Genomic DNA, 288,358 nt, shown 5'->3' with positions numbered 1-288,358 from the left:
AAGGGGAGCATAAAGTCTCATAGATAAAGCACTCAAAGTAACGTATCTTGTCTGATTTTAATCTACTGAAATATGCCAAGGAAAAACAATACTCCAAAACTTTGGTAGGTAAGAGCTCCAATTCTTGAGTGGGGCAAGTTGAGGCAATTATCATGGTTCTCACCCTGAACCATTACAGTTTGCAGCCCAGCACAAAAAAGTAAACTGCTACTATTGACATAAATCACTAATTTTTTTTTAATAGGCAGACTGTAATTTTAAGTGCTTTAGTAGTTGCTCCATGAGAACTGAACTCACCTCTGCAGTGAGGGTGGAAAACAGGAAGCTTCACAGACATCATAGCACAGACTATTCCAGTCCATGAAACTGTAAAAGCTTCTTATATTTGGTGATCATATGCTATTTCTTGGACTTGCAGAGCAAAATCTTGAGCTCAGTTTCCATCCTACAGCATTGTACATCATAGGGGAGGAGAAAGGGGGAGATCTAATCTGAAAACTAATTAAATGAGTAGTGATTCTGATGTCTTCACCCTCTGTCAGCAATGGAATAGCCTCTGAAAAGGCAACATTAATCTACAGCATCCTTGTTATATCTGCTTAGCAAAGATTTAGCTACGGTTCCCATCAGCAGAAAGATGGATTTCAGTCAGAACTAAACCTCCGATCAGGTGAAGATTAAATGTTGATCAGATGAGGAATGAAGCAGTGTTCCTAATCTCCTCTACAGAGGATATTCTGGCTAAACAATCTACTCCCCACTCCTTTGGCAAAGGTTTCCTATTTGGTTTTAGGAAGCTTTTAAGGTGGTGGTATTAACTTGATACTGCATTGCCTCTGACTAGCTTGAGGGAGGTGGACTTGGGATGTTGGCTGCTTCTGGAATTGCATCTGGTGGGAAAAGATGTAAATTCATTTATGCTGAGATGGGTATCTCTGGAAATCTGGGGGCCAGTTAAAGCTGGTAGAGAAGAACTTGGCAGATATATTTCATGCTACTTTTGCTAAAATTTGATCTGTGCCCAATTCCCTTAATTGGAGGGTAACTTATTAATGCAATAATGCTGATCACTTAGCCCTGATCCTGAAATGCCCCCTGTATCTCAGGGAGGAATAAGAGGATTTCTCCATTTTAAATTCATCTGGTACCACAAGTGTACAGTGATTGTAATTTCATTATTTTTTCAGATAAATGATGCAAACTTGTCAACAAAGCATTTCCTTTAATAACCACATTAGAAACTGAATTTCATACACCAATAAAAGCAATAGTCTGTTTAATTTTTACTAACTTTAAATGAATAAGAAAAATGGTAGATTAGAACATTTTAAAGAAAATATAGAAAGTTAATGTTTTAAATGAAGAATTTTGGCACAGTCATAATCTGTAAAGCCATCTGAATAGATTCAGCACATCATCACTGATTGATAGGAAATTAACTACCACAGAAATAAAGTGTTGAATAATACTGAAATCAGAGTGGCATAGTCATTAGTTTGCCATTACATCAGAATAGTATCTAATACATGGGGGTTATTTTTAAATGTAATCTCATACACTGTAGAATTATTTGTGAATCAGATATAGGATTTAACTCAAACTCTCCATTGTAGGGAGCAGTGTGGCCCTGTGCAATCAATGACAAAACAACTGTGGATTTCACTGGTTTTCACTGCAATTTTACCGGTTAGTATATAAAGTAGGAGAGTTTGATTCATAAGAGTGCAAACTGCTGCAGCTCCAATAAAGTCATCAGATCACTGCGATTTGCACCAGCTGGGGATCCAATCTATACATGTCCGTAACAAGTAAGAAAGTTAAGCTGTGAGGAGAGTTTGTCAGGTCAATAAAGCTGCATTACCTCAGTGTGACTGAGAAGAGAATGAACTGTTTATACCTAGTGTCTCCCCATCTTCTTTTCTAGCTCTCAAGATCTTTAAATCAGAAAATAAGGTTAAAATTCTTATGGAAGAAGGAAAAACTAATACTTGCCTAGAGTAAATCTTGTCTTATTAACTGTCTGTACATTAAAGGACTGTTCCCAGTTAAGGACTCCTTAATGTATTTTTCTTTAAAATTTCTAGCAGTAGCTTCTGTAAGCCTCAGCTAGGCAAGGTGGGTGTGGGGGCTTCTACTGCATTAGTGTGCAAATTACAGAAGAGTTATTTCCTCGCATTGAGTAGATAAAGCACTTAAATTTCCCCCAATTTTTTGGGAGGGAAACTAAGGGACCAAGTGTGTTACTGCTTGTAACCACCAAAAGCAGTAGTACAAGAATTCTTACCTTTGAGTAGGAAACTGCTTTTCATGTAAATGCAGAGGTGAGTCAAAGAAATCATGAGATTTCTTCAATGTGTTTTTATTAACGTATAGAAATAGATATGGAGAAACAGCTGAGAACAGCAAATTTCATTCTTGCACTTTATAGAACACATCTCTAGACAAAAACTTCTTCCTCTGCTTCTATCCTATTCCATTTCTTTGGATTTCTGTTGTTCCTTTGCTTCTGGTCTGCATGCAGATGTCTGTCTGCATAGCCTGAGTCTAGTTGCTCAATATACCTTGAGCCTCTGAGTTTTGGAAGTCTTTGATTAAAAATGAAAATAGGCAAATTTCCCCAGACTGCCTTTTCAGAACTTTCCAACATATTTTTCTTAGATGTGATCTAAGCCCCTCAAAGTTGCCTAATCAGGTTCTACAAACAGTCCCTCAGTCAATAAGTAACGTAACTAAAAACAAGCCCTAATTTGTACATTTTGCAGTAAGAACATTCCTCTGTCACTTTAGCAGGTGCACAGCACATAGTTACATGCAGGTAATAGACGAGGGGGAAAAAAAGAATGAAAACACATATGCTGGTTAATCAAAGCAAAGAAAATATCTTGATAGATAGGACACACAAGAAGACAATTTGACCAAAGCAGAAATAAATGGACAGTCTCTTAATTGAACTCTGTAAAGACCTGATTGGTACTTTTATTACAAACTTGTAAAAATATACCTTGGTCAGACTTTTTTGCCATAGGCTACCTCAGGAGCACAACTTATAGCCTATGCTACTGTAACCACAACTTTTACACACAAGCTCATATGCATGTGCAAAAAAGGTGTGCTTTTGTTTAGGAAACCTTCCCAGATCCATCTGGGAAAACATTATAGCCAAGATTTGCTGGTGTCATGCTGCTCCCTCTATATGTTGGTAGTCCTATGCAAAGTTTAATGTGAGATATATATATGTGAGATATATATATATATATGTATGCTGTGCGTTTCAGTTGTGCTACTATATGCCCATCACTAAAATATACTGCAGCAGTGGCACGTCTATGTAAACATTTTGATGCATTGCAAAAGTGGTGAAAGAAGAAGAAAGATATGTTTCTAGAAAGGGAGGCCTGAGCTACATCTTACTGAGGGCAATGCCATGTATGCCAACATTTTCAAAAGGCTGTGCTTAAAGAAATCTAGTTTTCAGAGTTGCAGGTGCACAGATCTTCCCCCTCCCCTCCCAAAATGGAGGGTCAAACCCTTTGTTTGCCTGAGAGATGAGCATCAGCAGTCAGTTCTGGGGGTGGATGGCAGTCAGCCCTTCTTCCAAAACCTGTTGGAAATACCAACCTTGGAAGGTGAGCATATCAGTTTTAGGAACTGGGAGAAAGGAAGAAGGATTCAATTCTGTGATGTTCTAAGAATCATCATCTGTATGAGACAAAGATGTAGGTAATAGGCTCAGCCAGTTTTTGAAAACAGACTTGGACTGGACTTTAGGTTGTCTTGGTGTTGGTTATTAACAGTTATGGAATGTGATAAATAAAAACCAAAGCTCCAGAAGAGGACATATTTTTACCTTAGGCAATGAACAGACTATGTGTTATGACTGAAGGGGAAAAAAATAGCAATTCCTTATTTAAGGAAATGTCTACTTTCAAAAGAAGGTGCATTGTTAGTGGAGGGGACACAGCCATTCTTGTTTTAACCGAGTCTGGATAACAGCAGCAGCAAAATGTGGCAGATGAAACTTGAGCTCATGCTAGAAATATCAATAATATTACATTATTGAGAAAAGATTAAAAGAAGAGAGAGGAGGTAGGAATTCAAAAGCTTTATTTTTTTCTTGAAACTTTCAAAATTAGAAAGATCCTAAAAGTTTGGAAAAAAAATGGCTTTATTATTCATTTTATATCTTAGCCAAACACAGAGTCTGTTCTGATAAATATATATAGCCACTAAGTCTTTCCCTGAAAAGTCTGGAGTCTGACTTGCAATGTCATGATACTAAAGATAAGCATATGAGCACTTAGCATATTCCTTGAAAGAGAAATGGATTTTAAGAGGATATCTGAACTGAGGATTGGGATGTATTCGGTTTTATTTGTTGCATTCAGTGCAAAGTTTGGGCCCAAGAGCTTTACACCTTGTAGTTAGTGTCAGAGCCCAGAGAGTGTCTTCTCGCCGGGTTTGGTGCCAGGTTTGGAGCCAGCAGGGCTGTGGGCAGCCCTATCCCGCAAGGGACATGGGGAGAAGCTCCTGGTAGCACAGCCAACGGCCGCAGCCAGGGCCCACCTCTGTCCCATCAGAGCTGGTTTTAAGCTGTGTCTGCTGGTTTGGCCCCAGCTGAGCTACAGCCCTGCTGTGTCGCAGCCCTGCTTGTGTCTGTCCATGGGGTGCCCAGTCCCTACCTGCAGGCACCCACCTGGCCCCGTCCTGTCCCCACAGTGGTGCCCGACACTCCCCTGGGGCTGGGCCTGCCCCGACTGCCCTCAGTGCCCCACTTCCTCTCCCTCCCCAGATTTCAGGTCATAAGGACAGAGGCTCCATGCTGCAATTCTGCAAGAACTGCAAAAGAAAGTTAGTACTCTGAGCTGATGCTCCAGGCTCAGAGCACCTACTTCCTGACTGGATTATTGTAATATCATCCACATGGAGACAACACTAAAGATCCTATGCAAGTTACAGCTGGCACAAGGCATCCCAAGAGGCAAGGAAACAAGCCTTGCAGAATTAACTAGGAGTAAACTTGCAAATCAGCCCAAAGGGTGATTTGTCTTGTTTAGATAAATGCCGTGGCACTATGAGCAGGGAGGAAACGCAGAGCACTGCTTTGACACAGTGGTGCTCCCAGCAATCCATAAAGGCCCAACCCAAGTGTTAGATTACCAGATGCTTAGGGGTTTGCTAATCTCTTCACTATTACATCTACATTTCAGCAGTTTCATACGAAATGCTATTGCTGCAGCCATTAAATGCCTCTTGAAGCAATGACTGACTTTGGAGATTATTGCTCCCCTTCCATCCAGAACAGTATGGAATTGCCCTGGGGGCATCACCTCACTTGGAAGTGTGGGATAACCTCGCTGTTAAATCCTTAGAAGTCCTTGGGAATAATGGTGAGTTAGAGAGGAAACTGAACGTTGCAGTGTTAGATGACTTCTGCTCTCAGGCCCTCTGAAAATGTACTTTTTTGCTTAGTTTTTATGAACAATGGCAAAGAAAACATTTTCAGTTACATATCTGAATCCTTGATTCATATTCTAAACAAATACTTATTGAGATGTGACCAGATAGATGGAAAGCTTAATACCATACCTTAGGCTCAGGTCTAGCACCGGTATGAACTCTCTGTAATGAGAGGATCATTGATCTCTTGGCTAGCCTAATTGCAAAAAGAGTAGAGCTCAAGTTTTTTCCCTCAAATTGCACGAGTAAGTTAAATTGTAGCATCAATTTATCAGCATTTCTCACATAACTGGCATAGCTGCAGTTTCTTCTGGATCTTCTAGAGCATGTAAAATGTGCTATTGTTTTGAATTGAGACATTCTGTGGCAATCCCTTCCTCTCACACATTATAGGGTATGCATTTGATGTCTGAACTGGAAACATCATCTGCTATCATCAGTCTGCCATATCTTGTTCCTCATTAGTAAAATTTTGTCTTCTGCTGAAATGTACATTTGCAGTTAAAAGGCAAAGATTTTACAAATCATAAGAAGCTTGTCCTACATAAAATATCACATCCCACCCTGTAAAATAAAACATGAGTTTCTCTGATTGCCTAAATTGCATGATACTGTTTCTTTGGATGGCCTAATTTTTATAACTAGGAAAAGTGCTGAGGCAACAGAGTAGATCTTGATTCTATCAGAGAGAGGTTATAGGGAATATTTTGAAAAAAAAAAAAATCAATAGAGGAGATGAGTAATTATGGCTGATATGTAAGTCTAGGAAAATGTGAAGCCTTTAGAATATTTCCTACCTTCTTCTTGCACAAGGAAGCTTATTTAAAGGCCCATATTCCAGATTTGTAAAGGTACCTGGACTCATGCTTTGGGAAGCATTTGATTTGGATAAAATATTTGTCATCCTTAATAAAGGATTAGAAGTTTCTTACTCTCCATTCCCTAGAGTTTCAACAGCAAGTTCCAGGAGCACAGGGACTGTTGTATTTAGAAAGTACTTACTATACTAGAGAATAAAACTAAAGCTAAGTGATAACATATGAGTGTATTATCATACCAAGCTATATATATGTGCATGAATATATTCTTAGCTCTTGATAGATCCTTGTCTTGACTAATTTGTTAGTCCTTTAAGTGCTAGATAGGGATCTAGCTAGTACAATTCAATGAACTGTTAAACTTTAACTTTACCTCATCCCAGTATTCCAGGTAACTAAGATTACAGATTCATTTCACAGTCTTAGTTTGTCATACAGTCAGTCACTTTGCTCCATGGTCACTTTGCTTACATGCATATGCAAGAAGTAAATCCAAGTATACTTGCTGCATTCACTACATGAGGTTAGGTCAGACGTGGGGCTTCATGGCATCAGTTACCATGATTTTGTCATGCACCATGGAGAATCATAACTTGCATATCAGCTTTCAGATGGCTGGTGAGATTCAAACACAAATTGAATAATTTCTTCAATTATCTGAAAAAAGGATTTGAGTATCTGGAAAACAGTCAGAGTGCAATAAAGATGTATGATCTCCACATCCTGGAAGAGGAAATGGAAAGCAATATATAGGTTGACTGAACCTCCTCTTCACTCCCTAGAAATCAAGTATGCTTAGTGCTGCTATTACACAGCTGAGGATCTAGCCCAAGGGGTGGGTGTGTGTGGGTGTATTTGTTTTGTCAGGAAGCACATGATTCATAAACATGCTCAAACTCTTGCTGTGTGGGAAACTGAGTAGGTGATATCACTGTGACATAGTTATGGATTCTTCCAGCTCTAATGTGACAAACCAGTTGCCTCTTTATTCACTTATGAAGGAATTAAGGAGAACTTTTTATAAAAATAGAACATGAAATAAAACAGAGGTCATGAGTCATCACTAAATTACAATATAGTCACTATGGAACCTCAGTTATCACATTCATTCATACACTAAATTCTAATTATAAACAAAACTGAAATAGTCAGATTTGCTCTTCAACTGAATTCAGGGTTTATTTTTGCCCTAATTGTATCTATGTACAGTTTTCTGAAAGAATGATGAAATAAATTCAATGCCATGAGTAATGTGACCTCTTAGACCAGATCCCAATTTGGTACCTTTGTCTTAAGCTCTCTTCCCCTGAAATGAAACATGTTTGAGTGGTTAAACACCAGTATTTGGAAGGGAGCGAAGTCAGAGAGCTGTGATTCTAGTAGAAGTCAGAAATTGCTCAGAAATGCACCAAAATACTATTATTTATTTTTATTCAAACAGTATTTATATTCAGGTTAGCTTTATTCTATGCAACACTGAAAATAAAATAGTCTAATAGAGAAAATGGTTCTGAAAAACCTTAAACCAATGTCTTTCTCTTAAATCTTATTTGATTACTTTTTTCTTTTCCTACATCTTATCAAACTAGGATTGATATGTCTAATTTTGCTCCATTTTTATATAATTCAGTAAGTAATTAAGTACCAGAGCCATTGTTCAATTCCATCAGTTTCCATGAAAGTGGATTAAAAACACCCACATGTTATATCTTTATGATAAGGCATATGAAACTCTAAGTTTACCTCCTAAAGTAAAACCTGGGACTTGAAAATGTATCATCTAAAGCAGTACTAAAACATCAGAGGTTCCTGGTCTTATGCAGCTCAGGATTTGGCCTTTAATCTCAGTGTTGGACACTTTATAGGCAACAGTTCCACAGTTAAAGGCAGTTTTGGAAAGGCAATTTATTTGAGATTATGACTTCAATCATACAGCTGGCACATACTGCATTATAAGGTATGTACATCCTTATCTCTGTGTTACAAAAGTCACTAGAGTCAAAGGGTAAATCCTTTGGATGTACAGAGTGATTGTATTCCTGTTTGAAGTTAGGAGATGATGTATTTTCTTTGAGAAGTATGACACTGTAGCTAAGCATTTCTGTAAATTTCTTGTTGACACGGAAGTCTTTCATTTGGGGAACACTGAAAACTTCAGTGGGCTTAGGTACTACTGCAAGGAATAGGAGTCATTTTCTCATGGGCTGTATTTAATGTTGATTATCTCTTACACTTACAGATCCAGTCACTGTGTTTGAGGATGTCTCCATTCAGCTTGTAGCTGCACCATTTGTTTATTGTCTTAAATGTCCCTAATGTAACTCTACTTGGAAGCAGTGAAACATCTGAATTTGTCCTTGGTGATGGAAAAATCTAACTGGAGAGTACCTTTGTATGTGAGTGAAGAAGCAAGGAGGTAAGACAGCAAATTGCTGATAACATTAATTTAATTGAGAGGTTTGGAGCTACATGATCCAGTCTACCAAATTGCCCATATACCTGATCAAGGGGGATACCAAAAGCTTTGGTTGGCTCTACTTGCATCTGTGGCAAAGTTTATAGCCACCCTGCTTTGAGATTTCTGAAAATAGCTACCAGAATGGTTTAGTTCTGTCTTCACTCTTGGATGCCAAATCTTTAGGAAAGGTTCAAAGGAGCCCTGTGTAATTTTCAGAAATGAGTTATTGTTCTTGAATACAGACCTTCCACTTATTGAATAGTTTTAAAGGCTACATCCCCTCCTGAAGGATATAGGCTCACAAGTTTATTCAGACTGTCACTGTACATAGTGATAATACACAGAAAATTTGTATTCCAGTATATAGGAATTACACTGCAAGATGAAAATGGGGATCATAGTATCATAGCAGAGGATACCATATACCCAAATATATTCTTAGCAGCATAATACTTTTCATTTTGTGAAGGGGGTAGTGAAAAACAAGGTAAAATGGGGAAATGAGAGTCTGATGTTGTTACATTTGGTGTGATACTATTTCTTTCAGCAGCAATTAAATGATGTTATATGCATAACCATCGCATTATCTATTATTTGCCTTCAAAACAATACCAGAAATTCATATGAATAATTCCATTCATTTTCACTACTTTAAAACATCCATTGATCTTGATTTGCTTTGCAGTACAGTGAGTGGACAGTTTGCATAACACTATTCTTTCCATGTTTGTGTTTCTCCCTTCCTTTGAATTCTCTTCCCCTTAGAGGGCAATAAGTATCAGTACGTCTGAAATAACCAGTTTCCCTATTAGAATACATTGCTTTTGTGTCCTGGGGGAGTTTCAAATTCTGGAAAAGCTATAACTGTAGATTATAGTTGTGCAAGCTTACTGTTTGGAGTGGAACAGTTTGTATTGTCTTTTCATTCCAAATAATTTTGCATGGATCAGAAAATCTTGAAACATGTCTAAGAATTGCTCATATGCATGCAACTGAAACAGCACTGACAGACATTGAAAATGAATGGAACATGTTTTAGCAACAATGTTTATGATACTATCACAAAAAATAGTTTAAGGGCTTACAGTTGACAATTTTTTTTTTTTAAAAGAAAAACTCATAATTTCTCCAGGCTTTGTATTTTTGTACATTTACAGTTAAAAAGGTGGCTTTGAAAGCTTTGTAATGAAAGGCCACTTGTAATGTGGATCTAGCTCTTGAGAAGGCTGAAATCCTGGTCCCTTTTTATTTGAAAATGCCATGACTATGAATAAATTCTACTTGCACATTCATGCATAACTGATAGATGCAGTGATACATTTGGGTGACAGAATAGGAAGCCACCATATTAAAGTCTTCCTGAAAAATCATCCTGAGATCATATGGGGCTCCTACAGTTTATCAAAAGACTCTTCACTTCAGGTGTCAAGAAGCAAAATAAATACTGATTATCTTAAAACTGCACCATACAGAAAAAGATATTCCAGTCTACCATAAGTATAATATAAACTGAAAGAGGAGCTTTCCTCTAACATTGTCTTTTGGAGACAGAGTATGGTGTCACAGGAGGCCCAGGAGGGGCAGCTGAGCCCACCACAGAGCACCCTCATGCTCTGGGCCCCACAGCACTCCACGCTACGAGAAAGCATCAGGTGGTGGTATAGGTGTCCCTGTCACTTATGAATGGGGTCACAATTAACAGCCAGAAACAATAACAAAGTTTAAGATGTATCACTGGTAACAATAGCAATTAAAAGCTAGCAACAACAATAGTAGCAATACACCATTAATCAGTCAGTAACCACGCATTGAACTCCCCACACAACACAGGACAGGGGCAATTACAGTCATTACAAGCACAAACACGAGCTCAAACCGGTAAGGGTGAAGGTACCTGGCGGTTACGCCGGAAGGCGCGGGGGAGGGGGGAGGAGGAGGAAGGGACAAGCAGGCCACGCCCGGGGTGGGGGGTGCCGCTTCGAGCCCGAGGATTCCTAAGCACCGGGCGCTGCCGCCACGTGCGCTCTGCAAGTAAGCAGGCCACAGCCGAGCCGGTGTGCTGCTTCGGTTACTGCTCCCCGGAGCAGGGAGTACTCACGTGTCTGCCGGTGTTAGTAGTAGGGGGGATCCCTAGCTGCCTGACCCAGCATCCCAGGTCAGGGGGCACAGTGGCACTGGCTGTCCCACAGCCTGTGGGGGTGGAGAGTTTCCCTCAGTGGCAGGGGAGAGCCTTGGAAAAGGCTGCCAAGGCTGCTTCTTCCCCAGCTGCTTCAGTGAATTCAGCTCTCAGTGGCTTCTTCTTTGCCACCACTTCTTCAGTGAATTCAGCTCTCTCCTCTCTGCCACAAAAGCCACTGCTGGGCTTGTATGTGCCCCTTTTATCCCTGTCCTGCTTTGGGACCACAGGCAAGCAATTGGTTAAAGTTGTCTAGACCCCCGCTCTTAGTGATCCTGTTTCAATCCCTAATTTTAATGTGGGCCTGTTTGCAGACGGCCATGTAGACTCACCTTCCTTCTGGAATATTCTGCTTGAGTGACCGTTACGGGCTGCTAGGTTACGTGTTAGCCCTCCACTAATGATCTTAGATTGTGGCAGTGGGGGATTTCTGCAGGCTAACCGGGGTTACAAAAGGACAGGGTGATTGGCACCTTCTACCCATTGTTCAGTAAAAACCCATTTTCTTAACTTTTCCCCTAAACCAAACCTCTCCATGACATATGGAAAGATAGTTTTGGATTTAAACTGAAAATGACTTATCAGGAATACTAAGCAAGTTTTGTTCTCGGTTTATCATATTAAGTGTCTCATTATTCATATCACAGGCATTAAGCTCTCATACAAGTTTGCTAAGTGTTTTTTTGTAAGAGTCTCAGGCTAGCTGAGATTCTGATTCATGTGAACTCTACAACATTAATGTGTTGGCAAAGGAATCTATATGAAAAGAAAGTCTGTTCTTGAAACACCACTAAACTTAATTAGTTCTGTGAAAATTCATGGAGGCATTAATAGTAAAAGCAGGGAAAACTATTTTTCAGATGTAACTTGCATGGATTTCCATATTAAGCAAGCAAGTGGATTAAAGCTACCTAAAAGTACTTTGAAGGTGAAGCTATGCCAATAATTACCCAAAACCCACAATTTTTCCAAAAATAAGACCCTTCTGAATTCACGTTTAAGTGCGTTTAAGAAAGACTTACGATGCACTGACCTTTTCCTAACTTCATGTATAAGAATTCATATCTAGTGCTTTACACAGCTCTATAATGCTGGACCCTGAGTCAGTGATTCACTGTGTTATTTTTGTCACATTTGGTTTCATCACATATAGGAAAAATGATCAAGGCTGAATTGGATGACCCTGCTAAAAGGTTGTTTATATGCCCTTAAGGAAACAATCTGCTGTCAGAGATGGTCAATTGTTTTTTTTTTTTTAACTCTCAAGTACAAACCTTAAACTACATCAGGCTGACTATTGTGGCACCACTGCTGTAGTCAAACGCCCCAATGATCTTACTCCTGCAGCATCATCTACTAAGAAATTAGCAAAACACCCTCATAGTCAGTTCGAGCTGGGATGTGTGTTGAGTTGCTATTCAACAGCTGCAGTGGCAGGACCAGGTGGAGACTTCTGGCTCCCAGGAGGAATCACATTTCCCTTGTCACTCTTCACGGCCAGGTCTTTCAAACCACCTCCAGCCCAACCTGGGTAGGAGTGACACAAGTGTCTATGGGGATCCAGACTCCACTGTCCGTTCAAGTCAGCATGGACAGAACTCACTTTCATTACATGTCACTTAATGGACAAACTTAGCTGTTTTTTACCTAGCATCCCCCCATGTGCTGTGGCCCCACTCTTTGCTTAGCTTCAGAGCACATGTCACCATTCATAGCAACAAGTCAATCCCCACACTGCCACCACCAATTTTCCCCCTACTGATGCTCCATTACGTGCAAAGGTGAATGTTCTTAGCCCCTATGGGGAGTTAGTAAACAGGAATCTTTCTTTTTCCAATACCATTTTCTAAATGAATGCCACATGTGCCAAACAGTTCTCTATATCCCAGGTAGATAAAGCCCAGTGTTCAGGGTTAATGTCAGCTACTTTTTCTGTGTCACCTTTGAAGGCAATCAGATAAATTAGATATAGTTGGCCTAGAATAGGCAGCCCTAACTGAACAGGTGACTTAGTCTTTTGAAAGCTAACTAATGAGATCTATGCTGAGTGCAGATCTCTGGGAAAGAATGTGTAATTCTTACTTTTTTTTTTGTTTTAATTGGGAGGTGGAGGAAGTTCTGCAGCTTATATTCAGGGAGAGTGCATTATTAATGTGATTCTTTTGGTATCAATGGAATTACAAAAGTAATTATGATAGCCCTGCATGAGGTCTTCATAAGACACTGTTCGGTTTGTTGAACAGAAGAGTTTGCTTCAGTCTGTGTAGAAGGAGGAGGATGAATGACTAACAAATCAGCCTCTTAATTTCTGACAGAAAATTTTTATCTTTCTGCATTGTGAAGCAATTAACTCCACTTATGGTCTAAGGTATTTATTTAACTATTATAAAGTACTTGACATTAATATGTGAGAGCTGGAATTACATTTTACACAAAGTTAAGCCATTCCTAAATAATATCAGTGTCCCTGTAGAGTAGGAGAGACCTAGAAAACTGGAAAATTTATATCTACAAAAGCTGATTTAAATTCCTGAATATCAAAAGCTTCTCACGAGTCCATGCTTTCACTTTTGCTTACAACTGGAACTCTTTTCAGAAACTCTTTTTATTTTCAGTGTTCATTCATGAAGTTTTGATGAACACAGTTAATTTTTTTTGTTTATCCTCTGAGATGTGCATAGTTTGCTGTGGATGATTACATTCTTAAGATTCTCTACTTATGGAAATGGTATAGAATGTGAACAGTTGGGTTATCCAATAAATGTTATTTCTTTCAGCACTGAAAATGCCAAACCATCCCTTCAGTCAATCTCTTATTTGGAATTTCCTTCTCCTTTGAATTTTTAATATGCAAGATAAAAACCAAGCACTGGGGTCATTTCTATGGCCTGCAATAAAGATGCTGTGAGTTTATTCTATTCAGAACTACTTTAACACTTGCAATTAGAATTTTTGGCAAATGTTTTCTGGACTCAGTAAGAATTTTCATATTTTAGTTTGAGCTGCAAAGATACAGGAGTACTTGTAAAAATACCTGTTGAAACATGCAATTTAGCAACTGCAAAGTCAATTGGATACTTTAAAAAGTAAAGGAATTCAACATGGATTAGGCTGTATTAAGGCCTTTAGATGCTCATCAAGGAAGGAATTTTCCATGGGAGATCCTGTCACCATCACAAACATCAGGTTATTAAGCAACAGTCATGCCACAAGATGCTGTCAGAATCTGGCCTGCTCTGTGGGATAACTTGCTATCAAAGTAAAAAAGAAAGTTCTATAAGGTAGAGCAATTATCTTATTTGCCTCTTTCTCCTTGCAACTTGTTTTATACTGCAGTTAACACCAAATTCTAAGTGCTTATAAAGGGCTTAAATTTCCTCTACCTTTCTGTCTTAGCCTTTAGCTTTATGTTCTTTTGCTTCTAGGAAGTCTGGTAAACAAGTTTACTCCAGGTACCCTGTTGAATACATTGGATTTCCACATACAGAAGAGCTGCAAGATAGCGCAAGTCACTGGATTTGGAAAAGTGTCCTGTATGTAGTGCGTCTAGATTGTTCCTCTGTAAACTTTGAGAGATGATGCCACGGAAATGGATTAGGTTGTCATCACATCATTTAAAAGGCAATTTTATACTAGCTAATTTTATTTTAAAAAAAAGTCAAAAGAAATTCTGCCTAAACTACTACTTGACTGCACTTTTGCAGTGTTTTATTACACTAGTGTGTTTTGAAGAGGTATATGTCATAGGACTTGACTAGGTTGGATGAAAAAATGCCAAGACCTGTAATGAATCTGGCCTGAACTGCTCTTATACTTCTATGTTTATATATACTATTAGAGAATGTAAATATGGCTAAATAGTAGTAACTTATTTTATTTGTTTATTGCTACAGAGAGGCTAGGCGCATGCTTTACATTTATTTTTAGGATGCTGATAAGTGTGGAGAAAAGTCATGCCAGGCATTGTTCCTATTGCCTGCTGCTGCTGTAAATGGAGGTGTTTATCCTAAACTGACTAAATGATCAGATAAAATCAATGGAATTTTTGCCTGAACAAAATTTTATATTATTGATGGCCTTAGTGGATCCTCTCATAATAACTACATCTTAACTCAGCAGATCAGTTAGTGTAAACCAGTTTTATACAGTTCTTCCATTTCTTTCAAAATGACTGCACACTGATTTGCATCTGGTTAAAGTAATTTTTATGAATGAGTAGGTGATCTTTTTTGTGTGGCCTCTCCTGGGCTGCTCTTGCTCTTTTCCCAGTATCAGTCTTAGGGCCAATTTTAGGCCAAATACAGCAGATCAAGGCAGCAGATAGACGTGGGTGGCAAAACAGCCATAATCTAGTGCCTAGTTAACTGCTCTAAGGGTGTATGAGAGAGACCCTTCCCCAACACACATTTAATTCTCCATCTGTGCCACCTCCCTGGTGATAGCATGACTGCATTGGGCATTTTAGTTCAGTGAAGAGGGGCTGCCCAGCTCCCACATGCATGGTGGGCAGAGCTCTGCCTTCCCCCCTCCTCCTCCTTTTTTGGAGGGACAAGGCCAAGAAATAACGGGGAGAAAATGCAGGCATGACATCCGCTTTTCCAAATAACTCGTGGAGGCCTCTAAAAGTGATCCCAGGGTCACCTGGGGCACGGCTGCGGCTGCTGAGTGAAGTGGCAAGGTGATGCGGTTGGTGTGCTACCTTGCCTGGCTGCCCGCAATGGCGGGCATCTCTGTGGGCTTCCTGGGAAGGCTGCCCACCCTGTGCGTTCCCAAAATACCAGAGGCCCAGGAGGCCTGACTGAACTCGCCACACCGAGGTCTCAGGCCTCGGGACAGCTGGGGCTGGGGCAGATGAGGGGAGGAGGCTGGGGGCTGCCAGGGCCACAGTAGAGAGGAAAAAGTCATGTCCTTTTCTCCTTTATTACAAAATATCCAATTTGTTTCTCAAACTTGTCCAAAAGGCAGGTTTTATGCCAGGGTGGCATAATAAGGTGTGGGGCGGCTAATGGCAGGGGAAGGTGTTATATGGGCTTTGCCAGCTTGCGGAGGGGAATAATGTTTTGTTTTTGATCATCTAATGTCAGTAGGTCAGATGAAACCAAGAATTACATGTAGCTGCAGGATGAAGGCCAGGAAGTGTGAATGTCTCTGTTTCTGATCAGTTAAGTTCATTTGTCGTATGAAATACCCTGTCCATGTATGCATATATGAATAGAAACAAAAAAGGTTCCTAGATGTTTTAGTGTGAACAATGTAAGTACAGTCCTCAATGGGTTTTCATAATGCAGTGACAGCCTTCAGGCCTAAATCTTATTAAAATATCTACTCAAGTTAATGAAATCATTGTAAAAGTAAGGTAAATGAGAGCTGGATCAGGCTGTAGAAAGAGTAGAGAGTTCAAGTCTATAAAGTGAAGTGTTTTTCTTTTGAGCAAACCCTAATGTTTCAGAAAATAAAGTGTGCTCAACATTTAAAGGTGAGGAAATCAAGCGTCTGTGAGGAGGAGCATATCAAAATCTGTAACAATATTTACTTCCTTGTATTAAACAGAAACATTTAAAACAAGCACATTCCCAGCTATTAGTTTATACCTTCACAGTTGGTAAAATATGACATAATCCCCTCTGCAGTAAAGCAATTGGAAAGCAGAAAAATTAAAAAGAAGCATAAAAGTGGACTGTGAGGGATGTACAGTATAAACACAGTTCTCACGCCAGCAGCGTTGCTAGAACTACAAAGTAATGACAACTACTTTCTGGGATGACTTTACTGCTTTACTGTTTTACATCCGATTAACTTCCTGTAGCTGTTAACTGAGGGAACCTGTAGTGTAAGCTTACTCTTTGTGAGGTGCATAAAGCTGCGTATGAACCTCCACAGTAGCCCCTGCTTCATTCTGCCCAATATCATATTAAACAATATTTTGCCCTTCTTTTCTTTTTCATGCTCACACTGGTATTCTGGTAGAGGAAAAGAAACTGTTTTCCTTTATGCTGTCACCTAGCTTGAGCCCAAGATCTCTGAAGTAACAGAATCGACTGATGTAGAATTATGACAGCAACAAATGTGGTCTCCTGTTATTTATATTTTGGTTGCTGTCGTCCACTGCATTGATTCTGGTACCTTACTTGAGCTGAAAAAAACATTCCTCTATTAACAGGATGTGTTGAGAGAACAATTCATACCGTTTGGTACTACTGAGTAGATGATATGCTTGTCCCATTTATACTAGTAAGGCTTTTGCAAATGACTCTAATGGGAAGACATTTCTTTAGTGTGAGTAGAAATATTAGAAACTGGCATGATTTTCAACAACTCTATCTAGCCGTAATCCCTGAGGTCATCTGGAGTATCTGGATAGTCAATAGCTCTGAAAATTGGGCTATGTAGATGGATACCTAAGTATGGATTTTGAAGCATTTCCTTATACACCTGTTTCTGAAAATCTTGAATCTTTTATATTTGAATTTTGCTACATCAGTTTTTATTTAATTCTTCAGTATTTTTCTGAAATTTTCTTCTGTGGTCAAAGCTTGTCTTTTCACCCTGTGTTGTCCTTTTATCTAGTGTGACAATTAAGCAAGAGGAAATAGCAAGAATGTTTTGTAGTAATAAATTGACATAAATTGCTCTAAACTATATATGCTGCTGTAAGCCATTTTTCTTTGTCCTTCAGCACTGAAGGTATGCAGTTTCATTCAACATTTGGTTTTCACAAGCTCTCTAAATCCAACACAGATGCAACTCTTGGAAAAATAAAATCTCTTATTCTTCATAGACAGATCTTAGCTATTTTAGAAATTGCATAATCTAACATGCACAAATATATTTGGCAGCAAAATCCAAATAGAGAAGTACTATCTTCTGTTCCTCCTGAAAATTTGTAATGGGTGTGAAACCACAAAAGTGGTACCTTATTTCACTTGTAGTCCTGTTGAATTCAGTGATATGATATGTGCTAAAAGGCTCTCTATTCAATATAACTAAGAATGATGCAACCCAACACAAAATATTTAGATATGTAAGATGTTATGTTGAATTACTGAGCTTACCATTAAAGCAAATGATGTTGCTCTGGGAGAGCATTTCTCCTCATAGTGATTGCACGATCAGCCAAGTTTGGGACTTGTTTTAAGTATATTTGTTTTGAGACTCAATCACTTGCTATGCTGCTCAGAAACTACATTTTGACTATGTCCAAATTAAGAATAATCCTTCTCTTCCTGTCCTTTTCTTCTGCCTCTTCCCCTGATAAAGGATAACAATGAAACATCACAGTGGAAAGCAGTGTCAACACTCTTAAGCTCAAAGAAAAGGTGCCTTAAGTGCTAAATGTTTTGCCAGTGATCCAGAAAGCCCCAGGTGAATAATAAATTTTATAAGGTGAGATATCCATTGGTACAGGTTCAGGGAGGATGTGTTGTGACTGTTTTTATAGCTCTTGGCCTTTTTTCCTTGATTCTATTTTCAAGTCAGATTGCACCCTAGGCTGTAATGCAGAGCAGCTTTGGACTCAGGAGCCTTCAACTGTTTCTACCTTCATTATGTGTGCATGTAAGAGGGAGGAGAACAATTATTGGATGTTCCCTCTGGAGGCCAATCATAACCTGGCCTACTATGTTCTTTCCAGACAAAATACAACCTGTTATGGAGACTCAGGCTTGGATACAAACTCACTTGACAGTTGACCAGTGTCTCAGCATGAGTTTCTACTTTATATTAAGTCAGAGGGAAGGTGTTTAACTAGAGACTTATTGACTGTTTTTGCTTTTCCCTTAGTGTCTGAGGGAGCAGAGCTCATAATTTATGCTAAGAGACAAAGTACTTTTGCCTTCACCATCTGAAACCAACATCTGAAAAGAGCTTGAAGAGTTTCTACAAGCCCCTTGTTAAGATCAGTATAAAGGATATGGGCAAAGAGGGAAGAACTGATTTAAGTGTCTTCCTTGTGGTTTAGCTATCAGTTCTGGTAAATTTTCTTCACAAGCAATGTCCTTAGTTGCTGGGCTTCACACATACACTTTAAGCGGTCACATTCACTGTTGTTTGGATGTATTAGCTTGAACCATATAACAAATTTCATAAACGTTATTTGCTCCAAATGTAAATTTAAACTCTCTTGCCTCACTACTTATATGCTCAGTATGCTTTTAGAGTATGCACATTTCCTTAGAATAACTTTGTTTAACAAATGAAGTTGCTCTTTTTGTTGACAGAGGGCTGTATGTATATTCCCCTATCTCTCCTGCCTTTTTTGGGCTTGCATATGCATCTTTGAGACACAGGGCTTATCTCAGCCTAAGGGAAAATGTTTTCCTTCAACCTTCTGCAAATCTTGACAGCAAATCACTGACACTCCTGGAAAACAGGGAGCCCCTGAAGGGTAAGAATTCTCAGAAGTCAGTAGGAAACCTTTTCCCTCCATCTACCACCCACGCTTGCACCACTCCCAAAGCCTTGCAGGGATTAAACAGTCAGAGGTTATCCAGAATCTCTTCCAATGATATGAAACCACTGGGGAAGTTTCACCCTGTTCTGAGGGAAAAGAGAGTGATAATCTCTGAAGTCAGTCATGGCTTCAGGAGACACTTTAGAGATTCATAAGAAATGCTATAGCTGTGAAAACCCTGGAATGCAGATGTAATAGCCAACAGATTAGTGAACCCCTGAGCATCTGGTAATCTAATGCTAGGGTTAGGCCTTTTGGATTGCTGGGAGCACAGCTGTGCAGTAAGAAATTGCTCTGAATTTCCTCCCTGCTCAAAATATGCCTTATCCAAAATCTACTGAAGTCAAAAAAAGACACTCAGAAAAGGATGCTCAATTCTCACCAGTGAGCTTTGGGTGGGTCCCAGTGCTACGGTCTTTGCTGACATGAGACCTTTCCCCTTTCAAGCTATTTAACACAAGTTCTCTCTTATTGATGTTCTTCTATTGTCCATCCCTGTGGAAACTGATTTTTGTGAACTTTGTTTTGGTAATTTGCTTCATTAATGTGGTGAGAGGAACATTTTCCTTTAAAATAGTGGCTTTGCCCAGGTGCTGCTGAGAGCACCACATGCTGGAACCTCTACTCTTCACTCCTCTTTATCACGTGCTCTTCCAGTCAATAAAGGCTCTTGTGTAATCTGATCATAAGAGATCACAAATCAGTAGGTTATCTGAACCTTGCAGAATAATGTCAATCTTTCATTTTATTGGGAGCCTACAGAAGGGAAAGGATTGCAAAACCTTAAAGAACATGAAGGGAGCATCACAAATTAGCACAAAGGCTTTAAAAATACATTTCTGATGCTTTTTAAAGCCTTATTCAATACATAGACTACTCCCTTGTGAAGAAGAGATGTACTGGTACTTTCTAAACTTCATGTAAATGTGTCCTAAGATACAAAGACATTGATTCTCTTAGGTGGGACAATGAGAAAAGAAACTTGAGTAAAGCCCTGGCTGCTTTATTCTAGTCACAAGATCACTCTTCCCTGTTCCAACAGTGTTTATTTCCTTCTGTTCCTAATCCTTTGTGGCCTATTGTAAGAAATTCATGTTATTCCAAACAAATGAGATGATAGGGGATTCAGCTGAAGTAAAATGAAAGAATAGCAACTTAAGTATAATATGAAAATATAATACTTATGTACTTTTGTGCAATTTTATATGCATATGAATAAATAAATGTAAACTCATACCCTATATAAATAGGTTTGTAATTCACAGAAATCTTACATTTTGAGACCTTTAAGGATTTAAAAGCTCTTAACAGTGATTTCTCAGTGAAAAGTGGTTTGGGCCCACTCTAAGGGAAGATCCAACTTCTCTGTTTTAAATTAAATCAGATATACTAATGGAGAACTCCTTACAATCACTTATATAATACAGCCTTTCCATCAGTTCCATTATTGTGTTACATATTTTTGTACTGTGATGAATGTGAGGTTGCTAAAAAGAATTGAGATATCTAAACATCTGTTATACATTTGCATTTCAGGTGTGAGCATGAAAATAAAGCTTCATTTTTCATATTACACCCTATGGTCCTGGGCACTCTATTCTCATTATATTATACTCTACTATATCTTTAAACTGTAACAACTATACTGTTTCTTCATATTCAAGGCCTGCCTGATTCTAATCTCATGATGCTTTAAATTAGGTGTTACTCCATTAAAATCAAGGATCTAGATCCTGATCTCATTCTGTGTAATCTGAAGGAAGTCTTTGCAGTTCAACAGAGGTAACTTGAATTTTCATAAGGTAACTGTAACCAGACCCAGATCCAACTGCACTGTGTATGTAAAAAATTGATATAAATGGCATCAGAATCAAGTCTGTGCTATTTGTTATGTCTCTGGAAAATAGATCATAAATTCATGTTTGCTTTTAAATATGATTGGTAATATTCTAATCACAGTCAGTCATCTTGAGTAATTAGCTGAATGCTGAAATAATCATTGCTTGAAGCACTTTCCAGCTGATGCTTGCATTTAATTCCTTTTTTTCTTAGTTCACTGATTCCTGATACTTCCTGTTTCCATGGAGAAATCCTGAAGTGTACTAGAGTAGACATCAATAATATTATTGAGGGGCCCTGAAGAAAACCTTTCTGTTTCCAGAGAAAGGCAAGTCAGAACTTATGAGACCATCAGTGAAAGAAACTCTCCACTCTTAATTCAGTTTCTGGTCTACCAGCTATAAGAGCAATTAATGGAGGGTGGAATTTTACTGTTGCATGAAACCTGTTTACCTTTAATTGGCACATCCAGTGCATCATCCTAATACCTTAATAATATTTCACCCTGTATGAGAAAATCTCTCTCTGCACTTTTAAGCCAAAGTTGCTTCCCTGATGCAACAATTATGCAAGATCAAAGGCAGGCTTCTCGCAGATAAGAGATTATGTTTACTATAAGATCTTCACTGTCGCTGTCTTTATGGGGCCTCTGTGAAAAGAGGACTCTGGCTTTTCTGTATATGACTGCATCTGTTTCATCTACCTTGAGCTTGGCTGGATACAGGGTGGCTGCTAGCAGCTGTGGATGCATTGCATTTCGGCAGCCCTTGTTGGGAAGACTTGCCATTTTCCAGAGCCTTTCTTCTATTTGCTTCACTGAGAGCCTTGGACAGAAGAGAGTCCTTCATTCGATTGATAGAACGTATCACCTGCTCTCACTCACCTGGGGTTTATGACTTAATTATGGTGGTTTAATGAAGTTATTCCTGGTATAACATTGGTCCAGAAACATAGCTGGGCAATATATGTCAAGGAGAGAGACTTCACTAATCTACATTTAGCAGAAATCACATACTATTAAAAGCCTCCTTTACTAAGTATATATCCATGCACACTCAAGGTTGCATCCTGTGTTCTTTAATGATACATTTAATCAATGAGCTTAAATACTATGATTGAAAGCCATATTTTCTCTTTTTTATTTTATCAAAATCTGTCTTTGAATAGCAAGCATCCAGATTTCCTGTCTCTATTTGTCACCTTTTGACAGACAGTGATATATTGATCACTGGGATTAGGTAGGAGTAAGTCTCCTCAGTTGTGATTTATTCGTGATCATGTGTATTTTCAGTTACTCAGAGGAACTACAAATGTTAAGTATTTATGGTTATGGTAACTGCATAGTGAATTATACATGACTGTTAGGCACTGTAATATACAGTATCCCATCAGTGTGTGCAGTTGAGGTAGTGACCACCAGAATACAACAGTCTCCATAGATCCTATGCATGATCTGCACTCAAAATCAGAAGTTTATTAAATTAAAATATTTCAGTGTACAAAAAAGCAAATTCTGTATCAAGTTATTCATTATTATAAATATATATTTAAAAGCAAAGATAGTGATGCTAATTGTAGTTGAAGAAAATGCCACAGTGACAAGGTTACTGAAAAGCTCTTATATAAATTTCTAAGCAAGATGCCTGCATAAAATAAAAATAGCAAATTGATTTATGCAAAAATACATCTTTTTGTAAACTACTATGTAACATTTGTTTATTCAAATATATCTAGCTAAAATGTGATTAGATCCTTTATCCCTTCATTACTAAAACAAGTGATCTATTTTCAACTTTCCCTGGGGAAATATTCAAGATAATTAAAATTAATGTTTCATTATCTTATCACTTTGCTACTGCTAACAGTGTTAAGGAAATGTATCAAGCTGATAAATGGATAACATCCTCTTTCTTTAGATAATGCAATGCTATTCCATTCTCAGCCATCTTCCCCTTACAGGCATTGCAAGGCTGGAGTGGGATTTTTGTCTTCTAAACTTAACTATATAAACTAATGCATATGACTTCCCTGAAAGCTGCTTTTTTCTGAATCCTCAATATAGATATTTAAAATATATATAGTTATGCCAAGTGATTGCAAATTATGAGAGCTAACTCATGTGGAGGAGAATGGATTTTGTGAGAACCAAGTAGTTGGCAGGAACGAATTCTGTTATGCATTTGTACAGTTTCCTGAATCTCTTGATTTTTCACAAATGATTGACTACCTACCTGTGTCATGACTAATGGAAGCAGTAATGAATAATGTGCATTTACTTAGACGTGTTCATAATGAAAGATCACAAATACAAAGGAAGCAAAGATAGCAGGATAAAATAACAGCTGTTGTCTGATGGAAATTATTTGTATTTCTTCAAGTTATAGGAATCTTAAATGTTGTTACAGCAGCAGGTTATAAAAAGAAGGCAGAAATTATGTTTCAATTTGACCCTATATTAATAAATTTTATTATTTCTGAACCATAGGGTTGATATAAAATCTAAAATATAATTTTAAAACTTTTTTCAGTTGAGTATTAATAGTTTCAAAAGACATAGTTAAGAATGGCTTTTATACCACTTGAAGGAAAAAAAGGCCAATGCTGTTTTAGGTGACAAAAAAGTGAAAAAACAGTTGTATTTAAAAGATACTCAGACTGATGTGCTCTGTCAGCCCTAATGCAGCAAAAGATTCATATAAAGGAAAATAGCATTTTAATTCAAATGAAAATCTGTATTCATGAAGGAAACCTGTGAAGGAAACCTAAAAAATCCACATATCACAGTGAAAATCACCTGTGTTTGAGTTTCATGTCTTAAGACTGTAAAATATCTTTCCTTCACTGAGTTTCACTGTCTGCAAGTCATAAAATCAGTCAGTGAAATAACTCAAGAACCTGAACTATGTGAAGAGCTAGCTTTCTAAATGCAATATTTTGCTCAAATGTCAATGAGATTGGCTAACAACAACAGGGTAAAGCAGACATAAACATTACACAAGTACTATGAGGTCATATCTTCATTTTATGAGATTATGAAGCACATAGCCAGAAACTAGTATTCACAATCTCCTCTAGTAAGACCAGGAATATTTTCAGTTGTTAGAAACCAATTCACTATTAAATAATGCAGTGTATTTTTCATGTCTAAACACTGGCTTTAGTATTCTCTTACTTTAACCATCACTTCTTTGTTGGATTTAAGATTGGTGATTTATACTGGAAAAGATATAGCATTTTTTTTTAAGCATAAATTATTTTTAATGAATAAAGGATGGGCAGTCATAGGGAAGCTATCAGCTGCTCAAGATAGTGGCAGGACAAGAGCTTTCACACTTTATCCTCCTTCTGTTCACAGCCAGGAAAGTTTAAATAAAAACATATTTAAATATATATTTTAACAAATGGAATGTATTTTGCTTTTCCCCAGCTCTCTTTGTATTCCAAAGGAGTTGAACTTTTTCATCCAAACTTCCATCTACAGAAAGAAAATATTCCTGGAAAATTTCAGCCAGAAAAGTGTATGTATGAATAATAGCAAACATCCTGTAAGTCTGGTTTCCTGTGGATGTGTGTCCTAGGCTTGATAGACTGTGTAAAGTATCTTTTGAAGAAGATATGGGCAGTAACTGATGTTTTTTTGTGGAGCTATGGAATTTGTAATGTGGTTTCTTGGGTGTCTAGTAACATTTGAATTCATGCTAAAATCTTTTCCTCATTTGAGATAAATTATTTCCACTATGAAGTCACTTTTTTTCCCCAGATCTTAAAAAACTGTGAGCCCTCCTGCAATTTAGCTGCAATTAGCCATTAGGTTTTAAAGTTACTGTTTATGGGAAAGAGCTCAACAGACTGATCAGATAGATTGACAGTCAGATCAACGGAGCATGATTGTATAATCCTCATTTTCTTAGGAAACCAGACAAAAATCATTAAACAAGAATGAAAGCCAACATGCAGTCTAAACTGTGGTGGGTGATACTGCTTCTAGGTTGGCTAGATTCTGATCTCTTTTACAGTGGATATAAGAGAGGTCAGCTCCATTAACTTCATGAAATTACTCATGTCTAACATTACTGTAAGTGGGAGCAAAAGCTGGAGCTTAAGGTAGACCACAATAGTTATCCCTCGCTATGAAAAGGATATATCGGGTGCAAATGTAAAAAAGGTATCCCTTTTTGGATTTTATTAATTCAGTGGAAATAGAGTTAGCAAGGTTGTCCATGATGACTTATTGGAAATACAGAATGAGAACACAGTGTTTCTTTCATGTAACAATGAAAGTACCCACACAAAAAAGATACAATCTTTTGAAGGTCACTGAACAGCTGTGAAACACTAGAATGCAAAAATGGACAAAAATGTTTTAATCATTGCTTAATCATTTTGCTGTGCTTAGTTCAGCACAACTGAGCTACAAGTATTGCTATTAGAACTGCACAAGAAAGTTTTGGCAGAACTGTTTACCGATGAATCTAAATGCTTTGGAAACACAACATTTTCTGCTTATCTTGCAGAAGTTTCAGGGAAGATCTTTCAGAGAAACAGTGGAAAGTGTTCTGACATTGGTAGAGAGACATTTTTTTCTTTTTTTTTTTTTGAGGGGAGGGGCAAACACATGCCTGCCCTTTATCCAATCTACTTTTTCTTCTTTGAGTTCCTTGCAAGACTATGAGTCCTTGTGGATTTTAGAAGGAACATGTGGCAACCTGGTTGTCATATTTGTGACCCAGTCTGTATACTCACTGTACTGTTGAGAAGTTGGAGAGGTCTCATTTCCCTAAGATATATCCCAGTGCTTCAGTAGAAATTGGAGTATCTGAGGATAGCAACCCTCTGTTCTTCCTGGGAGATGCACAGCACAGCTCTGACTGCATCCCAACTCCACATACCCAGAAATAGTCAGTGATGCAATTGTTTTTATCCTTGCTCAGAATTCGTATGTTACATATAAACATGTTTCCTAAATAATCATTCTCCTAAACTGAGAGAAGTTGACTTTTGAAAAGAAAAAAAAAGTACAATTAATCTGTTCTAACATGGGCATCTCAAGTTAGATAACCAAATCTGAGCTAGTCACACTAAGCTCTATCTATAGAAGCCAATGGAAATAAATTGTCATCATCAGAAAGCAATTCATCCAGTCTTTCAGTGGGCTTGTGAGATGGGTTAGATGAGTTTCTCCCAGGAGTGCTTGTTTTTCTCTACTTACTGTTAAGGGAGCCTGGCTGGCTACACTGCTTTTGATGACAAACTTTTAGATGTCTAAATTTAAGCAAGATGAATCCCACCTAATGTGTTTATATTTCATTGGAATGAAATAATTCAAAATCTGCAATACTATATTCTACATGTGCATTTTTCTATGCAGAGAGTTTTCGTATTCCTTTCCTAGTTGAAAGGTCTTTGACATCCTCCAAATCTTCATGAAGTAGAATTGTCATGCTCTGCCCACCTCTTATTCTTATACACACAATGAGTTACAGTTGGATTGTTATATTATTGGCAGTTACAGTGACTGTTTAACTTCTTCAGGTGTACAGAGATAAACCCAGAATTTAAGCCATGATATCAGATTTTCACATGAAGACCTACCTATAAGCAATGATTCTGCTCCTGATGGGACTGAGGTATATCTTGCATTGGGTGGAGTGCTCTCAGCTCAAATTCTCTTTAATACATCTCAGAGTACTTTGTGGAGGAGAAAAATAGCATTAGGCGCATTCATAGGTGGGAAGGCCATGGTAAAGAGAAATAGCACTTTTAGGCTTTTAGCCTTCTTCTGTCCTTCCTTCCTTCTGTCCTTTCCCACTGCTATCCTCCTTTCCAACTCTTGCCTTCAATACTGTGTGGACAAGTAACTGCCATGTTGAGGCTGTTGGTTTTGGCTGGGAACACTAAAACAGGCAGATGATGCAACCAAAGATATCCCTTATGTAGGACTGAAACAGAAGCAGAGGCACTAAATAGGCTTCACTGACTTTATGCCACCTAGATATTCTTGTGCACAAGGAACATATCCAGGTGGTCATCTTTATGTATCTCTTTGTTAATAATGCTTTGATAGAAAGGAGGCAGAGTCAAATGGGAGATCTAAGCACAAGTCTAATTGCCACTCTGAGAGTAAACCCTACATTTTCTTCTCAGAGTCCCAGTTTGTCATCAGATGTTTTTAGGTATCCCATTCATGGCTATATTATTTTTGATAATTGCCTTAAATATTTATTTTAATTTAATCATTTTTCTGTACTGCATGTGGTGTTGTTTCAGCACTTTAAAATTTCTGGAGCAAAGAGAAATCATTGCATCATTCTAGAATTGCTAAGTGGGTTTTGTTTTAATTAAAAGTTACTTTTGTTCAGACGGGAGCAGGCTGTGGAAATAGATGAAATAACACTGAGGATTTTAGGTTAAGCCTAGTGCAAGTATTTTGGAAGATTGTCACAAGCTGTCTATTTGTTCATACACAATGCTAATTGGACTGTCTGTGCATGTTGGAGGCTTGAGATTTTCAAGATTAAGTGTAGTACATCTCTATCCAACCATTATGTAAAGGCCAGTAGGTTTCCAAAAAAAGAGGCAAAAGTCACATCATGGGAGAAGAAAAACTCATCTGTCTTCAGAACTTGATTGCAGATAGCAAACATTAATTCATGAAATCACAGAATGGTGATGATTGGAAGGGGTCTCTGGAGATCTCCTAGTCCAACCCCTCTGCTCAGAGCAGGATCACATAGAGCAGGTTGCTCAGGGCTGTGTCCAGTTGAGTTTTGAATATCTCTAAGGATGGGGACTCCACAGCCTCTCTGGGAAACCTGTGTCAGTGTTTGACCAACCTCACAGTAAAGTTTTTTCTTATGTTTAAATAGAATTACCCATATTTCAATTTGTGCTTGTTGCCTCTTTTCCTGTCACAAAGCACGACTGAAAAGAGTCTGGCTCTGTCTTCTCCCCCCCCCCCCCCCCAATCAGGTATTTATACACATTGATAAGATCCCCCTAAGACTTCTCCAAGCTAAACAGTCCCAGTTCTCTCAGCCTCTCATATGTCAGATGCTTCAGTCCCTTAATCATCTTCATGGCTCTTCTCATACTGGGGAGACCAGCACTGACACAACACTCCAGATGTGGCCTCACTAGTGCTGAGTAGAGGGGAAGAATCACCTCCATCAGCCTGCTGGCAACAGTCTTCCTCATGCAGCCCAAATGCCTTGGGACTTCTTTGCTGCAGGGCATGTTGCTGGCTCCTGTTCAGCTTATCCACCAGGGACTCCAGGTCCTTCTCTGCAAAGCTGCTCTCCAGCCTGTCCTGGTGCATGGGGATTCCTCCCCAGGTTCAAGACTTGGCATTTCCCTCTGTTGAGCTTCATGAGGTTCCTCTCTACCCTTTTCTCCAGCCTGTTGCGATTCCTCTGAGTGGCAGCACAACCATCTGGTGTATCAGCCATTCATCCCAATTTTGTATTGTCTGCAAACTTGCTGAGGGTGCACTCTGTCCCATCATCTGGGTCATTGATGAATAAGTTGAACAATATTGGTATCAACCCCAGGGTACACCACTAGTGGCTGGCCTCAAGCTGGATTTCATGCCGCTGATCACAGCCCTTTAAGTCCAGCAGTTCAGCCTATTCTTGATCAACCTCACTGTCCACTTATCTAGCCCATGCTCCATCAGTCTATGAGGATGTAATGGGAAACAGTGTTGAAAATCTTACTAAAGTCAGGATAAACAATGTCCACTGGTCTCCACTCATCCACCAAGATAGTCATTTTGTTGTAGAAGGCTATCAGGTTGGTCAGGCATGATTTTCCCTTCCTAAATCCATGCTGACTACTCCCAGTCACCTTCTTGTCCTTCATGTGTCTGGAAATGGTATCCAGGATTAGTTGCTCCATCACCTTCCCAGGGATCGAGGTGAGGCTGACCGGCCTCAGTCTTCCTTCTTGCCCTTCTTGAAGATAGCAGAGACATTTGCTTTCCTCCAGTCTACAAGAACCTCCTCCTATTGCCATGACCTTTCAAAGATAATCAGGAGTGGTCCTGCAATGACATTGGCCAGCTCCCTCAGCACTCTTGGGTGCATCCCATCAGGTCTCATGGACTTGTGTATGTCCAATTTGTTTAAATGTTCCCTAACATGATCCTCCTCCACTGAGGGTAAGTCTTCCTTGCTCCAGACTTTCCCGCAGGTCCCCATCTCTGAACACTTGGACAGTGTCTCTCTATTCCTCCTGAGTTACCTGACCCTGCTTCCACCTCTTGTATGCTTTCTTTTTATGTTTGAGTTTTGTCCTTGTTCATCCATGCAGATCTCCTACTGCTCTTGCTTGATTTCCTGCTTGTTGGGATGGACCACTCTTTGGCTTGGAGGAGGGGATCCTTGAAAAGCAACCACCTTTCCTTGACTCCTCTTCTCTCTAAGGCCATATCCCGTGGGATTCTTACAAGCAGATCCCTGAACAGGCCAAAGTCTGCTCTCCTGAAGTCCAGGGCTGTAATCCTGCTGTTTGCTCTGCTCTCTCCTCTCAAGACCCTGAACTCCACCAGTTCATCGTCACTGCAGCCAAGGCTGTCCCTGACCTTTATATCCCTGATCAGTTCTTCCTTGTTTGAAAGTATGAGGTGCAGCACAGCATCTCCCCTTGCCAGCTTCTTGATCAACTGTGTTGGGAAGTTGTCATCAATGCACTCTAGAAACCTCCTGATTGCTTGTACCCAACTGTGTTGTACCTCCAGCAGATATTGGGGTGGTTCAAATCCTCCATGAGAACCAGGGCCTGTGAATGCGAGGCTTCTTCCAGACATACCTAACTATATATAAGAATTTCTTCCAGTGTTGTTTTCTTGCATATTTCTTGCTAATGAGTTAGATAAAAAGGACCCAGAAACATGGACTCTTTTTCAGTTCCTCTGACCTAGGGGGTGTATCATGAATTTCCATGGAAAGGTAGATCACCAGCACCAGTGCTAGTCCTCTGCGCAAATACAAGAGAACTCCTCTGTAGCTTTCCTGTTTTGGAAGACTTACTGATGATCAGGGCCAACCTCATTAGTTTATAAAATATTTTCCATGACACGTCTTTTTTTTCCTCCTCACTTGTTAAAAGATCAGAAGCAAAAGATTCCTTTTTTATGATTTCCACATGGATGTAGTGATTGTTCATTTAAGGATGAAAAGTGAAAATTATATAAAGTGACCTTTTCTAGCTTTTGGCAGGTAATAAATGTTGCATTCCAAAGGAGCAGGAATTAGCATGGTAAAACCTGCTTCACGCAAGAGGAGGGAATGCTCATTGAAAAGTGATTAAACAATTGAGGGTTTTTACTCCTCTTGACTGTAAGCCATGGGGCTGCTTGAGCAGACTCTGAGAACTAACAACAACAACCATAGTTTGTTTTTCAGCAAATATTTTATTTGACATTATTTTAACAGCATTCTCCAATTTAAAAGGCAAACAGAACATCTTTGTTATGATGTCACATACTAATAATATTTGACAGCTTGGTTAACAAGAAGAATGTCACTGCAACTAAATTTATTAGAATTGAATTCTACTAGTAGTCATTGGTTCCTTTTTCTAGCTTACAATCTTTTGTTTATCCAGAAGTTTTCCTGATTTTGATCCCTGACATGCAAATCAGCTCTCTGGCATGTGGACAGACATTTAGATTAGTACTTGTGAAGAGAATTGTGATATATTGGTGTGACTGGAATTAAATCTTGGCCCATATGTTGGAGAAGGACAGTAAATTGGAGCAGTACCAAGCAACAAGTAGGATAAAGAACAAGTTTTGAATTAACATCTTTGCTTCATTCTTTCTTCTATCTAATGACTGCTGTGATTTATGGAGTTGCAAAGCATTCTTATGCTACAGAAAATTCATGTTCAAGCTGGGAGATTTTTTCATCTGAAATTTGAAAGAAATAAGCCATTTATCAGTCCAGAACTACTTGCAGAACTACACGTGTAACTTGTTACATGTGTAGCTGTGAGAAACCAACTCATGGTTTCTTTTTAGTGCTGTATTTTTCCATTGTGTAAATCATTTTGTGATTTCTTTAGCCTAAAGCACTTTATGATGTTTGTGACAGACTAAAGGAAATCTCATGCAGTCATCAAGCTCCAAAACTAAAAAATAAAATAATGGCCTAAGTTAGGGGATTTATAATGAGCTACAGGACCTCTCAGTTTGAATCTAGCCAGGTTGCTACTTACAAGAATATTTGCTATCAAATGGTGTTCATGAAAAGACATGATGATCTTGGCCAATTTATCTGTGTCTTTAAAATGATCCAATCAAATCAGCAGCGCTGCTGGCAGAAGATTTAACAAAAAGGATTGTGTGGCCATTCGTTATCTACTTTGTTCATTTCCTTTAGTCTAGTAGAGGGGCATTATTTGAAAGTTTACTCTCCTCTGGTCTTTTCTATGACTGTCCAGCAAACAGAGGTATTTAGTCCTTGTGTCTTTCAATTCCGCATGGAAAGACCTAACTGTACTTCAGAAAAACCTTTCTCAAATCTTATAAGATCAAGTTTACCAAGGGGCAACAAAGAATTACAATGGAAATTAAATTGTGCTTATAAGAAAAGGAGAGAGACTAGAAGAATCATCTGAATCCACTGTCAATTTGTACAGCTTTAGAATGCCTGTCACAGTAATTCATGATATCTTGGCCCTATTGAATTCAGTAGCAAAACTCCTGTTTCCATTGATGGGACCTGGATTTTGCCGATGGGCATGTCAAGAGGCCCCATTAACTTGCTTCCATTTATAATAATTTATTATCTTAAACAGGGAAGCATTAAACCTGTGTGAATATCTTAGAATTCTTTAAGCTTACATGTATGAGGCCCATTCAAAGAAACTCTGTGACAGGCTAAAATGTATGGCTGTCTTCAGGATTTAGGAGAATCTGAAAAATTTGAATTTGTGATGTTGTTAAACTGGTGAATATCAGAACCCAAAGAAATAAATGCAGTGAATCTGCATCATGATATTTAGATGAGGAGCGGTAGGCTGTAGCTTTTGCCCTTTTATTTATCTATCTATTTATTTATTTAAATCATGATTTAGAAGAGAGGAAATAGAAATTTGGAAAGTATCAGGGCTGTGTTTTTAAAAATCAGGATTTTTCATTTTTAATGATAACCAACTCTTACCAAGCTCATTTATATCAATTATGGGGATTTCAGAGCATTGGAACAGGTTGCCCAGAGAGGTAGTGGAGTCTCCTTCCCTGGAGATATTCAAAACCCGTCTGGATGTGATCCTGGGAAATATGCTCTAGGTGACCCTGCTTGAGCAGGGAGGTTGGACTAGATGATCTCCAGAGGTCCCTTCCAACCTAAACGATTCTGTGATTCTGTGATTCTGTGATAACTGTGAAAGAACTGAAGAGACATAACATTTCAGTTTTGGGCTGGTTGTTAGAGTAACAAGAAGCTACAGAGCTACTTGGATCAGAGAGAAGAAAGATCTCTTGATTCCCTCCCCCCCTCCATCTTGGGAGTTGAAAAAGATGCACAGGCTCTTCTTCTTTTCTCTAGAATTACTCACCTGATAGTGCTGTTCCGTGTTAGCAATTCTTTGACATTGCACCAGCAGGCAGCCGTCACACTCCATATCTGACCACCGTACAGATATTTTTCATGTGGTTCTGGAGAACTTGAAGTGCCTTTAAACATTACTTTGGTAGTGCGCAAGCATTCCAGGGAGCAATTAGTTGCCTGGAATTAGCTGCTGCACAGCAGTCAGTGATGTGATGTTTAAAAGCATAGTTCACAGATCATTGATATTGAATCTGTGTACTGACAGAGCATTCAGCAATTTAAATTTTATGTGGATCAGGCATGAGCATGTGACCACATTTCTAGTTTTCCTTTCACTTTAGATTTTATCATCTTTGACAGAATATATAAAAACTCAATTCAGCCATGGAGAAATTCAAACATAGGCTTATGTTTGTATTCAAACATAGGCTTATGCTTATGTGAAACTCATCAACTGATGTCTGAGACTGAACATATCTGAGTGTTTTAGTAGGTGGAAGTGAGTCTGGTTTGTTGGTGTGAAGTCAAAGAAGTTGTGAGTGATGTAGAGTTAGTTTTGATGTGTAGAATGAGGATCAGAGGGGACATTGAGGCAGGGGGAACTGTTGTTGGTTTTGTTGGCTCACGCGCAAGGTCTCTTAGTGTCAAATAGTAGTATTGTCATATACTTACAAGATACCCAAGTTGGTGAACGGATCTGATTGATATAGTTGAAATATGATTTGCTAATTTTTGGAATAAGGGTCTGTGCAAGTCAAGGCAGAGAAATGTGTGTGCAGTGGAGCATCTTTTTCCTATGGGATTCCTGGTGAGGAGACCTATGGTATTGAGAATTGTTGACCAAGTGATTATGGAGCAGTTTACCAGGACTAGATCAAACAAAGAAAATAAATACACTAAGGAAAAGAAATGCTATGGATCAGAGCTATTGATATTCTTTAGAATTGTGGAAAACATTTGGAAAAGGCTTAAAAAGCACTTGGCAAACCATAGATCTCTGCAAGAAGCAAGGCAGAGCTATGCTCTTGCAGGCAGAACAGGCAACTGATGCTCTCTTACTTCCTTGCCAAGCAAACCAAGTCAGCAGTTCTGACTGAAGTTTATGGTGACAGAACAGCACCCTGTCATCAGATGTCTTCTGGGATTCTCTCCCTGGAGCTTTGTTTCTAGCAATCCATTGGGTTGACCAGTCTAGAAGATGGCCTTGGCTGTTTATATAAATGGGCAAGCTGCCCATAGAGGGTTGAATGGGCAGAGAACAGTAGGAGAGCTGCAAGAAACAGGCTCTGAGAATTGTGAAAGGATTACAAATGTAGGTAGATGTGCTTTAGTTTCCAGATAATTGCAAAATGAAGGGATAGGAGGACTGTGCTTGAATACCAGCATAAGCTTTTGCTTGTACCTGTAGCTGAGAATGCAACATTGGCTCAATATGCATGTTACCATGTGGCTAAAAGCTTTTGCAAGGATGGAAGTGGTCGAAGCAAGAGTATGCATACTGATCCAGAACAGGATGCAAGGCAGACATACATAGAGAAAGCACAAGAGCAGGGCTAGTTGTTTTCATTTGCCCAATAACACCCACTCACATCTGTGTATCTATTTCCAACCCTTCTTTTGCAAAGCTGTTCAGTGGGTCACACACATGCATGCTTTTCAGACTTTTGCTTTCTAGGGACTAAACAACCAGAAAGGTCCATTCCCACAGGGGGCAGAAGATGGGCTCCCCAGAGATTCTTGTATTTCAAAGCAATTGTTCAGCATCATATTTTCACTAAATCCTTGTTCTTTAGTGGGGTGGGGTGGGGAAAGGAATATATTGTTTTTAGAAGAGTTAAGAAATTGATGAAATGCATGTGTCTGATTCATTAGCAATTTAATTTTTGCATTATTAAGTAAGTTTTAAAATATCCTACATGCATTAGATGCTATTTTAGTATAATGCCAAAATAATGATTGTCAGACTTTGTTATTACAATATGTTTACTTTTTTGTGATTCCAATTTTCTTTCCTAATCAATGAGGCATGCATCTATTGAGATGTGCTATGTTTTAGCTGGACAACTTCATTGCTAAAATATTGATTTTTTTTTTCTTTAAAGCTGTTTGAATATCTTAATGTTTCTTACTAATTTAATGGTAGTAAAAATTAAACAGTGCATAGAACTTATTGTATTAGTTTTCAGAGTGTTGTTTTAAAGGTTATGGATCATTAAAAATATTGTATTATTTATGTGAATGTGTAATAAAATCACAATTACTGTGCACTTGTGGTACTGGGTTAATTTTAAATGTTAAATATAATGGTCCATTCACTCACCAAAAAGGATCAGTGACTAGTCTTGCGCTTAGCATTGTACAGCATCTTATTGCCCTTTATGATTAAGGAACTGTTAATTTGGTGTTGTCCCTACTGCCTCTGCTCTGGAAGATTAATCCATTTATTAGCTTTCTAAAAATAAGTTTCCATTATGGGAAGCATAGTACTTTATAATAAATATGCCCCTTGTGCATGCAACACTTTATCTTATCAGATTTCAACTTAAGACATTGAGTTAATCTGTATGTAACATAATAAGATATGAAGAGTTCTTAATCTGAAAACTGATGGATCACATTAGGAATACACAGGGAATTGTAGGAAGGGAATTCAGATGGATGAATCAGGTGTTACTGGCATGTCAGAGCTGTAGTTTTGATGTGTTTTGTCTGTGAGAGAATGGGTACTAGCAAGTATAGAACTACATTTCTTTATCTACCCATTTGGCAGTCCTCTTTGGAAAGATTTTTGAGCAAAAAAGCATATTTCTAGCATGATCCTATCTTATTATTTATTCTTGTGATACCCAGAGGGCCCAATCAGAAGCAGGACCCAGCTGTGCTGAGTTGTAGAGCTACAGAAATAGGATAGTCCCACATCTGAAAAGTTGCAGTCAGAAGGAATTGAGGAAGACATAACTGAGATGAGGGATAAAGAGGGAAGGAGGAAGGAAGCATAAGAGGGACAGGTTCAATCTATTAGAAGGGTGAAGTTTTGTATTAGTTAACTTTACAACTTGAAAATTTCATTGACTTCCAGAAAAGATTTGTGCAAGTGAAGCTGCAAGTTCATTGACTTCCAGGACTGTCTTGTATGCCTTCACACTTCTGTCGTCATTTGATTCTGTCATGTGAATTTTTGATTGTTGTTTGACTACAACAAATATAAAGGAATCTATAGGGGAGGTTATATTTCAGCAGAAGTATTTCCTTAGCAATTCATTCTTCATTCAAAACTTAAATATCATTGCAGCTGCTATAAAGTTCTACCTATGTTTTTTAGATCCTATTGTTTGTCTAGGATTTACCAGCAAAATCAGGAGTAGAGTAAATGAGAAGAAAATTGTTCTCCAGAATATGTGTATATACTTAAAATCCCTATTAACTATCTTTCTATGAAAATAATTTTGGAATGTTTTATAATTAGTAATAATTACTAAAAGAATGCTGAGTAAAGATGACACTAGAATACTTCTTTGATATAACTCTAAATGAAAGCCATTACCTGGAAACATCAAAGGCTGTCTTTTTCAGAGTTCATGCTTTAAAAACTTTTTATACAGTGTGCCTAGAAAAAACTTCAGCCATGCTCATCTGTTTACTCTACTGAAGAAAACCCAAACTTTTCTGTCTTGAGTTTGCATCTACATTGTCTAACTGTAATTGTATTGCTATCATATGCCTATAAATATTTTTCCCCTGCCATTTTTGGTGTCTTTTATTCATAAAAGCAAAAACTGTACTCCCCTTTTAGAAGTTAGGTTTAAATATAGCTTGTTTTAATTATAAACCTTCTTTGCTATCACATTCTTATTTTGTAAAAACTCTTCTGGAAATTCTTACAGCGTAAGCTGCAGATAAAGTCTTCAGTCCTCAGATAAATAACAGTGGGTAATGCAATCCAGGAAAAGATCAGTCTTTTGTTTTGCATTTCACCAGAATAAATTTCTGTACAAATGCTTCATTCCCCCCCCCCCCACCATAAATGCAGCATCTGACTCCTGAAAAGTAACTTATGACTATGCTATGTCTTGAAATTCTCACATTTAAATGGCAATAGTCCTGGGTTAGTCCCCAAGAGGTTGTGACTTCTCTTTAAGTATAACAAACCCCATCTGGGCTATGAAAGGCCCTTGATGTCAAATGTCTCAGTGAGCTCGAAGGTAAAAGCGATGTGAAGGAGGCCATAAGCAAGGGCCACAAGCAAGCAATTTGTTTAGACATTCCCCCTAACAAAGACTGTACCAGAAGGGTCTGACATTCAGAGCTGGAGGAAAGAACAACCCAGAGGAAGAGGGTCTTTCAACACTGCCTCGTACTTTTCAGCTATCCTGGGCATGTGTGAAATGGCTGAAGCCTCCTCAACTTTAAAAATTCTAATTCCATGATGTTGTTACTTGTGGATTATTTCTGTTATGTTCAAAGGATGAAAAATGGAACCCTGGTACTTGTTTTTCCTAACTGGGATGGTATAATTATCTGGATCTCCAAATATTTCTGCGTCTCTGAACAACAATTCTCTCTACCATTGTATCAAGAGACGATGTGAGTTTTTCCATCTGACCCATTAAAGTGCTGGACTGGCTCCCAGAGCTGACATTACCAATCAGCATCAGTCTCTAAATCAAGCAGGTCTAAAACATATGCTGGAGGGATGGTGTATTCACCAAAGTCTGTTGCTCTCTTCAGAGCAAAGGAAAGCAAGACATTTAAGAACATACAGATTCTGAGGAAAGCCAAAGGATCTCCAAGAAAAAATAGAGGCCAGAGATGCTCTGAAGACAGACTGTATATTTGAAACAAATAGAAAGTTTAGGTTTCCTCGATGGGAAGTTCAGCATGAATTGCTTTAATCCATTAATTGCCTTAAACTCCCTTTCAGGGCTTTTGATTCTGAGTCTAGCCTGGTTTCTAATTTAAGTCCAGTAATTTAAGCTTCACAGGGCACAATCTTTTTCTTTTTTTAAAGCTTAGATGGCTTACACAATTGGGATAGTAAGATGTGGTGTACAGCTAAGTATTTAGTAATTCCTGAGACAGCAGGTGCTTGGCAAAGGATTCTGTCACTTTTTCTGTCAAAAATTGTTTGGAGTCTCTTACAACCAGTGATAGCTGGCCATGGAATTAATGACATTCAGCAGGGAGATGGGTAAAGAGATTTCATAGTTTATTGTGTATCATTTGACCTGTTGCCATTTGCAAAACCTAAGAGTTGATGTTCAGTATTTTATTTTTATGGACAGGATTTGCTGGGACCCTGCCTGTCCTTTTTAGCTTGTTACCCACTGATCTGAAAGGAGTTTGTGGTCTCCATTGTTGTTGTTCTCTGAAAACATACAAATGTGAAACAGGATATAAATATTTTCTACAGGATATAAATATTTTCTACAGTAGGACTATTAAAAGTGGATATGGTAAAAACAGAAGTCCTTGTGGTGCTAATGTAGTTGCTCAGCATTCAGATTTCCTGAAGCTCCTGTGTTACAGATGCACAGCTCAGATTCTTTGTTCTAACGTTTATGCATTGTACCTCACAGGCAGCATCAACAAATGAAAAAGTCTCCTAAGCATGCAGCTGGGGGACTGCCACCAACAAGCAAAGTCATAGAATTTTTTTCTGGCCTCATCTATATGGCCAGATCTGGGAGTCTGCCCTGGCTCCCAGCTTGGTGTGCAGACCTGGCTGGTCCTGACTCCGTGCCAAGGTAAGACCCATATTCTGGTAGATGTCTGGGGGCTGGAGAGTCCCTGGGGCCAGTCCCACTGCCCCACGAGGGAGCAGGGCAGCTGGGGCAGCCCCAGCCCTGGGCATCAGGCACCTCCGCAAGGCCGGGTGGTTGTGGGTCAGTGTCGGTAGGGCCTGTGACCAGGTTGGGGCTTGGATGTGACACAGCGGGGTTGTAGCTCAGATGGGGGCCAAACAGCAGGGGCTCACCTGAAAGCAGCTCCCCCGGGAAGGAGGGAGTCAGCTCTGCAGAGCTGTCTGGGAGCCCCAACCAAACCTCCAGGAGGGGTAATGCTCTGTGAGCCCTTGCAGTAGAATAGACACCACTTTCTATGGAAAAAATGAATGTGAACTATGGTATGTTCCCCAAAATCCCCAGTCTGTAAAATGAGAGGTGAGAACTCTGCTATGTGTGTTGTATGTGGCTGCTAAGGCGCAGCCTGTGACTTCTTAACTCCAGGTCCCATGCAAGGGATCGTGGCAGAGTGGAAGAATGTGAAGGGGAATTTTTTAGAACGTGCTGTGCTCCCCCTGGCTCTGTCTGGCATTTATCCCATTGCCTATGCAAGCTAGAGAGCTTGTGCTGAGGCAGAAAATAAAACTGCAATGGTGAGCTGGTTCACTTATCAGTGCAGCAGAGCTTCCCTAAGATGGAGTTTAGGGAGGATGAAGAAGTCTTAAACATATGCAGAGGACATGAGATTATTTTTATGTGTTAGGGAGGATGACTGATTCATGCCTGAGCCTTGTACCTTCCTTCAAATTATGCTTCTATAGTAAGTACAATAGTAGATACGAGGGGAGAAGAGGAACCATTTTGTAATTGGCTTCTAATCTGAGTAATAAAGAACACTTTTACTCTAAAACATAAGCCACCTTAGGTCAGCTGGAGACTGTCCAATAATTTTAGAACTATACGCTTAATTCCTATTACTCTTTGAAGGTGTTACAAGACAGGCAAGACATAAACCTATATGTATTAAAGCAGTACCTGCGTGTATTATACTTCCATAGGCCTGAGGCAGTGTATCACCACAAACATTGTAAGTTATTTCACTAAAGCCCAGAAAAGATCATGGTAGCATGTATTGCCTGAATATCATTTGATTGTATCTGCCCCCAAACTTACTTAATGCAAATATGCATGTATAAGTTAACAAGTAGCAACCTCTGTAACCTAAGAAGTAACTTAGAACTCTGAGATTGAGATGGATCCAGCTTCTTTTAAATAGGGAAGTATTGATGTTTTGGCTTTATTTACTGTAATTGCCAAAGATAAAATTTTGCTTCAATGTTTGTAATAGGCTTTATAGTTATTTGAGTGCAACTGTCCAGTGCCTCTGCTTGATAAGCTTATATTACTGGCAACAGCAGACAAAGCAAATAGATCTGTAAAAATCTCACCAAAGCAGAGTCATTTTGTAGATGTAAAGATATCAAGAGCTTATATATGCCCTAAATTAATCATTTTTAAGAACTAGGTGGCAGTTTCAGCTGTACCAAAGGAAGAAGAATTTTTCTTTAGAAAAAATATGAAAGTAATAACAGTGCATCAGTACCAGCATATATGTATTTCTAAAGAGTGATGTGTATGTGTGTGGCATATTGGCAAGGATAATGTGTCACAAAATGGATAGTATAGGCATGGACTTTATGGAAATAGTCACTATATTCTATTCAAATCTAGTGCAGGATTTTCATAATGTTTTAATATATTATAATAGAACACATTTACAATAGCTATAGAAACTGGCAGGAAAAGGGATACAGTATATGTTTCTAAGTAACATTATTGGTTCTAAAGCTGTCTTTAAAACCTTTTTCTTATGTCCTGGCTCTGCAGTATACTTTTTGGCTCAGGTCCGTGGCCCTGTCTGAGGCTGCTACTGCTACGGCTTAGGATGGGCTTAGAATGGCCTCACAGCACCTTGTCATTCTGATCCTGAACTAGCTGGGGTCAGGCCTCACCTCTGGAAACATTCATGCTGGCGAAACTACTGGCAATTAACAACTTTCCTCAGCTATAACCCTCTGATAACAAAAAGCTCTGCTCAACTTATCTGCCATGGCTTGATCCTCCTCGGATGACTGTTTTGTACTTGGATCTGTATCAATGTTCCTTAAAAGTAAATTATGACCACATTAACTGATTTCAGGAATTAAATTAAAGACCAGAGCTAAACTTGCTTATTTTCCAAAGGAAGACACATACACAGAACACTTAAGCCTCATTTTTCAGAGAAAAGTTAGAATCTTCCACCCAAAGCTCCACTCTTAAGCTTGACTGAAGCATAGTGATTCTCATTCAGTCCAGCTATACCCAAAGCAAAGTGGACTGAGGTTGCTGTGATACTAAACTTTCTTTAAAGCATCTATTTTATTATTGATATACTTTTAATAGCATCTCTCCTACTGTTTTACAGACTGACTGCAACTTAAGTTAATACTGAGGACATTAAAAGCTTGCCTTTTGAATTTTTAACAAGAATAAAAATATACACAGAGCATGGACTTTGAACTATCTAGATCTCATGTGAAAACAAGCTAATACTGTTTCACACTTTGCTTTAAATATTTTATTGGAAGTCATAGATGCTTCTGATTGTATATATATATATATATGTATATATATATTTTTTCTTTTTCTTTTTGTGACAGCTGTTCCCTAAGTTAAGTACTCTAAATGCCAATTAAGTGATCTTTTAGAGGCTCCCAATAAATTGAGACCAGCCTTTCACCTAGGTGAAAGACTCTGGGAAAACGTAACATGGAAATGAATTGATTTCAATTGTCATTAAAAAAAAAAAAAGAGGGAAATGGAAAGAGAAGATTGAAAGGTAAAGAGAAGTAAAGTAGCCTTTGTGGATGCTGTATCTTGGAGAAAACTGCAATGAATCAGTGGAGTAAAAACATTCAGGAAATTCAGTTGTTTGAGATCTTTGGGCATTCTCGACTGGGCTCGTCAGTGTGCTGTGACTGATCTGTAGTTGTGGAAAGCAGAGAAAACCCAGCTTACCCTGTAGTGTGAGTTTGACTTTTAGCTGTTTTCTGTGACTTTATACTGTGTTACAGATGTGCAGTTTTGGAAAAAACCCTTCAGCTCCTTTGGTTAAAGCATGACTAAGAACTTGTGATTCTTCCCCCCGCTTCAACTTTATCTATTAAATTCTCATAGGTGCAAATAGTTTGGCTTGACAAAACAGTAACTTTGACTCACTGACATGAACCACAGAGTCAAAAGCACTTTTGAAAATGTAAGTCTCTTTAAAACATTGTATATGTTGGGTGTACATTATAGTTTATGAAAATTCTTTGTGCTTTTTCTTTCAAATTGTAATTAGTAATGATTTTAGATATTTTATATGTGATCTAAAGAAAATGTTATGCAACTTCTCTTTTTCTCCTTTGACCAATTGTAGAAATTTAGAGCTTTTGACATATGAGATCATATTGGAAATTTCTGATCTTGCCCTCCTTCCTTTTCAGTTCATGCTCCTGGTCCTGAACTGGCCACACAGAACTACAGGATGCCTCAGGAAATGCAGAGAGGTCTAACACTGGAGACTCGGAGGACTGCACCATCTCTTAGGCTATTTTCTGGAATAGTTGAGGAAAAATGTTGTCTGTCAGTGCAGATCTCATAGTTGAATCTGGAGGACTCCAGCTGCCCAGATTCGGGACCTTCTGGGATGTGCTGTGCCTCGGTTCCCCTTTGCAGACACCAGAACACCAAGGGGGAAGGCATGACTGGTGCTTTCTAGTGTCTCACCCAATACCATGCCTGGAGTGCATGTGCCAACCTGGGATCTGGGAAGCATGCTTGCAGTTCCCAACTCAAGAGATGGCTAGACGGGTCTAATATTGCCCTAAAGGGATGTACCAGATGGCATCTGTGTAAGTCAGAATCATCCTTACCAGTTAATCTCTAATGCAGAAGTATCATATCCTTCACTCTCCCACTGAAAAAAAGCTGCAAATTTATGCACCTAGGACCTGCTCCCATAAGTTACAAGTATAAAGCAATGATGTCACACATTACATGTTAATATAATTATTAAGTAGACAAAGACAGTGAACAAAAGCTGAGTGTTCTGCATTTTGGCAATCTAATTTTTCTCTGCATGTTAGAACACAAGATAAATCTAAGAAACTGAAACAGTGGAGCCCCTGATTCAGTGATCTTGTTCAGTAAATTTATCCTCTAAGAAATAGTTCATTCCCTTCAGAAATTAGAACCTTTATGCAGCTCAGCACAGGATGACTTTTGAGACAATGCAAAGTTTTACAGAGAAATAATACTTCTGACTATTGCAGTGAAATACAGAGTTACCATCAGAAGTGAGCTTGCTTTTCTTCCCTGTTTAAAATTTTTTTCCTCTCCTCTCTCTCTCACCCTCTTGTTCTCATTTGGCTGCAAAGAGCAGTGTTCAGAGATCATAGATTGTTTTACACTGCTCATGAATCAAGCCAAAAGAGGAGAAGAGCTTCTGAAGCTGGGACCTGCAGCAGCTTCCAAGAGTGAGTCATAGTCACTCGGGTGTCTGCTCTCTGATCGCAGTCAAAAAGGCTTGTCAGAGACACCAGCCCTACTGGGAAGCCCTACTCTAAGAGAAGTAATGACAGAGATCAGGGATGATCAACCAACAGCAAAGCAGAGAGCTACAGAAGTAACCGTCTGAGCCATGAATGCTTATCTGAGAAGAGAAGGTAACTATTATTCACCCATTTACTGTCACAGTTGAACAAAATGCCTAGAAATACAGGAGAGAGAAATCAATAGGCACATGTCAGCTGTGCTCAGCTTCATCCTGGGAAATAAATGAACATATGTTACAGAAAAGTGGTGATGAGAGGAGTGCTAGGACTTTAGGCAGTACATAGAAAGCCTTCCTATTTCTAGTGAGGGATCAGAAGCAGCTGCTACCTCTTAGCATAATCTGGTGCAATCTAATGTGGTTTACTTCTTGCTACCAGGTTTTTTTTTTAACACTACACCAGGAATCCCAATAGCTTTCATGCACTTTCCCTTTATGATGAGAGTTTGTATCAGTGCCAAGCAATTTGTGATATCATTTGTAAGAGTGGATGCTGTCCAGAATGTGCTACACTAATGCCTCACCCAAAGAATACCAATAGTACAGTGACTTCCTTTTAATTAATTATGATGTCAACTTTGTGGAGGCCAGCTCCAAGCCGGTGAGCTGAACCTTTGTGCTTCTGATCAAGGAAAGAGAATCACGCCATGCACAGACAAGCAGTATTTGGTATAATTATAAAAATTTCCATGACTTTGCTCTCTCAAGATAGAAACCTGATTAGCACTTATGGGAACTTTTATTTCTTACTGTTACAAGGTCTGGTCTCCACAAGTACATCAATGCACGCAGCATGGGGAATAAATAGGAAGAATTAGAGATCTGTGTGCAGTCACAGGGCTTTGATCTCATTGCGATTACAGAGACAGGGTGGGATAGCTCACATGACTGGAATGCTGTCATGAATGGCTACATGCTTTTTAGGAAAGACAGGCCAGGAAGGCGAGCAAGGTGGTGGAGTTGCCCTTTATGTGAGAGAGCACCTGGAATGTATGGAGCTCTGCCTAGGGGTGGATGAAGAGCAAGTTGAGAGCTTATGGGTAAGGATTAAAGGGTGGGCTAACATGGGTGACACTGTTGTGGGGGTTTACTACAGGCCACCTGATCAGGAAGAGGAAGTAGATGAGGCCTTCTACAGACAGCTGGAAGTAGCCTCACAATCACAGGCCCTGGTTCTCATGGGGGTACTTCAACCCATGCTGGAGGAACAACATAGCAAGGCACAAACAGTCCAGGAGGTTCCTGCAGAGCACTGAGGATAACTTTCTGACACAGGCGATAGAGGAGACAATGAGGAGAGGTGTGCTGCTGGACCTTGTACTAACAAACAAAGAAGGGCTGGTTGGAGAGGTGAAGGTTGGGGGCAGCCTTGGCTGCAGTGACCATGAGATGGTGGAGGTGAGGATCCTGCGAGGAGGAAGCAGGGCAATGAGTAGGATTGCAACCCTGGACTTCAGGAGAGCAAACTTTGGCCTCTTCAGGGACCTACTTGGAGGAATCTCATGGGGTAGGGCCCTAGAAGGAAGAGGGGTCCAGGAGACCTGGTTAATATTCAAGGATCACTTCCTCCAGGCTCAAGATGGGTGCATCCCTATGAGCAAGAAGTTGAGCAAAGTGGGCAGGAGACCTGCATGGATGAACAAGGAGCTCCTGACAGAACTCAAACATAAGTAGGAGGTGTACAGGAGGTGGAAGGAGGGACAGGCCACTTGGGAGGAATATAGGGACGTTGTCAGAGTCTGCAGGGATGCGATGAGTAAGTTCAAGGCCCATTTGGAATTAAATCTGGCAAGGGATGTCAAGGACAGCAAGAAGGGCTTCTTCAAATACATCAACAGCAAAAGGAAGACTAGGGAAAATGTGGGCCCACTACTGAATGGGGCAGGGACCCTGGTGTCAGAGGGCACAGAGAAGGCAGAGTTGTTGGATTCCTTCTTTGCTTCAGTCTTCACTGCTAAGGCCAGCCCTCAGGAATCCTGGACCCTGGAGACCAGGGAGAAAGTCTGGAGAAAGGAAGACTTTCCCTTGGTTGAGGAGGGACAACCTCTCTGGGCAACCTGTTCCAGTGCTCTGTCACTCTCATATCCTCTAAATATTTACAGGAATATCAGCAGAGATTTCCTCAATGGAGCATTCAGAGGCAGGAATCCCTCCAGGACCAGCATCCACTTAAATGTGCATATCTAAAATAAAGATTTCCACACCTAAATAGTCACCTGAGGATCCCTTGCAGTCAGTAGAGAAACAGATACTTTCAGGGCATGATTCATCTGACCTATTTAGTTGTCTACTGTAGGCTGAGATGTGTCATGCACTGCAACTGCCTGTTTCTCCCTATTAAATATAAAAGGGAGATAGAGTGATTCTGTAAATGTCTACTTGTAATCAGATGAATCCTGCTGCTAAAACCTGCCTCTGTTAGCTGAGGAAAATGTATCTACTTCAGGGGATGATGACTCTGAGGGTGAGGTCTTCAAAACCAGATTAAAAAGAGCACAGCTAAGAAAGGCTACCATTTGATATCAATAGGCTTTAACACTCTGGACTTTCTTTCAGCTTCTTTTTAGGTGCAGGACCAAATTTCTAACAAAATCAGAGAATTCGTGAGCCAGAGGCAAGACTAAGAGGCGCACCCAGTGGTGCTTGTGAGGAGTAAGTTAGGCATGTATAATGCAGACTTCATCTCTTAGAGATGGGGAGGCAATGCATCTGCAGTGGATGTTCCCCTTTCCCTGTCCCAAGGTGAGATTGCCTCCTATTATTTCATTTTCTGATTCCTCAGCTGGGACTGAGTGAAATTCCTGAAATAGTTGGAAAGATAAAAAGCTGTGTGTCCAGCAGGCACATGAGAGCTGCTGATATTATATCACTGGTATTGGCAATTACTACAAAAGTTCACCCAAATATTGGTATTTACCCAAAAAGTTTGGGAGAAAGCCTATGACATGAGTGAGGTGTGATACCTGATAGTAAAGGTTCAAGGAGAAAGAGAAGCCATTAAGAAGTACCTCTGAATGGAACAGATCCCCAAGAGTGTTGCCTATGTAAATGACAAATAAAAGCACAAGGGGCTGAAGAGCTCTTCAGGTAGGATTAGTAATGAAACTGCAAGTTGTGGAGGAAAACCAACTTTAAATGCTTTATGTTGGCACCCTGAATAGGAGGTCCTGAATTTCCTTCACAACTTCCCAAAATTAGAAGGGTTGCTAAAATCTGCAAGCTCCATTTGGAATGAGGGAACCATCATAAGATGCAGGGACCCAGCCAAAGTGCTGGAGTAGCTGAATCACTAAGTGGAAAACAATGCTTGGAAGGGCAAGTGGGGCTTGCTCATGGCAAGTTCTCAGAAAACTGCTGAGTGCCAGTGGACAGAGGAAGACTGCAGCCATCACCTCTGGCTTATGTGAAATTACAGCCTAACCCAAAGACCAATGAACTCAAGGAGAGATTCATAGCGAACAGGATTTGGATAATTCTAAATCTGGATAATTTTAGGTTTTGAAAGTGTTAGCATAAACTATGGCAAAAGAAAGCAAATCTTAATCTTCAGTTTGCATTGACAGAAATGAACTAAATAACAACCACTTCTTTACTTCCCTCTTTCCCCTTTTCTCTGTAATTCTTGGATGAAATGTTCAAGTGAAAAATGTATCTAGTGAAAGTTGAGGCAGCAACATACAATGCGGAAAAAAAATGCAGCGAGGAAGAGAACACAATCAAGTGTGAATTCAGTGAATTTCAGTGTGAATTCTCACTAATGAAAATTTTCATACATCTAAAAAAGATAATCGGTAAAGAAAACCCTCAAGAAAAGTCCACTGATAGCAGATGTAAACTTCTGCTGCATTATCAGTTCAGGTTTACATAAGGCCAATGTAGAAAGTAGAACTCATACAACATTTAACTCCTGAGGACTAAGCTGTATAGGATAGATAAGCTTCAGTTGAGGCAATAGGAACATTTGACTGACTTCAGCTTCAGGACTTAAACTGTAAGTTGAGTTCACCTTAAATGAATGTGAATACTGTAACAGTCAACAGCCACTACTGCAAGAACAGAATGCATGTGTTCTGCTCCATGCAATAAGCACTTCTGCTTCAGGGAGGTGGCTGTACACTGCATTAACTAGAGATTTAGAGAAGGTACCAAAAAGATTTAATTAGTTTATGCTAACATTTTCAAAACATAAATGCCCTCAGACTGTGAATTTTTATGACATTCTCTGTAAATAGAAGGGTAACTATCAACTCTTGCATTGATCCAGATGTTGCCAAGCCATAAGGCAACATCTTTGGCTTGAACTTCAGAAAACTGACTCCAAGTGGCGCCTTTGTCTTAGCTGGACACTGACAGAGTGAAGAAGAAACGTTATCTGAATCTGACGAAAAGGATAAAGAAACGAGTGTCAACTTACTGATGATGGTGCCGCTTAAAATATCTCTTGTTCTATGTGGTTGCTGTGGGAACCAGAGTGGAAGTACCATAGAAACCTGCAGAACCTTATACAAGAGAATTCTTTATGCCCTGTGACCAAATCTGGGTTTTGTTGAAAGGAAAGAGATCCAGAGGAGATTTAGAAAATATCTCTGTGCCTCTGGTAATGAATTCAGAACATCTTGCTGGTCATCAAAGGCTGTTGAGACACAGAAAATAATCAGCAAGGGTGCATGGTCTTATCCATAGCTGGGGGAGAGAGAGAAGCTTGGAAAATATATTAATCAAAGGAATATGCATAGCTTCCATTCAAGATTAAATCATGAAATCAAACTTGAAAGGGATTAGGAAAACCTCCAGATGATGGCAGAGTGACTTAGCGACAAACTTAATGTATTTTCTCATGACAGGCTGGAGGGTGACAAGGAAGTTTATCAGTATCAAGAGATGATTTCATAAGCAGGGGACAAAAGAGCCATTTCTTTTGAAAGCAGTGTTTTAGTGTTCTGTAAGAGAAGCTAGCAGATCTTTTATAGTAATTACCCCGTTTTCCACTTGCTCAGTTTTAAAAATAGTGAATATCATGGTTTTTTTATAACAGATAGATAGATGCCCAAGTACCTGTAGAACATCAGTAAACAAAAGAAGACAAAAAGAAACTAGAGACTTCTTACCACAGTCACTACACTTACATAATATTATCTCTAGTATCAGTATTTTTAATGGACCAAAAGAAAAAAAAGGAGAATGCCCCCATATACTTGATTTGCAAATGGAAGAAGATTAGGTTTACCAAGCTATTCATGGAATTGCTTGGTGGAAGACTGTTTTCCTTACCTTCATTCACAGCCACAGTAAAGACTATCAGAATTTCTCAGTCCTAAATTGATCAGTCGGAAACAATTAATATCTGACCTTCTAGGTCTCCACTAGTTTGACTATTTATTTCTTCTTATGCCTCCTATCTATGCCACTGTGAGGAGAGGCCTGTTCAGATATCATCAGTAGTTTTGGAACAGAGTTCCTACGTCCTGCCTATGCTATCAACAATAAACACAACCATGCATGCACTATTTTTCCCTTGGAGAAACAGGCCATGCAATGGTCTGTGACCTCAGTTTGAGTGAGGCACTATTATGGCCATGACAAGTGTCCATGCACCATAAATTAAATGATTTCTACCCTGAGCAGCAAATTAGAGAGCTTTCTTTCTCCAGGTCAGTGTATGGTATATGGCTTAGATGGATAAGGAATCAAACTTCATGTTCATCTCCCGCTTGAAGTGACTGCAACCCCATCAGGACATCTGATACACATTCGTGGTAGGTTGCCCATGTGAATGGGGGAAGAATAAATGACATGAGTAGCAGTTAACTCACGATGTCAACTTAAGTTGACTTGCAATGTTGCTATAGTTAAGTTTCCAGATGATTTCTGAACATTTTAATTAGTGTGCTGGAGACTGGATTTTGTGTAGTTCTTTTACTGATTATTGTAAAGGAGGATTCTGAATACCATCAGCTCATCATGGCCAATATATCCTTACTATTTGCATTGTTTTTTAAACTGGGAGAAAATTGTCAACTGCTTTTCAGATTTGTATTATATTTGTACTTTCCACCTGTTGAACCTACGTAATCAAAAAGACAAGCATGTCTTCCATAGCAAAATATGTGTGTGCAAACAGGCATACAGAAAGTCAGCTGGGTGAGCTGAGGATAAATGGTTTCTGTGAACTAGGTAAGTCTATTCATTTGATACAAACTTAACTTGAATGAATACCATTTAACACAACCAACAAAACTGAATATTAGAGCCAGCTTTGGGATTCCTGTCCCTGGTGTTTCATTGGTAAACACACCATTTGCATTTGCTATCAGAAGGTGTCCAGAAGGAGGTAAATGAATAGAGGTAGAATCAACAAGCTGCCCTGCTTAGCTGGCTGCAGGCAGACTCAGAAGAGTGGTGGATAATATAAGCTGAAGCAGCGGTAGTAGGTTTTTGCCCAAGACAGGAGGCAGCTGCTGTGGAGTCCTGTCAGCTGGAGAACTCCCTTGGACTTTAGCAGAGAAGGGAGAGTCATGCTACTTTCAATCATTAATTTTACTGCCCCCCTCCAAAAATACTAGCTTTTGTTATAAATGAGGAGAATCTTCCCCTCAACCCCATGTGTGATGAGAAGTGAGAGCTCTTGTAGCATGCTGCAAACATAACAGTGGACTATCAGGAACTCCTTGATTAATACCTCTGGTGTTAGAGAAGGAAATTGTAGCCGATTTAGCTTCAGCTTAGCATAAGTCTGACTCTTGTTTAGCATAAGTGCCTAGAGTAGATGAAGCTTGCAGGCCACGGGACTGAACTGTAACCCGAAGAACATTGCTGACAACGTGACTGCAAAATCAGCTAGAATTAGTCCTCAAGGATACAGAACAGAGTGATCAGAATGAACAGAGGTAACGGCTGACCTTCAGATAAGATAAGGTACTGTGGAGCAGGAACATAGCAACCATCTAGCAACTGTCCTGGGATGTAGACATGAACCAATCAGAGGGAAAGAGCCCACTGACTCCGTAAAGAAGATTGGAAGAGACTTTCACTGGCAGGCGGGGAAATAAGACTGTAAAGAGTATAATTACTTAAGAATTCTTTTGTTCTGGGTCCCTCTCTGGAGGCACCCAGCTCAAGCTGTTACTTTGTTGTACCCTCATTTAAATAAATAATTAATTTAGCTGTTGTACGTGCATGAGACTCTGCTCCTCAGAAACCTAGGGTCAAACTGTTTACACAACTTCTGGCTGTCAGACAGAAACAGGTTATGGGCCAAGAGGCTGAATTATGTGCCTTATTTTTATTAGGTGACTGGGGAGGCCACTGAAACCCCATACCTTTGAAATCTTGTGGGGATATGAAAAATGACATGCTGTGGCCTGCCCCTAGAACAGTGATTGCTCTGGTGAGGAGGTTCCAGGAAGAGATCTCAGGCAATATCCAGTTGGATCTAACCATTAGATCCTCAGGCCCTCATTTAATTCCTTTTTTATCATAAACATGGTAGGTGCAGCTAACTTTTATTTCCCCCTTCCTCCATCTTCCCTTCTTCCCAAAATACAGAAGTGTGCTAATTTTCTTGAGCACAAGGTGGCAGGATTAAGCTTCACTTTAAAGTTAAAAAGCGCAGACCACAGTTTGAAACAGATAAGATAAAAATGCTGTCATTATTCAGGAGTGCAAAATCAGCTATGATCAAGTAGCTAGATAAACCTGTAAATAGGTGGAATGGTGAAAATAAACATAGCCAGACTAGAATATTAAGACAATGCCTTGTCTTTGGAGGAAATTCTGAAAAGAGCTATGTGGAAGCTGATTTTTATCACTGAGGGAAAAGATGTACACCTCAGAATAGTTATTAGCCCAGTAGATGTTGACAATCCAAGTCCAAATGCTTGCTCTGGGTCTGGTGCAACCATGTTTCTCTCTGGCCACATTTCTAGTTTGAATGCCAGGAAATCTTCCTGTGGAAAGCTTAATTGAAATCAGGACATTTCTCTGGGGGGGAAAAAAAAGGGTTTCTGATAAAATTAGGAGTTCCCATGAACTCCTGATCCAAGCTCTCCTTCCTCTAAGAGCTAAGAATCCCCAAACTGCAAGCAAAATGTAAGCAGTTTTGTAAGGGTAAGGCAGGGGCACTGCCTGGACTCCCAGCAGGGACAGATACACAAACACAAGGCACACTAGGGTCGATATTGAGCATTTATTACCTCTGCGTCTGAGTGGGGGGGTCCCCAACGATTTCCCAATCGAGGCAATGATGGAGTGGGAGAGTCCCTGGCACCGCTGAGCATCGGTCCATGGCGAGGAATGCCAGGGGGGCCACTATGTGAGGTTTTTATGGACTGCACACATGCGCAGCAAGCATATTGAGTTCATCCTGAATCTCGATTCAAAGCCCAGGTGCAGCGCCACACTGGCACAGGCTCAGCCACGTGACTATGGGTCAGCATGCCCCGTAGATGCTCCTTTTCCCACGGAACGGTCTGGCTAGCTTCCATTGCCCATCTCCTCGACATTCTTCTGCATTTTCCCATACACTCCACCCCTATGATGGAAAGCTAGTTACAGGCCGTCCCAATCTTCAGAAGGGCATGAGGTATGAGGGCAAGGGAGTTTACAAAGCAATGAAATCAAAATATAACATAATATAAAGCAAAAGATAAACAAGAGTCCTCCTTGTATGAGGTGGCCCAGCCATCCCATTAGGGATGCCAATTAGCCAGCCAGGCATCTCTGTTATTCTGCCAGATATGTTGGATAATGTCTTGTAAGTGCCTGATATCAATCTCAATAGACGCTGATTCATCAGTGATGTTAAAACAGCACATCCCCGCGAAGTCATGACATCCGTGGTTATGTCACAGTAGGAGACAGTCGATCACTTGACGGCTTTGCAATGTTCCTTGCCCTACTGCTCCTCGCTCTTTATTTAAAGAGGCAATGGCTCTAGATGTCCAATTTAAGCCTTGAGCACAGGCAACACACTCTAACTGTTTAGAATTATGCACCACCACCCCCGGGATCCCAACCAGGCTTAACAACAGGCCTAAGGCTTCTGCATGAGAAAATAAATTTATATGTGAGTTACAAGTGGCAGCCAGAATATGCCATGGGGTCTTTTGCCACTCCATCATAAAGGGAAGGATGCTTAAAGTAACATGACCTATGGTGCATGGGCCACCTGTGACATTGGCCAGCACATATGCATATGCCCCACAGAAGGAACTATCCTAGTGGTAGTATCAGGTGAGCAGACGCATAGGTAATATTCATAGTGTCATTACAAATTAAACTGTGTATTGGTTACATTCTGCAGAACAGAGGTAGCATTTACAAAGCGAAAGCAAATATCTGCTTTAGATACATTAGCTATACGAAAAGAGTAAGTCCAAGGTGTCAGCTTTTGGGAAACAATACCCAAATTGCATGCATTCATGGGAGTAACAGAAATATCAAAAATTTTTAGAAAATAATAACTCTGCAATACCACAAGTGGAGGTGGTACACCTATGTAACACGTAGTTAAGACATCATCCACTGATCGTCCTCCTGTAATACAGAAATCAGAGAGGTTAGCTGATCTTTGTGCAAGCCAAATCCATGTATTTACATGGGAAGCTGGATGGTCTTGTAGGTCAATGGCATCTGCCGTGGTCAGCAAGAGGCAACAGTCCAACAGCAACTTACAGATGCTGGCGCGATAACCTGTTGATGGGAAGAGAGAAAGGCATGGTATCACCATCAGGAAGAACTAGAGCAGTGGCTCCTGGACCATCTGCTAAAACAGTGCCAGGCCATTTTCCCTTTTGAGGGGTTAGTATCCACACACTGGCTAAAGAGTGCATTGAGGGTGTTTGCTGAACCTGAGGCACTCCGGCACTGCGGATCAGCATTCCTTGCAGCATTGGTGCTCCCTGCGAGACGTTCCCTGGCGTGGATACGGATACCTGGAAAGAGAAATCTTGAGGCGAGGTCAACAAGAGTGGGGCTATTTGAACAGGTATTAAAGGTGTAAACAGCCATACACACTGCGAAGGGCAGTCAAGTCTTAAATGTAAGCTTGCAACTCTTTGCTCAGTAATCATCAGTTGCTCAGGTGTATAAAATTCTACCTCCCTGGAGGCGAGTATGTGGGGGGCAATCCCCCTTTCCATTACAGATATCTGAGCAGGGATTGCTAGGGTTGGTTTGTCTTGTACTCGCTCATAGGGAGCAAGCATTCCCACACGCCCGTTGTTAAGCATAAACAGCGCTTGTGGGAGCATGCTCGCCCACCCCCTTAATGTCTGCGTGGTGGTAAGTTCTCAAATTTGTTCTTTTAGCAGGCCATTCATTCTCTCTATTAATCCACTAGCTTGAGGGTGGTACAATATATGCAAGACCCAGGTGATCCCCAAGTCCTTTGCCCATTCTTGTACTACATGGCCTGCAGAGTGGGTGCCTTGGTCACTCTGTATTTCTTTTGGTATACCATAAGTATACGTGAGCTGCTCTAAGCCCCGTACAGTGGAGGATTGATTCGCATGGGAGGTCTGCCGCGTTATTTCCACACCATCCAGTCCGTCTCCACCTGCTAACCCAACAGCTTCCTCCAGTTGCCACAACACATTGATCCCTTCCTCAGAAGCACACCACACTCCCACTGTAGTAGCTAATTCACCTGTGGACAGGTAAGCACCCACCACAGTGGCACATAACCATTGATATAGTGTTGGAGCTTCAATAACATTTCCTGCCCCATCCCATGCAGAAGTTAATTGGGTAAGATAATACTGTACTTGAGCATCAGTTGATAAGGGCCTCATTAAATTCAGCTCCTCCCTTAAGAGAGTAAGTGATCTGGCACCTGCATCCCATGCCCTCACTAACCAGGCTAACAAAGACTCCCCGGGCTGCTGCTGGAAAGTAGTTAAAAACTCACACAATTCCTTCAGGGTATATGTCCTCGATTGCTCCACTGTATTCCCATCTACTTGCCTCTCCCCCTTCAATTGCACAAGAGGTGGGTCCTGGGGAGTAGTCAGCTCTCCTTCTAATCCAAATTCAACCTCCGAGTCAGATGCCTAAGTGCTCCAAATATTACCATCCCACTCCTCTGGGTCCCAGGAGGGTCTAGTTATCATTGCTCGCACCTGGGCAACTGTAGCTGGGGCTTTACCATAGTGCACACGGCGTTTGTTAGCCGCTCATAAAGCCAATCGCTCTACCCTATGGGTTAATTCCTGACTCTTTTCAGTTTGGGTTGTAATCAACTCCTGTGCTACCACCTTCACGTCACGCAAATCTCCTTCTCCAGATCTTTTACTCATTGCTGCAAAGATGATACCTCATTATCTAAGGCTCGAATGCCCATCAACAGTGCCCACCCTAATCATCCGGCTAGCTTCTGAGCTGCTTCCAAAGCGGCATGGAAGGGCATAGCCTGTAGAGCGGATTCAACCGCCTTCGGGGTAACATTTTCCCCCTGTGCCAACTCTGGCCAGTCCTCGGGGACTGCCAGAGTGGCAAGCAATGCAGCTACCGGCCCCCACTGCTCAGTGTGGGGCCATCCTGGCAGCTGCAGGTGAGCAGCCCCTCCTTGGCTCTCGCCCTCCCCCTTCATTCTCCTCGGCCACAGCATTGTTGTTTGTGTCTCCTGCCAACTACGCCAACTGTAAGGGTAAGGCAGGGGCACTGCCTGGACTCCCGGCAGGGACAGATACACAAGCACAAGGCACACTAGGGTCGATACTGAGTGTTTATTACCTCTGCGTCTGAGCAGGGGTCCCCCAGCGATTTCCCGATCGAGGCAATAATGGAGCGGGAGAGTCCCTGGCACCACTGAGTGTCTGTCCATGGCGAGGAATGCCGGGGGGGGCCACTATATGAGGTTTTTACGGACTACACACATGCACAGCAAGCATATTGAGCTCATCGCTACTTCCAATTCAAAGCCCAGGTGTAGCGCCACACTGGCACAGGCTCAGCGGCATGACTACGGGTCAGCATGCCCCGTAGATGCTCCTTTTCCCATGGAATGGTCTGGCTAGCTTCCATTGCCTGTCTCCTCGACATTCTTCTGCATTTTCCCATACAAGTTTATTCCTAAGCAGCTTTGGTGTTGGTGCGTAGGAGGACTGGCCATTCTGTACTCACTCCTTTGGATGGTATAGGCTGCTCCAGTACACGCACAGATCACATGGCCCTTACCTTTCTGCAAACTCTGTGATACAGTTCCCTATTCTAGCACCTAAATAACAGTACTTTCATAGAGATTCCTTGAGCTTTCAGCTCTTCCCACTTTTTCAGAAACCCATGTTTGCACCTTTTCAGATATTTACTGTAATTTCTATGCTATTATACAAAATTTTTTTATGTATGGTGTATGAGTGAAAGCTTCAGAGTGATCAAACTCAATTTCAAGATAGTAATTTCAAGAAAACACTTCCAGTATTTCAGCATCTGCAGGTTTTGCTTCTAATAAATTAAGATGAATGTGCTCTAATAACTTTATCTGTGGCAGTTAAATAATGGGTAAATAAATGTGTATTGTAAGGGAACAGAATCTCTGGGAGGTCATTTATTTGTTTTCCCCTACCTGAGGCAAAATCAACTCTATTTCACTTGGCGAGATGTTCATCTCACCTGCTCTCAAAAGTCTCTATTGCTCAAGATTCCGGTGTTCTCCAAGATGATCTATTTGTCACGTTTATCTGTCCTTATCATACAAAAGTTTTCATAATGTTTAACATAAATCTTCCTTGTTGCAAATCAAGTCCATTATTTCTTGTCCTATCTGGTAGACAGGGAAAAAAATGTATTACCTGTCCTTTCGCACAGCCTTTTGCATATTTCAGGAGTGTTGTTGCACCTCCCTTCAATCCTCTGTACACTGAACAAAGCCAGTTCTTTCAATCTTGGTTCAGAGTTCTCATTTTCTAGACCCTGAGCACATGCTATAGCTTTGTCATCTTTTCACATCTGTCACATATTCTAGTTTTATCACCTTGTGGATGATGTTTGCTATCGTGACATTGCCAGAATGCTGCTTGGCTCTAGTGGGTTAGTTGTGGCTCCCCTTTAAGTAATAGTTCATAGGAAGTATTCAAGCAGTTCTTTCCTACTTTCTCTAACCTTTGAGGAAAAAAAAACATAGAAGAATGGTGTTACCTTTATAAATAACACTCACTTAGGTAGCAACAAAGTCACAATTCTTCACAACAGTTCTCTGTATTGCTAGCTGTTTGTAAATCTATAATTGAAAGACTCCAAGTGTTTAGCTGTGCTTGTTGAAAGAGCTGCTGTTTCCCCCAGTACAGCAGGCCAGCAATGGCATTTCTTGGTGAAGCTTTCATTTTGTCCTCTTTGGTGGGCCTGGCATTCCATACCTGCAGGTTATTATTCCCCCACTCTCCCCCAATCTATTTTGACAAAATGCTAAATTTAGGGGGAAATATATTTTTAACAGAATTTGACTTTTTACCAGCACGTTTCCACACCCAGTCATTTTTGGCATTGTCATCGGGCAATTTATATGAGGACGGTCCAACCCTTTTATGAAGTGATTACCACACAACTCAGCAATGCTCTTGTGAAAAGTTTCTTGGAGTTGTGGAAAATCCAGACAGACATTTTCTGTAACAGATGATAAGACCACTTTTCAGTATGTGCTATAGTATTATTTAACACTTATTTGCAGCTTTACATGTTCAAGGTCTTACAGAACTTTACTCTTCCAACACTTTTGAATTATCTAATTAGCCGGTTTGATCTAACTTTGTGGTTTTACCTGAAACTTCCTTGACATTCCTAGAATTGAAGAAAATAGAGATGTAAAATGTCTGTGAATTAATAAGGTCCAGTATGTGCCTATATAGCTCACAAATGTGAGCTTATCATCATAAAATCACTAGGAGTATTGCAATGAGCAGTTATTACCTTAAAGAGCTGATGTCTTTGTGTTCATCCAAGAGAGAGAGGGAGAATTAAGCATATTTATCAAAGTTGTAAGTAGATTTGGTTGGAGAACAATAATTCAGCTATTGCAGCAACTTTCAGGGTTTTGAAATTTTATTTCTGTCCTGCCTTAGAGACCTTTCCCAAGACTTTTGGAAAATAGAATCATGTTGCAGTTTATGCTATTAATCTTTCTCTCTCTTTTCTCTTAAACACCTTCCCTCAAATCCTTTAAAAATCCCAACTTATTTTGCATCCAGAAAATTGTCCCATAAAATTTAAACATTACTGGTTATACTCTTATATTTCTGTTTAGACAAATATGATGTTTTTAAATTAAAAACTTTTACTGCATTTTTTCCAGTATTGCATTACTTGTAGATAAAATGTCTTTGTACTTGAATAATAATTTTTATAGTCTTTTCATGTTCTTATGCTGCATCATACCACTTTGTTATTCCTCAGGACTCCCATGATATTCCTTGTGTTTTATTTAGAAATGAAATAATGCAGAATTTGGCAAGAAGGAGGCATATTCTGAGTAGAAGAAATGTATCTATATAACAAATTTGCTTATATTTAGATTTCAATATGATAACATGATTGACAATATTTTCAATTATGTCTCTTTATCTAATCTTCAATCATTCCCTTTCAGGGAGGTATAAATCAGTGTTATAGCTAGGTATGGCTGTGACTTTGTTAGTAAGATGTACTTTGAAAGCAAAAGCAACCCTGCCTGTGAGTATGTCAAGCATATGAACATGCCCTGTTGATTTTTCTCAAGCCTGAGCCCATGCAAAAATAACTGAGTGTTCATTCAATTAATAAGTGCCATGTTGATTCCTGAGCACTTTCTAAACAATATATTGACTACTTATTCTGTATGTATGTAACAAAAATTCTGTAGCCTTTCTTTCTTTAATTGACCAGTGAACTCCTGATGAACTCATTTCAAAATATTCACCTCAGGTAATTGGATAAGAAAGGCCCTTCCCCCTCCTTCAATATGATGGTACAGAGGCAACTGAACAGGCTGCCAGCATTAAGCAAGGACTGCCTCTCCTTTAGCAAGGTGAGGACCACAGTGCCAGGAAGGGCCAGGGGAGGGGATCATCATTAGGCCCAATTTCCCAGACCAGTCCCTCTTTGCATCTGCAGGCACCTGTGATGGATGTGTGTAAGTTACACCTGCTACACACGTTTGAAATGCCCCGAAGCTGCAGCCCTCACCCCAGCCGCTGGCAATGAGCCCTCAGGTGTGGAGGGGTGTCCGGCCCAGGGGGTCCTGGGACTGCCGGGGGTGGTGGTGCCGGGCACGCGATGGCGCCTGCGGAGTGCGCAGCGCAGGGCACTGCGGGAGACCCGCGCAGCTCAGGCAGGCGCTGCGGAAAACCCGCACCGCGGCGCGGGGGAGGGACGGGAGAGAAAAGCACCCCTGTAGCAGGGAGCTGCTAAGGGAGGTACAAGACGGCTTTGGCGGCGCGCAGCCCCGCGTTGCCGGCGGGGCAGCCGGGCCCCGTCCGCGAGGGGGCAGGCAGGCACAGCGGCGGGGCTCTTCCCCTGCCGGGTGCGTGTGCCTGTGCTGAGGCGCAGCCTGCCTATTGGTATCTCCTGGTAGGCACCCTCCTCCCGCCGCCACCCCCCTCCCTCCCTTGTTTTTGTCTTTTTTTTTTTTTTTTTGGATTTTAGGCTCATTTTGTGGAATTTCTGCCCCTCTCTGCGTCAGCCTCACGTCACTTTGTCGGCAGCACTCGGGCTTGGGCTGGAGCGGGAGCTGGGGCTGCTTTATTATCAGCTGGAGGAAGGAGACGGTGCGTAGGGCGGCGAGCACGGCGCCCTAAGCCCCGGCGCCGCGCCCTCCCCTCTCGCAGGCCGCGGCCGGCGGAGCCCCTGCAGGTAGGAGCGCCGCGCCGCACCGCTTTGCTCTGCTGCGTGCCGCGCCGCCACCTGCCCTCGCGCCCCGGTGGGGGCCGCCGCGGGGCAGGTGCTTCTTGCTCACCGCCTCTGTCTGTCTCTGTCCCGCAGCAGTGCCCGGCTCCTGCCGCCCCGCTGAGCCCCCCGGGCGAGCAGAGCCGCGGGGCGGCTGCGGCGGCGGCGCGCCCATGTGAGCCTCAGCCGCCCGGTGCCCGGCCGCCCGTCCGTCCGTGGCGCGGAAGGCTGCGCATCCTCGGCAGCGGCCGGTGGAGGAGGAGGCGACCGTCGGGGCAGCGCTGGAGTGAGCGGGGGCGGCATGGTGTCCTGGCGGTGGCCGGGGCCCGGCCTGGCTCGGCTCTGGGGCTTATGCTGCCTGGTGCTGGGCTCCTGGCGCGGCTCGCTGGCCTGCCCCGCGTCCTGCCGCTGCAGCTCCTGGCGGATCTGGTGTACGGAGCCGGCGCCGGGCATCGTCTCCTTCCCCGTGCCGCAGCGGAGTGTCGAGGGCGACAGTGTCACCGAGATGTGAGTACGGCCCGGCCGCCACCCCCGCCGGCGACGCGGCCTGCGGCTGCCGGAGCCCTGAGGGGGCGGCGGGGACCGAGCCCCGAGGCGCGGGACGGTGGGCGGAGGTTGCCTGTGCTGCAATGCACTTGCTCGGCGGGCAGATGTGCTAGCTGGCAGCCTAAAAGCCCGGCGTGATTTAATTTGGGCTTGACTTTCCAGAGACATAATTTCGAGAGCATTTAGATGATAAATCTTATTTGTCCACGATGCGATTTCCTGGGGACGGGGAGGAGGCTGAAGCTGCGCGGCGCGGAGGTCGGCGCGGAGTTTGCTCGCTGGCCGGCGGGTACCGCGCGGAAATAGCCGCAGGCGGCAGGAGCGCGCAGCAGCTCCGTTCCGCCGCCTCTGCTGGGGGCGTCCGCGTCACCCAAACCTCAGCTCTGCGTCGGCAGCAAATTTTGAAGTTTTTTTTTCTTCCCCACTTTCTCTTCCTCCGTTTATTCCCGTAAACGGAGAGCTTTGGTGGGCGATTTTCCCCCCTCTCGCATCTCGCCATTTCTGTGTATCTTTCTTCTTAAAGAAAGAGAAAAAGAAAGGGATGCAGCACATCCCGGTGGAAGGGAGAGTGAACCAGCTCCCCTTCCCTGGCCATCAGCGTGCGAGCCGGCTTTGCTCTGTAAGGTGGCTGGAAGGAGCAAATACTGAGCCTGCAGGGGAATTAGCATTGCGCTGTCTCTCAACGAGTTTTGGAACATTAGGGATCTCTCATTAATAGTGAGGAAGATGCAAGAAATCATATTTTTTCGTCCTACCCATGTGTCATCCACATCCTTGTTTGCCTGCAGCCGATTTCGGTGAGGGAGTTTTGTAGCCTTTTGCATCCAATCCTGCATCCTCTAACAGCTCTATGCTCTGTGGCAGCGACATATTTTTGCCTGAGGAGCTGCAAAGACTCTTGAGCAAAAAATTTTGGATACTGGATTTGTAGATGACAGATATGGGGAAAAAGCCCTCTAAAGCTGTTTTGTTCGTCTCTATCTTCCCCAGCCCCTGCTGTTTCTGGATTGTTTCCCATGACATTTTTAATGTAAAAGATACCAGAATATTTTCCCCAAAATCTCTACAGGTTTCTCACCGTTTCCCTTCTCTTTCTTCCTCTTCTTCTTCAGTTTCCTTTAGAAATAATGTAAAAATGCTATGAAATTTGGTGTGACTTTAATTCTAGCCTTTGGGCTACCTTTCTGCAGTTTGCTGTAGTCAGTTTGCTGCATTTCCCTGTGTATGTGTAATATGTGGGGGGGGGGAAACGCTGGAGACATTCATTTCTACTACTCATATAGGGCTTACCTTCAGTAGATTTTTAGGACCTAAGAGAATGAAACAATCTTTCTGAGTTGATATAGCAATTATTGTTTCAGATGTTTGTTTAATATTCTGTGGATTGCTTCATTAAAACAAAATTTGCTTCAAGCCATGCATCACTGCTCATTTTTATAGGCTTTGCTAGCCTTATTATCCAGTACCTTCAATTTGGAGGTAACTCAACAATTTCCCCTTAAAATTTAAAATCCATTTAAAAGGCCAGAGAAAAAAATGCATGCATAAATATGTATGCCAGCCATGATCAACTTAAAACATGTCTAGTCATTTTGCCTTGATGCTTTTAATTTTTATTCTTTCCTGTATTTTTTCAGCATCACTGTCTATCTTTACAGTTCTTTCCAATTTTTACTGTATCATTCTGTGACACTGCATGTTGTTGTGTTTGGTCTAAAAATAATTTTGAGTTGTGGATTTCTCAGGAGATGCTATTGCACATATTTAAGACTATCTTTTTTTTTAAACATACTTCAACATAAAACATGAACAGCCCTTTAATTAGTTTGTAGGCATAAATTAAAAATTGGCCTCTTGTAGCTGTCATGTTATTTCATTGTGGGAAGTCAGCAAACAATAAATATGTAAGGAAGCTGTTCTAATATGGTAGATCTAGAATGTGAAAAAACATTTTTTCAACACTGCACATCTCTATTTTTAGGTAAGACATCAATTTGAGAGGCTGTAGCATTGTGTTTTGTTTAGGAAGCTTCAGGCCTGATTTTTTTATGTGCTCTGTAGTTGCAGAAGCACAATTCCATTGATCTCCGGTGGAATTACTCTGGGTATAAATGAGAGTGAGAAGAGCGTAAGAGACTTAATTTCTAGTAATCCATTCCTGTGTATTTCCTGAATGCCTTTTGAGACCAGCACTTCATTTATTGCTTATGTCCTGCTCTTGATTGGAGTGGATCCTGCAATCCTAGGCACAACTTCCAAACACTCCCTGGGAATTTGGACTGAGATCTTCACCTGGGAAGAAGGCCATTTGCACTAGGTGTTTTGCCAGTGGGATAACGGCACAGTTAGGTGGGGCCAGTGAAACCCATGGTAGTACAAAGGGTTGGCTGCAGGCTGGGTGGATGGCGCTGGGCAGGCAGGGTGCAAGGGGAGGAGGACGGGCTGCAAGGGCTTTCCTCTGGCTCTGGAGGGGTGGGAAGGATGGCTGGGGCCTGGGGGTGTTGGCAGGAATAACAGTGCTGCCATCCCACATGTTGGACCCTCTCGACCACTTGGTACTGAGACACCTCGGCTTTACCTGTAGGTAAATGGCAGTTTTGAGTTTAACCCCAACCCTCTCAAATGGCCTAGCCATTACTTTATTCCTGGTGAGGTCCCTGTTCAAATGGGCTGAAATGAGCAGAAAGCCCTCTGGAGTGGTTTGCATCAGGCCTGCGAGGCCCAGCTGCTGAAGCTTGGTGTGGGAGGGCATAGGAATAATTCTGCCTGGTGCTTTTCTTAGTCGTCATCCTCACTCTTTCCTTTCCTCCTTGTTTTTGCACATTTTTGTGTTCTGATGGATAAAAGGCATATTTCGGAAATCCTCTGCCTCTAATAAAATTTGACTTTTGTCTCATTGCTTAGGGTACTGACATGGGCTGCACTTGGTCTGGAAAGCATGTGCCTGTGCTAAGATTGCTTATCATAACAGAGCTTAAGCACAATAACTGTTTTGTAGTATTGAGGTTATTAGAGAGAAGCCGAACTCCAAAGTGAGGCCCTGAATTAAAAACATGAATTCAGCCATTGGAGAGCTGAAGCTCACACTAAGAGCCAAGGAGCAAGAGTGGTGAGAGCAAAATGAACATATAGATATTGTTAAATCCATACCCTATAGGCACAATGGCGCATAAGCATTTCATAGCAAGATCACTTGAGCAAAATATTAATAGAATAGTAAATAAGCCACTTAAAATTTTTCAAGATTTTTTTTCTAAAAGGACTAGTCTAACAATTTTCTCCTAAATAAAATGTACTGTTAGTACCTCTCAGTGCATGTGACTGTTCATAGTCCTTGTTATCGAAGTATCTTCTTGCAGTGCAAGTATGTTGGTGGCCTAGTTTAGCAGCTCTAATATCAAGTCATTCATATGTTGACTTATGATTATTCAGGTGAATGAGGTTTGAAATTAATTGGTGTACTTCAGGAAGAACTGCTTGCCAACAAAATAGTAGGTGACTTTTTAGCTCTTCCCTTGTAAAGGAGAGAGATGATTTTGAAATGTACACAATACACAACCACGAAGTAAATTTCTAATGCAGTTATATAAAGCACTCTAGAATTCTTAATAAATAAGACAGGATAAGTAATTTATAGAGTAAATTATTTAACAAGTCATGTGAACTTGTGCTAAAAAAAAGGCACATTTAAAATCATATGAAGCTCAGTGCTGTTAGTATTTTGGGTCTCTTTCATTTTAGATTTCTAGACTCTGTTGTAGATTAAATATAATATAAAACTGTCTACAAGGCTTTTCAATCTCCATCCCCTTCCTCCTGAAAACTACTCTTGGCTGTGCAGGATGGCACGGCTTGGCTGGATTTAAAGGTTATTTCTGGTGATTTGGAATGATACAATAAAGTAGGAGACATCAGGCTGCAAATTATTAAAGGGATTTTGGACAGTTGTGATACAATAGCTCCTTTTAGGAAGCTGTCTTTTTTTAATCTTCCTTTAAAGATCTTGGTAGTTGGCTAAGGTGTGTTGAAAGTAAGCATTATGAAAATCAGTCTTGTAATTTCTGGGCTCTTAAAAAAAAAAAAAAAAAACCTCAAATATCACAAACCATAGAGTTTGATGCATGCTGGTTTCTTTTTGCTCCCAGGTAACCTTTTGTATCCCTTGTTTTAGTCCACGTCCTTGGAGTGAATGAGGACTGATGGGGCTCCCCAGGGGACCTTGGAAGTTCTGGAGGAGGGCAGCACCCTTCAGGAGGTGCTCAGCCTTGTGCTGGATTGAGCTTGCAAAACACCATCTCTGATTTTAAGTCCTTATTCACCTAAGAATTTTAAGAGTGGTTTTGGGTTTATACATGAAACTGAAGTCTGTTTGTATGAATCCAAGGCTTTGGTCTTGAATATGTTATTTTTAAGAAACTTCCACTCCCTTCTATACTAATGAGAAAACAAAAGGCACAGGAGTCCAGCCTCTGGTATCTTTAGGATGGCATTTTCCAGATTTTTTCAGGTTCTATTTTTATTATTTTTATGCTGAAAGTATAAGGGAGGAAGCAGCTTAACAAGATTCTAGATTTCAAACCACTGTATAACAAAAACTTTTGAAAAACTAAATAATTGTTTTATTTCTCTATTTTGAGTTACGTTTTAAAGTAAGAGGGGAGGAAAAACCCTGTTCATTTCAGACTGCCGTTCTCTCTCTCCAGTGTTCGTCATCTGTCAGTGCAGCAATATCTAACAATGTGTCAATAAAGGTAGCTAGTATAGGTTCTTTGCCCAAGCTGGATGAGTGTAGTAGATAATGAAGCAAAATAAATGAAGAAAAACAGAGCAGAGAACTTTAAAAACCCTCTCAATACCTTACTGATGGTAGATGTATATTTAGCTTGTTATGTTTGGAAAACCTCTCTTTGAAAACTGTTCTTTAATAAGTGAAGAACTGATTGTATTCATTTATCACTTATGTGCATTTGAAATGGAGAAATAAATTCAGAGGCTTGAAAGCAATATGCCTATACTGTCTGGGATAGGAATACTGTTACTGAATGCTATTTGCATTTGCTAAGATCTACTTATACAAATATATGAGGGCACATAGTTCCTATTGAAATCAAATATATTGGGGATGCACCTTAATTCCTTTTTTGATTGTGAGCCTAATTTTTCAGAAACTGCATAAATCAAGCCAAACTAAACCCCTTGACATATGTATATGGAGATCTTGTTTCTTATATAGCTACTATTAACCATAACATTGCAGAATCATAATGCCCTTATGGGAAAGGAGACGTGCCATGGAAATTTTATTGTGAATATGCAATTTTTTCTTATTTTCCTGGAAGAAAATGACCTGCATTGAGTGATGATTGTCAACAACAGTTATAGCTGAAACTGTTAAATATATTTAATACCAATTCAGCTACGCTTGTTTCTTACTTGTGTTGTCATCGATAGGATAAATTCTTGAAGATCAGATTTCAGGTCAATATGCTTTGGTTCTAGGGAAGGCCTGAAGAAACAAGACTTTTTTTTACAGAACTAAGAGAAAGTAGAACAAGGCAGACACAAGGCCCAAGGCATTTGTAAAGGCAGTCTGAGATATCATAAGCTCTGAATGGTGTGACTTGAACCAGCCTTTTGCTAAGCCTCCTGGTCCTGTTCCAGCAAGGTACTTAGAGATGCCTTTTATTTTAAGGGGAAGTCGAGGCTCAGATACTGGCCTTGTTAAAATTGATGGCAAAGTTTCAACAGAATTAGCATTTTATCAGTATAGAGGAGTTGAGAGAACATATGCTATAGATGAAAAGAACTTTGATCCCGAGCATTTTCCTGCCTTTTTTTAAGTTTGGAAGAGAAGGGATATTCTTGAGGACTGTTAGTCCATCATTTGATTTGTATTTGGCTTAGGGCTTTTCTTGAATCCCAAATGTTTTCCTACTGTGTGAAGAACTTTTCCCCTGCGCGCGCTCTCTTTCCCCTTCACCATTATGCTAAAATACGCAGCACATACAAAAAAACCTGCTTGTAGTAAGTAAAGAACGGGATTCCTCAAGTGAAGAGAAAGTGCTGTTTTTAGGAATAATAATTTTTAGGAATAATAAAAATCTATACATTCAAAAGATTGACCAATTAAAATGAGAAGAATTGGCCTATGCAGGACAGAGAATGGAATGGAAATAAATGTGATAACAAAGTGAAATAGGGAACTGTAAAGAGCACATAAATGTGGAAGAGTAGAGAGTCCCTCTGAGATGCTTTAACAGAGAGGCAATTTTACTGCTGTTGAAATTCTCCCTGAAAAATATATCAGTTAAATATAAATGGTAAAATAAGTGTTGACACACAGAAGGTGGTGACTTGTTTTGGGCCTAGAAAGGTGAGGTAAACATCAAGAAGATCAGTGTCATAGAAATTCAGAAAGACAGCCAATAGCCTTTTTGGAATGTTTTAGTAACATAATGTGAAGATGCATTTGTGCATGTCTTCCATTAAAAGAAAAGATACGGCTTGAAGAAGAGGCAGATCTGTGGTCAGGGCTACATAAAATGTTTTGCAAGCCTTGAGAAAGAGGCTAGAAAATGAGTTGTGAACCATGGCAGCAGGTGGTATCATTTGAAGAATAGAAAAACATCTACAAATTGGGTTCTCTATTTAATAATTGCAGAGAAAAAAGGATGGAGTAGCCAGTAATTCTAAACGGTGTAAAGCCACATATTAATGTTAGATAGTGGAATATACCTGGGAGGTAGACAGACCTCAGAAGGAATTTCTTCTGTTGAATCAAAGAGTAGGGGAATATTGAACGTGTCAAAACTTGAAGCTAGGAAAAGGATTTAAAATGTTGTAAGGCATACTGAATTATGTCAGCAAGTGCTTATCTAACTCTGAAGATTGCACAGCTCACTTGAGATATCCCTTCCACAAAGTCCCAGCCTGAGCAGGGGTGCCCAGGAAAAAAGAATTCAAAGATTTAGACATCAACCAAGTTGCTTTAATGTTTTTGATTCACTGAAAGACCTAGAAAGATCTGCCTAAAGGAGGGTTAGAAGCAATCTAACTGCACTACTATAGCACTGATGTTTTGCCAGTCTCATTTGCATCAAGGCCAGTGACAGCTACAGGAGTGGTATGTGCAAGTGTGCTGAAAAAGAGAGAGATTGTGTTACTAGTCTTTAAAAAATCACCACACTAGATGATTCTATAGGAGAAAGAATTGTCACATATATTTATGTTCATATCTATTTGTTCTTTCAAGATGTCTTTTCTTCCTAGCAAGCCAAATTTAAAGGAAAAAGTGTTTGTTTGCTCTTATGTCTACTCTCTGTCAAGGACTAATAAATAGCCACATTCATTGCTCTCCTTTTGTATATTTATTTAATGTGTGATTTTTTTTTTTAAGTATGTGTATATATTAGAAAGGAGTATGGGAGTTTAAACCCCTTCCTGCCAGTCTGCAGAGATGATTTCATATGCAGTGAGTGAAATGTCTGCAGAGATTTCATATGCAGTGGGTGAAATGTCTTGTAGACAACTAAAGTATAAGACCAGTGGTTAAGATATAACTTTAGAAATAATTTTTTTTATAGGTTTGATAATTTTGATTTGATAATTTTTTGGAATGTTTTCAAGTAAAATCAATATTTACAAAATGCCTTTGCTAAGGGAAAGCTAGTCTGTGGCTGTCAACAGTCCTCTGGAGAAATGTTAAAAATTTTTATCTTGATGAAGTGTCAAACTTACGGACTGCATGAAGCTTAGGGGGGAGGACAGGTCTCTGAATGGAGAGCCTAATGGAGGAGATAGGTAAATAAGCTTTGCATTTGTTTTGGGGAAAGTAATTCTGAAGGTGCAATTTGTCAAGGGCATGAATCCCAAATCTGGAGAGCTGTGTGAAATGTCTTGAGCATTAGCTTGGTTTGGTAGTCTGCTATTTGAAGAGAACAGAACAAACACCTTGAAGCCAAACCAGAGACATAAGTAAGCCTAAGGGTGCATTGCATTTCATTTTCTCTGTCTCTGAATATAGTACCTGTTTTCTTAAACTCTGCATTGCAGTCATTCATTTATTTTTACTTTTGCCTTAATGTTTGCATGCTGTAAGGAGTGAACTAAGGTTGGCTGGCAGACCGTGGGCTTCCCACTTTCCAGGGAGTTGTAGTCTTTAGCAAGAGCGTGGATCCATTCTTGCCGTGCCAAAGCAAGATTGGGATTGCCACAAAATTCCAGCGTTCTGCTGCATGAAGCTGGTGGGTTGGTGCTGCTTGTTTAGGATGTCAGCTTTGGGGAAGCAATTCCCAATGGCAACTGTATGCTGCTAATTGGATAATCATAGTATCTTGGCATGGAGCAGAACGTCTGAGTCCCGCTGTCTGCTGGCAGTTGAAATGGCCGCAGATCAAGATTAGGGAATCCTTGAAGCTAACTCAAGCATGTGACCTTGGCCATGAGATACTTAGTTCCAGATAGCCCTGAACAGTGCATTATCTGAATGTGGGATATGTGTAGTGAAGAATTTGCTCAAAAAATGTGTGTGCCTGTGGCTGCAAAGAAACATCTCAGTGTTAATTCTGTCAGCCCTAGAGCTGCTATACTGGAATATGGAAAGCTACCTCCTGTAATCTGTGACTCATGATTAAATCCTCTAAATGGGAGGCAAAAAATCTAAAGGATGGCTTAAGGAGCCTGTGATAGTGGCAATCAGTTTTCCATTGTTTGTGAAGGACAAAATGATTCACAGTTTTGGGGGGGGGGAAAAAAAAAGTGCAAGACTTGCTGTGAATTTTTCAGTAGACACTGGACAGCCAAAGAGTCGAGCACCTGTTTATACAATTGCTTAATTCTAGGTAGGTCCACAGTGGACTTACTGGAGACTCTGGCTCTTTTCTGAAGTATGGGATATTCTTTTAGAGGTAGAAGTTTTGTTTCTTGAGATTGGCCTTCTGAAATCTGGTACTGATGATGCTAGATGAAGACAGCAAAATAAAATAAAATAATTTGGAATAGGACTGAGCCTGTATATCTGTAAAGAACTTGCTGCTGGTATAGTTACCTATATTATGCTCATTAGCCTGCTGTTAGATATTTCACAGATATTCTGCCCTAAGGGGGAGCTTGGTCCTACATATAAAGATTTCTTGCTTGAGTGAAGGTTATATCATTGGTCCCTACATCTGTCTGAAACCTGGCATTCCTGATAGTGTTGTGTAGCTCTGTGCTTCACTTTCAAACTATGTGAGTTCAGAACCCTTGAGCTTTATTTTAAGTTTGGTTTCAGTGGGACTGCAAATGAAACCCATTTGAATCTGCCTACTTTCATCAAGTACTATGTCAAGCCTACAAATTTTGCATGATTTTGATGCATAAACATAAATCAGCCCAGGTGTGCTGAAAATGTCCATAAGCTCTAGCATACCTTTTGATGAACTTGGTCTGACATTTGAGTTTGTAAGAAAATACAGCACAAGGGAACTTTGCAGTTTTTAAATTGTGGATTGTACAGCTCTCAGTGTAGACTAGGGACATACGTGACCTGTCATTAAATGGTAATTCATCTACTGACAGTTCAATGTCTGGAGTGTGCTGCCTTTTCCCCTAAAGAACTGATGAAAAAATAACTCGGAGTAAAAAGTTTTCCCAAAGTTCAGCAACGTTTCACCAGGGAATGTTTATTAATTTTCAAAACTTTTTCCCCAGCTGTATGAACCAGGGCTAAACATGTAATTGACTTATTTTTTGGAGTGTTAAGAAAATATATTTCCCATAAAGAGAGTTTTCTGGCAACAGAAATACTTCTGGAGCTGCCTTAGTTTTATGTGCTTGCATCTATGTTGTTAAGACTAGTACATGACTGGTTTCGCAGCATGTCCTTATAGCTCCAAATGGAGTAGTATACCTTAATGTACATTAATCCAGAGAAAATAGAGTAAATCAAATAAGTTAGGGAGGTGTATTTCTGCTGACCAAATGTTTTCAGTTTAAGAAAAAGAATATGGACATGCCAGATTTGAAAATTAGAGTGAAATCTTTTTTGAGCTATTCAAGCACAAAAGAATCTACATTGTTTTAAAGTGCAGAACCTGCTTTCTTTTCATGCCCTTACAATTCAGAAGTTGTTTCACTGAATTTGTACTGACTTAATCCAAGGTCCTTTACATGTGTAATAAGTAGAAATATAGATCACCCTGTTAAAAAGAAGTTATTTGGAAAAGTTAAGTCTTTTGCCATAGGATTTTAAAATATCCTTTTCAGAATGTTACAGAAATGGTGAAATATGAGTATGTGATGTTATTCAATAGTTAAATTGGTGAAGTGTGCCGAGATACGCATGTTACTGTAGGTCGCAATGTGTGGTCAGTAGATGTATGATTCTGAATGCCTTTATCAGAATTAATCAGTAATTTACAATGGGGGAGATGAAATTAGCAGTCTAAAACCAAATATTGTTTACTGATGACTTGCTGAAGGAGAGACAGAATGCTATAGTATAATCAAGTGAATAATATTGTAGACAGCTGAGGGTTTGGTTTAGGGGCAGTAATTGGCATTTGTAAGCTGATATGTGTGTTCGGGTTGGATAATATCCTGCCAGATTTCAGCGGTGTTACTTTGCTGTGGTGTGCGGTGGGAGCTTCCGGGCTCCTCACGTGACTTCAGCCAGCCGTGAGTCAGGATGTTTTTCTTCTGTGCTACAATAAAACGTGTTCAATTAAAGAACAGGATGGGTATTCTTAAGAGCAGGCAGGCAAATTACATATCTCAACATCGCCTGCTGCAAGTTGGAGCTTTTAGAGTATTAATGTTTGATGATAAGTAATATCAAGGTAAAGTAGTTGTGAGGAAGGAAAAAATAGTCTGCAGTTAGAGAAGAGGTTTTATTTCAAACCTCCCTCCGAATTAAACAAGAGAACAACTTCCCCCTAAAGTGTACAGCCGCAGTCATTGCACTTCTCTGTTTCTCACTGCTATGAAATAATTGCAAAGACTTAACCTAAAAAAGACTTGGTAAGCAAGTAAGGAAGCGTAAGGACCTGACCTTCTCCCTCTGTGTTTCTCTGTCCGTTTTTCTTGATTCCTGCTCTTCTGCATCTCCCAATCTCCTTCTGGTCTCATCAGGGTGCTCGTTGGTTGAACACTGAGGACAGAGTGAGGAAGATATCAAAGATATCTCTTGCATAACTTTATTTTAGTATGACATGGTTCAAGTGGTAGATAAGATGAAACTTAATTTTTCTTCAGGGCAGATTCAGAGGCAGTAAGATCATCTACTTACAGAACTCTCAAATGGAAGGCTTGATAGTCTTTAATAGACTACTTCATAATTTTTACTTGGTGAAATAAATTAACCAACCAACAAACAAAAAAATGGATTAATAAACCCCAACAGATTAAATCAGGTTGATTTTTAAAAAGCCCAAGGAAGGGCACAAAATATATAGGAAATTATTACCCTATAATGGGTACACCATGGTAATTTTATCCTAAGAAGCCCTGAAGAGCAGTCACTGTCATATGATGCTGTGATAATGTGTTTTGTCCAGTGTCACATGTTGTCTTTTTACTGCCGTTCTTTTTCTCAAGGGACAACGAATCACATTAGGAGAAACTTTTTACTTTTCCTGGCACTTGGCAAAACCATACCCCAAGTCAGCTTTGTAGCTTGGAGGGAAGCCCAGCCCAGCTCATGGGATTCTTGAGCTTCTGTTGGGATGTAGGCACACAAAGGATTTCTCCAAAACACCCATTTAGGTAGATTTGTTGCCTTTGGGAAAACAATACGCCTTCTTCCTCTCTAATTCATCAGAGTTTGATTTAAATACAAGAAATGCTTAAAATGAAAACAAGCTTTATTCTAGCAAAAGAAAGATTTCTGTTTAGGGAAAGTTACTGTATTGTGGCTTTGATTAGTTCTAGGTTTTTTTAAATAAAAATACAGATGAATCTCAGTTTAAGTTTGTCTGTGACTGGCTTATCTTTTGAAATGCATGGACTCTTTGACAAGGTCATTTCCCACACCAGGCTTACTTTTCTGCTCAGAAAGTCAGTTAATTAGTTTCCTGTGATCCATCCTTCCTAGACAGCATGATTTGCACTGGGAAACTTTTTTCTGGCTGCAGAAGAGATAACAGGTTCTCTGTCATCCCATGTATTACCTGTACAACATTCTAATTTCCAATCTGAGGGATGTCACTGGTCGTTCATAGATCTCACATGATGATAATGCAAATGAATAGCTTGCATTCCCACATCTTCTCAGGGTTCAGGCTATGGCAGGTGTTCATGATATGTGAGAGAATTCATAGTGCTTTGGTCTCTTATAACAGCTTCTGTTCTCTTTATTTCCACTTGTGTATATAATATAATGAAGTGTAGCCTCCCTTTCTTCTATTTTCCTTTTGCTACATCTTGTAAATAAAATTGCAACTACTTTGGGACAGGGAGAAAATCAGTTTAATTAGTGATTAAGTTAACAGCAACATGAGGGAAATAAGACTAGGGCAGCCCCCCACCCAAATGTAATTGGGGTAACTCCACTGCCACCCTGAAGGTTGGCTCTTTTCCTGTTGTAAAACCACTGAGCCAGGGAAGCTGTGTTCTGGAAGAAGGTGGCACTGTAATGCAATTTTATTTTCTGTGCCTTCAGCATGACTTCCTTCCTTGTGGAGTAAGGCTTTGTTTCCCTTGCGCAAAACTCAATTGTTCCTCCTCCAGCCCCATCCCGCAAAGTACCAGTTAAATGATGGGGAAGATTTTAAGGGCTACTCTGCAGATGCTCTAACTAGAGCTCAGTGTTCATTGCAGTAGGTCAGCAACCACCTCCAGCTTTCAGACTTCACTGCTGACCTCTGAGCAGTCAAAGCTATAGAAGAAGCACTTTCATACTTTGTTTTCTGTCTTGTGTTTTCAACAGTTACATCGCAAACCAGCGGAAATTAGAAAGTATCAATGACAATGAAGTTGGATTTTATGTTGGACTTAAAAATCTGTGAGTATATGGGATAATTATTTTGTAGTGTTAATATTCCTTTATTTCTCTTGCAGAAGCAGATACAGACCTCAGAGAGTAGGCCTAACTTTGTGTGTTATAGAAAATAGCTGTAGGGCTTGCAGTTCAGCCTAGTTGAGACTTCATCCACATTCTTATTTTAATCATTATTATTATTATTATTCCATTGTATATTAAATGAACAATTCTAATAGTTTTATGTATTTTTCACAGGACTGTGGTGGATTCAGGCTTACGGTTTGTGTCCCGTCAGGCATTTGTGAAAAATGTCAACTTACAATACATGTGAGTAAACATAGTTTCTGTCTTTTAAGTCAAAACGGCCCAAACCTTGTTAAATCCCTTCTCTTTCTTTCTGTTTCCTTAATATAAAATGTTTTAATGAGACGCACTTGGAATGGCCTCTTGTCATTAGTGGGCTTGAAATAGGGCATGTATGATAAGGATTTGACAGATCATAGGGCATGTATGATGAGGAATTGGCAGATCATAAGAACATAATGTGAGATGGCAAAAAGATCATCCAGCTCATTATCTCTGGATGATGGACAGCTCTAACAGTGGTCTCTGTCTCCTTTATTAAGGAGACCGAGTCAGTTGGTGCTGAGAGTATGATGTCCATACTGTGTGCATCACATGCAGTGACATGGGTTTGATGTTGGACTAGCTGTAGTCTGATTCAGTGGACTGAACATGTTTTAGCAGCTAGAGTGCATGCCTGGAACACATCTTTTAGTGTTGTTTTACCAGTTTGTATGCCCTGAGACTGTGCCACGATGAGGTCTTGTAAGTGAGGATGATGAGAAGATTTTCTTCAGAAGCTCACTCCTGGTCTGAATTAAAATGCTATCATAGATGCAGTCAATAGCGAAATATAAGAATTGGTTAACTTTCCCACTCACCTGCAATTTGCAGTTCATGAACTTCAGGAGACAGAATTGTTGCCTGTGCAGCTTTTTGGCTCCTGCTACTTACATGGAGAATTGCAGTCCCAGTTCTACAAAATGCTCAGGTCACAAAACGCTCAATTCCTCACAGGTACTGTATTTTAGCCAAGTTTTCAAGTGTGTGTTTAAGTCTATCCATCTTTGTTAGATATGTTTAGCACTTACTTAACCCCTTGCTTTTGTTAAAGTCCTAGTGAGATCAAGAAGATGTAAGCCCAAGCCTCAGGCTTGTAAGGTGCCTAAATGCTTTCTTGTGATATGGAAGAATTGCTGATTTGGGCTCAGGGCTGATTGCTTTGTTAATAAAATGAGCTCCCTTTCTGCTCATGTATTTTCTAAGGAATAGAAATTAACTTATGTGGAGAAGTGGACACGAGTATCTGAATTTGCCTACATGGTAATTGCTATCACTGGAGGAATATCAACCAGGTCTTGCCAACCTATGAGGGTTACATATTACTTCATACAGTTATTAATAAAGTAAATTGCTTTTACTATAATCAATTAGAGAATATGGGAAGCATCTTCCAGAGCGAGTTCATGTGTCTATCTGTGTGACAATTGGTCAGTGAATTATGATGGTATAAGATGAAATTCCATGAAGACAAGTGCATATGCACTCCCTATGGAAATGCACAGTGAAAAATTATTGGCTAAGTGGCACAATTGCAGAGAAAGATTTAGTAGCTATAGTGGGAGAGAATCTCAGCGTGATGCAGCAGAACAAAGCAAATTCAGTCTGGGATCAAAAGGAATTTTCTGTTATAGTTTTGCATTTTTTCACCATTACTTTAGCCCCTGGGAAGGCATCTTTCAGAATACTGTATACAGATTAGGACACTGAATCTACCCATGTAGAAAGTTATTACAGAGAAGAACAACAGAACTACAAGGAGTTTGTAAAGCAAATAATTTAAGGAAACTCTGAGAAGGCTGAGTTAGTTCAGTCTAGTGAAGAGAAGACTGAAGAAGAATATACATTTTGAGATCTTTAAAAGCAAAGCAATTATGAAGAGGAAAGCCAGTTTTCTCCATGACTACAAGGATAGAATGAGAAATAATTGGTTTAATTTTCAATAAGTAAGATAGATACTTGGAAGACCTTTCTAGCTGTATGGGCAGGTAGACACTGCAAAAAGCAACCTGAGAGAGTTGGTGGGATCTTCCTCATAGACTTTTTTGCCTGATTTCTTAAAGAAATGAGGCTCATGCTGCCACAAAGTCTCTCTTGTCTCCAGTGGTTGTTTCTGACCAAAACTGATGTAGGTGAAGAGGTTTTGTGAAAATTGGTCATTGGACAGAACAGAGAGCCTCTATAAATGTTCCCACTTAGGGGGAAAATACCATTGTGCACGTCCTTTGGGCACTAGAGAATCCATGTGGACACGATATCTTTAAAATACCTCAGCTGCAGGAAAACCTTCAACTCAGTCAAACATGAAATACACATCTGTTGGTAAGCAGATTTTATTAGATCTCAAGTTTGTGAAGCTACTTGTTAGAAACAAGTTAGGTTGATTGACATCTGTTAGGTTGATGTATATGTGTTCCTAACTCAAAAGAGGAGAGTATCAGAGGGCTCTAATACTATGATTTCTTTGGTGGGGAATTAGTAGTGTTAGCAGATGCAGGATAAGCCCAGATAAGACTGAAAATAAAAAGTGGCAATAACTGCCTGCTCTATGTACGTGTGACAAAGCAGTTAGCATGGAGACGTTTTTTGCCTTGAGTGATCTGTTATCCCTGCAAAAAATAATTTGTTTATTTTCTCTGGGAAGTCTTAATGCATGCTAAAATGTTTCTGAAAGCCCCAGTGATTCAATGCTTGTCATCAGTGATAAAACTCCTGTTGACTGCATTGGGAATGAAATGCAGCTCCTGTTGTGGTTGGGACAGAGAAAAATATTAAAAGCTAAAATCACTTCATTTTGCCAGAGTGACTTCTGAGTACAGGTCTTCGAGAAGTCTTGTGTTATATTTTAAAACAACAGTTCGTCATTGTTTCAAAAAGAAAACGTAACCAGGAGGAAGTCATCGATGAGGCCTTCTACAGACAGCTGGAAGTAGCCTCACGATCACAGGCCCTGGTTCTCATGGGAGACTTCAACCACCCTGACATCTGTTGGCAAGACAGCACAGCTAGGCACAAACAGTCAAAGAGGTTCCTGCAGAGGATTGAGGATAATTTCTTGACTCAGGTGGTGGAGACGCCAATGAGGAGAGGTGTGCTGCTAGACCTTGTACTAACAAACAAAGAAGTTCTGGTTGGAGATGTGAAGGTTGGGGGCAGCCTTGGCTGCAGTGACCATGAGATGGTGGAGTTGAGGATCCTACGAGGAGGGAGCAGGGCAATAAGTAGGATTGCAACCCTGGACTTCAGGAGAGCTGACTTTGGCCTCTTCAGGGACCTGCTTTGGAGGAATCCCATGGGAGAGGGCCTAGAAGGAAGAGGGGTCCAAGAAAGATGGTTAATATTCAAGCATCACCTCCTCCAGGCTCAAGATGGGTGCATCCCTCTGAGTAAGAAATCCAGCAAAGTGGGCAGGAGACCTGCATGGATGAGCAAGGAACTCCTGGCAAAACTCCAACAGAAGGAGGAAGTCTACAGAATGTGGAAAAGGGGACAGGCCACTTGGGAGGAATATAGGGACATTGTCAGAGCATGCAGGGAGGCAACAAGGAAGGCCAAGGCCCATTTGGAATTAAATCTGGCGAGGGATGTCAAGGACAACAAGAAGGGCTTCTTCAAATACATCAGTAGCAAAAGGAAGACTAGGGAAAATGTGGGCCCGCTGCTGAATGGGGTGGGTGCCCTGGTGACAAAGGATATAGAGAAGGCAGAGTTGCTGAATGCCTTCTTTGCTTCAGTCTTCACTGCTAAGGCCGGTCCTCAGGAATTCCAGACCCTGGGGACAAGAGAGGAAGTCTGGAGAAAGGAAGACTTTCCCTTGGTCGAGGAGGATCAGGTTAGAGATCTTTTGTCCAAACTTGACATCCACAAATCCATGGGCCCTGATGGGATGCACCCACGAGTACTGAGGGAGCTGGTGGATGTTATTGCTAGGCCACTCCCCAGCATCTCTGAAAGGTCCTGGAGATCAGGAGAGGTGCCTGAGGACTGGAAGAAAGCCAATGTCACTCCAGTCTTCAAAAAGGGCAAGGAGGAGGAGCCAGGAAACTCCAGGCCTGTCAGCCTCACCTCCATCCCTGGAAAGGTGATGGAACAGCTCCTCCTGGAGGTCCTCACTAAGTATGTGGAGGACAAGAAGGTGATCAGGAGTAGTCAGCCTGGATTCACCAAAGGGAAATCATGCTTGACCAACCTGATAGCCTTCCAGGATGGAATGACTGGCTGGGTGGATGAGGGCAGAGCAGTGGATGTTGTCTCCCTGGACTTCAGCAAGGCTTTTGACACTGTCTCCCATCACATCCTCCTAGGTAAGCTCAGGAAGTGTGGGTTGGATGAGTGGACAGTGAGGTGGATTGAGAACTGGCTGGATGGCCGAGCTCAGAGGGTTGTGGTGAATGGCGCAGAGTCAAGTTGGAGGCCTGTGGCTAGTGGTGTCCCCCAGGGGTCAGTCCTGGGTCCAGTCTTGTTCAATATATTCATCGATGACCTGGATGAAGGGACAGAGTGCACTCTAAGCAAGTCTGCTGATGATACTAAACTGGGAGGAGAGGCTGACACACCAGAGGGCTGTGCTGCCATTCAGAGGGACCTGGACAGGCTGGAGAGATGGGCGGAGAGGAACCTCATGAAGTTCAACAAAGGCAAGTGCAAGGTCCTGAACCTATGGAGAAATAATCCCATGCACCAGTACAGGCTGGGGGTTGACCTGCTGGAAAGCAGGTCTGCAGAGAAGGACCTGGGAGTGCTGGTGGTCCACAAGTTAAGCATGAGCCAGCAGTGTGCCCTTGTGGCCAAGAAGGCCAATGGTATCCTGAGGCTGCATTAGGCAGAGTGTTGTCAGCAGGTGGAGGGAGGTGATCCTGCCCCTCTACTCAGCCCTGGGGAGGCCTCACCTGGAGTCCTGTGTCCAGTTCTGGGCTCCCCAGTACAAGAGAGACATGGCACTACTGGAGAGAGTCCAGCGGAGGGCTACAAAGATGATGAGGGGCCTGGAGTGTCTCTCCTATGAAGAAAGGCTGAGAGAGCTGGGCCTGTTCAGCCTGGAGGAGAGAAGACTGAGAGGCGATCTCATCAATGTGTACAAGTATCTGAAGGGGGAGTGTCAAGAGGATGAGGCCAGTCTCTTCTCCGTGGTGCCCAGCAACAGGACAAGAGGCAATGGGCAGAAACTGAACCACAGGCAGTCCCATCTGAACCTGAGAAAAAACTTCTTCACTGTGAGGGTGACAGAGCATTGGAACAGGTTGCCCAGAGAGGTAGTGCAGTCTCCTTCCCTGGAGATATTCAAAACCCGTCTGGATGTGATCCTGGGAAATGTGCTCTAGGTGACCCTGCTTGAGCAGGGAGGTTGGACTAGATGATCTCCAGAGGTCCCTTCCAACCTAAACGATTCTGTGATTCTGTAAACTCCACTTTTCTGAAGACTGATATAAGTGTATGAGCTTTTATTTTGCTAGTAATACTATTATAGTTTTCTCACATGAAAAGTCTTTTGATGTAGTTAAATGCAATGTTCTTCTAATAAAGCTTATTTTCTGAATCATATAAGAATATCGGATTATAAGGAATTTATTAACACCCAATTCCTTAAGCCCTTTCTTTGTCATTACCTTCTTTTCTTGGCTAAACTTCTGTAGCCCTAGTATCTTTCTAGAGTTGATGTATGATGACAAAAGTAATATAAATAACAGAAAAAGAAATGATCTAATAGATATCACTTAAATGTAATTAATAGCCTTGCTCATCTAATTCTGGTATTTTCATTGACCTTAGACTCAAATTAGTCAACAGTCGAATTAAACTAGGACTGTTTAATAGCTTGTTAAGTAGTGCTGTAATTTATAAGCTCATCTGCTGCTAACAATTTTAATGGGCCTGTTTAATACACATGCATGGTATTCTGTCAATACCTTTAAATACAGAAATAAATTTCACAGGAAGTACGTATTTCCCAACACATTTAAAAATAGCTATTGTCATGTGCCAACCTGTATATAATTGCATTGCTGAATCATAGAGCTGCATATGCAGTGTACTTACAGCTCTGAGTGTTAGAATGTGTTCGTATCTCTAAGCTGATCAGGTTTAGGAAAGACAGTCAAATTTAACCATTTGGGACCCAGCTGCAGATTTTTCCCCTTGCATGCACACAGGCCATACAGGGCTAGCTCTGGCCGTAGGCAGAGCAGGCCTGTGGAGTGAGACTGAGCATAGCAAAATGGCTTTGCCATTTCTTCACCTCTTCTCCCCAGTCCCCCTCACTTCTGCTCCCTCCTCGCTTCTCCTTGCCAGAAGTGGTGCAGGCAGTATAGTGTCATGGTGATGTTGCAATGTAAATGTGAATGTTTGTGGCTTCTATGGCCACGCTTGCACTCCCCACATTGCCACAGCTATGCTCGTAGCTGTGCTAACTTAAAGTGGACTTGATAGTCATATGTAAAATACAGCTCTGCCCATTAGATAGATAGGCTCTTATGTCCACTCCAGGTTACCAACAGCAAACCCTTTCCCAGAGTCAATCTTTTCTTAAGGGAAAAAAAGAGAGAAACATCATCTCATAGGATGGCTGGGGCTCTTGCATGAGGTGTTTGAGGCCCATTATCCAATCTTCATTCCAATATTCTAGTATTTAGAAATTGGGATGGGGGGGTTGAGTCTGGGCTTTCCTCCTTAGGGTGCCAGGGAATATTGCACTAAATGAAATGGCTTTGACTGGACAGAGATTTTCCTGGGTAACCCGTTGTCTGAAGGTTAGGGAGACCTCCTGGTATGGAAGAGCAGGGTCCTCTGCTCTGTGGAAACCAAGCATCAAATCTTGTCCTCCCTTGACTGGGAGTATGCTTCCTCCCACTAGATGAGTGAGTGGCGTGGGCACCTATCTGCAGGCAGGATCCACTGTAGGTCTGGTTATCTTTGGGGCAAGGTGGGATTCTTGTCACTGTGCAGGGAAGAGAAGCAGGTACCTGCCTCGTTTGGAAATACCATGGGGGAATCTGCATGTGAGGCTCAACAGTGTCAGGGCTGGAGAGATTTTTCTGCATGACTAGTGAGAGTTGCCTGAGGAGGGGTGAGATTTGATGTGCTTAGTGTTGTCTGAGTGCTGGAGAGAAGAACCCAATTCCATATGAGGGTTTAAATTCTTTCCTTCAACCTCCCAACCTATGGTTCATTCATATTAGGGAAAAGATGATAATTACTTAATGTACTGACTTTTACTTAGTCACAACTTCTGTCCTACATGCAAATTTTGATATATCTGGTCAGGGTCTGCATGAGATGTTTCTACCTGCATCTACCATAGGGCAGCTCAATTACTTGGCTAATGAAACAGTAGTTCACACATTTTGTTCTCACACATTAGGACCAGTCAGCTTGCAAACTTCAGGCCATCATTTGCTAGAAGGGATCAACAAAGTAGTATAGTAAATGCAATCTCATAAAGGTTTAATTCTGAATGTTTATAAATGATCTAACTTGCATCCTTGTAATTTCTCTGAAAATTATCTTGTACTCGGAGATCAAGGACTGAAAATTTGGGGAGTAAACACTGTTCTTTAATCAGGAGGAAAACAAGAGATTTAGTCCTTTGTATAAATGCAATGTGACTTTAACTGTGAAGTCCCTATGATGCCTCTATTATACCATGTAAAACTTGAGGTATTTTGACTCATAATGTTGATTTGCACTGTGTTTCTGGCAGTTTTACAGTTTACTGCTCTCTATCTTTAATTTGTGGACTGATAAGACTATAGAACAGCATTATTTTAATTTGGGATGGAGAAAAATATTTCCTAGGCCTGGGAGGGGGAGCATTTCTGATTCAGGTGAGCATTTCTTTGCTCTGCATAATGGGAGAGGACCTTTCACTTAATTACCACTGGAAACCATAAGTGCTTAACTGACATTAAAAAGCTCAATATAGGCATTTTACAGTTTTCCTTTTGACCTTTCATGTGGGTGCATATTGCACATGCAATTTGAAAAGAATAACTAAAAGGCTGTGATGTGAATATGTGCTAGCACGTGAGGAGGGCTTATGTGAGTACAGAGTTTGGTGCAGAATCAAAGGGATACGTCCATTTCACTTATGAATAAATTGAGCATGTAATTAACACCTGGACTTTACAGAATACTTTTGAAATACAATTAAATCTGCTGCTTTTCTGCAGTGAGCAGAAGTGCTAAAAGTGAAAATATTGACCCCTGCTGAGTTTGATTTTTGAAGAATGTATTTAACTTCATGCACAGGCTGGATTCAAATCCTTGATACCTTTCAAACCATAAAAAGAGACTGAGTACCATTCCTTACCACTGAAGTCAAAGGAATAAGAGCTTTTTAGAGTTGATTTGAGTTCTTTGTTGTTTTTTTTTTTTTTAAAAGACACAAACTGTATTTTGAGTGTAAGAAGAAACAATCCTAATTAATAAAATGTATCTGTTTTCCCTTAGCAACTTATCCAGAAACAAGCTCTCAAGTTTGTCCAAGAAGCCTTTTCACCATCTGGGTTTGTCTGATCTGTAAGTTGCTATTTCTTAAAATAACGTTTATTTGTGGCTAGAAATGGAAGGACAAGACTATGAAGTTTATTATGTTAAAGTTAGGCATCCATCAAAGATTAGGAATGAAATTCTGATCCAAAGAAGGTCACTGGGAACATCTTTGCTGCCTAAGCACACAGAGATTTTCATTCTAGGCCTTCAGGAAAGATCAAGTGTATTTTAACACAAATTTATAGGTCAAAGTAGCCTCTTCCCTCCAGCTTGAAAATGTTATTATAAGATTATTTCACACTAAACTATTGGTGTTTATATTAAATATTTGAGTTACAGCCATCTACAGATCTTCAAATGAAGTCTTTATCTCATATTCTTATATTGGCCTCACAGCTGCTATGCTTGTGGTTGGTTATGGAATAATATTTTTGTTTTCTCAAATTCTTTGAGTTGCATTGTGCTATATATAATCATTTGGTAATGAAGTATGTGTAAACATATACTTGTTGACTGTTTCAATATTATATTTTTATTCTGTGCTCTTTCAAGTAGAATTTATATATTGATATACATTCCAAAGTTATGTAATCAAAGGGTAAAAACAGGAGAGAAGAGGATGTAGCATGTCTGTGTGGCAGAATTGCGTGGCAGATATTGTATTTGTTTGGGGGACTCAGAAAAGGTAGATTTTTGTGAATGACTTGGCAATGGGGGGTATTGGCACAGATGATGAAGGCAGAAGTTGTCTTTTTGCATAAGGCTCTGATTACTGGTCCTTCACCCTGACTACTCTCAGAAGAATTTTTAAGGCCTGGAGCTGTGTTTCCATGTTAAAAATATAGGAGGAGAAGCAGTCGTCTTGTGCAGTCCCGCTAATAAGCGGGAGCCTGCAGGAGCTTCGGGAGGGTCAGGTCGGGGGCCAAGGGAGGCTGCACTCCAGAGCTCAGAGCAAGACTGGGGCAGTCCAGGAGGGTACCTCACAGTCCCAAACTTCTGCTGCACGTTCTTACTTCAACGCGTGAGAAATGAAGTGAACATGTCCCAGTGCCGCAAAAAGAGGTTTTGCCCCTTAGGTATGTTTTGTTGATAATTAAGTTGGTATAATCACTTTCTTTACAGCCCAGGGAAAATCATTCACTGGGATTTTCTTTTGTAATTTGACGATTGCTAAACACTGAAAAGACTAGCTAGTGCCAGAGCACTCCCATTGCTGTATTCCTCACGTAGGTCTGTTGCTTCTGAAGTTCCAGTTTCTTCATATGTAATATTTAGTCCATGCCAAAAAGCCACTGCTAGTGTGTACTTGACTGTAACTTCTATATTTTGTAGTTGTTATCACCTCAAAAAACCAGGATTATAGGACTTAGACTAGTGCACAGTGTGAATTGTTGGGGCTTTTCCTAATGTTTTGAAGCAGCTAGTGGAGAAATAGGGTCATCTTAGCCCCCCTGGGCTGCAGAAATGTAAGAGTGGGTATATCCTAGCTTAGGAGGCGTGTTAAAAAGGAAGTGACTGAAATTTTAAAGGCTTGTTCTGCTCTCGGTTGTGTTGGTGCTTCCTTGGAATTAGTCTGCTGCCTTTAACAAATTTATTCCAAAGTACAGATCAAGGCATTCTTGAACCTCTCCATCTCAGGTGAGCAGTTTCTTTTAGATTGTGGTTGAAGTGGGTGCTTATGAAATTGTGAAGGAGAACAAAGTCAAATCTGTACATACCTGTTCACTGAAATGAGGTAAGAAATTGACAGTCTTTTTGAAGAAGTTGGTTTGCTCCTGGCCAGAAAGAAAGAAAGAAAAAAGGACTTGGGACAGAGAACGACAGAATTGAGCATTGCATATATGTGACAGGAATCATGGGAATGAAGTTTGACAGTGTAGAGAAATAGTGCTTATTGGCAAAACATCTGGCTGATGTGAAGTAGGAGAGAATGTTTGTGTTGTTAATATGAGAGTTAAACAATTGGCATTCGGTGATATGGGAGTAGAAACGGAGGAAATGGATACTGGGAGCGAGCCAGACATGGGAAAAGGGATGTCGTGAGCATTAAACCGATTAATATTTGAGGCATGGAGGCAATGTGTTATAGGGGCCAAGTTAAGAAAGAGATAGATAGGATACAAAATTGAGATGGGATGTTGTGGGCTTGGGAAAGAGGGGGAGAGTAGGGATAAAGTTAGGCAAACAAACATTGTAATAAAGTGGGATAAATAGAAGTAGGGGAAGCAGGGGAAAGAAAGTGTGTGTGTGGGGGGGGAAAAGGTGGAGCCTGAAGGGTGGAAAAGCAGGGATAAAATCAGTATCAATTGAACAATAAAACTATTATTCTGTTGATAAGTGGCTAATACATAGGTGGAAAATCAGGAAGAGGAGGGAAGGAAGAGTTTTGGAGGTGGAATCAGAGGAGAATGAAGCCATAAATAGCTTCTGAGGAGCTTGCTCTAAATCAAGTAAGTGTTCTGTTGGTAGCACACTTTTAAATCAAAACATAAATGGATGAAAAGTTCAGGGTAGAGTGAGGTAGGAGATATTCTCCAGATACAGTAGAGAAGGAGATAACACTTTGAAAGGCATCCTCTTTTAGAACCAACTGTACGTACAGCTGTAAAATTACAGCAAGCAAGATAAAAACATATCATTTCCTTCTACTAGGTCAGATTCTTTCTTTCATGCAAGTGTATGTGGAGGGCTATCATGCCTCTATCCAGCATCCTGTCTATGAGGTGCCTGGCTCCTGGTGGGTTTAATACAAATTAAAACTGTGGAAGAAAAAGAATTGCTCAGCCACTTGCCAAGGGAAATTTCTCTTTTAAAAATAGAAGTGATATGATGAAACAGTAATTGGAAAGTAAATCTTGCCATTTGGAAAAATGCATGTTGTAGGTTTTGACCCACAGGCTCCTGATGTTCATACTCTCTTGCACAAGCAGTTCTGTCCATGCAGTAGTGCTGTGAGAGTCTAGCGGATGACTTCTGTGAATACAAATTACTCCTTAAGAGAGCTGTGAGAATGATTCCTGCAGCTTTGTACCCACAAAGAATTACAGGGGGCTTTTGAGGGAACAGGTTACGTCTCCAAGAAGCTGAGTTTTTCCTGATTATTTCCACACTTCATGTCCTCAGGAGGAGGACTTCATGTCCTCCAGCATTTATGAGAACAGAATTTGTGAGCAACTTGAATTTAGTTTCTGTGCATCAAAAGACACGTGAAATTTTGTTAAGAATAATTGCTCTTATAATGAGATGCCCCAAGCAATCACTCACTCAGGATTTATTGGACCTCCTCTATGTTTTAAGAGGAAAAAATGAGATACTAGGTCATTTCTTAGGTAGATATCAAGATGTTTCTGCTCCTATTTCACTTGGGCTATATTTCTTTACATTGATGTGTAGTTTAATAAAACTTTAAAACTAGAATTGGGTAAGTTTGCTAACCTGTGATTTAAATTCCATGCAGCATACTATATAGCTAAATTGTACTATACATTTCTGTTTCAGGGCCATTCTTTAAGTTATTGTCTCTTCATGACATTACTTAGGGGTTTTACTGTGAGATTTTCCAGAATGATATAGATGATTAATCTGTAAGGTTATGTAAAATCCTTTTTTTTATGATTGGAGTTTGTTAGAGTTTGCCTGTAATTTTGTAAGTTTGCCTGTAAGACCGTTTGGCTCTGTAAAGAATTTACCACTGAACACTGAATAAACTTTTTTCTGGAATGGTCTTTCTAAGGTAGCTGACCAGAGTCTAGCATAGAAGAGAGGAAATTCTGATCTCTGTTTAACTGCTATGAAATAAAATGGATCTTGGTGGAAAGCCCAGTTCACCAGGTGCTCCTGATTAACACCAGAGAGTTGGAGATAAGAGTTGAGCCCCCTATGTGGTCTCTATGATCTGTGATGGGCTGGAGTCTTAGCTGGAGTAAACAGGGCTTCATTCTCTACAACGGATTTGTGTCTACTTACAGCTTGCTTTGCAGAGGTCTTTGATACATACCTTTTTAAACTAAAAAGTTCAACTTCTAGTCTCATTCATTTGAGTGCTTTGAAGGCCCCTCTCCCTGATTTTTTTTCTATATACATGATGCATGCTGCATTCTAAAACAAAATTATTTGTTTTTTACTGTAGGATATTGGTGGACAATCCATTCAAGTGTTCCTGTGAAATTATGTGGATCAAGAAATTTCAAGAGACCAAGTTCTACACAGAAACTCAGGATTTATACTGCATAGATGACAACAACAAGGTGACAGCTTTGCTGGATATGAAGGTCCCAAACTGTGGTAATACTCTTTTAACATAAAGTTATTACTAAGTTATTGCAAGACAGGAAAAGTAAGCATGCTTTTCTATTAGCTACCTATCAAGATGGCAACAGTGCTGCTAAGGAAAAAGATTTCAGGGGAAATATTAACCATTCACTGATCTTTCATGCCACATGGAATAATTTCAGGAGCTTCATATAACACTTTATTTTTCTCTCAAACCTTTAAAATTTACTGTTATTCACGTGCAGGAAAACAGAACATCAATTATAGGTAACACAAAAGAATTGTATAAAATGTGTGCCTTCCTTAAACCGAACGGTAGTGCTTCTGAGCTGAATAGACACAAAATTTTATCTCCTTGAAATTTTTTTCAGCTATCTGAGCTTAATGAAATCTTTATTTTACTTCAAAAATACAAACTCTACTGCTAGGAGCACAGAAAGAAAAATCAGAAAAACTGTGCCTACTGAAAAAGTTAGCAAATAGCTCTCTGTTTTTCACACAGATAAAACTATTGCGTCCACTTGTATACTCTGTGCAAAAGAGTCATTACAAGTGTTGGTCTGTAGTATTTTGCAGTTTATTACTTTCTGTAGGCATGTATGGGTTTGGAGACGGTGGAAAAGTGATGTAATGATAGGCCATCCCTTTGCTTTTTTTTGTATACAACTTTGCTTCCTGTAAATAGTCCTGGGACAGCTGGTGGAAGGCTTCACCTGCAAGTGGAAGAGACTTCTCTTCCTCTGAGGCTGAGGGGCAGAGCCTGGGCGTTTCTGATGCAACATGAAACCCACTGAAGCCCGGAGTTTCCTCTGCGGAGCGGAGAGCCTGGGAGCTCGGCAGCAGGTGGACAAGAAGGAAGGAGCAGGGTTCTCTCATGGACGAGTGATTTGGATTGGGGAAAGCTGTATGTGAAGGTGAATGGCAGGAGGAACAAAAAAAATATGCCTTTCTTCCTTCCATCATCCCCCCCTTGAGTGCCCTGAGTCGATGTCTCTGCAGCCGACCAGCTGCTCTGGCTGGAGGGACTAGAAGGCAGATTCATCTGCCAGGTGTAGAAAGATCTGGTAGATTGAAATCAATTGGCACAAAACAGGGGAACGCCAGAGTAGTCTCTTGTTAAGTCCTTGTCTAGCATGTCTAGAAACTACCAGGTAGTGAGAATTTTCCTTTGAAAATTCTCAGCGTTAAATATGCAGACTTAAACCTATAACATTATTTCTTTCTCCTGAATTCTTGAGCGTCTGCAGCACCAGCAGGCTTGTTTCTGACCTCTTGATGCTGCGTAGGTGCATGTGTGTATGTATGTGCACATCTCACGGGCAATTCTCAACTAAAATCCCTGGCATGAGAAGGGAAGGTGGCACTTCCAACTCAAGGAGGAGGACAGGGGCTCTTGGCTGTGAGCGTATGTGACATTCAGACTGGAGTACCAGTATGTGGAATTTACATATGGGAAACATGCCTTTTGTTGAAGAACTGTATGAATGTCAGCACAGGCCTGCAGATTATTCCCACATCTGGTTTAATGTTAATTTACAGGAGCCAAAATATAACTAGAATTTATGCACGTTTCTGTTTCTCTCTCTCTCTCTCTTTTTTTCCTCTTTCCCTCTCTTCTAGTGAATTTTTCCCCTTAATTTACCTTTTGGGGGATGAATCAATGCAGGACATACAGTTTTTTTAATTAGAAGAGGTAGAGGACAACACAGCCATTTCCTAGGGACAGAATAGGAAGGCCTTAGTGGAAAAAAAAATGATAATCTTGATGAGCATGGCTTGTGTTCTGGAAGATATCTAAAAGAACTATTGCATGGCTATTGTTTTCAGTATCTCTGGTAGATATATTTCTCTATTTAAAAGCACAAGATTTAATTTCCAGAAAATCCACTGGATAAGTTGGTTTATTTCATTTCTAGCATAGTTTGAGAGGCTAGTAAGTATACCTGAATAGAAGAATTCAGCTTTTGCAGTCATTGCATTTTTTTTTTCTGTGAACTACATGCCCCTTTTAGCTACTTTCGATGTCAAGAGGTTTTGGGAATGCAGGCTTTTGTGAATTTTGTTAATGAAATATTTCTAACTTTCTCTACTGATGAAATGGTTTGTCCCATCTCTCTGACTTGTTGAATTTTTTGATTTAGGAACTGAGCAAACATACATACTATAATATTATGAAGTAATTAATAACATCTGCAAGAAAAAAATTAGTAAGTGACGTGCAGTATGTGGTAAAAGGCTTGGTAATAGGACACTTCGCTACTGTGTGGTGTTAATAAATCTCTTGCTGGGAAGTTGGAAGAGACCACTGTGGTTTCTTGGTCATAAGGCTCTGGTTTGCAGATAATTGATGTGATAATTAGCAAGGTTCTGTGGTACTTTACTTATTGTTTATATGGTGGAAATGTTCATTAATGTGCTGATTAAAGGCTAGTTGCAATCTAGATGCCAACAACTTTGAGGTTTCTTTTCTTGAGGCTTAAAATTAGGTATGTTCAATCACTAAAAGATCCTTTCAAGCTACAATATTAAAAGTGTCACTCAATTGTTAAGATGTTTGCAGCATTATTTTTTCAACTGCATTTGAAATGTATTTATGTATGATGAAAATTGGTAGATATTTTCAATTTTAAAGTTACACTTAATTACCATGTCAAAGGTTTTTAAGTTGCATCTACCACTGTAGTATGAGAAGAGCCTTCTGTGTAGAGAAATGATGCTTAGTTTTGCTGTTTTCACTGTATTTGCTGGTTGTCCACATAACATGCTGTAGGCTACCTAGACCTTCCTCTTTTTTGTTTCTGGCTGGCAAATAGCATTAGAAAATCTAGAAAGAGAGGTAAATATTTTGTTCTCATTTCTCTTTCTGTAAGGGACAGCTGCAATTGCCCCTGGTATGTGTTAAGTTACTGGAAGCGAGGATGCTCTGTAGGTAAGGTCACTCGTAAGTCAGTCAGTCTAGCAGAGTTCACTTGGAGCTCATTGAATCCTGCAGAGGCAGGGTCAGATTTTTAAGAATTTGGGACTGGTTATTAAGTTATTACTTCTGGTAAGCATTTGATCACTCAGCTGCTATTGTTGAACTCATTGGTATTGAAGGTGTCTTTTTCTTGTGGTATATTTGGGAGAGGCCTGGCTTCTACAGTTGTCTCCCCAGTCCCGTGTGGATGTTTCTGTTGCTGTGTATCTCAACTCAGTAACACAGTTTTGCCTTATATGGCCAGTTGAGTTAATCAGAGATGCTGTTTTGTATATGTTGGTGTGGTGCTTGATCTGACTTTAAATTTTGCTTATCCTCCCAGTTTTGTATGCTTATTTATCATGTTTCTGAAGATGTTGTCTGTCTTGTCATTGGTCATATATGCTAGCTAGAGTTTACTGACCAAAGTAGCAAAAAGTACAGGAGACTAATTTGTTGTGCATATAACAAATCTATATGTAGATTGGCTGTTTGTTTACATATGCAGCCAGTCAGATAGTGGGAATCTTGTCTGACCTAGGAGCTGTGGGTTTTTATGAACGCAAACTTTTTTCCTCTGTCTCTTCACTTGTGCGTTAATACTATGGAGGGCGTCTTTGCTCTTGGTGCTGCTTCCTGTATAACTGACAGCATTTTGGAAGTCATTGCTGTCTGGGTACAGTTATGAGCTAAAGATGCACATTGCCCATTTCTTGCCTTGCTTGTAAGCCACAACATTTTTGTAGGAAACTGTTCAGCTGATTCTAAACAGACTGGACTGGGTCTGGCCTTATTTCAGTTTGCGTTTCTGGTGATAGATTTTTGTCCAAGGGGTAAATAAGTAGATAGAAATATCAAATTGGAGGCAGGTGGTTACAAATTCTAAGGGAGGGAAAAAGTCAAACTGAAAGCTTGACATGTTTATTTCTCTGAATTTCTAGAAAAGATTTGTAGTATTAGTGAGTCAATAAAATAAGTGTTAGATCTTAGGCAATCACAGTACAGGACAGTCTAAAACCACAAGCAAAGGCATAAGCCAGTGGGTGTTGGCATCTTTTTCCATTATCAGGCAGACTTTACAGATAAGACTATCAAAAGGAGAACATTACAGGCAGAATGAAGTGACTTTAAAAAAAGCCTCAAACGTTTTCTGTATTTACCTTTCAGAATATTCATGGGCTCTCTAGCCTGTGTTGTTTGTTTTTTTGGCTTGAGAACTAGATATATGCATGATGTATGGGGGCAAACTGTTCTTATTTTCTCTGTAAGAGTTTTAATTCTTATCTGTGATCATGAGCTGCATGAAAAATGTTTTTATGAGAGTTTTGACAGTAGTAGGGGTTTACATTGTAGTGCTGAAGTTGAATTAGAGTTTTCCCAACTTAAAACACTTTTCATTATTCCAGCTTTTAAGTGAAAATAACTAATCATTTATGGATATTTGAAGAAGCAATAGAAATTTCATTTTCAAAGGCACATACATAACTTCTTTGTGTGCATGCATCCTTTGATGTGCTGATAAAGTGGTCAGTAACTTCCATACAGATGTCTAGACATATGCTATGCAGATCAGGGTTTATGGATGATGATGGTTAAGTATATGCTGTGTATGTGAAAGTCTCATATTTTAAGAAAATGCAGAAGTTCATTTTATAATTATGATTTGATATCTGCATTAACTTGAAATGAAGCAGGTTTGTAATACGAAGAAGTAAGACAATATTTAAGGGAAACAAATGTGTCTTGATCATTCCAGTATTGTTTCTGAACTCAATGCATTGTGCAGGTTTGCTGAGCTACTCTATGCCTGACTTGGCCCATCTGTGTAAGTGGGAGTAATGGTACTGATCTACTGAGGGAAAAGTGCTGTATGTCTGTTAGCTATGGGTATTTTCACTCTGCTCTTGAAATGTAACTAGCTCAAGACTCATGACTAGAGAACTGTATTTCTTATAGTCTAAAGAAATGACTTTTTTCCTTAAAAAGTGGAGACAATTCATGAAGGCATCCTTTCAGCAGTATGCAAACTTGACATCAGGGCTGAAACCTATTCACTTTACTAGTTTATCTAGTCCTTTCTTACCCTAGAATGTTCCTGTTTAAGGATCCTATGTTTCTCCTGTTGTAATATTTGACAGGACAGCATTATTTTCAGTGTTTCCCAGACACATGAAATTTTCCAGATAATGCAGTTGCTGAATAAGAAGCTGTATGTTAGAGGTTTGTATAAGTTAGTTTAAGCCTCATTAACTTGCATTACAAAGGCTGTCTAGCTCTCAGTTCACCTATTAAGCTTGTGGCTGCTGTATTCAGCCTAACTGCACTGAATGTATCTGGTTTTCTTTTGAGGACTGATGTGGATAAACTGAAGCTTAAATACCAATTGAGAACAATTTCTCCAAATGTAATTCAATTTTCTTAATCATTTAGGGAATTTGAGAGAGAACATGGCAGGGTACCTTTAGGAGGTTTTTTAGCAAGGGAAGGGGTGATAAGGTTGGTAGCCCCTATAGAAATTTATAATGGGAAAATTGTTGTGGACAGACTGATGTTAATACTGGGGTCCATGTCAATTAAAGGATTCAGGTGCTGCAAGATCCTTTCTTATTCAGTTTCTAAGAGAACCAGGGTCAGGCCCAGGAAACTTAACCTCTGCCCAGGCCCTTTCTCTTAAGGAGCTAATGCAGCTGGGAAAAAAAGCTTTGGATGCATAAACCCTTCTTCTGGTCTGAAATTTAAGCAGCAACCTTCAAAGCTTATATACAGGTTGACCACAGAAAATGGGTTGTTACCAAGTGAATTTGTTGTGGTGCATGATAGTTAGTGGGTTTTGCCTGCATAGTGTTCATGATGGCATTATAAGCACTGGATGAAGTATATCACAGTCTGGAATGGATAGACATTAGGAGTGGTGTGTTTTGACAATTCTGCTGGGTGTTGTAATTGTGAAGAAGAGTTAACAAGGTTTGTGTTTGTTGCTGTGGCACACAGGCTTCATTGACAAGTTTGCTTCTAATGATGATTTTAGTGTGGTAGAGAGTGATGGAATGTTTAAAGGTAAAGTAAGGGCAGACTGGCTCTGGAAAAACATATGCAGAATCATCATATTCTGGTAGAGGCTGTACTTGTTTAGTTATTTTCTGTCAAGGTTCCTGGCTGAATGCGACCATCAGGCATGTCATGGTTGGAGGCAGATTTCTTTTAATATTTTAGCAGATTTGGGCGGCTCACAGTGAGCCGCCACATCATTTGTTCTGCTTCCCTGCAGACCAACATTCCTCTGTGGACTGTCAAGGTGGGTGTCACAAGTTAGCAGATCCAGCAGGGTAAGCAAATGAGCTGCACTTTAAAGAAGGTACACTGAAGCAGCAAGCATCTCTTGCACAAAGTTGCTTGAAATTAGCTTGTTCAGTGCACAAATGCCTTGAATTGCTCATTAGGAAAATGTAGAGGGCATGGGAAAGTCCTAAACTCCGAGCTAAGGAACTCTCCTCAGGGCTTTGGCAAGGAGCCCTTACATTCAGACTCAAACTCTTTTTCTGCCTTTTTTTTTTTTTCTTGGTGCCTTTCCTTTCAAAGGACATAACAACACTTGCTCCTTTTTTAAAGTGTAGAGGCTAAAGGAGGAGGTTTTGTCATCGTTCTGTGGATTCAGGTTCAATTCAGGAATCTTTGGGCTCTAACAGCAAAGGAGATATACATAAAGATAGTAATTTTGTATTTGGGCACCTAATTTCTGCTAAATTGGCATTTTCTTTGCCTAACTTTTTTTTATTTTCACTCAAAATGGTTGTGGTTGTTATCTTGGAATAACCTCTGCGAAGAAATTTTGGCAACAATTCTATGTATTGGGCCTTTAAATAAGAGCAAAATTTTGACTCTGTGGTTGAGATGCAAGAGGAAATGGAAACAATGGTTTATGTTTCTTTAATTTATGATTTGCATGTAACCTTTCAGGATATCCTGTTTACAGTGCTCTAAAGATACAGCCAGGCTGATTTTTGGCCCTGTAGTTCTGCAGACTTTGATGGAAACATGCCCACTTACCCCATGGCTGAAATCTGGCTCAGCGCTTGTTGGCCACAGACAGTTGCGAAGTGAAACACAGTAGGCGAATCACATTTCCAACAACTCCTAGATTTATAGCTGGCATTACTGAAAGTTTTTTTTTTTTTGCTTTGTTTTTTTTAAATTGATAGAAGCACATAGGAAAAACCTTTTGGAATTTGTGAACACTTGTGTATTTTCAAACAAGGCAGAATTTTAATAGAATGATGTAAGAAAACACCAATTTTCTTACATCTTTCTTACATTGATATAAACCCGTTTAGAAACCAGTAAGATCTCTGAAATTTGAGGATCCATTTGCATATTTCTTAATTAATTGCATGGTCAATCATCCTGTTTTCAGGCTCCAGAGAGTACAAGTAGTGGGTGTTACCAAGCTGTACTGTAGTGCTGTTGTATGTTTTCTCACTGCTTGGAGAGAAAGAGCAAAACGAGAGAAGGTAACAACCTTGGACAGTATTTAAACCTTATGTGAGGCAACCAGCCTGGATTTGGGCCACTGTATCTTATGAAATAAAGGGGTATTTATAAATCAGTGGTTCTGGTAATCTGCCTTTACATGGTTCAGTTCAGATGGTTGCTGGCCTCAGTATTAATTTAATCATTCTGGGTCTGAGATATTTATTTAAAAGATGGTTAAGGATTTCAGGTAAGGATTAAAGTGACCTTATTGAAAGTCAGATGCAATTGGCTTGTTATGAAGAAAAAAAAACTGTCAGTTTTTTCTTGAAAACATCTTGTTCTTGTCACAGAACAGGTTGACCTGCAAAAATGTCCCCAGCAAAAATGAGATGTCCTGGGCCACAATGAAGACCATTTAGTGCCACTGCATCATGACTGGACTCCTGGGAGTTAGTCAGCAGGTCTCTGTGGAGTATATGCCTGTGAGAATCAGGTGCTTAGTGTGCAAAGGGTGGCATAAATGAACACAATGTTGGATTCATAGTATCCTCTCAGGTGCTCATTTCTTTATCATGTCATTACTTAGGTATTAGTGAGGCTAATTGATCATACTGAGAGAATTTTCTGATAAAGGTTTTTGAGCAGCTTAACATGTCTCATGATTGAACAGATGAAAGTTGAAGATGGAAAATCAAGCTGGAAATTAGATAATTTTTTTAATCTGTGAAGATAGTTAACCACAAAAAAAAACTTTGGGTGTAATGGTGGACTCCTTTCTCCTCATTTAAAACTCTCTTTTTTCTAAAAGTTGCTGTAGTATATTGGCTAGAACATTAGCTTGGTGCTGAGAGTTCAGTTACAGACTATAGAGTTTGTATTAATACTCAGTTATTTCTTAATTAGGTCATATCCTTCCTTTGATGGATATAGTAATAGTTTGGCTCTACTGCAGGCCGATATCACTTTTCTGTAGAAAGTAGTAAGTAGCAGCATGAGGACTTTCAAAGTCCTCATGCAATTTAGACACATGTTTTTTTTATTAATTTCCATTGACAGTTGTATAGCCAAATCCTACAGTAGCCTTTGAAAATTTCAGCCAAAGTATTTGGTTTTGTCACTCTTGAAGTCCCAGCTGGGCACTGTGAAGATATGAGTCATTCACTAGCAATGCTTGACAGTTCCACGGTAATATGGCCTCAGGCCATGAGTTTACACTATGTGAGGTCTGTGAGGGTAAAGAGACCCCCAAAGTTGAAGGAGAGTTTGTTACTGCTAAAGCCTGACATAATGTTTAGAGAGACTCAGTTGACATAAATGCATCCGCCTGTCGCTGTCCCCTTGCCTCTGTTGCGCCCATTTGTGCGTGGGGTGAATGAAAGTGACTGCTTATTCTAATCCAGAGCTGCCTATTCCCTGGATGAAGTTTTATCAATTTGAACGTGGAAATGGATTTTCTCTATGCAATGAAATAACAGCCATTATGCGCCTATACACAATGAAACACATTGGTTTTAGTGTACGCTTGTTATGCATCTACTATATCATATAATGCTCTACATTACAACTTAATGTTCTTAGTAGCAAATTCTGTCCTCCCTTTTTTGAGAAGAGATTGAAAAAGCTTTGGATAGATTACTAAGAGAAAAGAGGACAAAAAAAAAGAAATAAAACAGAATGGTCTTAAGAAGGTCATTCAGAAACTCTTTTCCCTGTCCTCAGGGAACAGCACTCAATGAATTTGAAATTTGTCTCTAAAATTCAGAACTGATAAAACGAAATACTCTTGCACGCAGCCTGGACAAGATGTGTGTGAAACTCATTGCTCCAGAAAGTTGCTGAGGCCAAGAACATAGCAAACAAAAAATAATTTGGATACTAACAGATATTACTGATATCCAGAATTATAATAACAAATGCTATCAAAGTTTGAAAGAGATATGATATTACATTTCATGCTTTGGGGCATAGGCTAATCTCTTTGTGACAAATATCAGGATGAGACTTGTGGCAAGATGATGTCATGTCTACCTTGCATGGGTTTCTTATGCTACAGTCTAAACTTACCATGCTGGCAGTATACAAAACTATGTGACCCTGTTGTCTAACTGCTTAGATCAATTACTATGTTAAAAAATCCTATAAAATGTGCATCTCTATCAATAGAAGAGGTAGTCAAACATCATTTTTAAACAAATTAAGTCAAGAATAAATGCAGCAGGATTAGAAATCTTTGTAATTGTGTAGGTGTCAAAATGGTATTGACTTTTGTAAATGGTCTCACACTGGACATGTGTACTGAGCATATGTTTCTGTTAAGGTGCATTGGAGTTTTTTATATGCAATTATTTGTGAATTGTGACTACAGGTTTTGCTGCTTGGTCTCATTGCCTTACTGATAAGTCCAGTGTATAGTCTCTTCTAGATAGAAGGTCTTATGCTAACATCCTCTTTTTCCAAGCAGAGCCACCCCTCAACTAGTGAGTGTTCTGCTGTGGAGCAGTTTGGGTACCACTTGAAACAAAAGCCAAAATGGCCTTGCATTAAAGTTCACTAGCTCAAAATATCCAACCAGAAAAAATGAATCCCAAAGCATTTCTTTGATATGTTTCCTAACTGCCTCTTATGACTGTGAAAGGGAATAAAACAAAATACACATTTGGTAATAATGTGACGATTATATTATATTACTACTCTTTTGCTGCAAGAATTTATGTAAGATCTTGCAACTGGTTTCTAGGGTAACTCTAGGACACTATAGAATAATAAGCACCATTATTTTATAACCTTCTGGCAGGGTACAAGCAAAATGTAGCTGTTGCCCTTAGAGAGATAACACCAACATGGCATGCGCAGGCTTTTGCCAATAAACAAAACTAGAGCTAATTCTGCAAGGGAAACAGTACCGGAGGAATTCAGCTTTAATTCTTCATCTTGTAAATAAGCACACTGCAGAAAGAAGTTGTCTCAACTTAATGGCTATTAAAGGAGGGCTCCATGGGACCAAAGTTGTTTTTATTTGTGCTTACATGAGAGTTTTCATGTGAAATGATTAGCAGGAACTGTGTGGACTTGCACAGCGAAACACTAATCTGTCATGCAGACCTTGTCCCAAGTGAGTAGTGCCAGGGAGAAGAGGGAAGTCTTAATCTCTTTCCAAGTTCAGGTCTGGCAACAGTGTTTGGACTGGTTTTCAGAAGTGGTGTGGAAGGGTAACTTTATAAAGCAAAGGATCTTATTACTTCTCTCTCTGTCCCCTAACCAGGGTAATTAATATCCAAATGTTCCCTAAGATTAATTTTATTTCCAGCCCAGCTTGTTGACAGGCAGTACTGAGATTTGAATTCACAGCAGGTGAGAGCAGATGGTTACCTTTGCTAACAGATTACTGCATCAAGGCATACAAACCATCCAGCTTTGTCTCAATAAACTTCAACATATGATTTGTAAAGTGAACATAATAGAAGAAATCCATGATATCTCTAATAAGAATCACATTATAGCACTGCTTAAAGCACTAGGAGAATTGCTGAAGCAGTTATTGTATACTCACACTGATTTTCAAATCTTATTAGGCAAGAAAGCATTGCTGGGAAAATAATTTGTCTTCTCTTTGTTATTGCTTGCTCTCATTTCATTTTTATTGAACTAATTAAACTTAGAGATTTCCAATACATACAGCTTCTATTGAACTTCTAGCAAACATAATGTCTTACAATTCACACTAATCAGATGGTTAATTGTTTGTATGGGACTTTTTACATAAGAAAAAAAAATTCCCCTGCTAAACTTCTATACCTGCATGTCCATGATGAAACTGCTGTACTCTAATTAAAAAAAAAAAAAAGGGGGGGGGGAGGGGAGGAGAAAGAGAAACATTGTTTCAGGAAAATAAGTCATTGCAAAATAATATGTACATATCCAGCATAGCAGATGATAAGCTCTGCTGTTTGAGATGATAAATCGCAAGTAAAGCGTGCCTAGAATTATCCATGAGAAATTCCTCCTAATTGAGGACAAGGCTACTTACAATGTTTAGCAGCTCCAAATGATGGCACAGTATCTCTTAAGAGAGATCTGATATTTCCAGCATGTTGCATAATTATTTGCCATGTGAATAAATACGACATGTGAGGTCTTGCGTTGCTGAAGTCTATTGACATTGCTGGCATTATTTTTGAAGAGGGTCAGCTCCAAAGGTGTCTACAACTCGTTGAGTCTTTGGAAGCACTTGGCACGCTGGAGCTGTTACTCTTCTGGAAGCGCATGCTATAATGTTTTCTTAGGATGTGAAGCGGAGGAGGCACAGAAAAATGTTATGTAGCAGCTTATTGTACTTTTACTTACGTATTTCCAAAGATGCTGTTTGTATTCCCTGCCTGAAGAGTAACTGACCACAGTGAATTTCTGATTAAGCAATATTATTGATTGCATTCACACATTTCCCATAGAACTTGAGCAATGTCTCTTTCTGGCTAACACAAATCTATGGTTTTTTTGCTTGTATCATAGACTTGCCCTCAGCAAACTTAAGCAATTACAACATCACTGTTGTGGAAGGAAAGAGCATCACGTTGTATTGTGATACTACTGGAGGCCCACCCCCCAACGTGTCCTGGGTGCTCACTAATCTTGTTTCAAACCATGAGGTAAGTTTCATATTCAAATGTGGGGCAATTCAGACAAGGGACATCTGCTAAAGGATGGAATAAAGCCTCATCTCCAGTTTTATTTAACTTCTTATCAAAACTATGAAGTAGAAAATTAATATTTGGAGTGCATTTATTTTCCAGTCGCTTTCAATCCTGGGTGACTGCTGCAATGCTTTTGGAAAATGGCAAGTGTACATTCCTTAAGAAAGTGATTTGCACTTAAGTTTCTGGACATTCATTTGTAAATGATAGTGCTGTAATTTCATGGAAATAACGTAGTGAATCAGGATACTGAAGTTTAAGTCCTTTCTTATTATTACAAATACCTGAGTAGACACAGTAAGTCTAATCTACTGTAATCATGAGAAAAACTGTGTGTCTCTAATTTTATTATATTTTCAGGCCAAAAGCTTGGTGTGCTGAAACTTTGGTTGTAAATATTAATTACTTTCTGATTTTTTTTTTCATTTTCCTTCAACAAAACAAAGTCACAACAGAAAACCTCGAAAGTCAAAGTGAAACTTTTACTAAAAGACATGGCGAACTTTTCTTATGAAGTTTGAAAATGTTTCTGCAATAAAGCCATCCAGACAGTGGGAGTTTTTGTTTCCTCAGATTCCAGTATTCTGTGTCCATTAGCCTGTGTGTGAGTGGAATTTAAGTTCTTTTGATGGAGATGTTGATAAGGAGAAGACTTTAGGCAGGTCTTCAGCATGCAGCTGCTGCTTTCTTAAGTTGCCATTATTTACATGGTGCAAAAATCCCCATTATTTAGAATTTTATGGCCTCAGCTCCTCTGCTTTCGTGAGGGTACAAACTACCTACAGCTTTCTGGTCTGTACAAAGTGCATGATGTGTGCTTCCAAAACTGTTCCTGCAGTGCAGAAGAGACAGGACCTCTGAGGTCTCTTACTCTCTGCGCTTTCTGCAAGGAGGTTGTTACGTTAGGCCTATGAAGAATTTGACTAGACTGCCTTTCAACTTTCATAAGTAATAGCTCTGCAGAGCTCCAATTTTATTTTTGAATTTCTCTCTAATCTGTAAAACTACCCAAAGGCATCAGTTGTCATCAAGAACAAGAAATTAAAACAGTTTGGGGAACCTATGCAAGTCATGCTTTTTTGGGGGTTATGAGCCAAGACAAATGTGGGATATTCAAAAAAGTGAGATCACCTCAATTTCTAGCTCTCTTTGAAATGCCACATTCAGTTTGCTTCAAGTTTTCCAGAAATATTCTGTCCTGACATAATTTTGTGAGATTTCAGAGGGACTTATATTATAGGCTAGCTAAAACCTTAGCTATGGAGCACAGTAGTCTTTTCAGTAGCAGAAGAGAGAGTGCCTTTTAAAGCTCATTTGCCATTCACAACTATCCTTCCCTTTTCTGCAAGTGTTGTTTTTGTTTTCTTTTTCTCACTTCCATATCTCCGTTTCTGCCTCCCTTTTCTTCACCTTTGTTAAAAGTATCTTTTCTCTTTTGTTCGTTCGGGCGGGCACTGGTAATGAGCAGCAGGAGTCAGGTTTCTAAGTTGCTAAGTTTTATTGCCAGCAATAAAGTGCTTTTTGGCTGAGAGCACAAGAAGGGACCCTGAGTAGCTTTTTGTTACAGTTTTTAAGCCAAGGTAAGTTGTTACATATTCAATACTTTAGTTTACATAACCAATCAGATCTATCCACAATTCTTAGTTTTACCAATCCCCTTGCCACGTTACAGCATGAACTGGTTCTGTGCCAGCCTTGAATTGTCCATCTTATGGTTATTCATTAGCTGATTTGCACCTCTTCTGGCGTTACCTTTGAACAACTTCTGTACTACTGGTTGGATTCAACTGGTTTCTTTGCAGTTCTTCATCTATGTATGAAAAACAGGAGCTGAGGCAAGGTCAGATAAGATGTTCTGCTTGCAGGGTGTGCGACCTTGCATGCTTTGTCTGCAGAAAACTAGAGTGCAGTGGAAATTTTCTTAACACCTCCTATGCTGCTTTTGCCTGTTTTTCCTCTCTTTCCTGACTTACAAGGAGAAATATTAGCAAAAGTTAAAACTAAACTCCAGTCCTATGAAGTTAACCGCATGCTTGGCTTGTGTCCTGGTGTATAATTCTGTTGATGCCAGTTAGACTTTTCTTGCTGTACGTTTCAGTGCTGATCCTGCGCTCTAACTCTTGCTCCAAGGAGTGCTCACCTCTGAGAGTTATGCCCGAGGAGAAACGTGCTTTGGGATGTTGGCTTTTCCACTCCCCCTGGGTCACACTGAAATCATTGGGATGCTTGACTTTAGTGGAGTTAAGGTGTCATCTTGATGTTTAAAATCCTGGTCCTGCAATGCCGCATGCAGGAGTGGTCCCCCATATCACCATAGGCTGCCACTGGAAATCACTGTGGTTTTACAGGTGCAACGTATCATTTGTTTGTGTTCTGTGCAGCAACAAGCATGTGTGTACACTAAGAAAAGTACCCACAAAAGGAGTTTTTTAAATGATGATCCTACTTATTTTCTAAACGTGCTTTGGTTGTTTTCCATTCTTAGAAATTTTTTTTCATAAAATGTGAGATTAAGTATGGAAATAGTAATTGGATATCATTTTAAGGACTTGATTTAAGAAAACAGAGGCTGTAACAACCGGTTTTGACACATTGTTGTCAAGGTGCAGTAGAGCTCAGAAGGTAGCAGTAGAAGAGGTGTCAAGCTAAGCGTAAAGGAGAGAGATAAAAGGAAGAGTAAAGCAAGAATTGAGCAGAATATAGGAGGGAAGAAAAAGATTAAGGAGAGCTGAGATAGGCCGTAGAAATCAATCATGAAATGGAAGAGGGAGAGCGAGCAAGGGAATGGGTACAGAAAAAACAATTTGTGTTGAGGGGAAGAGGTGTTAAGGGGGAAACTGAAAGTGACAGGACAGAAGAATGGATGAGTGTAGTGTTCGTAGCAGAACAACTCTTCAGGGGCTTTGCATCTCCTGCTACCAATGGTTACAATTGGTTCTGTAGGTGTCTTGCATCTGTTTGGATAAGACACCAAAGTAACACTTTGATTAATTGCAGGCTGATACAGCTAAAAGGAAATGAAACTGGAAAATGCCATTCAACTGTGGCCAATGGCGCGCTCTCCCTTGTTTCTTTATGCCATAGTTGACGCATACATATTTTTCTGATCATTTGTAGAGTGACACAAGTAAGAATCCTGCCTCGCTAACCATAAAAAACGTTTCATCCATGGACAGTGGACTGTGGATTTCTTGCGTAGCGGAGAACATTGTGGGAGAGGACCAAGCATCTGCCGAGCTCACGGTGTTCTGTACGTAAGCAGGGCTGCACATGCCTCACGAGGCCAAATCACATTGGCAGCAACTGTTTTGGGTATAAATATTTGTTGGGCTCACACATTGCTGAAAGGAAAACACCCTGAAAGCATGTGAACTATCTATTGCAGTTAATGCTGGGAATAGCCCAACCAGCAGTTGTTGTTGTTATCTTTTTCCACTCTGAGTACTTCTGCAAAAATTGTGTCTAAATGCTTTATCTTCCAGACTTTTACTTACAGATTGTCCAAACTGAAACCCAAAATATTCAATGGCACTGTCAGTGTGAAAAGGTTTGTAATGGTGTGCATATGCATACACGCTATCTTATGAATCTAAGATATGTGAACACCTCAAAAGGGTAATAGAAATTATTTATAATTTATTATAAATTTTCAAGATGATTTTTTTAATCTAAAGCAACAACTTTTTTTATTCAAAAAATAACACACTTGTAACATTTGTTCTGCCAGATATAAATTTATTTGTCATAGTTTTGAATAATGTACTAATTTGTCAGGGCCAAGGAAGGGGGAAGGGATGTGTAGTATAGAGGCATTGGCGTGTTAGATCTAAGATTCCAGCCTGAATTCATTTTATGTGAAATAGGCTGTTTTCACAAGTTGCAACCCTCTGTTTAATTGAAGATGGGAATGGAACGCTTTGTAGATGGAAAACTTTGTTCAGCATGTGCTCATGACAGAGTAAACTAGCAAAATTACTATAGACGCATTTCAAATGGCTTGTAGGTTGAAATTGGATGTGTAATAGCTATGGGAAGGGACATAAACTAGAAATGTTTGAACAGTGTAAATGAGATTCTCAGATTGGCACTGTTATGATTGATAAAAGGGAGTTTAACTAGATGAAATTGGATGCAGTTAAGATTGAATATCAAGGAAAATTTCCCAACAGTGAAATAACATGCAAGGTGTTGGAACAATCTCCTGAGTATAAGCCTGTAAACTTGAGGTATTTAGCAGGTTTGAACAAAGAAAATGTATCATAGAAAGTGGTCCTTCCCTCATGGAAGAATCCAGGGAATGAAATCATCTGCTCTGGCTTTGATTCTGTGAAGAAAATCATCTGAAAGTTTGGATTCCTAGCTGAATACATTTCCAGTGCTACTTGCTTTTGGCCAACTTTTAACTATTTTTAATACTGTTTTGTTCCTTCAGCACTCCTCTGCGCCATTTTTAGCACAGTGAAGCTAAAAGCTCTCTCTCCCTTCTCCATGATCTGGTAACTGAATTTTCCACACCTCGCAGAGTCTGAGTAGCTCAATGGGGGTTCAGTCTTTGTCTGAAACTAGTTTGTTTTCTTTCTTTCTCAAGAATGGCTTCATTTCAGTTCTGAGCATAGTATCCAGACAGAGCGAGTATCCTCGCATTAGGTATAATGCCTACAACAAGCATATTTTTAGCACTGATGAATGACAAATATTTCCCCTGGTAACTTGAGGGGGGGGGGAAAAGCCACGTTCAGGATATTCTGATGTTCTTCACTCTTTTTTTTCCAATATAGTTGCACCAAATATCACATTTATTGAATCTCCAACCCCGGACCACCACTGGTGCATTCCATTCACTGTGAAAGGGAACCCTAAACCCACATTGCAGTGGTTCTATGAAGGGGCTATACTGAATGAGTCTGAATACATCTGTACTAAAATACATGTTATCAATCAAAGTGAATACCACGGCTGCCTTCAGCTGGACAACCCTACCCATCTGAACAATGGTGCTTATACCTTATTGGCAAAGAACGAGTATGGAGAGGACGAAAAACGGGTTGATGCTCATTTCATGTCAGTGCCTGGAGATGGTGAGTATAATGTTTTTATGTTAGCAATTGCAAATTGATGAGAATGTGAGGACAGTGCTCCTGGCCAGCTTATCTATTTTGGAGGAAGCTTTTTATATGTATTTTCTTCTTTGAATGAAGGTCATCAGGATTAGTTGTAAAGTAATGTTTTTCTTTAACATTTTCTTATTTATTGTTCCTCAAGGGAGGCTGTGCTAGTGCTCCCTAAATCCTCCCTTTGAGTAACCATTATCAGCACCAGCTAAGGCTGTAAAAGATTACTATTTCTGAAGTGCTTTATCTAGCCTGAGTTCTGGAAAAGCACTGAGTGCCAGTTCAGTCAATCTGCAAGTTTTCTGCACCGTATATGAGTGCAAACAGGCAGTGTATCGAAGGACACAAGGAGTACACCTACAAAAGATCTAGTACCTTGTTGCAAAATCAATAATACAGTCCACCAGTTCATGTTAATATATTGTTTAGGACACCAGAGGGAGTTGGAGAGAAAACAAGTAACCCAGAGGCAGGATGGACAAGGTCTCAGGTCCTCACAGACAACTAGACATTTAATTCCCAATCATTTCAGTGGAGGTTGGGCACCTGCATGCCTGGAATATCTGTGCTCAAGATGGTTGCTGTTAAATGTATGCATCGTATGCTGCTCTAAAGGCTCCAGGTCAGCCCTCCTAAGTGCTATGTGAGCCTCCTCAAGGTGGACTAACTCACTGAACTGCAGGGACTACTGTAAGTGGTTGATGTTCATCATGGTTTGATCTTTCCTCACATCTTCAAAGCTGTATATGAAGTGACTGTAAGAGTAAGAAGGCATACTGTAAGTGTATGCTGTATGTGAAAAAACTGAGTGGACCTTACACAGCAGGAGTGGAAATATAGGCATGTTTTTGTGCACATACTTAGAGAGTCATATCTGAAAATATGAGTGTGTGTGTACCTTTGGCTTTTTAACCATGGGATAGAAATAGCCTCCCTATTTTTTTCCTGAAACAGCAGTGTGCAGTGCTAATGTTATGGGATAGAAAAAAATGTGAATATTTAAATTCTCTCACCTACGTTGCAGACTATAGACAATAAAAAATACAGCCTGCATCTAACATTTGTACCTATCAACTCAGTCTGCTACGGGGAGTGAGATGGCAGTTCTTTTCCTTTCCCATCCTTAGGAGGAGAAGGTGAAGAGCTGATATGACTGGACTCTATTTACTCCTGCTATTCTTAGTAGCTCCTCTCCTCTTTTTCCTCTAGTCCTTCCTTAAATAGAATCATTACAGAAACATGCCATGGTTTCAGCTACTGGCATCCTCTAATACTGCATTTATATATATATATAAATATATACATATATATATATATATATATACACATATATCCTCACCTCCATCCCTGGAAAGGTGATGGAACAGCTCATCCTGGAGGTCATCACTAAGAATATGGAAGGACAAGAAGGTGATCAGGAGTAGTAAGCCTGGATTCACCAAAGGGAAATCATGCTTGACCAACCTGATAGCCTACTATGATGGAATGACTGGCTGGGTGGATGAGGGGAGAGCAGTGGATGTTGTCTCCCTGGACTTCAGCAAGGCTTTTGACACTGTCTCCCATCACATCCTCCTAGGTAAGCTCAGGAAGTGTGGGTTGGATGAGTGGACAGTGAGGTGGATTGAGAACTGGCTGGATGGCAGAGCTCAGAGGGTTGTGGTCAGTGGCACAGAGTCTAGTTGGAGGCCTGTAGCTAGTGGTGTCCCCCAGGGGTCAGTCCTGGGTCCAGCCTTGTTCAACATATTCATCGATGACCTGGATGAAGGGACAGAGTGCACCCTCAGCAAGTCTGCTGATGATACTAAACTGGGAGGAGTGGCTGACGCACCAGAAGGCTGTGCTGCCATTGAGAGGGACCTGGACAGGCTGGAGAGTTGGGCAGAGAGGAACCTCATGAAGTTCAACAAAGGCAAGTGCAGGGTCCTGCCCCTGGGGAGGAATAACGCCAGGCACCAGTACAGGCTGGGGGCTGACCTGCTGGAAAGCAGCTCTGCAGAGAAGGACCTGGGAGTGCTGGTGGACCACAAGTTAAGCATGAGCCAGCAGTGTGCCCTTGTGGCCAAGAAGGCCAATGGCATCCTGAGGCTGCATTAGGCAGAGTGTTGCCAGCAGGTGGAGGGAGGTGATCCTGCCCCTCTACTCAGCCCTGGGGAGGCCTCACCTGGAGTCCTGTGTCCAGTTCTGGGCTCCCCAGTACAGGAGAGACATGGCACTACTGGAGAGAGTCCAGCGGAGGGCTACAAAGATGATGAGGGGACTGGAGCATCTCTCCTCTGAAGAAAGGCTGAGAGAGCTGGGCCTGTTCAGCCTGGAGGAGAGAAGACTGAGAGGGGATCTCATCAATGTGTACAAGTATCTGAAGGGAGGGTGTCAAGAGGATGGGGCCAGACTCTTCTCCGTGGTGCCCAGTGACAGGATGAGAGGCAATGGGCAGAAACTGAAACACAGGTTCAGATGAAGGAAAAACTTCTTTCCTGTGAGGGTGACTGAGCCCTGGAACAGGTTGCCCAGACAGGTTGTGGAGTCTCCTTCCCTGGAGGTATTCAAAACCCGCCTGGACGCGATCCTGGGCAACGTGCTCTAGAGGACCCTGCTTGAGCAGGGGGGTTGGACTAGATGATCTCCAGAGGTCCCTTCCAACCTTACCTTGGCCATTCTGTGATTCTGTGGTTATAACAGTTGAGTAAAAAAGTTCACCTCATACATACTCTATATGCAAGTTCTCTTACACTCTGATTACTTAATATGAACCTGGCTTCATTTTCTTATCAGAATAACAATTCCTCTAATACATTTATATGAATTTGATTTTTTTTCTTTGATTAAAATTCCTTTTACTGTTCCCTTTTCCCTTTATGTGTCTCCCCTGTAGGTTGAAAATTTCCCAGTTGTGACCTTTTAAATTGTTAAATAGAACAGAAGGTATCCTCCCAGTTAGAAAGACAACATTATTTATTCATTCCTTAATTTTTTATAGTTATAAGCAATTTCAGTCTCCAAGATAATCTATGCTGTGTTCTTTAAGCATTTCTCAAGCTCTGCAGTGGATTAAGCTTCACAAAAACTCTATTGATAGAGGAAACTAGAATACATACAGACAGGATGCAACTGTATTAGAAATCAGTTATGTGTAGCGGATGGCACCAAACCAGTCTTAAAAATTAACAACAGAGGATTTTTGCTTATCTAGTTGGACTCCTCAATATTGTTTTTATTAGTGAGGCTTTTTCCTATAGGGCTCATGACATTGAGCTTTAGAATGTTCCACAACATTGTTGCTTCTTCCACTGAAGCTGGCATAAAAGCAAAAAATGTTTTTAAAAAAAAAAAAAAACCTAGAATCCTCCATGCATTGCATTACTGTTTCTTTTTTGTTTTTTTTTTCTACTGCTACTATTTAAAGCACTGCCAGGATTTTTCAAACCCTTAAAATGCCTTTTGAGCCCTGTCATTGCTGTGTAGTTAGTTTCTTCTTTTGACTCATGTATCATACAATGAAGCATAAAGATTAGGCCCATGCCCTGGTATTATGTTCATTTCCATGCCTTCATGACTGAATTAAATACCAGCCTGGATGTTTCATGGGGTGGGGTATCCTCACTGAGCTTTGAACTGATTCCATGGTTATTACATCACTTAGGGCAAATACACTGAGGGGGGGGGGAGGGAAAGCAAATTTAAAAACCCTTCACCTATAGACTGTATGTTTATTTAAAATAAATTCAACGAAGTCTGAAGCATTTTGTTTTATCACAGCATAATACTCCACCTTCAAAGTTGTATCAAACACAATAAATACAAGATTTGTGCTAGGATGCTTTCAGCTTGCAGAACACTTTTTGCTGGACTAAGGATGCAGGCATAAAGGGGAGGAAGGCATGTACTGCAGTGGGATTTGGATCAAGTTAATCATATCACAGTTAATATAAATTAAAACTTGGTTTCAAAATACTAAGGTCTGGGAGAATAAATTTCGCATTCTGTTAGCTAGTGTTTTTTTTTTTTTATAACTAATCTTAATCTGCTTAACTTCACAAACTCCAGTGTAACTATTCTTGCTGAGGATAATTTGACTATTTCAGACTACACTGCAGCAAACAGTAAGCATGAAACACTAGTGTTTTATTCCAGGGGCTGTTTCCATAATTGATCTATAACAGCTAACGAGCACTGGAGAGATTACTTAAAAATAATTATTGTTAACAAGCTTGTTCATCTATCAGTCCTCCACTCTAAAATTCAGCTGAAGGAATTCAAGTTGCATAATATCTTGTTAAGGTAAAAGAATATATTAAATATGCCTTAGAAGTAGCATCTTGCTAGTGTGGTATAATAACATGGGGCTGTTTTACAGAAGTATTTTTTTTTCGCTTGAGTCTTTTGCTGCTGCTTTATTCTGAAAATGTCAACATTAAAAAGAAAGAAGTAAGCAACCTAAATGTAGTTGATGCAGTTTATAAAGATGAGTGAATAGGATGTCTGTAATAGTTTATTTGCGCAACAACCTGTTCTAACAGAGACCAAAACAACAATGCTGTTCTTTGTTTGCATTAAAAATAATTGCATGTAAACATGCAGAATTACTGTGGTGAGGTTTCATGTTAAAATAGCTTCAACCAATGTTTTGATGATTGAGTAGATATGTTTTTATGTAGGGAACACTGTATAGAAATTTAGGTTTGGTCCAACTTCTTGATTTTGCAACTTTTTCATGTGAAGTATTTAGTTATATAAAAAGTTTTTTGAATAGAGTAGATGACTTCCTAGTACATATGCCCCTGGCAGGAATTAGGGGTTAAATTAATCTGATTGTTGTTACTGTTTACCAGAATTGGGATAAAATAATGTTGCCATTTAATTCAGGAGTGAAGGTCTAGGAAGATTTTTTTTTGTTTGTTTTTTTGTTTCTTCTTCCTTCAGATCATGAGAAGTAGGACTCATAGAGAAAGTAAATTGGGAATATGTTCTTTCATCAGTTGAAAGTTTTATACTGGAAAAACTGAATCTATGAAGATTTATGGACAGAAAAGCCTGGTCAGAAGTTGCTGGAGTACATGCTCATGTCACTTGTTAATTATTTCTACAGATGGACATGGCCATTCTCATGGGGTCTCCTTAACCTATATTTCTGGGTCTTATATCTTCAAATGCATTTAAAATGAACCTAATCATCTGCTGTCATTCTACAAATAGGTTGCAACTCTTATTCTGTATTTTCAACGCAGATTCTCATGCTGTTGACTTGACCAGAACACACTTGTTTCTGCTTATACTTCACAGTGGCTTAATGCCACTGGTATGGAATTACTGTATGATACTATAAACAGAATTAGGTTTTTTTGAAGTTAGATAAAACCTCTAAAGAGGAATCAATCTGTTAATTTTATTTTCAAACCAACAAAAAGAGTACATATATGGAAAAGATAACTAGGCACCTATATCACCCATGAGATATGATGTATTTATAGCATAGACCAGGATGAATGAGTATGTTGAAATATAGCACAAGTATCTATCAAAGTGTGAATAGACTAATAGTATACTACTATCAGTGGGCATTCTGTGCATTATACTTACACATGTGCAGTAATTAGAAAAAGCTGCAAACTGGAACTAGTAACATCTCGAAAAGTATAGACTAGATGAGTATCCACTTGTGTAAAGGCTGGATTCTCTAGTTTCTTTGCCTATGGGAGATCTTGTTCTTTCAAAAAGTTGTCTGTGGATCAGCTGAGCAGCTGGTTTCCTGGGAGCATCCTCTAACAGAGTGAATGAAGTGGTGCTGCTTAGTCCACTGCTACCTCTAGCCCTTAATTTGCCAGCTCACAGTGCTGTGCCTCTAAACCCATTTGCCCAGTGATTTAATTGCAAAATTTTTCAACCAGGTAAAAGTTAGTGATTGTAACTCCCACCAAGGTCTGCTTCCACCTAATGTCAGAGAGAATTTAACATTGATTTTCAACAAGAATAGTTCCTGCTGCACTTATTCCAGATATGCATTAACATTGCAGAGCAGAATTTTGTCCATTTGAGAAATATGTTCGCTTTTACCAGCGCTAATGCCCTGTGCATTAGCCATTTCACATGAAGCAAAGCGTTAATGGTTGGAATTGCTCTAAAATAATTGTAAGAGTAATCTGATAAACAGCTAGAAGAATATATTGATGTTGCTTTGTGTTTGTGTAGGTACTGACCATTGTTATTGCAAATAACATGCCAATGCTTAAAAAAATGCCTAAAGAAACTCTTACTGTTCCAGCATTTGCAATCTATTTACAAAGGCTTTTTTTTCTTTCTTTTTTTTTCCTCTCTTCTCCATATACAGGTAGTGGCCCAATTGTGGATCCAGACGTTTATGGTATATATTTGATTTTCTTTTTCTTTTCTTTTAACGATAGAAATGAAGGAACTCAAACCACGGCTGGGCTGGGCAGGGCCATGGCAGGGCTGGAACTGGCACTGCTGCAGTGTCACAGGGCAGCAACTGATGGCCCCAGGCAGGGCTGAAATGGTGGGGGAGGCAGGGCTAGTGGTGCCCTCAGGGCCAGACAGCAGGGCCAGACCTTCACAAAAATGCAAGTGTTTTTCTTCACCTGAATATAGGTAGGAAGAAGGTGGAAGGTGACCAGGTGCTAATAATGAAGTAAATTGGAACAGGGTGTGAAGGGGAGGCCTTTTGGTTCAGAGGGGCCACAGCAGACCAGTGTGACTAGTCTTGTGACTTGCTTGTTGCCAAGTAGTAAATGCTGGAGAAGAAGCTCTTACCTGTCCTAAGGAAAAGGCCTGTGGCAGGTTTGTGCTGCTGTGTTGGCCCAGGCTGTGTGCAGTGGCTGTAGCTGGCCTGAGTTTCTGCTGCTGGTGGGACATAGAGGGGTTTGTGTGAAGTGGCTGCAGTCCTTGCTGCTGTACCCTGTGCAAGTGAGCTGGGCCTGGGGCAGGGGCCTCTGGTGATCAGTGCCCTTCTGCACAATGTGGGGCCCTCTTGTGGGGCTTGGGCCCTCCCTTGGGATCTGTCCTCTCTTGTTCTGTGCTTCATATGAAGTAATTTCCAAGTGTTTTGCACTAAGTGTTTTAAAAATATTGTGGGAAAGGGGAGAGCTGCTGAGCTGACAAAAGTGTATGTGATGTTATGTTTGCTGGGGGGGGGGGGGGGGGGTCTGTGCATGTGGTGCTTCATGTGTGTGAAGCACAACAGAGTTGTTAATCCCCAGTAACTCATCTCCACAGAGCCCTGTGGGAAAGGCAAGGAAGAGGGGTTACCACTCTTTTGTATGAGAAGTGACTGAGACACAGAAATAAAAGGACTTGCCCAAGGCTGAGTAGGAAATCAAATGCTAAGTTGGCTTCTTTGGTGCTTAGAAAAAGCAGCATGGCAGAAAAACATAAACTAATGTGATCATAAAAAATGAAGGAGACAATATGCCTTGTAAAACGACTCCCAGGAGTATTTTGCAAAATGACTCCCTGGTGCCTGTGACTGCTTTTTTTCTGTATCCCGGCTGCTTTACACCTTGCTTATAAAATGGCTGTAAAGTACTACCCTGCTTGAGTTGTGATTTACCTCAGTTGGCATTGATATATGTGGCTGCGCAAGGTACTAAGTACCAGGGAATTGAGCCCTGAAGCAATCGGAGTCCCACATAGCGTGAGTCAAGAGGCGTGACCCTGTCTGTATCTGAATGCAGTGTGTCTATATCAGGATTTCATAATAAAATGAACAGGAACTTGTTTAATTCAAAATTACCCCTTTTTGGTTGGATAGTTGTTGTACATGTTTTCCTTGCCTGGCTTACCTGTTTCAAGAGGCTTTGAAAATCTAGCACTAATTCAAATACAAATTGTTCAGTTATACAGTGGGAAATGGCAATGCAGCACTGATATACCAAAGCGGCCTACTTTATCCCTTTCCCATTTTAATATAATACTGTATTTGGAGATTTACAGACCCAGACCTTAAATACTTTGCATCGTTCTCACTAGTCCTTTCTTCAGTGTATGTTTTCCAGTAGCTTAGGGTAGAAATGAATATAAGCACAATTGCAAATACAGTTCATCAGCTTTTTGTCCCCCACTATTTGCAGGATAAAATTAAAATCAATAAATTTTCCTCTTAAACATTTATATTATAGAGATAGAGCAACGAAAGCTCTTAATATTTATTTTATACATTGGTCCTATTATATGGTCAAAGCTATCATAGTGAAGATATTGCCAGCAAATCATAAAGAAAGCCCAGCCTTATAGCCCAAGATACTTGTTATAAACTGGATTCTTTGCTGATCAAGAGCATAGGTGCTGCCTGTAGGTGAATAAAACTGAACTCTCCTTTGCTGTGGCAAAACTTGTAATCACAGTCATGGATGGACTGCACAACTCCTTGTCTCAGTATCCAGGCCACTTGTGCAAGCAAGGAATTCAGGTGGGATTTATTTTGCAAGAAGTAAGGATTGCTGTTCTTTAGCCTTTCATTACTATTTTAACTTTGCTGTAGAGGAAACTATAGACATAGGGATGCAGTGTTGAGTTGGAGAATTTAAATGGTAAAAGGCAGGAAATTATTATTATTTTTTTCTCCTCATGAAAGCTCCATAGACTTGATATGTACTACGGCTTGAAAAAATCCTGTCCTTTAGCATGTATGGTGTAGACCCAGAATAGACTATATGAGTTGGTTAGACAACCTGGCTGGACCAACTGTAGCATTGGTGGCAGAAGTAGCTGCGTAGATTCAAATAGCAAAGAAATCTGCAGCCTGATGAGTGCTGTGCAGAAAGGAAGTGTGTTTGTGCATGCATGAAGATCAAGGCCGGTGCAGCTTGTTGCTAGCATTGACAGCTGAGCTCTCCAGAATAGCCTTGAGAGCTAAAGAAGAACTTTACTAAGGCCCAGTCCCTCCCTCCCCTTGCCTGGTGGCAGCTCTGAGGTCAGAAGAGTTCCTGCCTCTGCGGTTTGTGTGAGCTATGGCTCTGCATTTTACTTTTTCATATTCACAGTCACAATTTCATCTGTAGGCTTGTGGCAATTATTTTAATAAAAATATAGATAAATACACAATTAATTGCAAATTAAAATTACAGTGCTGGAGGTGCATTTGTAATAAATGCACTTATTGTCCTTGTTTGTTTTTCTTTCATCTACACCCATATTATGCTCAAAATTGAAACATTATGTATATTTCTAGATGTAATAATATATTTAGCCTTTTTTAAATGCATGCATCAAAGTTCATATGTGTATTATTTAATTCTTGTTATCTTGTTTGAATAATTCTGAGAGAAAATCATAGACTGCACATGGCTTTATTTATAATTATTTAAAAATGAAACACGTTTATTCTTTTGATGGAATTGTCCTGGATTCACTCCTGCAGATCTATGAGTAGTATTGTTTTGATAAATCAAACTTCTTCAGACCATCTCAGGCACTTACCTTTTTTTTTTTTTTTTTTTTTTTTAAGGTTTACCTGTATGACAGGTCAACATGTTAGACTGTAATCTCTATGCACACAACAGTATTTCTGATTATTTTTGACCCAAGAAAAACAGTTATTTCACATTTCATAGCAATAAACTAGCTAAAAGGTCATCTGCTAAGTTCTCTTCTGCTAAACAGAAAGTCCCCAAGCTAATTTCTAAGGCTGTCCTATATTTGGCTGAATACAAAGCTAGAAAAGTTCAGTGTAGAGGGCAGTCTTTCATTTTTAATGGTAAGTCAGAAGCACATAAAAAATAGCTTTATGGATGGAGCTCTTATTTAACTCTAGTTTTTCTAATATATATTATGGTGTAGATTCCTTCTCTATAATGCTGCATGGAGAAGCAGCTTCTTTTTTCAAGTCTGTCAGTCATAGCACATTTATTCAAAATTACCTGCCACAAGGACCCCCCCCAAAATGTATCAGGTACAATAGAAAAAAAGGTACTGTTTTCAAAGAACTTGGGATGCTAAGAGGTGTGATTAGTGTTATGGTATTATAGAAATGAAATAAAGACAGACAACCATTTCCCCTCTAAGGTTACGAAGTTATAAAAGCAACCTTTTTTTCCTTTCTTAAGAGTATGAAACCACACCTAATGATCTTGGAGACACCACAAATAACAGTAATCAAATCACTTCTACGGATGTTTCCAACAAAGAGAATGAAGATAGCATCACTGTAAGTATATACATTGTTTCCTGATCTGTAACCTTGGCAGACTTTTCGACTATTCAGCTAATGAAACTGCAGAGATTGTAATGGGACCCTAATGTACCAGAACACCAGAGCCATTACTATGTTGTTATCCAAGCTTAAGGGGCGGGGAAATTGATTCACCTTTCCCTCCCATCTTTTTTGAAAGAGTAGATCACTTTTCATTCCAAGTAAAATTGTTAATTTGTTTCATGCCTGCCTGAACAACTAACTGTGATTTGCTAGTTCAAGACTTTGCTTCTAATTTTAGCCAAGGAGAGCAACTCTTTATTTACAAAATTAAAATTGAAGGTAATTTAAAGACTGTTGCCTGAGTTCCAATCCCAGAACTCAGCTACTGCTCACAAAGAGGACATGCTGTAATGAACTTTCAAATTCTAATTGTATGTTTTAACATGTGATTTAATGTAGTTTTTTAAGATAATTTGTAGCACATCTTATACAGGCAGCTGAATTGGTGGATCTGCTTCTTTGGTGCCTTGCCTCTTATGCTGTCTTGGACTCTGCTGAATTATTGGAAACTGGTAGCGGGTGGCCGGTCTGGTTAGTTTTGCTGCCTCCCTGCTCCAGGCATTGATGATGCCACAAGGTGTTGAGCAGTGGAGAGTGTGTGCATTTGTGAACCAGTGGGTGAATTGTGAGTTGAGAAAGAATAGAAGAGGCGGCTATGCAGGCTAGATATTGTCTCAGTACATATGGCTGGAAGTGGTGGGGGAGGAATCTGTTTTGTGCAGGATGGGAGAAAGCCTACCCAGTGGCTCTCTAGTGTCGATGGTTGGGGAGTGAAAAGTTATAAGAGTAAGGACAGATGGCAGAGTTCCTAAAACTTCTCTTTTGTTCTGTTTCTGTCTATTAAGTGCAGTGGGGCCATAGCTCTGACAGCCTCCAGTCCCTCACCTTGACACTGTTTGCTTCATGGAGATAGACTGCTGAAAGATCAGGAGGATCCTAGACAGTCTCATCTCTCCTCATAGGAGAATCACAGAGTGGCTGAGGTTGGAAGGCACATCTGGAGATCATCTAGTCCAACCCCCATGCTCAAAACAGGGTCATTTAGCACAGGTTGCCCAGGACCATATTTGGTTGGGTTTTGAGCATCTCCAAGGATGGAGACTCCACAATCTCTCTGGTCAACCTGTGCCAGTGTTCAATCACCCTCACATTAAAAAAGCTTATAAGAAAATACTTGTTTTTAAATTTGTTTTCTTATAACATGCCACTCAACTGGAAAGAAAAGGGCATTCCCTCCCACATGCTTTGAATGCGTAGGATGTTGAGAAAAGTGGTTCTCAGAAGTGTCTAAATCCCTCTTCTCTGCAGGGTGGAAGAAACCTCAACAAGTGGCTTCCTTCTGTACTCCTTGATCTGAGTGCAAATGTTTCCTATTTCAAATGAATTTCTTTACCTAATTGGGTTAATCTGAATTTATGGTGAATGAATTTGAAGATAGTTCATGAGAACAAAACAAGTAGGTCTGTTTTTGTCCTCTTTTTTAGGTTTATGTTGTGGTGGGAATTGCAGCATTGGTGTGCACTGGCTTAGTGATAATGCTAATTATTCTGAAGTTTGGAAGACACTCCAAGTTTGGGATGAAAGGTAAACAGAGTTGTTTTTTATATTGTCCATAATTGTTATGGCTTGTACAAGCATTTACCATGGGCTTCTGCATAAGAACAGTCTAGATGAAGGGCCATCACATTGTGTGTTTCACTTACTTGCCAGGTAAGTAAGGGCAGAAACAGACATAAATAGGAATACAGAATTTTGGTTCAAACTGTTCTACTTCTGTTTTTTCTTATCACAGATCCCATTTCTCTCCCTTCCACTGCCCAGCCCCATGGGATGCTTCCTGGAGTAGAATGTTAGTTGAGTCAGTCTAGGGAGGTAGATGATAAGAAATGAAGCTTATTCTGATATGAGTTTGATTATAAATATTTGACAGTTTGAAGTACCTCTTGCATACAGCATAGATTCTCAAACTATACTGTAAATGCAGCCTTGGGGTAACAGGTTTAAAGCTAAACAACAGCAAGAGGGGAAGGTGCGTTTGCAGTGCATCCTGTCACACTGACACTTTTTGATGGATGCATTTTCTAGAGCTTCTGTGTGTGCCTTGAAGTGGCAGCTGGAGAGTGGCAAGTGCTCATGTTCCTGTGGAAGGGGAAATCTCAGCCTGTTCGTTTATTTTACAGCCAGATGGAGGTACCTGTAACAGCTCCAGTACAGTATTATTGTACTGATCTCATCCACCCGCGTCTAGAGCTGTGGGTGGAATTGTATTTAAATGCACACATGCACGCACATGTGCACACGCACACACACACACACAAAACTTGTTATCTTGCTGAGAGGCCTAGAAGGTGCTTTGCTGTGTGCTAAAGGAGACAAGCTTTTGATCTTAAGATGTGTGGTTGAGGGTCTGTGGAGAGAGTGGTAAGTAATCTTTTGGTAGGTTCCTGTTAACCTTATGTCTTTCCTCTCACTTGTGCTTATGATGTAGCATCACAGAAGCTTTTTCCCCATGGTTGTATGTTTTGGTGAATCTCACTTGTCCTTGACAGTGTTCTTTTCAGAGTTATCTAATGTATATTTGGTATCTCTATATTTTGTATAGAGGAGAGTTCCTAGAACAGATGCAATTTGAGCAGAGCAGAAATGTAGATGGCACATATTAACTCACTGGGATGGTAATCTCCTTTTCTTTCACCTCCTTCTCGTGACCAGTCTCTGCTCTTTACGGTAGCATAAAAGAGGACAGGCATTGTGAAAAGTCCTGAAAAACAACATGGAGCCTGTGGGATAGAGCTGCAGAGCTTTTGATCAAAGACTAGAAGAAATTCCCTAGAACTGAACAAAAGTTCAGGGTAAACTGTCTTTGCGGCTAACACTTTCTGAATTGCATTAGACAACTGAAGGAAATGGAAGAAAAATAAGAACAATAACGGGAAATGCCTGAGGTTTGGGCTTTAAAGCTGAATGCTTGTTAGATTTTTCAAAATTTTCATTATAGTTATCAACATAGCATTACTGGAGGAACTAGGAAGTAAACTCTACCCTGAAGGAAAATGAGTAAAGTTGTATTTTGCATGGTAATGTAGTAAGCTACCTTTCAGGGAACTCCTTACTTATTGGTGATTCTTGAGTATCTTCAAGTAGAACTTTTCTGACAAAAATAACGGTCTTGCATAATCAGTAATTTTTACTTTAGTAGTTTTCTGTTGCAGAATTGTCCATCTTGTTATGGAAACAGTTCAACCCTAGGTTTCCAAGGAGCAGAGTTTCACACACAGTCTCACGCACATATAACAGCAAAATTAATTATTTAATTAAATGACGGTACAACAGAGTAACAGCTTGAGCTGGGTGCCTTCGGGGAGGGACCTAGAACAAAAGAATTCTTAGGTAATTATACTTTTTACAGTCTTATTTCCCCGCCTGCCAGTGAAAGTCTCTTCCAATCTTCTTTACTGAGTCGGTGATCTCTTTCCCTCTGATTGGTTCACGTCTACCTCCTGGGACGGTTGCTAGATGTTCCTGCTCCACAGTACCTTATCTTATCTGAAGGTCAGCCGTTACCTCTGTTCATTCTGGTCACTGTTCTGTACCCTTGACGGCTGGTTCTAGCTGATTTTGCAGTCGTGTTGTCAACAATGTTCTTCAGATTACAGTTCAGTCCTGTAGCCTGCAGGCTTAACCTACTTTAGGCACTTATGCTAAGCAAGAGTCAGACTTATGCTAAGCTGAAGCCAAGTCAACTACAATTCCCTCTTCTAACAATCTAGATCATATTTGAATAAGGATGTATTTTTGGGGGGGAATGACTGGTCAAAATTAAGGCAGCAACCACGTATATGGAGTTTATTTTATTCTGTTAATTTGACCAGTGATGGTTAGCAAGAGCAGCAAAATGAGTTCACTGTTCAGGTACACTCCTTCAAAAACTAATCACTGGCATGGTATGTGTGGTAATGGTGAAATGTCACTATGAGCTACAAATAAAACCTGAACTTTGCATTAGAAAGGAATGATGTTCAAATGTCCCTTAAAGTGAACCTCAAACTTCTCTGAAGTTTGTATTCACACCTGAGCTTCACAATATGGGTCTATCTATGGATCCAAAGTCCCAGAAACACTTTCTTGATTAATCACTATCAGTATTGTTTAATTTGTATTAAAGCAATATTTTAAGACCTGAAATTAGAACATCATATGGATATGTAATACCCAGAATGTTAATAAAAAATTGCCTGCTCTGAAGAGCCTGCAACACAAGCATATATTGAGAAATAATAAATGAAGATAAACAACCTGGGGATATTTGAGCATGAGGAAAATAAGGCAACAGTGAAGAGAAGTTTCTTACAGTCAGTAGTTGGTCAGTATAATATGTTTAAAATGTGTATCTTGGAAATTCTGGATAAAAGGATCAAACCAGCTACCTGTGAATTTCACGAGTGGTTTGTCATTGAGTTCAGTGAGAGCAAAACTAGCACCCAACTTAAGATGCAGACATTATTTTATAATTTGTGCTCTAGTAGGGAAATGGGAAGTAATAAAATATCCATATTGCCATGGAAAATATTTATAAAACAAGGTAAAATCTTCTTCTTTTCAAATATTCCCCAAAATATGAATGAATATTTTGCCTTCATAAGAAGGAATTTCCTGAATTATATAGTGCAGTGATACACAAAAGGCTGTGCTTCATTTTTCTATTCTCTTGTGAGAACACAATACAGTCACCTCAGACACCCTGTCCTTAAACATCCCCCTCTACCCTTCCTCAAACAATAATTTAGGAAAAAAAACAAAGCAGTCACTCGATAACTGGAGCAGTAAAACTGGTGCTCAATGGTATTGTTTGTGTTATCAGGTGCTAATAGGGGAAAACGTTCCACTGAAAATCAGAAAATGAAATGTGTAAATAGGCAGTCAGCATCGTGTTCCATATAGGTAATATCTTTGTAAGGGATAAATTTTTTCGTCCCTTCTGGGTTCATGGCAGGCATCTGCAGAGCCTTAAAGATGATGTTATATACTACTAATTTTTTTTTAATGCCAATTTATCCCATTTTCTGCATGGGCAGGGATCATCTATCCCCTTCTTGCACTGTTTCCTTGCTGAATCCCTCCTCACTTAAAGAGCTAGTGTATGGTTGGAGGTTGGGACTGAGCATGACTAGTCTGCCCAGAAAGAGGCATGGAGCAGGTGGTCGTGCTCTGAGCTATGCTGTGTCTGAGGGGCTGTACCTAGAAGCACTTTCACGTGCTGAACAGCCACAGAGACTGTGGCAGAGCTCACGTGTCCCTCCTCCCCCCCCCCTTCTGTTGTCTTCTGCTCAGGTACAATCCTGGTAATAAAAAGGTCCAATTTACATGACAGGGAGCACCTGGTGTGCTGGGAGCTTCCAGTACGTTTGCTGAACAGAATCAGTCTCCATTGAGATGTGTTAAGGAGCTGTGTAAAAATAACTTGCCCTCTCTTTTGGCTTCTCTCTTCATTTTGTATATCTAACATGAAGGGACAACTTGGGATACATTCATTTCACACTGTTACCTTGCCAAATTACAGTAATATAGTGCTTTTGCAGGTAAAGAAGACAAGCAAATCAGCTCACCACCAGTAACAGAACTAAAACACTTTGTGATGTCCTGGATTCTGGTTGAAGTTGGGTTGCACCATATGTGGCAATTCTTTTCACTCCTGCCCTGCTTCTTTTTACTTTGTCTTTTACAGTTTGGGGAAATAGTGTTCTGATGATTAACTTCAGGATCACTATTAGTGCAGAACTGATCTGTGATTTGTGCTGAGAGATTAAAAAGTGTTAGTATGGAGGAAAAAAAAATTATTTCTACTCTGTGGATAAACTTTCATGTTGTACTAGACTTCCAGATACTTTGGTGAATTTTGCGATGCCAACTGGTAAAACCTAATTCTCTCCCTTTCTCTGCTTGTGTACATCTTAAGCACCTTCTTATAAGCAGTTTGTTGGTAACAGCTTTGTGTGAAAAGCTCCTTTTGGTTCCTTGAATCTGGAGGTGAGGTTTTTAGACCCTTGCAAGAGGCTGCAGCATAAATGGCAAAAACTTCTGTTAATTTCTTAAATATATTTATTAAGCTCTGGGTTGCTCTTATGAAATGCTTTGGCTTGCTTGATTGCTGGAGGATGTGAAAGTGCTTATGGTGAGAATTCACTGAAGGCTGCCAAGATATCTTATTTTGTGTCTATGTATGTCTGACTCCATCTATCCAGCATAGGGAACCGGAGCAGAGAGGGCAGGAGTAGGTTCATGAACTTCCCAAGAGGATTTGTGGAAGAATAATTCTGCTCCTGTTTTATTTCACCTCCCCTGTTGAAAAATGAGTGTAAATAAATAACTGGTTGCAAAATACCTAGCTTTTTAGTTTGCAAATGTTTGTTAACATATCAACATGTCACTAAGCATGGACCAAAGTACAGAGGAAACTGATGGAAGGTAACTTGGCATAATTCAGTTAAGAGGATGAAAACATTTTTGCTAATTTGAACTGAAGTAAACTTTGCCACAGGGTGTGCATATTCAGGCAATAAAGCAATATCTTACTTGTTAGGAACTCATTGGAAGTGGATGGAAAAAGATCAGGGTATTATCATAACTGTGGAGGTAAACGGAGTGGTTTTTTTGTGTATTTGTGTATGTGTTCTTTCCAAAACCATAAAGGAGGGAGAATCCACCCATCCCCAAACCAGCCCCTTTTCTCTTAAAGTAACAAATAGAATCTGACAGAAATAGAGGGAAACAGATATGTACTTAGTCCCTTTGGGGTTAGAGGATTTTTTTTTGGAATGTTTGTGTGAAGCTTCTGTCAGTGCTTTGAGCTTTGTGCAATAGTCCAAAGGTAAGGGAACAAACTGAGTCTGAAAGTTCCATCATAGTTGGGCAGTGCCAGCAATCTTTTCATGTCTGTGGGCTTGGGTGTCCTATTTTGAAAGGTGCTTCTCCTTGCTGGAGTTCTCTGAACTATCTACCATGTCCTTAACAGAAATCCTGACAGCAAATTATTTGTGTTTTTGTGATGTTTCAAGGCTGCGCTGCTCTGGGTACAGAAGTCTGTCTTGCTTTGTTCAGATAATGGGATGATGGGGATTGATTTTTAATAAATAAAGCTATGGTCCTTTTAGGACAAACAACTTCAAAATACTACCTTTCCTTCAAGCTCTTGTTTCATTCAAAAGACATGACAAGCAAGTAACTTGGACTATCAGTCAGGATGTTATGCTTTTCTCACAAAGCTGATTAAAAGTTATGAACAAACCCATGGGTTTTGTCTGCAAAAGTCAAAACAAGGTATTTTCTCCTACTTCATGACAGCTTCTTTTCTTGCACGTGACTTCTATAACTTTTGTATTAGGCCATGAACCTACTTTAAATTTTTTTTAATAAAAAGTTGGTTGTTCTGAACATGAGCACATGCCATAGTCATGGAATATTTTTTTCTGTGTGTCATTCACTATGTTGTTTTTGCTTGTAAGCTCTTGTTATGTTTTGAGCTTTGATCCATAAAATGGTACAGGAGAGGGCAGCTTGGAACTTGTCTTCCATTGAGGCATTTCACATTTGTCTTACAGTATTTTAGTTTAAGTAAGAAATGCCATACAACTACATGATAAAAGCTACCTTAATCATCAATATTGTCATTCTGCACTTTTGATAACAGCTTCTGACACAATGTATCCATTATGACTTCAAGTCTTTAACCTTCATTTATCTGAGTAATTGTATTTATAAGACTTTAATCTGAACCACACTATTATTTAGAGAGGAGTGTTTTATCATTCTGTCTAAATATGGCAATTTGTTGAGGTCTTCGCATATTCTTTTGGATGCAACTTCACTGCCAGTAGGAGAAATCTTGTTTCTCTCATATTTGTCTATGAGTAAATGGTCATGGCATTCTCCATTTTAATAAGTTTTGTTTAACTCCACGTTGTTTGGGGAGAGGAGACAATTGCAAGAGATTTCAAAACAAACTCTGCTTCTTGCATGCTGGTTTGCTTTTTGGAGCATCAAATTACTCTAAGCAAGTGGCTTGAAGTACTGATATGGGAAAAGCAAGTTGAGAGTTTATGGGTAAGGATTAAAAGGCAGGCTAACATGGGTGACATGGCTGTGGGGGTTTACCACAGGCCACCTGATCAGGAGGAGGAAGTAGATGAGGCCTTCTACAGACAGCTGGAAGTAGCCTCACAATCACAGGCCCTGGTTCTCATGGGAGACTTCAACCACCCTGACACCTGCTGGGAAGAGAGCACAGCTAGGCACAAACAGTCCAGGAGGTTCCTGCAGAGCATTGAGGATAACTTCTTGACACAGGTGGTGGAGACGCCAACGAGGAGAGGTGCAATGCTAGACCTTGTACTAACAAACAAAGAAGGTCTGGTTGGAGATGTGAAGGTTGGGGGCAGCCTTGGCTGCAGTGACCATGAGATGGTGGAGTTGAGGATCCTGCGAGGAGGGAGCAGGGCAATAAGTAGGATCGCAACCCTGGACTTCAGGAGAGCAGACTTTGGCCTCTTCAGGGACCTGCTTTGGAGGAATCTCATGGGGGAGGGGCCCTAGAAGGAAGAGGGGTCCAAGAAAGATGGTTAATATTCAAGCATCACCTCCTCCAGGCTCAAGATGGGTGCATCCCTCTGAGTAAGAAATCCAGCAAAGTGGGCAGGAGACCTGCATGGATGAGCAAGGAACTCCTGGCAAAACTCAAACAGAAGAAGGAAGTGTACAGAATGCGGAAAAGGGGACAGGCCACTTGGGAGGAATACAGGGACGTTGTCAGAGCATGCAGGGATGCAACGAGGAAGGCCAAGGCCCATTTGGAATTAAATCTGGCAAGGGATGTCAAGGACAACAAGAAGGGCTTCTTCAAATACATCAGTAGCTAAAGGAAGACTAGGGAAAATGTGGGCCTGCTGCTGAATGGGGTGGGTGCCCTGGTGACAAAGGATGCAGAGAAGGCAGAGTTATTGGATGCCTTCTTTGCTTCAGTCTTCACTGCTAAGGCTAGCCCTCAGGAATTCCAGACCCAGGGGACAAGAGAGGAAGTCTGGAGAAAGGAAGACTCTCCCTTGGTCGAGGAGGATCAGGTTAGAGATCATTTGTCCAAACTTGACATCCACAAATCCATGGGCCCTGACGGGATGCATCTGCGAGTGCTGAGGGAGCTGGCAGATGTTATTGCTAGGCCACTCTCCATCATCTCTGAAAGGTCCTGGAGATCAGGAGAGGTGCCTGAGGACTGGAAGAAAGCCAATGTCACCCCAGTCTTCAAAAAGGGCAAGGAGGAGGAGCCAGAAAACTACAGGCCTGTCAGCCTCACCTCCATCCCTGGAAAGGTGATGGAACAGCTCCTCCTGGAGGTCCTCACTAAGCATGTGGAGGACAAGAAGGTGATCAGGAGTAGTCAGCCTGGATTCACCAAAGGGAAATCATGCTTGACCAACCTGATAGCCTTCTATGATGGGATGACTGGCTGGGTAGATGAGGGGAGAGCAGTGGATGTTGTCTCCCTGGACTTCAGCAAGGCTTTTGACACTGTCTCCCATCACATCCTCCTAGGTAAACTCAGGAAGTGAGGGCTGGATGAGTGGACAGTGAGGTGGATTGAGAACTGGCTGGATGGCAGAGCTCAGAGGGTTGCAGTCAGTGGTGCAGAGTCAAGTTGGAGGCCTGTAGCTAGTGGTGTCCCCCGGGGGTCAGTCCTGGGTCCAGCCTTGTTCTACTTATTCATCGATGACCTGGATGAAGGGACAGAGTGCACCCTCAGCAAGTCTGCTGATGATACAAAACTGGGGGGAGTGGCTGACACACCAGAAGGCTGTGCTGCCATTCAGAGGGACCTGGACAGGCTGGAGAGATGGGCGGAGAGGAACCTCATGAAGATCCAAAAAGGCAAGTGCAGGGTCCTGCCCCTGGGGAGGAATGACCCCAGGCACCAGGACAGGCTGGGGGCTGACCTGCTGGAAAGCAGCTCTGCAGAGAAGGACCTGGGAGTCCTGGTGGACAACAAGTTAAGCATGAGCCAGCAGTGTGCCCTTGTGGCTGAGAAGGCCAAGGGTATCCTGGGGTGCATTAGGCAGAGTGTTGTCAGCAGGTCGAGGGAGGTGATCCTGCCCCTCTACTCAGCCCTGGGGAGGCCTCACCTGGAGTCCTGTGTCCAGTGCTGGGCTCCTCAGTACAGGAGAGACATGGCACTCCTGGAGAGAGTCCAGCGGAGGGCTACCAAGATGATGAGGGGACTGGAGCATCTCTCCTATGAAGAAAGGCTGAGAGAGCTGGGCCTGTTCAGCCTGGAGGGAGAGAAGACAGAGGGGATCTCATCAACGTGTACAAATATCTGAAGGGAGTGTGTCAAGAGGATGGGGCCAGGCTCTTTTCCATGGTGCCCAGTGACAGGATGAGAGGCAACGAGCACAAACTGAACCACAGGCAGTCCCATCTGAACATGAGGGAAAACTTCTTCACTGTGAGGGTGCCTGAGTACTGGAACAGGTTGCCCAGAGAGGTAGTGGAGTCTCCTTCCCTGGAGATATTCAAAACCTGTCTGGATGTGATCCTGGGAAATATGCTCTAGGTGACCCTGCTTGAGCAGGGAGGTTGGACTGGATGATCTCCAGAGGCCTTTTCCAACCTCAACTGTTCTGTGGTTATGTGAAGGTGGAGATGCTGAATTTATTATTTAACTCATGTATTATTGCATGTTTTGCTTAAGCCATTGGGTTGCTTATGGACTAGAAGTAAAATATGATTAAAATGGAAGAGCTTTTGCTTCTTTTAGTTCTAAATCAAGTGCAAAATAAAAGCTTTGTATCTTCAGCAAAGACCTGCAATTAGATCCAGTTTGTCAAATGTTCCAGCTGGTTATAAATCTGTAATGAGCCCTCAGTGAGGGTTTCCGGGTTATTTTGTGCCTTGTCTGCCAGGTGAGTGGGAGTTATGCTCAAAATGTGGGATCAGTTTGTAGCTCTGGAACATGCTTGAGCTTGGTCAAGCCACTGAAATACTGAACTTGTTGATTTCTCCATTTCTACCTATCGAAGTAATTTTGTACTGTGTTGTACCTTCTGTAATGCAGTTTCTGTGGGCATCAATCCTTTAATGTTTTTAGAGCATTTCGTTATTTAGTCAATGAGTAGAATGTAAAAGAGGGATTAATTTGTGTGATTCAGTGGTTGTAAGCTCAGAGAGCTCGCAGCCTCTCTGAGTTGCACAGCTTGGACTTCAAAGCCATCACCTCTGGCTTGTGTGCTTTACAGCTGTATCACTCAGACTCATAGCCAGTGGGGAGCGGGCAGGGAACAGGCTTTGTGCTGTTCACCTGGCTCACAATCTGCTCTCTGCCTGTATTTGAAGGACCCTTGGGGCGTACAGTACCCACAGCACATTGCATGAATTCTTCTAATGGCAGCAGAATAGCCTGTATTAATGTTTGCCTAGAGCACACAAGGAGAGGCCAGTGCAAGATGAGCCATGATGCACAAGCTTCAGACACCACAAGAAGTAGTTACAGGGCCTGCCTAGCCACCAAGCTGGCACTCAGAAGCACAGAAAGAGGGAAATGTAGCAGAAGAGACTATTTACTGTTCTCCAAAGTGACTGAGAGCTGTGAGAGTTTTTGGGAAACCCCCAAGAGGATGACACCATGCAGAAATACTGTGTTTGTGGCTACCACCAGCTAAGAAGTTGACTGCTTGTTTTAATTTGACCCTCAAATAGCTACAGTGTGAGATATTTAACAAATGAACAACTGGATCAGGAGCCAGCTGAAGACTTTTAAAATATGGGCTGCTTTTAGAACGCATCTCCACAGGTTATAGCAAAAGGATGGATAATGGAGTTCTAGAGATTGCAGGGGGGAACGTTAAGAGAACATCACAATAGTCCTCTCCAAATATATTAAAGGAAGCCAAGATGTTCTGGTTCAGACATTAACATGGAAAAGGGAACATTTCTGTGAGATACAGTCCTGCTGCTACCTCTTGCTACAAATCACAAAAAATATAACTTATTGAAAGGGCACAAACACAGAGGGACTAGACCACAACACTTTCTTGGAAGCCCTTGGCTATTACAGCTTGCAACCACAGCCACCAGCCCAGGTGTCTGAGCAATCCCAGGTGAAAGAGAGGGCTCTGGTAATGCAATTCACTGATTTTAAAAGTATTTCTCTCTAAATTTCAATTAGTGGCAATGTCTTCTGAGAAGAACCAAAGTTAAAATTTCTCCTACTTTAAAAGGCCAGATAGAGTATATCTCCATGTTGGGGCTGGCCCTGTCAGATCCAGGGACAAGTGTTGGATCCACGAACATTGGCATTCCTCACTAGCATTACAAATGAATTCCTCTAAGTTGTGCAAGTTTCCACATACTCTCTGCAGACATCTCTATATAGTTGATCTGAATTCCAAATTTGCAACTAGCTGTACCATTAATATGGTTTACACTGCATGGAACAAGTGAAAGACCTGTGATTTTGGGCTGCGGAAAGTTATGGCAGCGTAAAGATTGAGCCCAGGTGTGCTAAGTGCCACAACCATGGCCTATCTTCTTCCCTCCTGGTACTCCGTGAAGAAGACGCACTCAAAATACAAAAGCAATTTGAGGGAAAATGTCAGATTCTGAGTTCTCAGGGGTGCTGGCTCTGTATTATTATATACATAATGTTCAGAATGGGCAAGAAGAAAAGGGACTGATGGAGGGAGGAGGACCACAGTCAGACTAGCTGGCCATACTACCAGGAAGAAGTAAAGCTTCAGGAGAAATACTTTGTATTCTGTTGGGGACATGTAAAGGACTTTTTTAAAAACACGTCTTATGTGGTTGCATTATTCCACTTGGTGCCCCAGGGCATTCACCTAAACCAGGCATTTGAAGAAATAACAGTGGCATTGACCTTTAATGTTAAGAATAAAATTAATCCAGGTTAAAGAATAGTTACTAAATAGTTGCTATGTCCATTTTATTTCATGATAAAGGACCTTGTTGTGTTGCTTTTCTTCTCCTCTCCACACCTTTTTTTGAAGAAGCGGCAAAAAAAAAAAAAGTGAGCCTGACTTATTTACACAATGGCCCCTTTATACTACCCTGCCAGTAAATGAATGTAGATGGGAACTGGACTCATTTATATTGATGGGAGGGTTAGCATTTCTTTGGGGAGAGAAGTGCAGCAGGTGAAGTTCCTGCAGTTGGCTGTGTCAGCTTCCATATGCATCTAGGAAAGTATTTTTATAGTAACATGGGAAACTAAATCCTCCCAGAGAATAGGTGGAACTTAATCTTGGCCTTTAGCTCCTCAGTTAACCTTGGCACTATAACACACTGGGCTCTGGATGAGGGAGGCATCTTAGAGTGGTTCTTAAATAGCTCTTTAAATAGGGGATGAAATATCAACAACTTGCTGGAGTACTGGTTCCAGCCAACATGGCAGAACTTATGAGGGAGGTACAGAAAAGAGCCCCAGCTAATAAGCTCTCTCCTGAACCTGCTTTGGCCAAGATATGGACCACGGCCAATTTTCTTAGGTGAGTCTTAGCTACAAAAAGCCAGTGGAAGAGGGAGCTAAAGAACTGAATTTTCAGAGTGTGGCTTTAGCTACACTTCAAATGTGCCTGACTGCATTGGCTGATGTGCGGAAAACATAAAAGGTACAGCAAAGTGTATTTTGCTGATGTCAGTGAGAAAAATTCACGTGTCTAGTGGTAGGTATGAACATAGGTCTTAGGCTGAACTGAACCATTTTTACACAAATCTTGTGTATATGCACTGAGAAGTTCATGTACATACATTCATGTGTGCTTACACATTTCTGGTTTGGTCTGGCTTGTCAGCTATGTGCAGATAAACGTCTTCCCAAATGTGGCTCAATATACTTTTCTGCTTTGTTTAACAGAACTTTATGCTGTTTAAATGGTTTTTATTTGTCCAGTGTGTTCATAGTTTCAAAAGTCACTTAAATAACAAATGTGTCAATTTTTGAAATACTACATGGGCTCACTGTTTATGATTCACCTTTTAGGATGTGCTTGTAGCTCTGAGACGTTTCTGTCATTTAATTTCACTGAAAAGTATGGCTAGCCATGCAAAATATGTCTAAAATGCTAAAGCTGAAAAGATAAACGAAGTGAATTGGAATGAATGTTGCATGATTTTGCATGATTCCTGCAGCCAAACTGATTTGTTTTTCCCTTTTTGCAAAAGAATATCTTGTAGGTCCTTGTGTGGATTTTAGTCTGTCTTCAGAAGTAGTACAGGTAGATGGAGATTCCTTCTACTAGCATCACTTTGATCCTTAGCCTGAAAGGAAAATTATATTTTCCTTTCTTCTTTCTGAGACTGATTGTAAGGATTCAAGGATCAAATTGTAAAGAAGAACAGTGTGGCAATTTGGATTGGTCAGATAGGTCTAAATTGAGAGTCATGCAAAACTCATAGCATTGAAGGCGAATGATAAGTTACTTAAGGATAATAGGAAATGTAGTTGTTGGTCAGGACTATACTGAGTAAGGTCTTGGATCCAGACCAGGAATATTTTAGCTAGAGGGTTGATAGTCCAAGAATAAGACCAGGTGAACCTCCTGCAATTCATTCAGTGAGTTTAATGAGAAATATGGGTAATTAGTAGTTTGAGAGTTTGAGTGTTTTTTTTTTTTTTTTATGGCCAGATCAATGCCTGCCTTCATTGTGGGGGAAAGTTTCAGGGCTAAGTGAGAAGTGATGGAGAGGAGCAAGAGAGGGGATGAGAGCAAAGGTAAGGGAAACTAAGAAAGGAGATCCCTGCAGAAGTGAGAAGTCTAGATGAGGTGAGTAGGTAGGAAATTTCTTAAACTGTCAGGGAAAAAAGGAAAAGTTTGTAGTATAGTTAAGGAAAAAATTGTTGTATGGTTAAGGGAAAGCAAGCCAAAGAAGGGAAAAATCGCACTCTTTTCCAATTTTCTACTGGATGGATTGATTATATTCTGAGTAGAAAGAGAAGAGGTGGTTAAGATGTGAGCCAAAAGTTGTGGAAGAAGCTGCTAGGATTGAAGACACAGTATTTAATTAAGATGGGGAAGGAAGGACTACCTTCTTTCAGCTGGAAGGATGACAGAAGTGGAAGAAATGAGAGTTGTCCTGGGTTTGTCACCTGGGATGGCAGGAGTGATCCGAACCTGGCTTTGCAAGGGTGGACCATGCCATGGCAGAGAGGGGCAAAAGAAACACAGGGAAAACGAGTGAAAGAAGGAAAGGATTGGCAACCCTATCCAGTGAAAGGGACAAGACAGTGGCGGGGGGAGGATTGAGAGCAAAGGAGAGTAGCTCTGATGAACTGGAAGTCAGAGAAAGGCTGGAGGATGTGTCCCAGCCTAACAGTGTAAGGGTTTGTTCCAGGTGAGGTCAGCATGAGGATTGTATCCTGCAGCCTTTACAGGTGTCTTGCAAAGGCTGCCAGACCTGGGCTGGTCAGCAGAACTGTCTAGCTGGTGTTAGGAGCTGCTTTGAAATCTGTAACAGCATAAGATGGGAAGGCTGGCTTTTTTCTCCTCTCTTACTGTTGCTAACCTGAAATCAAGCTCTTGCAGTCGGTGGAGTTATATGAGAGGTTGATTTGGTAAGTGTGAGATCTGATTCAAGAAGATACGTGTGTTTCAGAATAATATCAAACACTTTTATGGGAGCAGGGGAAGAGATCTGTGCTTCTGTTGTGACAGATTCCCTGCTCCTCAGCTGGTAACAGCATCTGTGCACTCACCTATCTTTTGCTGTGCCACTCAGTGTGTCCATGTAGTCATGAATTCCTGCACATCTATGATCTGTTTTAAAAACAAAACAAAACAAAAATTTAAACTGCAGCTTGGGATGAACTGAGTCCAGACCACTGGCACTGAAAATCAGACAGGCAGGGCCAAGAAATGAGCTTGTGCCACAATCAGATGAGAGTTTATTCTGCAAAGCTGTGTAAACAGCACAGTGGCAGTCAGCCTGGCCCCTAGCCAGGACACCTCTGTTGGCAAAGCTTTACTTAATCTGACCTGTGCTATTCACAGAATCACAGAATGGTTGAGGTTGGAAGGGACCTCTGGAGATCATCTAGTCCAACCCCCCTGCTCAAGCAGGGTCCTCTAGAGCACATTGCCCAGGATCGCGTCCAGGTGGATTTTGAATATCTCCAGGGAAGGAGACTCCACAACCTCTCTGGGCAACCTGTTCCAGGGCTCTCTGTCACCCTCACAGTGACCTTCACGTGTGGTCACAAGACTGGATGTGAACACATCAAAGAATAATAATACAGTAACAAATGTGAACAGCAGCCAGCCTTTCTCCTAATAATGAAACACAGATGCTTCAAGGAATATGGTGACTTTCTGTCTATGCAATACAGTTAAAATCATGACTGAAGTGAAAAATGAGGGCTCTCCCACCCACCCATGTGCAAATAATTGTATGCACAGAAACGGCTGATTAGAATTGTGGATCAGCTCCATTAAATAAGAAGAAAGGCAAGTTGTGTCATGGTGATTGGCACTGTGGAGTTCAGCTAGTAGCAAGAACAAGCTTCTTCCCTAGTCTGGCTGCAGCATCCTATCGCTTTTTCAGCACTGGAAATGCCACTGATGGAAACAGGAGCTTCAGGTCAGTGCAGAATAAGTGGAGTGATCAATGCTACAAATATGATATTTGTAGTGTGTATGGAAGAGTGTAATTTTGCCCTTGGTCTGTAAATTTAGGTACTGCAGTATAGGATTGTATGCAGCTTGTTTTTAAAATATCATTACAGATCTTCTCTGAGTTTAAGTAGCTGTAGTAGAGATAACAAAGATTGTAAACTGTTTTTACAGAGGAATGCTCCACTGCATTTTATTCCTCCTTGATTTTGTATAAAGTCTTTACAGGAGCCATAGGACTGAGCAAAACTGTATAACCAGAAGTGGGAAGGTTTGTGGTATCTCTGAAATGTAAAGGGAACAAAATATTTTAATAATAGAGTTTTGATTTGGAATCTGCTTTTTGTTTTTACCAGAAACAGCTAATTCTCAGTTCTTACAGACCAGTGAATACTGAGTTTAGTTGCTGTCTGGTTCATGATAATGAATCATCTTGTTGTTCATTACCTTTGTCTTATGGATCAGACAAATGTAGGTGGAAAATATAAACTGAACAAGAACACTATGAATGATTCTTCTGTCCTTATAGCACCATATAATTTCTGATGTAAAACTGTCCATCCCCAGAATCTCGCTAAACTTACTGTGTGGTATAACTGCAGTTTTGTACTAACATTTAAGGTGCATTGGTTTCTGATTTTGTTATAGTGTAGGTTTTCAAATTTTCTGTGATGTGTAGTCTGTCACTGTAATCCACAGATCATCTCTTTTTCCCTGACTTAAATGAGTGTCCTTATCACTCCTTAGTTCGCTTGTTCCTTACCTATGATCTTTTAGGTGTTTTTTCACTAGGGCACAAACATGTAAATCTCCATGATAAGTGGAACTGTTATATTTCAGAATTTAGGCTGGAAGTGTTCACCTCTTTTTAATTGAGATCTTGTAGTACAGAATTTTTAATCACTTGTATGCTTCACTTTAAGATAATGGTTAGTGTTACTATGTGAATTCATGAATCATTAAGTATAGAAGTGGCAGTATTGCTCTAGTGGTTTTTGATATCCTATTACTACATAAAACACCTGAATCTGATACCAGTAGTAGTAATTCTCACCTTTGTCAATGTTACTGCATTGTCCGTGAAAAAGAGGGTATAAGAAGCGTCAGTTTCTTAAAGCAGTGGTTTCTAAGGAAGATTTCTAATCTCTAGAAAGTAGAAATATTGGTAATGAAGAAGAATTTAGAAGGGAAACTTAAATCAAACAGATGCTTTTAAAATGGCACGTTTCTTACACATATGAACATACAGTCACAGTCTTTGGTACCACTGAGCACTCATTTGTGCAGATATCACCTAGAGACTTCTACCAATGCATTGCTGTGTGGCAATGGGGGCAGAAGTTATTGCATTTATTCTCTCCTGTAGCAGATGGTGAACTGAACAATTCTTTCATATTTGTACCTTGCAGGTATACTTCTCTCAGTTGAACAGTATCTCTCTGGAAGGAAATGTCTGTAATCAGTGGTCGTTTGGCTGTTTAATGAACTTGTTTTTCTAGCTCTCTTGGTTTGATCACATCTTAAAAAAAAAAATCTTGGCTTAATAATTTGTCCAGTCTCTTAATGTAGTTGATTTGTTTAGTAAAGGCTTTCTGAAATCAGAAAAGCAGTTCTGTAACCTAAATTATTACTTCTATGGAGAAGTAAGTTAATAGCTAAAGAGTGATTTGCAGTAAGACTGCTAGATGAGCCAAGATAGAAAGAGGACACTTTCTTTGTATTGCAGTAAGTAGCATTAATAGCTGGGCCTACTTAAATGAAAGCCATTGGAGATAATTTCTAGGAAAGGAGACTTTAGAAGAAAAATTCAGAATTTATTGAGGAGAGAAAGCTCAGCCAGACGGGGGATGAAGTGAAATGTAAGATAAGTTAGAAGAAAACTATCATACACCTTCCTATATCACATCTACTGGTTGACTTTCTGCTCCCCACTCTACCCTTCTACATACCTTTACTGCTCAAGTGACACAAAACAGGAGTTACTTGGATTTTTCCTGCTGTATAAATTATCACTGTTCATGTAATTTTATTTCATTCTGTTCTGTGAAGATTGTTTTTTTTTAATTTTTTTTTTTTAATCTTATTCTACATAGTGGGTGTTAATGAAAGCCTAGGTAGTGGCACAATCAATAGCACCCTTTGGTTGCTCACAGTAATGAGCGTAGTATATAGACAGGCTAAAGTACACAAAAACAGACACCTTTTGAGTTGCTTCCTAGATGTACTTCATGTTGTCTTGAGTGAATTTGCAGTTTCTTTTTATGAATAGTTTGTAAACACGCTACTTTTGAGGAAGCCTGAGGAAAGAGTCACTTGGATACATATAAAATTGGAATTAGGAGCATGCTATGGGAGTTCATTAATGATTCAGGACGGTTGATTTCAGTTTCCCCTCCTTCCCCTCACAACACAAAATCCAATCAATACTTTTATTTCAAGGTCACAACTGATGCTTGGTCTCTGTCCTTCTCATAATCCTTCCCCTTCCACCATATAAGTATTTTGGAGGATTTAATTACTTGTTTAATCGAGATTGTCATCAATAACTTTACATCTGAGCCTGACTATGGTAAAAGGCATATTATTTATGAGGCATATTATTTATGAGAGGGCTTGGCCCTGATCCAAGTACACGGGAGCTGTGCTGATGAATGGCTTTGGGTTACACTGGTTGGTGGTCATGAAAGGGGTTTTTCCCCCTCCCTTCCCATCCCCAGTAATCCTGTGGCTGTATTATGGACTGGAAAGTGTGTTCAGATTTGAAACAATGGTAGAATGCCTCTCTGAGATGCTGATTTGGTGAGGTTTGTAAAATTGAGTTGAGTTTGAGGAAAATGGAATTTCTCTCTGTGAGAGAAAGGATGTTTTCACTGCATGGATGATCCTTCTTACTGTATTTTGGCATTTTGTTTTCCAGAACAGCAAATGAAAGGTATAGACAAAAAATAGTTAATTTATCTATCTTGTTTGAAAGCTGGTTCAGTCTAGACTAAGTAAACTTGTCCCATGCTGAATAACTAACCTCACTTCCTGAAGTTATATTCTAAATCCTTAGGGGAGTCCCAGATTCAGTATTTTAATTGCCGGAAAAGAAACAATGGGAGTGGAAACCTTTCCAATGGGAGTGGAAACCTTCCTCCCTGTAAAATAGCTTTCCTGTTCCAAGAAATACCATAAGCAGTCATCCACAAATACAGACGACTATCTTAATTATACTTTTGTTTGGAATCTCATTAGAGTATTCTCTCAGCTAAGCATTTCCTTTCTGAACAGGCTACTAAAATACAGGTTAGATAGTTTGCTGAGAGGCAAGGGAGGCTTTTCTCTCCTTATGTGGCTCAATTTTCATATAGGCATTGCATTGCTAAACAAGATCTGCTTTTTAAAATCTAAATTCTGTATTTTAAAAGTGATATTTAAGAACTGTTGACTTGGGTGGAGTGAGCTGGCTGTATTTGTAGTAGCTGAAAAAGTTGGTCCGATAAAATTTTTATGTTGGCTAATGAATAGCAAATAAAATTTAAGGCATTGTCTCTTCCCTCTCCTGGTCTGTAGGAAAATCCAGACAGTGTAGAAGTCTGCAGTCGAGACAGAGTTCTGAGTTTGCATAATAATTTCAGGAGCAAGCTCCTGGAGGTCAGCTTTATTGTAGAATATTATGTACACAGTTAATCATGCCTGTTGAACATGATGGATTCAAATTTGCTGTGGGTCGTAATCCTTAATCCATCAAAGAATGTGCACAGTTCACTTTACTCATTCTACTGACATTATATTTAATATGGCTCAAATCAGTTTTATACATACTGTATTGATTTTATGCTGTTCATAAAATGCCAGTAATAGAAAATCTATTTCTATTGTTTTTCTGTGTGGGACCAGGACCATAATGTTAATATAACTTCCAAGGAAAAAGCTGTTCAGTGACTCAATTTTGTGCAGTCCACTGGAAGGAATTTGTGTGTGTATATATATGTGTGTATAGCTACACAAATTTTGAAGCAATATAATTTAAGTACATAAGTAAAATTAAGCCCTGCTATTTGACTGGGGTTTGCTTTTACTTGTTATTTGAAAGACGTTTGACCCTACATTGAATTGATAATGTATGTCCAGGTCTACTGGCTACAGATCTGTTGTCTTTGCATGTGAAGCACAAATAACTGCTTGAAGAAGTTACAATTTTGTTTATAGTTTTCCAGTTTGCACTTAATAAGTTCTTATTTTCAAATTGTGAAGAATATTTAGCACTGGTATCTGAGAAACTGGGATAGAGAGGCAGGCTTGAGAAACTGGGATAGAGAGAGAGAGGCTTCTCTTATTTATAGTCATTGTGACTCCTCATGCTGAACTACCCCAATCTAAAGGAGAAGGGGAGACCCGCTGTTACACTTTGGTGTAATCCTGTGTGTAACACTTTTGTGTAATCCAATGTGTAACACTTTTTGTTACACATTGGTACCTTCTGCGTTATGGGAGCAGTGAGGGAACACCAGGGCCTCTGACGCAACATATGGCCACTTGGAGAAGTTTTAGGCAATACAAGCTGATTAAAGGTTAATTCTAGTACTGAAAGTAAGGAGTAGGGGCAGATGCTGAATGAGCTACTTTGATGTTAGGCCTTCTGAGGATTCTTTAATGCAGTGAATTACTGACTTGGCTGTTAATGAATGAGGTTTTTGTTCTGTATATGATCCTCAACAAAAGCAAAAACCTCAAATAAAACCCATAAACCCCAAGCAAAAAATGCTCCATGCAATATGACCAAGGATTGACCCTTGACTTCTGCAGGAGCTATCTGAACATAAGGTTCATTTTTGGAAGCCAAGGATATATACCAAGGAAGAATTTGGCCAGTGACTGGAGACTCTCTTCACTACTAATTATAAAGCATGATACTACAATTGTTTCCTAAATTTTATTAAGCTGTGCTGACTTTCTGTAGCTCTAAAACACATGTACAGGATGTGTCTAGTAGAATCTAGTCCAGAAAATATCAGTTAATAGTGACAGCTGTCCTCATGGTATAGTATAGATTCTTAACAGTGAAAGATGCAAACTGGGAACAGTCTAGAAGTATCACAATAGATGTTTACTGTCCTGCAAACTAGGATGGAAAATAAAGCAATTGTTAAAGAAATATAAATGGGGAAAAAAAAAAGAGTAGACTTGATAATTGCAAACCAAACCCTTGACATTGCATTAATGATAATGCATTCCATTCCAGTTCATGGTGAAGTAAAAGGAGTTGGTCTGGTAGATCAAATATGGCTTTCATTGCAAGACTGCGATAATGAAGGTGAGATGATAAAGCTATTTGGACTCCTAACCTATAAAGAACAATTATTATATTGTTTTTATATATACTCAGTGAATTTGTAGAATTATTTCCTCTTAGAACTGATGTCATTCTAACATACTACACTTATTTTCAGTTTTATTTCCAGGATATATATGTGAGTGTATGCTATATATATAACACGCACATATATATCAATCATATATTTGTATATATACATACACACTTTTCTTGGTAAATATATATGCAGTCAAAATTGTGGACAATTAATGATGCATTTTAGTTTCCCTTATGAATCTGGGAAATTCTTTTTGTGTGAATGTCAGGGATTTGAACAGAGCTTGAAAAAGATGATATTCTATTCTATTGTTGATCTGGACTTGGTAAGAATCCATTTGGCATAAGCAAGCCCAGCTGTATATCTGGGGAGAAATCCCAAATATCATGTATAGACTAGTGTCTTTAGACTAGTGTTGGGGGAGAGTTTTGTTTTGTTTTTTGTTTGTTTGTTCTCTAACATGATCTCAGTCATCATCATCTTTTCCAGTCCAGACAGGACTAAAATCACAAGAGCTCTCAAATACTTGTTGATTAATATGTTTTTCAGAGATAATGTCAAAAATTGCTTTCTGTTCTATTAATATTGTTTTATGGAACCAAGTCTAAATAATTACAACTGGCCAAATACCAGGCTTTTCTGTCATACATTAACAGAATTAGTACAATTATTTTGAAAAATATTTAACCAGTTGCATTACTAGCATGGAGTTCACATAACTGACTCACTCCTTCCATTCTATTGCACTTTAAGTAATCAGAAATAATTCAATTCTGTATTATCTGTTAAGTGTTCTCCCTGGAGAACAGGCACAATATGTGGTTTGCAAATACTGTATCATTTCACTTGTTTCTGGGGCAAAGCACCTAGCAACATTTGAAGCTACGGGTATACTAATAAAACAAATGGGGCTAGGGTACATTCCCTGGCCCTGAGGGGAAGGTATGGATTTTGCACATAGGTTTAAAACTCTCTTCTCCCTCTTACCTCAAATAAGGTGGCCTTATCCATATTGTGTATGGTGAATAATCCTAACCCATGTTCTCCTTTGAACCATACCAGGACGTTGTCTGGGAGAGTGCTATTTAGCTTAGCCCTAAATGGTACCATGATTAATGTAGATGAAATAGTTGTGGATTTAAAAAAAAAAATCCTTGTTCAAGCCATGGCCAGGCATGTGGATGTGGCTACTTATTCACTGAAAACGCAAGGGGATTTGTAATGACTGTGAAAGCTGAGGACTCTGGGTTTCTTGAGCAGTGCCTTGGGGTTGGGGGGAAGGACTGTCACCAAGTAAAGCATCAATCCTTCTTACTTCATCACTGTAAGCATTTTTTGACCTTTATAAGGCTATAAGACCATTTTTTCCCATGGAAATGGGGAAATTGAGGAGGCACAACACAGCAATGCAGCAATAGCTCCATTCCTTTCCTGATTCTGTCCCTACAAAGCTATTTGATAGAAATATTTTTGGGATTGGGTTTCAAAGCTTGGCTCACATGCATGGAAAGAGGGAAAGATTTTCTGTTGCTCTTCAAACAACTCAGAAAGTTATGTTCATTGTGCATCAGTGGTGGCAGACAAATAGGATCCAAATAGGATGTATAGCATACAGTGTGCCAAAACATGTGGATGAGGAACCCAGCATCTCCAGTTGCAGGAACACAGTATTAAATAAGAAAATAGTCTTATTCACTTGCTAATAGCCTCCCCTGGCAGATATGGCAATAAGCAGCTGGACATGGTATCCATTATAGACTTATGTCTCTAATTTATTTCATGTTAATTAAGATTCTAATTACATTGTATCATTTAGTAAAACTGTTTACTTTCTCCTGTAAGAAAGTTGCTGAGTCTTCAGATGGGGCTTTTCGACTGTAATTTAGATGCAGTTAGCCTGTTAAATATAGTATGTGTTTAGTTCTGACAAAAAGGTGCAGTAAAAAGTAACATTTATAAATATAAGGAGTAGGAGTTTCCCTTTTTCCCAAGAAATGTTTGCAATACCTTTTTCCTTCTCCATTCCTTGCTGTACCCTGTGAAGAGCACTACTTTGAACTGAGATCCATTTTGTGCCCATGTGTCTATAAAACTGGGAACAGAATGAAGCAAATCAAGGCCAACATGGAGTAAGTGCACAGTTTTCGCTTTGGCTCCACGGGGCTGTGCTTCAGGAGACTCAGACTGCTTTATTTAGTTCCAAGTTGTGCAATATTTTCCCTTAAAAATATTCTCCATCTCCTGTGTTTGGGAGGAATCACAGGGGCATTCGCAGCCAAGCAGTGTCCTCAGTGTGATTCCAAGTTACTGCAGTGCTTGGGAAGAGAGGAAAGTCCCTGGAGCCTTTGAAGAGGTGTAGGACCTGTGTGTATATACTTCAGGCTGTCTGCAGAGTGTATGCCAGATGTTGGGATGGCTTTCTAGGGATGTAAGTCCTGACCATGAGCTCCATGAGGAGACATCCTATGCTTCATCCTTCTCCCTCAGAGCCCATGTGGTATTGTGGAGAAGGACTGATTTGGATACAGTTCAAACAACTAAGTTTGTCTCTTCCCTGTGCTGTGACAGTAGGATTTATGCTAAGAGATAATTAACAGGGTTTTGGGGGGTATTCTGTTTTTTGATGTGGAACCTATTTGTTGAACTGAAAATGTATCAAAACATGGCAGTGAGCTCTGGCCCTAGGGGCTTAAAGTCTGCATGGGAGGAAGGAAGAATAGATGCACACAAAGAGTGAAGTTGTGCTCATGGAGCAAATCAGTGACTGGGCTAGCTGGGGTTTGAGTCTTGCTTGCTTGCTCTCAGTCCAATATCCTAACCATTGACTGCACTACTTCTCAGTAGCATTTATCTAGCACAGATCAGCTTTTTTAAGGAAGATTGCTAATGATTTTTTTTTTTAAGGAAGACTTAAGCTGGAAGTGTCTGAACAGTAATTGCTGTAAAGGAAGGTGATTGAGATCAATGAAGTAAAAAGAAAAGAATTGTTTTACTAGATGCAGTCAGTGATTAGCATATGTGTCTTGTAAGAAGTACTCAGACTTCACAGATTCAAGGTAAAACGTCATTGAAAGGAAGCTGGAGAACTGTTCAGTAACAATTATGAGGCCTGTAATGATCAAAGGAATTGATATTATTGTAAGGCAACAGTTAGCAGAATAATCTCATTATAAATGAATATATATGATACAGTTTCATAGCTCTTCTTAGTATATTAGAATAAGCAACATTATTTCCCTGATTTCTATGTCTAGCTTGGCTTGCCAGTTCTAGTTAAAAAGGCCATATATGGAATATCTATTGATCTTTGGAATTCAACAAGCTAAATTCTTGGTCAAGTTGACTTTCAGTATTCAGGTAGAGAGAGACAGAATAGTTTCCAAGATGACAATGATTCTGTTTTTCAAAGGGTTGAAACATAATTATGTTATGTCCTTCATGTGCTCTGATCTTCTCTTTTGTGGCTGTAAACCGACACTTGTCAAAAGTGCATCTGTGTAGTAGCATTTCTGTATTTTACATGCATACTGATGAGTGTATTAAACACAAATGCTAGGATGTCATAAGGTAAACAGCCTTTTTTTCTTAACTGCTTTGACTTTTCAAGGACTTGCAGGACACTGAGAAAATGTTTCTTGAAATACTGATTGATGTCTTAGGCATGCAGTGTTTCATGCAAATGAAGTATGGAATAACCTGTGGACATCTAGATTTTAAAATGTGTGTGCAGATAGTAATTGTTACACCCTTTTCTGTGAACTGGGTTTCTTATTAATGTGCATTTTCTGTGGTTCCACAGGGAGCTGCTGTTTCTGCAAAATTTCTGTTTCTGAGTCTGACCAATTGCTTATTCACACTCTTTTTACTTTAACCTGTCCCTGAATTAGAAGCTGTGCAAAATATACCCATTAACTAGCTTTGAGAGCTGGTGGTTTGAGCTTAAGGTTTTAATGTCCTTGACTCTCACTAATCAATAGCAAGCAGAACAAGTGCAGTAGCAGTATTGTAAAAGGAAATGTCTGTTGGATATTGTGCTGGAAGACAAGAGGGTAATGACTCTCCTTGAGAAAGATGCAATATTTTCTCCTTAAGAATGCTGAGCACAAATATTTCATTTTCTGTTGCCTGCTTGGAAAATGAGCACATCTTCCAATGTATCATACGTGGGGGGGGGGGATCAGACCAAGGAAAAACAGATTAAGATATTAAATGTTCATTGTTGGCAGGGTAAAGGACTGTTAGCCCAAAATATTTTTGGTCCTTGAAATGCTGAGTAGACAGGTCAAGTTTTACTATCTCATGGTCCTAACTCATTTTACACTGAGAACAGCTTTATAGGGTCCTTTACTAAAGTACATATAATTCTGTTTGACTCCCTTCCTAGTTTTATGAACTTGTGGATCAATGAACCAAGCCATTAAATAGATTGAATGTTGCCTGCAACACTAATGTTAATGGCTTCAAATTTATTAAGCCCATTTGGAAATCTCATACAGGTGGCAGCAGCCATAAAATGATAAACTATGTATCCATATCTGTGGAGCATAAATTTAAACAGTAGAGGAAATACTAGTGATATTGGAAGAGAACTCTTTTTAAAATACTGCAATATCTTGAAGAATTATAAAAGGAAGGATAAACTGTAAGTTTTGATTTACTGTAGTTAGTCCTCAAGTTAATATATTGTATTGTGTACTGCCTTCTGAGTGTTATAAGTAGCTAGAACAAGTAAGAGGGTCAAGACTCTTCATCTTGATGTGCAACTTCGTGGGATGGATTTTTAACCTCTTCTGGTCTATAATTATTAAGCAAATTCAGTCTTTTTACTTTCCTCCCCTCTACTCAGCAGTTTGAGCTTTCTCCATATAAATCACCATTCATTTAAAAGGGCTTAAAGATACATGTCATGTTATGCTTGACTGCCACCAAGCTGGAAAAAGTGAAAATTTAAATTGTGATTTTTTTTTGTTTTGTTTTTGTCCCCCACCCCAATACTCTGTTTGGATCAAAGCACCAAGTAGTACTCTGTTTAGGATAAACCATATGTACTTGGTGAAGAAAGAAAGCATAATGAGGTATAACATCTTAGGAACTTTTAATTGCACAGCATTTATTTTGCTTGTGCTTTCCCTTGAATACTTGGGTTTACATATGTGATCTCTGAATTTGTGCAACTCTTCAGACATTTAGAAACATATTTGGAGAGCAGGATGAGAGTATATGAAGATTAAGTTCTGAATTCAGTTAAGTCATCATTACAGGAATCTTTTATTTGCTCTGGCAGGGTTCAGATCAGATTTGAAATGACCAAGAGAGTTCACTTTTAGACCTCTAATTAATGTAGAAGTCATAGGAATATATTGTTACATAAACTTTAGTTGTCCAAGATCCTTTTTACTCCAAAAGTATATCTTCTCGCTTTGCAAAAAAAAGACAACCATGTTGTAACAGTTTCCATGCTGAATGGAGGAATCTGGCAATGAAATGCATTAGGTCTTATGATTCCATTAACTACTCAGATTTTCAAGTGCCAGTATGAGGAAAAAATTAGCTTATTCAGAAATAAGGATGATAGGCTCCTCTTTCAGAATGAGTTCAGTATGTATATTTAATGTGTGTGGTGTTGTGTTTTTTCTTTTTTTTTTTTTTTTGCTATTATGCTTTTCTTTCTGTGAGGCATGTGACTACTAAAAGTAATAAAATGAATAGAAAGGCTCAAAGGAATTGATCTTAAAGGCATTTTATCCAGCTGCTAATGGTGATAAGGAGTGACAGATAATCTGCTAAGGTTTTATGTGAGGTACAGATCTGCAAAGCTCATGAAATAGTTAGTCAGCTGTGATACTTCCAGAAAGTCAATGGTAGGATTAAAAAAACCCTCACTGCTGACACAAATGGATCCGTATTAATAACACAATTCATATTATACCTTATGTAGCATTCTGTCTTGGGGGGGACGACAGCATTTGTATGTAAATTTGATGTCCCTGAAATAATCTATTGCAAAATGGTTATAATTGTTTTAAGACTACTAATGAAGATTTGCATCTGAGAGAGACAGATACATAATGTTCCCTTAAAGGATGAATGAAGTTTTGTTATTCCTTGTACAGGGAAGATGGATGGCTTTTTTCTCTCTTCCACTTGAAATAAGTTTTTTATTTTTATTCTTCCAAGTACTTTCTTCTGCAAATGTGAGTGACAGCTTACGTAACAGCAGTGTTTCGTGTTTTTTAAACTAATATTAAACTCAGAATCCAGTGCCCCGGCAGCAGCTTGAGCCAAAACTGGGTTTTTTGCTTCAACCTGCCTAACTAACTCCTTTCGAACTCTGAGAACAAGTCAACAGCTTGGCAGTTAGGACATGACAGATCATCTTCTAACTATCCGCTGCCCATAACATTTTGCCTATATTAGCTCAATTACTCCAAGTAGTCAGAGAGCTAGTGTACAAATTAAGTCCAGATTGCCTGCTGCTTAGTGGGTTTGTAGCTTTAAAAAAAAATTTCCTTATAAATTTTTTTTTAAAAAAACATTCCTATTCAGTGTCTGTCTTTACACTTCAACCCTCTTTCTTTGCTCCATTTCACCTTTCCCCTGTCAAAGCCTTTCCCTCCACTAATTCTTCTGTATTTGTGTCTTTTCTGTGTTTCAGTGAATAAAGTCAATACCTTTTTTGGTTTGGTTTCTACACCAAAATGGAAGCCTAAAACTTCATTTCAGTCTTCACAGAATGCTTCATTAAACCCAAAATAAGTTTTGTGGTGTGTGTGTTTTTTTTTGTTATGTTTTTTTTGTCAGGGAACACATAAGAAAAGCAAAAGAAATAAGAGCCAGATGTATAAAATTGGAGGAATATTCCTCTTTCCTAGAGAGTAATGGATTGGGGTACTCAGAAGGTCTCTAACACCTTGGATACATATCCTAACCACTTGGGCATTTAGTAGAAGTGCAGCAACTCCTCTGTCTGTAAATCGGCCTTTAAGATTTGGATTCCACTGGAAAGTGTTCATTGAATTTGAGTTGAAATTTGCAGATTTTGAAGTAGAGTTTAACTACGCTTATGGTAAATTAACAAGTTGCTGAAAAAAGTTGCTCCAGTTGCACTGTTTCTGGCTGGGGGGAAAAAAAATAAGTTACTGCTATATGGAATGCTGTCACTTTTGGCCCTGTGTTACAGCTGAATAGCTATGATTGGATTTTTGTGCCCGTGAGCACTTTAATATATGAATCTGATTTAGACTCACAGAATCACAGAATCGTTTAGGTTGGAAGGGACCTCTGGAGATCATCTAGTCCAACCTCCCTGCTCAAGCAGGGTCCTCTAGAGCATATTGCCCAGGATCACATCCAGACGGGTTTTGAATATCTCCAGGGAAGGAGACTCCACAACCTCTCTGGGCAGCCTGTTCCAATGCTCTGTCACCCTCACAGTGAAGAAGTTTTTTCTCAGGTTCAGATGGAACTTCCTGTGGTTCAGTTTCTGCCCATTGCCTCTTGTCCTGTTGCTGGGCACCACGGAGAAGAGACTGGCCTCATCCTCTTGACACCCCCCCCTTTAGATACTTATACACGTTGATGAGATCCCCTCTCAGTCTTCTCTTCTCCAGGCTGAACAGGCCCAGCTCTTGCAGCCTTTCTTCATAGGAGAGATGCTCCAGGCCCCTCATCATCTTTGTAGCCCTCCGCTGGACTCTCTCCAGGAGTGCCATGTCTCTCTTGTACTGGGGAGCCCAGCACTGGACACAGGACTCCAGGTGAGGCCTCCCCAGGGCTGAGTAGAGGGGCAGGATCACTTCCCTCGACCTGCTGGCAACACTCTGCCTAATGCACCCCAGGAGACCATTGGCCTTCTTGGCCACAAGGGCACACTGCTGGCTCATGCTTAACTTGTTGTCCACCAGCACTCCCAGGTCCTTCTCTGCAGAGCTGCTTTCCAGCAGGTCAACCCCCAGCCTGTACTGGTGCCTGGGGTTATTCCTCCCCAGGTGCAGGACCCTGCACTTGCCTTTGTTGAACTTCATGAGGTTCCTCTCCGCCCATCTCTCCAGCCTGTCCAGGTCCCTCTGAATGGCAGCACAGCCTTCTGGTGTGTCAGCCTCTCCTCCCAGTTTAGTATCATCAGCAGACTTGCTGAGGGTGCACTCTGTCCCTTCATCCAGGTCATGGATGAATATATTGAACAAGACTGGACCCCGGACTGACCCCTGGGGGACACCGCTAGCTACAGGCCTCCAACTAGACTCTGTGCCATTCACCACAACCCTCTGAGCTCTGCCATCCAGCCAGTTCTCAATCCACCTCACTGTCCACTCATCCAGCCTGCACTTCCTGAGCTTGCCTAGGAGGATATGATGGGAGACAGTGTCAAAAGCCTTGCTGAAGTCCAGGAAGACAACATCCACTGCTCTGCCCTCATCCACCCAGCCAGTCATTCCGTCATAGAAGGCTATCAGGTTGGTCAAGCATGATTTCCCTTTGGTGAATCCAGGCTGACTACTCCTGATCACCTTCTTGTCCTCCACATGCTTAGTGAGGACCTCCAGGAGGAGCTGTTCCATCACCTTTCCAGGGATGGAGGTGAGGCTGACAGGCCTGTAGTTCCCTGGCTCCTCCTCCTTGCCCTTTTTGAAGGCTGGGGTGACATTGGCTTTCTTCCAGTCCTCAGGCACCTCTCCTGATCTCCAGGACCTTTCAGAGATGATGGAGAGTGGCCTAGCGATAACATCCGCCAGCTCCCTCAGCACTCGCAGATGCATCCCGTCAGGACCCATGGATTTGTGGATGTCAAGTTTGGACAAATGATCTCTAACCTGATCCTCCTCGACCAAGGGAGGGTCTTCCTTTCTCCAGCCTTCCTCTCTTGTCCCCAGGGTCTGGAATTCCCCAGGGCTGGCCTTAGCAGTGAAGACTGAAGCAAAGAAGGCATCCAATAACTCTGCCTTCTCTGTATCCTTTGTCACCAGGGCACCCGCCCCATTCAGCACCGGGCCCACGTTTTCCCTAGTCTTCCTTTTGCTATTGATGTATTTGAAGAAGCCCTTCTTGTTGTCCTTGACATCCCTTGCCAGATTTAATTCCAAATGGGCCTTAGCCTTCCTCGTTGCCTCCCTGCACGCTCTGACAACGTCCCTATATTCCTCCCAAGTGGCCTGTCCCCTTTTCCACATTCTGTAGACTTCCTTCTTCTGTTGGAGGTTTGCCAGGAGTTCCTTGCTCATCCATGCAGGTCTCCTGCCCACTTTGCTCGACTTCTTACTCAGAGGGATGCACCCATCTTGAGCCTGGAGGAGGTGATGCTTGAATATTAACCATCTTTCTTGGACCCCTCTTCCTTCTAGGGCCCTACTGTTAAACCTTTTTCCTTTAAAAGATGCATTTATTGTGATTAATTCCCATGCCTTCAATAGGACTTGCAGGATGACTCTGTGAGCTTGTTGACCTGAAAAGTCTGCAAGAGTCAGGGTCCTAGGTCTGATTCTTCTTCCATACTGGTTTCGGACACTGCTGTTGACTACCAGGGTTAACTAATATACATGCTGATGTAACTAAGAATATAAGCAGATCTATGGTCTACTTGTATTTTGCATAATGCTGGACACTTAGTGGTAGTTCATCAGTTAATAACTTATCAAATAAATTCAGAAGTGACTTTAAACACAGCATTCTGGTTTCAGAGTGATTGCACCAGAACAGGTGAGAGACAAACTCAAAGGCCAGAAAGCTTTCACTTGCAATAATTTTCCTTAGTGTTAAAAGTGGTGTAGATGTGTGTGGAGAAAAAAATATATATGTGTATGCATGTTTTTATATATATAAATATATGACTGTATATATGTGTAGTAATTACATATATATACATGCACATGTGTATATATGTGTGTACACATATACATATGCATGCACACACATGTATGAGTCACAGATTTAACAAAACAGAAACCCACAGAGAGAGTATGAATGGCCTAGCAAATTTGAAGGAAATGTAGCAACCATGCAGGTAGCTTTAAATGCTAGATTACCAAAAACCTGATGATAATTCCCTTTTTCCCTCTAACCCCTAACTTCCAAACATCCTTCATAGAATTACCTGGGAGATAACGATTAAGCACAGCCACTTGGTAAAAATACTGCAGAAAGGCCTGGAAAAGACTATTACCTTCGTACAACCTGTAGAAACAGATCCTCAACTCTGTCAGATAGTTTGCAGCATGCATAGATGATCATGAAGGTCAAAACGCTTTACAAGTGTGCATTTTTTTCTTAACATTATATAGACTTTTAGGACTGTGATGTTAATACTCCATGTGATGACCTGGATTTTCAGTGATATGGTTTTGAATTCCCCTGCTGGGAATTTCATGCTCCTGCAATGTGGCAAAGCTATATAAATTCCATTTAAGATCTCAATGTATGTGAGAGGAAGCAGTAGAACTAGCAAGGGCCAGAATGATCTAAGCTGCAGTAAGAGCAAAGATTCCAACAATAACATAGAATTCCTTACAATTTCTTAAGATATTCATTGCTACATGTGGATATGACCTTACAAAATTCATCTTCTCAATGTCAGTCTAGCTTAGAGCCTTCCCTTCCAGTAAAAACAGTCCCTGTGCAGAAGCCTAGCAGTTCTGAAATGATACACGCTGCATTCATATTGTGTTTTTGTCTTTGAATTAGCCAAGTCTCTGTTTTTGTTGGCATCTTACTCTAAATCCTATCAATTGTTTCGGAGAAAAGGAATTTTGCCCACACCCTTTTGAAAATGTGCAGTGACTCAAAGCTAGCATGTTCAGTTTCTGAATGTGCCATCATCTACTTCCAAGGTGGAAGTACTAGGAGTGCCTCAAGGTTAAAACCAGGAAGAAAATGCAATGTAAATGAATTAGTCATTGTTACTTAATTGCTTACAGTCAAATTCAACTTCTCTTGAAACTGATAGCAGAACTCCCATTGACTTAAGGCAGATCAAGATTTGGCTCCAAATCTTGGGTTGTTTAGAGTGATGTGGAATGTAGATAAGCTTTCAGCTCTTTATAAGCATTCTGAACTTAATGAAGCAAGGTTAAAACAAACAAACAAAACTGCTGATGAAGCTTACGTTTTCAGGAAAATAATGCAACTGGCTCTTCCCCCCCCAAATGTCATTAGAACAAGTAATGGTGACTGTCAACAGTGATGTACATAATAACTCAACTGCATCAAATAACAACAGACTGGGTAAGATAATGCTGTTCTAGAAAGTATTTATGGTTTAGAGTCAGATAGTTGGATTTAATGCAGGGCCAAGCATAGTTTTTTTTAAAGCTGTTAGCCTTATACAGCCAGGTAATGATGTCCATGGGATAGGTTCACGTTTGTTCTGGGAACAAAACATGCCCTGGAGCTTTTAAAGGTAATGACACATTAAAACATAAATAGTTGTTGACCTCAGGTTCCTGTTGCTATTTAGAAACTATCAATTAGTTAGAAGATAACTAACTAATATTTCCCCCAATTCCACTTTTTTCTGCCCTTACAAAGTTATTTGATGACATTAAGGGCAGGAACTTGTTTGGAGCAGGCAGAGGGGATTATGCACATGAATCTAATGCGTGAAATGGTGATTGCAGAGGAACCTGGTGTTGGATTTACAATAACTCTGTGGTATAGCTGGCTTCCCTTCACTTAGTGGATGGAACAGGCCAAGGAGAGAGAACTTGATTGTGTGCTCAGGCTTGTTCTCTTTAGGCCTTTGCACAAGGCAGCACACCTGGCTGATGTTTTTCGGCCCATGCAAAATATAGCCCCTGGTTAGAGAATACTAGATTATATATTGCATTACAGCTCAATATGAATATTTTCATGTGCTAAAGAGGACTGACACGCCTTATACGTTTTAATTAATAAAATCCTTGGCCGCAATATAGAGCTAATTTTGTTTTTTTCATAAAATCATATAAAGTTTTAATTTAACATTTCATGTATGCTTAAAATGCATTTTATGTTTATTGTTTGATTGTCAAGTATTCATTTGTGTTTGGTCCTTTGTATTAATTTTTCTTTGAATTCTTTTTAAAGCATAATTTCTCATTTTATTTTGTTTCTTTTAGGTTTTCTTTTATTTCATAAGATCCCACTGGATGGGTAAACGAAATAAGGAAAAGATGGGAGAGGGGCTGTTGAGCTTGTTTGTGGAAGCTGTATGCTGCACACTAGGGAGCGGACAGTGTTCTTACCCAGTGAAGTGCCACCTCCCTTGGACTTCTGTTTTAGACATTGGTTGTGTTTGGAGAACTCTAGAAGTAAATTCAGATCAGTAGCTGTCTTTGCACAGCAGGGCAAAGCCAGCCCTGAGGCAGCTATAAAAGTCCAGAAATAAGCTATCACACTCTTTTCTATCACCTTGTTCTTACTGTCTTCAAAATGACACTGAGATGAAATTACATCACTGTTTCCTCTGTCATTTTTTTTCCTGTTTGAACTTAACTGGAAAAAATATTGATTTTGATAAATAATATTTATCAAAGGTGAACTGCAAAGTTGCTTTTATTTTATTCAATTACTGCCTCTGCAAAACTCTTCGACATATGCTTAATTTGAGTGTGTGTGTAATCCCGCTTATTTCAGAGGGAATGTTAACATATTTAAATTTCTTGTATATTTTCAGGATTTGGCCTTAAGTCCTAAAGCAGTAAATTGCAGACTTGACCCTGCAAATCTTATTTATGTGTGTAAATCCACTGACTTTACAAGGAAGATTATGGAGAGTATGAATTGTATGCATTAAGGGGGCAATACTGTGTATTAGTGCTTTTGGGTTTTGAACTAGTACCATCGCTTCAGTGCCACACATTCAATTAGACCATGCTTATTCATTATAGTCCTTAAGTTTGAGTAAGTGTACAAATCTTTAGTAGGCTGGAATGCTGAGTCTGAGCCAAGAGCAAGAATAACCAACTCTACTGTTGGTCCTTCAGACTATATACTTGCAGGCATAGTTAACTGCTCAGAGAAGAGTACTATAATGAGTAAAGCTAAGCAAAGGTATAAACATTTTGCAAGAACAGGGGCTACATTTAGACATAAGGTTAGAGATTCATTTTTGTGCTATTTAGCTATCAGGTCTGGAGTTTATAATTTGATCTTTTCAATTTAGGAAATCATTATAAGACAAAGTTTTAAGGGTTTTTTGTTTAACTGAAAATTAGTTACAAAGACTAGTGGTAAGAGACTAAGATAAACCTGTGTATTTCTATGAATTTTGATTACCTTTCTGAGATTTGGTTTGATTCTAATTCCTTACAATAACATTTAATGAAAAAAGAAGAGATGATATTGCTTTGACCCTTCTGTGATTTCTTTTCATTGCTTTTGCTTTTCAATTTCAGCCATTTTCACTCTTCTACTGAAGCATTGTCTTTTTCTTGCAATCTTTTTTGGTATACACCATCCTTCTCTTTCTAAAGTACTGTATATTGTATTTTTGTGTTTTCCTGTCCTGACTCTTTTGTTCTTTCTCTGTAAACTTACTCTCTCTTTGCCTTTTGAGAATACTAGTCCCTGACTTTTTCCTTACATTCTCTGCAGTCTCTCTCACTTCCAAGTTTTTTTTTTCCTGCTATGCTCAAGTTTTGGGGAATCTCCTTATTAGTCAAGAAACGTCCACATTTACATTCTTCTGGGCCTATGTAGTGAGATATTTCCTTTCTATGTCACTGGTTAGGGAAGAGGAGCTGCAATTGCTACAGTGTTTTCTTCCCTTCTCCAAAATCTGTCCCAAAGATATATTCTCCTCCCCACATTAAAGAAGAGGGCAAAGCTGGAAGTCTAGTGGTGACCTAGGAATTGTAGTGTCTTTGGTCACCCTGCACATACTGTGGCGATTTGGGGAGGGATGGCAGCAATTAAGGATATCTGTCATAATTGCTGTTTGAAGTAGATGTCAACAAGTGTTCTGCTGTTCCTCAGGAAAATATTAAGAATGTCTGCCTTTTTTTCCTCCCTGAGTCTATGTGGAAAAGGTCTTATTTTATAGAGATACTAACTTTCTCTTCTGCTTACTGATTCCTTTTTAACTTATCTTTTTTTTTTTCTCAGACTTCTTGCTTATCTCTCCCCCTGTTTAAGTAATTTCTGATGCCATTGAACTGATTCCAAATCAATAATAAATCATTTAGATCAGCAATATTTGCAACTCCACTGACTTTAGTTCATTAAGCAGAAACTGGATGAAGAGCAGAGCTTGACCCAGTAGCCCAGATTCCAGTTTTAAGTTATGCTGGGGCAAAGTCAGCATATTTCAGTTATATAGTCACAATTAATTGCCAAATACATGAGGTGAGAATCTGATCCTTTTTCTTTTGGCAGGGAAAAGACAAACTTGCAGAATTGGAATTTGGCAGGTGATTTTTGAAATATTTCTTTTTTTAAAAGGTAGTTCTTTCTGATTCATAATATTTGTGTGCACAGTTATTGATTTGGGATTTTACACTTTTTTTGTAACTTATTTTGTAGCACTTTGCAGTTCATCTTTAAGGTATAGGAGTAGGTTTGACCTTTTGGATTTTATGTAAATATGGCAGTAACTTTAATAAACCACAACTGATTTATGCACCACTGAAACTATATATATTTATATATATATAGTAGAATACCTTTCTTGCATATTTTGTACTATAGCTTTTATATTAGTCACTCAGTGCACTATTACTTGATGCCGATATTCACAGAACCTTATGGATTACAGCATGTGATTTGTTACTAATAATGTCTTAACATAGATGTTTAATGCTTGATGGAAAAAGATGACATGCTCTTAAAATGTTTTCTTTGCAGTATGTGGACAGAGCCCCTTAAAGCTAAGGGGAGCTAAATTTTTAACGTAGAAATTGTAGTGCCTGCTAGCTCCTGTTGATTGTAATGTTGATTGTAAATGGCGTTGCTTGTAACTGTAGAGATTCTGATTTGTCCGAATGGTGTTGGTTTACAAAGGGCTCAGCTAACTACCAAATTCCTGACCTCTTTAAAGTGAGACTCAAACTAAGAATTGTGCAGGAGCCATTAACATGGCAAAAGTTGCTGAACATCAGGGTTTGATACTACAAAGCTTTTATATTGTTTCACTGAGCAATAAAAAAGTCTATGAAACTTTTAAAGGCAGAGGTCTTTTGGGTTTTTTTTGTTGTTGTTTTAAAGTTTGCCAGACATGAAACTAAAATAAAAACATATTTAGAGTATTTTGCTAGAAGAGGCTTATTTGTGCTAGAATTGACTTTAAATTGAAGAAGTTCAATATACTCGGAGAGCAACTGAGATTAGTGGTCGGGCAGTTTGACAGGCAGGTGAGTTGGGTGACTTGAGTGGAAGAGCACCAGGGATGAGTTTTGGTGTGAGCCAGGGTGTATTCAGGTGTCTCAAACCTGTTCCTGCTGAATTCAGTGGGAGTTCAACCACGGGCCAGGTCTATGTGGCAAGCAGCCTTGTTGCCGCAAGGTAGGCTGGTGGTCTGTGTTGTGCTGGCTGCAGGCTCTTCCTGCGGAAAGGTTTCGGGCCAATGTCTCTTCTAGCAGGAGTCGTGGGAGCTCACTGCAGGGGCAGATGGAGGCTGCTGTGACATATTTGCATGGCAGCAGGGGTGTCTGAGTACCCCAACCAGCACAAGGGGCTCCCCAAGCTTTCCCCCCCCCCACCCCCAGTACCAGCTGGATCTCTCCCATACAGCAGTGAAGAAAACCATTAGTTTCAGCGGGAGCAAGAGCCTTTGGGGCAGTAGATATTGCCAAGAAAATCTGTGGACAACTAGTTGGAAACAATTCCACTTCAGATATTTCTTGCAGGACTTGTTCTTTGCTTTTTGACTGTGAGTGGAAGCACTAAAAAACATTTCTTTCCTATGGTGCAGACACTCCTTAAAAACAGTTTTTCAAAGATTAAAAGGCTTATGGGAATTTGCCATATAGGAGTGACTGATTTGCTTCCTACTGGCCACAACAGCATTCATGCAACAGTCCAGTTTGTAAGAGGCCCTTCACCCAGCTGTCCCTGACATGCTGATGATTAATTGTCAGCATGAAGGTCAGTGCTTGATTGCAGCTGTTTGGATGTTTTAAAACTTGCAAATGGTTTGTAAAATTGGAGACCGTTATCAAACAAATAAAAAATGCTTCCTTTTTGGCACCTTTTTAATTCAGTCCTCCTTTCTCTGTTGCATATTTAATATTTGCAATAATTTGAAAGTTACTTATAGTTTGGAGGAGTGAAGTATTTTATTCAGGTTCATTTCAAGAAAAAACCTAAAAACTTATCTGAAGCTTCTTCCCTTATTTATTTATTTATTTTTTTAGTACTTTCATCTTCCTCACAGTCCCTGGCTTCTTCTCTTCTTTCAAAATTTCAGTTGTTCTGTCTTTTCCTCTCTTCTGGTCTTGAGAGGGTCCAACATCCTCCTCCTTGATGTACTGTAAGCTCTCTTCCCTGTAGAGTACATATGTTCAATTTTAAAGATTTTACCAGGGTCTCTGAATACCCTTTGAAAGGACTTTGCCATGGTTCTGGGGTGGCGTAAGGTGTTCCAGTGTGTAACATAGGCCCACATTGTGCCAAATTTAGCCATCCGATCTCTGCAGCAAGGGTTCATGGCTGATCGGAAGTGTTGCGAACTATAAATACAGCATTATAGGGAGCAGAGAGAACATTGGCACTGTGTATTTCGTGTTTCACTGCCCATCTCATTGTCTTGCTTCTCTGGAAATGTGTATACCCAAATTTTGGAGGTGACTTCTATTCGTTCTTGTTTCCTTTTGTGCATTCAGATATAATATGCTATGAAAATAGAAATGGATTCTCTAAGTGGAAGTAGATGCAGCTGTTTAGTTATACAACCGTGTAAGTGGAATGATCAGACTTGTATAGGAGAGGTTGCAGTCTTTTAATCAAACCTCAAAGTTAAATGGAAGATACTCATATTTGTACATTAGTAATCATTGTTTCAGAAACTTAGCCATTCATCAAAAAAGATTGAAAGAGTCCACATTAGGGTGTATATTTCTTTGATATGGACGTGCAGTCTCCTTTTAATGTTAATAACAGCTGATAGCATCCTTCCATGATTATATATATTTTTGTAGCCGCAAAGAGTAAGCATGGTGGATAAGCACGTGTCCTAGCCTGGAGTAGAGTCACAGGCAGGGCTGAGCTAAACTGCTTTCATTTCAAAGAGGGCAATCCCCTGTAGTCCCTAGAGGCAGCAACTCGCAGCAGTGTTACACATTATGAGCATGTTATGGCTCAATTTTAAATAAGACTCCTCTCCTCAGATACACATTTTAACTGACTTCTTTCCTTGGCTGGAATGTAGGATTTCAGAGAATTATTTGAACTTCAAGAAAATAGTAGATGAAGTCATGGCCTTTTTGTAATGGTTTTGATTTTTTTTTTGTCTTGATGTAAGCAGTGTAGGGCTCACTCCCTCAGCATGTCCACAAAACAGAAAAAAAAAATCCTCATCTCTTCCTCCAGAATATTTTTAGCACAGCTATTCCTTTGATATTACTAGGTTTACTAGTGTTAGAACAGAAGTGAGCTGCCATGCCACTAATCAAACCTGAGACCACAGGCTTCAACAGATACACTTGCAACATCTTCCTCTGCCATTCAGAGCCCTGCCTTCTTTGGCTGTTTCTCAGCTTCAGGCTCAACTTAAAAACACGAAGAGAGCCATTCTGTTGGTATCAAAGTATAGAAATTAAAAACTCTGTATTAAAGGCTCTTTTTTTTCCACATATTGAAAAAAATATTCTAAATGATAGCACTAATTCATTCTAACATAACACCCTTAATAGAGAGGATTTAAAAAAAAGGATTTGCTGTAGTCCATCAGCAAGCTGTGAATCTTAGCTCTCTCTCTCCCCTCTAACTTTACATGTTGAAACTGTTTTATATTTCTTATAAATCATTGATAATCATCTTGACAATCATTGTTATTTCCAAGTACTGTCATAACAGTTTGGACAATATATACTTACAAAGAAGTGTACTTGATGAACTTATTTTTAACAGGTCAATAAAGTTTTATAATTCATTATCATTGTGTCTTTTACTCTCTGTAAATTGCTCATGTCTGGTATTTCATTAGTAATACGTAGTATACTGGAAAATATGTGAATCTTGGAGTACTTCATCTGCTATTCATTGTTATAAATATCTATTGTTGCTTTTATTTACTGATAAACAGTTAGACTCAACTTTTTGATTATATTTTTATTATACTTTTATAGCATCTTGAGTGGTTTACCCTATTTTAACCCCCCCCCCCCCCCAAAAAAAATAAACTTTGAGGGGTAAATTTTCTATTTAATTTGAATGTACATGTTAAACACATTAAGTTAATCAGGCATGTGTGTATCTCGATCAAATGACTGCTTATTGAACTCTTGGCCATAAGACAGCAAGTTTTACATTTCAGGGCATGCTTCATCTCCTTAGAACTTTAAGTAGAAAAAGTTCGCTAGTTGGATACTAGAGCAAGTTATGCTGGTTTTCCAAACTATTTTGAGGAAACATCAATGCTGTGACTTGAGGATGTGTTTTGTTTTGGGACTTTTGTTTGCTGGGCTGGACCATCTGGGTTTGTTGAAGAATGTAATGAAGTTATCAATATTGAAACAGTTATGTTGCAATTTAAGCCTAAGTCTTGCCCTTTTTTTGCTTTTTGCTAGGGCATGCCATATTTTCCCATGGATTTGATTGCTGTATTTGGAATTTAGCAGATATTGGTGGATATTGTTCTTTCTTCTTTTTTCTCTTCTGAGAGAACAGAACATCTCTGAGGACTTAAGCAAATCTGCTTTATATGCCCATTGGGAACTTCTAATTTTTCATATATTTGGCACAGTTATTATGTCACATAGCATATTTTGCACAGATGCTTTTTTATCTCTCATGTAAAATGTGTTATTGACAATAATTTTTGAGGATCTTCATCTTACAAAAGAAACAAGCTTGATATAAGGGTCCAGCTTTCAAAAGAAGCTTTCAACATGACTTAAGGTAAATTATAATATGATTAAGCTGGTAGATAACAATTATTTTAAATACAGTATTCAAGGAATATAAAATATTCATGGAAATGCATTACAAAGTAGAAGAGTTTGTTGAAAATGGGACGTATTGGATATTTTTTGGAGAGCTGGGTGTGTTTGGCATTGAAATACTTTAATGTAGGATTTGTAGCCTGAACAGAGCAAGGAGTTATCTAGGGAGAAAATCAAAAAATGAAACTGAGTAGAGACAAAAGTGAAACTAGCCATTTACACTGCCCAGGAAATTAGGAAGCAAACAGTATTAAAAGTTACACAGAGATTTAAAATGTTCTTGATTTTAATATTCCATGCAAACAAGGATTCATTTTTGAATAAACATGAATTGAAACTGAAAAGCTTTCCCGTAAAAAATATTATTTTTGTTTGTTTGTTTTTAAAGAGAGGGATAAATACAAACAGCATGGGTATTTGTATCTTGAGAAACTGTGTTTGGTATTTCCATCCAATTTCTTCATTAACATATTGCAAGAGTAAAAAGTTAATTTCATAGGTTACTTTATGATTCAGTTCCTATTTTAAATGTAAAATGAATTTAAGTATCACTTTTCAGATAAAGCAATTGATGTTTCTTCCTATATTATGTTTGTAATCAAGTTCTAAAACAAAAACATAAGGCACAAAATCAGCAGTTCTTTGGATATTGCTATTTCATGAGGACAGTTGCAAAAAGTCACAAAATTCTGATTACTGATATTCAAATAATTCTAATGAAAGACCTTGTTGGCAATGTATTTTAACTGTAAAAAGCAAATATAGTCTGCAAGTTTCTAAATTAAGTGCTTTGTAGGTAGTTTGCTGAAGCGGGCAGATACTTTAGATATAAATGGTATTGTTTAGTTTGGCTTCCAAGTTACCATACAGAGCTCTAGGACTTTCATTGTCAGAGAAGTTAGCAATGAAGGAGCCAGACCATTATCTGTTCGCAGACCATAATGATAGAGTTTCAGCTAAAATAATCACTGTAAAAGATAAAATTACAATTCAGAGTGTGTGACGACAGAAGAAAACAGATAACGAGAATAGAAAGGTGTTTTTGAAAGAGGACAGGAAATGAATTTGGATTAGAGTTCTTTTGGTGCACAAGTTGATGCTGCCTTTGGTGTGAATGGCTTGCTCTGGTAATTGAAAAACATAAACTTAAAATCAATTTGTTCCCTTTATGCAATTTACTTCTCTATTGTAGTTTGAAAATTCAGTTTATTCCCATAGCCCTTATGATGCCATTATTGTGCCTTGATCCCCCCCCCCCCCCCCCCCCCATCATGGCAGACTTCAGGTATCGTTCCCTGTGTATACATGACAAGTATAATCAGTAAAATCTCAAATGATAGCTTGGAGTACATTAGAATATAAATGTGGCTGTGTGTTTTTGTGACCTGTATTTGCTTTTGCCACACGAAAGTGCTGTGTTATTTACGCATCCAAAAGAAGTGGAGGATTCAACAGGATGTTCTGGCAATGATGCCTTCCCAAGGGAGCTAATAAGCAAAATGGAAATATGCAAGTGTATATTGGGAACTATGTATTGATGACACCACAGATGATATTTCCTCAATAACTCTCTTAATAGCTAGTATTAGGTATAGGAAGGAAGAGAACAAACTGGTGAAACTTTGAGACCAGATGGGCAACTAATTATGCAGCTTTTTGATGACTAGTGTGATACCACTGAAGAGTCACCCCCCCCCCTTTCCCATGGAAAGGTTTTAGCATGATTGCACTGTGCACAGTATTGAAGTCAATGATGACTCTGTTTGGATGCTTCATCCCTATCTCAGGGGACACAGTCAAATAAAACAGCTAGTACTATATAAAACTTTGCCAAAGGGCTGGGTAGTTCTTCAGTTCAGTGTCAGGCCATGCCGAGTTTTCATAATGTCTTTACTCCAGTAGACATCCTGGGATAGACCTTGATAAAATAGAGTCCCTCTTGCTGCTTCTAAAGATGTATGCTACAGAAGCGTGGGGTTTGGGTTTTTTTTGGGGGGGGAATGTTTTTGTTTTGTTTTGTTTTTCTTCTCTCTCTGCTTCCTAATGAGGCCTTGCCTGAGGCTGAGGTCAGAGTGCATCAGTTACCTCACACCTTCCTGACCCAGATGGTCCAGAGTGATGGTCTATATTGCTAACCACATCTGAAATTCATGGTGGAATTGTACCCAATGAATGCATACAGTCATAAAAAGAGGGAGCACTCATAAAAAGAGGGAGCACTTTGCTTCACCTCTATTAAACGTCCTAAGACTCCTGAGAAAATCTCAGAGCTGCATGTACCCATACAAATTAACTGTTAACATTAGAACAAAACATACAGTCTTTATAAGTCCTTATTTTGCAGGATAAAAACATTTACATGGGACTCTGTCTTCATTCAGAATTTAAAAAACAGTATATATTTCCCTAAATATGAGGGACAAAATTAAAAGTCTGAGGGGAAAAACAATGTTGGTTTCTTCATGGTTGACCCTACTCTGATTTTTTTTTTATTATTTTTTTTCCGCTATTAATGATAGGTGATTACATGGCAGCAAAAGGAAGACAATTCCTCTCTTAGTTATATCTTTTATAAGCCAGAAATAATTTCATGGCAGTCTGGGATACCGACTCTGTGCAGTAATAGAGGTATCTGCCTGTCTTGGTGAAGTCTGTCTTCTGGGTAGCAAGTAGCCCAATGATGTCTCATTCCCTGATTGTGTTTGTAAAGGCTTCTGCCACATGAGCATTAACTCTATTATTACTAAATTCTCTACCTTCTCATATTTTTCAATATGTGTAATGCTTTTTAAATATAGCCTAAATCATGGGCTTCACATTAGTTTGCTTAAGAGAATATGTATCGAAATCGGGTAAGTTCACCGTGAATTACCTGAATGGTTCCTTCCTGGAATAACCTCTAAGCATTTGAGGTATGGTTTTTGAAGCAGAATACTTTGAGGCCAGCTTTCTGCTTGCTGTGTAGTATTAAAAGTTATCCTTTTCAATACATCACCATTGGTTTTCCCTTGAGAGTTGACATAGTCTCTTTCCAGGTAAAGAATAACTTTTTATCACTCTTACTTTTTTTTTTTTAAATACAATAATTAAGTGCCATGCGTCTCTTGAAGATGGGAAAGATTTATCATAACTCTTTTTCCTTTCTAAAGAGAACACCAACTTTCCATTCCCTGCTGCTTCTTCATACTTTGTTGGAATCCAAATATATGTATAAACCTGTTGCTGTTAAAGTAGAATATGCCGAGATCCAGGTGACATCATTACCTCTAGTTTGGAGGTGATGGCACTGGGGCTAAGAGATCATGCTCCTAACTATAGAGCTCCAGCATTTTTTTTTGCTCCTAGGTTCTCGTCTGAACTTTGCCCAAGCTGAGAGTGCCTATAACCACTGATGATTTATAGATAGCCCACATCTTATCAGCTTGATTGGTGATTGCCAGGGGACATATACTCATGCCAGGAAAGGGCAACCTTTGACAGACTGAGTAGAGAGGCTGAGGATTGATGGCACAGAGACTGAGTTATCCTGTCATCAATCTAATTACAAAGGATTTGATTGTCTCTAGGAGGGGAGAAGAAATTCAGAAAGACTTCAGAGGGCTTTCCCCCTCCCCATTTGGAGGCACGCAGGCCTTGCTTCAGGTGTCATAAATCAGGCTACTGTAAGATGTATTTGTTTAATACAGAATATAAATGTAACTTAAACTCACTGTGTTCATAAGGAATTCCATCTGCATGTTGCAGGATGCAAAGAGCCTGTGCAGATGCTTGCCTGGCTCACTCAGTTACACCAGAGCCCTGGCTCTGACCCCAGATACAGTGCTGTGCTGTATCTCCTGTAAAATAAATCAGGTGTGTTTATTCATCTGAGATTTTTTTCATCACTGCAGTTACTGACACAAGAAATTGTGCTTGCATGTGTGGTCCTGCCTGAAGTGACATCTTTCTCTTACTCAAGTAATTTTCTCTGCTTCGGGAGTCTAGTGAGGGCTGTTTGCATACAACATTAAGTTGTCCTCGAATAAAATATAACTGCTTTTATTTAGCAACTTGAAACTTTTTGTTGTTACTACCTACAGATCAGAATTGCATGCGCACAACTCATGCACAGTCTGATTCTCCCATATCTTTCTCCTTGTATTGCATTTATGTTTGTGCCATGTGACAGTAAAATGTTAACAGATCAATCTGTCCCGCAGTGAATGTCTGCATGGGATGCAAAACCATGAGGAACTCAAAACCAATAGAGACTAAGAAAGGCATGAGTCAGATCCTTTAACCAATTCACATCAGACTAACTTAAATATTTTCCATTCCTAAGTACTACTTCTCCCAGCTATTCAGGGATGGTAAATTTTAAAGCTTAAAATTTACTGTCTGTGAACATTTGTAGGAGTAAGCAGCTTAGGTCTTGCCAGACATTTAACACAAAAAGGAAATGCCAACAAAATGAAGCAATGTAACATTAATTTCAAAACCAAAAGATTTTTGTGGCGTTTAATCCATAATAGCCAGATTCTGTATAAGATTTGTATTTATCTGTAGTTTTACTCTTTCTATGAAACAATTTTTAGGAGATTATGTACTTGTAAAATAGTGCTATATATTACAGTTTTAGTCATGTGTTACGAACAGAGTGAATAAAGTAACTTCATTTTTTTACTACTAGTATTGAATGAGTTTATATATGATATATACTTTCAAACTTACTTTTGAACCCAATTTAGTGAGTTTAATTTTAAATTCAAGGCACAAGTATTCTGATGTCTGAATTGCTATTTAGTATACATTGATCTCTTATTTTGCAAGTGATGGTGCTTCCTAAATATATGTATTTTAATTAAACATTTTAAGAAATATCCCTGGGTGTGGATATTAGTTTGATGGTGTTTTTTTTTTTAGTGGTGATAGACAATGTCATAAATCTGTTGTATTCTTATTCTTGAAATGAGCTTTTATTTTAAAAATGACATCTGTAATGAGTTCCTATGTTGTTCTTACTTTCTCAGAAAAAATTAAATGGATGAGTTAACATCTTACAAGACGCTCTGTAGCTCAGGATTTAATTTTTCCATCATTGTGCAAACTGGTTAAATAATTGAGCTGTTATAAGTTGTCACATCTTCATTCCTTGGGTTTTGCTATCACATCATGAAAACATGGGGGTACTGGCTGGTAAAGTAAGAATTGTTGGTACTGTCTTCTCAAACCAAATTCTAAAACATCTGGAAAGATGTATCAGAGAACAAAAACATCCAAACCACTTGGTCGATGAACTGTGTATTTTTTTTTAAATGCATTTTTGTGTCCCCCAAAGGTTGTGTGATAACCTGAGCTGAGCAGAGGGAGCAGCACAACCTGAGGGTCCTGAGGCAGCATGGAGTCCCCTCCCTGCAGAGCCCAGGACATCCCGAGGGATACCTGGCTCCTCTGCTTGCTTGTCAGGCCCTGTCGCCCCTGCAGAAGCCCAGGGAGGTGGTTGCGCTGTTGCTGTTTCCCGCCAGCTCTCTCCCAAGGCACCTTATAGGTGCAGAGCCATCCAAAAGCAATGTATGCCCAGGCACGCTCCTGGTGCTGTAGGGCACAGATATCACGAACAGCTTCAGTGGGTTTTTGCAATGATGAGGATGCAGCACCACCTCCAAGGGCAGCAGTGCAGGAGGAGCTGGGCTCCTCAGGCTCCCAGCACAGTGATAAGAGTGCTTCAACATGCTGCATGGCCCCCGCACATCTGTCCCTCTGCTGCAAGCCCCTGTGACCACATCTGTGAAAGGTGAAAGATCAGACTCTTGCTGATTTTAATAGTCCCAGCAGCTCTGTTATGACAACCTAGCTAGGTTGCTTCTACATTTCTGGTAGCACACAGCAAATTGTCCCATTGACTTCAGTGGGAATTTTGCTTGAGCATGACCAGAGTTGGAATTTCAGGTTTTGGTCCTATATTAATTTCTCAGCAAGAAAGACAAATGGATTGTATGGATTTTCAGTTAACCATTAGGAAGACATGAAACTGTCAATCTCTATAACATAGTGATACAAATATGGGCAATTATCTTTTTGTATCATTCCTAAGAGGCAATGCCAGATCTATTACTTTAACCCCTTCCCCCTCATATGCAACCATATATTAGAGATACTGCCTTTCAGTGACAGAACTAAGTGCCACAACAGCACAAGACTTCATTTGCCAAAAAGGATGTCATCATTCTTAATACAAAGACAACGGTCCTGATTCCACTGTCATTCATAGGGATTTTGCACCATTGTGAACTCAATAAATTACTATCAGTTGTCATTAAGATGAAGAGAGTTAGACTCTCGCTATTGCTTTTTCACTTTTTCTGTTCATAGAATTTCATGCTTCATATTTTGTTTCACTCTTTCACCTCGTCTCCACATTTGATTTTATTTGCATTTTTGATGAACTAGCTAGTTGAGGCTCAGTATATGACTTTGGCTTTTTTTTTTTTAAGGATTTTCAGGGCTTTTTTTTATCTTATACAATAAGTAAGCTGTTGAAAAATCTTCAGAGAAAATGTGTATTTTCTAAAGACTGAGAAAATGAAGAAATTTCAGTTTATTGAAATTGTATAAATGTGTGCACCCTAGAGTAGTAGGTATGAATTGACTGTGTTCCTGCATTGAAGTCTGATACTTGGATGTGAAATATTGATATGCATGAAGTAAGGGCATACATTTCTTGTGCATATGGGAAGTGCACATGTCTGCCTTTTGCAGTCTAGTCTTCTGAGACCCATTTGTATGTGACTGTTGCAGGCTCCAATTTTGAATCCAGTCCAGTGCAAAAGAGAATTGTGGCTGTGTACAGTTTTTGTTTTGCAATCTCTGAAGAGAAGACAACTGTTTTTGCAGATCAACTCAGAGATACGCTAATTAGGAAAGTTTATACAGTCTTTTACTTCAGTCAGTGCTAATTTTCTGCATGTGATCATTAGATTCAGATAGAAATACAAAACCATTATATTCTGCATTATAATATTTGCCTTTAACGGCCAGGAATAAGGCCATATTAGCAGCTTCTTTTAGCAGTTCCTTTTTGAGAGTATTTGGATTCCCATGTAAATCTGTTCTGATAAATCTGTTGCTAAGAAACAGACATGACTGAATTTTTGGTAAAAGAGGAAGTGACACTGAGTACAAATGTCACCCTAAAATACTTGGGAGTAGCAAGTACTAATGCTCTTCTATGGTAACATATAAATTAGAGCATCACAGGAGGCCATACTCAGAGCTGTAACCTGAATGTACTAAGTGCTGTGTAAAGTGATAGGAAGCTGCAGTTCATGTTTCCAAAGAGTTAAGACATCCAGGGAGATGTTAGAAAGAGAGAGGACTGTCAAAGCAGGAGAAGCAGTCAAGAGAAGTGATTTAGGAGGGAGAGGCAAAACCCTTCAGAAAGGAAGAGATGAGAAAATGAGCAGAGGGGGCACATCAGAAAAAAATTAGCAGAGAATTCTTGTAAAAGGTCTCTGGCAATGTAGAAGTTATGCTGCATGAAATATTTCCATAAATCTTGAAGAAAATGAGACATTGCTTTATGTAGAGTCCTGCAGAATAGAAACAATAATGCTTCAACTATTTTAGCAAAAATCTCCTCGTTAGTTTTGCAACTGATTTTTTGAAAATGGATGCATTTATAATATCTGCTGTAGCAAAACTGCCAGAGCTTGGTCTGTAGTGTGGCCGCCTCCAGGATAACTGACCTGCCCAGTATGGTGCAGGCAGCTTTCTGTGTAGGGTGTTTCATGTTTGCCACAGAGACAATTTCAAGCAAAGCAGGCAGAGGAGAGGTGGCAGGAGGGAATCTCAAGGAGATGAGGTATCATATGACAGGGGGGAGGAGGTGGCTGTAAACAGCAGGAGAAGACCAACATCTAGAGACAAGTCAGCCAACTTGTGGAGCTATTCCCATAGTCTGTGAGTGATGCTGCTGGGACAGGCTGAAATTTGAAGTGATACCTTTTTATCCATAGGTGCCCTTTGCACTGCTGCAGTAATTTTTAGGCCTGCATCTGAGGAGGGTTTTGAATATTTGAGTCTTCGTTGTTTTATGAATTGTGCTTGAGGAAAAGGTGTGTTGTTCTGAGGCAATTCTGCATCTTTGATCTGATGCTGTATTGGCTTGGATGTTCTTTCAAACAGTCCATTCAGCTCGCTTTCTTCTCCCAAGCTGACTTGTTTTTTAAACAATGTCCCAAAAGATCTAGTTAAGCATAATCCTAAAAAGCTATAACAATGTTAAAGCAAAGTAATTGCTTTACTTATCTTTACAATTTCTTATAGATGCACAAAATCCACCAGATGCTAGAGTGAGCCTGTTGCTAAGGCTGCTCCATTTTGGAGAACGATGGGCAAATGTTTCTCCTGGCTATCACAAGAATTTCTAGTGGCACATGATTGCTGAGCACCAAAAATGCTTCCAGAAGACTGTCTTTTGCAGGCCACTGAGGATTTCTGGCCAGGGGCTAGGGCTCTGTTTGGAGGCCAGAGAGATGTATTGCTGCTAAATGCTCTAGGGATAGAAGCTGTAGAGAAAGCCAATGAAATGGCTGCTGTGACAGAGACACAAAAAGAATCAGTTTCACTATTGCTAAGTAACTTAATTTAAATTGGGATAAAATGTCAGGCATTGATATTCTGGAAGAAAAGTGACTGCCTCTTGCTTTGTGCTCAGAGGGCCAATTTTAGAGAGCTTCTCCTCTGTGCTCAAGCCTCCTGCCCTTCCAGCAGCCCTCTTCCAAAGGCTGAATGGTGCCTCCTGAGCACATGTGAAATCTGGGCTGTCAGGACCCAAAGCTGGTTTACCCACGGAGATAGCAGGGTACTTGGCAGGGAACAGTTGGTGGACTGTTAGTTCACCAGCTTCCCATGTCTTCCTTTTCAGGTGCAAGTGTGTCTTGGGATTTTGTCTTCAAAGCATGTTTTCAAGGATGGGGAATGCTTGGAGATGAAGAGGAGCTGGGCTGGGACTCAGTGCAAGTCTAAGATCTTTAGTTGGGCTGCAGGATCATCTCAGTAAGAGTTGAGTAAATAGTAATACCACATTTCTGTAGATATTGCTTATAATTTGAGCATGGCGTTTGAGTTGATTGTGTGTAACTGTATAATTTTGCTTCTATGCAGATTGTCATGTTTAGGTTAGCTAGTGTGGATGTTAATGAAAAATTAATTGAAAGCTATTATGTAGGAATGTTTTAAAGGAAATTGAGAGGTATATTTCAATGTGATACAGTGTTGATTTTATAATTCATGCAGTCTTTGGGGGCTATAGAAATTTATCATTCACAGAAAATGAGAAATGGCACAAGACTATGGTATAGTGCTATGTGGCTAACACTTCTAATAAAAAAGCGTTCAGAAGAAATTAAGATGGGGGAGGGGATGTACAAGTAATTGTATGTGAAGAATGCAATTAAATAAGTTGCATTCTAATAGCAATAATCCAGTATGGACTGTGGATTCATATATTTCTGGTGTGCGTCTCACCTCACTGAAGCTATTTTACTATTTGAAGCCTGCAAAAGTAACCTGTTAATGCAGTGTATTGTATGTAGTTTATTTATACTATTTGTATATATATATTTGTATACCCTATACACACAAATATAGTATAAATACTACATACAAATATATATATTTGTTCAGCTGCAGGCCACATTTGGTTCTGAACAGACATAAATCAATGTTTGAAGAGGTGAAAGTATTTGTAGTAAGACCCCTCAGTCTTACCAGTTTTTTGGTATCATAGAAAATTAGGGCTGGAAGAGGACTTTGGAGATCTTGAAGAAAAGTTAGACAAATGTCTGTCAGGAAAGATACAGGTTTAGTTGATAAAGACTTAGGACCGGGAAGACTCTCCCAAGTGGAGATTTCTGTACCTTTTATGAACAATTCCATTGCCTGAGGAAGTTTTCTTAACACTTTACCTCAGTCTTTCTTGATGCAATTTTATCATGTGACTTCTCATTCCTGTCCAGCATAGACATGAAATAAAAGTTGTTTCCTTCATATGCAACAGTCTTGATGCATATTTAGAGGCTATCATCATGTACCTCCTCACACATCTTTTTTTTTTTTTGATAAAAAAAATTCCTAATTTTTGCAGTTTTTCCCTCAAAGTTTGCATTTTCTAGGTCTCTGACCATTCTTATGGCTTTCCATGTCATGTTTTCAGTTGACTTGCTTGGATGGGAGAGGCCTGTAAATATTGCCTCTGAACTCCAAGAAATGAATCGGGAAAGATTTAAAGGAGGGAAATAGTTTCATTAGCAATGTGTGTGGTTTTTGTTGTTTTTTTTTTCCCCTCACCTCTCCAAGCAAATTAAGTTAAATAGCAGGTAGCATTTCTCCACATTCTAACCATATCTACGTATCTACCATATCTCCTAACCATCTCTATCTAAACAGAATTTGCAAGATTATTCCAGTTGACTATTTCAAATAGCTTTGCTCTTCTCTCGGATGAAGTCTGACTGCCTGGACAGCATGGGGAAACTTCTGCTACTTGTCTTCGTGTTGTATTTATCTTGTAGACAACTGAGGAACTCATTCTGTACATGTACATGCTCACATACCCCTCATACCCAACCCTAGGAATGGGAATATTAACCCTTAAATTATTTATGAAAAGCCTAGTGCAAAGAGATTGAATTAAACAGTTTGAAATGAAATGCAAGGCACCGAGGATTTAATTTGGGCTGAATTATTATTTTTTGCTCGATGCCAACAAGAGCATTCCAGCTGATCTTTATTCTTATTGCTGAGATTTTTCACTGTAATATTTTTGAAAGATTGTTATTTTACCCATGTTTCTTAGATATCCAAACCTGCAGGTGGCTATAATGGTCTTGGTGATCTATGTTAAAAAAGATAAATCATTTTTTCTTTCCTCCTCTCTTTCACATTTTATGCTCCCCTATATCCTTACTTCTGACTCAATATTTGTATTGATAAATATGCCACGTCCCTGCTAGTTTTTTTGTCTCAGACCTACATTTCATTGGACTACCAATAATGAGGGCACAAATTCATCATTCTTTACGTCTGAGCTGTAGATAGCGCAAATGTGTCCATAAAGTGGTGGGCAGCTTTATAGCTACCAGTTAAGCTATAGCTGAAAGAGGGTTGTAACTCTGGAGGGGCTGCAGGCGGGGGGCCCAGGGCCGGCAGTCCCTCCTGGGTCCTGGCTGTGACTTTGACAAAGCTACAGCCTGCCCTGCTGGGCACATCAACGCAGAGCTCCTGCTGCTGCCCCCAAAATGGGAATAGTAGCAGTATGCACTTCACTGAGGAAAAATTATGAGGATTTATTGGTTATGGTGCTTAAGGCATTGAAGATGCGTACCAGATTGCGGCTGTGAGATCTATTATGCAAATGCCTCCTGTCCTGGCTGAGAGCAGAAGGAAATAGGTGACCTCAGTGTCGCAGGCTGCAACCGTGCTGATGGCGTCCCTGGCGACAATCCAGCGTGGAGGAGGGCCAGTGGTGCTGCTCATCTTCCCTATTCCACAGGTGACCAAAAAAAAAAAACATAAAAATAATATGCATCAGAGACGTTGCCATTTTTCCTACAGGGCTGCTCCATGCTGTGGAGGAGGTTTTGTGGGTGAGTTGCCATGCCAGCCTGCCCTGGACCTAGTGGCCTGTGCACCTGTCCTTGCATCAGCAAGCGACGTGCTTTGTGGAGGGACTCCCTCAGGAGATCCTGGGGAGTTTCCCTAATTGGAAACTGCCATTGCGCATATTGCCACTTCTGGACTGTTCTAGGCTCGTGCATAAAGGGATCCCTGGGTGTGTGTGTGTGCATAAAAATATAGATGAGTTAGCATGGAAAAAGGCAATTAATTAGAACTGACTGCATTTCTTTCACAATAGCACTCCAGAATAAAACCGAAGCAAACAAATATGCAGCTGTGACTCTCATCACTTCAAAGCAACAACAAAAAGGCCTGATGAAATAATCTGTATGCAGTCATGTCAATGGAAATTACACAAATTGCTTGTTCCTTGCTCTCTAGAGGAGTCAAACATTTGAAATAAAAAGTTTTCCTGCATTTGAAATAAATAAAAAAATTTCCAGCAAGAAGAGCACATATTTTAGGGGAAAGGCATTTAAGTTGGTGTGACTGATCTTTTGACACCTGGCTGCATTGAAAATTTAGTACTGTAAAGCTGACTAACATACCTATTATTTAACTACCCTCAAAAGTATGCATTACTTAAATTATCCTATGTAGGAAAGAAAATAATCTGTCACTGCAGTGTATTTTCTCCGCATCAGTGTTACAATGAGAATAACACAATTTAGTCCTCTTGTGAAGCTGTAACAAATAATGAAAGACAAAACATGGATTTTCATGTGGAAATACAAGGAAAACACCTTGGAGGCTTGATCACCTAAGTGAAAGGTGATGATCTTAGCAATGTGGCTCCACATCACATTTTTCAAACAAATCTCTTCCCCTTGCTTTGCCATAGGTGCAGGTGAACAGATTCCTACAGGTGGCTGCTTGCATTTAAACCTCTATTCCCAGTCAGTTTCTCCTGCCAATGATCTCCAAGGAGCCCCCTCCCTTCTGTAATTCAGAGATGGATGGAACGGGAGTTTCCAAAGTGCATGTTGACAGGGAGTAGGGGCATTTGGCTGGGGGGTGTAGGGAAGTTCTCCAGCTCTCCAGAACAACCTCCTTTCTTTCCACTCAACCTTCTGTGAACAAGCTCATTGGATGGCAACCGCATGTCTTGGGTAGCTTCAGAAAGTCTTTCTCACCTCATATTTCAAGAAGCCGCATAGTACAAGCTTAAACGAGCACTCAGTGGATGCAAATCAGTTAAATAGGTTAATGGTACTTGTCAGAAGACACAAAATTATTTATCCTCTAGACACCCTAGCCTGGCAAGTCTCTGTTTTCTGAGTCACAAACTTAACGTCTACAGTGTAGTTCTTGGCTCAGTGCATTGCACACTGGGCACCGGAACAGAAGGACATGCACTGTTTGAGCTGTGAAGAGCATTGTGCCTCAGTGGGATAGAATTGGGTATAGTATTTCTGGAAGTGTTCTTATTCCTGTGTTTTCTTCACCACCAACAAAGGAGCATTAACCCTGTAATACTCATTTGGCAGCCGAGTGTGGCAGTGAATATGCAGATGATGGCGCTGAGGCCAATGACAAAGGCTACGTTTGGGGGAGCTGGCAGGGCTGGGGATATGAGATGAGAGGGGTCGGTTGGAAGGTGAGGGAGGCAAGAAATGCTATTGCTCCGCACAGCTGAACTGCTGAGGAAGCATAGTAGCACCTTGCCTTGCGCTTTCCCGCGTTAAAAGCAACAGCAGCTGCAAAGCAAGGAACATCATTTTAATAAGCCCACTCTGAATGGATTTGCAGTAGAGTCTGAATTTACTTCGAACAGCTCTACCGCCCAAAGTGAGGCTAAACAGATTTGTCTTTGGGAAGATTATTCAGCTAGCTTTGAATAATTTTTTCTTTGTGTTCTATTTATGCCTTTTAATTCAAGTCCATGTATTCAGCATGCAGCATTTAAGAGACCAATAATATAAAATAATGTTGCTGTAATTGTATTGCTTTCTATTAGGCTGGACTCTCTTATTCAGTCTAATAGAATTACATAAGCATTATTTGATATCATAGTTGCCCATGCTTGTTGAACTTAGGAATGCAAAGGAGCATTCAAAGTAAAGCTCATAGCACCTCAGTCAAAAAAAAAAAAGTGCCCAGCTGTGACTGATGAGTTGTCTTATAGAAAATGAAAGGTAGGATAGAGATTCAAGAGTTCAGCTAAAAAGGAGACATATGTTCTGGTAAGAAACTTGGATCCTAGCTTGATAACAGGAAAGTTTCTCTGCTCTCACTGAAGTATAAAACTTGCCTTTTAATCATGCAGAAAAAAAGAACTTCTTAGAATCTACAGCAAATATGTGAGTCTCATGGGGAAAGAGAGCTTGTATAAGTGCTTTTTGAGAACAAGCTATTTAGCTAGTGAAAAAATACACCCCTCTCCCAAAAGGAGAAAGAGAGAAGATTCAGTATGGCCTCAAAATCCAGCCGAGCTGATACTGACATGCTCTCGTTGTCCTGCTTTTGCCTGGTGGTGTACCGTTACCATGTTCCTGCGCAGACTGGTCCTTGTTGCTCTGGGCTCAAGAGCTTGAAAGAAGCAGAGCCAATGCTAGTGCAAGATCTATTGAGAAATCTTCCTAGAAATCAACATCCTTTTTCATGGAGGGAGCCATGGTTTTTAAGGCATCAACACAAGTCATCTCTAAAACAGTCCTCTTTACCTGAGCTGCCTTGTAACACTTGACTAAGCAGATGCATCTCTGGGATAACTACACAGCTCCAACCACAAAGCTAAAATTAGCTGTCCTTAATAATTACTATACCTATTGCCTCCTTGCACGGGTGAGCCATTGATAGTAACTTCAGGGATAGTTCAAGTGGTGTATGATGCTCAGAAATGCATGGCAAGGGGGATGTAGGATACCATAGCCTCCAGGAGATCTTGTTATAGTTCTGAACATACAATACATTGCTTATATTTTTGATGCATTAGGTGGAAGGAGAAGAAGATGGACACAGTGATTGTTTGTGACCATCTAAACTGAAGTCTGAGAATATGTGCAAGCAAGGCCATGCCAAGTACAAACCAAAACCATATTTTCTTTCTGGTTCTCTGCATTTGAGAGCCTCTCCTTTATATTTTTTGCCTGAGCCTGCTTAGCTGAGTCATGCTGTTATTCATTTTGAAACTCTTTCTGTACTTTGATACACAGGAAGGTCATGTGGATTATTTCAGTGGCAACCAGTAGTCGGATATATTGCCACTGCAAAGTGCCTAAGTATTAGCAGAAGTCTGGAATAACACAAAGCAAAACCTAGCCCCAACAAGTGACAGTGTGGATGGGTCCTGGTAGAGTGCATGTTAAAACTGCATTAACCCTGATGGTAATAGGAACAGCAGGAAAGGATCTATTTTATAATCACAAAACTCCTTCTCCTGGCCAAAAATATCAGAATGCCTTGAAAATAGTTAATTTCATAAGAATACTTCTTTCTAAAGCTAAGGAATGTACAGCTGCAAACTCAAGTGTGTTGGTACCATCTGGGTCAAGGACGATGTGGAGATGGGTTGTATTTCAGGGAGGGGTAGCTCATGCTGGTGCTGGTGACAGCAAGCCGTGAGCCCCATAACAGTATGTGATTGTTTCCAGTTCTCTATGGGATGTGCAGCAAGAGAAGTTTGCTGTTTCTGCCTCTCCCCATACTATTTGCCTAAGGATCATTCACAACCTAGAGATGTGGGGAGTATTTTGGCTTTATTATAGCTTGTCAACTTAGAGTAGAATTGGTTTTCTTATATGTCTCCACTTTTTCAGATAGCAGTGTCTTTTGTACATGGGAGAGATTTTTCTTGGGCCTGGGCAATGCAAAATGGACAGTTTTTCAGCTCAACATCAGAGAGGAGAAATTCAGCCCTGCAATATGTAGGTCTCTCATTTTTTCTGTGAGTCAGGCTACCATTTATCATCTGGCTCCAGCTTCTATCTTCTCAAGATAAAAAATATGTTCTAAAAATGAAATCAAATGAAGATATTAGGCAGCATATATGAAGATGGAGAAAGCCTCTGGAGTTTTCTTAAAAGCTCAAGCTGAATGTGGGGTAATAGCTGTTGGCAAACCATGATTTTCACTTCCACCAAAGACATTTTCTTTAAAATGTTCAGTTTTTGGGTATGAAGCTAACAGCAGATTTGATTAGAGACTAGAATCGATAATAGGAGACTGCAAGTAATTTTCCTGCTCATTCTGCCTTTGAAAAGTTATTAAGTGACCCCATTTAATCAAGATGAAACCACTCTTTACACCCCTTTAAGAAATTACCCTTTGATTTGTGCTCAGTGCAAATTCACGAAAGGGTAGCTCTAGCTTCTTGTCAGCACAGATGATGGCCTCATCTTGCATTCTGGAAAATGGTTTTGCATTACTGGAATATCACTCATGGGTTGCTGCTGTGAGGAATCAGCTGCAATGCTGGCCTGTAAGTATAATGTGACTTAGTACATGCAGAAAATGAAACGTAACTTCACGGAAAGCAGATAGCTTGGCACATGAGCAAGTATGGAAATAGTTTGTATACCAGTTTGGTCGCATCATCAAAAAATCCCAGCAAAGAGGATGTTTGAAAGAGTGTGAACTCAACTGCCTCTGATATGCAAAAGTTTCCATCTGTTGAGCTCTGGTTGACCTAATTAGAGACAAAATATGCAGCAAATGGAAATGGGAGTTTTGAAGATGAACAACATTGAGGCACCTATCTGCCGACCTGACCTCTTGTCTAGAGAGGTTTGCTGCCTGCCAGGGGCTCGAATAAGAGACGTCATGGAAAGACTGCCAAGGCTTGTCCATGCATCAGACTACTACCCTCTGCTGATCTTCCATGTGGGCACTAATGACACGAAAGGCAAATTGGAAGCCATCAAGCGGGACTTCAGAGCTCTGGGAATGGTGGTCAAGGGTCTGGGAGCCCAGGTCGTTTTCTCCTCAATCCTGCCTGTGAGGGGAAAGGACAGGAGGAGGAGTAGACGAGTTTTCCAAGTGAACAACTGGCTGCGCCGCTGGTGTTGGCAGCAGGGCTTAGGTTTCTATGACCATGGGACCCTGTTTGAAGATCAACAGCTGATGGGGAGAGATGGGATCCACCTTACCAAGCGGGGCAAACATGTCTTTCTTTGCCAACAGATTGGCCAGCCTGGTAAGGAGGGCTTTAAACTAGGCAAGATGGGGGAAGGGGAGTGGTATAGTGACAGGGGAGTCAGTAAAACACTGCTCAAGTCAGGATGCCTCCAGCAAGTGCATGCAGCCAGGGGAGACAGCATGGGACATGGCTATGGAGGATCCTCTTGCACCTCTCCTGGGAAGCTTGCATGCTTGACTGGCTCTCTGAAATGCCTGTATACCAATGCACACAGCATGGGGAATAAGCAGGAAGAACTAGAGATCTGTGTGCGGTCGCAGGGCCATGATCTCATTGCAGTCACAGAGACATGATGGGCTAGCTTGCATGACTGGGATGCTGTCATGGATGGCTATGTGCGTTTTAGGAAAGACAGGCCAGGAAGGTGAGGTGGTGGAGTTGCCCTTTATGTGAGGGAGCAACTGGAATGTGTGGAGCTCTGCCTAGGGGTGGATGAAGAGCAAGTTGAGAGCTTATGGGTAAGGATTAAAGGGCGGGCTAACATGGGTGACACTGTTGTGGGGGTTTACTACAGGCCACCTGATCAGGAAGAAGTCATCGATGAGGCCTTCTACAGACAGCTGGAAGTAGCCTCATGATCACAGGCCCTGGTTCTCATGGGAGACTTCAACCACCCTGACACCTGCTGGGAAGAGAGCACAGCTAGGCACAAACAGTCCAGGAGGTTCCTGCAGAGCATTGAGGATAACTTCTTGACACAGGTGGTGGAGACGCCAACGAGGAGAGGTGCATTGCTAGACCTTGTACTAACAAACAAAGAAGGTCTGGTTGGAGATGTGAAGGTTGGGGGCAGCCTTGGCTGCAGTGACCATGAGATGGTGGAGTTGAGGATCCTGCGAGGAGGGAGCAGGGCAATGAGTAGGATCACAACCCTGGACTTCAGGAGAGCAGACTTTGGCCTCTTCAGGGACCTACTTGGAGGAATCCCATGGGTGAGGGCCCCAGAAGGAAGAGGGGTCCAAGAAAGCTGGTTAATATTCAAGTATCACCTCCTCCAGGCTCAAGAGCAGTGCATCCCTCTGAGTAAGAAATCCAGCAAAGTGGGCAGGAGACCTGCATGGATGAGCAAGGAACTCCTGGCAAAACTCCAGCAGAAGAAGGAAGTCTACAGAATGTGGAAAAGGGGACAGGCCACTTGGGAGGAATACAGGGACGTTGTCAGAGCGTGCAGGGAGGCAACAAGGAAGGCTAAGGCCCATTTGGAATTAAATCTGGCAAGAGATGTCAAGGACAACAAGAAGGGCTTCTTCAAATACATCAATAGCAAAAGGAAGACTAGGGAAAATGTGGGCCCGCTGCTGAATGGGGCGGGTGCCCTGGTGACAAAGGATATAGAGAAGGCAGAGTTGTTGGATTCCTTCTTTGCTTCAGTCTTCACTGCTAAGGCCAGTCCTCAGGAATCCTGGACCCTGGGGACAAGAGAGGAAGGCTGGAGAAAGGAAGACTCTCCCTTGGTCGAGGAGGATCAGGTTAGAGATCTTTTGTCCAAACTTGACATCCACAAATCCATGGGCCCCAATGGGATGCACCCACGAGTGCTGAGGGAGCTGGCGGATGTTATTGCTAGGCCACTCTCCATCATCTCTGAAAGGTCCTGGAGATCAGGAGAGGTGCCTGAGGACTGGAAGAAAGCCAGTGTCACCCCAGTCTTCAAAAAGGGCAAGGAGGAGGAGCCAGGGAACTACAGGCCTGTCAGCCTCACCTCCATCCCTGGAAAGGTGATGGAACAGCTCCTCCTGGAGGTCCTCACTAAGCATGTGGAGGACAAGAAGGTGATCAGGAGTAGTCAGCCTGGATTCACCAAAGGGAAATCATGCTTGACCAACCTGATAGCCTTCTATGATGGGATCACTGGCTGGGTGGATGAGGACAGAGCAGTGGATGTTGTCTCCCTGGACTTCAGCAAGGCTTTTTACGCTGTCTCCCATCACATCCTCCTAGGTAAGCTCAGGAAGTGTGGGTTGGATGAGTGGACAGTGAGGTGGATTGAGAACTGGCTGGATGGCAGAGCTCAGAGGGTTGCTGTCAGTGGTGTGGAGTCTAGTTGGAGGCCTGTAGCTAGCGGTGTCCCCCAGGGGTCAGTCCTGGGTCCAGTCTTGTTCAACTTATTCCTCAGTGACCTGGAGGAAGGGACAGAGTGCACCCTCAGCAAGTCTGCTGATGATACTAAACTGGGAGGAGTGGCTGACGCACCAGAAGGCTGTGCTGCCATTCAGAGGGACCTGGACAGGCTGGAGAGATGGGCGGAGAGGAACCTCATGAAGTTCAACAAAGGCAAGTGCAGGGTCCTGCACCTAGGGAGGAATGACCCCAGGCACCAGTACAGGCTGGGGGCTGACCTGCTGGAAAGCAGCTCTGCAGAGAAGGACCTGGGAGTCCTGGTGGACCACAAGTTAAGCATGAGCCAGCAGTGTGCCCTTGTGGCCAAGAAGGCCAATGGTATCCTGGGGCTGCATTAGGCAGAGTGTTGCCAGCAGGTCGAGGGAGGTGATCCTGCCCCTCTACTCAGCCCTGGGGAGGCCTCACCTGGAGTCCTGTGTCCAGTGCTGGGCTCCCCAGTACAAGAGAGACATGGCACTACTGGAGAGAGTCCAGCGGAGGGCTACAAAGATGATGAGGGGCCTGGAGCATCTCTCCTATGAAGAAAGGCTGAGAGAGCTGGGCCTGTTCAGCCTGGAGAAGAGAAGACTGAGAGGGGATCTCATCAATGTGTACAAGTATCTGAAGGGAGGGTATCGAGAGGATGAGGCCAGACTCTTTTCCATGGTGCCCAGTGACAGGACAAGAGGCAACAGGCACAAACTGAAACACAGGCAGTTCCATCTGAACATGAGGGAAAACTTCTTTCCTGTGAGGGTGACTGAGCCTTGGAACAGGTTGCCCAGAGAGGTAGTGGAGTCTCCTTCCCTGGAGGTATTCAAAACCCGCCTGGACGCGATCCTGGGAAATATGCTCTAGAGGACCCTGCTTGAGCAGGGAGGTTGGGCTAGATGATCTCCAGAGGTCCCTTCCAACCTTGGCCATTCTGTGATTCTGTGATTCTGTAACTACTTCCAAAGGCCATTGCATGAGAAAATTACTTGTAAATGAGAGAGATCACTAAGTGACACTGCACAAATTTCCCCGAGCTGAATATTTCTTAAACTGTTTCAAATTGTCAGGAAGCACATCAGGAATCACCTCATTTTCCAGGTTTTCCCCAGCTACTTTAGAGAGCTAAATATACTTGGCATCTACTTCATATTACACGGAAGACTAGCTTTACCGGTTAGCTTAGTTGAGTAATTAGATTTATAAAGCAGTTGTCTGCTTTTCACCTGCAGCACTTTGCAGTTTATACTGATTGAAAAAATAGTTCACCATACAAATTGGGTTTTAGAGTATTGCAAAAATGATTTGATGAATTGAATGAGTTTCTATTCATTATCCTGCTTTACTGTCCTAGAAATGTGTAATGGACACTTCCTTGTTATCGCTGTATGTGTGTTGAAAGCAAACAATGACAAAGGAACTTTCTTCCTGTGAAGCAGCGACCAGCAAAGCTGAAAAAGACTTAGAGAAGTGCCTCTATTAAATTAAATTACATAGCCCAAAGTATTTGCCTGTTTGCTGTAAGGGTAGGGATTTGACCCTCATACTAAAGCTGTTAAGTACAAAAGGTCCTAAGAAAACACGTATTTTTCTGCCTAGTTTTTGGTGCCATTAGCTTGAGATTCAGAAAGTTTGGGGGCATCAGGATGTTTTATAGAAAAATTAAATGAGTTTTTTCATGGGTTTGCACTCCGTTCCCACTGCAGGCAAACTCAGGTGCACCTCAAAACGGTGCTGTGACTTCACGTACATATCTTGTGTGCCCTCTGAGAGACCCTTTCCCACAGTTTGTTAGTCTCCGCACTTCATTAGAAAAATCTTCACCAAAACCTCTTAATCATGGCAGCTTTCCTAGTAGAATCAATCTTTTGAGGATATGGGTGATCAGTAATGACAAAAACAGCCTTGGTATTAGTATTTCACTTGATAAATTGCAGAGATCTAAGCATTGCTTACATTTGTCAACAGTGACTTTCTAGTGAAGCGCAAGGCATTTGAAAAATTACCTCTAATGTTTCAGGTTGGGGCGGGGGAAGTACCTTTTCAAACAATTAGAACATTTCCCTTACGCACCATTAAACCAATTGAGGAGAAAGGAAAGCTGGATAGGGGTGGGAGTATGCTTGAGCCTGTACGGCTAGGGTTGAAATAGCAGCATGTAAAGATTATTTAAATTCTATTCCCATGAGCCATGCCATGTCATGATAAAGTGCTTTTGTTATGATACTGTGAGCCACAAAACTGTAAGAGAGTCCAAGTTTATTTTTTTTAAAGCTGCCCTGTCTTGGCTGCTGTGTTTGGGCCTCTCCTAGTTCTTGTCTTGTTCCTGTAACTGAGCATGTGCTATGGAAGATCCTCCCCAGCTTCTCTCCCATCCTCCATGAAGTGTCCACAGGACCTGCTGTTAGTCCTTGTCCTCTCTCCCTCTGCATCCCCCCTGTTTCACTTGCAAATACAGATGCCACATATGTGCAGGTGATACTTAGATCCCCGTCTTGCCTCTGTGCTGTCCTCTTCTGTCCAATCTAAACCCTCAGTCTGGAGCTCCAATGTTTTGCAAAGGAGTGGCTGTCAACTTGGATGAGATGCAGCTTTTCGTCTTCCCCAAAGTCCTCTCTGCTACCCCCTTCTTTGATTGCTTTGAATGCTGCTGTTGTCCTGCCTCTCACTCCTGCCTTCAGGGCAAACACAGGTGTCTTTGGAGGATGCTGTTCTAAGATAGACATTTCCAGACAGTGAATTATTCCATCTATTTCTTGCTTAATTTTTTGATTGGAGATGTGAATTAGGAGATGTGAATGCCACCCTGAAACCCTGGTTAACGTGAATGGAGAATGATCTGAAATTTGAAAATTGTGTTCTCTGTTGGCTCTTCAGTGGGCAGATTAGGCAAAAAGTTGTCATTGTTTAATGATGATTCTGTCTTTCTTTGAATTCTGGATGTAAACTGGACTAGTAGGGGGTAAATTGCAAGATTTCAAATGTTATCTGTGTTAATCTCAATGTTATATCAAGGGCCTCTACAGCTCACAAAAGTGGAACACTGTGCTAAGCAGTTTTGGGGGTTTTTTTTAATCCATTTATAATGTTTATCTCCATTGCACTTCCATTAAAAATATAAAGCACAAAGTGAGAATAAAACAAAAACTGTCACTAAATTACTGATCAAAATAAACCTCTCTCTCTCTGGAAGGTCACTAGACTCAGGTATTGGTGGGGCCTTATAAGCCAGAAAAATGTTCCCCTGGGCTGAATGAGCCCCTGTGAAGTGACGCCAGATCTCATGGTGGAGTGTGGAGCGGGATGAATTTTTCCCACTGTTCTTTTGAGTGTTTGCCTTGCACCTACTGTGACTCTCCAAATTGTCCTCTGGATTTTGGCTTTCAGCCTTTTTGTCCATCAGAAATCATACAGCTTCCCACGTCAGGATGAGCCTATCTCCTCCATGTCTGCTGTCTTGTTATGATGTCACCTCAAAGGGAAGGTGGACATTCCCCAGCTTTGTGAGAAAAGGCATTATTGCTGTGCGATCTGAGTAGGGCAGAAGGTAAAAACAGTTAATGTGCATATTTCATAGCTTATTTCTAAGAATGATAGGAGTTCATCAGATTTGGAGATCTTTCCCATAGACACACTATGCTTGACATATTCAGTCTAGGTGATCTACCAAGAAAAAAATTTACATCACATTCTCACTCTTAATGGCCTACCAAAGTTTTTCTCCTATTTCTCCATCTCCACCCAGACATATAAAATTTCTGAGGTAAGATGAGCAGGGGACATAAAGAGAACTCTTGTCTAGGGGGACTGAGGACAAACTGGTCAAAAAAGAAGAAAAATGGAGTTGGCTGAGGGAGGGGGAAATTTTCATTTGCTGAGTTACAGGGAACTCTTTGTTTCTAACTCTAGGTCCTTCTTCAGTTATCAGCAATGACGATGATTCGGCAAGTCCTCTCCATCACATCTCAAATGGCAGTAACACTCCGTCTTCTTCTGAGGGGGGTCCAGATGCAGTCATCATCGGTATGACAAAGATTCCCGTCATTGAAAATCCCCAGTACTTTGGGATTACCAACAATCAGCTCAAGGCAGATACCTGTAAGTACAAATGCTTATATGTCTTTCAGTCATTCATTTTCCTTGTGCTGGGGCTCCTTAACAAAGCTAATAGGAAAATGTAAATTCCTGGGAGTGGAAGGGTGGAGTCAAAATATATGCAATTTTTTAAGGGGCACATGGGATGAACTGCTTTACATCTGTCAAAGCCAAATTCAGCCCTTGTGATGAATCAATGAAGTTAGCAGTGTTATACTCAAAGACTAATCCATAATCCATCAAAGTCGCTGGTAGTCTTTCCATTGATTTCAGTGGTCTTTGGCTGGTCCTGTGCACCTAATGTATTATTGGGAGAAAGCAAATCCTGGGTCAGAACCAGAAGTCAATATTTGTTCAGCATTGTTACATACTCACTGCTTTTAAATTGATTGTTTTGGCTATGAATATAACCTAACTTTGAAATCTGAGTATTTGTGCAGTTATAAGAATAATAAGGGTGAAAACTTTCATTCATTTAATTTCATTGTATAGTTCAAGCAGTACAGCTGGAAAAGATGTTGAATATTTAAAAATGGAGCAGAAGGTCATATGATGGACAATAAATGTCATGAACAAATTTTTTGGTGTTCAATTAGAAGCAGGTGAAATCAATATACTGTGAAAAAATATGAAAAGTTAAAAATAATTAACTATGTATTAAAAAAAGAGCACCCCAAACTTCAGTTATTGCTCTCCATTTGTAATAATAGTTTTAGAAGTGAGCATATGGAATGCTGATTTTTAAAGCAGCAATTGACACTGCAGCAAATAACTGACAAATATCTTAAGGATGTTGTAATCAATAGTAACTGCACTATTTACTATGTCTCATCGGTATATTGAGGTCTTTACGTGTTTCAGTGAAGGTTGTTTCTGTTTCTTGATTTTGTACATATATTCCTGAAGTGTCACTGGAGGCCTGATCTATTTCTCTGGGAAGTTGTTTGAAAGATTCCTGGTGCAGTCGGTGAGCACTGGGTATGCAACTAAGGGACACTACATCCTGCATGTATAGTGACTGATTTAGCTTCATGGCACAAGCTGTAGTTTAGGGGCATATGGCCTAGGTCAAAAACCTTTGCCTCCAACTTTGCATAGCTTAAATGCTATAACGGGAATCTTCCTTGATCTGTGCACGGATGCATGCAGGACTTCTAAGGGTGTAAAGATTGATGCCAGACTACCTTCTTGTCTTGTGACTATTAACACTGATCCACAACTTGATTGTTGCACTAAGCGCAATCCACAGAAGGATGTTCCTGCAATGCAACGGGAGACATTTTTCTGCCTCTTTATTATACATCCCTGATGTTCTCTCTTATCATGATTTTGTCATGTGGTGCTATTTTTTAATTAGAAATGCCCCATAATCTCTTCTGCCAAAAGGTATTTATTTGAATAATCTGGCATAGCATATGCAGTGGGGTGCATTAAATAATCACTGAATTGCTGATACTTAATCAGCACAAGGAAAATGTTATGTAGATGCATTGTGATTAGAACATTAATTTCTGTGAAAAATAGAAACCACTGGGGAATCACAAATAGGCAACATGCCCACTAGAGTGCTCTAATGTTATATAAAAGGCCATGCTTTTAAATATGAGGCTACTGTACCTCCATTCCTAGCTGCATTAGACAACAGTATAATAACATCAGTGACTACAGAGTATTTGACTTTCAGCATTAATGTTGAAACAACATACATGCTGTTTGGGGGGGAACAAACTGTACCAAAACCCAGAATTCTCTCACATTTAGTAAGCTGCATATTAAGTACAGAAGCATTAAATCACGCCTGACTAGTGCTAACTAGGTCCTCATCCTGAAAATACATAAGTCTGTGTTTGGTTTTGTGTGCTGCAATGAAAGCCACATGGTGTCAGGGAAATTAATCACAGTACATGAAGTTGGCTTGTGCATGAATGTTTGCAAGATGAGGTCTCGAGACTTAGCTGTGGTGCTTCTGGGAGGTGCACGGGGCTGCCACTCTGCTTTCTGCTACACTGCCGTGATGGTCCCAGGCTTTGTGTTTTTATTGTTTTAGCAAAGAGAATCAGATAAACTGTGGTAGCGTATAACCTGATAAACCAAGTCAGCTTTCTTCTACCACACCGAGCATCTGTCCAATGAAGAGGGTAATTAAAATCGTCTAGGACAAAAATGGTCTTCTCATGAATAATTTCACATACTCTCTGTCTCTCTCACTCACTTATTATTACAGAACTGCATTTGTCCTTTCTCAATCCGCCAGCCTCCTCCTGATGTATATTTCTGGTATTTTCAAAGCCCTAAGCTAAGTAGCTCTCATACCTTTTTCCTGTTCACAATAATGCCAGCTCCAAATGTCATCTGGTTTCTTATCTCCAGAGAAATAATTAATGTTTATGTTCATTTCCTATCTGGTCTAAGTTCTATTTTCCACTAGCATTAAGCACAGCATCAGTGACTGTCATGCTTGAAAAGATTCTTATGTATTTAGTGTATGCTGGTCTGTGGAAGGAGGTGAGACTTCGAGCTAGGTGAAACTGTACTCAGAATGTATTGCTGTTTTCACGGAAGTTGGAGGAGTACATCTGCTGTGAGTAGCAAGTGGAATTTCTTTTTCATTACCTGCTTAAGCCATATTTTAACCTCTCACCAGATAGATATCCATTTCCGAATAGTGTGTCAAGCTCCATTGCAAAGTATTAGAAGTGCATGTTTTTAAAAGAAAATCAAAAAATTGATTGCAATCAATTCCATCTGAAATTCCATCACTGTATCAGTGAATTGGTACTTTTGCTATTACAGACCTAAATCCTGAAAAATGCCAGCTTATAAAGAGTCAAAGTCTCAGGCTAAAAGTTACTGCACTTACTTCCTCTTGAGAGACAGCCTTCAAAGTGGGAAAGTCAAACTGATGAAGCCCAACCCCCCAGTGGCTTCAAGAGTTGGATTCCAGTCTTCACCCAAAAGGACTGAATTTCTGGCCCACGTTTCAGTGCAAATGCTTATCTGCACCTTTAATTGATACACCAGGAGAACATTACCCTTTCTGTTCCAACTGTGATTGTCTGGTATTTCCCATTCCAACCAGCCACTGTCTGAACTACCTACTTTCCTGGCCAGCAAACCCACTGATGCTTCTTCGGCACTTGTCTGTCTGCCACCCTGTCCTGGCACTCCTGGCTCTTATTTTCTGTGCTGTGGACCTTTGGTTGCTCCTGGCTGGTGGGATCATCTGGCACTCCAATATCTTGAATATTTCTGCTTTGAAAGATTGCAATCTATGGTGCACAGATATGTTTAAGACACATGCCAAACTTGTTGGTCCCTTTTCATTTGAAATCAGAACGTACCTCTTGTTTGGCAGTACCTGGCTAACTGTGGCAACTCTGATTTCAGATGTGTAAGAGGCTCTATGGCCTGGGCATGGTGAAAGCTCTTAAAAGGTGCACTTAACTCATTATAAAACAGGTAGTGCTGCATTAGCATCAGCCTGCAAACCTTTCACCTGGGAATGACCAATAGTGTTCAGTTGTCACTGTTGAAAATCAGGCCGTAACATTGTAGTGAAGTAATAGCAGCAGCTGCAGGAAAATTGCATGGATGGCAAACATTGAAGAGATTATTCTCCCCTGATATCAACCGGACTATCTAATACCTTGCTGGCACAGTGGCTAACCATTGCTAGAAGGTTAGCTTCACTAATCCTATGATATGTCATAGCCCCTAAGCTATTTGGTCTTTTCATTGATAACAAGACATTTCACAGCTTGGTCTTCTACATCCCTGTGTTGAATTTGTAGTTGCTAAAGTTATCAACCGAGCCTGACAGACCTACTGAAACAGAATGGAAAAAAACAAAGACGTTTTCCTTATGAATAGCTATGGAGCTTCTTCAGTTGTCACTTAGCTTGCAGCACAGTGCTTGGAATATATCAGCCCATAACTGTTACTTTTCAGTGATTAATGTTGGAAATGCAGTAGGTAAACTACATTGTCCTGTTGGGAGTAACGTGAAAAGCAAAACCTGAGGAGAGGCCATGCATAAAACGTCAGTGGAAGTGCCCAAGTTGAGACTCTCAGGGCAGAATTTGGGTAAGAAGCTGCTTTTGAGTGGATTTGGGATTTGGAGAATCAAATTATTCTCTAAATCTCACCCAAGCAACCCCCCCCAGCAGTCACTGTGGTTGCTGGGTGCAACTGAAAGAAAGGTTGGAGCTCTTCTCTTCCATGTAGAGGTTTGTAAGCCATATCCAGAGTTCAGGTGCCTCAGGATGAATCAGTAGCAATGGCACTGATTTCAGTTTCCACTTGCCAGCTAATGCATACATACAACTCACTTGATTTCACCCCTTAAGATATTATCAATGATGCAAAATAATGGACTGGGAAGGCATGTTAACTAGGTGGTGGGAGGTTTAGCAGCAAGTTGTTTTCAGTGGCCAGCGTTGCACATAGCTTTTCGTTTCAGATGGTGTGGTGTGGACTTTGGCTTTCATATGGGAAATTTGCATATATTTATGAAATAGTCTTAATATCTGGTCTATATTTCTGTAATATGTGGTGTGTTCCTAGAGGTGCAGGAGTGTGAATGTGCAGTTTAGATATATCAACTGGATAATACAGTATTGAAAAAATAGAGTTAGACTCCGCTGAAAAGTAATCATCATTATTATACTTAACTGCTTCCAATATTACTGTTTTACTAGCTTTGAGTGTCTTAATTCAGATTCTAATGGATACAAATGGAAAAATACACTTGAATCATTTGAGTTAGTGGACAAGATGCTGTCCACGTACTTGCTGTGAATAATGACCAGGCATCCAGTTGGCCACTGTTAGAGAAACTCTGAAGCTGATTGTACGTTTGTTAGAAATAATTCCTGTGAGTTAATTTTGATTGATTTTGCTAATCTGAAAAAATTAACTTAAAGTCATAAGCTCCAGTTCCATGGTAAAATTGCTAATTGCACACATGGTGGTAATTTTAAAGGCAGACATTTTTGAGAGTAGCCCTCTCCTATCCTGTTTTGAAAACTGACCTTTTCAATTTGCTGTACATTTGAGGGATTGTCACACCATTTAGTTAAAGGCAATCTCAGTCTTTTACCTATTTATTCTGTGGCTATAGATTTCTTTTTAATGTATGAGGAGCCAGACTTTGACTGTCCCAGTTAGGTAGGAAAGCTTCAGAAATGCTTTGCTTCAGTCCACCACTGTCTTGAATGACTTCAAATCACTAGAATTTGGGAGCAAAGAAAAAAGGAGGGTTATTCTTGTCATTTTAGCATGACTTCCACAGTATTGGACTTCTCTTTTTAAAGCCATAGCTCTTGGAGTCTGGTGATGATTTCAGATTTCATTTAAAAAGGAAAAAGTATTGAAGCTTGAGAATGTGAGCCAGATCCCTGAGGAAACAGAAAAAGATCTGGATTTGTTTTTCTTCTAATTTTTATGTTGTGATTTCTTTAACGTAGCTTCATGATTTGGGGGCATTTGAGCATGGCTACTGCATGTTGGGGTTTGCAGGCCCTGCGGGGCAGTGGGAGGGCTGGTGGGGAGTGCAGAGCTGTCCCTGTGCTGAAGCAGGGCCTCTGCCACCCCAAGGAGATGGCTCTGGCACGTCCTCCCCAGAGGGCAGGAGGTGAGGAGGGCAGAAATTGGGACCATCTGAATTGCATTTCCTCTCTCAGGCTGTTTGTAGAAGGGTGCAGCTACTTGTAGTTCAGTACCCAGGTGTCTCCTTGGCTCTGGACACTCACACCTAGCAAGGGCAACTGGTTTCACTTCATGTTGGAGCAGGCTGAATGGCCTTCTCCCCAAACCTTGGATCAAGAGCAAAGGGCCATTTGATCTGAAAAAGTATAGTCTATATATAGTCTATATTTAAAGATAGTCTATATTTCTAGAGGGAGGTCAACAGAAGGAGGGAGTATGGTCATTAGGTACATATTTTTCAGGCATACTTGCCCAAGGAGTCCCACAGCAGAGCCTGGCCCCAGCACATCTGGTCCTGCTGGGGCGGCCTTGCCCCTTCACTCTCGCGGCACATGAGCTCTCAGTCTTCATGAAGCCCACTGCAGAGTGAGGGTGTGAGAGGCCAGCGAGGTGAAAGCTGCAGACAGAAAAGGGAAAATTCACCAAGAGTGAGTCTCTACGCTGCAGAGATCTGCCAGGGATCTCAGCCAGAGCAACAAATCAGTTAGTTAGATTCTGCTTACTTCTCATCCTGGACGCACAGTGTACTGTAAAACACAAAAACGAACAGTGAGCAGACTGCCTGCATCGGACAATCTCTATTTGACTGTTTCCCAAGTAACAAATACAGAGTTGTTCCAGGTTGTATCTAGCACCCTACACTCTCCCTAAAGTTTTGAGGAATAGAGGAAATTTTTGATATGCATTACAGGTTAAGAAATACCAAGTATGTCGGTCCCTGTGCACAGAAAGAGGGTCTCCCAAGAGAAATACCCTGACAGTATTTCCATCTCTCTTAAAAAGCTTGTATATCTCAGTCACCACAACAGAAAGGCAGTTATTGTGGTTTCTTAGCCAGCTAAGCCTAGAGATTTTCCATTAACTCCCAAAATTTGCAGAGCTGAAAATTTATAAGCAGCTCTTTTCCTATAAAAGACACCCTGACCTCAATAGCCAGAACAGAGAAAAGTAGCAAAACTGAACAATTTTAGTGAAATTCAGACTGGGAGGAAAAACCTTGCTGCTCAAGCTGAACTTGCCAGACTTGACATTCGTTGGCAATCAGGGTTCAGAGATTGGGAGGTTTAATGGGGTGCTTTCTGTACCAAAATCAGAATCTTCAGAGGCTGAAAACTAAGAAGCCCTTGACTGTTATAGTTGAAGTTGAGAATACAAGATGGGAAATGTATAAAATTTACTGCTTGTCCTGCTCCTATTGTGTGCCTTACTCTAAAGACATTCATATATTTTATTGACTAGACTAAATATTTTTGTAATTCAGTTGCCTATTTTAATCCTTGATTACAGTCACCATTTAAGAGAGATATTTTTGTGATTGTCCATGAAGTCATGGACATGTCAGAGATGTCAGCCGCATACATTGGTGATATATTTTATTAGTTGCATTTCACGTTTCTTAACTTGGCAGCAGATTTGTCTCCTAGACCATGGCAGATTGAGTCTCACATATTTTCCCAATAATCTGGTTACATATTTCCATTGCCCAACAAACAAAATTTAACAGGGAATAAATAAATTTGTGATAAATTAGATTTTTTTAACATCTGCTGCTCATTCTGAATCTCAGCAGACATGCAATTTTTTTTCCTTTTTCAACCAGATGGAAGAAATTCTCCCAAAGGCTGAAGCCTTCAACTTGAGAAGCGTGGGTTTCAACCTCATTAAAAATTCAGAATTGGAAAGAAAAGAATCTTACCACGATTAGTCTAGAGGCAAACCTATACAATCAATTTTGCCCCAAAAGTTACTTGTGTTGCAGTCTTGATCTGTACATGAAGTCCATTTATATCTAGTAAAAAGGCAAGCGGTTACTTTTTCAACAAAATGTTTACATTTCATTACACAAAATGGTGTTTTGTGACCTGATTTATTTGGTAAACTGCTGCTTGCTCTGGGAGTTCTACTGCTGAGTATGCAACTACAAGAAAGGATGGAGTGGCTTCTGGCCTTTAGTTTATGAACAGCGTAAGTGGTTAATCACTTGAAAATATAGCGTGTGAAACATACTTTTCCCTAAATAGGGGATGATAAAAGAAAGAGATCTGAGCAACAAAGATCCAAAGTATGCATCAACTACCAAAACAGAGTATGGGACAAGGCAATATGAAGCATGCACTCTGAGTGAAGTGCCAAAATCTACAAATAAAATTTGCTCCTCCTTTTGTAAATTTGTTGGGTAGACTAGACTTCAGAGAAGCACACCGTTCTTCTTCAGCAGAGCACTGAAATGCACTGTTAACATCAAGCCCAGCCACAGGCTTCATGTGAAGCACATACTTTACAAAAGATGAAGTGGTATTAAACATATGCATAAGCATTCTTTGCAATTGGGGTATTAGTCAAGATTAAAAAACCCAACACTTTCTTTAGTAGGTGTAATCTTGGTGGCATTGCTACGTTCAGTCTTTAGCTATGTCATTTGACAATACATCTGCATCAAACATATATACAATATTTTGGCACCAGAGTATGTAGCTAAATCAGTAACAGGTATGTGACAAATGGCACCATTTATATTGTTATGATTTAATTATCCCTTTCAGACTCTGTGCTGCATAGTAAATTCTAGGGATGCTGATTTTATATACATAAACCTGCGTTTGTTTATGAAAACATATCTGGAAAATACTATAATGGAGCTTAAAAGGGGTAATCCTTATGTATAAGTTGAATGGAAAAAAATGTAATTCATTGTAAAAAACTCTTTATCAAGAGTCTAGACTTGGGAGCAGGACTGGACCTTTGATTTATTTCTTTGTGTCAGTGAGAGTTTTGGCTAAACAAGAAATACAGGTCCCAAGGAAGAAATATAATATAAATAAGAAAGATACTACAATAAAATAAGAAAGATAAATATGAAAATATTGATACATATAAATATTTAATATTTTAGTTTTACATTTCAGCACATAATTAATTCAACAGTGTGACCTTTTTTGGCACAGAAAAACCCAATAAATCTTAAAGTAAGAGAAAACCAGAAATAAATCAAATAACTTTATAACCAAAATAACTTCATAAATGAATCCAACTTCTCATTTTTTCAAGTGCATCACCAAGCAGTGGCATCATTATTAAAAAGTGTGAGCTGGCAAAATACAGTTAGCCCTGAGCACAAGCTCACCCAAAGATGAACTTCGGGGGAGGGGGGAAAAAAGATTGGGAATATGGTTGTCCAAAATAAACATTGATTAAGGCATTTATCATAGTGGCAGCACGAGCCATATTGTTTTTCAGCTGTGTATAATGTTTTCACACCTCTTGCTGGCAGTTGTCTCTAAGGAAATAAGGCTCTTGGTACTTAGACGGCAATTTTTGAGAGCAATTTGGCAGATGGTGAAGGTGACGAGCGCGTGGTCAGCTCTGCGAGGCTGCTGACCCTCGGTGCAGGATGGCCAGGAGGTGCGACATGTTAGGTGACGTGTGGAGTTGCTGGCCTGGTGCAGTGGCGCATTGCCACCTCTGCCCGCTCTGCGATGTTCGCATGGGTCCATGCATGAAGGGGGCTGCATTACAGGCATAGGGTAGGTCAGCAACAAATGAAATGTAGCAGCCTTTTAAAACGGTGTCAGCGCTGAAAGTAACACAGTGTGTGATATTCTGCATATTCAAATCACTTTTCAATCATTGCCATGTTAAACCTCTCAACAGGCTCCTCATTGCTCACAAGAGCAGTTGGGGCAAAATGATAAGGCTGTTTTTTTCTCCCCATAAGGTATTTAATTAATATACCTAGTGCCTACAAGACATGACTACGGGGTATCCTCTTGCACCCCTCCTGGGAAATCAGCATGCTCAAATACCTCTCTGAAGTGCCTGTACACCAATGCACGCAGCATGGGGAATAGACAGGAAGAATTAGAGATCTGTGTGCGGTCGCAGGGCTATGATCTCATTGTGATTACAGAGACAGGATGGGATAGCTCACATGACTGGACTGCTGTCATGAATGGCTACATGCTCTTTAGGAAAGACAGGCCAGGAAGGTGAGCGAGGTGGTGGAGTTGCTCTTTATGTGAGGGAGCACCTGGAATGTGTGGAGCTCTGCCTAGGGGTGGATGATGAGCAAGTTGAGAGCTTCTGGGTAAGGATTAAAGGGCAGACTAACATGGGTGACACTGTTGTGAGTGGCCACTTGGGAGGAATATAGGAACGTTGTCAGAGTATGCAGAAATGTGACGAGGAAGGCCAAGGCCCATTTGGAATTAAATCTGGCAAGGGATGTCAAGGACAACAAGAAGGGCTTCTTCAAATACATCAATAGCAAAAGGAAGACTAGGGAAAATGTGGGCCCACTGCTGAATGGGGTGGGTGCCCTGATGACAGAGAGCACAGAGAAGGCAGAGTTGTTGGATGCCTTCTTTGCTTCAGTCTTTACTGCTAAGGCCAGCCCTCAGGAATTCCAGACCCTGGGGACAAGAGAGGAAGGCTGGAAAAAGGAAGACTCTCCCTTGGTCGAGGAGGATCAGGTTAGAGATCATTTGTCCAAACTTGACATCCATAAATCCATGGGCCCCAATGGGATGCATCCACGAGTGCTGAGGGAGCTGGCGGATGTTATTGCTAGGCCACTCCATCATCTCTGAAAGGTCCTGGAGATCAGGAGAGGTGCCTGAGGACTGGAAGAAAGCCAGTGTCACTCCAGTCTTCAAAAAGGGCAAGGAGGAGGAGCCAGGGAACTACAGGCCTGTCAGCCTCACCTCCATCCCTGGAAAGGTGATGGAACAGCTCATCCTGGAGGTCCTCACTAAGCATGTGGAGGACAAGAAGGTGATCAGGAGTAGTCAGCCTGGATTCACCAAAGGGAAATCATGCTTGACCAACCTTCTATGATGGGATGACTGGCTGGGTGGATGAGGGCAGAGCAGTGGATGTTGTCTCCCTGGACTTCAGCAAGGCTTTTGACACTGTCTCCCATCAGACCACTCATCCCATCCAAATGTCCATAAAAGCCTTTAAGAAACATGTTACTATGCTCTATCTGACCTTTCTCTATGGGTATAGTGTATACAAACACACATGTCAAAATCCACGCTATTTGTTAGCTAAACTGTCTCAAGAGCTGTGTTTCTGAAACTGATTGCTCCATGACTTCAGTCAGAGTCTGGGCTGGGAGCCATTTGGGAGGGTGAGAGAATAGCATCTGCCCTATGCTGAAAAAATACCTCCACGGACTACAGAAAAGTTGTGTCAGAGTAGTTGCCTCAAGGTCTCTTGTCTTACAGAGGGCCTTTTCAGGTAGCCTCAGAAAAACAACAGAAAATCAGGGAAGTGCTAAGAACAAAACTACTGCAGATACATATCTCTATCCTGGGACTTCTCATTTTTGAGAAAGAGCAACAATTATTTTAAAGATAATGTAGTCTGAGAAAGGATAACAATTCTGGGTTTAAATCTTTTCTAGAACTTCTGGCTTTTATAGCAAGAAAAGGGAATATTAATTTACAAGCTTCAGTATAAACCCTCTGAGGCTATGAGTCACAAGCTGTCCCTCATTCCCTGCACTGCTTTATGCTCACAAATTCTTATTAAGCCATGTCAGTGCTGAGCTGAACTTCGAGCTTTGCATGGCATTTTAACACTCTGGATAATCAGGCTACGAAAGCCATAGGTCAAAGCCTATTTGAACATATTCCAGTGAAAAAGAGCTATCACCGTTTTCTTTGTATCTCTTAATTCTTTAATGTAACAAGCTTTATCTAACCAAATCAGTGCCAAACCTTCCTTGTCTCTGACAATAGCTTATTTGGAATTAGGTTTGGGGTTGTTGATTTTAAATAAATTAAACGGCCATTTAATACTGTGTGAGCTGAGCAGTTTTGCATCCTGATACACTTGAGTTATTGAAATTCTTGGTGATGATTGTTAAGTTGTGCAAGCTGTAGGGTGACTATAAATAAAATCACACCCTTTTGGGCAGCTAATTCCCAGCTTGATCCACAGAAGGTGATGGCATGAGTCATAGGAGACAAAAGCTTCTTCTCCCTCCTCTACATCCAATGAAATGAGGTGGTGGAGCAAACTGTCAGAGAAAAATACCTAATTAATAGTGTAAAGACTTACAAAATGCACACTGTACCCATGAATGGAAAGATGGGAAGAATATGAATATGTTCAGTCTCTTAAAGTGATGCTCTCCTGTAATGAGATTAAGGAACAAAGGCAATGCAGTGTAGACTCTTTAGAATTTTCCTTGTTGCCTTTAATAAGCAGATGCTCCATATGTACAAAATTCACTGTATGTCCTCAGGCTTTGCTATAGGGAATACCTCTATTGTTGCAAACACAGAGAAAATATTATTTTTATCTGTAGGTGTTGTTTAAGCCAGCAAGCATGTTGTTAAGGGTGACTACTGCTCTGCACATGACAATTGTCATAAATATAAACTCCTAGGCACAATTAGTAGTAAAACTCTTTAGATGGGACAAAATTGGACCAATATCACAAAGATGAAACAGATAAATCATGCCCAGACAATAGGGAAACTACAGGGAAAATAAAAAAGCCTGCAATTTGCACATATCTCAGCAATAAGCAGAAAGGGCTCCAGTAAGAAGTGGCACCCTATGAGACAATGATGTGTACAAATCTCCCTCCTCAAGACAAAGAGAAGGAAGACAAGGGTGGGGGAGGGAAAAGGATATAAAATATAAGAAAGACAAAAGGGGAGGCCTGTTGGTCATTTACTCCAATTGAGGCAATATTTTGCAGCTGCACTGTTCCAAAGTTCAGGCAATTGAAGTCACTACCTGGGTTTTGCCCTCCCTGACTGTGTGACTTCAGGGTTTGGATGCAGGGGAGCAAAAGGATTTGGGAGAGGAGGCTTTGCTTTTGATACATTACCTGACTTGGTAAAAGCAGCAGTGTTTGATTAAGGATCTTTTTAATTGCCTTTCATTAGGCTGATGTGTTCATTGGGCTTTCCTTCTTTCCTACGTTTCATCCTGACAGCCAGATAATTGAATATCCGCATCGGGCTATGCAGGGAATTTTAGTCATGTTTCTGTAGAGCCTCAGCTCTGGCTGCAGTTAAGGGAATTGGAGGTCAGCATGGCAGGGCCTTTTATCTCTAGCTTTAACCATTTGTTCTTTTGGTTTTATAGCTTTTAAACTGATGTTTATTGCTTCTATAGATGTTAAAGAGGGAAGTCCTCTTGAATACCTGATGGTATTTAATTATGGTCATGATTATAAAATGTCTCTGATCTTTGGGGAGTATGAAAGGATGAATAGAGTACAAGACAGACAAAGAACAAAAAGCTCTTCTGGGTTGCTGTTTATTTCTGTTCCCCCCACCATCCCCCTGCTACTACTTCTGCTGCTGAAGATATGCATAGAGAAAGATTATTAGAGTGCTGGAATAAGGGAAATTGAACAGCAGTTCTCACAATTATCACAGGAACCAGGTAGTTAAAAGATACCATGATTTGCACTGGTTGCAGAAGAGTAGAGGAGCAGATATGCAAGATTCTCTTTATATTTGGAATTTTAATATAAAACACCAACATCACTGAAGATGATATGGCCCATCATAGTTCAAATGGAGGATCCTAGCACAAAATGTATTGCTGTGTGCAAAACTTTTGCTCCTCTAGTGGATATGTATATTGATGAGTATTTGCAATAGCATAGGAGTTAAATTACAGAATCTTTATTTGATTATTATCATTTTGGTTTGGTCTTGGACAGTTTTTATGTGAGATTGCTTTTAACTCATAGCATTCAGGTCAGGATGTGAAGTTTATCAAAAGTCAGCTATAGGCAAATCTTGGTTTTTGGTTCAAGCCCTTCTTTAATTTCATTAGATCTTGCTTACAACGTTGCTATGCTTAAAGCTGAGTTTTAACTTCTGTTCTCAGCATCCTTTCCACTTGCTCATGATTTTTTTTTTTAAATGAGTTTATTGGGGGACAAATTTAGTAGCCTCTGGATAAGAATGAGGCAAAAATGATCAGTGGAGCTCTGTGCTGATGTGCAGACATCCTGCATAGTCTTCTGTGTGAGACTGGCATCCAAGGCTGTGTCTGCTGCTAACTTTGGAGGGGTGGTTCCTGCACTGTAATGCAAAGGGAGAGAGGAAACAAGATCCTAGTGCCTTGGCCACCTTGTGCAACCAGGATAATGCAGCCTTTACTGCATTATTCCATCTTCAGTATAACTCCTCCCTCTCCAAAGCTTTGTACTGAGGCAGGGTTATAGCTGAGATTTTAAATGCACAGAAGTAAAGCTGTTCAAAAATAGAATTTTCCTCCCATGGGAGATTTTCAGCATTTCAAAATTACTTTTTGCTTTAAAATCAGAGTGTAAGTTAAAACAGAGAACACTTTATTCATTTTGTCTCAAGTTTCAAATTGAAATGGAAAAAGGTGCATCTTCAATAACATTAAAATGATTTGATATTTTAAAATAAAATGTTCATTTTGGGCAAATACTTCAAAATTGGATTTAAAGTTTTTTGGAGCAACGTTTCATGATAAAAAGCTTTTTAAATTTTGAAATGTTGAATTTGATTCTTTATTTTAGAAAGACAAAACAGTAAGTGAAAATCAACATTTTTCCTGCTGCCAAATCTTTGAAATTTTAATTTACGCCTTTGAAATTTTTCAGTCAAGTTTTTGACTGGTTTACACTGAAGTCAGTGCTGTGGGAATCAAAATTTTGAATGTCCCGACTTCTATACATTTAAAATTTGACACATTTTGATTCGTATAACTGTTTCCATTCATTTTCTTGTTGAACTTATCTGGGAGGAGGAGGGCCTCTAAAAGAGAAATGAGGTTGTATGTAACTGCTAGTGATATCCTACTAGTGCAAACCTTCCGGGATTAAAGGGTGAAACTCCACTGAAGTCAATGGAGCTTTAAATACTGGCACCACCAGAAAAATTCTCCCATGGAGTGCAATTGCATTGTCACATCCAGAATGCTCTTCGTTCTCATGATAGACGTTAGTGAAGGAGTCTCTTTTCAAGCACTTACGCATTTATTATTTTCAAAACTCATTTCCTCAGAGAGGTCAAAAGCTCTTCTCATCACCATAGGGAGCCCATGGGAATTTTGGCGTTCTGAAGTACAGCAGGTATCCAACTGCAATAAAATGTTAACACTGTTGTTTTTTTTGTTTTGTTTTTTAAATCATGCTGTGGTTTTGTCATGAATCAAAAGTGGTAGAATCTAATTATTTTTTGATTGGAAGAAAAACATTCCACGTTCCAGCAGGAAAAATGTCACATTAAAATTTGAGTGCAGCAAACAGAGGCAGTGAACAGACGCAGCAGTTTGCACAGCGAACAGACGCAGCAGTTTGTGCAGCAGTTTGTGCAGAAGGGCGTCAGAAGGCAAAGAAGGCACCTTCATTTTCCGTAGTGGTGTGTCCTTTCCCCAGGCATGGTCATGACATGCTGCAGAGCACATTCCCCAGTGGCTGTTGGAGTTTCTACATCACCTGTGTCTGAGGCTTCAACCCAGACAGACCCTCAGACAGCAGATGCAGCCCTACAGGTGTCAGGCTGCAGGGAGTGCCTGGGGCCTCTCTGTGAGGCCTGGGCTGACAGTCAGCTCTCCTGCAGAAGGTGTGCTGTGGTTGATCAGTTGTGTTGCCAGGTAAAGGAGTTACGGGAGGAAGTCAGTAGGCTGCGTAGCATCCGAGAAGATGAGCAGGAGATTGACAGGGTATTCTCAGAGACTGTGCAGCTCCAGGAGTCTCCACCCCCCACTGCAGTGGAGTTGCCGGAGAGCTCTGTACCATGTGTAAAGGTGCATCATAACACTGTTGAAGAGGGCTGGAAGCTGGTGACCTCTCGTAGGAGAAAGGCTCTTGCTCCTCCCTTGAAGAACAAGTTTAGTGCACTCCAAGCTGAGGAGGAGCTGGGCATGGCTCCAAGGGAGGCAGCTGGCCTGGCAGACCCTGTGCCGTGCAGGAACCCCCGGAAGAAGCGGCGAGGGATTGTTGTGGGTGACTCCCTGCTGCAGGGGACAGAGGCACCTATCTGCCGACCTGACCTCTTGTCCAGAGAGGTTTGCTGCCTGCCAGGGGCTCAAATAAGAGATGTCGTGGAAAGACTGCCAAGGCTTGTCCATGCATCAGACTACTACCCTCTGCTGCTCTTCCATGTGGGCACTAATGACACGAAAGGCAAATTGGAAACCATCAAACGGGACTTCAGAGCTCTGGGGATGGTGGTCAAGGGTCTGGGAGCCCAGGTCGTTTTCTCCTCAATCCTGCCTGTGAGGGGAAAGGACGGGAGGAGGAGTAGACGAGTTTTCCAAGTGAACGACTGGCTGCGCCGCTGGTGTTGGCAGCAGGGCTTTGGTTTCTATGACCATGGGACCCTGTTTGAAGATCAACAGCTGATGGGGAGAGATGGGATCCACCTTACCAAGCGGGGCAAACATGTCTTTCTTTGCCAACAGATTGGCCAGCCTGGTAAGGAGGGCTTTAAACTAGGAAAGATGGGGGAAGGGGAATGGTATAGTGACAGGGGAGTCAGTAAAACACTGCTCAAGTCAGGATGCCTCCAGCGGGTGCATGCAGCCAGGGGAGACAGCATGGGACATGGCTATGGAGGCTCCTCTTGCACCTCTCCTGGGAAGCTTGCATACTTGACTGGCTCTCTGAAATGCCTGTATACCAATGCACGCAGCATGGGGAATAATCAGGAAGAACTAGAGATCTGTGTGCGGTCGCAGGGCCGCCATGATCTCATTGCAGTCACAGAGACATGGTGGGATAGTTCACATGACTGGAATGCTGTCATGGATGGCTATGTGCTTTTTAGGAAAGAGAGGCCAGGAAGGCGAGGTGGTGGAGTTGCCCTTTATGTGAGGGAGCAACTGGAATGTGTGGAGCTCTGCCTAGGGGTGGATGAAGAGCAAGTTGAGAGCTTATGGGTAAGGATTAAAGGGCAGGCTAACATGGGCGACACTGTTGTGGGGGTTTACTACAGGTCCCCTGATCAGGAAGAGGAAGTCGATGAGGCCTTCTACAGACAGCTGGAAGTAGCCTCACGATCACAGGCCCTGGTTCTCATGGGAGACTTCAACCACCCTGACACCTGCTGGGAAGAGAGCACAGCTAGGCACAAACAGTCCAGGAGGTTCCTGCAGAGCATTGAGGATAATTTCTTGACTCAGGTGGTGGAGACGCCAACGAGGAGAGGTGTGCTGCTAGACCTTGTACTAACAAACAAAGAAGGTCTGGTTGGAGATGTGAAGGTTGGGGGCAGCCTTGGCTGCAGTGACCATGAGATGGTGGAGTTGAGGATCCTGCGAGGAGGAAGCAGGACAATAAGTAGGATCGCAACCCTGGACTTCAGGAGAGCAGACTTTGGCCTCTTCAGGGACCTACTTGGAGGAATCCCATGCGTGAGGGCCCTAGAAGGAAGGGAGGTCCAAGAAAGCTGGTTAATATTCAAGCATCACCTCCTCCAGGCTCAAGATGGGTGCATCCCTCTGAGGAAGAAGTCCAGCAAAGCGGGCAGGAGACCTGCATGGATGAGCAAGGAACTCCTGGCAAAACTCCAGCAGAAGAAGGAAGTCTACAGAATGTGGAAAAGGGGACAGGCCACTTGGGAGGAATACAGGGACGTTGTCAGAGCGTGCAGGGAGGCAACAAGGAAGGCTAAGGCCCATTTGGAATTAAATCTGGCAAGGGATGTCAAGGACAAGAAGAAGGGCTTCTTCAAATACATCAATAGCAAAAGGAAGACTAAGGGAAAATGTGGGCCTGCTGCTGAATGGGGTGGGTGCCCTGGTGACAAGAGAGGAAGTCTGGAGAAAGGAAGACCCTCCCTTGGTGGAGGAGGATCAGGTTAGAGATCTTTTGTCCAAACTTGACATCCACAAATCCATGGGCCCCGATGGGATGCATCCACGAGTGCTGAGGGAGCTGGCGGATGTTATCGCTAGGCCACTCTCCATCATCTTTGAAAGGTCTTGGAGATCAGGAGTGGTGCCTGAGGACTGGAAGAAAGCCAATGTCACCCCAGTCTTCAGAAAGGGCAAGGAGGAGGAGCCAGGGAACTCCAGGCCTGTCAGCCTCACCTCCATCCCTGGAAAGGTGATGGAACAGCTCCTCCTGGAGGTCCTCACTAAGCATGTGGAGGACAAGAAGGTGATCAGGAGTAGTCAGCCTGGATTCACCAAAGGGAAATCATGCTTGACCAACCTGATAGCCTTCTATGATGGAATGACTGGCTGGGTAGATGAGGGGAGAGCAGTGGATGTTGTCTTCCTGGACTTCAGCAAGGCTTTTGACACTGTCTCCCATCACATCCTCATAGGCAAACTCAGGAAGTGTGGGTTGGATGAGTGGACGGTGAGGTGGATTGAGAACTGGCTGGATGGCAGAGCTCAGAGGGTTGTGGTCAGTGGTGCAGAGTCTAGTTGGAGGCCTGTAGCTAGTGGTGTCCCCCAGGGGTCAGTCCTGGGTCCAGTCTTGTTCAATATATTCATCCATGACCTGGATGAAGGGAGAGGGTGCACCCTCAGCAAGTCTGCTGATGATACTAAACTGGGAGGAGTGGCTGACACACCAGAAGGCTGTGCTGCCATTCAGAGGGACCTGGACAGGCTGGAGAGTTGGGTGGAGAGGAACCTCATGAAGTTCAACAAAGGCAAGTGCAGGGTCCTGCACCTGGGGAGGAATAACCCCAGGCACCAGTACAGGCTGGGGGCTGACCTGCTGGAAAGCAGCTCTGCAGAGAAGGACCTGGGAGTGCTGGTGGACAACAAGTTAAGCATGAGCCAGCAGTGTGCCCTTGTGGCCAAGAAGGCCAAGGGTATCCTGGGGTGCATTAGGCAGAGTGTTGCCAGCAGGTCGAGGGAGGTGATCCTGCCCCTCTACTCAGCCCTGGGGAGGCCTCACCTGGAGTCCTGTGTCCAGTTCTGGGCTCCCCAGTACGAGAGAGACATGGCACTACTGGAGAGAGTCCAGCGGAGGGCTACAAAGATGATGAGGGGACTGGAGCATCTCTCCTCTGAAGAAAGGCTGAGAGAGCTGGGCCTGTTCAGCCTGGAGGAGAGAAGACTGAGAGGGGATCTCATCAATGTGTACAAGTATCTGAAGGGAGGGTGTCAAGAGGATGGGGCCAGTCTCTTCTCCGTGGTGCCCAGTGACAGGACAAGAGACAACAGGCACAAACTGAAACACAGGAAGTTCCATCTGAGCATGAGGAAAAACTTCTTTCCTGTGAGGGTGCCTGAGTACTGGAACAGGTTGCCCAGACAGGTTGTGGAGTCTCCTTCCCTGGAGATATTCAAAACCCGCCTGGATGAGATCCTGGGAAATATGCTCTAGAGGACCCTGCTTGAGCAGGGGGGTTGGACTAGATGATCTCCAGAGGTCCCTTCCAACCTAAACCATTCTGTGATTCTGTGATTCATTCTGTGAAAATGGGATTACCTCCAACTAATCCGTAAAATAAATTCCTATAGTGAAAAATGCCTTACTCCTGACTGCTTTGTAGCACTAGGGCAATGCTGTAATACTGTTTTTATGCTGTGTTCCTGGCAATCTTTCTTTGGTATAATCTATGCAGAAAATAGGTTGTGGTTCTCCTCTGAGAGCCAAGTGCTTTTTGTTGCTTGGCTGTGCAATCATGCTGGAGTTTTCCCTCCTCACCTGTGGTGATGTTTTTCCTTAAGAGGCAAGGAGAACAATTTATTATTATTTTTGTGCATTGCTTTAGCACCCTGAGGCCCAAACAAAGCCTCGCTGTGCAAAGTGCGGTGGGACTCCAGCGTGGCAGCCTGCACACACTGGGGCTCAGGCCCACGACAGAGACCGGGAGGAGAAAGCTTTGGTATTCTCCTTGCGTGAGCAGGGAATCCCAGAGATGAAACGCCTCATCCCAGCTAGTGTGGGAAACCCTAGGCCACCCCTGAAGCAGCAGCCAGGTGTCCTGTGCAGCCCCTCCACTCCTGACCCATCCTTCCTCCTCCTGGGTGTAAGGGTGGCCGTCAGTGCAGAGACATTGACCCAAGGCATTTTCCGTTGAGTTCTGCTGTTGATGAGTTTCTTTCTCACCAATAGGTGGAAACTGACAGCCCGATTTCTCAGGTGACACAAGGAACGGTTCTGCCATCCCAAATGAGGCAGGAAAAACATCACACAGAACAAGGAATTTTCCATAAGAAACTGTACCATAGCAACTGCGAAAGACTTTGAAGCACATTACACTTTCTCTGCTTGTTGCAACTTGTGCTTTGGTGCAACAGGACATCAGAAAATCGAAGACTTGTTTTTTTGTTTTCCTTTTCCTTACTTATTTCTTTGGTCAGGAGAGTGATTGCTTTAACTGGTGCTGCTTGAGCATAATGAATTTATTGCAAAATTGTGTAACCTTTCCACATCCATTTCCAAAGTCTGTGCCAGAGGCGGCGTTCTGGCATGAGTTGTCATGCTATAGCTGGGGAGGGTGAGGGAGCGACATCTGCAAACTTCCATAAGAAATGACAAGCTTTTGAAATTGTAGGGATCCAGAAATATTTCCAACAGGCTGGCAGCTGTACAATATGTGGCATCGAAAATAAAGTTTAGTCACTAAGACATAGTGATAAATAAGCTAGAAAAAGTTTCTGTCTTTTTTTTTCTCAGTATTACCCCAAATAAGATGGTCTAGTGTAACAGAAAAAAATCACGGTGCAGAAACTAGTGGCTGTGACATTGGTTTGGATATGGACAATTTCTTGCTGTAGTAGGGATAGCATTTAATCAAAATGTTGTATAAACTCTCTAAGAGAAGTCTTTGCAGGGCAGATGTTTGGCTTGTTCCTGAGCAGCTGTAACAGGCTGTTCAAGATGAATGAATCTAAATTAACATGACCTAAAATGCTTAAATGAGAAAATGGGAGGAAATCTGATTAGTGCTACTAATCAGCTGGATTAGGAGGCCTGGAGATTCCCTTTCTGTTGAACTGGAACAGTTTAGTCATCTTCCTTTGTGTTTTTTTCAGAGTTCTTCACCCTGCCCATATTTAATCTCTCCCATGTCCTGTTTCAAGCCCATCAGCAATTCACTCTAGCACATCTCACTGGAGACGATAATCTCCACCATGTGAATGTTCCTCCTCTCCTCTGCATCTGCAGATACCAGTTACTGGATGGAAAGTTGCATCACGTAGCACATTCCCTACATATGTACTGCCTTTTCATTCAAATTCGCAACCTGGCAAAATAGGAAGATAGTATTTTTGAGGCAAGATGTACCTCTTTTTGTAAGACTGCTCGTTTTGGGTGCCCTTGATGTCAGTGACAAGCCTGTCACTGATTTGGGGAAGTTGCATCAGACTGCTGCAGAGCTGGGCTTGAACTCAAAACTGATCTGGAGCAGGAGTAATCATGGCTGTTCTTCACTAGGGCTTTCAGCACTGTCTGTGTGTGAGATCACAGCACTTTTTGTGCAGTTGTGGGGAAAATGCATGTTCTCTGACCACCTGCCCCTCGTTGCTGTAACTAACTTACAACTCGGTTAATTATAAGCAAAAAATACATTTTCAAATAGTCTTGATTTAAGAAAAAAATTTCCCAGTGAGACTGTTCAGATGCTTAGCTAGAATAGCCCTCATTGGGATGCAATTTACCATTTTCCCAATTTCCACAAGTGGCATTTCTGATGCCTATGTTTGGCACAGGACGAAGGAAACTCATTCCAGAAACTCCTGTTCAGAAGTCTTGGTTTGTTTACATTTATGAAGGTGTGGAAAGGAAGCTAGAACAACTAGTTTTTGAATTGTGATATGTTAATCCCTGAAGGCCTGTTTATTTTTATGCAGGATGGTACATAAAAGACTAAACTAACAACATACATATTGAAGTAAGTGAAGAATGTAGGGCAGTCAGCTGAGCAGCAGACTTCACATATTTTCTTTAGTTCATGGCAAGTCATTTGTTGTTTTTTTTTAATCAGAGGATGCTGTGGATTTCTTAATTGCTTTCTTCAGCCACTTCTCTCTGTGACTGTTAATCTAGAGTGACTCTGCTGATTTTGGTGGAATTATTCCCAGTTTACACTTTGTGAGCGAGAGCAGGATTAGTTTCATGGCATACTAGATAACGCTGAAGAAAGTGGAAGAGAAACAGTGTTGTTTTAAAATCCTTTTTCTGGATATACTTTTTTTCCCCAGTTGTTCTTATTTCTGACTGTGTTTTAATGCACTTAAACTTTCAAAGAAGTCAGAAACCAGAATCAGATATTTGAAAATATGAAGGAAAGTTTTTATTGCAGCAAAATTCACGTTTTAAGAGTTTTCCCTTTAGATTTTGAAAATAAGAAAGTGATGGCAGGGAAGAGTTTGGACCATTGTTTTCAAAATATGCTAAATAAGAACTTTGATGTTTGTAAGACTCACATTATAGCTTTTTGACACTGTCCAAATACAAAGTAATTAATCTCTAAAAAAACACTATTTGCTTATGACATAACTCTTATATAGTGCTGTAGCATCTTTATTTTCCAGATGGGGAAAACAATGATGAAGGGATTCACTGAGCAAAAGCTTCATAAGAGTTGTTGGTCAAAGCCCTGATGCCAAATCCCTTTCCATCTCTGTATGTGTGTCTGTCTAGCTTTCAGAAGTAAATGATGTTGCCTCTCTGTAGTTTGTCTGTAAGAAAAAATGCAAATCAGTAATGGTTATTTTTGCAGTTAGAGCATGTTATATTTTTGGAACATGCGGGTGGCTGAATTACCATTCTCATAACCAAGGAAATGTTACAGTAAGGGAAGAATAAATGTGACAGAAGCAATGGAGCTGAAAGCAACACTTACCTATAAGTTAGTTATGAGAGTTGTATGTGAGAAAACATTGCAAAAACTACCCAATAAATCTTGAAAATTGTTTCTAAATAATTATGTTAGTATCTGACCCATGCACCTCTCCTTAAAAATCTGACTAGAAGAGCAGACTAGAAATACAGTGGTCCTGGAAATTGCTTGAGGACCGTTTTGTGGATGTCGGACTATCAAAAGGCAAACTTGTCTCCCAGCTCCATAACAGGCTTCAGATCAGTCCCTCCTAAAACCAAATCCTTACTCACCCTCTTGCTGGTGGTTATCTTTGCAGGAGACAACAGTCAATCTGTCCTGCTTGCAAAATATTCTGTTAATCTGCCCTGGTGATACCTTGTCTGTAGGACTGAACAAAAGCTCACACTTCATGTACCTCCATGTTTTAGTTTAGCACAGAGTATGGATGTGTCGATGAACAACACCCGCTTCCTTAGCTGCAAGTGCCACTTCTGAGCAACTTGAGACAAAAATCCAGCTCATTTACTGGTAACAATAAAAATGATGGTAATTTTAATATTTCCTTTACTGATAAGCATGTGGAGTATTCTACCATTACATTTGGTCAAACATAGCAGCCATTTGTGTTGGTTATTACTGCACAAAATGCTATCTGAGTAAATGAATGTGGAGGCAGCTGGTATTTATTGCTCTGTGTGAGGACTTGAACTTCAGAAGGAATGGGAGAATAAACTGACATTTTGTGCATCTTTGTGCTGTGCAGACTATAGTTGCTTTAAACTGTGCTGTAATATCATGGTGTACAATAGCTGCAACAAAAAAGATTTGTTTTTTTAAAAGCCAGTCACTTAGATGCTAGGCGAGAAAATAACTTTTCTGGCCCATGCATTTTTGGCGCTGTGTGCAGTCGGCACTTCTGCTCCTGTGTCAAACGTGTCTGACGTTGGCCAAAAGACTCAAAACGTGACAGATGTTCATTTTTAGTTTCTTGAAGAGAGGCCTCCCCCCATCCCCCCGATTTATATTTGCATTGACTTCAGGCTGCAACAACTATTGCAGAAGATTCAACTGTAAGTACTTTCCAGTAATAAAGAAGGCAGGGGAGAAAGGTAACTATGATTTATGGTGACATCTAGTAAACTTTTATAGAATATAATACACGTGTACTCGCTATCACCATAAAATTAACTGGTACTCATTGGTCAGAGCTGGCAACTCAGCCTGCTTATGAGTGTAACCCTCTTCTTTAGGTCATGTTCATTATACTGACATAGTATGTCAGATCCTGAATAAAGTTCATTCAGCTGTTTCTGCTGTTCTTCTTGTTTGCCCTGCTACGTGTGTGTGCCGTTCAGGGAGGGTTCCCATCTCTGCAAAGGCTGGGCCTGTGTGCTTTGGGAAATACGTGTCTTGGACATCTGCCCAGTGGCCCCATCTCCAGCAACCGTGGACTGATGTTTTCCTCTTTCTTGGAAGCTGACTGGAACAAAATGTTCAAAGCTCTTTCTTCTTCCCTTTCCTCCTTTTTCTCCTTCTTTCTGTCTTTCACTTCCATACCTCAAAAGGCTGCGACTGAGTTCATTATAGTGTGATAAATCAGCCAGTAAACTTCTATGCATTATGCTGCATTTGAGCAGCTCCTGTTCCTTAGTGACAGCTGCTTGGCTCAGCATGCTCTAATCATCAACTCAAAAACAAGATGCTTTTAGGTGCTGAAAACATAATGACAGAGTCTGAACTTGTCCTCAACCTCATCAGGGGCCACAGATTCAAAAGGTCCTATTTAGTGGTGATTTGGTTGTGTTGTTGCTGTTGGTCCTGTGGCTCTGACAGTTCATTATCACACCAGACCCCGTAGGAAGCTGTCATTACCCTAAAGGAGCACGGGTCTTTGTTTTTCATTAGCTGCTGACATATTGTATAGTTGACTTTTGGTTCACACGTGTGTTTGTTCTTTCTCTAAAATAAAGTTTTATTGATGTGTGGGAGGGGATTTCGACATGTCAGCGGGAATTTACAAAGCCCTTTTTTAAACAGCTGTCTGAAGGGGACATTTTAGAGCAGCAGCTCTAACGCCGTGGCCTGGTTTTCTGGTGGCTGCAGTGGAACGGAGGTACTCTCTGCTCCTGCTTTACGTCCCCTGACTACCTATGTTCAGCTCGCAGGCTGGACAGACGGGGTCCGTGCTGACCAGCCAGCTGGTGCTGGGCTGCCTGCAGCCATGGGGCATGCAGAACGTGGTGCTGCCTCTGATGTGCCACAGGGCAAGCAGCCCTGGGCTGCATGTTGAACAGACCTGTTGCAAGGCGCTGTGTGCAGTCGGCACTTCTGCTCCTGCGTCAAACGTGTCTGATGTTGGCCAAAAGACTCAAAACGTGACAGATGTTCAGGCAGCGTGGTTGTAAAAGCTTTTCCAAGTTTTTCATTTTTTCATTCCAGTGGAATAGTTCCTTTAATTTGTATGCCAGATTTTATGTCACATTGGGACCTGCTGAATTGAAAGGGGCAAACTTAGTTAATGATTCAAAGAAACAAATTAAAAGATCACAGAACCCGACGGGCGTACAGCTTTATAGGAACCTTCTAAGTCTTTGACTCTGCTACCATGTTATATTATAGAAGCCACACTGCACTGCTCAGTATGAGTAAAATGTATATGTTCAGTGGCCCAAAGTTTAATAATAGTCTTTAAAATCCTCTATGCATAGTACAAAATAAATATAGAATAACAAAGAAGGAAGCCTCCTTCTTATTGGTTTGAAATGTGGAAAAATATAATTTCAGCTGAAAGATAACACTATCCAGAGCTCAACTGAATGGCAGATTTCTCACATTCTCTGCTAGATCAGTTAGTGTTACATGAAAATACATGTAAATCCAAGAGAGGAGAAGAGAAAATGTGTGACATTTTTGCAAGGGAAATGATTTGGGAATGTCCTGCTGTTCCCAGTGTCAAGCTACAGTTTTTCTCCTCTCACTTTTTTCATGGGGTAGGTTGGGTTTTTCAGAGAGGTGCCACTCTAGCTACCACAAAGTGAGTTTACCGTGGACAAGAGCTGTGGTGCTCCCACTGCGGGGAATGAAGGGCTGTTGTCCAGGCACCCTCCCAGGAGTTACAGCACTATGGCATGGAGGGAAGCCTAATTCTCAGTCAAGGCAATGGAAAGTTTGGGGTTTCCAGTACAGATCCTGGGAGGAGTTAAATAGTAAATGAAGCAACTGAAAGGCTAAGCTACAACAATCACAGGTTTATGAGATTTATCATCAGATGTTGTTCTTGATAGTTTGGAAATCCATGGGAAATACACCATTCTTGTGAATGCATGCAGGTTTGCTTCTCATAAGTGTCTCCAGTTCTTCTTCCAGGAAGACCAAGGCCCACAGAAGAGCCTTCTTGAACTTACTCATCAAATATTTCCCCAAGACCCACTTGTGGCCTGATGGTTGTGAAATATCAGGCAGGTCATGATGGCCACTCAGGGACAATTGTGTTTTCACAGTCTTTATTAAAAAAAAAAGAACAAAACAATACAAAGTTGTTCAGAAGCCATACTTGTACAGGTAATGTGATAGGGCTTACCCATGTATCTCTCTGCCATAGTATTTCTTCTGTGGATCTTCCATGTTCAGTTTCCCATATTCTGTACTGGCACCTCTGATTTTGAGTAGATTATCTGAGGTGCAGGTATTCTGTAGGCTTATTTTCATCCAGTTAAAGAGGTGTGAGTTACCTGAAGCATGGACTGTACACATGAAAACATACTGCTTGTTTCTTTGCACCTACAACATCTGAGTGCCCGTCTTGCCTGGGAATTTGTTGCTGCTATAGTGTAAGAATTAAACAACAATAACACTACATAAGATAGAATAAGAAGTAATGAATATTGTAAGGGATAAGCACAAAAAATAGAAATATACTCTCAGAGCTGATCTGATCTATTTCTGTGTCCAGGCAACTGTGACAGGCAAGGTTAAAAAAAAAAAAGGCAGTTGGTTGTTGGCATTTTATTGCCATGGTAGAGAGTAGATATCTTCAATGGGCCTAAATGTCCACTCTGCCAACAGCATGCAGAACTGTAGAGATTCTGATACTGCAGAATCAGAATGTCATTAGGCTAGACTTGTTGTCTCCTACTCGCAGTGATTTTGTATCCTTCTGCTATGGGATTCTCTCTGAAATTCCAGCCCTCCTTCCATATGAATGGCAAATTTGTACAAATTTGGTATACTATGTGAGCAATCACTCAACCATTTACACCTGGTTATTCTAACAGGATTTTAGAAATAGCTGAATCTGTTTGGGATTGCAATAATCTGTTTTGGGATTGCACTCCCTCTGCTTTACCAAGATAAGCAAGAAGAGTCTTGATTATATATATTAATTCCTTCATAGTGAAAAAAATAACAGATCTTAAAAGGATATTTAAGCTAGCAGAGAAAATCTCTTAAAAAACAAGTGAAGGAGGTGAAAGCCAGGCAAGCTGAAAAAAAAAAGAAAAAAAACCATGCATTTTTATTAGCAAAGAAAATGATTAAATGTTGGAGCAAATGAATAGCTCAAACTTTCAAATAAAGACCGACACAACCCCTTTCTGGAGGCATTCTCCTGCCAAACACAAGTCATTTCACTCAATACTGTGCTCCATGCTGTGCAGAAGGTCAAAGTAGATGGTCTAATGGTCACATGTGGTGGTAAAATGCTCACACCTATTTTTCGTGACCAAGGAAAAATCATTTTGACTATGTCACTGCATTTCACTTGTTAATTAAGCACAGAAACATTTTAATACTTTATACTGCTGAATGTCCTGCTGTCTGTGGCTGAAGTCAGTCATCCAATTCAGTGAGTTCAATATGGTGAGGTGTTCCCGGGCTGCCTGTTTTGGTGGGACCCACTCCCGAAGGTGGTTGTGATCCTCTCCGTTCAGCCTCGCAGTCAAAGGTAGGTTACTTGGGGAGGGAAATTCCTGGGCAGTGTGAGCAAGTTAAGGTCTTGATGCGTCATTTAAAAGGTGACATGCTGCATGTTAGTGAATGAAATACCTAGAAGAAGGCCAGCTATGTTGGTGGGAGGTCTGTGGGACCTCAAGAGGAGAAGAGAGCCCTTTTTTGCAGCTCTGTTTTCTGTTGCCAGCCATTACCTACAGTTAACCATGGGAGCCTCCTGCTTTTATGGACGCAGCTTTCAGGGATTTTATTTGACACCAAAGCCTCTTTTCAGCATTTATCCTTGTTTATTTTGCTCATTTTCACTTCATATTTTATGTTTCATTTTTCTTTTAAGTGTTTCAAGTCAGCTTAGCTCTTATCTATTTGTTGCAGTAATCAAACAAGATCTTTTAAACCAGTGATGACATGATTTTTAAAAGCCCAAATGGCAACTCAAAGACAACTGCCATTTCGAGCCAAAAAGAGCAAGATACATAACCACCCTTTGAATGTTTGTGTATCTTGGCTTGTGAGACAATGTCATGAGAGCTCTTCTTTGGTAATACAGTTATACCACCTCCTTGGCCAAATTCTGCTTTGTTTCTTCAATGTAATTCCAGGATAATCTCTTGGACTTCAACAGAGAGAATTGGCTTTATCCTGATATTAACTGAAAGCAGATTTTGACTTGAATTTTTCAGTGTATTTCCTGCTGGAATCTCCTCCCACTGAAGACAGTGTCATTATGGCTGGGGTCCTGAGTGTGCTAAATGGATTTTTTCCTTAGCTCATATTTCTGTCGCATCAGCTCTTTGGTGGTGATATTAAAGAGAACGAAATGAAACCTGGCCTCTACTGAAGTGGAGTTTTGCTGCTGAGCCCAGTAGGTCAGCACTTCAGCCATGCTCTCTGCCTATGAAAAGTTAACTGGTTTTATGGGCATTTTACAATGATGACACTTGTAATGTGGAGCTGAACCTCTCCTCTCTCTAGGAAAGGAGGTGAGACAGTCTTGTAGTGATATTGGGGAAGTAGTGGGAAAGTGAGAAATCCCCCAAGAGGTAGGACTGAAGGACAGCTTTGGCTGAGCAGGAGCAAGAAAAACAGGGCCTAGTGCTTTCAGTCTCCTCTCTGATGAGGACAGCTGGTCAAAGGCATGGCCTAATGCTGGAAAAAAATAATGGCTCATGTATTAGTAAGTATTTTTAAAGCACAGGTCATCACGGCCTTTAAGCCTGCACACTGTCTGCAAAATAATATGGGCTAGGCTGTGTGGCCTGGAGCTCAGCTCCTCATCCCGTGCTGCTTCTTGCCGTGCCGGTGGCACGGAGGGCCTCCAGGGCTTGGGTGGAAACGGGTCCTGCCTCTCCCTAGTGAAACTGTTCAAAGTCTCCATCTCCTTCCACTCAAATGTCCTGGTGTGGCCATAATTGGGTTCCCTCCAAACAACCAGATATAATTACAGTCTGTCAAATCGCCTCACTTTTCTCATGCAAGCATAGAGAAACCTTTGTAACACTGTAATCAACCAAAGAGTTTTGAATGACTTTCATTTAAAAAAAATAATCCCTGCATCTTCAGCTGTAATTGAAGACCTCCATTAGTATCAGGGACTGTTTACTCAGTTATTTCCTGTGAGTTGAGACATGAACAAGTAGAAAAACTGAGGGAAAGCAGAGCAATTTCTGCGTGATCCTGAACAATGGGGCAAATTTCAGGCCTGCTATGAGCTGCAGGCCTGGAGTGGATGAGGAAGATACAATTATTCTGGATCCTCTTTTTAAATTATATTTGAAATGCACATACCCTGTATGTGTATGTATATGTGTCACACTCCAGGACAGTAACTCAGACTTGATATTTATTTTGTTATGAATATTGGTAGAGGTGAGGTAAGCCACTTAATATGCATCTGTGAGGAAAAGGTATATTTTGGTTCAGGCCTGTCTTGTGCTAATTGTATTTTATGCTTTATTTAAAAACACAGTGCTGAAAAGGAAAGTAAAATAGAGAGCATTTTCCTACTGACTGTAGGGGAGCTGCTCAGTACTTGAGTAGCTTGCCAAAAATGTGTGTGTGTGTGTGTATGTATGTATATATATATATATGTTGTGTATATATATATGTGTGTGTATATATATATATATATATATGCAAGCATACATATATATAAAAATATCACCACAATAAAACTTAATTTTACACTAGACCAGAATTTGACAAGAATGAAAAATGTTGGTACCTTGCGGTCTCATTTAATGTGTACGTGGCTATTAATTGAAAGTGTGGCCTCTCAGTTTTAATGAGAGACCTGTCATACGAGGAAGAAGCAGGAGCACCATTTTCATCTTTACCTCACCCTGCTACCACCGCAATGGCAGGAGCAGGTTTTCATGGGCCTGGCGCATTTTAAAAAGCTGCTTTTCCTTACCGTGCTTTCTGAGGGGCTAGCATGGAGTGAGTGTGATCACAGCCGTTCTGGCTCTGCCCAATGCGCTGTTGGAGCAGACGTGTATTGGGATGAATAGTGGGAATATTGGGATTGAGAGGACTTGAAGATAAATATCAGCCATGTGCAGGGTATACAGCATCAGGCTCACATCACATGCACATATGGTATTATTAAATATACTCCTAAGCAGTGTGCTGAGGTTGCACCTTCGTAGAGTTACGATGTGGAACATATGTATTTTCCTTTCCTTGACCATGGTCCCTTTCTCCAGATGTTGCTGATGGCAAGGGGGAGGCTGTGTTGTTTCTCCCCACTACTCTTAATAGTAGCACTGCTTTATACATTCTTTAGTAATGATGATAAGGTAGTTTCTAAGTAAATGGATGCCCAGTTTGGAAGGTAGGCATGGCCAGGCACTGAGCCAGAAGCTGGTCGACATCTGAATATATCCCAGCTCTCAGTTCGCCCTCTCCATGGGTTCAGCACTGGTCCCACCATTTACGCTACCGAGGTGAAATTCATGCCTTTGCAGAAGCCACTTGATGCCTGTGCATTATTTACTTCACTGGATTTTTTGCAATTAAATTGCAAATGGGCTCTGTCTGGGCAGGGCTGAATTTTGCAAAAGCTGCTAAATACACTTAGGTCAAGTTCATCAGCAGATGCTGGCTGTTTTGTACAATTTCAGCAACACAAGCTGTAAACCCTGTTGAGCTGACCAGTTAAACTGACCTTGCAGCTGCTTTATGTAGCTAGAACATTGCAAATTGATGGTGTATTCTACAAAATTTGGTTCAATATTTTAAAATATTAAATCTTTTAATGGAAGCTTACACTGAAAGGGAAATGTAAAATGAGACAAACAAAAATGCTGAAGGACTGTAATGTCTGTACCAATTGCTTCTGGGCAGCAATTCAACTAAGACTGTGTCTACTACACTGACTAAAACCTTTGTCCGTCTTTTATTTCTTTTACTTCAGAGCAACGTTGTAAATCATGTTTGTGAGAACGACATTTTTCTCTTATAGTAATTGTAGTATAGCACAGAGAGAAAAAGCAGCAGTTTAAAACAAGATGAGCAAGTGATAAGAGTACCAGAGATTATGTTGGATTTAATTAAAAGAAGGCACATTTTATTTTCTTGGATTAGGTTAGTTTTAAGACTTTATTCCTTCCAAACATTTTTTGGCTTTGAATGAGAGTGTTCAGCTATTGTTAGAGAAATAAAAATAGAAGTGGTATGAGAAAGTTTTGTTTTGTTTTCTGATTTTTTTCCTTCATGTTTTTAAAAAAGCAGTGTTCACTGTTATGTATGCTCCACAGCAATCATCCAAGGATGATGATAAATAGCTTTCTCCCAGGTGACTCTTAATTCCATGTTTTCTTATACCGCAAATGCACTATGCTCCAAATAATTAACACATTCTTTTTGGACAAAGTGCTGATAGATGACGTGCGCATCAATTCTTTCCATGATACGCACAGCACTGGGCAGGCCAACCTGTCTCCCTGTGGCTGCCAGCATGGACCTCTTCCCATTGTGGCCTTGCCGTTCGCTTCTGACCTCCATTTTGTGTTCTGTTCACAGTCGTTCAGCACATCAAGCGCCACAATATCGTTCTTAAAAGAGAACTGGGAGAAGGAGCCTTTGGGAAAGTCTTTCTGGCTGAATGCTATAACCTCTGTCCCGAGCAGGACAAGATCTTGGTGGCAGTGAAGGTAAAAGAGTCTAGGGTTTCCATTATTAAATCATGGTTGCAACTAATGCTGTTTTATTTGTAAATGATCACGTTTCCCTAGTCCGTAGCCCCGTGTAACTCCTCTGATATATGCGGAAGGGTTCACAAGGCTAATGGAGTGTTAAGAGAACATGATATTTGATCTTGCTGCGGATTATAAAATGAGAGCTGAATTTTGTAAGGAAAAGGGGGAAACTGACAGTGTCACAAAGGGGCAAAATCTTTTATGGTCTATCTAAAATAAGATGAGTGAAAAATAACATCTAAGTCATTAAAAATATGTGACTTATTTTTGTATGTCTAAAAACTATTCTATAACCAGCTAAATGAAGAGGTTATATGTATAATTGTTAGTCAAAAAAGGCCTATTTTGCTGTGATCTGTACGATTCTTTTAGGCAACCATTGAAATTGTGCATAATTGTCATTAACATGATTGCTAGGAATCTTACAACAAACTTGTAGATAATATTGTTATGTGCTGTTAAATACTGCCTGTATGGAAATCCAAAAGTCATGACATTTCAGAACTGGAGGAGCAATTCTTGATTATCAAACTCCTTTCAACCCTCCCAAAATACAGTTATAGGAGGAGGCAACTAAGTGAAAACAGCCATAACCTTGGAGCTGTCAGTATCCAGAAAAAATCTCACATCTCTGAGAAAAAGAAAGGATTTGTTTGGCATCATAGGAGGGCACAGACTACACTAGGACGTTACCAAGGAGTAAGAAGATTTACATCATGATCTCAGAGCTTGCACATCAGACTTGCTTCACCATGCCAAGCCGTTTTGTCCCCCAAAATGGAACTGCTGAGGTCGGTTGTCATCTTCAGCTGTGGACGTTCGCTAGAAAATGATATCAGTGAAACCACACTCTACTAAGAGTTTGCTAGGTCTCCCTGGCAACTGTCTCCTATCTCCATCTGTGTTCTGCTGAAAGCTGAACAAGGTGTTCAGCATTTAAAGTATCTAATTAAAGGCAGTGGAAATATACATTTTAGAATTTGGACTGTGCTTAAGGATCAGAAAAAAATCCTATCTGACCATTCACAATTAGGCAACCATGTGTACGTTTTGAATCAAATCATACAGTAAAAGAATCTCAGAAGATCATCTTTTTGAAATTGTAAACAAGAAACAGAGTTTTGGATCTGGCAGTGAAAGAACATGAAAGGAAGATGGATTAGTTGAATGATTTCTTGCTCCATCAAAAATAGCATTTTGGAGGGGGAGGGTTGCCAAGGTTACAAGCTTTTTGATACTTGGAGTTGTTCAGTCATGTTGTCTGGTGAGAAAAAATGAAGCCCTGAAGGGATATATCATAGACAGGAGAAAGCAAGAAATAGGAGATGCCAAAACTAGAACTGAATGAATTTTATATTGTATTTTGGTGAGGCTAGAGTGAAAATTTCCTCTCCTCTATCACTTCAGGGAACTGCTTGATAGCAAAATAAAAGTCTTTCCATTCACTTGCTCCCTTTGAAAGTCCTGACCAAATGGAGCCTAGCACTTCAAGCGCTGTTAAATGCTGTACCTGTACTCTCTTTTTGCTGTTCTTTCTCACTGTAATTCACAATGAAGAACATTCAGTGTTTAAAGGCAGAGATGTCTCCATGGGTTTCAATGACAAATCTATCAATTTTCTGGACCAGTGTTATTATTAGTGTTTTCCCAAATCCATTCTTTGCAGTATCCTTAATAAGTGTCTTGCAGGTAGCTGTTGAAGGACAAGTAGGAAGACATATCCTTGTGGACAGGTTATGCCCATTTTAGGTGTCTTGCATCAGCTCTTGAAGAGCTGACTCTGGTCCCTGTCTAAGTGATTTTTTTGGCTAACTAAACCATTGGACTGATCCCTATACAGTCAAGTGGTTAATCATCTGACACTTCCCAGCCTTTCTCTTTTACCACGGTACAAACCGTAGCTCACAGCTGTGCTCTGCTTAAAATTGAGGGCAATACTCTCACTGACAGGGGATGGGACTTCACAGGCATGCCAAGAGCTAGTCAGAGGACTGTGTCCAGATCCCTCTGTTGGGCACAGGGTTTGGCCCAGCAAAGACACGAAGATTTTTGGTCCTAGAGGAGCAGTCCAAATGATTGCAGTGAACAGCAAATGATTTAGAGAGCTTCACCCTTCTGAGTGAAACCAAAATAAGAATGTCCCTATGAAAGTGCTTCAATCAGCCCATTAGAAACACATATATTTGGTGACAAGTAAGGCAGTATTAGAAGGATTTAAGCAGCAAGGAAGCTAAGCGAGCTGGCCTGGGGGAAGCATCTTCTCACCTATGTGAAATTTGTCAGAACTTCTTTTCATTCACTGGTGGTGCCGTTAGATGTTTGCCTGCCGGTTGCTGGGCAACCGTGACAGCATTGTGCAGGCATGCTAAAAAACCCTGTTGTTGAACCTCACAGAAGCAAGTTAATCTGATTCTAAATGCATCCTTTTCCTTTTTAGTTGTCAAATATCCTAAATATTGATGTTACTGTTGCAAATTATTCAGGAGTTAAGGGTTCCAGAAAAATCTGGCTTAGCATAAAAACCCCCAAATGTTTGCACTTTTGCTCTTTGGAAAAGGAGAAAGACAGTCTTCTTGGATGGCTCAGTTTAAATTAGTTTTGACCATCAGGCTTTTCTGAGGAACACTGAGTATACAGCTACTCTTTCTGTGGGTCAAAACCTGTGAACACAAAATTTAACCAAAGGTTAAGTGGTCCATGGGCATTGTACTAGCCCTCTCCTCCTGGGTGAATTTTCAATTAAATCAGTATACCATTTCCTGCAGACAGTTTTAGAGAAAGAAAGTGGATGAAGGGATGAAGGGATAGTCATCAATTCCTTGGAGGCTATTTTGCCATGCCACAGTGAGTTCTTCAGGCTTGGATCAGTACTATTTCCTCATTGGCTTGGTTCCCTGGGTATATTCTTGCATTCATTTAACCTGACTGGAGTTGGAGATGAGGAAGATCTGCAAGGCAAAGGTTAGCAGCTGCCTCTTGCTCTCCTGGGGGGTGGGAGAGGAGTGATTTGCCCCATGCTGCTCTGGGGTTGTGCTCACGTAGGACAGTGCTGCCTGCATTAGGTGAAGAACATTTCCATGACACTTGCAGAGGAAAACTAAAGGTTTCCAACACTTCAGATCTTAGTTCAGATAAGGGTCAAAACCAAACTTCATTTCTGGAATAAATATACTGCTTAGCTGTTGTATGGTGATGGGGAGCAGTTGTAAGAATTTCACAGTGGAAGTCTGAAACAGTGTAAAGGTAAGATATCCTGAGAATTTCATTACCAAGTCATACTGATGTTGGTGAGAGCCAGATCCCGCTGTCGTTGCTCTGACATACTCACAGGTACAGCTCTACAGTGTAGTGGTGGATCAAGGAGCTATGGGTTCTGCACTCCCTATGGAGCAAAGGTCTGCAGAGACCAGTTTCCAAGTGGTTACCTGGGCAAAGACTTAGTGGAGGAGAACAAGTGTGGGCTGGTAGTTTTACCTGTGACAAGACTGAACTCAGCAGATGTGGAGTTTCTGTAACAGCCAGAGCATCCCTCTGTTGCCCAAGGGAGGATGTCCCTCTTCCTTAGCTGCTGGCTGAGAGGCCCAGGTGGTTGGGAAGTACATGAGGTTGTATCTCAGCTCCTACTCAGGCAAAAATTTCATCAACTGGTGAGAGTGCTTTGCATGCAGGGCTTTGGCTTACTTGTCAATAATGATAATAATAATGAATATGTCTTTGTCTCTGTCTTGTGCTCTTATGGTTTTATTTTGGTTTTATTTTTTCCCTTGCACTGAGAATGAGCTAAATGCATTACTCAATGTCATTTCTATGTAAATTCTGTGTGCTTATTAATTTTTACTCTTTCCAATCTCCTCCTTGCCTGACTGTGTCAGCTCTCTCTCATGCATTGCATTTGTTCTGCGTGCTGCATGAAATAATGAAAAGAGGGCTTGGCAATGCTGGGCAACAGAAATTCCACTCACCACTTGGTAGTAGGAACCCTGTCTGGGTTTTTTCTAGGTTTTAGACCTTTCTGCATTTTGCTATTTGACAGAAAACGTGTAATTACCATAGCAACTGCTCTGTCATATGATAATTTTGCTGTTTCTGTGAGATAAAAAGCTCTTTCTGAAATATGCAATATGCCATCCTCACAGGGCAAAGCTGTCAGCATTTTTACTGTCTTTCCAGGGAAAGAGCATGTCGGAAAGAGTATGGGCCTATGCACCTCCATGTTGATTATTTTTTCTCCAGGTTGCTATTTTTTTAAATGTTTTTTGTATAAATTGATTTTCTAGTTCTGTTACTGAGAAGAATTACAGTCCAATTACTTTATGCATGAAACCACCAGAGTAAACTCAAGTGACAGCAGAATTGTCCCCAGTGATTCCATTATATAATGTAGATTGGACTGTAGGCCAGTGCCTATATCATGTTAAAGCATCATCCCAGAGCCTTGAAGGGTTGGAAGATGTATTTCAATTCAGTCCTCACTTGGTTTGGATGTGACTGCGTGGAGACCAGAGGTGGGGAGCTGATTTGATATCCGCTTCAGCTCTATATGCTCATATGCCGTAGCTTTTGAAGCAGCCAAAATCCTTATTGCATCATTATTTGTAAAACTTTTGGAAGAAGGGCACTGGGCCAAAAAACACACAAGGTTCATAAATGTGTCCCTCAGGGAAGGGATGTTTTCAGCGTGACAGATTTCTATTGCCTCTGGAATCTGTAGAGCCTATAAGCCACCAGGAAAAAACCCTCAATGCAGTAGGTGGCTGTTCAGTCTGCCCTGCTCCCTGTCCCCCCATCTGGACCTTATTATGGTAGCTGTTCATTTTTGGAGACCTATGGTTGCACTTTCATAAGTAAAGCAAGTGTTTTCCTAACAGTCATCTTTTAGTCCCTCATTCACACATGCACACATATGATACTATAAAAGTGGACAGAGTTGTCTCTGTTCAAGAAAAACCTTGGACAAACCATGATTTTGTTACAGGCAAAAAATGGGGTTTGTTGGCAGAACCATTGTAAAGTATATCAGCTTGTTCTGTGTCTGTTCTCATGGGCATCATTGGTCCCATGCTCACCATAGGAATTTGGGATAGAAAATAATGTGACTAGATGATCTTTAGTTAAAGCAAAGCTATTACTTATATGTCTTATTTTCTTTCACATTGAGTCAAGCTGTAGTTAGAGTACAGAGCCCAGCCTTCAGTTTCTGTGAATAATAATTTGTGAGCACAGGTAACCTGCTATCACTCTCTTACTGTTTAAAAAATATTATTTGAATTAATATAGTGCAACCTCTGTACTTTATGAAAGTAGAGCATAGCAGTAGTTTATTGTTAATTATGATTACTTCTCATTTAATTGGTGTCAGAATTTGCTTTTCTGGTGCATGAAACAATTCCTTGCTCGTGAAGCATAGTTCTTATGGAGAGATCTAAAACTGCCTGTGTGGCAGTTTAACTAGCGTCATTTCATTAAACAACATTTAAGCCTTCCATTTGACCTATTGTTGATATATTTCCCATAAAATGAAAATATGCAAGATTTTAAAGCTGTATAAATGGTAAAAAAATGACCCCCCCAGAATTCTGTTTTGCATCTACTTCCTCTATGTTCATCGATTTAGTATTGATTCTCCAGTAACTTGTATATATGCTTCAACTTAGGCATGTGAGTAGTTTCACTGAATTCCAAAAAAGTTTGTGTCTGGGATCTCAGATTGTAAGGCCCATTTGGAATTAAATCTGGCAAGGGATGTCAAGGACAACAAGAAGGGCTTCTTCAAATACATCAATAGCAAAAGGAAGACTAGGGAAAATGTGGGCCTGCTGCTGAATGGGGCGGGTGCCCTGGTGACAAAGGATACAGAGAAGGCAGAGTTATTGAATGCTGCCTTTGCTTCAGTCTTCACTGCTAAGGCCAGCCCTGGGGAATTCCAGACCCTGGGGACAAGAGAGGAAGGCTGGAGAAAGGAAGACTCTCCCTTGGTCGAGGAGGATCAGGTTAGAGATCTTTTGTCCAAAATTGACATCCACAAATCCATGGGCCCTGACAGGATGCACCCAGGAGTGCTGAGGGAGCTGGCGGATGTTATCGCTAGGCCACTCTCCATCATCTCTGAAAGGTCCTGGAGATCAGGAGAGGTGCCTGAGGACTGGAAGAAAGCCAATGTCACCCCAGTCTTCAAAAAGGGCAAGGAGGAGGAGCCAGGGAACTACAGGCCTGTCAGCCTCACCTCCATCCCTGGAAAGGTGATGGAACAGCTCCTCCTGGAGGTCCTCACTAAGCATGTGGAGGACAAGAAGGTGATCAGGAGTAGTCAGCATGGATTCACCAAAGGGAAATCATGCTTGACCAACCTTCTATGATGGAATGACTGGCTGGGTGGATGAGGGCAGAGCAGTGGATGTTGTCTCCCTGGACTTCAGCAAGGCTTTTGACACTGTCTCCCATCGCATCCTCCTAGGTAAACTCAGGAAGTGTGGGTTGGATGAGTGGACAGTGAGGTGGATTGAGAACTGTCTAGATGGCAGAGCTCAGAGGGTTGCAGTCAGTGGTGCAGAGTCTGGACAAGCTGGAGAGATGGGCAGAGAGGAACCTCATGAAGTTCAACAAAGGCAAGTGCAGGGTCCTGCACCTGGGGAGGAATAACCCCAGGCACCAGTACAGGCTGGGGGCTGACCTGCTGGAAAGCAGCTCTGCAGAGAAGGACCTGGGAGCCCTGGTGGAGAACAAGTTAAGCATGAGCCAGCAGTGTGCCCTTGTGGCCAAGAAGGCCAATGGTCTCCTGGGGTGCATTAGGCAGAGTGTTGCCAGCAGGTCGAGGGAGGTGATCCTGCCCCTCTACTCAGCCCTGGGGAGGCCTCACCTGGAGTCCTGTTTCCCTAGTACAAGAGAGACATGGCACTACTGGAGAGAGTCCAGCAGAGGGCTACAAAGATGATGAGGGGACTGGAGCATCTCTCCTCTGAAGAAAGGCTGAGAGAGCTGGGCCTGTTCAGCCTGGAGGAGAGAAGACTGAGAGGGGATCTCATCAATGTGTACAAGTATCTGAAGGGAGGGTGTCAAGAGGATGAGGCCAGCCTCTTCTCCGTGGTGCCCAGTGACAGGACAAGAGGCAACGGGCACAAACTGAAACACAGGAAGGTCCGTCTGAACATGAGGAAAAACTTCTTTCCTGTGAGGGTGTCTGAGCCCTGGAACAGGTTGCCCAGAGAGGTAGCGGAGTCTCCTTCCCTGGAGATATTCAAAACCCGTCTGGACGCGATCCTGGGCAATGTGCTCTAGAGGACCCTGCTTGAGCAGGGGGGTTGGACTAGATGATCTCCAGAGGTTCCTTCCAACCTAAACCATTCTGTGATTCTGTGATTCTGTGTTTCTGGTCCGGGGATGATCCCTTGTATAAATCTGCCTTATGCATAGCACACTGTAGGGGCCCACATGAGCAACAACATTAATAATACGTAGAAAATGCACCCACATTCCTTCTAAGCATTTTAAGCAAACAAAGCTTTACTTTAAAGAACTTACAACAAAGGTGAATACCAGCAGGATACCAGGGTTTTGCCTGAGTTAAATGTTAAAGGATATGGACCAGCTGTGTGCTATTATGTTCTTTGGATAAGGTTAGTTTCTTTGTTCTGTGTTTGGAAAACACTTGGCACAGTAAGGTCCTGAGTATTCATGCATCCTCTTACAATAAAAATAGTTTTATGGGATGACGTGTGGCAGGGGAACAAAAATTGTACTGCCACTATTTAATTGCACTTAAACATCACATCTAAAACATCATTTCTAAAACAGTTATTAAGCATGTACTTTCTCCATCCTTTACACAGTAGAGTGTTCTTATATCACCCTTACAGTGCCTTCCCACATGTTTGTTACCTTCTGCGAACATCTCCCCTTCATTACATCTCCCTTTCCTCTGCCAGACGCTGAAGGATGCCAGTGACAATGCACGGAAGGACTTCCACCGCGAGGCAGAGCTGCTGACGAACCTGCAGCATGAGCACATCGTCAAGTTCTATGGTGTCTGCATCGAGGGCGATCCGCTCATCATGGTCTTTGAGTATATGAAGCACGGAGATCTGAACAAATTCCTCAGGTAAATCCACCAGCATGCATTGTGCTGAAGAGGCAGAAGTGGGCAGAGAAGGTAGGCATTGCTGATACTTAATGCCAAATTACGTACTATCAGTGAAAAGCACAGACACCTATGAATGAAAAATCTGTGCAACACACTGCTGATACATCTCGTGTACTGTGATGTGGGGCTCATTGTTTCCTTACCTATTTGGAAGGACCACTAAGTTAATCCTTGTGCTTTCCACCAAAAGAATAGTGTTTTCAGTATATTTCAGTATATTCTGAAATGTTTGGTTATAAAGCTTGCAGTAGGAATCGCTCCCTTGCCTCCTTTCTGCTAGCACTTGGGAAAATCCCACTCAACACCTATCTCTATCTGTAGGTGTCTAAAAGCTTTTGAAAATCTAACTCCTTTTCTCTTCCCTCCCCTCAGTGTTTTGGAAAGAGTACCATAAATCTGCAGCAAGAAAACTGTGAGCCTTGGAAACTTCAGTACAATGGAAATTGCTACACCATGGGGGATGGATCAGCGCTTTATTTTCTAAAGCTATTCAGCAATGCGCATCCGAAATTGAAATTTGGTAGTGAAGCAATCATAAATAAATAGGTTATATCTAAGGTTCACAGTAATAGGTAACTTACGAACCAGCAAGTTATGTCCAATGGCCTTGTGTATGTGCCATTTCCTTTAGTCTGCACTTGCTGACATACAAATAAGCAGTTAAGAGACAGCTTTTGCTCCTACATAAAAAACTTTTGCATAAGGGACTGTTCTTTCAAGGTCTTCTATGTTGTTTCATCAAAGGGTATCACAAAGGCATTTCAGTGTACTGAGATCCCTTCTGCCTAAGGATAACTAGGGGACGCCACCATTTTGGAAAGATGTCTGTGTAATGGAAGCCACTGACAAAGCCGTAAAACAATCAAACTAATGTCCCTTTAAATGGGTTCAGATTTTGTGTCTGACTGAAATTGCTAGTGACTGGTAGTGTCACCATTTACAAGTTTTTGATAGGTTTTGTGAAATGAGTTTGCTGTCCTTCTAATCCCCAGTGAACAAATAGCCACATCATAAAAGCAAATGACATCAACTAGCCTCCTCCTTTACTGGCAGGGTTGACAGGGTTGGCAAGAAGACCAAGGGCTGAACTGGGGATTCAGAACGAACACTACTTTTCCCAGACTGATTGTCCCTCTGGCAGAGGGTTTAAGTGTATTGTCAGGGCAATGTTGAGGTATTTGCATTTGCCCGCTTAGACCTCTGCTGTGGATGCGAAGAGGACTGCGGTTTCCAAAGATGCCGATCTAATGCTTTTTCAGAGCACCGAACTCCCATTAGAGCAAACCAGATTTGCAGCTGATTCATTGTCATAATGAGAAATACTTATTAATTGATTCTTTTTGATTAGCCTTTTCTTACCTCCTAACTCTGATTTTGAATTGCTGTCAAGAAAGGTAGTTTAGCAGACAGTATATTTCCTACATTAAATTTTCTATTTTTTTAATTATTAATCAGCCCTTGTCCTTAGAACATAAAATGATTATGCTGGGACAAGCTGTTTAACCTAAGCTCCAATTTGTCATTCCTCTCACATTTGCCACAGCTTGTGCTGCAGATCAGAGGTTAGTTGTAAGCCGGCTGGAAAAGCCTCTATTTCTTACCCTGCAGCGCCACCAAAGGCTGTCAGGGAAAAACGTATCCTAAATTTAACCCAAAGGAGCCTTTGCTGCCTGTGTGCAGCCAAGGGCTGTTTCAGATCTAGGACTACAGCCCCAAAGTCGCGCTGGCCCTGCGCTTGGCAGCTAGTGGAGACTGATGTGGATCCAAAGGAAACTCTGTCAGTGGCTATTGACAGTGAGGAGCTCCTCTTTTGCAGCTGGCACCAAGAAGACAGGCAAGATGGATGGAGCATTAAAAATAATCCAAAAGTTTCATTAGATACGGACCATCTCCTCAAGGAAGCTAGTGAGAGATTAAGAGCTCTAATTTAGTAGACTCAGAGCTTCACGTTTGAGAATGATCATTAAAAAAAATCAGTGCAATGAAGAGGTACAGTGCTTTTCATTAGGAATTTGCCTCTGAGTCTTGGTTGGGGATTTTACATCCTCCCTCTTTTCCTCCTGGTCACCATCAGTTGAATGGCTGCCTGTACCCCGTGGCAGAACAAGTGCAGTTAACTTCTTTGCCTGATACCAGATGCAATGCCAGCAATGCTGCAAACCCTCCTTCGTTTCTCTCTCACATCTGTCACTTTGCTCATGAAGTTCTTCCCCTGGGGCAATTTTAATATCATGTTTCTAATAGGTAGTATCAGATTTGGTCTCACAGATTTTGATTAATTTGCAACTCTTTTCCAAACTCCTGTGCTCTTCCCCCAGGGATGGATGAAGGCTATACCTCACCTTTATTGATTAGATATTGATATTTGTATCTTCAAGGTACCAGGATGTGCCATGTGTATACCAGAGTAAGCACTTTTAGGATAGGTGAAGCACAAGTGTTATAGTGCTTTACTGGGGTTTCCAGATGCAAAAGGGCTTTCTTTGCCCCAGCAGGTATAGGAGTTTCTCATGAGTCAATTGATCAGGGTATCTTAGGAGCTTGCTAGATCTTGAAAAACTCCTATTTCTGAAGTTGTTTAGTTGTTCAGACTAGAGTGTGTTTTGTGTCCTCTTCCCACTGTTGATAATTCCTGGGTGGGGCAGAACTTGCCCTCAGTTGTGAACTCAGCAAAAACGTTTTCCTACTGTGTATGTATGATAGGAAATTAAAGGTATAAACCTAAAATTGCTGCCCTTGTTTCTCAGATTGCACTTGGGAAGGAAGTTAATTCTTTCTTCTTAAAGAAAAGATGGAAGTGCTCAATGACCTGTCTTCCTGTGGAAATCAAGGGGAAGCTGGTCATTCAGATATGGGAAGAGTGGTGCTATGCATAACACTTTGTGGCAGAGTATCACTCTTAGAGAGTGATAAGCTTTCCATCAATTACCAAACAGCTACATTTGTCAGTCTTTCCCCAGAAAAGATTGCTGGAGCAGAGCAGGAGAAAGGTAGTGGTTTAGGACTAAGAGGTATTGTTATAAACCTATCTATCTATCTATCTGCTTTATTTCTATTAACAATATATTGCCCATTATGTAATGCTCTTCAAACCACTGCCTTTCTCACTATGGAAGAAAACAGTAGAGGAAAAAACCAAGAGACAATTTCTCCTCTGTTTCACCAATGAATTTACAGTCCTTTTTGTCATTACACTTGAGCATGTCACTTGTGTGGTTTTAGGCCCACTCATGCCTTTCAGCTCTCTAGCTTACAAGTGGCCTATCACTTCATCAGCTTGTATTTTGATGCAGGGCACATGGACCAGATGCAATACTGATGGCAGAAGGCAACCGTCCCGCTGAGCTGACCCAATCCCAGATGCTCCACATTGCCCAGCAGATTGCCGCTGGTATGGTTTACCTGGCATCACAGCACTTTGTGCATCGGGATCTTGCTACCCGGAATTGTCTGGTTGGTGAGAACCTGCTGGTGAAGATTGGGGATTTTGGGATGTCTAGAGATGTGTACAGCACAGACTACTATAGGGTAAGTGAACTGCTATAATCAGTAATAACTGAGATCTTGTTCAGTCATCTTACCACATTGATCTGACTGATTCTACTTTTATACTGGACTGTCTGTCTGTCAGGTGATTTAGAGGGCGGCATATGGCGAAGCTGGTTTTGAGTTACAAAGTTTTGGTAAATTTGGAGAGAATTAATAAGATTGGCATGTCCTGTTGTTTATATATGTTGGTTTTATTATCTAATAATAAATCATAGAAAGGTCCTTTTCTCTGGTCAGAAATTTGACACGTTTGCTTGGCTGTAGTGAAGAAGCAGATAAAAAGGAAGAGTGGGTGGTCACATTTGGCCCAACACTCAGGAGTTATTAAAATATGATCTTATACATTTCTAAGACAAATGGAAATTGTAACTTTCGCGAATTGTATGTTTCAGTTTGCTTGAGTAGATATAAGTGATGGACAGCAGCACTGGATCAAACAGCTATTTTACTTAGGGAGACAATAATGCAGAAATGGTTATATGTTCAGCACTTTAAAAGTTGACAGCAAGTATTTCCTGCCTTAAGCCAGTTCTTTAGTCTTACTGTTTATGGTGGAACAGTTGTTTCGTGTCACTCTGGTGAGGGCTATAACTCAGTGGTGGGTAAGGGTAGCCCATGGCACATGTTCACAGCCTGGCCCAGGCCTTTTTCCCTGAGCTCAGTTGCCATAAAACAATCATCTGTGAAGTTTTTCAAAGGCTTCTAGAATCACTAGGATAAGCACGAGTCTGTTCACTGATATTGTTATTGATGTTGGCTTTGTACTATGTGGCAAGTCATGTAGTTGACAGCATTTGTGTTTGTTACCACATGTGTAACTTCATGAGCGAGGTTGGACTATGAGGCTTTTGTGGAAGGCAATCCATGGCCAAGCTGTTAGTTTATAAATGCTAGAGTTGTATCCTGTAACATGAGCTACTCAGCATCATTAAGCACATTCTCTGTACCTGCCTCCCACATCACTTGCTGCCAGTGAATTCCTTGTAGATAAAATGAAGGCCTCTTCTTTACCCACCTTAATAGGGCTGCTGTGTCCATAAAAAGGACAGTGTCACTTCTGCACCAGTGTTTGTGGGATGCCTGAAAAGAGATTGCCATTATGTCTGGCTGAGGCTGGACAGGGCAGAGGAAGCTACGCACAAGAATTATCGTAGAGCGTTGTTTCTCTTAACAGCTGAGAAATAGCAGTCTCCTTTGTTCTTTGTATTTTCTATCAAAAAGCAAACATAATATTTAGTAAACATACAAACCAGATTCCTCTAATATTTTGTTATTTTGGAAATTTGGCACTTCAAGCTATTTGATCAACGTAAAACAGGCGTGACTTCATTTCAGTACTTGGAAAAATATACAAAGTAGTAATCACTGGCTAATATTTGTGTTTTAGAGGATACCAGTGAGCACCAAGGGCCAAGGTTTCTTGATTTTGCATCTGAAGTATGAGCAATACTTGTTGGAACTGGAGGCATGTATCTGTTCTGTATTTCAGTAGGACTGGATTTATTTACCATGTTTATCATTACACTTAAGAATGAATGTTCATGCTTAATAGTGAATGTTTGCAAAGGCCTTGACAATCAAAGACATTTTTGAATGATGAATGCCTTGCTTTGTGCTTATTTTTGGAAAAAATAAGTGACTCCTTGCTACAGAAAAACTAAATGCAAAAAGGGATGGAAGCTAGCTAATCCTATGGGCTTTCTGGGGAAAACTGAGACCTGGCACAAGCACGTGGTACTGTACTGACTCTGGTGTTATCTCACCTGCTCGTGTTCCTCTGGGTTTAATGCTTATCTTGCACATGAGCACACGAGCAAAGCAAAAACCAATGAAGTGGGAGTTTAGAACAAGGTCAAGATTTTGTCCTGCCTGACCTGTGACCTGGAGAAAGCAGGCGTTCAGCAGAGGAAATGGAGGGGTCCTCGGGTGCCTCTCAAAACCCCTCATTCAAGTGATACACTGCATTTCTCATGTGTCCTCTCTGACTCTCTCCCATCAATGTTCATTCCTGTTCCCACATCCGTCATTGCCTTTCTTCTTCTCTTCCTCTTTGTCTTTTCTCATTCAGATGCCAAAGGAGGATGAATGGGGTCCAGGGAGTAAGAAAGGAGAAGAGATATGGAGAAGGAAAGGGACTGTGAATAGTGAAGAGGGTGCAATGATGGATGTGAGAGAGGGAATGAATAAGGTAGGAAAGGAAAGTGGAGAGGTGTTAGTGAAAGACAAATGTGGATAAACAGAGAAATAGGTAGACAAGTGTCAAAGGGGGTGAATGGCGGTGTAAAGCAGGATGTCTCCATCCGAGTTGATGGTGAGATGGGGTAGCTTGCAGTATGATGCATGGATTTGAAACTTAAATTTGGTCAGTCACTTGTTCCACACAATGATAAAACCAGGAAGGATCATTTCTCCAGCAGGCTCCAGCAGGCTTTTGGCTGATGCAGAGTTGGGACAGAGCCACAGCCTGCCTTGCAGCCATCCTCCACGCTGATAAAAGCTGAAAGCTACAGTCGAGCCTATGAGATTTTGGCCATATGTGGGCTAGTCAGAAGCTGGTCACGAAACAGTCAAGGCTATGATGACTTGCCAGCTGGTTGCCTGGAGAATTATGTCCATGGCTGGCCTGAGTAATGAAACTGTCAGTGAAGACACTGGGATGGCTCTGACCTACCATACCTAATTGTTTATAGCAGGGTAAGTCTTTTTAACTGTTCAGGCTTAATCACATACATGGAAGCAATTCTTCCCCAACCTTGACAGCTTTATCTCATGTTCATTGGAAGGATTTATACAGCTCCAAAATGGTCTACAGGAAATGGTGTGGTAGTTGTGTTTATTAATATACTGGAACCAGTTTCCTGAGATACTACTGCCCTGTCAGGATGTTAGATTTCCCCAAGATGATTATTTATAATTTGTTTCTGTAAAATAAGGATGATCCCCAGTCCTCATTCACTGTTAGATTGTTAATGACATTCTGCATTGAATCAGCTCAGGTGTTAAGAGATGCTTCAGGGAAGAGTGGGAGAAAAATAACCTTTGGGTTGGGAATATATGTGATATGTGGCCCTAGTTGCACAAGCTTTCCTTTTTTTCTTCCCTTCTTTTTTCCTTTCTTCTTCTTCAGACAGGAATCTTGGGGAATGGGGGAGCTCTGTTGTACATGCAGTAGTTTTCAAAAGTCAGACCAGATGAGCCTGAGGACATGAAGAAATTGCAGTGTCTCTTCTTACCCAGTGCTGCCGTCCACCCCAAGCCAAACTAAAAGAACTGGCAAGTAATTAGTTTGCTCTGTGTGCCAAGCAGCTCCTCTGACACTGCTGCATCGCAGTCCTTGCAGAGCAGTGAATCTTTTCACATAGTACTTACTTTCAGAGCTTAGATTTCGAGTTCATTAGGGGATTTTCTTTTTTGATGTCTGTTTTTTGTTGTTTGGATTCCCATCCCTCAAGAGTTAGGGGTTTCCCATCTGACGCCCAAATAATGTGACTCATCTGCAGCATTCAGTGGCTTAAAGTATTGACATTGAAGCATGGAAACAACTGCTTTGCTAATTGTTTCTGCACTCAAAGGTACTATTTCAGACCCTTTTCAGGTTTACAATTCAAGTTTGCAAGTGCTTGCTCAGTATCTGTCTTTAAAATACTTTTCTGTGTTTCTTTATCATAAGCAAAAAGCTAAAAAAAAAAAAGTAAGGTCAGCTCACCCTACAGTGTTTCTGTACTCAGAAACACTTAACAGGGATATGCTTTAAATATACAGCCTGGTCAGACAGCTGCAGACTTGAGCCAAGATTTTGGATGAAATTGTGATCTCACTGGAGTAAGCAAGAACTTTGCCATTAACTTTATTAGGACCAGAATTCACCATTCCACTTTTTTATGTCTGTCCAGTGTGACAGAGAGACTCTGTTTCTGATTTAGATTTATGGAGCTAAGTTGTGTAATCCCTATTTAGCTATTGTATAACTTATTTGCCTTTATGCAACAGTGCAAGGAACAGTGGAGGAAATATGCCTCTGCTTGTACAAACCACATGCAGATCTGTCTGAAGCCTGGGGCTATTAAGTGGGTTTCCATCTTCCTTTAGGGCCAGCTCGCCCTAAAAGGATGGGGAGGTTTAGAAGTTATGCCACAAATTTGTTTCCTCCACTCCTGGCACAGATGGGGTGGAAGGACCCCAGGGGATGTGGTTCTGTCCAGTGACCTGGTTTCTCTTTATATCTATCTATCTCCTGCATATCTTGCACCATGTTCATTGTTCTTCTGCTATTCAAAGAGAGCAAAGGACGTAGGATTGGACAAGGCTACATAGGTTACTGAGCCCAAGCCTTCCACTAGTGCAGGAAGCCATGCATTAGGTGTTAAGTGCAGGAAGACCCACAAGACCCTCAGGCCTCCTGCAAGCCACATAGAAAACCCCAACACCCATTAACACTTTCAGCCCCTTCTATACAGAATCACAGAATCACAGAATCGTTTAGGTTGGATGGGACCTCTGGAGATCATCTAGTCCAACCCCCCTGTTCAAGCAGGGTCACCTAGAGCATATTGCCCAGGATCACATCCAGACGGGTTTTGAATATCTCCAGGGAAGGAGACTCCACCACCTCTCTGGGCAACCTGTTCCAATGCTCAGTCACCCTCACAGTGAAGAAGTTTTTTCTCAGGTTCAGATGGAACTTCCTGTGTTTCAGTTTGTGCCCATTGCCTCTTGTCCTGTTGCTGGGCACCACGGAGAAGAGGCTGGCTTCATCCTCTTGACACTCCCCCTTCAGATACTTGTACACGTTGATGAGATCCCCTCTCAGTCTTCTCTTCTCCAGGCTGAACAGGCCCAGCTCTTGCAGTCTTTCTTCATAGGAGAGATGCTCCAGCCCTCTAATCATCTTTGTAGCCCTCCGCTGGACTCTCTCCAGCCATGTCTCTCTTGTACTGGGGAGCCCAGAACTGGACACAGGACTCCAGGTGAGGCCTCCCCAGGGCTGAGTAGAGGGGCAGGATCACCTCCCTCGACCTGCTGGCAACACTCTGCCTAATGCACCCCAGGATACCCTTGGCCTTCTTGGCCACAAGGGCACACTGCTGGCTCATGCTTAACTTGTTGTCCACCAGCACTCCCAGGTCCTTCTCTGCAGAGCTACTTTCCAGCAGGTCAGCCCCCAGCCTGTACTGCTGCAGGGGATTATTCCTGCCTAGGTGCAGGACCTTGCACTTGCCTTTGTTGAACTTCATGAGGTTCCTCTCCGCCCATCTCTCCAGCCTGTCCAGGTCCCTCTGAATGGCAGCACAGTCTTCTGGTGTGTTAGCCTCTCCTCCCAGTTTAGTATCATCAGCAAACTTGCTGAGGGTACACTCTGTCCCTTCCTCCAGGTCATTGATGAATAAGTTGAACAAGACTGGACCCAGGACTGACCCCTGGGGGACACCACTAGCCACAGGCCTCCAACTTGACTCCGCACCACTGACTGCAACCCTCTGAGCTCGGCCATCCAGCCAGTTCTCAAGCCACCTCATTGTCCACTCATCTAACCCACACTTCCTGAGCTTGCCTATGAGGATGTGATGGGAGACAGTGTCAAAAGCCTTGCTGAAGTCCAGGGAGACAACATCCACTGCTCTGCCCTCATCCACCCAGCCAGTCATCCCATCATAGAAGGCTATCAGGTTGGTCAAGCATGATTTCCCTTTGGTGAATCCAGGCTGACTACTCCTGATCACCTTCTTGTCCTCCACATGCTTAGTGAGGACCTCCAGGAGGAGCTGTTCCATCACCTTTCCAGGGATGGAGGTGAGGCTGACAGGCCTGTAGTTTCCTGGCTCCTCCTTCTTGCCCTTTTTGAAGACTGGGGTGACATTGGCTTTCTTCCAGTATACAAAACACCAAAAGCCATAAAAACTAGTCTGCCATGGGAAAAGAGAAATTAAAGGCATCACCAATATCTTAGACCCCTACAAAAGAACCATGTTTGGCAAAAATATCTGAGAGACCCTAGGAAGTCAGTCGTACCTCATACAACAGGAGGTGACAACAGTCCCTGTCAGTGTTTTTTAGTGAGACTTTCTGACCTGGCAAGCAGCGAGTGCACACAGCCAGCTGCATCAGCCTGGTGTTACTGGGGTTTCTCAATGCCCCTTGGAGCACATCTGGCCCAACATCCTGCTTTTGGCAGTCACCTGTCATCAGTGCCTCAGGGAAGTGTGGGGACAGAACTTAATCCAGAGCCAAATTATACAGCAAGAGGCAAAAAAAAAATGCTGGTGACCAACAGAAGCCCTCAAGAAAGAAATCAATTGAATAAATAAGTATGGTGCCACCAACAAAACACTGACATGCCTCTTTTCAAATGTCTCTCAGGTATACCGCAAAATAGCGGAAGTCTCTGAAGCTTGAATTTATAATTCCTGGATTACTCCTGCCCTGGCATAAAGCCCCTTCCATTAGTTTATCAAGGTGGATGTAGCAAATAACTAGGGTCCTGTTGCCAAGGCCTTGCCTGCAAGGCTGCCACAACCTCTCTCTCCTTGTGATTGGAGACTTTATTTTTAATCTGTAGCCTAAATTAACTCCTGACCAGTTCACACCCACTTGATCACATTATCCTTCAACAAAAAACTTTCTTCTCCCTTCCTAATGTTTTGATGTCTCAAACGTATTTAGAAAGAGTAATCCTGTCCCCTCCCAGACTCCTTTTTGGAGGATTAAACAAGCCTGTCAGGAGAAAAGGTTCTCCATTTTCCTTCCCATCCTAACAGCCTTCTCCACACGTCTTTCGGTTTAAATGTCTCTTTCTGGTACAGAAACCATTAGAACTGTGAGCAGGATTTTCCAAATGCAATTTTGCATGGTGGTGAGTGAAGAACTAAAGAAGCAAAGTAATGGGACTAAAAAGTAAAAAGCTGAGGGAGTGAGAAAGATTAGTAAATAAGTTTCCTAGGTTTTTGTGGCTTGCTTTGTTTCTTGATCTATTTAAATAAGTATTTTGGAAGAGGATATATTTTTGAAATATACAGTTCCCATGCACTTTCAGTTAAGTTGTGAGAAGTTGTTATGCTTTTGAGCCTTCCAGGAAGACTTCCAGAAAAATTAGGGATTACAGAATTTGATATTCCAAGCCAATTCTAAAAATACCCAGCTTTCTGATTTCTTTCTACATAATAAGAGCAAAAACCCTTTCCAGAAATCATTTTGACCCTGGAAGTATTACAGTTCTTGGGAAGCAGGCCAGATTCTGATCTCCACTGTTGCTCAGTAAATCTAGAGTAGCAGCTTTGAAGACAGTGAAATAACATTGGTATTAGAGTAGTGAAATGGCAAAGAGCGTCTGGCCCACTAAGCACAGTTCTTCCTTCATGTATGAGCCTAATACCTGATATTATACAGTGCTGTATTTCTGGCAATGGCATAATACATGTTTTCTGGTGACTCTATATATGAAACGTTTGCTAAAATATAATGCTAGTAAAATAATCACCAAAGAGTGATCTCACTAAAGCCACTAAAGCTATTTCCAGTACCAAGTGCCTATTTGCAAAGAGAATTAATACATGACAGTAAGGGACTAAAAAAAGAAAAGGCTGATTTATCATTGACTGGGCTATAGCTAGCCAGGCAAGCACCACAGTACAAATGTTTACAGCGAGGAACAAGCATCTGTCTATTCAGAAAGGGCAAAAGCAGCTAACACCTATAGGTCTCAACTGTCACTACAGAGCCGAATACCTGTGTGGGGGAGTCTGGTGGAGCCTGCGCTCAAGAAAACAAGGAGTTGCTGAGAAGCCAAGCAGCTTGTCAAGGCATCCTTGTAGGTGTGTGTACTGAACTGTCACAGTTTGAAGGCACAGTTTGAAGGCTTTTTAATAGCTGCTATTTTTGCATCCATTGCTCAAAGGAAACTATCTGCTTCCCTACATGGACTTTGCGGCTCTCCTCCTCTGTCAGAGGCTCATTGCATCATGTGCAATGTTGGGAGGACAGCGGGTGCCAGCAGCCCCAGAGTACATGTGCAGATGATTTCATGCAACTGGAAACAATACAGGAAATAACAGGCCGGCTACATAGATGCAAGTCTGAAGTAGCTCCCTTGAAGTCAGTGCAGTTACTCTGAGCTTATAGCAAAGTAATCATGAGCAGAATTAGGCCTAATGATTTTAGAGGGCTTTTATGAGCTTCCTAAAGGAAGAACTGTGTCAGCACTTAGAAACTTGTATACACCAGGACAGAGCATTATCCTGATGCTAAAGGATTAGCAACATGGCTTGATGCCTGTTATTACTAGTTCATGCCAGAGTACATTTTGTTGTGTGCAGGAAACATGCTCTTTCCCCAGCAAATCCCTGATTCTTAGTGTTTTCTCTTGGATCCCAGTTTCCTGACCTGCTCAACACTACACAGAGAGGCCAAATTCAGCTTTGGCTCAAGCAAGTATAGTTCCATCATTTTTTAATGTAGCTATAGATGCAGTCACTTCTCAAGTGGAATTTTCTCATCATCTTCACATCAGGGTCACCGGTCTTGCTCATAGTTCTGTTTCCATCTGTTTTCACTGACACAGCTCTTAAGAGAAGAGTCCAAAAAAGTTTTCCATTTTACTGCTAGGAAAAGGAGCATCAGATGTCCAGCATCTGTAGTGGGCTGCATTTAACAGTGACTTATTACTGAACTCTGTCTTGCAGGGTTAACAGGACAGTAATAGAAAAAATTAGATCTTCAACTGGGAGGTTGCAACATACTTTGTTTTGCCACATTTTAAGTCCCTTTTCACATGAAACGTGCAAGTGTGAAACCAGCTCCAGTGCTCCTGGAGCACATTCTGCTTCAGTCTGTGAAGTCAGAGTGTGGAGAGGGCAGACAGGGAAAATCTAATGACTAGGGTGAAAAATGGAAGCTGATTAAAAAGGGCAGAGAAAATCTAGAGCATAGTGGACTTGCTTCTGTGACCAGTTACTTGATTATCCATTGAGTTTGGGTGTCTACTTAGTCCTTTGGAAAACTCCCCCCACTAGATTCACATCAGTTGGTTATCATGTAGGATATCAAGAGATGATAGTCACTAAAAACTGGTTTGTTTTGAGGAAAGAAGTTCAGCCAGGAAGCAGCACCCAGAAAAGGTGCCAGGAAATGCAGACATTCCTGTTGACCCACACTATAGCTAAAAGGTCTGAATATATTCCAATCAATAGCTTAATCAAAATGTTTGAGATTTTTCAAATTGAAATTTTCCCACTGCTTTCTTTTGTTAAAAGCTTTGATAATTTACTATTTTTTGGCCCCACCTTGGTTATAAAACAGATACTACAGTTTTTCAATTGAATGGAAATTGTGTTTATGACCATCTCAGGTTTTTTTTGAAGCATTTTAATGCTGTGGATTTCAGGAGGGTTAATCCTAGTGTATGGAGTAGATGAGAGCCTTAGTTTCCATGCGTGTGCCTGCAGAATACCAAGAAGTTTACACAGTCAGCATTACCCACAGCTGATACAAGCTTTTCTGTTGAGGGGCTCTTAGCACAGATGTTGATTAACTTTAAAAGTCCTTTGAAAATTATATATAAAAAACTGAATCATTCTTAAAAATAACCACACATATGGATATAAATTGCAGGAAAGCAATGATTCATATATTGAAATTAGTTTTACAAACCAAAATTTGGAGAGTTTTGCAGCACTCTAATTGCAAAGTCAGCTCATTGCATGTAAGTAAGCAGCCCAGCCCTGCGAAGCCCTCTTTGCAGGTGCTGAAATGCCTTGACTGCCGTTTAACTGGTCAGCACATAGGGCCATTTTCTCAATCCCGACTGTGTTTATAATGTTGCTGGATTGCACTTTGAATATGGGTGGCAGCTTCTTCATTTGACTTCACTAGAGCCAGTGTTTTGTCCAGGGCATTAGAAAGTGAGTTTACAGGCAACATTTTCTACAGACAGGGCATAGAACAGCAACAGAAATGATGACGTGATTTCTGTAGTTCTGCTTCCTGGGCCAAGTCTTTGTGCAAACCAGTAATGTCATTTTGCAATTGTGGGGGGAACCATGTGTAAATATCTGAAAAGAGAGATGCTGTACTGTAGTGCCACAGACCTTCACTTTTGGCAGGAAACCTGCAAAGTAAATGACAGAACTTCAAGGGTTAGTAGCTGAAGCTGTTGACTTTGTGCTGTGATGCACCCAGTGTGAAGAAAAGATGTGGGAACAAAATGAGAAAAAGATCTCTGGGAGCACTGTGAGCACAGTCAGAAACTGAAGCGGCAGTGCCTGGATGCTGCAGAGCACTGGTGCATCTTGTGTGGCCATACTGCTGCCTCCAGGGATGGTGGGGATGGCAAAGAAAGGCCACCCAGTGGGAGCAGGAGCCAAGGGAGGTCTCCTTTGAGGGTGGGTCACTGAATCAGCTCCCCACAGAGTCTTTGCAGGCTTCCAACTGGAGAGTTTTCTTATGCAAATAGCCTTTCTCCTTGCAATAAGGAAAGTAGTTACTAGGCAGTTTTCCTAAACATGCATTTTTTCCCTGGGTCTGAAGGACAATGGGCGCTCACAGGACTCAGGAAACTGGAAAGGAACAGAGATGATAAGACCGAAATACTATATATGGCGGGACAGATTGAGAAGACGAGGGGACAGTGTCAGCTAGCACTAGAGTGGAGCCTGCAAATCTGCCTTGTAGATTGGTGCATGTGTAGAAAAGAGCATGTGATATGGTGAGTGGAGACAGGGAAGAAGGGAAGCAGTGTGTTATTCTTCTAGTCACTTATGTCTTCATTGTTTTCGAGGTCCATCGGCTACCTGAAGGAGCACAGGCACTGATCAGATGTGGGCATGGGCTGGGGAGTTTCACAGAATCACAGAATCACAGAATGGTTTAGGTTGGAAGGGACCTCTGGAGATCATCTAGTCCAACCCCCCTGCTCAAGCAGGGTCCTCTAGAGCATATTTCCCAGGATCTCATCCAGGCGGGTTTTGAATATCTCCAGGGAAGGAGACTCCACAACCTCTCTGGGCAACCTGTTCCAGGGCTCAGTCACCCTCACAGGAAAGAAGTTTTTCCTCATGTTCAGATGGAACTGCCTGTGTTTCAGTTTGTGCCTGTTGCCTCTTGTCCTGTCACTGGGCACCACGGAGAAGAGACTGGCCTCATCCTCTTGACACCCTCCCTTCAGATACTTGTACACATTGATGAGATCCCCTCTCAGTCTTCTCTCCTCCAGGCTGAACAGGCCCAGCTCTCTCAGCCTTTCTTCATAGGAGAGATGCCCCAGTCCCCTCATCATCTTTGTAGCCCTCCGCTGGACTCTCTCCAGTAGTGCCATGTCTCTCTTGTACTGGGGAGCCCAGCACTGGACACAGTACTCCAGGTGAGGCCTCCCCAGGGCTGAGTAGAGGGGCAGGATCACCTCCCTCCACCTGCTGGCAACACTCTGCCTAATGCACCCCAGGAGACCATTGGCCTTCTTGGCCACAAGGGCACACTGCTGGCTCATGCTTAACTTGTTGTCCACCAGGACTCCCAGGTCCTTCTCTGCAGAGCTGCTTTCCAGCAGGTCAGCCCCCAGCCTGTACTGGTGCCTGGGGTCATTCCTCCCCAGGGGCAGGACCCTGCACTTGCCTTTGTTGAACTTCATGAGGTTCCTCTCTGCCCACCTCTCCAGCCTGTCCAGGTCCCTCTCAATGGCAGCACAGCCTTCTGGTGTGTCAGCCACTCCTCCCAGTTCAGTATCATCAGCAGACTTGCTGAGGGTGCACTCTGTCCCTTCATCCAGGTCACTGAGGAATAAGTAGAAGAAGACTGGACCCAGTACTGACCCCTGGGGGACACCACTAGCTAGCTATAGGCCTCCAACTAGACTCTGCACCACTGACCACAACCCTCTGAGCTCTGCCATCCAGCCAGTTCTCAATCCACCTCACCGTCCACTCATCCAGCCCGCGCTTCCTGAGTTTACCTATGAGGATGTGATGGGAGACAGTGTCAAAAGCCTTGCTGAAGTCCAGGGAGACAACATCCACTGCTCTCCCCTCATCTACCCAGCCAGTCATTCCATCATAGAAGGTTGGTCAAGCATGATTTCCCTTTGGTGAATCCATGCTGACTACTCCTGATCACCTTCTTGTCCTCCAGATGCTTAGTGAGGACCTCCAGGAGGAGCTGTTCCATCACCTTTCCAGGGATGGAGGTGAGGCTGACAGGCCTGTAGTTCCCTGGCTCCTCCTCCTTGCCCTTTTTGAAGACTGGGGTGACACTGGCTTTCTTCCAGTCCTCAGGCACCTCTCTTGTCTTCCAGGACCTTTCAGAGATGATGGAGAGTGGCCTAGCGATAACATCCGCCAGCTCCCTCAGCACTCGTGGGTGCATCCCGTCAGGGCCCATGGATTTGTGGATGTCAGGTTTGCCTAAATGATCTCTAACCCGATCCTCCTCGACCAAGGGAGAGTCTTCCTTTCTCCAGCCTTCCTCTCTTGTCCCCAGGGTCTGGAATTCCCCAGGGCTGGCCTTAGCAGTGAAGACTGAAGCAAAGAAGGCATTCAGCAACTCTGCCTTCTCTATATCCTTTGTCACCAGGGTCCCTGCCCCATTCAGCAGCGGGCCCACATTTTCCCTAGTCTTCCTTTTGCTACTGATGTATTTGAAGAAGCCCTTCTTGTTGCCCTTCACACCCCTTGCCAGATTTAATTCCAAATGGGCCTTAGCCTTCCTTGTCGCATCCCTGCATGCTCTGACAACGTCCCTGTATTCCTCCCAAGTGGCCTTTCCCCTTTTCCACATTCTGTAGACTTCCTTCTTCTGTTGGAGTTTTGCCAGGAGTCCCTTGCTCATCCATGCAGGTCTCCTGCCCACTTTGTTCGACTTCTTACTCAGAGGAATGCACCCGTCTTGAGCCTGGAGGAGGTGATACTTGAATATTAACCAGCTCTCCTGGACCCCTCTTCCTTCTGGGGCCCTACCCCATGAGATTCCCCTAAGTAGGACCCTGAAGAGGCCAAAGTTAGCTCTCCTGAAGTCGAGGGTTGCAATCCTACTTATTGCCCTGCTCCCTCCTCACAGGATCCTCAACTCCACCATCTCATGGTCACTGCAGCCAAGGCTGCCCCCAACCTTCACATCTCCAACCAGACCTTCTTTGTTTGTTAGTACAAGGTCCAGCAGCACACCTCTCCTCATTGACGTCTCCACCACCTGGGTCAAGAAATTATCATCAATGCTCTGCAGGAACCTCCTGGACTGTTTGTGCCTAGCTGTGCTCTCTTCCCAGCAGGTGTCAGGGTGGTTGAAGTCTCCCATGAGAACCAGGGCCTGTGATTGTGAGGCTACTTCCAGCTGTCTGTAGAAGGCCTCATCAACGACTTCTTCCTGATCAGGGGGCCTGTAGTAAACCCCCCACAACAGTGTCACCCATGTTAGCCTGCCCTTTAATCCTTACCCATAAGCTCTCAACTTGCTCTTCATCCACCCCTAGGCAGAGCGCCACACATTCTAATTGCTCCCTCACATAAAGGGCAACTCCACCACCTCGCTCGCCTTCCTGGCCTCTCTTTCCTAAAAAGCACATAGCCATCCATGACAGCATTCCAGTCATGTGAGCTGTCCCACCATGTCTCTGTAACTGCAATGAGATCATGGCCCTGCGACCGCACACAGATCTCTAGTTCTTCCTGCTTATTCCCCATGCTGTGTGCATTGGTATACAGGCATTTCAGAGAGCCAGTCAAGCATGCAAGCTTCCCAGGAGAGGTGCAAGAGGATCCTCCATAGCCATGTCCCATGCTGTCTCCCCTGGCTGCATGCACCCGCTGGAGGCATCCTGACTTGAGCAGTGTTTTACTGACTACCCTGTCACTATACCATTCCACTTCCCCCATCTTTCCTAGTTTAAAGCCCTCCTTACCAGGCTGGCCAATCTGTTGGCAAAGAAAGACATGCGTGCCCCACTTAGTGCGGTGGATCCCATCTCTCTGCATCAGCTGTTGATCTTCAAACAGGGTTCCATGGTCATAGAAACCAAAGCCCTGCTGCCAACACCAGCAGCGCAGCCAGTCGTTCACTTGGAAAACTCGTCTACTCCTCCTCCCGTCCTTTCCCCTCACAGGCAGGATTGAGGAGAAAACGACCTGGGCTCCCAGACCCTTAACCACCATCCCCAGAGCTCTGAAGTCCCGCTTGATGGCTTCCAATTTGCCTTTCGTGTCATGAGTTTGCATTTGCCCACCCCAATATGGAGGCAAAGGGCAGTCATTAGTAGGGACTTAGGCCAACCTGAGCCAGTTGGCCTCAGTGCCAGAGAGCGATCCCAAAATGGTTTGGATTGCTCATATAGTTGTAACCCATATGCCTGTGTGAAGCCTTTTCCATCCTGAACAGTACTGAAATTCGTGACGAGTTGTCAGGACTTGTCCCCGAGCTTGCCAAATTCTGAGGACCCCAGAAGTGAGATAATTTAGCAACTTGCAGGCTCAGGAGCTTGGCACTTAGACTTCAGAGATAACTTGGCCTTGCATTAATCTAGTCTTCTATAAAATGGAGCAGAAACTTCACCTACAAATTGCTGAGTCAAGCTATTAGCTATGGCATAACTTTTAGAAAGAGATGAAGGCCTGATTTAAGGAGAATGAGGGAAGATGCATCTGATATAAAGGATAGATAAAAATTTTAGAAAAGCTCATGGTGACTCAAATGCTTCTGTCTCCATCAGGCAGGTAAACAAATCTGCAGAAAAAGGCCACATGAGTGAGAAGTAACATCCTTTTTTCTAATGCAGAGAAATGCTTTCAAGAAACATATAGCTTCATACCCTTGAGTTTACTTTTAGAAGTTACTATCTATTTGCCCCTTAACAGCATCCTTTGCAAAGCTGCTGTCCACCACTTCAGAATTTGAAGAGTCTGCATTAAATTTGATTCACAGACAGTTCATACCCATCTTCTCCACTTCATCTCATCCTGGGCTTGATATTGCAACAGTGATGTCATGTGTCTTTGGTTTGGGAGAAGTGTCAGATCCATTGAAATGTTCAGATAGAGGTACCGACCCTGAGAGGTGATGCAAATGAAGTTTTGAAAACTGTTTCCTTACTTAATTTTGTGTCTTTGCACTGTTCTCTAGTGAGACATTAAAGTTATCTTTTCCATTTTCAAGCTATTCCCCCAAGTGTATTTATGTTGGTCAAAAGTTTAACGTTAAGTAGATTAATCTTAGTTTAAAGCCTATGGAAGCATAACTCTGGCCAAGTTATGTTTACTCTCTTTGCTGAGCAATGTAGTTAGCTTTTAAATTGTATTTTAACTCTTGATTTGACCTGGAATAATCATGTTTTTAATTTGCTGTGGCATTTTTTTTCTTTGTGACAATTGTGAGGAAAACACTGAATGTCGTTTTGTTCATGAAGCTACATTCCCATGTGGATCATGTGACCAGGAACACTGCAAAATTGGTTGAAACCGATCCAAATGGGTAGCAAACCATATGAAATTAGAATGGGTTTTGAGATTAATTGTGTTTCTGAGGCATTTACCTAAACTACTTGTTCAGAATTGAGTCAGGAGGAACAATAATGTGGTAGGCCCCATTTACAGAGGCAACTAATGGATGGTCAACAAGAATTTTTAGGCATCTGTATCCTTGCTGATAGACATGGGACAAAACCACGTTCAACACCATTATAGAAAAACACGTGCTGCCAATTTTTTTCACTCCAGGAGTGCTAGAACATTGCTAGCTCTAATCATTAAAAGAAATTATTACTTGAATCACCTCCCCATCCCCTAACTCAGGAGAACGGCTTAAATTCTTACGCTTAAACAAACAGACAAATGCTGGATTTTGTCCCAGACTCTTTTGCTAAGGGCGGATTTGTTTGTGAATGAGAAATACATTGGAGCAAGATGTATAGGAGGGTAAAGAGCTATTCATGCAAAAGGTCATTACTTGCCCAGAAACAAATGGGTATAAACTGGCAAGAATAAATTGAGAGTGCAAGTGAGAATTTTCTAAGTATAAGAAGTAAGTCTGGAAGGGCCCTTCCAGCAGGAGCAACACAGAGCACAGAAAAGCCCAACTGTTTTTAACCTGGAGATAGATGCATTTCTGAAGAAGCTTAGAGGGCAGTCACCCATGATACCTGTGATACCATAGCCCATCAAACCCTACTTCAGTCCTGCGTTCTTGCTACATTGCTGTGTTCAAGCTTTTTCCCACAACTGTGAGGGCTAGAAGTGTACATTTTTAAATGAACATCATTTCAAATGTTCATGTAATCACATGATTAGGAGCTGGGGCTTTAAGGAAAAGCAATAGTGCAAGGCTTTTGGTAATAGAGTGAAAGATTGTAAATCTACTACAAAAAATAATGAGTCTCTGTAATAAAGGAGTACATACTGAAAAAGAAATATATAAAAAGCCATTTGGAGATAAAGAAACCTCGAGATTGAGATACTTTAAACAACAAAATACTGACTATTTTTGTCTTTTAATATTGAAAATGAATATGATCTAAGCGGTTAGCCCATACAATTTTTGCAGAAGACAAAGACTGTCATATATAGTCATAGACTGAAAGCTTGTCTAGCTTCCAGATCAATGGGGAAACTGGAATTCACATCACTGGGGACAGGATTTCAACCTTTATCCTTATTAATTACTAATTGTAAAGGCATTATATCTGTCTTCAGTTGTGTGTTCATAGCTATATCTAAAGGGGAAAACATATCACATCAGCCTGTGATCCAGTCCCTGCATGGTAAGTCCTACATACTCATGCAGAGGCATGGGAATTATATCAATTTGTTATCACTTTGACTCACTGCAAGCATTTTCTTGCCAACAGTAAGCAAGAAGGGAGGCCATACCATGAGGTAAACAAATGTTTTACTGGAAATGTAGGTTTGTATTTATGTTTTTATTTTCAGCTGATATATAAAATTTGATGGAGTCTGGTCCTCCCTCAGGAGATCTTTTTATAATGGCATTTGGTCCATTCCAAGGTATGTGTGCGAAAGGAATCCTTCTTCAAATTATTTTTATGATCTGCTAGATTATGTCCCTAGAAATCTGAATTTAACAGGGTACCCAGAAAGGGAGGAACCTTATCAGGGCAAAGAAATCACTCTCATTTTCTTTTTCTTTTGGTGACAGAATTTTAGAAAGATAAAGAACTGTTCATTAAAAATATTGCCAGATATTCTTTGATAACACATCAATCTTGCAATTATTTCACTGCCAGCATAAATATACAGCAGGAAAAAAAAAGCGCCAACATGAATGACAGACATGACTGTTACAAATCATTTGCTCATTTGCCCTAATGCTTTTGTCATCTACCTTTCTTGTACTGCCTCAGCCCAATTCCACAAAATAAAAATGTGATGTTATCTGGAGAATATGGATTCTTTGCAAATTAATTTAGCAGATGCCTGTCACCAACAAATTGTTTTGAGAGGCCAACTGATATAGGCTGGGATCTTTGCAAGTTACTGCTCTGCATACAGTCCTTTTGCAGCTGATTATGCTGCCAATGTTATTTTATGATGGTGAGATTTAGTGCAGCATAGCTGGCTGGCAGTATCCTTTCAGGAGATTTTTTCTTGCTTGTGAGCTAAGTGAAGGGCAGGGTCCTGCATTCTTGGCAGGCTGTCATATGCATGAGCTATTTGTTTTTTGGATTCAGCAAGCAGAGTTTTAAATCATCTTTAGCAAAACAAGATACAGAGAAAAAGAGAGATCAGAATAGAGCTGAATATTTCATATCATAATTTTGGTAGCACGTCTTGTCTTCTACATTGAAAGCACCAATGTAAAATGGAATTTTGCAGTTTTCAGTTGAATGACTTTTCCATGCTCTTTGAACATCTTCACTAATTCTAGAACTGGCCTCTCATGCCATATCAACTTTTTTTTTTTTCAGAGAAAAGAACTCAGGAACTCAGCGTTGAGTAATTCTGTGGGAAAAGCATATTGATGTTTAAAAAAAAAGCCTAATGCCAATGCAACAGTGGGTGGAATTCATCCCTCTGCAGAAAGCCAACACATACTACTTGAATCTACAAAATCAAGCTTATATGTTGTTTAAGTACAGGCCTCATATTGCCCTTTTCTGCAGAGGGGAATTCTGTTGCAAAAGATCGAAAGATCCATCTTATACAACTCCTACCTGTTTACATAGACACACACAGTTGTGATTTCTTACATCAATCATGCTTGGAGGAACATAGAGTTTTGAACAACAAACGTTTCCATGGCAGTTTGGAGACAAAGTGGTGGTTTTGGAGCTGAGCCAGCTTTTATATGCCTCCATATTATGCAATATTAACCCTCTTGTTTTCTGTCCTAATCAGCTTTAGTTGGTAGAATAAAACACAAAATAGAAAAGGAGGAAAGTGAAGGCTGCACAGCAGCTAAAGCTGTATTACATGCAGTAAGCTCTTCAAATACAGGTTTAAGCATAGCTAAAATTGCAGAAAGTAGGAAATACAAAGAAGTTTCACAGAGAGGTTTGTGCAGCTCCACTATATAACCTGAGACTGAAGGTACATGTGCTCTGCAGGCGCTGCTAGTTCTGAAACTGTGGCATGAGCTTGATGCAGACCACAAAGCTATGCAGAAGCAGAGTGAATGCTCCTTTTCTGGGGCGAATGCTTCTGTGCCTGTGCACAGAGCCCAAGCTGGCTGATTGAAACGTAGCTCATGTTGGTATGTGCTCAGTCATTAGGGATATGGAAAACAGTGTTATGTTAATGAACACAATCAGAAAAAAGATGTAAATAGTGTTTCTTTCCTGATTATTCCATTTAATCTGGCAGTGGTTTACAGCAGTTTTAATAGATCTTTTTAAAAGATAAAAAGCAGCAAAACTAGAAACAGAAAAAGGAATAGATCTGGATCTGTGTAGCCTTCAGGTTACATTAAGGAAGGCAACTATTCAGCAGCTGTAGTTTAATATTTTTTTATTCTAAGTGAAACTCACAGGGGTTGTGGCAGATTTAAAAATTGTCTAAGATTCTTGGAAGCCTTGACTCTGGAGTAAATTGTGGCCCCAAAATTTTGGGAGTCCCCTTTTCTGATTGTTTTTCTTCTGCTGTTTCACAGGGCCAACTCTGAAAAATGGAGGGAATTAGTTATTAGGACCAACTGTATGGGAGACTTAAGTATTGAGAAAATGTGGAATTTATTTAAATAAAAATGTAAAAATTAGTTGGATTTGTGTCCCTAAATCAGAGGAGAAGATGGGGAACAAAAGGTTGCAGAACCTTCTCTGATCTCACCTTATAAAGGACATTTGGAGTAAACAAAAACACATGAGAAATGGGCAAAGGCTGATCAACAAAGCAAGCTAGGTCCTAGAGGATACAGTGAAAAGTGCCAAAAAGCAATTTGGGACTGACTTTGTAAAGGATATTAAAATAAACAAGAGAAGATCCCTCAAATGTTTAAATGTAAGGAGAATGAGGAGGATCATGGCGCCACTACAGAGATTATGTGGAAATGAGAATTCGTTTGGCCTGGAAACTAAATTAATTTTTAACATCAGGTTTTAAAAGGACAGTGATGAACATGAAGAAACAGGCAAGGTGGCTAATGGGACTGAGAATATGAAAGCTAAACCTGGAACAGGCATAGAAAAGAGATGCTAGACAAATCAGGGAAATGGAGAGCCTATTTTATGAGAGGAGACTAAGGCTGTGTTGCCAGCCCTGCTGCTGAAAGGGAAGGTCCAGCTCTTTTGCTGCTCCCAGCAGCTAATTCCTGCATCATCCTCTTTTCTGCACCAGCACAAGTGTTTCTGCAGCTGCTGAACAAGCAGCATTGATGAAACAATCCAGCTGAAAAATAGCCATTTTTCCAGGTTGTGGGGAGGACAGGACCACTTCTCTGATCAGAGGTGCCAGGGCATTCATGTTTGAAGTCTTTTTTGAAGGACAGTTGAAAAAAAACTGTGTTATATAAATGCATCAGAAGGGTAAATAAACATCAGGGAAGGAAGAAAAAACATTTAAACCAAAGGACAGTGTTTGCATAAGAACAAATGAGTAGAAGCTGGCCATGAAAGAGTTTAAGCAAGAGATTAGAAGAAGGTTTCTGACCATCAGAGGAATGAGGTTCTTGGACAGACTGTGAACAAGGATGCTGGGGAGAAAACTAAGTTGTTTTAAGGTGGTACTGAGCAATTTATGAGAGGAATTATGTGATGTAGGTGAATTATGTGATAGGATGGAAGCAGACCTGAGGACTCAGGGTGTCCCTTGCAGTTCTTAGCTGGTACCTTGAAGCACACTGAAGCACAGCTTACAGTGGCAGATTTCCAGCAAGGAGAACGTTTTAGAGAGAAAACATTCCCAGTTCATCAAAATACCTGCCACTAGCTCTGCAACTCTTGCAAGTAATTTCTTAGCTTCTTTCATTGCTGACAGAAATCACACAACCAACAGGAAAACAGGCTTGACCTTGCACCCGCTCTATGACTCTGGGAAAATCTATCTACTTTTTAATTCTGCATCCAGTCTCCTCTCCCTTGGCTTTAATTAGACTTTAACCCTCCAAATTCCAGGCAAGTTGGTTTCTAGTTTTACAGATGCTTCTGTCTGAGTCTAGGCAGAGCCAATATTGCTTTGTCTTTGTCTTTACCTTATGATAAATGCAGGACATTGGGAAAAGTCAGGAGGAAACATTAAAGGATGAAAACATATAAATAGCTCTTTTGCTCCTTATATATCTTCCTTCTGTTTCCTTATCATTTCTTCCCAGAGAGGTGACAAATTTAACTTACTTTTTCAGCCCAAGTCCATCTCAAAAACATGAGTGGTTTCTGTTCATGATAAGGTTTAGCATAACCCTTGCTGGCTCAGCAAGGCAGAAGTTGCCTCTCATGTCAAAAAGCTACAACTTTGCATGCAAAGTGGTAAGAACATAGGGGCTTCCATGTGGGATTAGACCAGGGTTCTCGCTTGAGTTTTAATGTAGAGCAGATACTACTACGCATTGGTATTTGCATACTATATATCTTGCTCCATACTTGTTTCATAGAGAGCATGAACCCATTACAATCTTAGCCGCAGTCTAGAGCTTCAGTTTAAGTTCTGGAGATCCCTGATGTGATGATGAAGATAGCGGCAGCCACATAGAAGTCCAGCACTGACCTGACAAACATGACACCCATCTAACAGTCTTCTTGAGTCTTGCATGCTGAAGATGGGGAAATGGCCTGAAGTCTAATCTTCCTGCTGGATAAAATAGCAGAATATATAAAGTGAGCCTATTTCTGTTATTCTCAGAAGGTCAAAGGTATTTTTATCTCACTACACCTTTCCCTACCACACCTAGAAAAATAGTATTCTGTTAGGGAGTTGTCTTAAAGTTCACTTAATGATTTCATCCTTTCTTCTGTTGCTGAGACTAGGACCAGGTTGAATAGCACTGAGATCAGTTGCTTGATTTGCAGCAGGTTTCTGGGCACATTGTTCTAGTCTTGCCCTTCATTGGTAACATTGGGGACCTTGAGCGGCAGGAACCACAAGTCTGAAGGTGGCAGTGGAGCTTTTGCTCCACATTGAAATCTCAGGCATTGAAATCTCAGTATCTCTGTGCAGCTGCAATTTTAATTATATAGGATGATCACCTGCCTTTTACAGAGTAACTACTCAGAATTTAAAAGGAATCTGGAGACTGCTGGGGACAGGCAGGTTAAATTATAGTTATTACCAGGCAGCTATTTAAAGAATACTACCCTCTGAATAGTAAATCCCTCAGCTCCATGAAACACAAACAAAACAAAAAGTTTGCTTGTCGTTCTGGAATTCTTCCAGCATTCAACTCATAACTTGCAAGTTCCAGCCCTTCACCTCAATGCTTTCTTCTGCTTTATAGAAAAAAACTCTTCTTTGTAGTTTGCAGTATGTCAGACTAAGGTCATGAAATTAAAAGACACAGATACTCATTTGGTTTCAATACATTTCGGTTTGTAAACACTCATATTGATTCTTTCATGTGCATGAAAGAGGAGGGGGGTGTACACAGATGATCTGGGCAATATTATTCTTATGGGGCTAGGTTGCTGAATACTTTCCAACATAAAAGATTCTTGTGACCTTCACCTTGCTTAGGGCTGGGCTTGCCTGACTGCCCAAGCCACAACAGTGCACTGCTGGGAAAAGCTTGGCTCCTACGTTAGTATCTGGAGAAAGCTGGGCTGTGTTCCCTCCCACTGCAACTCTCCCGTTGTAGTCCTACCGGAGTCCTTATCCATTCTCCTGGGGATCCCACATGGGACAAAGTCCATCCTTTCTCCTGATAATCAGCGGAGAGGCAACAGAATTAGGTTTGCTGTAACCACTGTCCTGAGGCTTGGTCATAATGATGACCCATTCTACATTCTTCTAGTATAGCAGTTTGGTGATAACATAGTTAGTCCAATAGGTGAGGAACTAGGTATCTCTGCGGCAGTTGTGAACCTTTCAGGGTCAAATGCTATTGTTGGCGTATTGGGGAGAACTTTTAGGTTTGCATAAAGTTAGTTGTGCAAGAAGTTAGGCAGGTGGCCACACACTGAGTGATGAAGAAGAAATATTAAACACAGTCCCCTCATTTCCTGAGCGCTGTTTAGCACATGTGCTGAATTAAACAGAAGTCCTGTGGAAAAATATTATTAGATCCTGTAATTAAAAATGTTTTCCATAAGGCATATTTACATTGCCAATGGAGCTGGCAATTGCTGGAATCTTTCATTCTGGAACAAAAAGAATTAGGAACTTAAATATCATATATGTGATATAAGTGGCATTTACACAGCAGTGATACTCATGTAAATGTGTGATCAGTTGCACTGATGAAGTACATTCACAAATTCTTCTGTCTTTATCCATTGTCCATAACTATGTTCACCTGCTCACAAATCCCACTCCCCAGGATTTGTTATAGAATGCCAAAGATTTAACAGTTCATTATGTCTTAATTCAGCATGAAAGGGAGATTTTTCTTCATTTCCCTACCAAATGGAAATTTTAATCCAGTCCTGCTAATGTGGAATATATGTGGTGCAAGACACTGAGCAGGGAAAGTGAGGTGCAAACAGAGCCCATCCTGAAAATTAGACTTTTCATAGGCACAGTCACTCCATTCTGGCCCAATGCCCTCTGATGAAGCAGATATTGTCCTGATCCGCACAAATAAGCTCATTATGCATGTGACTCCCCATCCTTTTTCAGAAATGACTGAACCTGCTCTAAAGTCTAAGTCTAAATCCCACTTGCTTGTAAACTATCTATCTTCCCTCTCTTTCAAGAGTGATACTGGAAAGGAAAGTGTCTGAAGAGCAGCTTTTCTATCTACTTCCCATATCTAAAGGTTGAAAGGTTCACCCTTCTAAGGTGTCCCAGTTCAGTCTACAGAAATGCAGAGGCAATAAGTGGCTTCTGGACTGGCTATAGAAAGGCCCTGTGATGTTCCCTGGTCAGAAATATTACAGAATGAAAATACCGAGCAATGTCCTAAGCACTCATTTACTTCTTAAAGATGCTTACTGCCTTACTGTAAAAATTAGTTGTTGGATTTTTTTCAAGTTATTAAGCTCTGTAAGTATTTCACTGTCTGAATTCAGGTATCCTAAACTGTTAAGTGATTGCTGGCTAGATCATTGTTTAATGATCTTCCATATGGAAGCAGCTATCATGAGAACACAGGATGTGGTCCACCTAGCCCAATATTCTGTCTCTGATGTGGTGGTAGCAAATGCTGTTCAGGGATAGCATGCAAGTCTTGCTGCTTTTTGTGGCCATTTCCTTATACTAGTCCAGAATCTATAATCCTTGGATTAGGGATGTTAGATGGTACATCCCTGCCAGGGCCCTGTAGTATCTGTTTATGAACCAGTTGTCCATGAATTTGTCTAATCCTTTTTTGGACCTGCTGATACTGTCTGCCTTCACAATTCCAGAAGTTAGAAGGCAGCTAATTCCAGAAGTTTACTACCCATTGTGTAAAAAACTACTTTCTTTTATCTGTTTTAAACTGATATCCTATAATTTAATTGACTTCCCTCTTGTAGTATTTCAGACATTGGTGGTAACAGTTCTGCAGCTGTTGATGATCAACCTCACTTTATCCATCACCTTCATGATTTTGTAAGCCTCAACTTAAGCATTTTAGTTCCCCTTTTCTGTGCCTCTTCAGTTATATTGCATCCTTCTTTAACTGCGGAGACCAGCATTCACACTGCACTCAAGATATGGAGGGCCCCATGGCTTTAGAACATGGCAAAACTGTCCTCTGCCTTGTTCTCAGTTCCTATTCTGATGATGCTCAACATCTTGGCTTTTTTTGACTGCTTCTGCTAACTGAGCTGATGGCATCAAAGATGACTCCAAGATCTTCCTCCCAAGTTGTAGCTGCCAGTTCTGAGTGTAAACATAGGTTACCACATCTGTTTATTATAAGTGTAGTTATCTACACTGAAGCTCATCTGCAGCTGTTTCCCACTCACTCTACTTTTTGAGATCCTTCTGGATTGCCTCTCCAAAAGCTTAGTGATTCCCACAAACTTGGGTGATTTGACAGTGCACTCCCTTCTCCAGGCTGTTGATGAAGTTTTTGGATGTAACTGGTCCCAGCACTGACCTCTGGGGGATTCCACTATTGCCTCCTCTCTACCCTGCAGAGTGACCTTTAAGTCCTATTCTCTGCTTCCTGTCCTTTAACCAGCCTTCAATCCATAAAAAGATCTTTTCTCCAACCCTGTAGCAATTTAGTTTCTTTAATATCTTTTCATGTAGAGCTTTGTCAAAGGTGTTTTAAAAATCCACAGATGCTGTATCTGCTGGATGCCCTTTGTCCACAATGATTCTGACACTTCCATGGACCACCAGCAGGCTGGTGAGATGAAATCCCCTTCTACAGAAGCTTTCATTTCCCACCCTGCTGAGAAGACAGACTGTTTTTATCCATGTGCAATGCATCAGTCCTCTGGCACTGTGGCTCTTTCTAATGATAGTCATACACCTGCAATTTCCCACCTGAGTACCTTCAGACTCAGGTGAATACCTTCTGGTCCTGGTGACTTATTAACATACAACTTACCTATTTCCTCAAAAAATTTATTTTTCTCTTCACATATTCCTCTAACACTTTCTGTTTTAAACATTATTTCTTACTTAATGATATCACTCTCACTTGATTTTTTGAGGGGGGAGGCTTACACATATGCTGCAAATTCTGTAAAACAGTTTTCTGTCTTAGGTTGCATTGCTGTAAGCGACTCTAAAGTAGTCTTTCTGCACTTCATTGATCTTTTATGCACCAACTTGTTCTGTGGTAGCAATTCAGGTGTGACAGACCTCGCATATTGAAATTTCTAATGAGCCAATCCTCTTCCTTTTCAAATCAGTGGGAATTCTGGCTCCATAAATGCAAGATCAGGTGCAAGATGATATAGACAAAGCCTCTAAAAAGTGAAAATCCAAGTAGAAGAGTCCTTTTGCTGGTCTTAGCTAAAGGGGAAGCATCACTGTGGGATGCAGGTAGGATTGTCCTTAGCTGTCATGCCTAAGAACCATCTGATGGTGCTCCCCAGCCCATGCTGCGGTAGATCTCCCTGCCTCACTGGAATACCAAACAGGACATTTGTTAGGTGTCTTGGGTGCTTCAGCTTCAAATCTATACACCACTTAACTGCACGGGACATTCTGACTTGGATCTTAAATGCATTCCCATCCTTAAACTGGTTGTTTGAGTTGTTGGACACAAAATGAGAGTTGAAACATTTGTTAAGTCTTTTGCATGAGATGGGCTGCTGGGGACATAATCAGCTCCATCTAGTCCTTAGAAAAGTGCTGACCTAGTCTAAAATTTTATGAATGTTCCACTAAAAGAACAGTGGATTTTTTCTTCCTTGTTTTGTTTGTTTGTTTGGGTATTTTTGGGAGCAGGCCAGTTTTATTGACCTTCTGAGGGCTCCCTGCAAGAATGAATCATGTCATGTGGAACTTTGCTTAGAAAAAAATTACATCCAAGGAAATACTTCGTTGCTGGCCTTAAAGCTTCCCAGTAGACTGGGAGCATGGGAAGGTGTCCTTCAAAGGCTGCATTTTGGGTACTAACTCAGAAATAAGCGTACACTCATCTTGCCCCCATTATATGCCTAGAAATCCTCTGGAGGCAGGACTGAGGACAACAAGGCAGTTCCCATTGCTGCAGGGAGGGAGGGACTGAAAGCTGGGCTTGGGGTCACAGCCAAATTGCTGAGGCAGGAGTTTGTCCTATGCCAACTTGTGCTCTGGAGGGTCTCAAGCCCCCTTGAACATTTTGCTTTGTCTGACTACATGCAGGCCTTCGAGTGCAAAAGTTGTATTTGGGATTTTCAAACCCCCTTTGACAACCTGGCCAATGCACATCTTAGGGGCATCCACTCCAGACTGTGGGCAGGGCCAGGGGGTGAGAAGTATTCAAAACGTTTTGAAGACATATGTGACAGAGGGTAAATCTATTTTTCCACTCAACACCTGCTTTCATATGCCCAGGATACGCGCAGATTGTGGGACGTCTTGGCTGGGTGACCAGATTGGCCCCACACAGCTCCTGCCCCAGCCGGTGGTGCTGCTTCCCACCCCTCTGCCTTTGCACCCTTCCAACATCCCCTTTTGAGCTTCACCACTGGAATTGGACTGGAATTTGCTCAAAATGGGGGTTTCTGTACACGCAGAGGCTCAGTTTCCATGGCAGCCAGGCTCCTTGGCCTCCTCGGAGCCAGCGGTTCAGGAGAAGATGGGAGGGTGAGCAAGCGAAAGTCATTAAACGTGTTGATTAGTATGTGGCACCACGGCTGCCGGTGTGGGGAGCACTGGTGACAGCGGACGGCGCTGGGGGTGTCCTGGCAGCACAGCGGCAGGCGAGGGGAAGATGCAGTTGCTGGCATTTTGCTACAGTCAGCTGGAGCTGAGTGACAGCTGCCCCTTAGGCTGACGGCTACAGGCCTGCTAACAGAGGGGGTATACACCAGGTGCCCTCCTTCTCCCCTACAGCTGTGCTCCCTTGTGTAATGCACACCTTGCAAACTACACACCCCAGAAATTGGGAAAACCTGATTTCTTGCTGAGCAGGAACAGGGGCAAAAATTAAGACCCTCTGAGATGATTGCATTTGATCATGGGTTAGATATTACAGTGATGGTCACCTGGAGGACTGGAGAGAGGGGAAGGGAAAATTAACAGGTGACATTTTCTCTGTAGCCAATTAGCTTGTAGCAAATGGCATGGACGTGAATTTTAGGAAAAATGCAGCCTGCAGAGCAGGCATATTTTCATGGGAACAGCAGATAGGGCTCTTCCAGATTCCCATTCAGTAAATGGAGTGGTGCTGAGCTACATGCTCCCTTCTCCTGCAGGACATGCAGTTTCTGTGGGGCACAGTCTTTTTCTTCATTTCTCAGCCTAGTCTGTTTTTTTTTTTTTAAAAAAAAAGGTTTCTTTGCTATATTTTGTCCTGTGTTGACTACATTTCAGTTAAAGGTGCATGTGTTTTATGTTTTATATATATATATATATATATATATATCCCTCCCTCCCCCTCCCCTCTCTCTCTCTCTCCCCCTCTCTCTCTCTCTCCCCCCCTCTCTCTCTCTCCCCCTCTCCCTCCCTCTCTCCCTCTCCCTCTCAAGTAGTCACTCAAGAAGACTAACCTAACCAATCAAAATGTGCGCTTTCAATACGGCCATTTGCATACCTGCTGCCTTGCCAGCCTTCCAGAAGGTTCCTTTGATTGACAGTCCAGAACACCTAATCTGGGATGGCCAATCAATTTTAAAGTAAATTTGCAGGAACTGGTATCAGTCACTTGAGGTTATAGAAAGGGCATGGTGACTGGCAGTTCGCCTTCTAGTATGTTCCTGGGGGGGGGGGGGGTTAATTCACCACAAGGGATTAATGCTAATGACTATTTCAGATTTGGGATTGGGGAGGGGAATGGATCCAACAAGTGCTGGTAACTTTCTTCCATCGTTTCACTTTCAGTGGATAGAACCTGCCTAGAGAAATTTCAGAGGGACTCTCCTATTAATCAATCATTTCTTTGTTGCTTATTTTTATTTAGTCTGTCAGATAATCTATCCCCTTCTCAATATAGGTTTGTTCCCTGTAGTATGTTTCAGTGCTTTATCTGGGATCCAGTTGTTTTAAGACATAAGTTATTGATCTTATGTGAAGCACTGTTTGCTTGTTTTTTTCCCCCTGTGAATCCCTTTAAAATAAGTCTTGCCTGAGTACAGATCTTGAATGTCCGAGTCATACATGGAACAGTTTCAGGCAGGGGAATTCCTCCAGGCATTCCTTGTGGAAAGTAAAAATGGAAATAACACAGGAAACAGTGTTGTTGCATAGGAGCTGATGCTCATGGCCCTGCCATCCTCTCTCCGTGCCACAATGCCCAGGGTCTGAAACATGCAGAGTGTCCCCTGGGCATGGGGCTGCCCATACCCAAGGAGGTGCTGCTCTCTGCAGGAGCCTGCCCTACAGAAGCATCATGCTCCCCTCCACCCCCAAGGCCTCTAGCAGGGGACACTGCTGAGATTTTTCTTGGCATCTCTGTAGGTCTCTGCTTCCCTTCAGAACCAATTTCAAAAATCCACAATTTCAAAAAAAAAAAAAAAACAATTCACTGTAGAAAATGTGACCTAAAATTCAGTCACATTTTATTTTCTGAGAAAACTTAGTTTTAAATTTCCATCTCAAAATGAAGATTTTAGGGAGAATCTGGCTATTTTGTTTTGCTGGAAGAAATGTTGAAATGTACTGGACGTTATCACAAAATGAAATATTTGGAATAGTTTGGGAAACTTTGGCCCGATACAGAATCAAAGGCATTTCAAAACATCAGTAATTCTCACAAAAAGCAGAACCACTTATTCTGAGCATTAAAATGTTGTTGAATAAATTAAAATGATTTTAAGTAGCCTGAGGAACAATTTGCATAAATCAGTTGGGTTTTCTTAGCAAGAAGATGTTTAAGGGGAGAACTTTTCAGTCCATAAGTAATAGGTGCACTTTCTGCTGACCCTTACTCTGTTTACTCCAACCTCATACTCCAGTTTGAGACGTCTGAATTACAATATATTAACATGATAATCAAAATTTATTGTGATTCTTCTATCAATTAGTCCTTAAACAAAACACCCCTATCTCTACCTTTACAGAATCACAGAATGGTTGAGGTTGGAAGGGACCTCTGGAGATCATCTAGTCCAACCCCCCTGCTCAAGCAGGGTCCTCTAGAGCACGTTGGCCAGGATTATGTCCAGAGGGCTTTTGAATATCTCCAGCAAAGGAGACTCCACAACATGTCTGGGCAACCTGTTCCAGGGCTCAGGCACCCTCACAGGAAAGAAGTTTTTCCTCATGTTCAGACAGACCTTCCTGTGGTTCAGTTTGTGCTCGTTGCCTCTCGTCCTGTCACTGGGCACCACGGAGAAGAGGCTGGCCTCATCCTCTTGACACCCTCCCTTCAGATACTTGTACATATTGATGAGATCCCCTCTCAGTCTTCTCTCCTCCAGGCTGAACAGGCCCAGCTCTCTCAGCCTTTCTTCATAGGAGAGATGCTCCAGGCCCCTCATCATCTTTGTAGCCCTCCGCTGGACTCTCTCCAGGAGTGCCATGTCTCTCTTGTACTGGGGAGCCCAGCACTGGGCACAGGACTCCAGGTGAGGCCTCCCCAGGGCTGAGTAGAGGGGCAGGATCACCTCCCTCCACCTGCTGGCAACACTCTGCCTAATGCACCCCAGGAGACCCTTGGCCTTCTTGGCCACAAGGGCACATTGCTGGCTCATGCTTAACTTGTTGTCCACCAGGACTCCCAGGTCCTTCTCTGCAGAGCTGCTTTCCAGCAGGTCAGCCCCCAGCCTGTACTGGTGCCTGGAGTTATTCCTCCCTAGGTGCAGGACCCTGCACTTGCCTTTGTTGAACTTCATGAGGTTCCTCTCTTGCCCATCTCTCCAGCCTGTCCAGGTCCCTCTGAATGGCAGCACAGTCTTCTGGTGTGTCAGCCACTCCTCCCAGTTTAGTATCATCAGCAGACTTGCTGAGGGTGCACCCTGTCCCTTCATCCAGGTCATTGATGAATATATTGAACAAGACTGGACCCCGGACTGACCCCTGGGGGGCACCACTAGCCACAGGCCTCCAACTAGACTCTGCACCACTGACCACAACCCTCTGAGCTCTGCCATCCAGCCAGTTCTCAATCCACCTCACTGTCCACTCATCCAACCCACACTTCCTGAGTTTACCTATGAGGATGTGATGGGAGACAGTGTCAAAAGCCTTGCTGAAGTCCAGGGAGACAACATCCACTGCTCTGCCCTCATCCACCCAGCCAGTCATCCCATCATAGAAGGCTATCAGATTGGTCAGGCATGATTTCCCTTTGGTGAATCCAGGCTGACTACTCCTGATCACCTTCTTGTCCTCCACATACTTAGTGAGGACCTCCAGGAGGAGCTGTTCCATCACCTTTCCAGGGATGGAGGTGAGGCTGACAGGCCTGTAGTTCCCTGGCTCCTCCTCCTTGCCCTTTTTGAAGACTGGGGTGACATTGGCTTTCTTCCAGTCCTCAGGCACCTCTCCTGATCTCCAGGACCTTTCAGAGATGATGGAGAGTGGCCTAGCGATAACATCCGCCAGCTCCCTCAGCACTCGTGGGTGCATCCCATTGGGGCCCATGGATTTGTGGATGTCAGGTTTGCCTAAATGATCTCTAACCCGATCCTCCTCGACCAAGGGAGAGTCTTCCTTTCTCCAGCCTTCCTCTCTTGTCCCCAGGGTCTGGAATTCCCCAGGGCTGGCCTTAGCAGTGAAGACTGAAGCAAAGAAGGCATTCAGCAACTCTGCCTTCTCTGTATCCTTTGTCACCAGGGCACCCACTCCATTCAGCAGCAGGCCCACATTTTCCCTAGTCTTCCTTTTGCTACTGATGTATTTGAAGAAGCCCTTCTTGTTGCCCTTCACACCCCTTGCCAGATTTAATTCCAAATGGACCTTGGCCTTCCTTGTCGCATCCCTGCACACTCTGACAATGTCCCTATATTTCTCCCAAGTGGCCTGTCCCCTTTTCCACATTCTGTAGACTTCCTTCTTCTGTTTTGAGTTTTTGCCAGGAGTTCCTTGCTCATCCATGCAGGCCTCCTGCCCACTTTGCTGGACTTCTTACTCAGAGGGATACACCTGTCTTGAGCCTGGAGGAGGTGATACTTGAATATTAACCAGCTTTCTTGGACCCCAGCCCATGAGATTCCTCCAAGCAGGTCCCTGAAGAGGCCAAAGTTAACTCTCCTGAAGTCCAGGGTTGCGATCCTACTTATTGCCCTGCTCCCTCCTCGCAGGATCCTCAACTCCACCATCTCATGGTCACTGCAGCCAAGGCTGCCCCCAACCTTCACATCTCCAACCAGACTTTCTTTGTTTGTTAGTACAAGGTCTAGCAGCACACCTCTCCTTGTTGGCGTCTCCACCACCTGTGTCAAGAAATTATCATCAATGCTTTCCAGGAACCTCCTGGATTGCTTGTGCCTTGCTATGTTGTTCCTCCAGCAGATGTCAGGGTGGTTGAAGTCCCTCATGAGAACCAGGGCCTGTGAGTGTGAGGCTACTTCCAGCTGTCTGTAGAAGGCCTCATCGACTTCCTCTTCCTGATCAGGTGGCCTGTAGTAAACCCCCACAGCCATGTCACCCCATGTTAGCCTGCCCTTTAATCCTTACCCATAAGCTCTCAACTTGCTCTTCATCCACCCCTAGGCAGAGCTCCACACATTCTAGTTGCTCCCTCACACAAAGGGCAACTCCACCACCTCGCTTGCCTTCCTAGCCTCTCTTTCCTAAAACGCACATAGCCATCCATGACAGCATCCCAGTCATGTGAGCTGTCCCACCATGTCTCTGTAACTGCAATGAGATCATGGCCCTGCGACCGCACACAGATCTCTAGTTCTTCCTGCTTATTCCCCATGCTGTGTGCATTGGTATACAGGCATTTCAGAGAGCCAGTCAAGCATGCAAGCTTCCCAGGAGAGGTGCAAGAGGATCCTCCATAGCCATGTCCCATGCTGTCTCCCCTGGCTGCATGCACTTGCTGGAGGCATCCTGACTTGAGCAGTGTTTTACTGACTGCCCTACCACTATACCATTCCCCTTCCCCCATCTTTCCTAGTTTAAAGCCCTCCTTACCAGGCTGGCCAATCTGTTGGCAGAGATGTGCGTGCCCCGCTTGGTAAGGTGGATCCCATCTCTCCCCATCAGCTGTTGATCTTCAAACAGGGTCCCATGGTCATAGAAACCAAAGCCCTGCTGCCAACACCAGCGGCGCAGCCAGCTGTTAACTTGGAAAACTCGTCTACTCCTCCTCCCGTCCTTTCCCCTCACAGGCAGGATTGAGGAGAAAACGACCTGGGCTCCCAGACCCTTGACCACCATCCCCAGAGCTCTGAAGTCCCGTTTGATGGCTTCCAATTTGCCTTTCGTGTCATTAGCACCCACATGGAAGATCAGCAGAGGGTAGTAGTCTGATGCATGGACAAGCCTTGGCAGTCTTTCCATGACGTCTCTTATTCGAGCCCCCGGCAGGTAGCAAACAGACAAGAGGTCAGGTCAGCAGATAGGTGCCTCTGTCCCCTGCAGCAGGGAGCCACCCACAACAATCCCTCGCTGCTTCTTCCGGGGGTTCCTGCACAGCACAGGGTCTGCCAGGCCAGTTGCCTCCCTTGGAGCCATGCCCAGCTCCTCCTCAGCTTGGAGGGCGCTCAACTTGTTCTTCAAGGGTAAGTCTTGAGGAGGAGCAAGAGCCTTTCTCCTTCTACAAGAGGTCACCAGCTTCCAGCCCTCTTCAACAGTGTTATGATGTACCATTCCACACGGTACAGAGCCCTCTAGCAACTCCACTGCAGTGCGGGGTGGGGACTCCTGGAGCTGCACAGTCTCCGAGAATACCCTGTCAATCTCCTGCTCATCCTCTCGGATGCTACGCAGCCTACTGACTTCCTCCCGTAACTCCTTTACCTGGCAACACAACTGATCAACCACAGCACACCTTCTGCAGGAGAGCTGACTGTCAGCCCAGGCCTCACAGAGAGGCCCCAGGCACTCCCTGCAGCCTGACACCTGTAGGGCTGCATCTGCTGTCAGAGGGTCTGTCTGAGTTGAAGCCTCAGACACAGGTGATGCAGCACCTCCAGCAGCCACTGGGGAATGTGCTCTGCAGCATGTCATGACCATGCCCCGGGGAAGGACACACCACTATGGAAAATGAAGGTAACTGCTGCATTCTGGGAGCTGTGCTCTAGGCCTGGCTCTTATATAGGCCTCTGCCTAGCAGTGAGTCACAAGGGTGCTTGACCCACCCAATCAGGAGCCACCTGAATCAAAAGCCCCATCTCCCTCTGACCAGGGCAACCCAGAGAGCTTGTTAGCAGCAGCCCCACCTAGCTAGAACTTCCCAGGAGAAGTTAAGTCAAGGCCTCCTGCAGTAGCCCTTGCCTAGCTCTCCTTTCCTGCTAGCAGCAAGCACTGTCTAGTTCCTCGGGGGTCCCCAGAAAGCCTCCACAACTTCCAGCAAGGCTCACAAAAGGCCCAAGCAGAGCCCAGACACTGCTGTGCAAACTGCTGCGTCTGTTTGCTGCCTTTGTTTGCTGCGCTCAATATTCATTATTCATATTGCATGTCAATATTCACATGCAATCATCGTGTTAGTAAGGCACTTTCCTTTGTCAGTGTCAGCTGGTCTGTGATAAGCCGACAGGTGGGATAGACAAAAGACTTGGATAACACTTGTTTCAGATGTCCTGGAAAGCTGAAGCATCCATACAGAATGGGTCTTGCACTATATAGTGGGTTTCTAAACTCAAAGTCATTATGGTAGGAGGAAGATTCTTTCAGGAGAGAATGTGGTGGTGCATCTGCGTTTCATTAACAAAAGCTGGAATTAGAGTCTCTTAGCTAGCTCAGTGATTGATATGTCTTGAAGAGTAACTCGCATCTGACAAGGAGGAAAGGAAAATAAAATGGGATTGCAGCATGAGTATAGCGTGAAGGCTAATGGGAACCCCAGAACCCACCAACATCCTGTAGGACATGGTGGACCAGAAAATAAAAATATCCTGATAGATACAAGATCCAGGGAAGTTTTCAACAGAAATAACCCTAGAGGCCAGGATTCAGGGTTAGGCCAGGGTGGCAACCTAACATACAGGAAGAGTAATAGATTTGCCTGGCAAGAAAACAAAGAAAACTATACACTAAGGCCTGAAGCACATAACATTTTAATAAGCACATCATTGAATGCATTTGATAATACTCTATGTGGATCATCATAAACATATCCAAAGAGTGTTATAAAGTAGCATGACTTTAAAAGGAAATGCAGGCTTTATGGAACAATATTTCAAAAGTTTTCCTCTAAAGCAAATGAAAAATATTCAGAAGTACACAAGACTCACAAATGATATGGGGGCTACAATAACCCACTAGCATATAATCAAGTTAAAATGCAGCCACTATGGTGAGTGCACACCTAATTTTTTACAATTGGTTAGAAAAAAGTGTTATTATTACATATTACATCTACTGCAAGGGTATGTAGGAGCCTCACGCACAGATCAGGACTTCTTGACCTAGGCACTTATATGAGCATAGGTCAAAAACCTAGTGCCAGCCTAATTTAAGTATGATTTCCTTTAGTGCCACATTTTCAAAGAAATTGATTTGGGAACCCTAGCACAAATTGTTCCTGAACTGTCCAAAACATGGGAGTTGTTGATTATCTCAGAAAACCCCAAACAAATGGAACTATTTTATCTTAACAGTTTGAGATAGTCATAACTTTAAAAAAGTGTTTATTGATTGATTGATTTCACACTTGGCTTATTTTGGACATCTCCGGGACCTCCCTGAATCTAGGCAACTTTGGAGACTAGGAGTGCTCTATGTAAGATTTATATTGAAGATTGTACAGTTGGCCTATAATTTTAACCATAGAGATCTCAAAAATTAAGTGGCTATCCAAACTACTTTGCGTAAAATTGCAATATCATTGGTTTCTGCCTCTGAGCCTGTATTTAAAGGTGGGGAGTCTAACCTTTGAGCTTTCAGTTTTATTGCAGATCCTACTTTTATTTGAATTTCTGAACCTAAGCCTAAAATTACGTTTATACTCTTATTTTGAATTAATTATTGCATTGCAGCAGTGCAGTAAGCAAAGGACATAATCCTTAATAGGATTCTTATTCATCTAGAGAAGACAGTGAGTATGCATGAGGAAGGAACCAGCTCAGTGCTGCATGGTTATGGTAAGGGGTAGCTTCATATTAGGAGGAGGTGGAAGATTTTCCAGAGTGTTCCCTTGGGGCACAGGTCACTGCAAAATGAGTGAGGGAAAAGTGGGGAGAGTAGGTATAGCTGTGGGCTTCCTTCTTTGCCCTTGTACTCACACACATGGTGTTTGGTGAAGGATGTGAGGAGTACATTGCACAACCTGTGAGGTGGCATGGCAATCCAGACATGCTAAATTTTCAGAGAGCCCTTACCTGAAATGCAGTGACCCTGGCACAAAGTCCAAAATCTTTGCACGGTTGGCTGTGATCTTCCTCTGTTCCCTGGGATCTCCTGGTAATGAGCAAGTTCAACAGGCTTTGTCTCAGTGAGCCAAACCACTACCCTGATGACATGCCATCAGGGAATGGATGTACGCAAGAAAATTTTAGGAGGGGGGGTTCCTCCTAGAATGACACTTTCTGCAAATGCTTGCATGACAGGAGATTATCTTGCCCCCATTTTAGAGGCAGAAAGAAAGCTGCTTTGACGTTACAGGCAGAATTTACAGCTCAGTGTTGTTAAACAAATGCAGTCATGTTAATTCCAGGGCCATTGTAAACACAAGGTAGTATTATGTTTCCCAAATGGAAAATGACATTGTTGAGGGGAGAAACAGGCATTGCAAAGAACTAAGAAAAAAAGCAAGACCAAAACCAAATCCATGGAGCCAAACCTTCTGCTGGTATAAATTCTCTCTTTACACCAGTGTAGAATTTTAGCCAAGAGCTATAAAATATTTTCATCATTCCTTGGGCCAGACTTTGGCTCTTGTGTCCAAGAACAATATTTTAAGCACAGTTTCAGGAATAATTCAATATATGAATTTGATAAGAACAGTTTAAAGCTTTCTAACCTCCATAGGAATGAAGCACGAGCAATAAGTTTTTTCTGTAATAGCAGTTATCAGTATCTTTAATGATGATCATATTGCATGTTTTTTGATGGATGCCTCGTTTCAGAGCAAATGCCTGTTTCAACTCATAGAATGTTGTCATGGTACAAGTGAGGAGTCAAAAACTAGAACTAATGGAAGATAAACAACAGAGAATTTTTTCTGTTCTATTTCAGTGGAAGTTTTCTCATGTGTTTTCCAGTTTATATAGAGAAATTGTGGCCCTGAGAAATTGAGAAGCCAAAAGCATTAGTAAGACTGTAGAAAAGAAGGAGAAGGGGCACAAGGACCTTACCATTGCCTTGTTTATTAGGATCTGACTGAGGAATGATGTAATTTAGCCTCTCTCAGCCCCATGCCAATGTGACTGAATGGCTGCATAGACTTTTAGACTAGCTTATTGACACTATCAGTGTAGGCGTTCTCTACATAGGCCTTGAAGATAGATCAAGGTTGTGGTTGTGGTTGTATTTCTCCCTTGCTCTTTAGGCAAGTATGGATAAGAGAAGAGCAAGTGCTGCTTTTCTGAAATAGTGATGTTATTGGTCTTCCTTTGAATTCATGCAGCCCTGCTCCCCCTTCTTGATGCTTCTCACTGGAGAGAGTGGATCTCTGAAGTCTCTCATGCAGTCAGTGTTTGACAGATATTAATTTGGTCTGACATGACTTGCTCGGTGTCATACAGGTAGTCTGTGAACAAGCCAAAATAGGACATAAAATGGCTGACTTCCCTATTTCTCTTTTGCATTGACTGTTCAAAACAACCTCTTTCTCATGTTATTTGATGTGGGAACTCAGTAGATTTGCCCATCTTTCAAAGATTCATGGAACTAAAGACTCCACTCTCTCATTTTGTTGCCTCACATATGTTGTGGCTGTTTGCTTATCTTGGTATTTATAAGCCATATGACAAATTAACCACCCAGGGAAAGGGGGAGAGGCTGTCTAACAAAATGCAAAGGACTCGAACATCTGAGGCCTTTCAACTAAAAATTGTGGTGCTCCCATGCGGTGTACATTATAGAAAAACTTTTGTGGCTCACAAGGAAGAGGTAAAGCTATGAACCAAGCTCTTTCCTTTTCCTCCCCTCTTCTGCTGCGATGTAACTTGACATGACTGATAGACCCAGACATGCTACGTTAACCTACAGTAAATTTGAAAAAAAATGTGGTTTTCCGTAAAAGAAATACTGGAAAGGGTTGTTATCTCTAGTATTTGGAAAACAGTTTTCAGACTTGAGATTGGGAGTAAAGATTTCCTAGTGAACTCAGTTGATACAAACTGGCTTATGGGGTATGATATTTGGCTTTCACAGTGTGCACTAGAGTAACTGCTACCTGTTGATATTGATTATACAGTTCAGTTATCATCTTATCACACATCATTACACTTCAAACCCCTTTTTTGTAAAAGCTGACAAAATTTAGGATTTTAACTCCAATAGAGACTTGCAGAGGCAAGTTTTCCAATGCATAGTAGAGGTTACTCATAAATCCTTCTTGGCTCTGGCAGCCCAGACACCTCAGGGTTAATGGAAAAAGTGGAATTTGGTATTTTGTAAACTGTTTACTTTAAAAATCAGAAAGGAAGTAGTTGTAGTTCATTAATGCATTGCAAAATTGTTTTGCTGTTGGCTTCCCAGAGCCTGCAAGGATTTTAACACGTGTTGTGTCAGCTGCTTGGTGGCTGGTACCTGATCGTCTCTCCAGCAGGGGTACAACCAGCAGACCCTCGGCTGCTTATGTGGAAATGGTGGTAGGGTACAAGTGATACAGTGACCACTTGTTATAAAGCAAAGTACAAGACTTTTTGTGAGCTAAATGTTCTGAGTTGTCAGTCATGACACTGGAGTGATCAGGGATCGTATGCTATGGCATAACTTGATATGGAAAGTTAACAGACAACAAGATGTTTTGGAAAGAAGAGGCCATCATGGTTCAACATGCCAGCTCTTCTCTGGCTTATTATAATGCCATCTCCCTGTTTTTTCACCAAGGTCCTGAATTCCCATCTCCAGAAACAAATCTAGATGTCCATTGAACTCATTAAAATACTCTGCTTCAACTTACCATAGTATACTTCCTTTTGTTTTCACTTAGATTCTCATTTATTGTGAAATTACTCTCATTTGAAAGTAAAAGAAATGGTATTATAAAGGAATAGACTTTCCCATTCCTATACCCTTCATCCTAGGGCACTGAAGAGCTGATTAGTATCTTACTGGACTCCATCAGTTTCCAGTGCTGCAGATTTCCACTCAGTTAATTTTCCTCTTGTGCCTCTGAAATTGAACTTTTTTTTTGTCAGAGGTGTGAACCGTGTCACCTTCTTCATAGCCTTTGTCTGATCTTACCTCAAGTGCACCTAATTTTGCTTTCTTGGAAGAATAAGTTCTCCATAATGCTATAGCTACTACAGTGTATTAATTATCCTGTATTTGTGGCAGACTCAATATGCTCTTGTGTTGTGTAAAACACAACATTAGATATAGTTTCTATATTCTTTCAACTTAGCATTTGAAAAGGTCTTTGGAAAATTCAATAGATCATTCAGATATTTTAGTTACATGTGGTGTCTCTCCTCCATTTCACCCTTTTGGCAGAATTGTTTCTCGCTCTCCATAAGCATTGCTGGGTTCCACAAGCAGCTGTACCTTACATCACAGAGTTCCTCCTTTTGTTTGCTATTAACCTGCCATCTACTAATTTCATTTGATGTCTTCTGTTTTTTGCATTATGCGAAACTGTGAGTAATTGTTCTTTGTTCGTATTCCCCATATCGCTCATGATTTCACAGAGACTGATGAGAAGAATTTATCTCCAGTGACACAAGGATGACACACGATATTGAACTGATGTTGCACAATTGAAGAAAGAAATTACAGCATAATAAATGTTGTTCTAGACATCATTTCATTTTTCTGAGAAGACGACTGGTAGAATTAATTAAGAACTTTAGACATGAGTCCCTCTTGAATAAAGATGAGCTAAAATAGGGTTAAAAGTGAAATTGAAAGGACACGTCTTTAGCTATTGGCAAATAATCAACTTTATTTCATAATTTAGTAACCTCATGTGCTAGAATGGTATTGCTTGTTACCCAGACTGAGACTGTGAAAATAAAATATTGCTTTTCTGTAAGTGGATATGGCAGAATTGATGATATTTTAAGAGGAGACGTTGACTTTGTCTGCAATGCCAGGGGATGGAAGAAATGAAAATAATAATTATTGATTTTTTTCTTGTGCTGAGAGAAACATTCGCAAGCATTTTATGAGGAGGAAAGAGCAGATGTTCACCAAGAGAAGGAGAGGTTTTCAGTTTTAGCAATAAGACATGATAGTCTTTGCAGAGAATAAGTCACAAGACCAAAAGATAAATAGTGAAAACTACCCTGAAATGCTATAATCCCTCAAATACATAGGATGCATTATTAGAGGTGGATGAATAAAAGTATCAAGGGTATAGCTTGGTTCCAGTTTGACAAACTAAGATCCAGCTATGTCAAAGAGACTGAATATATACTTGTCACATGAAAGTTAATTGAAGCATCTGCTGAACTGTGTTGCTGCTCTCAGGACGACCTCCCTGAATTGCGAAAGGTCTGTCCTCGGGCAGAGCTGCACTAAGATCAGTTGGGCTCTGTAGAGATGCAGCAGTCAAGCCAGACAGGGCATTGGGCAGGATCAGGACTGAAACCCATGGATTACTTACGCAGATTCATTTGGCTCAGCAAGTAAACAGATCAATTTTATTCTGTTGGCAAAAAGCATCACTAGTCTTTAGAGAATATACAAAGCACTGTGTCACGTTATTACAATGTCGCACTGAGGGAATCGTGGGAACTTGGGAATTGTGAACGTAAATGAAGACATCTATTTTCCAAGGCTATGCAGTTGGTACCTGTAGTTTTTTATTGCTTAAAGCTGGAGATCAAAAACATGGGATTATCTAATATGATGCCAGCAAGAGCTGGTGGTTGGATTTGATGGTCTCTCCAGGAGTGTTGGTGGATAGGGAAGGTGCAGAACATTTTGATATTTTGATGCATTCAGTCCCTCTGGAAGATGCTGGTGGGGACATTCCTCTCCCATGGAACATGGGAAGTAACAGCACTGAGAGGTCAGTCATATGGCAGACCAGGACCTACCTCTCACTGCTGTGTCTCATGAAGACGTGAACAAGGCACCTGCATAGCAGCAAAGGAAGTTTAAACTTCCCTCTAGAGCAGCGGTGGGTGCTCTTCATCTATGGCCACCAGCATTAAATAGGAAGAGAGATTGCTCCCTCTGCTTTGGTCAGCCCCTGCAGCACCCCACTGCCTGGCTCCAGAGCCCCCAAACCCTCTGCCAAACACGCAACTCCTCAGACCTCGCCGCTGGTATGGTAAGGCTGGGGTGCAGCTGATATGAGTTGCAGAAGTGTGACTGATCCACTCAGCCCTCTCTTTATTCATGGTGCACATGAGCAAGGGATAAGCCTGAAGTGAATTGTGTGGGTGACACCTGTAGCAACATTATTTCTTGTGCCTTTCCCAGCCCCTGGCTTGCGTCTTATCTGTGGAGCTCCACATAGGGCCCTGTTTCTTCCACATCTCTGTAGATTGGTTTCCCTGGGCTTCCCCTGCCATAGCCTCCTGGCAGGAGCACGGTATTAAATTTGCTCATTCTTTACAAGAGAACATATCCATTTGCTCACAAACATGGGCCAACAGGGAAAGAAATATTTCCAGAATACACTGGAGAATTTCATGGGACAACAGGGCTTTGGGTTCCCATGGTAGTTGGGCAGGAGAGGTTGAAACTGTGACCAGAGCAGAGTGTCAACCTGCTCTACATTTTTGAGTGATGCAGGGAAATTGCAGGTTGAGGACAGTCAGCTGAGGGCTTTTGTCTGTGGTGATATTTGTGAGATGCCACAAAGCTGGATTTACATTGAATGTACGGATGGATGTGTACAAACCCAGATTTTACAATACATTGTAAAAATGTAAAATACATTTACAATACAATTTCTACAATACAGATTTTTAAAGTGATAGCTTATTAAGTTAAAAATGTAGTGCTTTCAAACCTGTCATAATCTTAGCTAGATTGAATATTAAAGATGTTGTTTACCTGCAGTGGTAGTCTGCTTAGTGCATGATCATTTTAAAATGATGTGTATCAAGCAGCACTACAGTTACAGTGTAACGTACCAGGGAGTTGAAGGTGCTCTTGGACCAGACAGGATGAAGATGCTCAGCCCACCACAGGTGATGTCAAGTGTTTCACATCTGTCTTTATTGCAATGCAGTCTGGCAAGAAGAAGACCCTTTATAATAATAGCTAATACCTTTTATTGATGCTTTTGCCAAGGGACTAAATATTATTTTCACAAAGACTCTAAGGTGTTGGAAGTAACTTGTCTAAGATGATAGAGAAGGGCAGTGATAGAGCTGGATGGACCTCAGGACTTCTCGGTCCTAGCCCAGTACTCTGCCTGGTAAAGTTTTCTGCCTTCAGGGACAGAAAAGGACACAGCTCCATCCCCGGCGGTGTGGGGTTGTGCAGCCCTGTGAAGAATGCCAAAAAGCCCTGTGGTTTGTGCTTGTCTGTAAATTGAGTTCTTGGTAAGTGTCAGTACTGATGAATCAGTCTTGCTATGACTGCAAAGAGAGACAACTAGATCTGTGATGTTTTAGTTCTGTTCATTGCAACATCCATCATTTGGCAGTCATTTATCATCATTGCTCTAGGGGTATTTATTTCATCAAATGACACTGAAAACTCAGCACACAGTCCTACCACAACTGCACTGTGGTTCTGTAGCAAGGAACCATGGGAAAATAAGATTTGGACAGTGTTGTTTTTTAATTGCTTTTTAAAAATCTGTGACAAATAAGAAAAAATAGAGAGAGACATATTTTATTGTTTATAGCTTTCATTAATTTTTAAGGAATGACTCAAAGAAATTGCTGAAAGCAACCAATTGTGGAAGCTATATGATGAGCAGATCTAAGAGCCATTTTAATATTTAATGAGATCAGAAGCCTCTCATCACTAATCACCTTTTGATGGCACTTGCCCTTTGGCCAGGTGTATGTAGCTGCATGTTTCTAAGGGACTAACTTTTCTGACTTTCTAATGAAATACCACTCAAGCAGGGAGTAGGAGTGGTGATTTGGAGCTGTTTGGTTGCCATGTTCGGTTTAGTTTATGATAACGTGGGAAACTGAAGCTTTGTTTGCATCTCAGCATATTATGATGTTACTTCAAACTCTCTGTGCTGTTGATTGACTTCTCAGTCAAAGACCATTAAAAAAATCTGCTGAATGGAGCCTTGCAGTACTTCTGCCTGTCAGATGGGTAAGCAGTAACATAGAGACAAATGTGCCTAATTGAGCAAAGCACTTAAAAATGGGCCTCCATCCTCTGTCAACTGAGTGCTCACCTGTATGTGTTTAAGTTCAACTGAAAGCAGCAGGAGTTGGGTCCCCTTTTGAATGGCACTGAAACCTCTGCACTGCAACCTGTATTGAGTCAGAAGCAAATCCATAGCATAGCCAGGACTTAAACTTGGGAGTCCTGCCTGTCAGTTGGCATCTCGGACAAAAATATTCCTCACTTGCTCACACAGCATCTCAGGTAGGGGGAGGAGGAGATGTGCCTGGTAATAAACCACATCTATGAAAGTTTTAGCATCACTTTCAATTTTGATGGGATCAGTAGTGAGCGTTGATTTGTGACAGTATATGGAACAGGGTTGAGTGCTAACACCAATAGCTGTATTTTTGGTAGGCTGCGCTAACACTGAATTACTGACAAATAGCTGGAAACAGATGTTCTGAGTGATTTAGAAATAATGTGAACCCTGACTGAGCTTCTATTGGGTTTTCCCTCCATTTACTGTTTCAACATTAGAACAAGGAGGGTATTATTTATAACAACATATGTAAAGTCCCACAAGGAGAAACAATATTTTGAATTGACAGAATCTTGAAAGTGCAAATGTGGTTTCATAACTAAATACATTTTCAGTCAGGAAAATGAGAATTAATCAAAAGTTAGATGTCCTTGAAAAAGCTTTCCTTTTTTTTTTCCTTCCTTGCAAATATTCACAGCTGCCTCAATGCAAAATTCATCAGAATATCTATATATCTGTATCACAGTAGCTCAGCTGGTTACACTCTTTTAAAACAGTGGATTTATTCATTGATTGATCCAGTCACAATGTGACATACCAGGAACAATAAATTGTTCAGAAACTAGAAGTAAAAGTAAGATTTTTTTTTAAATTAAATTGAGGTTAAGTAACCCAATTTTAAGAAAGTGTAGCATTTTGGGGAAAATGAAGAATGTGTTAGAGACTTTCAGAAAGGCATTCATTCAGGAAAAGAGTCCTAGAGAATTCAGCTTGTGTTGATTTGGGACAGGAATCCATGTTTTACCAGTTATTTATTATCAAGTGACTATATCTAAAGGATTGAAATTTTTGTGAAGCTATGTAGCACTGGGTAGTTAATGTGGAACAAAATGATTTGAGGCATTGATTAACTTTGTAAATTATCCACAGACAATAGCATTGTTTTAATTCATTCAAAATTAAGAAATTAAAACATATAGGTCCTGATTCTACTGTGTCATGTGGTCAGACCACTGTGTCTTCATGGATCTCAGTTGAAATCACAGTTTCTAGGAGAAACATCACTGCAGATTTTATTACATGCATCTTTCAGTTTCCCCAATCTTAAAATGGAGAGTAAAACTGGCCTAATTTAAAATGGATTGATAGGCTTAGTTAATCAATAATTTTATAGTGCATTCAGTTCCTTGGGTAAGGGATGCCAAATAAATGTTAGAAATGTTGTTCTTCAGAAACAATTCCTTAGGAGATTCTATTGAGAAATCTATTGTGGTAGTAATTGCTGCTCTGGGAGAGAGGAGTTTAGATCATGGCTCCCTGGTTCTTATGAGCTTAAATGAATGGCGACAGATGGGAAAAAAGAAAATGTGGATTCCCCTGATTTAGCATCTTGACACTCTTCCCCATGAGAGTCTGGAGGAATTGTTTCTGACTCTTTCCTTTGTTTTTCTCAGGTTGGGGGTCACACCATGCTGCCCATTCGTTGGATGCCTCCAGAGAGTATCATGTACAGGAAGTTCACCACAGAAAGTGACGTCTGGAGCCTGGGGGTTGTATTATGGGAAATCTTTACCTATGGCAAACAGCCATGGTATCAGCTCTCAAACAATGAGGTGTGTATAAGGGAGGGTGGCATTTTAATTGATGGTATGGCTTCTCTGTGGAAAGGACAGCAACAAATGTATTTAGTAAAAGCAATAACCCTGATATCAAGTATTTATGGTATTGTCATGAACACTAGTTGAAGTTCATCTTTTTCACCCTTTTCTCCCTAAGGTGGAAGGATGGAAGTTATCTAAGTAGGACTGTACCAAGCTGGTATATAGCTTCTTCTTTTGTGTAAGATAGAGTCTACTCTGGGTGTTGAGAAAGACCATGAGGCAATGGAAAGGAGCTTACCTGTCTCCTGAACTGGCTTTGGGTGATTTCTGTTGCATATCAAGACATGTCATTGTCGCAGAGTGGTTGTCCTAAACCAGTCTTCAATAAATTGAAGGAATCTGGAGATCTCTTGAGACTGCTATGAGCAGCTGCTTCTTCCATGGGTGAGTCCCACGTAGTTTGTGTGGCCACACTGATCCTTTCCTTGTGATTTTTCATAGGTGATTGAGTGCATCACTCAGGGCCGAGTCCTGCAGCGACCTCGTACGTGCCCCAAGGAAGTGTATGACTTGATGCTAGGCTGTTGGCAACGGGAACCTCACATGAGGCTCAACATCAAAGAAATCCATTCCCTCCTCCAGAACTTGGCCAAGGCATCTCCAGTCTACCTGGATATTTTAGGCTAATACCTCCTAGCATTTCTTCTTATGGGCTACGTGAATGAATGTGTTCAACTGCCACTGAACTCCATTAAAATATGTTCTTAACTTTGACAGTATTAATGACAAAGTTGCGGAGAAGCTTTCAAAGGGCAAGCAATGTGCACTTCTCCATCTGTAGACACAGTATTGACTTTTTAGACATTACTGAGATGTATCTCTTTTCTATCTCGCTGTCTTTCAGTTTCTATCATTTTTTTCCTCTCTCCTCTCTTTCTAATCAATTTGGCTTCTGCATTATTGTAACTGCATAGACAAAGGCCTTAAAAACCTGATCTGTTATATCAGCAGACTCTCCAGTTTGCCCACCACAACTAACAATGCCTTGTTGTATTCATGCCTTTGATGTGGATGAAAAAAAGGGAAAAATATATTTGACTCGAACTTTGTGATTTCTGCTGTACAGATACTGGGAGTTTCTATGGATTCACCTCAATTTTTTTGCTTCAGCATGTGGAAAAAGAAGACTAGGGTTCACTACATGAAGCATATTTCTTGCGGAGATAAAGCCAGATGGAAAGAAGACAGCATTGTGTGATCCACTGTCTGGAGGAACTATGGGATCAGATGGTATCCAACCCCACTGAAAAAACACTGAAACGATTTGATAGAAGGCAAGAGGGAGTTTAGCACTTTCCCTGGAGAGTCTTTCTGAGGAGTAAAGGGATTGTTCAAGGAGGTGCTTGGCCAGCACTTTTTGTTACCAGATACAAGCCTGTGGTAAAAGGGAAAAAGATGCTGCCTGCACTGCACACAATTATGTTACATCATGATAAACTAAGCACATGCCCTTATTTTGTCTTCTGGTAGGATATTGTCATGCCACTGATATAAAAATGTTCTCCAGCTCGTCTTTGGTAATAAAGGCTGAAGCTAGGCTTATTAATGTAGAGTATTAATTTCAGGATCAAGTGTTGAAACTATGGCTTTTGATAAGATAGGACAAGCTAGCGATGCTGGGGCAAGTGTATCTTATACTGGGCTTGTCCAGCAGCATATTCCTTCCTTCCTCAATCCTTTTTCCTTTTTTTTTTTTTTTAAACCGTGCAACCAAAACCATGGTCTTTGTCAATTAATGCCCTTTGTGCAGAAACACTCATCTTGTAGTACACCCTAGTAGGAATGGTAGTACTCATAATGGTATAACTTATATTTCATTAAATGAGGCTAATGGAGGACATTAGCTATGTTAAAACACCTTTACAATGTTACAGATACAATAGGCTGATAGTACATGAGTAATCTAAAACACAGAGATCACTAGTTATGTTTGAGCCATGGCAGGGGATAGAGTGAGATCCCTGGAGAAAACAAATGCGACTCTGAGGTTATGTCTTACTATTCAGAGCACACAGACCCTGAGCTCAGCACCATGTTTGTATCGGTACTAGTGCTGTCATTCCCAACATCCACTCTTTCTTAAATTATTTCTTTTTGGTTGGATGGGCATTGTATGTGTACAGCATTTGCATGACCACTGTGTTGATGACAACTGCATGGGCATATCTGTTATTTTTCAAACCGGAAGTTGAAGATTTCAAATTTAGAGTTAGAATTATTTTTAATATGAATTCTTACAAATGAAAACCTACCTTACCTGTTCCTGAAGACTTTCGCCTTCCTCTGTGAGGGGGTGTTACTGCAAAAAAGTGATCTTTCTTTTCTTTTTCTCGTTTTGTTTTTTCTTATTGATATGAGCCAGATCAAAATAGTCCTTCATCTTTGTGTTGGGGACATTTTATTTAATAAATTAAGCATTTTATTTTTGTAAGTGTTCCCATAACGTTTAATATATAATTTGCTTGCATATATTATTTATTGAGGCACTTTAGGTTTTAACTTCAGAAGCTTTTAGAGCTAGTCATAAAGATTTTGAACATTTTCAAAAGAAAAGTTCACTGGACAATGATGGAGTTTTACCCTTCTCAATGTCATTGAAAAGGCAACATTACAAATAAATATGACAGTGTAACTATAAAGCCATACTCAGTAATTCTTTAATAAACTAGATGTTATTTCTTAACCACTACTGAACTGGAAACATACAAAAAGCCAGAGGAAGATTCCTACAAAATGGGCCTTAAGATTTTATCTAGATTGTCTTGGAAGTTCACACAGAAAGCTAGATAATGACTGAGCATCCAGTGAAACCCATCCTCTTGAGAATCTGAGTTTTATTTTTTGAAGGAATTTGAAATTCATTTTCAATATAACAGCAGGGGGAGAAGGAAGGTGTCAGAGCCTGCTGCGGCTGTGCAGTGGGCGAGGGTTGCAGGTGGTGGAAGGAGAGGTGCTAAGCTTCTGCCTGCTATATTGTCTCTTAGTTTCTTAGGAGCTTAAGAAAAATGCATCTGAGATGCTCTTCTATTGGAAAGCAGGCTCCAGCCTGAAAGCAACCAGGTCGGTTTTCCAAGCACTGAAATAATGTATACCAAAAATAATCCAACAAACCAACAAAACCCTGAAATTGTATTTAGTGGTATCTTCTTTTTTGATTTACTAGTGAGACTATTAGTGTCATTTCAGAGAATAAATAGTGTTGCAATGCATTGTGCAATAACATAGCAGTATGTTAAACTTCTAAAGCACCAAATGTTCTACAGAGCCACTGGTATGGATAACCTTGACCTATATCATAAATGTTCTTGATAGTGTATAAAATGTATAATTAAAGTAGACAAGCTATTAACTATAGCTATACATATTTTGCATTTATTCATGAAAAGGTGGGTAAGTGTAGCAGAATGAACAGAGACGAAGAAGAAATGTGCTTAAATCACAATACAGGGTGAGTATATGTGCACATTCATCACACTTGCACTGTCAGCTAAATCGTATACACTGAGTAAATATGACAATCAATCAATCAGGCTCATTTAAAAAGTCTTTCTGGACTATGCTATGAACTGATCATTTATATAATATATATTATATATGTATGTTTACATATGGTGTATATATACACACACACAGTATATACATGTATGCCTATGTCTGTTGTATTTTATTTATATATGTGCAGACATGCATGCACATTATGTATGGGCTGTGTGTATATGTATAAATTTACATACACCTACATTATTACAAATGGTAATTAGAATAGAGTGCTATTAATAAATTGATAAAAGTCTGCTGAGTAACCCAAATCATTTTTTTCTTTTGATATTTCTTTTTCTATGGTTTTAAGATTCAACTTTTTTTTTAACCTGATATGCAGCAGAGGAAGTGCTAGAATTGCAGAGAGATAGCAACAAGCACTTTTTTCCCCAAATGATTGCATAAAAACATTTCTACCACTCCCATCTCACTTGCTGATTTCTCACAAGGAAATGAACAGATTAGCTTCTGAGCTCCAAAAGCAGAGTTTGATTTACTGTCATTTTTGGCTTTGTGCTATTGTTGTTTTGTTGTCCTGGAATAACAATGCAGCTCCATTAGCATTTTATACTCATCTGCAGTAACAAAATAATTCCAAGAATGAGCTGGACTATTCAGACTGCAACACAACTTATAGGACAATGGTGAGAACACCAAAATTCGGCAGTAATAATAGCAGCATTTGCCACACACTGTCCTTCACTCTCAATAAATCTGCGGAACTCAGAACTGGCTATGGAGAACAGATATTTGTAAAGCAACAGCACCCCATGATGCATGATGGAGTATACCCTTTTTAAAAGGACTTCATTTATTTTGATTTGTAAACCAATATATCTATATATTGTCTACAGTTTAATAAATAACTGGCCTTTCTTTTTCCTTCCTTCCTTCCTTCCTTGTGTCTCTTTCTCTCTCTGTACCCCACCTTTTTGAGAGATTGTTTTTGTTGTGGTTGATGTAGACTTTTACAAAACACTTTAAAAAGGAAAGATATAACCCAATAAAATGATCAGGTCACTGGATGACTAAGGTACAATGCATGTGTTTGTTAGAACAAGACTATCTCTGGATTGTTGCAACCTGTAAATGAATTTCGAATACTGCTATAAAATATGAGGGAGGGGAGTGGGGAGGGGCTGGGGAAGAGATCAGGGTTTCTAATCAAAGATGAAGGTTTTGATAGCACAGGAAGTTGAATTTTCTTGTTGTCAGGGCTGGGATGAACCACTGCTGCTTTGAATCAAGAGGTTCTTGAAGAGCCTTAGTTAAAACACCTTTGTTTGGGGGGGGGGCCTTTGGGTTTTTTGCTACATTCATCACAAATATGAAGCAAAAAAAAAAAAGGCTACATGTTGCAGGGAAAACACTGTGAATTTCACAACAGCAACCAAGTGACTATTTTTCCATCTTTCAAACATACGTCTCAGGAGAAGATATGGGAAATGATGGGTGTTTTATTTTACAGTCTATGCATTCTAGACCAGGTCTATGCGGGGTTTTTGTTTGCTTGTGGAAGGTTCTGTGTGATGACCAGCTGGTATTTAATAAATGCTGACTACTTTGGGCAAGGATAATAGAATCTGCTTGTAGTGAGGCTATTTGATAGGAAAATGTAAGAAAATGGAGATCAAATCAAATCTTTCCAGAGGCCTATATCTTGCAGCCTATATGTATCTTTCTGTAACTTAAAGAAAAACAGCTAAGAATGTTTTATATAAAAGTAATTTAATTCAACATTGATGTTTAATTACATCACCAATAGAGAGAATCAATTAATTATGAAATATTTGTCCCAGCCCTGCTCTCCACCTATATTTTGTGTATTTCTAGATATCTCTGTCACTTGAGATAGAAAGAGGGAGATATTTACATATAAATATAGATCTCTATATTGTCACTAAACTCTGACCCAGTGTTGAGAGCTATCTTTCTCCTTTCTTTTTTCTTTTTCTTTTTTTTACTGTGATGTCTCCATGTGAATATTTAGTAGTTCTTGTTTTGCAGTTTGTTATAGCAAGTCATTGCTTTAAAACTTTCATTGCATCTTGGCTGATTTCAAAGTGATGCCTAGGTATCAGTGTTAAAAGTTTTGTTTGTGAATCACGTGACCAGCTTCTCTCAACATGACATGGAAAGTCTCTTGTATTACAGTGTATTTAATAAAAATGGTGTCTTACAATAAACAATGTCATCCAAAAGAATGATACGATTACTTTAAAAGACGTACAATTTTCATGAAGTGTTGTGTACTATTTTCTTTTATTTGAATGCCTTTGTTTAGCTCCATTCCTTTTGAAAAGAGTGAAATTAAAGAAAAGTTTAGTATGCTTAGGACATATTTGCACTCTAAAACCTTGAACAAAAACAGGTCACTGAACTCCTAGGTGAGGAAAGAAGAGTCCCATAGCAATAAGAAAATGTAATATCCCATCTGAATGTAATCTGTTAGGCTCTTTTTTATTCTTTGTTTTCAAAATTGAAGATCCTATTTGAACACTTATTCATTTGGGGAGCAATATACCTATTTATCTTTTAGTACAAACAGGCCTTCAAGAAACGTGTCCATGCTGACTGCAAATAGTTTTCTGGCTTTCTGCAAAATGTGTCTCTCAAACCACAGTGCCATTAAAAATGTAGCAGAGCATAGGACTGTTCTTTTTAACTCGTGCCAGTCTAGAATTAATATATGGTGAACAAATCTAGCATTAATTCCAAGTCCTTGAAGAACATAATTATTAACATTCAGAACATAGAGTGCCTAGACATCCAACATAGGTTCAGCAACTTGATTAAAGATCCCTCCACAAGTATTGATTTAAACCAAACCCTTCAAGGTTGGAACAAAACAATATGAGAGCCACCTTATGACTGCGTCTGCCCCTCTCTGCCAAGAGGCCTCACTGAGATTAGAGGAGCTGTCTATAAGCATTCAAAAGTTCAAAGGAAAATGATCCACTAAGATGCCACCTCAGCATAAAGTTTGTCCAAAGCTATGAAAAGAACCTTGATCTGCACTAAAAAGCTGTTAGCAACTTATGTTCATCCAGTGAAAACTGCCTTATCTGCTTTCGAGGTGGAAGCTGGATCCCTTCCAGAGCCAATGGGTTTTGTTGCCATACTGAAATGAACCGTCTCGCCGCAGATGACTGGTTGCAATGAAGTACTTTTGGCAGTGGTGAGACTCATTGCCTGCAGAGACTCCCGGCGCTGAGCCTGTGTAAGTGGTGCCTGGCTGCCCCAGCACTGTGGGCACAAGGTCCCGGGCACTCCTCCCCACTTTGCCCTTTCCCAGGGGATTTTTTAAGGCATCCGCATGCAGGACCAGATGGTGCCACTTGTGCATGGCCACCCCATGGCTTCTCCTCCTGTGACGTGCGATTAGAGCAGCATCCGGGATTCTTTCGGATTCTGGGGTTAGCTGCACTGAACTCGACAGAGCATCATTTGTCCAGTGTGAGAATTTATTAGAGCTAAGCAGTTCTACACATATGACAGACACTGAACAACACTAAACAATTAACAACAGACAATCTGCAAGTATAACAAAGCTAAAAAGTATAGTAAAGAACTAAAAATAGAATACATATATCAGAGCTCTGTGGTCAAGCCACGGATGCACAGTACAATAACTGTTCTCAGATGCACGGTAGAGTGACCACTCTCACCCTTTCCTTGTCCTTATGGGCCACCCCTCCGGTAGAGTTTTCCCTGGATTGTTCTCACCACGCTTGAGCCATGCCAAGAGGATTCAGGTTCTCCCCGGCAGTTGGCATCAGGGGCGTCCCCACTGATAGGTGGGTTGTCGGGTTCGCAGGCCAGCTGACGGTGAGTCCGAGTGCACACCAGAGGCATGTGGCTTACTCCCTTTTATCCTTCCCAGGCTTAGTTCATTATTCAGTCGATCAATGCCAGACCACAGTTACACAACAGAACAGATGGCCTCAGTTGATAGCAGTATGGATACCAACAGGATGCTCAGCAGTATGGTCAGCAGTATGGTCAACAGATATCAGTATGGATGTTCAACAGATAACCCAGTGCAAAATTCCACAGTACCTAGATGCTTACGGTGTGAGTCTGCGGTGTCACTTCTCCTTTGCTGACTAGGTTTGCTCTGCACTCGTGCTCTGCACTCATGAGGCTACGGCAACCCCACAGTGTGGTGGCTCTGGCTGTGGTGCACCCGGGGTTCCTAAACTCTTGGGGAGCCCTCCCAGAACAAGCCCCTCTTCCATGGGCTGCACCATCCTGAGTCTCACGCTTGCCTGTGTGGCGCCTATCACCTCCCCAGCTGCCCTGTGGCTCGCTCCCAGCTTGGCCTGCCCTGACTAATAACAGCATCAAAGACCCATCAGTTCCTCTGGCACCTTTCTTCTGCATAAAATCCATGGGGAGTTGTGAAATATCAAAAAGGCCAGGAGGGAATATTCAACACAAGACCTGCTCCTGCTTCTACTAAGGCTCAACAAACTTTCACAATTGATTTCATGACAGACAAAAGTCTTGTACTAAATGCTTCAAGTAACTGGAAAATCAATCATCTTGTTCACTGTATTATTTATAAGTGATTCACAGTGCCTATTGACTCCTCCAATTAGTATTTTTTTAATGGCTATAATAATTTATTTTCAGCTCAGTGAGAAAGTTTACATTACAAGGAAGAATGACAGTCCTGGAAAGGACAAAAGAAATCTTGGATATCAGGGGACAGGGTCAGGCAGACTCTAATAAATCAACTCACAAGCTGGCCTATTATTATTTATGATAAACCATAGGTTTGGATAGGAAGGACTTCATGCAAGAAAGAAGAACATTGAAGTGGTCACTCAAAGAGTGACCCACAGTGTTTCTATGCTAAAGGCCCTGTGCTTCAACTCCTTGTGTATGGTTTGATCTGCACAACACAGATGGTGCTCCTGCAGCAACTTCCAGCTTTTGAGAGATCAGAAATTGTAGGGATTGGCTCTATTTTTATCCATGATGCAATGAATAATAATAATAATAATTTTAAAAGACCCTAAACAGAATAGAACATAGGTGTGGAAAACAACTGTTTTACTTCCTTGAGCTGATAGTCACATTGTGCAAAAAATATGTACTGCCACAAAAAATCACAAACAAATTATCAAAATTTAAACTAAAACTCAGCCCAGATCAGGGACTAAGAAGGCTGCTGAGAACAGAAGGATTCACTGCTTGTGCTCTTTATGGTTGGGAAAGGAGGAGATGGACAGGAGAAGATCAGAGAGCAAATGAACAAACCTTTATTTAAAATGTGATGTAAATACTAGGATATGTCTGTTTTGGCTGTCCCAATGTGCAAGCTTGAAAACAAATAGCAGCCGCTTGGCAAGTTAATACACACATTTTGGGCACTTCTGGTACAAACAATGATGTTCCTAGGCCAACACTATAAGGCAACCAGATAAGGAAGTACCCAAATAAACTTAAAGAGAACAAAAACAGTTGATAAACAGGAGAGAACTACTTGAACTATGGGTGAACTATCCTAATTAGCATAATAAAAAACCCATCCACAAGCAGGGAAGCCCCCTACCCACCAAAGCCCCTTCCCCATAGAGCATGCATAGCAGAAAAAGAGGATACTGTGACTTTAAATGAAGACGAGACCTAGCAGAACCAATGGGAACGAGGGTGACTTAATGTAGTTGTAAACTGTACTGATAACTGTTGCTTAAACTGTATAAAGTGTCAGCTGTGTAGTAATCAGGTGTGCTAGCTTTGTGGAGTTATCACCTAGCACCCATCTCTGCGCAGAAATGAATTAAACAAATATCTCGACACTGTGTGTTTTCGGCTCATTGCACACCGGGTGAAAGAATCCTTCTTTGGGACAACATCAATACCTGTAAGCATTGGGGAAACAGTGTTATCCACGTGCTAGGGAGGAGATGGCAGCATTTGCAGGGGGCAAGCAGCTGAGGCCTCGCTGTGATTTGTGGTCCATGATCCTCCTTGATGGTTTATTGCACTGTCTCAAGTGGATGCTGGGAGTGGGGAGGGCAGAATTAAGCTTTCCCTGAGTCAGGGAAAAAGGCTCCACATGCTGTGCTGGGTGCACCCTCACTCAGGTGAGTGAGGAAAATAATGGGAATTGCTTCTTGTTCCATCCATCATAAATATTCCTATGTTCCCACCCTCTGTATGGCAGCTAGTAAATCACCCAGTGACATAGCATTATTGCTTTAATGATCTTGAGATCAAAACACCAAAATATCTGTGCTGGTTTTATTGCACTGATTAAATCTGTCCACAAAAGAAGAGCTGATCCACATTGTTTAAATACCCCTTGGAGACATGCACACATCTACATCCCCTTTCCTGTGTCCCCCTCGCCAAGCCCTGGCATGTCCTCCTCACCTCACTGCTTTTCCACCACTCTTTCTGGGGTATATTTTGGGAATCAGTACCTATGCGCGCACACACACACACACAAAACACAGGCAGGGTAGCGGTACAGTCCTGCAGTCTCCTAGCAACAGACTGGATAAAAACGAAAGCCAGGGACCTGGTTGCCCAGCAGTATTCAGGATGTAAAGTATTTGCCCATTTGGCTTTTGTTGCTGCTGATTGCTATTTCTAAAACTGGCTTTTTTACTCATTGAGTGATTTTTTTTCTTTTCTTTCTGGTACTTAAGTTATTCTATTAAGCACTGCTGACATCCCCAGCTCCTATAATTAACACTTCAGAAGATCACAACCCAGAGCTGTGAGTCTTTTGGAGACAAAATAGGACAAACATATGGAACTCGTATCCCTGTTCCCCTCCTCTCCTCCCTCATCCCTGATTTCAGGAGAGTGTGCCTGTTTGTCTTCCTGTTTTTTTCCAAGCTGTTACATAAAAAAGAAAGACTCTGCAAATAATCCATTGTAAACTCAGGTCATCCCTTTTCATTTATGTTTTTTTTTTTCCACTGCTTTGTGATTTGGGGACTTACGTTGATTAGCACCAGTCATTTTTAACAACCAGGAACGTAGAGGCTCAAATGAGCAAAAACAGATGGAAAGTAAACATGGTGCCTCCAATACCACAGAAGCCACTAAATAAATATGCATTTTGCTTGCTTAAAATAACACCTATTGGCAGTAATTTTTTTTTAACACCAGTGGGGGACTAATTGCTCTGGCAAGGGGTCTGCACTTTGCAAGCTGTTGCAGCGCTCCCTTTGCCTTGCGCTGTACAACCCCACCGGCTTCAGCGTGGGGCACCTGGGTAGGGACTGGGGAAGTTAGCAATAGCAATCCCAGTTAATGGCATTTTCCCAAGGTGTGCAAAACTTGGGAGCAGTTTCATAGTAGGATATGTTACTTTAGTAGGATATATGTTACTTAGGGGTTATTTTTCAGACCAGACTCACTGCTAAAACCTACTTGCAAATGTGACTCAGGAAAGGGTTCAAAGATAGCTTTGCTGAGCCAGAATGAGGCACATTAGGCTGTCGGCTTGTGTTGGACAAAGTCAAGGTTTTGTTTAAAAAGGTGCAAATGCAACTGATGTTTATGAAAATTCTTAATTTCATGTGTGTAGCGCCAACAAGCCTCACCAAAACTAGCAGCACACAACTGCAGAGCTGGGGACAGTGGGGGTCGTAAAACCCCAACCAGCCATGCATGGGGGAGACAGAGATGTCTCCTGAGACCCTGCCCAGGGATTGAGTCCTGCTGCTGCTGTTTTGGCTCTTCTTACAGAGATCCAATCTAAGACTTGATAGAGGGAACAGGTGTGATGAGAAGGGAGTTGGGGGGTTTAGGTAGTCTTATGCAAGACTGAAACCAAGCCAGGGCCAGCCCAGGCAAGCTAAAAATGACTGTCTGTAGCAGTACCTTGAAATAGTAGTGAAGCTGTTACACAGACTGCCTGCTGCAAAGTGCAAGCAGCAATAGTGAAAGCTGCAAAGTGCAACTGGTGTTACCTACATCTCACTGGCTGTTTTGCTAGCTGAAGTAGTATTGATGGCACTGAAATAGCACTATTAATTTAAAGTAAACCTTTCATGCTGTTCTTTTCTCTTTAAAACCATGTGAATGATTAAACCTACGTGGGCAGCCGGCATCTTAAAAACTAACTCAGCAAAAATTTGTTGAGCTTTCTCTTAGAAAGACAGCATTGGCTGCCCCTTTCCTCCTTCTCCTGCGGTAATTGGCGATTCCCTGGTGAGCAGCATGTTCAAGACACAGACACACCAGCTTATTTTCTTATGATGCTTTGGTGAGGCTGATGGTGGCAGCCGTCATCTCAGTGGCTACCCAAAGTTCAGTTTCTGCATCTCCCCTTCTGCTCTGACATAAAGCCTTTGTCAAGAGAGACTAGTTACCATGGCAGTGTCTCTAAAATAGAACAAATCCAACACACATCAATACCTGTACAATAAATAGAACAAAGTACTACTTATAATACATTATTCTGCATTCACTGGGTAGTAATCTGTGCAGAGGGCTGCAACTAACTCTTTTTCATTTAATTATGGGAAAGTAATTCTTCAAATCGGGAATGCTCTGTGCTGTGGAAGGAACAGAGCTGAATTGCTGAGTGATTAAAAAGACAGAGCTCCAGATGCTAAATTAGAGCTGCTAACAAGGTTGCTCTTCATGGAGAGGCTGATCTATCTCCTCCTTGCTGTACTGGGTGCTGGATTAGGTCCATGTTCTCAGAGAAGTGCGAACTTTTAAGAAGCTTTAATAAGGCAATGTTTTGCTTTGCAGCCAAGTGCAGCTGGTATTTGCGGCTGGCCCCCGAAGTGCCGTTGGCCACAGGGCAGAGATCCCACAGGGTTGGGGATGCCACGCTGAGCCAAGCATGGGGAGCATCGCCAAGTCTCCTTCCCTGGGACAGGAAGCGCTCAAAGATGACTAGAAAAACAGCTAGTGTTTATGCAGGTGCGAGGCAAAGGCAGTGACACCTTTCATGGAAACGGTGAAATATGTATCTTCGGACATCTCATAGAGCAAGGTGGCCAAACTTATGCTATGAATTCATGGCTATGGTTATTCTGCATGGGTGCCTTGGGTTGGACCACGCAAGCCCTAAGGGCTCTTCAAGCCCTGTTATTCAATGGTGGGAAACACTTGCCTCCTGCTTGGTTGCTTCTGACACCCAGAGGCTTTCATCTTAGATGTGCTCTTCCCAAGCCAATCCACAGCAAATTATTGTGCTTATTTGAGAACCATAAACTAAAATAAAAAAAAAATTTAAAGGACCTTCATGCCTTGGCACTTTTAGAAATACTGGCAAATGGGTTTTCTGGTCCACTGGTTTGCTGCTCCAGTTGACTGTGAGCGGTGGAATATCTGTAACGAATAGCCATGGTGAAACTTTTTCCCCTCCCTCTCTCCTTCTAGAAATTAATTATAAAACTTCCTTAGATGCAATTGGGTGAGACTTGTGAGAGGTGAATTTATGTGCAGATGCTCCAATGCCAGCCTGAGTGATTTGGTTGAATGCATGGGGATGTTGTTCAACATATTTGCTATTCATTTCCTCATTTAAGTAACTGTTGTACTGACTCTAACACACCCGTATAAACTTGTCATCCTGAAGACAGAGCAATTTTCCTGGCAGTACTTTTGAACCCAATTCTTTCTCCTATATTCACAGAGAATAGCATTTACTGTTGCATATGGTATCACTGAGAGAGATCTGCGAATCAGGACTGTAGGGACCTCTGTCTCACTGATATCTGCCATGGTGGTACGCTTGGGAAAGGATTACCTGTTCATGTGCATATTCCCATTATTTTACCAGTTCACACAGTTACTGCTGGAGTTTGGTAGTTACATTTCTGACCTGCTGTAACATAGTCACATTTTTGGTACAAAACCAATGGGTTGTAAATAGGATTTTAAATTAATATATGAGAAAAACCATCAATGACACTGTTAAATTGCATCTCAGCATCAAGAAAATACTCTGACATTTATCTGCTGGTGTTGAGATATGCAGTATTTCAAAGAAAAATTTAGCCAGCTGCATGCTGCTCTACAGCACAGCAAAAAAAAAAAAAAAGATATATGAAGTATAGCAAAACAGCCATTTCCTAGGAACGAATGAAATAGGGTTCAATAAAACATAAATCACAGAATCACAGAATCACAGAATGGTTTAGGTTGGAAGGGACCTCTGGAGATCATCTAGTCCAACCCCCCTGCTCAAGCAGGGACCTCTAGAGCATATTGCCCAGGATCACATCCAGACAGGTTTTGAATATCTCCAGGGAAGGAGACTCCACCACCTCTCTGGGCAACCTGTTCCAGGGCTCAGGCACCCTCACAGTGAAGAACTTTTTTCTCAGGTTTAGATGGAACTTCCTGTGGTTCAATTTCTGCCCATTGCCTCTTGTCCTGTCACTGGGCACCACGGAGAAGAGACTGGCCTCATCCTCTCAACACCCTCCCTTCAGATACTTGTACACATTGATGAGATCGCCTCTCAGTCTTCTCTCCTCCAGGCTGAACAGGCCCAGCTCTCTCAGCCTTTCTTCATAGGAGAGATGCTCCAGTCCCCTCATCATCTTTGTAGCCCTCCGCTGGACTCTCTCCAGTAGTGCCATGTCTCTCTTGTACTGGGGAGCCCAGCACTGGGCACAGGACTCCAGGTGAGGCCTCCCCAGGGCTGAGTAGAGGGGCAGGATCACCTCCCTCCACCTGCTGGCAACACTCTGCCTAATGCAGCCCAGGAGACCATTGGCCTTCTTGGCCACAAGGGCACACTGCTGGCTCATGCTTAACTTGTGGTCCACCAGGACTCCCAGGTCCTTCTCTGCAGAGCTGCTTTCCAGCAGGTCAGCCCACAGCCTGTACTGGTGCCTGGGGTCATTCCTCCCTAGGTGCAGGACCCTGCACTTGCCTTTGTTGAAGTTCATGAGGTTCCTCTCCGCCCAACTCTCCAGCCTGTCCAGGTCCCTCTGAATGGCAGCACAGCCTTCTGGTGTGTCAGCCACTCCTCCCAGTTTAGTATCATCAGCAAATTTGCTGAGGGTGCACCCTGTCCCTTCCTCCAGGTCACTGAGGAATACACTGAACAAGACTGGACCCAGGACTGACCCCTGGGGGACACCGCTAGCTACAGGCCTCCAACTAGACTCCGCACCAAAATGAATTGTTTGAGTTGTATGTACAAAAATGTGGGGATAGAAGAATCCATGTTGCCTTTAACATTTTATAACATGATTTGAACTTTCTTAATGATAAATTCTTTCTTGCTCTTCTTTATTACAGACTTTTCAGCTCTTAAGAGCAATTTAATTCTTATCACCCAAAATATATTTCTGGTAAAAGTCCTCACACAAGAAATTAGTCATAGTCCAGAAGTAAAGGAAAGGCTGGGAAAATGTTCTGGTTATTACCGTGTGCTTGCCCTGTCCTTGCGTCTGTGGCTCTGACACAGCACAAGTGTCCTTACCTGCTCGCGCCTAGGGAAGAGGCAAGGGGGTGACTGCCCACGTGGCTTTCAGTGGTGTGATTCCCAACAATGGGAGTTTTAATCAAATTATGAAGCATTAGTTGTAATACTAACAATATTCTTTTTTTAAAACATCACTAATAACTGATGATACTGTTTCTGAAATATAGTTAGGTTGAGGGGCTTTTTTCGGGCATATTTTTGGTGATGAATCAAAAAAAAACCACAATGAAATTTTGGGTTGAGTACTTGGAAAACCATGCCCCTATATTCAATCAAACAAATAGGCAACCTCATTAAAATGGACTCCATGTTTTACATCTTTGTCTTGCTCATGAGTGTTCCTTTGGATTTTATATAACTGTTTACTACTTGTTTTTTCTCCTGTAAGTAACTGGAAATCTGCAATGAGCCTGACTGTAGCAATACACAAACAACCAACAAGTGCATACAAAGGAAACAAAGTGATGGAAAAGAAAAATTTTCCCTCATAAGCTTTTCAGTTACCATCTAGTAATTTTGCTTAAGATTATCCAAACATTCAAATCCTATCCCTTAAAATCTCAGCCAGGTGTTCATTGTAACAACGACAGGTTAAAGTTCTCAGACAGAAGTGACACTAAGTGAATAGTTCCTATTAAAAGTCAGATGGCAAAAGAACTTTTATATTTTATGATCTCATTTTAGATCCCTGTGCCATTTGACTGCCATCCCCAAACCTCACAGACTACACCGGAATAAAAAATGGTCTCTGCTCCAAGTGATGCTTTTTGTATAATCCCAGACTTGATTTACACTGAGGTGATCATGTCCCAAAGCTTTCAAAACCTAGGATTATTTGTGGGGAGCCATACCTAAGAGTGTGTGGAGAGTTGTTATTTCACGACTGCTACCATAATCCATAAGCCTTTATAAATACCTGTATCCACGGTACCTAAACCAGGAAAATGGTGATATTCCTCTGAAGCTGTGAGCAGGACAGGTCACCATCATCTTCGCTTCTGACACACTAATTAAAACAAAGGCAGCTCTTAAACTCTTATATACTTATGCTTGGATTTTGTATGACATCATTACTTGTTCTGCTCTAAACTGAAGTAATCAATCGTGTATTTTCCTGAGAGCAGATAAGTTTGGGGTAGAGAGAACTATTTAAGACATTGATTCCAAAGGAAAATTATCTTCCAAATTGTCAAATAAATGATGCTTTGGAGAAATACAAAGGGATAAGAGAAATATCTTAAAAAAAATCAAAAACAAAACACTATTTTTTGTCGGAGTATTTCCGCTATGCTGTACAAACTACAATGAGTAAACAGTACCCCTAATCATCTTAAAAAAACAAAATAAAACTAAACAAAACCCAAGCAATAAATAATGGCCACTTCACTGGAATTTCTGAAGAAGTCCTTTGGATAAAAGTTTCAAGTAGAGGTTTACACTGAGTTTGGCTCCTCCTCTGATGGAGATGGTGTTTTCTGTCTCAGTGCCTCAGACAGAAATAAACACAATTTACAGATGAGCGAAAATTTTAATCTGTGATGGAGCCTAGATTGCTTATTATGGAGAATGGAATTAATAAATGGCAGAAGTGAGTGAGGGTAAGTGAGCCTTATGCCACTGGAAAGCATTTTAAAATCACCTATTTACAAGGAATCATTTAATCCCACTAATTCTGTCTACCAAACTTATAGCCCCTTTCTGAGGGAGACGGAGTCTGATGTTAATGCAGTCTGATGGCTGATAACAGAAATTACATCAGTGTTTGATATCTATAAAAATATAGAGATAATGTAATTCCTTTGAGAGTGATTTTACAACTCACATCTCACCAGTGATGATGAATCTCTGGTGACATCTTTATTTTCAGAAATAGTGCTGAGCAAGAGCAGCACTTATTCTTGGGGCTTTTGTGGTCTGTTCTTCTAATCTGCCTCTTTGCTTCTCTGCTTGCTTGTTTTGAGCTCTGAGATTGTGGAGATAAATAAATGAATAAGCCTGCGTAAGAGTGTACAGAGAAGAGTTTAGAAGAATCAGAGAGTGTAGTTTAGAAGAATCAGAGAGTGTAGACTCAGAGGATGGCGTATGAGGGAGTCCACCTTGTCCAGGACATACAGGGTGAATCAAGCAGAAAGAGTGAGGAAACCCTAGCAGCCTGAGGTAAAAAAAATACCAGTAATGTCAGAAATCAGGTTTCTGAAGCAATCCTTGACCATCTAAGTGAATGGGAAGTTGCAGGGTGCTGTGACTGCCTGACACTGCAGGGCACCTGCGTTCGAGGCAGCAAGGGATCGAGAGTATTTGTAGACAGGAATAACTGAAACAATTTGATGCAGGCATGAGATAGCCACCACTAAGTACCTGATTTTAAAAGCTATCATTCTCCTTTGAAGTTATTTATACAGTGAAAATACTCTTACTAGGAAGATAGTTGTGCTAAGAGTTTCCTTATGCCATGCACCATGTACCCACTGCATGTCAGCTCTGTCATATGTGGCACAGATGGGATTCATTCCTGTTTGATCTGGGAAAGCCGTAATCCACCCAAACAGCATGAGCATAGGCTCTTTCTTCCCTTTCCAAGTGTGCTCGTACTGTAGAAGGGGAAGCCCGTGAATGTCTGCCTCTCAAACTCAAACTGCTGCCTGTTTAGTCACTCTTTCACACATCTGTAATTAATCTGCTGAAGAAACGAGAGCAAATGATGCAGTCATGTCCCAACACGTTCAAAACCTAAGATTATTTGTGAGGAGTTATTCCATGATGGCTAACATAACACATATTCCTTTATAAATACCTGTAGCCACAGTACATAAAACAGGAAAATGGTGATGTTTCTCTGAAGCTAAGCAGGACAGCTCACCGTTATCTTAATTTCTGACAAACTAATTAAAACTGAGGCTTCCTTTAAACTCTTAGACATCTATACTTGTGTTTTGTAGGAGATTATTCCTTCTGCCATCTATGTCATTCTGTCTCTCCTAATTCTCACCAGAATGTAAGGACAGATATAAAGGCAGGAGCACCGGAGCAGGGCTACCATGCACAGCTGCACACACCCCCTTAGAAAGCAATGCCAGCATCTGCAACCCCTTAGCACATCGACTCCCACGTCCGACCCCGTGGAGCGCCTTTTGTCAAAGAAATGACAAATACATCCACTAACCCGATCCTGCCAGTTTTATCTGTGGCCCAGCTTAGGAACGTGTAGGATTTCAAATTTTACTTTGACTGAGGAATTTGGTACACAGAGAAAATAATAGTGCATTTACCAAAGCAGTAACTGTATTTTAATCTTTATCTGTTAGTTCTGTCTAATTACAGCAAAGTTGTAATGGCCTGTGAAATTGCCTTTAAAAAGAGAGTGGCCCTTTTTAAGATCTCAATGCTTAGTTCACAGAATCTGAAAAAAAATTCACCAAAACGACAAATACAGTTACTAGATTAGCAGAAGGAGCAAGGTTTAACTGGTAATCTTCAGAGCTCTTCAGTAAATTCATTACAGCAATTCTTGCCAATAGCTTCATTTTATTTTAAGACGATTTGAAATCTTTTATTTTTTCCCTGTAATAACTCTGCAATACCACAAGTGGAGGTGGTACACCTATGTAACACGTAGTTAAGACATCATCCACTGATCGTCCTCCTGTAATACAGAAATCAGAGAGGTTAGCTGATCTTTGTGCAAGCCAAATCCATGTATTTACATGGGAAGCTGGATGGTCTTGTAGGTCAATGGCATCTGCCGTGGTCAGCAAGAGGCAACAGTCCAACAGCAACTTACAGATGCTGGCGCGATAACCTGTTGATGGGAAAATAGAAAGGCATGGTATCACCATCAGGAAGAACTAGAGCAGTGGCTCCTGGGCCATCTGCTAAAACAGTGCCAGGCCATTTTCCTTTTTGAGGGGTTAGTATCCACACACTGGCTAAAGAGTGCATTGAGGGTGTTTGCTGAACCTGAGGCACTCTGGAGCTGTGGATCAGAATTCCTCGCAGTACTGGTGCTCCCTGCGAGACATTCACTGGCATGGATATGGATACCTGGAAAGAGAAATCTTGAGGAGAGGTCAACAAGAGTGGGGCTATTTGAACAGGTATTAAAGGTGTAAACAGCCATACACACTGTGAAGGGCAGTCAAGTCTTAAATGTAAGCTTACAACTCCTTGCTCAGTAATCATCAGTTGCTCAGGTGTATAGAATTCTACCTCCCTGGAGGTGAGCATGCGGGGGGCAATCCCCCCTTCCTTTACAGATATCTGAGCAGGGATTGCTAGGGTTGGTTTGGCTTGTACTCGCTCATAGGGAGCAAGCATTCCAACACGCCTGTTGTTAAGCATAAACAGCGCTTGTGGGAGCATGCTCACCCACCCCCTTAACGTCTGCGTGGTGGTAAGTTCTCAAATTTGTTCTTTTAGCAGGCCATTCATTCTCTCTATTAATCCACTAGCTTGAGGGTGGTAGGGTATATGCAAGACCCAGGTGATCCCCAAGTCCTTTGCCCATTCTTGTACTATATGGCCTGCAGAGTGGGTGCCTTGGTCACTCTGTAGTTCTTTTGGTATACCATAAGTATACATGAGCTGCTCTAAGCTCCATACAAGTAGAGGACTGATTCGCATGAGAGGTAGGATATGCATACATAAGGCCTGTGTAAGTGTCTGCAGCAGTTAATATATACTTTCGCCCCTGGGGCGGGGGGGGGGCAAAGGGCCTACATAATCTATTTGCCAGGTTGCAAAGGGTTGTTCGCCTCACTTGATGCGACCATATGTGCTGGTGAGAGGCACTTTTGTTATCTTCATACAAACGGAACAGTTAGCACGTTCTGTCTTATACCAATGTAATGCTAACATGGGATGGCCTCGTGATAGATCCCAAGCCTGAGCTGTGATGCCCTGATTGTTCATGTGCTTGCCAAGCTTGCTTTAACTCTGAGGGAGTTGCCATCTGGTTGACTGCTGTATTATGCTGAGTTTCAAGGGTCTCTTGTTTCTGATGAGCGTCAACATGTCGCACAGACACAGCTTTAGTTTGCACAATGTCCCAAATCCTTTCCCACAAGGGCCTCCCCCAGAGTTCCTTATCACGTATCTTCCACTGTGCAGTGGCCCATGTTGGTAACCAGGTTCGCAGACCCTTGTACACTACCCAGCTATCCGTATAGAGGTAGCGTGCATCTCCCTCATCAAGAGCTATAGCTGCGGCCTTTAATTCGGCCCACTGACTTGAGTATCCCGTTCCTGAGGCAAAACAGATAGTATCCGTGGCAGGATGACATGCTACAGAGCGCCACACTCGCTCTCCTGCCCAGGAATACACTGCACTGTCATCAGAAAACCAGGCCCACCCTCGTTGCTCAGGAGATAATGTCTCGAAAGGAGGCGCCTCTTGGACAGGCGATGGCTCTACTGGGGAAGCAGGGAGGGGCAGCCCCTCTGGCTCAGACAACAGAGGCATGTGCTCAAAACCTACTCCCCCTAACAAGGTTGCATGCGGGGTACTCATGTCCTTTCTTCCCTCCTTAAATCAGGCTTGTAAATAGTGTTTCCATTTCCACTGAGTTGCAGCTTGGGCCCCCTGCCACATGGACCCTGACTGTATCATCAGTCACCCATGCCTGAATGGGGATGAGGGGTGTGTAAAGTCACCGGGTCACGTCCTGTAACTCCTTCGGTATCCTGCAAAGCCCACCCCACAGCCAAAAGCTGTTTTTCTAGAGGTGTATAATTTGCTGTAGCCCCTTGCAGGGAACAGGACCAGAAACCTATAGGTTCCCACCTTGCGTGAACACATTGCTGCCACAACCCCCAAGACACCATATCCCTCATAATCGTTACCTCCAGCTCGAAAAGTTGTCCCTCATATGGAGTGAATAGTTCGGAGTGTTGGACCACCGCCTCCTTGCCCAGGTCAAAGGCTTGCTACTGTTCTTTAGTCCATCGCCACTGGCTATTTTTTTTGGTCAAACGCTGTAGTGGCCGCATTAAATATGCTAAGTGGGGTATAAAGGTCTGCCAGAACCCCAAGATGCCCAAGAAAGCTTGTAGTTGTTTTACAGTAGTGGGAACAGGGTACTGTTGAATAGTATTGTACACTCTCTCAGGGATAGCTTTCATCTGCCCCCTCCAGACTATCCCTAGGAATTGCACACTAATGTCTGGCCCCTGTACCTTCTTAGGGTCCACAGCCTACCCCCGCTCCTGTAGGGTCTGTACTAGCAATGATAGCTGTTCATGCACCCGTTCTTGAGAAGGTCTCATTATCAAAGTATCATCAATATAATGATGGATGGTACACTCTGTAACGGGGGAAGGGAGATCAACTGAGACCATCTGGTGGCAAATGGTGGGGCTATGCTTATAGCCCCGAGGAAGAACTTGAAACGTATATTGCTTGTTATCCCATGTAAACACGAATTGATCCTGTGATTGCGGGGATATAGAGATGGCGAACAATGCATTCACCAAATCAATGACAGCTTTCCATTCCTGCAGATGTTTCCCTAGTCCTTCTAGCAGAGTTACCATGTCAGGTGTTACAGCCACTAATGGTGGGGCAATTTTATTTAGCTCCCTATAATCCACAGTCATACGCCATGAACCATCAGGCTTCCAAACAGGCCAGATAGGACTACTGAAAGTTGACAGGGCAGGGCGTATTATTTGGTCATGCAATAAAGCATCTAGAGTTTCCTGAATCTCCTTTTCCCCACCAGGAATCCTATATTGCTTCACTTGCACCACAGTGGGGGGAACCGGTAAATCCACTGGGTCCCATTTTGGATACCCTCTAATCAAAGTAATGGATCACAACTGTGGTAACACAGGACTTTTTCCAAAGGAGAACAATCCTTGCAGGGTCTGAATATCTCTGCCCAGTAACACGTCGATCCCCAAGATGTACTCATGAATCGGTGCTAATAAAACAGGGGTAGAAAATGGGGTTTTTTGCCAATTGCTAACATAACTACAGCTCATACCGCTGGGGGGGGCTGATCTTCCCAACCCACGTATGTGGGTAGTGGCCTTCCCCAGAGCTACCACACTATGTAATACAGTAACTTCTGCCCCAGTATCTACTAAGGCAAGGACAGCAATTTCTCCTCCAGAGCACCAGCAGATTTGCAGGGGTACATAAGGGTGTCAGTCTCCCGGATGGTAAGCCGCAACTGACACTCATTGTCTTTTGGCTGGCAATTTCCATGCTGTGGCTGGGGTGGGTGGGGCGGTAGGCTGTGTTCGATATTGCTAATTAGCAGGCAACCACTGCCACCGCTTAAATAAATCAGCAGTAGAAAGACCATTTATATCATCATGCGATGCCCCTGCCTGCAGCAAATCAGTCCACATCTGTATCCTCGTTACCTTTCCACTCAATTTAGTAGTCCCTGCCAATTTTTTCACCTTGGAATTTCAAGCTGCTCTCACTTGTTTAGTATCTGGTCCACCAACAAGTGCCAAATACCTTATATTGTTTACCAACGCCCCTACTGTCCCAGTTGCAGGCATTACTGTGCCAAGTAGTAACAGCTTTAAGGCACTTGGAGCCCCCTTTAAAAATTGGGTTTTCATCTGCCACGTTATTTCCACACCATCCAGTCCGTCTCCACCTGCTAACCCAACAGCTTCCTCCAGTTGCCACAACACATTGATCCCTTCCTCAGAAGCACACCACACTCCCACTGTAGTAGCTAATTCACCTGTGGACAGGTAAGCACCCACCACAGTGGCACATAACCATTGATATAGTGTTGGAGCTTCAATAACATTTCCTGCCCCATCCCATGCAGAAGTTAATTGGGTAAGATAATACTGTACTTGAGCATCAGTTGATAAGGGCCTCATTAAATTCAGCTCCTCCCTTAAGAGAGTAAGTGATCTGGCACCTGCATCCCATGCCCTCACTAACCAGGCTAACAAAGACTCCCCGGGCTGCTGCTGGAAAGTAGTTAAAAACTCACACAATTCCTTCAGGGTATATGTCCTCGATTGCTCCACTGTATTCCCATCTACTTGCCTCTCCCCCTTCAATTGCACAAGAGGTGGGTCCTGGGGAGTAGTCAGCTCTCCTTCTAATCCAAATTCAACCTCCGAGTCAGATGCCTAAGTGCTCCAAATATTACCATCCCACTCCTCTGGGTCCCAGGAGGGTCTAGTTATCATTGCTCGCACCTGGGCAACTGTAGCTGGGGCTTTACCATAGTGCACACGGCGTTTGTTAGCCGCTCATAAAGCCAATCGCTCTACCCTATGGGTTAATTCCTGACTCTTTTCAGTTTGGGTTGTAATCAACTCCTGTGCTACCACCTTCACGTCACGCAAATCTCCTTCTCCAGATCTTTTACTCATTGCTGCAAAGATGATACCTCATTATCTAAGGCTCGAATGCCCATCAACAGTGCCCACCCTAATCATCCGGCTAGCTTCTGAGCTGCTTCCAAAGCGGCATGGAAGGGCATAGCCTGTAGAGCGGATTCAACCGCCTTCGGGGTAACATTTTCCCCCTGTGCCAACTCTGGCCAGTCCTCGGGGACTGCCAGAGTGGCAAGCAATGCAGCTACCGGCCCCCACTGCTCAGTGTGGGGCCATCCTGGCAGCTGCAGGTGAGCAGCCCCTCCTTGGCTCTCGCCCTCCCCCTTCATTCTCCTCGGCCACAGCATTGTTGTTTGTGTCTCCTGCCAACTACGCCAACTGCAAAGCAGGGGCACTGCCTGGACTCCCGGCAGGGACAGATACACAAGCACAAGGCACACTAG

The 288,358-nt window shown here is 41.3% G+C and overlaps 1 protein-coding gene across 4 annotated transcripts; it reads left to right on the top strand.

Moving 5' to 3' along the window:
• The first annotated feature begins 57,214 nt into the window (after window positions 1-57,214).
• On the top strand, window positions 57,215-270,373 carry LOC104150004 (BDNF/NT-3 growth factors receptor). 4 transcript variants are annotated; one of them, XM_068924589.1, is made up of 19 exons: window positions 57,215-58,927; window positions 59,057-59,467; window positions 72,411-72,485; window positions 72,720-72,791; window positions 81,033-81,101; window positions 85,204-85,355; window positions 97,282-97,418; window positions 100,581-100,713; window positions 102,242-102,541; window positions 108,903-108,935; window positions 112,633-112,733; window positions 114,266-114,365; window positions 134,676-134,747; window positions 176,671-176,859; window positions 208,281-208,411; window positions 216,379-216,551; window positions 219,887-220,121; window positions 264,431-264,589; window positions 265,079-270,373. In XM_068924589.1, the coding sequence occupies exons 2-19, from the start codon at window positions 59,262-59,264 to the stop codon at window positions 265,262-265,264; spliced, it is 2,523 nt and encodes an 840-aa protein (XP_068780690.1). In that variant the 5' UTR covers window positions 57,215-58,927; window positions 59,057-59,261; the 3' UTR covers window positions 265,265-270,373. The 4 variants fall into 4 exon arrangements, with proteins under 4 accessions (XP_068780690.1, XP_068780689.1, XP_068780691.1 ...); XM_068924588.1 differs by having other exon boundaries at window positions 58,285-58,927; window positions 85,204-85,358; XM_068924590.1 differs by lacking the exon at window positions 134,676-134,747 and having other exon boundaries at window positions 58,292-58,927; window positions 85,204-85,358.
• The last annotated feature ends 17,985 nt before the right edge of the window (window positions 270,374-288,358 follow it).

Source organism: Struthio camelus, chromosome W (assembly GCF_040807025.1).
Source record: "Struthio camelus isolate bStrCam1 chromosome W, bStrCam1.hap1, whole genome shotgun sequence".
Classification (NCBI taxonomy): Eukaryota; Metazoa; Chordata; class Aves; order Struthioniformes; family Struthionidae; genus Struthio; species Struthio camelus.
This window is presented reverse-complemented; position numbering and strand designations above follow the sequence as displayed.

What these genes read in the sequence shown, in the direction of transcription:
- LOC104150004 (XM_068924588.1), top strand. Translation starts at nt 59,262, where the DNA reads ATGGTGTCCTGGCGGTGGCCGGGGCCCGGCCTGGCTCGGCTCTGGGGC. An exon ending in GATCTGAACAAATTCCTCAG is followed by an intron (nt 216,552 to 219,886) that starts GTAAATCCACCA and finishes ATTTTGATGCAG; the next exon opens with GGCACATGGACCAGATGCAA. An exon ending in ATCAGCTCTCAAACAATGAG is followed by an intron (nt 264,590 to 265,078) that starts GTGTGTATAAGG and finishes GATTTTTCATAG; the next exon opens with GTGATTGAGTGCATCACTCA.